The sequence below is a fragment of the Pinus tabuliformis genome, chromosome 4_2 (genome assembly GCF_031772625.1).
Source record: "Pinus tabuliformis cultivar Carrire ecotype Pingquan chromosome 4_2, CPIR1, whole genome shotgun sequence".
NCBI lineage: Eukaryota > Viridiplantae > Streptophyta > Pinopsida > Pinales > Pinaceae > Pinus > Pinus tabuliformis.
Genome location: NC_142304.1, coordinates 508,830,133 through 509,118,490, shown reverse-complemented (window position 1 = coordinate 509,118,490; position 288,358 = coordinate 508,830,133).

Genomic DNA, 288,358 nt, shown 5'->3' with positions numbered 1-288,358 from the left:
TTGTCAATGGTAAAATCAAGACAATCAATGACCATCATATCGAGCAGTTTTAACGTGGAATTCAAGCTCGTTAAAAAATAAACATAAGCAATGAGCAAATGTTCCCCCAGAGTTCAAGCTCATTAAAAAATGAACCAATTTCTGGTAAATAACCATCGTGAATGTATTATCGTGAGCCTGTGAAGCCTTGGTCATGTTCTCATCATCACCTTCACTTTGTTTTGGCCGATCATTCACCTCCATTTGATTGTTTACCCTTTTTGAGGAATAGCTGTGAAGAGTGATCCTATTAGCCATCCTTGTGACACTGCCGTGATTGGAAAATTCCAATTCCAAACCTTGCCTGGAATCTGCTGCTACCCGAATTTATCACTCGTTCCTAAAAAAACGAGTCTCCTTTAAGCTCTTTTCAACTGAATCGTAAAATATGAAAAGATTGCCGAGCGATTGGCCTCTCCAGCTCGTTAAAGTGACCGGAAGCGCTATCCCTCCTTTAGATTTTAATCTTTTTTGGACTTGAGGGATTATTACACAAAAAGATCGAGCGCTTGTTTTGTCCGGCTCGTTAAAAGTACCGAAAATTCATCCCTTTTGTATTGTTTTATACTTTTTCGGACTCAAGGGATTATATGAAGAAAAAGGATTATTAGAGTTTTCTTTACGTTCCTTTTTCAGACTCTCTAAAATTGAAAAAGACTGAGTTATCCTTGTCATTAAACTCGTTAAAACCGAATAGCGACAAACTTGTCCATACAGACAAGAACGAGTTTCACTATCGCTAGGCTCGTTAAAACATAGCGATGGGTTTTCCCGAAGGGAAAATTATAGAACAAGCATATGTTATCCTCCTCAAGCTTGACAAAAATAAAGAGGTATTGGTCAACAATGACTGGGGAAAATTTGGGAAGAAAACTTGAAGAAACTTTATTGGTAGCAAGTCGCTCTTGAACATGACACTTTCACTCCGCATCCGAGTCAGGTTGGGTTGTTCCATTCACAGGTCACATCACCATGGTTCCATCACACCATCCATATTTGGGGTTAATGCTACCGATCCATCATGTCAGTGTTTCCGATATGTTCAAGAGAAGTCGCTCAGAGAATTCACCTGTGTCTCACCCACTGCAATACATTTACGCTCCATTCTTTCATGACCGCCACCCTGAACTTTATATCACCAGACCGTTTTCACCTCCATTAAAATCATTTGCTCCATTCCGTGTCATTGATGTGGGATTCACTAAGGCCCTCCTATGATGGATCGCTTCTTGTCGACATCAGCTCATTATCCAAGAAGTCGATTTTGGAACACCCCTTCCAGTACTTTGAAGCTTGCATGCCTCAATGGCAAGTTTCTCACTTCCAGCGACAGGTTTACATCAATGGCCTTCGACCGAAAGATTTTGCGTGGTGTTCGACGCCAAGTCCCTTATTCACACCACGTGAATTGTAATGTAGTATCTTGAGGGTCATCATCATTATCAGTGATTCCTCTCGCGCCTGTTAACAGCTTACATCATTGGCTGGTAATCAGGCGATGTCTTTCCATGTTCGACTCCAAAACATCTCTCACATGGATCAACTTGTACTTTCAGTGAAGATCTAACGAGATTGAAGACCCCGGATCTAGTTTCATCCATCCGGGCTGCGATATATATTCAGGAAAATAAAGACATCAAATGTACATCATTACTGCACAGATAATCATCCAATCCTAAGGGATGATGGCTCTACCAGAATCATCAGTCTACACTCAGACGATTGCCTGTCTTATGTACATGAAAATGAATTTATAAAGCTGAGCATGGAAATGCCTGCCTCAACTAGATCATGAAAATATTATGAAGATAATGTATTGTATTGTATCTTATTACAGGTCGCCTTCCAGCTCGAAAAAATTTCAGATCCTCATGATAAAGAATTTCACCCGACATCAACAGATTAACGACCTCATGCTTTAGGGGGCAACTGTTATAGACATTTTTTGGCACTGCAACCCCAATCATAAATTTCCATAAACCAAGAGCTCTTAAGTCCCTAAAAGTGTTGTTCCAACCTCTATAAGAATAAGGTCAACTGATTACATCTTCTCCCAGAAGTTCTCCATGAAAAAATGCTCAGAACTGGTCAAAATTGGACCATCTCACCTGCTCCATGGTCAAAGTGTGCTGCATCCCACCTAAATACACACAGGAGGTGCGATGCATCTTGAAAATCCCTTCTATGGGGTGCGATAGGTGAGAGTGTACCAATGGCAGGGTCAATCTGCAAGGTGGAGGATCATGGAATCTTCCAGAAACTTCTCCTGTGACACTTGCCTCTCTGCATTCGCCCAGGGATGAGTAAGAGATCATCAAACTCCAAGTGGGATCAAGAACTATCAGAGAGAGGACACTAATCAAATCTCAAAAGCTGACTCACCCCCCTTGCAAACATCTATATATGGATCCGTCATCCCAGAGATCCAAAGGCTGGAATTTTGTATCTTGTAAGGAAGTGTTGTTGGTTTCTTGGTGCAACATCATAGTGTTGGGTGATCTAAGCTTTTCATGAGGTGAAGAAGGGATTTCTTGCTGAGAGGATGATGTTGGGTCAGAACAATTGGTTGTAATCCTCTTTGCTATTTCTTGATTATCAATAAAGCTATTCAAGTTTTCCTCCACATTCTTGTATGATTGATGATATATGCATTTGTGTGGTCAATATATATCTGGTCCTATGTTGGTTATGATAATAGATCTATGTTCTTGGATAGTGTTATGCTGCTTTGATTGTACAGGTGCTCTTTGAAGCTGGGTAGACGAGGAAGCTAGTGGCAAAGATCTATCAGAAGGGAGAGGAATCAAGCAAGGAACCAAGCGCAAGATAGAGGTTGGTCTCCTTTATTCCCCTCTTATCTATTTCTCATAAAGGAAAATGAAAGTGGTTTTAGTTTGTCTGTTTCTAAGGTAGCTACCAGCCTTAGTGGGACTAGCAGCTCTGCATAAAAACTAGATTTCCCGATAACACCATGGCCCCAAACAAACCACCCATGTGGATGCCACAAAAATCATGCTCAACACCGCCATTAAAAACACTGTGATCGCCCATGTGAACACTATGATAGAGGTGGAGTGGGAAGCTCGATCATTGGGGGTGGGTAGTTGGCCTTAGCCCCTGGGCATGTGGCCAAAATTTTTGAAAGTTAAGCGTTAGAGGAATTTTTAATGATCCAGAAATTTCACCCAGTTTTTGGTGAAATTGTTGCTCTGTTTGAGCACTTGTCAGGAGAAATTGTAGGATGATGCCAGATTTTGGGGAAAATGTAGAGTGAATAGTGGGAAAACTAGGAGAGGTCATACCTTCTCCCGTTTTCGACCAAATTGGATGTAGAAAGAGGCTAGGTAGCCATTTTTGGACATTTTGGACTCATTGGAGCAAGTTTTAGAAGCATTTGAGCATTGTAAATACATACTTTTACACATTTTAGCTTAATAGAGAGGCCCAAGCCATTGGAAGCTAGACCAAGGAGAAGTATCCCAGGAGGGGTGAACTCCTTCATCATGTTCTTGTTGTGATGTGTTTTTGGTGATGTTACATATATTTTTATGCTGCTACTCAATCTCTTATTTATGCTAAAATTTCTCATAAAATTAACATAAAAACTCATTTTTACTTGGAAAACTCATGAGTCCTTAAGCACGTGAATAGAATTTTGTTTCTAATCTGAGGAGGATATTAGAACAATAAACTAATATTCTTAATCAGATCATTTTGGTATCAGAGCATTGGATTTTCTTTGTGTAAGAAGGATTTAACTGTTTGCAATTTTATGTCATGCTTACAAGGTTAAAACTCAAAAGAGGAGAAGGGAAGTTGGTTGGAAGCCCTGAGATTGGGTCAAGGGGAAGAAGGGTAAGGTTTCCACAATCTCCAACACTAGTTCATCCTCAAGTTGCAGTTGAGACTCCAAAGAGAATGTCTTGTGAAGGAGAACCTACAAACATGACAAAAGACGAGAAAGTCTTTAGGAAGGCTTTATTTGATATGGCAAAGATGGTGAAGGTCATCTATGAAGAGAGGAATACCAGGCTGCAAGGTGAAAGCTCCAAACCTCCCAAAGGAGAAGGTTCTTCAGGAAGAGGTAATGGAAATGGAGATAAACCTCCACCCTCTCCACCATCTTCTTTATCTTCTTATTCACAAGAATCTTCACCCTCTTCGACTAATACAACCCTTACGCATACTCATCAACATACCTCAAAAGGAACTGGTAAATCACCCTTATTAAAAATTGATGTTAAATTTGAGCTACCCATGTATAATGGTGAAGTGAATGTAGAGAATCTTAATAATTGGATTTTTCAATTGGAGGTCTATTGCATAATTCAAAACATTCAAGAGGATGACATAAATATTCAGTTAGCTTCCTTGAGAATGGATGGTGCAACACTAGTATGGCGGGAATTAAAGACACAAGAGGAGATAAAAAAAAACACTGTAAGATCTCAATTTCTTGGTCTGATTTCATTGCTACAATTAAAAGACAATTCTACCCTCTAGCTTATATGCAAAAAGCCATCATGAATTGGTAGAACTTTAGACAACTTAAAGGTCAAAATGTGCAAGATTACACCCAATAATTCATAAAAGGGTCTTTAATGTTAGGTGTAGATTTGCAATCACAAGACACGTTACTGAAGTGCATAGGAGGTTTACACAGTTACCTTAGGAATACTATCTTAATGTTTAATCCCAATAATCTAGATGATGTGTGTGAATAAGCTGCTCATCTTGAGGCAAGAGGGAAAAACACTCCAGAGGAAGGCAGTAAAAATCCATTTAATAGTAAAGGAAAAGAAAAGGGTTTCAAAGGGAAGGGAAAGAAAAATGCATCTATCAAGAAAGAAGGAGAGAAATTAATATGAAAACATTTTTCCAAAGAGGGTCACGATGAAGCTCATTGTTGGAAGCTTCATCTTGAAATGAAACCAAAAAAATTCAACAACAAGGGAAAGAGAAAGATGATTGCAACCACTCCACATTATTTGGGATCCGATTTGGGTGATGAAACTAAAATTACAGCCATGGGTATAAAAGGAAAAGAATCCATTGCTAGCACTAGTACTTCAAATTGACAAAATGAAACTCTAAATGAAAAGAGGAGGATAAAACTTTTTCACGTAAGGGGGATCTCAAAACATAGCAAGATTGACACACTTTTCGACAGTGGATCTCAAGCCAATATTATCTCTGAAAACATTGTCAAAAGTTTAAACTTGTAAACCATTCCACGTCATAAACCATATCCACTAGGATGGGTGCGTGACAATCACAATTGCAGGTTACTAGAAAGTGTAAATTGAAATTCGCTATTACTGCAAATTTCATAGATGAAGTGGAGCTTGATGTTGTGCCATTAGACATATGTGGCATAGTTTTGGGCAGACCATACCTCTATGACATAAAATATATCTTCCATAGAAATGAAAACAAATACCATTTGTTCAAAGATGGAGTAGAATATATTGTGAGAGCTCATAGCAAGAAACTAAATCTTTCACTTGTTAATGCAGGGCAGATGAAAAGACTAGTGAATTCAAGCAAGAATTTTGTGCTTCTAATGATCAAACCCAAGAATGATGTCGATAATAAAGATTTTAAAGGTTGTGATTAAAAATTTAAATCTGAATTGGTTGATGTAGTTAACCAATATGATGAGATGTTTCAGGAACCAAAGGGATTACCTCCCAAGAGAGGAATCCAAAATGATATACAGTTGCAACAAGATTGTCCTCTTCCTAACATTGGCATGTACAGGATGCTAGTGATGGAAAGTGCAGAAATTAAGAATAAAATCCAAGAGTTGGTGGATAAAGGGATCATCAGGCCATCTTCCTCACCATGTGGTTCACCTATTTTCTTGGTGCCAAAGAAGGATGGAACATGGCACATGTGTGTGGACTTCTGTGCATTGAACAAAATTACGGTAAAGAACTGTTACCCACTGCCTAGAATAGATGATTTACTTGATGAATTGAAAGAAGAAAAGTATTTTACTAAGTTTGACTTGAGGAGTGGCTACCATCAAATTAGAATAGCTGAAGGAGACATTTGGAAGATAGCATTCAACACAAAACAAGGTTTTTTTCAATGGCTAGTTATGCCTTTTGGTTTATGTAATGCTCCTGCCACATTCGTGCGTGTGATGAATGATGTGTTGAGGCCATTTCTTAATGAGTTTTTTATAGTCTACTTAGATGACATCTAAGTTTTCAGTAACTCTCGCGTTGAACATGTGATGCATGTAAGAGAAGTACTTGATGTCTTGAAGAAAGAACAGTTGTACCTTAAGATGTAAAAGTGTGAGTTTGGAAAAAATTCTTTAGTTTACTTGGGTAATATTTTTGGAGGAGTTGAGTTGAAAATAGATCCCTCCAAGGTCGATCTCATTTTGAATTGGCTAAGGCCTAAGACAGTTACTGAGGTAAGAATTTTTTTGGGAGCAACCCAGTATTGGAGGAGATTGATTTATAACTTTTCTTCTATAGCAACTCCTTTGCATGCATTGACAAGTGTGAAAAATGTTTTTCAGTGGGGAGGCAAACAAAAAAATGACTTTGACTCATTGAAGGAAAAGATTAGCTCAGCTCCAGTACTTGCACTTCCAAACTTGAGATAGTCATTTGAGATTCATATTGATGCTAGTAGCTACACCATGGGTGAAGTCCTCATGCAACATGGTAAGCCTATCTATTTTCATTCGGGAACTTTTTGTTGGAAATAATACTGAGAGGGGGGGTGAATCAGTATTATCAAGTTCTTTTAATAAATCTTCCTTATTTATACTTTGAATTATTTTTGCATGTCAGTACCATAAAATAATGAGCATGAACAAAGAAAACAGATAGTCACACCAAAGAACACCAGATGTAAGGTGGAAACCCAATGTGGGTGAAAACCACCTGCTGCAATATGTCTCTATCTTCTTTCAAATTAGAAACTCCTTTTACAATGGTTTGGTACTGGTGCAGTCCTCTACCAGTACGCAGGCTGCAACCTGCAGAGAGCTACAACTCTCTCTCGTTTTCGAGTCTCTCCTGGAAGGGAGCTACAACCCCCTACTTCTTTTCTTTCAAGGATCACTTTTCATAAATTTTCAAACTAGATCCATAAAAATCAAGAGATCATCAAGTACAAGTAAATCACTCAGTCAACTGCAGTAACCAGATCAACAATAACAGTAAACTAAACCCAGAACACCTTATCAACAGAGAAAAGTCAGCCAACAAAAGATCTTAAGACAGATACGCAGTTTTTCTCTCTCTGGCCTGCGAGCGTACACACTTCACCTTCTGCTCCCCTGTGTATACCCGCAGAGACCCTTCTACCGAACCGCGTACTCACACACTGTTTCTTCAATCACGCTGCGTACTGTTACTGTAGGCACGCACCCACAGATACTATCGCGCCGCGTACTGCTACTGCAGCCACGCACCCACAGATGCTATCGCGCTGTGTACCCACGCACCTGCGGCTTCTGAAGTGCCGCGTACTTTCCCTGTGCCCATGCACCTGAACCTTTGTCGCGCTGCGTATCCACGCACTACGCCTTCTTCTGCTCTGCATACCCACGCACTTCTCCTTCTTCTGCTCTACGTACCCACGCACTTGCACTGTTAATCACCTGCGTACCTCTGGTTAGGGCCGAATTGGCAGTCCACTAGTGTGCTACAGATCGTCAGATGCCCAGATTTGATCATGCGCTCGAGAGATCACCCTTCATAGATTCGCTTTCAACTTCACTTTTATATAGATCAAGCTTTTAAAACAATAACCCAATATTTCAGATCTTCAGATATTCAATTTTCAAAAGATGCTTAGCCAAGTGATCTCCTTTGCTTTATATAGGCAAGCTCTTCCTAAAATCATGGATCAATACCATAGATAACCAATACAAGGGGCCCAAAAACATGGGGCTCAATAATAATAATAATATAAAACAATACCACGGGCCAAAACCATAGAATCAAGAACGGTGGGCTAAATACCACGGGCCAAACATAGGAAACCCCACATGAACGCGCTTCTCTGTCTTGAAGTAAGTGAACTAGGGGTACGCACCTTCTAAACGGGTGACCTGCGCGTGCGGCCGCAGTCCCTTCACGGCGTACCTGCGGGTACGCACCTTTTGAATTGTTCTCCTGCGTACTTCTTAATTTCCAACATTTTGAGAGCCTGATCAGGTGTTGCCATCAAGTACAACATCTGTAACATAGAGCCATACTAGAATCATAATGCCAACAATCTCCCCCTTTGGACTTGATGGCAACCTCAAAATCTTCAACGTCATTCTCCCCCTTTGACATCAAGGGCAAAGGGTTATGCTCCCCCTAAGAACATGCTCCCCCTGACTATAAAACAGATCTGCAAATGAGAACCATACGCCACCAAAACACCATAAATGACCATGAAAGAGATAGAGACATATTGCAGCAATATTCAGACCAGCATCCATGATGTACTTCCTCCATAATGCCAACAATGCATTATATGCTCCCCCTGAACCTGTGCCATTCGATCTTCAACCAATCCGCAACCCAGCAAATGTACGCATATACCCCAAATGAACCTTGCGTACAACCAACCATCAGAAGAGATTCAACAAGATGATGCATCAACAACCCCCAGCTTTTTCCTGAGGTATTCAAAGGTCTCCCTGGGCAATGGTTTGGTGTGTATATCAGCAACTTGTTCCTTAGAAGGAACATACTCCAACTTGACCTTTTGTTCTAGTACTTGTTCCCGGAGAAAATGATACTTGATCGGTATGTGCTTGGTCTTTGAATGCATGACTGGGTTCTTTGAAATGCTGATTGCACTTGTGTTATCACATAAGATGGAGATAGGTGGTGTACAAGTGATTTGAAAGTCCTGCAAGGTCTGCATCATCCAAAGGATTTGAGTGCAGCAAGATGCAACAACAACATATTCTGCTTCAACTGTAGACAAGGCAATCGAACTCTGTTTCTTGCTGAACCAAGATACTAATCTGGAACCCATAAAGAACGCACCACCACTTGAGCTCTTCCTGTCATCCACGCTTCCTGCCCAATCTGCATCTGTATAAGCATGAAGTGTGAGATCTGTATCTCTAGGATACCATAAGCCATAATTTTGAGTCCCTTGAAGATATTTAAAGATTCTCTTCACTGCCTGAAGATGAGTTTCCTTCGGATTTGCTTGAAATCTTCCAACTATTCCCACTGCATGCATGATATCTGGTCGGGTACCTGTCAAATAAAGTAGGCTTCCAATCATAGATCTGTAGGTTGGTTGATGCACTGCTGCTGATTCATCATTTGCACTGAGGCTACATCCTGTGACCATGGGTGTACATACTGGTTTTGCATCTTCCATGCCATATTTCTTCAAAATATGCTTGAGATACTTGGTTTGAGACAGAAAGATCCCTCCTTCCTTTTGTTAGATTTGCAAACCAAGAAAATATGTCAGTTCTCCCAGCAAGGACATTTCGAATTCTTTCTGCATCACCAAGGCAAAGCTTTGACTCATAGCTTCTTCATTGCTGCCAAAGATAATGTCATCTACATACACAACAAGTATTAGAAATTTGTCATTTTCAAATTTTATATAAAGATTGCTGTCTGCTGATCCTTTTGAAAAACCTTGTTGATGAAGATATTTGTCCAAATGATAGTACCAAGCCCTTGGAGGTTGTTTGAGACCGTAGAGAGCCTTTTTCAATCTGCATACAAGATTTGGATCATTTCCAAGAATGAAACCATCTGGCTGCTCAATGTATACTTCTTCTTCCAAGTCTCCATTCAGAAAGGCTGATTTCACGTCCATTTGAAATACTTTGAAGTTTTGAAAGCTTGAGAGAGCAAGGAACATTCGGATGGCCTCAAGTCTTGCAACAGGAGCAAAGGTTTCTTCAAAATCTATTCCTTCTTGCTGCGCATACCCTTTACAAACAAGTCTGGCCTTGTTTCTAATTACTTCTCCATTTTCATTCAATTTATTTTTGAAGACCCATTTTGTCCCTATAACGTTCTTATCCTTTGGTCTAGGAACCAGCTCCCAAGTGTTGTTCTTTTCGATCTGCTCAAGTTCTTCATCCATTGCTTTCACCCAACATTCATCTTTGCATGCCTCTTTCACATTTTGTGGTTCAGTGGAAGAGAGTAATGCCAAATAGCTTGAAGCTTCTGCAACTGTTCTTCTTGTTTGTACACCTGCTTCTTTCTGCCCCACAATCTGGGATTCTAGATGATTCTTCTAAACATATCTGGATGGAGTCTTATCTTCTATCCTTATCTACTCCTCTGGTTCTTCTTGAGGTTATTTTTCTTCATCATTCTGTCTTTGAGGGTAGTCTTCTTCTTCTTCGATATCTTCATGATTTACTTGCCTAGGAATGTATCCCTTCTCATCAACCACTACATCAATGCTGTCAACAATTCTTCCAAGTCTTTTATTGTAGCACTTGTATGCTTTGCTGTGTGGAGAATAACCAAGAAGAATGCCTTCATCTGCTCTAGGTTCAAGTTTGCCATGTTGCTCATCAATATTCTTAATATAGCATTTGCTTCCAAAGATTTTGAAGTGCTTTAACGAAGGAGTCTCACCATACCAGAGCTCATGAGGAGTTTGAGTGTTGTTCACCCGGACATTTGTTTTGTTGAGAATAACCACCGCAGCATATGCAGCTTCACCCCAGAAATTTGCGGGAGTTCCAGACTCATCAAGCATAGCACGAGCCATTTGTTGGACTGTTCTGTTCATTCTTTCCACTACTCCATTTTGCTGAGGAGTTCTAGCTGTAGAGAATTCTCTTCTTATCCCATGTTCTTCATAGAAATCAAAAAATTCATTTGAGGTAAACTCCCCACCTCTGTCGGATCCGAGGCACTTAATTTTGTATCCTGATTCATTTTCAACCAAGGCTTTAAAGGATTTGAATTTTTCGAATGCTTCATCTTTGTGCTTCATAAGTCCTAACCAGACAAATCTGGAGAAATCGTCAATGAATAATATCAAGTATTCTTCTCCTCGGGGTGTCCTTTTCCTGAATGGCCCACATATCTGTATGTACAAGCTCAAGAGGCATGCTAGCTGATCCTTCCTTCTTTGGAAAGTTAGTTCTGGTTTGCTTTCCAAACTGACATGATTTGCATATGGTGTTGTCTGGAATTTTGATATATGGAAGACCGCGAACTGCCTGATATTTGCATGCTTTCCTTATTTGTGAAAAGCTTAGATGCCCCAACCTCCGGTGCCATAACCAGTGTTCATCATCCTTGCTTAGATAGCATTGTTGTTGTCCCTCTTCAAATATGTATAGATTATTTGGAGTTCTTTTACCTTTGATCACCGTTTTACCTGTATCAAGATCACGAACAAAACATCCATTTGTTCTAAATACCACCTCGGTTCCTTGATCACACATCTAGCTGACACTTAGAAGATTATGCTTCAATCCATCAACATACAAAACATTTCCTGCTTTGACCTTTTCTTTTAACTGAGCAGTGCCTTTTCCTTTTATAGTTGCAGGAGTATCATTTCCAAAAGAAACTTTCTTTCCCTTTTCTAGAGCAGAATATGATTCAAGTTTTTCTTTATCACCTGTCATATGCTTCGAACATCCACTGTCAATGTACCATAGATTTTCCTGTCCCTCTGCATAAAATGTTATTCCACATCTTTCTGTTTTTGGTTCCTTTATTCTCCATGTTTTGGTGCTTGAGGCTTGTTCCTTTGTCTGCTGAAACCTGCTCCTGCATTCAGAATCTTCATGACCAAATTTATTGCAAATAGAACATTCAACTTCATTTTCAAGAACCGAAAAGTTGTTATAGGTCCTTTTTGTAATCCCGATCATACTTCTTTGTTTTTGAGCTTCTCTAGTCATGATCGTTTTATATGCAACACATTGAGCTGCTTTGTGACCAAAGTTATGGCAAGAAAAGCATTGTCCATTGAAGAAACTTCTGCGGTTATCCAATCTTCCGGCCAAACGATTGTAATTTCTATTGTCATTCATTCTTGAAGAAAATTGAGAGGATTTTACCTGTGGCTGGTTGTAGCTTTTGTTCATCCTTAAGACGGATTTCCCCTGATTTGCCTGATAGTCTTTGTTTGTAATTGGTCCCTGCTTTACCTGGTGATCTCCACTGTGCCTTTGCTCATTTCTTCTTGCTGCATCAAGATAACTTTTTGAGGTGGATGCTTGAGAAGTTTCTCCATTGTAACCCAGACCTGTCTTGTTTAGAGGAGAACGCTGTACATTGATGATCTCATCCAGAGTTTCAGATCCTTTGACATACTTAAGATTAATAGCCTTTGTTTTCTCAATCTCTTTTCTAAGACCAACAATTTCACCTTCTAACTTTTCAAGATATTTTTCCTTTTCATCAATTTGAAGTTGTAGAGTATCAATGATCCTATTCTTTTCTTCTATACATGTCTTGAGTCTAGAAATTTATTCAAAAAAGCTATCCACATCTATAGCATCCATGTAATCATCATCTTCAAATTCCATTAAAAGTTTATAGTCATTACCTCGTTCATCTTCATCACTATTTGATAGACCATCACTATCTTCATGCGTGTAGTAGCTTTTATTATTTGCAATCTGTTTCTTGTTCCATCTAGCAGGTTCCTTTCCTTTATCCTTATAAGGACATTTCGCAGCATAATGACCTACTCTTCCACAAGCAAAGCATTTAAAAGGTAACTTACCTTTGAACCTTCCAGAACCCCTTTGAAGATTTCTGACAAAATTTGATTCTTCTTCTTCTTCTTCTGGCACATGACTTGCTTCATAATAGTCTCCTTTGCCTGAAGCCTTGAAAGCAGCTTCTCTTCTGTCTGAAGGAGCTCCCTTTCTCATTTCATAAGAAGTTAGAATTCCGTGTAGCTGAGACATAGTAAGAATTCATAGATTTTCCTTTTCTTCTATTGCAGACACTTTAGATTCAAACTTGGGGGACAATGATCTTAGAACTTTTTCAACCACAATAGCCTCTTTTATTTCTTCACCCAAGTTTCTCATGCAATTAACAATCTCATCTACCCGAAGAAAATAGTTAGCCACACTTTCATCATTATACATTATGAGATTCTCATACTGAATCCTGAGGGTTTGAAGTTTAGCACGCTTTACCTGTTCATCTCCTTCATAGCTCAAGACAATCTTTTCCCATATTTCCTTTGCGGATTTATATTGCATAACCTTTACGAATTCTGTTTGAGATAAGCATCCTAGCATAGTATTGACTTCTTTAGCATTTGTTTCATATTTCTTCTTCTCAGCCGAATCTGTAGGAGTAGCTGAAGGAAAAGTGTAGCCTGTATCTATGATATCCCAAACTTCTGTACCAAGAGATTGAAGATAGGCAGTAACTCTTACCTTCCAATAATTGAAGTTTGTCCCATCAAAGATTGGTGGCCTGATTGATGCTTCCCTCTCGTAGTTGCTCATGATGAATGATCTTCCTCCAAGCGATCAAGCTTCTCTGAAGGACCTGCTCTGATACCAATTGTTGGAAATAATACTGAGAGGGGGGGTGAATCAGTATTATCAAGTTCTTTTAATAAATCTTCCTTATTTATACTTTGAATTATTTTTGCATGTCAGTACCATAAAATAATGAGCATGAACAAAGAAAACAGATAGTCACACCAAAGAACACCAGATGTAAGGTGGAAACCCAATGTGGGTGAAAACCACCTGCTGCAATATGTCTCTATCGTCTTTCAAATTAGAAACTCCTTTTACAATGGTTTTGTATTGGTGCAGTCCTTTACCAGTACGTAGGCTGCAACCTGCAGAGAGCTACAACACTCTCTCGTTTTCCAGTCTCTCCTGGAAGGGAGCTACAACCCCCTACTTCTTTTCTTTCAAGGATCACTTTTCATAAATTTTCAAACTAGATCCATAAACATCAAGAGATCATCAAGTACAAGTAAATCACCCAGTCAACTGCAGTAACCAGATGAACAATAACAGTAAACTAAACCCAGAACACCTTATCAACAGAGAAAAGTCAGCCAAAAAAAGATCTTAAGACAGATACGCAGTTTTTCTCTCTCTAGCCTGCGAGCGTACACACTTCACCTTCTTCTCCCCTGCGTATACCTGCAGAGACCCTTCTTTCGAACCGCGTACTCACGCACTGTTTCTTCAATCACACTGCGTACTGTTACTGTACGCACGCACCCACAGATAATATCGCGCTGTGTACTGCTACTGCAGCGACGCACCCACAGATGCTATCACGCCGCGTACCCATGCACCCGCGGCTTCTAAAGCGATGCGTACTTTCCCTGTGCCCACGCACCTGAACCTTCGTCGTGCTGCATATCCACGCACTGCGCCTTCTTCTGCTTTGCATACCCACGCACTTCTCCTTCTTTTGCTCTGCGTACCCACGCACTTGCACTGTTAATCACCTGCGTACCTCTGGTTAGGGCCGAATTGGCAGTCCACCAGTGTGCTACAGATCGTCAGATGCCCAGATCTGATCATGCGCTCGAGAGATCACCCTTCATAGATTCGCTTTCAACTTCACTTCTATATAGATCAAGCTTTTAAAACAATAACCCAATATTTCAGATCTTCAAATATTCAATTTTCAAAAGATGCTTAGCCAAGTGATCTCCTTTGCTTTATATAGGCAAGCTCTTCCTAAAATCATGGATCAATACTATAGATAACCAATACAAGGGGCCCAAAAACATGGGGCTCAATAATAATAATAATATAAAACAATACCACAGGCCAAAACCATAGAATCAAGAACGGCGGGCTAAATACCACGGGCCAAACATAGGAAACCCCACATGAACGCGCTTCTCTGCCTTGAAGTAAGTGAACTAGGGGTACGCACCTTCTGAACGGGTGACCTGCGTGTGCGGTCGCAGTCCCTTCACAGCGTACCTGCGTGATCCGGATTTAAACAGGAACGCAACAAATTACAGATATAACCATACACACAAAGATGCAGCGTAAATAATACTTCATTTCATTAATGGAAAATACTGAAATATGCTTACAACTAGAAATGGAAATAAACCAGCTAGGGCGATGGTAGCTTATCTCTGAGAAGAGATGTGGTGGCTACATGCCTCTGAACTGTGTTACAATGAGGCTCGAAGGCCTATTTATTGTTGAGAAACAATGCAAAACCCTTAACATTCCAAAACCTAACCCTAGGAGATGAAACGCCAAACTGTGGGCCCCGTTTGGGTAGATTGGTACATCAACTTCCCGGGGTCGTAACTTTGGCATACGATCTCCGTTTGACGCGTACAATAGCTCGTTAGAAAGATCTATCCAAGAACTACCACTTTGGGAAGGGAAACATCGATCCATGGACCCATGTGATTTCCCAAAAAACGTCGTTTAGGGCCTCAAAACGGCTCCAGAAGTTCAGGACCCGAAAAACTGCTAAAAATAGTAAGTTGTGCTACAATTAAGGAAACTGAAAATGCTGAGAGAAACAATGGTGGGGGTCCAGGTGGACTTGGCAGGTGGCCACTAATATCCACCTGGATCATTCCTCCCCCCTTAGGAAGCAATGGTCCCCATTGCGTTGAGTTCCTCCATGAGATGATGAAACTTTTGTTGAACTTGTTCCCTGGTGAGCCACTTGCCCTGTTGAAGGAGTTGGCCTGCTTTGACAACTCGATACAGTTGGATATTCTGTTGGCGAGTGTTCTTGATCTATGTGTCCATTATCCGATCAGTTGTAGCTTGTTCCATGCAATCTGGATTTAATTTTGTGGGTTTGAGCTGTTCTGCAATGTCGTATGTGTCTAGCAATGGTGGAAAGTATGGCCGAAGGCGGTCCACATTGAACACTGGGTGCAGGCCAAGGAATGGGGGAATGCTGAGCTCAAATGCATTGTCTCCCATAGCCTTAGTAATGGTGTAAGGACCATATCAGAGTGGTCTCAATTTCCGATAGGCTCTAGTAAGGCGTTCCTTTTGCAAATGAAACCAGACTTTGTCGCCCACCTGAAACTTTTGTGGCACCCGATGTTGATCATGTCGCTACTTGTACTTGGCATTTGATTTCTTAAGAATGTCATGGACCTACTGGCGAATATGTTGGATGCGCTCAATGAAGCTGGTGGCCTTATCTGTTTCGGACTGGACATGAGCTGAATTTATGTGAGTAGCTGCAAGTGGCACAGCCACATCGATGGGGCATAGTGGCTGGAATCCAAAACCCACCTGAAAAGGGCTATGGCCAGTGGAGCTGTGAAGAGCTCGGTTGTAGCTATGCTGAACATAGGGGAGGCTCTCATCCCATGTGTGTGGATGCTTTGAGTTATACATGCGCAGAATGTGCACAATCATCCTATTGACAACCTCTGTCTGGCCATCAGTTTGAGGATAGAAGGCTGTGGACTTTGTGAGTTTGGTGTCCAACATTGACTAGAGATTAGACCAAAATGTGCTGAGAAACCGACTGTCCCGATCTGAGATGATAGACTGTGGGATCCCAAAGTGCACCCACACTCGTTCAAAGAAGAGTTTAGCAGTGGCTTCTGCTGTGATATTCTTCTTGCAGACCATCATAATGGCCATCTTTGAGAACCTGTCGACGACCAGAAAAACACAGTCATTTCCATGCTTAGTGGAAGGAAGGCCTGACATGTAATCCATGGAGATGGATTCCCAAGGTCGACTAGGGGTAGGCAACGGGGTATAGAGGCCGTGCTTCTTAATGGTCGGTTTGGCAATGGCACAGGCAGTACATGATTTGATGTACTTCCCAACATCCTGTCGAAGATTCGGCCAATAGAAATAATTTTGCAGAGTTGCCACTTTTTTCTCGACCCCAAAATGCCCAGCAGCCCGACTGTAGTGTGCTTCCCAAATCATCTTGGCACGCTCGCTTGAAGGCACACAAAGGTGACCCAGGTGGCATAACAGGGCATCCTGGAGGTGAAAATCTGGAACATGCCGACCCTCCAAGAGTGTCTGGTATGTGTGGCCGAATTCTGGGTCGCTTTTGTAGAGAAGTGGCCAATCAGAAGTCTCGTGCCCACAAGAGTTGAGCACAGTGGTTAACGCCATGATCGGTGGTCGACTGAGGCAATCTGCAACATTATTGGTGCTGCCCTTCTTATACTTGATATTCAAGTGGAACTGTTGCAGGTATGTAGACCACTTCTGATGGCGATAATTCTGCAATTTCCCTTGGGTCTGTATGAACTGCAAGGGTCGGTGGTCTGTGTGGATGACCGTTTCCTTCCCCAAAATCTAATGCTTCCATTGTCAGCAGGCCTGTACAATGGAATACATCTCTTTATCATAAGTGGGGTACTTCCGGACTGTGTCTGAAAGTGTTTCACTGTGATATGCCACTGGATGTCCATGTTGAGTAAGGACTGCCCCAATAGCATAGTCAGAGGCATCTGTCTCGACCTCAAATGGTTGTTGTAAATCTGGTAACGCGAGCACTGGTGCCGTGCAGAGGCGATCCTTCAACTCCCTGAATGCCTTTTGTTGAGATTCAGACCAAAATAATTTTGCTTTCGCCCCTTCCTTGGTGACTTGACTCAAGGGCCAAGTAATATGAGAAAACCCCAACACGAACCTGCGGTAGAAGTTGGCAAGACCTAGAAAGTTGCGGAGCTCTGTTAGAGTGCTTGGAGATGGCCAATCCCGAATGACTTGGATCTTGGCTGGATCGACATGCACCCCCTGTTCATCAATGATGTATCCCAGATACTGAACCTGGGTCATGCCAAAAGTGCATTTCTCCAAATTGGCACATAGCTTGTGTTTTCGTAGTGTTTGGAGAACCTGTCGGATGTGGTGGAGGTGTTCTTCCCAACTCTGGCTGAAGATTAGAATGTCATCCAAGTACACTACTACAAAGGAGTTGGTGAATGGCTGTAAGATGTCATCCATTAGCCTCATGAAGGTTGCAGGAGCATTCGTCAATCTGAAAGGCATAACCAACCATTCGAAAAGGCCCTCCTTGGATTTGAAGGCAGTCTTCCACACATCAGAGGGTTCGATTGGTACCTGGTGATATACTGACTTCAAATCGATCTTGCTGAAATATTTCGCCCCCTTTAGTTGGTCCAGAAGGTCATCAATCCACGGGATCGGGTACCTATTATAGACAGTGATCTTGTTCAGCGCCCGATAGTCAATACAGAGTCTCCATGTCCCATCCTTCTTCTGTACCAACACGATTGGGCTCCCACAAGGCGATGAACTCGGATGGATGTGACCTTTCTGCAAGAGCTCCTGAATCTGCCTCTTGATTTCATTGTTCTCCAGAATGGAGCGCCGATAAATTGGTCCATTGGGTAGTGGCGCACCTGGGGTCAGATCGATGGAGTGCTTGACCTGACAGTGCAGAGGAACACCTGCAGGGGAGGTGAAGATGTCCTCGTACTCCTCCACAACCTTGTCCATCTGTAGTTGTCGTGCAGAGGGACCCCGTCTGGAGGCCGCAGCCACCGTCTTCTTCTTTCCTTGAGGGCGTATCATCAGGAAAACAAACTTCCTGGGTTTGGAAATGATCTTACTGCATTGTTTTGCAGTAATCAAAGAGATGGCGGTAGGTGGTGCTACCTCTGGTATCCTGTAGAACTTATTTCCCAATGTAATAATAACAGCACGGGGCCTTGATTCATACACCGCATGTCGCTTCCACAAGTATGGTTGTCCTAATAATACATCACAAACTTCAAGGGGAGCAATGTCACACAATACCTCATCCGTGAAGGGCATGATGTTGTATGGAAGGCGACACTGCTGGCTCACGCGAAGATCTCGTCCTTGGTGAAGCCACCCAATGGTGTATGGTTGTGGATGTGCTATGGTCGGTAAGCCCAACCGCTTCACAACCTCTACCGAAATGAGGTTCTTTTGACTCGCGCTATCAACAATGAACTGTATCGGGGAGCCCTTAACCCACATCTGGGAGTGGAAGAGACGCTCCTCTTCCTCTGGATCTTCGGGTTCATTTTTCTGGATTTTGGCGTTAGCAACAGTGGCGTTGGGATCTGCATCAATGATCTGCTTCCCTTTTTCATTCCCCTTATCGGGTTCTGACTCAGAGTCGGAACATGCATCTGATTCTGAAACCTTTAGCTCAGCCACCAGTGACTGCTTGGCCCGACACTCACTTGTGTTGTGAGTGGAGCTCTTATGGAATTCACACCATTTTCCAGTGTCCTTTTTCGGCTTCGCGGTGCTGTTCTTTGCTTGCAGCTTCGGCGGGTTGTCTTGGGCTGTCCCGCCTTGGCTTTGTCCTTTGTTCTGTGGTTTAGGGGCACCTTTCCCCTGCTTTGGATTCGCAGATCCAAATTCTCGCTTCTTTTGTTTAAACTTTTGCTCGACCTTGACGGCATATCGGTATGCTGCGCTGAGCGAGGAGATGTTCAGGAATTGTATTTCTTCCTGGATGTACTTGTGTAGGCAGCCACGGTATTTGAGTATCAAATGTTGCTCCGAATCCTTGATACCCAACTTTGTGCGAAGGGTATGGAAAATATTGGTGAACTCCGGCACGTCTTGGTCCCTTCCCTGCCGCAGCGTGGTCCACTTTATGTATTCATCCTCATAGCTTCCGACAGGGTAGTACTGCTCCTTGTTGGCATCCCGGAATGAATTCCAGGTGGGTGCGGCTGAAAATAGTGAGCCAGTACTTTCATCCTTCTGCTCGCAATAGGTTTCCCACCAGTCCTTGCCGTGGGGGGCTGCTTTGAGAAGAGCAAAAACAATATTTTCCCGACTCGAAAATTCATGAACAGAAAAATAACCCTCTAGCAGATTTAACCATTTATCTACGGCATCTGCGTCTATCTGACCCTCGAATATGGGGATTTCAAAATTAACTTGTACCTTAAAGGGCGTGGCGTTTCCAGAGTAGCTGCTAGAAGCCGATGCGTCGCTTCTGGGTAGCCGCTGAAGGATCTGGGCAAAGCCGTCCATCATCGCGTTCCGTTGTCGCTCGAGGGCTTCTTCGAGCAAGATTTTGATGGGATCTCCTGCCCCCTCGTCTTTCTTCTCATCCGCCATGGGAGGCCGTCGGGATTTGCGAGGCTGGTCTTGCAAAGGTTCAACCAGTTCAAGCCATAACTCCTTATATCCCGACCTTGTTGGGGACATGCAAAGAAAAACAGAGAAAAAGCAGACCGCTCCGATACCACTGATCCGGATTTAAACAGGAACGCAACAAATTACAGAGATAACCATACACACAAAGATGCAGCGGAAATAATACTTCATTTCATTAATGGAAAATACTGAAATATGCTTACAACTAGAAATGGAAATAAACCAGCTAGGGCGATGGTAGCTTATCTCTGAGAAGAGATGTGGTGGCTACATGCCTCTGAACCGTGTTACAATGAGGCTCGAAGGCCTATTTATTGTTGAGAAACAATGGAAAACCCTTAACATTCCAAAACCTAACCCTAGGAGATGAAACGCCAAACTGTGGGCCCCGTTTGGGTAAATTGGTACATCAACTTCCCGGGGTCGTAACTTTGGCATACGATCTCCGTTTGACGCGTACAATAGCTCGTTAGAAAGATCTATCCGAGCATTACCACTTTGGGAAGGGCAACATCGGTCCATGGACCCATGTTGCCCCTAGATTTCCCAAAAAACGTCGTTTAGGGCCTCAAAACGGCTCCAGAAGTTCAGGACCCAAAAAACTGCTAAAAATAGTAAGTTGTGCTACAATTAAGGAAACTGAAAATGTTGAGAGAAACAATGGTGGGGGTCCAGGTGGACTTGGCAGGTGGCCACCAATATCCACCTGGATCACTGCGGGTACGCACCTTTTGAATTGTTCTCCTACGTACTTCTTAATTTCCAACATTTTGAGAGCCTGATCAGGTGTTGCCATCAAGTACAACATCTGTAACATAGAGTCATACCAGAATCATAATGCCAACACTCTTAATGGTGCAGTGATTAACTATCCTACATATGACAAGGAATTGCAAAGTGTGAAAAAATGGAAACACTACTTAATGGTTAAGGAAACAATCATTCACATTGATCATCAACCATTGCAATACTTGCAATTTCAATCAAAGTTGTAGCAGTCAAGGCACTTCCGATGGATGGGTTTTCTTCAACAATTCCACTTGGTAATCAGGTATAAGAAAGGTATCTACAATAAAGTTGTTGATATGATTTATAGGCCTATTTTTAGTTCAATTACTTTACTCAAGAATAATTATGTTTCGCATGAAAGCTATATTGATCAATATGCAATAAACAATGACTTTCAAGATGTTTATGCAAACTTGAGTCAACATAACCAAGTAGAGGAATTGGATTATCATTTGCATGATAACTTGTTTTACCATCTTGGAAAGATTTTTATTCCACAGGGAGAAAGATTTAACATCATAAGAGAGGCACATACTTCTCTTATTGCAGGTCATTTCAGTGTAGGTAAGATTGTGGCACATCTACAAAGGTATTGTTATTGGCGTCATATGCTTGAAAGTGTGTCATGTTTTATTAAAGGATGTTCATTATGTGTAGTCAGTAAGCCTAGCAATAGGAATTTAGGATTGTACACACCACTTCCTGTTCCTTCACGACCATGGGAGAGTGTTTCTATGGATTTTGTAGGAGGTCTTCCATTGTCAAAAAGAGGTCATGATTATTTGTATGTAGTTGTGGATAGGTTCAACAAAATGTGTATTTTGATACCATGTAAAATGCAAATTTATGTTGTTGTTAATGTTGAGAATTTAATTTTGTATGAACCTCCTTTGATTGAAGATCAAGGAGAGAATGTTAAAATTCCATCTATTGAACACTTTTCTCCATAATTCCTTGATGAGCTTCAGCAAGACACTATACTTGACAGAAGAATAAGGACATAAAAAAGGGGAAGTGTTGACTATATTCGAGTCAGGATCAAGGGGACAAATCCTTCAAAAGCCAAATGGATAGAGATTGGAAAGGTGAGTTAACTATACCCTCACCTGTTGGACAACTGAAATTGATATTTTCGGGTCCAAAAGGCTTCTAGTGGGGAGGAATGATCATGTGCTCAAAAATAAAATTCATGAGAATGGAGTGGAACCTAAACGACTTCATAGTGATTGTCATCCTAAATCTGGTGCAACTCGTTTCACACGAAACGGACACCATATGCTCCCAAAAACATGTTTTGTCCACTTTGTCAAAAAAGCAAATTTTCAAAAAAATGGATAGCCCAGGCAACAGTCTGTATTGTTGACGTGGCGCTGACTGGGTAGGGTATGTGGTAGTTGATTGAGTTAATATTTTCTCATTGAATTAGATCGTGCCAAGTGGCACTTTGGTGTTGGTTAGAAATTGTGCGATTTTATTGGTTGGTACAGTGGTCAACCACGGGCTAACATGTGGCCCAGCCAAAGGCTGCCACTTGGCAACCTGGGAGGCCACTAAAAGTTGGTTCAATGACCAAGCAAAGGCCACAGGGTTTGAAACTAGCACCTCCCATCACACAACACAAAGCCTTACCACATTGACTACTCAATGGTTCTTAACCATAGTGGGAGGTGCATTATATTTAAGGTTTAAATCATATACAGTTGGGGGATGGGGACCGTGGTTAACCCCCAACCCTGGTCCACGGACCATGGTTAGGGGCTAACTACGGCCCCAAAGAAACCACCCATGTGAATCCCACAAAAACTGTGCTCAACACCACCGTTAACAAAATTGTGACCACCCATGTGACAGAGGTGGAGTGGGGGACTTGACCGACAGGGGTGGGTTGTTGGCCTTAGCCCTCAGGCATGTGGCCCCCCCACATGGCCAAAATTTTTGGAAGTTAAGCATTAGAGGAATTTTTAATGATCTGATAATTTCGCCCGGTTTTCGGTGAAATTATCGCTCCGTTAGAGCGCTTGGCGGGTCAAATTGTAGGATGATTCTGGATTTTGAGGAAAATGTAGAGCGAATAGTGGGAAACTATGAGAGGTCATAACTTCTCCAGATTTCAACCAAATTAGATGCAGAAAGAGGCTAGGTAGCCATTTGTAGACATTCTGGACTCATTGGAGTAGGTTTCAAAAGCATTTTAGCATTGTAAACACATATTTTTACACATTTGAGCATAATAAAGAGGCATAAGCCATTGAAAGCTAGACCAAGATGACGTAACCCAGGAGGGGTGAACTCCATCATGTTCGTGTTGTGATGTGTTTTTGGTGATGTTATGTATATTTTTATGCTATTGTTTAGTCTCTTATTTATGTTAAAATTGCACATAAAATTAACATAATAACTCATTTTTCACTTGCAAAACTCATGAATCCTTAAGCACATAAATCTCATTTTGTTTCTAATCTGAGGAGGATCTTAACACAAAAAACTAATATTCTTAATCAGATCATCCTAAATGAAGGCATATACACCTGGTAAATCTGAGGTGTCTCTGTGTATCCTACAAAGATCCCCCTCTCTATAGTAGGCTCCAATTTTTTCTAGCTATCTTTGGAGACATGACAATAGAACATGGATCCAAAAGTGTGAAAGAGGGAGACATTTGGCTTCCTCCCAGAGAAAGCCTCTTCAAGCATGATCGTTCTAGGAATTTTTTCAGGGATCCTGTTCTATAAATAAACAACTGCATTGCATGGTTATGCCCTATTATAGTCCATTTTGTCGCATCTAGTCAATAAGCCTGCAAACTAGATAAATCCACATCCGTGAACACCTTGTCATCATCCCTACACAAAGCCCTCAGCATGACTCTTCCAAATCCCTGTGTTTTTGGGTCTAACTTCTTCAAATAAGTGCTTTTAAGGCCTAACACACTCTTCCCTTTAGAGACTTGCATTCAGTAGCAGGTTTCTTTATTCTGTACCAGCGCTGATCAACAGTAAGTTATCCCTGGCTGGGAGTGCATTGATTCTAGCAATTTAGGAAAGTTAAAAATAATCCTTAAGCTTCCTCTTTTAGAAGCTTCCAAGGGTTGTTTCAACCATTTACCTTGGATAAGAAGTTTGAATCCTATCTGATCCTACCTTGGATATTTCACCTCTTATCCCTTGAGTTCATCCTCCCATCTTAAGTGGATCTCAAGCCTAGATTGGTAAATGGATAAGAATTCCTAAACTACCATCCCTCTCCTATAAGTTTACTACCATCTACAAAATTAGGGTTGGATTTTGGAGACTGATCATGCCCTCATGGTGCTACTTTGAATCTAAGAGAATCATCATCTTTGTGCATTAGGGTGACATTGAGGTGTGCTTTTTGATAAGGAAGAACAAGTTAACTTGGGGAGATATCTACAAGATCAACTACTATTCTTGGTTGTAAACTCTCTCCTATTCATATTAATACAAAGAGTATATCATTTTCCTATTTGTGTTATGTTACTTTTACATTCATGTATTTCAATGCTTTATTGGTCCATTAAATAGAGTAATTGAATTATGCTGTGGATCCTCGACTTGTTTTGAATGTACATGCAGGTTCTAATTATAGTGATTAGATCTATGATTGGAGCTTAGAAGTCAGGAGGGAAGTAAAGCTTGCAATGGATTCCAAGTAAGCCACTTTCCCATTCTTCAATTTCTCTAAGGGAAACTTTATATTATTTTCTTTATTTTTGTTCTAGACCAGTCCACTAGGTCTAGGGAAGATACTTCTATCCATAGTCATAAATTCCACATAAAAAATTGGTGACTCCACTGGGGATCGTTTCATTCCCTTAGTGGTTTCCTTGCCCCTAGTGTTTGTTTCACCTCTTAAAAAAACCTTCATTTCCTCACTCAGCTCTAAATTAATCCTAGGAAGACCTTTCATTCAACTTAATTCTATTTGTTGTGTTGGAACTTGGCCTTATCTTGATCAACACTCCCCCTAGTCCGTAGAAAGAGTGTTGTAGTGCTCCCTAGCCTTCTTTGCACCTACACTGCAGAGCATTAGTGCCCTTTCAGCACCTCTGTTGACCCTTGTTTGATGGAAAAAAAAAAAAAAAAACATTTTTTTATTTTCTCTCTGATTAGCTTTGTTCCAACTGGTTTTCCTCATGTCTCTGAGCTTGTCTTGGTCTCTCAGAAGCCTTCATCTTGTTATATTTTCGTTTTGAATGCCTATGATAAGAATTTGTTTAGATATTTATTTATTCTTTTCAACTAGGTCATTAGAAAATTGATTGTTTGATCATTGATTGCTTGAAATAATTGGTTTTTCAATCATCGTTCTAAATATTTTCTTTATCAGTGATTTAGCAAATATCTTAGCTTTCATCTGAAATAAAGTGGACTGAAAAGAAAAATCTCATGCATTTTGCATTGCATGTAGGGTTTTGTGTGTGAATTGGAATTGGAACAGTTGCCTTAGCAGAATTTCATTTAACAAATTGTATTTGCTGCATCTTGTATGTGGAATCATTCTTTGTTCTCTTCCCTCTCGCACTTAGATTTTCATTGAAAAGAAGATTTTATTTGTCACGCTAGATTGCATCTTTAGGATATTTAGGTGAAATTCGAGGCAAGCCTTGAAAATTGAAACATAATTCAAGATAAACATTAAAATTTATTGAATTAATATTAAGGAGCATTTGAAACATTAACAGAAACATCTATAGGTCTAGGCTAGAGATGTGTTCCGACGTTTATAAACATAGGAGCTGGCGTTTTTCTTCCATTGTTGAATTTCAGGGGTTATATCCCATTCCACTTACGTGAGTGTATCAAAACGTTCTCCACATACCTCCGGGTATATTGGATGGCACTCCATAGATGAAAAGTATATGGGAATGCTCTCATCGTATAGTTACACATTAGACAACACTAACACGGACTGCATTTCCACGTACCGCCAAATATATTTTGGAATTCTATCATAGGTTTCTATCCTCACCATTAGTAACCAAGTTGGACATCTTGTATACTATGATACACCGAACAAAACATTCGGGGAGATTTCATGCATGTACATAAATCCTTGGTTTACCAAGGTGGTATATTGTAGTTCATGGTGACCTAGTAACCCTTTTGCCTAGTTTACCCATTTTTATTTTTATTTTGTGTCTTTAATTTCTCAAATCAATTAATTGAACACGGAACCACATCCTCACCATGGAGAAACTCCTTAGTGGATCTTAGGTTGAGACTAATGGTGACAGTTCCTAAGTCTACCAATAAATAAAATCTATTTGATGGGAATCCTGGTCATTTTCCTTCTTTTGGAAATATTGGTGCTCCTTATATGGCAATGTTGTCCCTTCTTAGATTTATCATTGGTTTACCAGTTTGGTTATTTTTAACCTCTTTGGTTTCGAATGTCCAAACTGCTCCTCAACCAAGTAATACTCGACCTAAAAAACATCAACCTCAAATTGATCCTAACCTTGACCCTTCTCCTTCTTTGCCTGTTCGATCTTCTTCCTCTTCGTTTGGTGAAAGCCTCAAAGTTAGTAAGGAGATGAATAAGAAGAAGAATAAAAGGAAGATTAAGAATAAGCGAAATAAGCAAAGGAACAACGAAGCAACCATTGCTATGGATGAAACTAGTATGGAGGAACCTTCCAATCAGCCCCACAAAGTTAAATTCCCTTGCATGTTATGTAAGGGTGATCACCTCCTTAGAGATTGTCTTAGTATTCCCAAGGTATTAGAAGTGTGGTCCATAGGCTCACATCAGCCTTTATCGTCAACTTCTGAACATCGTGCTAGTGACAAACCATCAACTAGTGATCATAAGGTTCACGGAAATAAGGGTAAAGTTAAGTTTCCTTGTAGGTTATGTGAAGTAAATAATCCTATTCACCTTTGTCCTTATATGGACAAAGCCTCAAAAGCATTGGAAAACCTTACATCTTCTCAAACTCATCTTTTGACTCATTATCACATTAGGGGAATTTTAAGGTCTAAAAGGGGCCTCCTAAGGAAATTATAAAATAATAGTGGAAATAATAAAATAAGATTAGATTACATCATAAAATTTTAGAGGGAAAAAAGGAAAACTATTTTTTTGAACTTATCTCCCTATGGGTTTACACAAATTTTGAGTGGAAACAGTCATTGGATGCAGAATTTGATTCCTCATCCAAGGAGTAGCCATGTTGCACACTTTGATGGACCTTGCTACACGAAAAATGAGAAATGCAAGAAAAAAGTGATTGCAATCACATTTTTTCGTGTATTTCCAATTTTTCGTGTAGAAGGGTCCATCGAAAGTATACAACATGGGTTCTCCTTGGATGAGGAATTAAAGTTTGCATCCAACGAGTACTCTAATTCAAAATTTGAGTAAAAACTTAGGGAGATAAGTTGAAAATACGAGTTGAAAAAGTGGTTTTATTATTTTATTATTTTTTATCTTTTTACTTTTTTACTCAAAAAATGGTGAAACATCCCCCATGGTTGACATCATCATCTTGAATCCTATTGGTTCTTATAAAGTTTATTTTGGTTGTACATTTTTGTTAGGAGGCCCATTTTGGAACTCAAAATTGCCCTAATGAAATCTTTTTCCCAATCCTCCACTAGGTGTTGAAGTGATTGATCACAATCCATGTCTAGTCAACCCCACTCTCTCTAAACATGAATCCCATTATTCCTTTCCCAACCAACCACCGGTTGAGAAAATGGTTAACTCGATTCCACCTTCTGTTGATTGTACCTTCCACGTAGAGAGTGAGTCTCATACTGCTCAGGTTCTTCTAGTTTCTTCATATTCCAATGAACTAGGGGATAATACTCCCATTCCAATTACACAGGGGGATGATCCTCATGTTCCCATGACACAAGGGAGAAGTTCTTCCATTCCCATAGCACAAGGGGGCAGTTCTCCCATTCTCACAACACACCCTCCAAATGGTATAGTCACTTCCTTTGATTGGAGTCGATTGGTAGGTTATCGTCTTCCTCCTTACGTTCCCTTCCAGATCAGAGTACATGATTATAATATTCCCATACCTAGAATAGTCATAGACGAAGGTGCGTCTATTAATATTATGTCCTCAACTACTTGGAAAGTTTTTGGTTCTTCGCAGCTTGTGCACATTACCTAGAATATGTAGGCCTTTAACAATGGAACCATTCAACCGTTAGGGATCCTTCCTAAGTTTCATATTACTTTGGGAGGAAATATTGTCTATAAAGATGTGATGTTAGTCCAAGGGCCTTTGGATTTTAATTTACTCCTTGGGCATGACTATGTTTATGACATGGCGGATATTTTCTCTTCACTCTTTTGTGTGATGTGTTTCACACATGAAGGAAGAATAATGACCATTGAACAAATTTCATTCCTTGGTCTTAGTTTGACTCCCAAACAACCATCTTCCATAAATGATCGTTATATGCAAGTGGTATCTCCCCCGCCACATATTAATTATGTGGCAACCTATTCTATGCATGCGTCTACTGATGATCTAGTAGGTGATATAGTGCATCATGTACTGGGGGTATTGGAGCTTGATATATCTATTAGATCCCTTGATATGTATCCCTTCTATATTTTTTTCCTCACATATGATGAGAACCTCTTAGAAGCCATGGCCTCTTGGAGTTCATGATCAAGGTTTCTGGAGCAGAGTTCCTTGTCCTGTGTCAAGCTCCTTAAAAAATGAAAAAAGGTCCCATGAGAAGAGTTCATTTCTTATGTCAAGCTCATTAAAAAATGAAACAAGGTCCCATGAGCATAGTTCTTTTCCTATGTTAATCTCATTAAAAAATGAAACAAATCCCCTTCTAATTCGAGTCTTTGATTAGATTTCGTAAATTCCCATTCGATTCTTTCACTTGATCTCGTAAACGAACCTTCATTCCATCCACCTACTAGTAATCAATAGTATACTTACATGCATGAAATGAAGCTTGGGGGTAATGTACCTCAAATTGAGTCATTATCATGGGGCATGAAAAATTATATCAAGCATAGTTTTTCCTTGCTTCAATCTTGTGTAAAAATGAAACCATTTCCACTTTACGTCTCATGAGTTAAAGCATAGTTTCCCACATTTCAAGCTTGTTAAAAAATGAAACCATTCTCATTTTCATCCTACCTCTCACAATTACCATTTTTATCAGCTTGATTCTGCTAGATGAGCCTTGGCTTTCTCATTCCATTATCACCATTTTCTTGGCCAATCATACACTTTCACTTGGTTGGTTTACCCTTTCCTTAGGAATCATTGTGACGAGTGGTATTATTAGCCAATCTCTTGACCTTTGCATGTTTTGAGTAGTTTCATCATGACCAGAACTAGTTTCTACCCTTTATACCACTCGTTCCTCCCTGAGGAGTCCTCTTTTATCTCTTTTTGGACTCCCAAAATATGAAAAGACTGCTAAGCACTTGTCTTTCCAAACTCATTAAAGTAAATGAAAAGACGTCTACTCAGAATAAGTTTAAAATTTTTCTAGAATGAGAGTCTATTTATGAAAAAGGAATACCTTAGGTTAACATGGCTAAGAGGTTCTCCTAAGTATCATTTTCTACCTTTTCATACTCAAGATACTATTTACGAAAAGGAACCTTTGGAGTTTTCTCTTTCGCCTCTTTTTCAAACTCTCTAAACATGAAAAAGGAGTCGAGTTTCACCTTCGTTGGACTTGTAAAAACTTCAAACAACGATGGAATCATCGAACATGATGGGGATGAACCACTCCTTCTCAGGTTTTGTTAAAAATACTCAGGGGATTCATAAGAGGAATGAACTTACAAATCAAGAAAATGTTATCCTCCTCAAGCTTGTGAAAAAATAAAGAGGTACTGACCAAAAATCGTTGGGGAAATTGGGAAAATAGGGTACTCCACTTATTAATGGCAACAAGTCACTCTTGAACATGAAACTCTTCCACTTCATCTCCGTGGCTATTGGGTTGGGAAATCTGCTTATTTTTGGTTCATCACACCATATTAAAACCTCTGCTTTGGGTTTTGGGTAAGTGTTGCCAACTCCATTTAGGGTCATCGATATGCTCAAGAGAAGTCATTCAATTAATATCGGCTACAATACTCTAAAGTCTTCATTCCATGTCTACCATTCCTAAACCAGTTCCATATCGACATCATTTTGTCTCAAATCATGATACCTATTTTGTGTCATTGATGGGGGTTACATCAAAACCCTCCCATGACGAGTCACTTCCTGTCGACATCAAATAAGTAACCAGGAATTTGACTTAGAAAATCTTCCTTAAGTACCTTGCTACTTGAACACATCAATGACAAATTTCCTCTCTCTCGGTGACATGTTCTCATCATTGGCATTCGACCGAAATATTTTGTGTGGTGTTTGACTTCAACTCACTGATTTCACACCATATAGATTGTACTGTAGTACTTTGAGATCCATTAACATCATCGATGGTTTCTCTCGCATTTGTTAACAAATTACATCATACGTTGGACAACAAAGTGAATGAGATAGAAGACCCCAAATCTAGTTCCATCCATATGGGATGTGATTCCAAGATTAATGCAAGATTACAAAGCATGATCATTCTTATAACCCTAGAGACAATCTCTGATTGAGAAGACGTCAGTGCTTAGGAAATTTGTATAAAAGATAATAAATTTTGGTTTATGCCGCATTACTATTATTATTTAGAGATCATTTTCACGGGTAATGCAAAGGAAACTTCTTGGGATATAACTATGTTTACAGATGGCCTTATTGACTACGAAAATAACTTAAAATTTATAGTAGAGTGATAGAAAGAAATAATGGAAGGTTCAAAACAGAAGGATGCAACTGTAGAATCTTTTGTTTTTAACCTTAGCATAACACAAGAAAGACTGAGATAATGAATGCATGGAAAAATGGAGTACAATTTAAGGTTATTTGATTAAAATTTATAGGTACCATGAATTTGTGCGCTCAGTGGTGGGCCCATTCTGGTAATTGGCAGGAGTCTTTGCGTTGTGTGGTCCTCCTCTGCTATTGGTTGTGGCAAGGAGTTATTATGGTGGAGATTAAAGGCTTTCTTGTGTGGTCCTCCTCTGCTATTGGTTGTGGCAAGGAGTTATTATGGTGGAGATTAAAGTCTTTCTCCCCCTTCCAGGTTTGATGGGATGATTTTATGGCCTTGATACTTTTTGCTCTTAAGGGTGGAGTAGTTTTGTGGGTAGGGGTCGGAGTTGTCACACTTAACTAGAGACCCTTGTTTTTCTAGACAGTAGTTTTGACTTTTATCCATGATTCTTTGTGGATGGTTGTATTCTATGTAAATATTTTTCTGATTTAATGAAAATGACGGCACGACTCTTACTTTAGCAAAACAAAAAAAATAACAAACAACTACATTACACTTTTCCAAAAGAAGAAGAAACACTTAATTACTTACAATAGGTGCAAGAACACATATCATATCCAATAGGAAGCTTGGAATCATCCAAAAAATATTTATTTAATCTCCAAGAAAATATAAACACATTGCACAAGAGTTTTTTTCTCTCTAAAGTCAAGATTCAGAATCCCAAAAATGGTTCCTCAATTTCTTTTTGTAGGAATCATTACAAAGATGACAATTATAAAAATTGTTAACTGCCATGAAATTCTTAAACTACTTTTGAAAACTACTCTAAGCCTTATTCTGTCCTTGTGAGGATTGTTACAGATCCATTTGGGCACATCACTCCCATCATTCATATCAGTACCATTAGGGCTTATCGAACCCTAATTCAGTTGCTACATGCCCTAGACAACTCAACACTTTGAATGCCTCCTTCTCTGACAGTTTCATGGCTTGAAGACATCCTGAAATGACTCCTTAAAGGACCAATGCAGGTAGGCCCATGTAAGGGTGCTCTACAAAGCACTTAGGCCCATGCAAGGGTGCTCTGCAAAGAACTTATGCCCACTTTGACCTATGTTGGGCGAGATTGAGCAAAATTTGCATAGGGTTCTGGGAATATTCCTTGGTTCTAGATCATTCTAGAAGGATCCAACCTCTTATCCCCTCTTATGAGCTAGAAATTGGATAGGCTAAGGATCCATTAACCTCATACCCTCCCATCCCTTCCTCCATGGAAACTAACTCTAAGTTTGGAAGGCCATTCAATACCCTCATTTATGACCAAACCTTCTCCATTTGCCTATAAATTGAGCACTCATCTAAGTGATCAGGGGCTGGAATTTGATGAATTGTAAGGAGATAATGTTAGTTTGAGAATTGAGACTATTGTAAGTGTCATTATGCTGCCGAAATGTCATTCTTATGATGTGATGTGGATGGAACCAAAGCTGGAGGAGTGACTTCAAATTAGGCTTCATTGTTGTAATTCTTCCTTTTAGTCAATAAAGTATTTACACCTTTTTCCATATGCTTATCTTGATATATGATGCTTATATGTGTGAATGTATCTGATTCCATTTACTTGTAATCAATAGATCTTTTTCTTTGATTGGTTCTTTGTCTTCTATTTATCTTTACAGGTACATCTCAAGTGTGTTAAGTATGAGAAGGAGTAACAGGACCGATACAAAGGAGACAATAGGAAAGAGGAAGTACAAGTAGGTCCTCTCGTTCTCTTTGTCTTATCTATTGTTTATAGAAAAAGGTTATAGTGATTTAAATTGTTGTTCTAGATATGGCTACTTATCTAGGGAATTAGTTTTTCGTTTCAAGCTAGAGGAGTGACCTCGAATCAGGCTTTATGGTTGTTTTACCTTTTTTGAGGGTAGTTTTTTTGTCTTGTGTCAACCTCGTTAAAAAATGAAACAAGGAATATGAGGATAGTTATTTGTCTTGTGTCAAGCTCATTAAGAAATGAAACAAGGAAGACGAGCATAGTTCCTCGTCTTATGTCAAGCTCGTTAAAAAAGGAAACAAGGAATACGAGGATAGTTCCTGGTCTTGTGTCAACCTCATTAAAAAATGAAACAAAGGGTATGAGCATAGCTCCTTGTCTTGTGTCAAGCTCATTAAAAAATGAAACAAGGAATATGAGGATAGTTCTTTTACTGTGTCAACCTCATTAAAGAATGAAACAAGTCTCAGAGCAAAGTTCCTTGTCTTGTGTCAAGCTCATTAAAAAATGAAACAAGGAATCTAAGCAAAGATCCTTGTCTTGTGTCAAGCTCATTAAAAAATGAAACAAGGTCTCTTGGAAGCAAAGTTCCAATTCGAGTCTTTGAGTATATATCGTAAAATCCCAGTCAAATCTTTCACTTGATCTCGTAAATGAACCTTCATTCCATCCACCTGATAGCCTCGAGTAGTCCACTTAGGTGAATGAAATGAAGCTTGGGGGCCATGCACCTAGTCTCGAGTCATCATGCTGGGGGCATGTAAACCAATTCCAAGCATTGGTTTTCATTTCAAGCTTGTGTAAAAATGAAACTGAATTCAAGCATTGTTTTTTCATTTCAAGCTTGTGTAAAAATGAAACTGAATCCAAGCATAGTTTTTCATTTCAAGCTTGTGTAAACATGAAACTGAATCCAAGCATAGTTTTTTATGGTTCAAGCTTGTGTAAAAATGAACCCATCTCCATTTTAACTCTCATAATTGCCATTCTATCAGCCTCTTCCGTTAGATGAGCCTTGGTTTTTCTCCTTCCATCGTAACTATCTGCTTGGCCGATCATACACTTTCACTTGGTTGTTTTACCCTTTTTGAGGAACAGTGAAAATGAGTGGTCTTATTAGCCAGCCTCTTCACATAAATCAACATGTTTTGAGAAGTTACAACATCACTGGAACTAGTTGCTATCCTAGACACCTCTCATTCCTCAAAGTGGAGTTCTCTTTAAGATCTTTTCAGACTCTCAAAATATGAAAAGATTGTTGAGCACTTGTCCTTTTCAGCTCGTTAATGGATTGGAAATGACATCTACTCAGTATAAGTTTAACCCTTTTTTGGGCTGAGATAGATTATTTACGAAAAAGGAATACGTTGACCGAACATGGTCAATAGGTTCTCTCTTGTATTGTTTTACGCTTTTTTAGACTTGAGAGACAAATCTATGAAAAAGAACTTGTGGAGTTTTCTTTTTGTCCCTTTTCAAACTCTCTAAACATGAAAAGGACCGAGTTATCATTGTCGTTAGACTCGTTAAAACATCAAATAGCAACAAACTTGTCCATCATGACAAGACCGAGTTTCATCTTCGCTAGACTCATTAAAACATCACATAGCCATGGATTCACCCAAAGGGTGGAATTATACAACAAGCATATGTTACCCTCCTCAAGCTTGATAAAAATAAATAGGTATTGGTCATCAATGACTGGGGAAACTAGGAAAAGGGGTAAACTACTTTATGGCAGTAGGTCGCTCTTGAACATGACACCTTCACTTCATCATTATGACTATTTGGGTTGGGTTATCTGCTTGATCGTCATCATACCTTGGTCTATCATACCATCCATTACTTTTGTTTAGGGTCAATGCTACCAATCCATTTAGTGTCACCAACATGTTCAAGAGAGGTCACTCAGTTAAATTTCATCCTTTGCAATACTCATAAACCTTCATTTTCATGACCACCATTCTTGAACCTTGTGTCGTCAGTCAAACTCCATCTCCAAAATTATTACTCTCGTTTCGTTTTGTTGATGTGGGATACATCAAGGCCCTCCTAAAATGAGTCGCTTCTTGTCGACATCAACACATTATCCAAGAAGTTGACTTAGAAACACCCTTCCAGTACCTTGAGGCTTGCATACATCATTTGCAAGTTTTTTCTTCTGGTGATAGGTTGAAATAACTAGCCTTCGATCGAAAGACTTTGTATGGTGTTCGACATCAAAACATCCATTCACACCACGTAGAATGTACTGCAGTACCTTGAGGATCATTATCATTATCAGTGATTTATCTCGCGCTTGTTAACGACTTACATCATTGGCTGGTAATTAGACGATGTCTTCCCATGTTCAAATTTGGATCACATATTTGCATGGTTAGACTCGTACTTGAGCGAACGATTGAACGAGATAGAAGACCCCAGATCTAGTTTCATCCATCCAGGCTGCAATTTCAGGAAAGTACCAAATCATCCATACAATGGCTTTACATTGATGGTCATCCAATCATGGGTCTATATCTGTAGACGAATGTCTATGTACTTGTAATGAAATTTTATATGTTGAGCATGGGTATGCCTTCCCTCAGTGATTCATGAGAAAAAATCAAAATATCATGATATTATGTATTGTAATCAATGCAGGTCACCATCCACTTCGGAACCTCCTCATCACATCGTAAAGCATATCACTCAACATTATTATTTTCAACTTCATGCTTTATGGGGATGCTATTACAGATCCATTTGGGCACATCACTCCTATCATTCATATCAGTACCATTAGGGCTCATCAAAACCTAATTTAGTTGCTACATGCCTTAGACAAGTTAACACTTTGAATGCCTCCTTCCCTAACAGTTTCATGGCTTGAAGACATCCTGAAATGACTCCTTAAAGGTCCAACACATGTAGGCCCATGTAAGGGTGCTCTGTAGAGCACTTAGGCCCATGCAAGGGTGATTTGCAGAGCACTTAGGCCCACTTTGACCTGCGCTGGGTGAGATTGAGCGAAATTTGCATAGGGTTCTGGGAATATTCCTTGGTTCTAGATCATTCTAGAAGGATCCTACCTCTTATCCCCTCCTATGAGCTCGAAATTGGATAGGATAAGGATCCATTAACCTCCTATCCTCTCATCCCTTCCTCCATGGAAACTAACTCTAAGTTTGGAAGGCCATTCAATACCCTCATTTATGACCAAACCTTCTCCATTTACCTATGAATTGAGCACTCATCTAAGTGATCAGGGGCTAGAATTTGATGAATTGTAGGGAGATAATGTTAGTTTGAGAATTGATACTGTTGTAAGTGTCGTTATACTGCCGGAATGTCATGCTTATGATGCGATGTGGATGGAACCAAAGCTTGAGGAGTGACTTTGAATCAGGCTTCATGGTTGTAATTCTTTCTTCTACTCAATAAAGTATTTACACCTTTTTCCATATGTTTATCTTGATATATGATGCTTATATGTCTGAATGTATCTGATTCCATTTACTTGTAATGAATAGATCTTTTGCTTTGATTGGTTATTTGTCTTCTGTTGATGTTTACGGGTACTTCTCAAGCGTGTTAAGCACAGGAAGGAGTGATAGGACCGATACAAAGGAGACAAGAGGAAAGCGAAAGTATAAGTAGGTCCTCTCATTCTCTTTGTCTTATCTATTGTTTATAGAAAAGGGTTAAAGTTATTTAAACTGTTATTCTAGATAATGGCTACTTATCTAAGGAATTAGTATTTATCCATAGATACCAAATTCTTCATAACAAGGACTTGAACCTTTAAACTTAACAAACTTTAATTTAAAAATTACAAAATACAATGTCTCCTTGAAATATTTCATGAAGTAAAACATTTGATTGATTTTCACTTGATGACTTGTGATCCCTATGCAAGCTAGCTTGTAGAAGGTCTAGGTTCAGCTGCTTCAGTTGGTGATATCAATGCTATGAATTACTTCCATATTGAAAAATATGATCTTTGGCATTTGATAAACCTAACATGAGCCATCCTGAAATTTTTGATTCTATTGTAGGTTGGTTTCTCTGTGAAGAGGGTTTTAACCAACCACAGTAAGTAGAAATCCCTGTGTAAATAATTTACAATAGTAGAGCCTTTCAATATTATTGTTTTATCATGAGAGGAGTCAAAATTTCTCTTTGCCTCAACCAATAGTGTCTCATATGTCTTCCCTGGCATCAAATTACCCTGTTGACCCCAACATGAGGGCAATCGAGCTCTCATCCTTTTGTCAAACTATGTATTAAACTTTCAAACGAACTCTTTGATTTCCCCCAAATTTTCCTCTGTGTTTTTTCTATAAAGGTTCTTTTGTACCATTTTGTTTATTTCTAGAACAAGATCTGTTTTGTGTTCAACCTCCATAGCTCTCAATTCTTAAGTTGTTTTAGAATTGAGGAAATCAATCATTCTTTTTTCTAGCTGGGCACTTATTTGAGATTTCTCTTTACTAGAAACAATAATCATTTCTAAATCCCTTACAATGATTTTCTCCTCTACCATAATCAACATATAATCCCAAATGGCCTTCACCTATTGTATAATATCATTCCAAATAATATCTTTGGCCTGTATAAGAGACATATTGCCTTTTAATTTCTCCTTCATCTCTTTGATTTCATCGCATGCCGAATAATAGTTTTTTTTTATGATGTGATGCACTTTCCTTTTCCATATTCAAATATCTCTCCTTAATATTCAGATGCTCCTTTGTGTCATCTAGACTCTTTTGTATTTTCTTCATTTCATCTTCAATTTGATCATGACCCTGGTAAGATTATCTACAGGATGTTCACAATCTGGTTGCACTACAATTGTGCACACATGAGTATTTATTTTTTACTGCAAGTTTGCATTCAATTATTTTAAAGGATCCACTTCCTTACTTCTTTCAAGTAATTCCTAGGTTATGATCTCCTTTTATTTCTCAACTTGAGCCACCTCTGGGATATGTTGTGGCTACCAACAACCCCCCTCCTTATTTAGTATTAGCAATAAGACTATGTAAGTGGGGACCCTCTGCGAATTGAGTTAGGTCTACCTGGTTGCTTGCTGCAGCGTTCAGGGCTGCCAGAAGGGTGCTCAGGCCCGAGCCTGAAGATTTTCTGTCGTGTAGGTGGAGCAACACATCTCTTCTCGGCTGGGTATTGGCGGTGGGCTCCTGCTCTTTTCGGGGGTGGGCTTTATGCCCCCTCCTCTCTGCCCCCTAGTGCAGAGCGCTTTGATGGCTGTTGTGTAACCATTGGTTGCCTGTCCCGAGTGCGATCATCATGGAAGCAGCAGGGGCGTCAGACCCCCCTCCTCTGCCACCGGAGGTCTTGGCCTTCAAATCGTTGGTGGCTTCAGGTCCAAAGCGACCTCCCTCTGCGGCTATGCAGAGGTTTGTTAAAAATATGGACACTATCCCAACAGTGGCTCTGCCCGAAGAAGACACATGCAAAGTAGCCCTGAATCTGGTTGAAAGAGGTCTCATAGGCCAGTTCACAGGCCTCTGGCCCTCGCCAAAATTGGTTGAGGAGTGGACTCAAAGAAACTAGAAACCACTCATAAAAGAGGGAGTCAAAAGCTACTTTGTGGGTAAGGGATTCTTTGTTTTTGTATTCGAAAACCCAGAAGACAAAGGATTAATTTTTAGAAATGGGCCTTACTTCATGGGCCCTCAGGGCCTTTACCTAAACAAATGGTCGCCTGACTTTGACCCTACTCAGGACGTTCCATCGGCTGTCCCGGTATGGGTTAGGCTCCCCCATTTTCCCCTCCACTGTTGGAATCAAAAACCCCTGCAGATCATAGGGAATGCCCTGGGAAAATACATAGATCAAGCTGCAAGGAAGGACCAGTACTCCTGCGCACGCATCTGCGTCGAAGTGGATCTGGAAGAAGGGCTACTGGAAGCCATCAAACTCACAGTAGCTGGGTGGACGTATGTTCAAGAGCTAGACTACGAGCAGCTGCCGTTTAAATGCAGACATTGCCATGGCCATGGACATTTTGCAAAGCACTGCAAGAAGAAGGCAGAGGAACAAATGGATAAGCAAAACGGGGACCAGTGGATCCTAGTGCAGAAAAACGCAAATACAAAAAAAAGTATAGGAAAAGGCAATAAGAATGGAGAAACTAGCAGATCCAAAACAAACCAAGAGGAGGAAGTAAGCCCAAATGGGACAGAGGAGGAAGTAAGCCCAAATGGGACAGAAAGTGAACAACAGATCCACCAAGTTAGCCCAGCAAAGGAGAATGAGGAGCATGATAACAATCCACCTTCGCACAAAGAGGGAGCAGAAGCAACCGAGAGCGATTCCAACCAAGGTAGTCCCACTAACCTAACATATGCTGATATAGCAAGGAAAAAACCAATCGAGAGCTCAGATTCTTCGGAGGATGAAATCTACGAGCGCCCATCAAAAAAAGCAAGAAGGAAATCCCGAAAGGAAAAAAGGGAGGAGGAGGCAGAAAGACTTAAAACACAAGGCAGTCAGCCCACAATAGAAATGTCCATCGGGAGAAACACCAGGCCAAGGCCTTCCAAGGGAGGTCTCACCCATCAAAATAATAAATAATGAAGATGGTCTCTTGGAACTGTAGAGGACTGGGGAATCCCTCCAAAGTCGAGGTTGTAAAAGACCTTTTGAAAGATGAACCCTCAGATATTCTCATGCTCCAAGAGACAAAAATAGAAGGGCAGGCCCTTCTAGAGATCAGTCGAACAAAGTGGAACAAAAAAGCAGGCAAAGCAGTCAGCACAAGGGGTACCTCCGGAGGCTTGGCAACCCTTTGGTCTGAAGATCTCTTCCACCTGAACAACTTCCGAGAAACCCAGCATTGGATCTTTACGGAATTGAATCACAAAGCAAGTAAGTTAACCATCTCTCTATTCAATCTTTATGTACCAGTTTCTTATAATGAAAAAAGAGAATGCTGGAAAAGCCTCTCCGCCTTTTTAGATATGTCCTCCCCCAACAATATCATTATAGCAGGCGATCTAAATATCATAATGAAAGCAAAAGAGAAGAGGGGGGGAACTGCCAGCAGGGACCCCATGCTACCCATGGTTGAGGAGCTCTCCCAAATCTGGGATCTGTTAGATTTCAACCCTGTTCGGGGTATATTTACCTGGTCCAATAACAGGGTTGGCCCGGATCTCATCTCCGCTCGCCTTGATCGCTTTCTGGTGCAAAGCTCCATTATGATGAATAAAAAAATCATCATCACAAAAATACTTCCTAAGCTCACATCTGACCATAAGCTAGTTCAGCTCCTCTTGGAAGAAGAAGAAGATCTTGGTCCCATCCCTTTTCGTTTCAGTCCCCTTTGGATTGAGAGAGAGGGCCTCTTAGACACGGTGAAAGAAGCTTGGTCTAAACCCATCAATGGCTCAACTAGTTATGTTTGGGAGCAGAAGTTAAAAGCTACAAAACAAGCTTTAAAGGACTAGATCAAGAAACCAACCTATACTCCACCTGATCTCAGAAAAGAAGCAGTATACTCTTTGCAAAACCTGCAAACTGATATGGAAAGTAAAGATATCACAACCGAATTGTTGGAAACAGAAACACAAGCACAAAGATTAGTTTATCAATCATTCCGTAGAGAGGAAGAATACTAGAGAATTAAATCTAGAAGTCTGTGGTTAAAGGCGGGAGATCGGAACACTTCATTCTTTCACAGGAAATATAGAGCAAGACTGTCAAGGAATTATATTGCAGAAATTAAAACAGCAGACGGTCAAATCTGCAAAGGACACAATCAAGTTAAGGCAGCTGCTGAAGTTCACTTCCAGAATCTCTACAACGCAGATGCTCAAAGGAATGATGAAGAAACTGAGGCTTTTCTTTCAAACATTCCCAAACTCATTAGTCTTGAAGACAATGCAATCCTCTGCAGTCCCATAACGGAGAAGGAGATTATAGATGTTATTTGGGCCATGGAGGCGGACAAGGCTCTGGGGCCCGATGGATTCACAATCCATTTCTATAAAACTTGTTGGCATATCATCAAGGCAGATCTGCAGAAAATGATAAGAGGATTTATGTCAAAAGCCAAGATAGGAGGAGGAACCAACTCCACTTACCTTGCTTTAATCCCTAAAGACACCAATCCTGAAACTTTTTCTAGATTCAGACCAATTTCGCTGTGTAATGCCTCCTATAAAATCCTAGCCAAATTGTTAGCAAATAGAATAAAGCCTCTTTTAAAAAGGGTGATCTCCAACTCCCAAAGTGGTTTCGTGGAAGGTAGACATATTCTGGATAATGTAATCCAAGTCCAGGAGACAATCCATTCCAGTAGACAGCGAAAAGAGAAAGGAATGGTGATAAAATTAGACATGGCAAATGCGTTTGACAGAGTCAACCGCAATTACCTTAGCAAAGTCCTTCTCACTTTTGGTTTCTCGCCTTTTTTTGTCCAGCTCATCAAAGCTTGCATTGACAATCCATGGATCACTCCCCTTGTCAATGGACGCCCAGCAAATTTCTTCAAAGCCAAGAGAGGAATAAGGCAGGGATGCCCTCTCTCCCCCTATTTGTACATCATAATGGCAGACTCATTAAGCCGAAAGCTCAATGCAGAAAAAGTTGCAGGTATCTTACTAGGCCTCAAATCTTCAATAGGAGCAGAGCCTTCGAATCATGCACTTTTTGCAGATGATTCTCTCCTCCTTGGAGGTGCCTCCATAAGAATTGCTTGAGCTTTTGTCACTGTCCTCAGAAGCTTCTGCAAAGCCTCTGGAGCGGCAGTCAATGACAACAAGAGTGAAGTTTTTAGCTGGAATATCAATCAGCAAGAACTTACAGGCATAACTTCTATATTGGGATTCAAAGGACAAACAACCTGGGACAGATTCAAATACCTTGGCTTGCCCATTATCTCTGGAATCAATAAAAGAGCTTTATGGAGTGAAATAATCTCAAAAATGAAAACCAAGATTGCAGCTTGGGGGGGTTACTGGTTGACTAAGGGTGGCAAAGTTATCTTGATTAAATCAGTGTTGTCAGCGCTCCCAATCTTCCAGGCCACTTTTCTCCTGGCTCCTTGAAATGTGATGGAGCAGATCTCCAGACTTCTCAGAGATTTCTTGTGGAAAGGAGGGAAAGGCAATGAAAATAGAATGCATCTGGTGAACTGGGATGTTGTAAAGAGAACGAAGGAGGAGGGGGGACTCCAGATAAGAGACCCTTAGCTAGTTAACTTGGCTCTGGGAGGCAAAATCCTGTGGAAATTGATCCACGATCCAAATCACCCGATCAGTATAACTCTGCGGTCAAAGTATAGAGTCAGCAAAGATCTCAGCAATGTAATCCACATGCCCACAGCCAATAGCACGCAACTCTGGAGCTTGTGCTGTAAAAGCAGTAAACATTTTATAAAACACCTGTATCGAATCCCTGGAAGCGGCAAACACATTAATTTGTGGACGGACAACATCATGAGAAACGCACCCTTAGCAGAACAAACGGATATAACAGAGTTAAGATCCCGGTTGGAGCGTGCTGGAGTTAAAAGTCTTTATGATCTATTGAAATGGAACTAGCGTGGAGAGTGGGAGGGCTGGGACTTCCATGGAATCCCGAACAGATTGAAACACCAACAAATGCTGCTGGAAGACTGCCTAGAGGACGCTGCCCCTGTTCACAGATCCGCAAAAGACTGCTGGGGATGGGGCAATTCTGGCGTTTACTCCACTGCTGCCGGATACAGCGCACTGCAAGGTATAAGAAGCAGCAACCACCCATCGACTCTCTGGAAAATCGCTTGGGACTCTTTCGCCACTCCAAAAGTTACCTTTTTTTGTTGGACGCTGATACATAATAAAATACTCACGGGAGATAATCTGGTGAAGCAGAATATTATAGGTCCCCAAAGGTGCGTCATGTGCAGAAACAACGCATCATTTATTCATGGATTGTTGCACAGCAAAAGAAGTCTGGAGACTCATGTTAAGGGATCTGGCGCCGGTTCCTTCCTTTAACTCCGCAGCAGAGCTTTTTTCCTCTTGGAGGCATCACTACCCCCATCATATACCACAAAAATCATTCTGGAGTAGAATCTGGGCAGCTATTCCAAAATAAGTTTGCTGGCAAATTTGGTTGGCACGTAATCAGCAGATTTTCAAAGAGGTGAGATACTCCCCGATGCAAATAGCTGCAAAAGCTAAGGCTTTTCTGATGGAAGCTGCTCAGCAACAGTATATAAAGGAAGATTCTTTACTTCTGCCTGAGGAAAAGATGTGGTTAGTCTCGCTGGTGCCTTATCCGAGCAGAATCTATCCTAAACCACAAAGTGACAATCAGGATTGGCGAATAAGAGACAAAGAGGAAGATTTTCAAAACTGGTGGAGGACACAAAAAATCTCAACAGCCTTCTTTGATGGGGCGTCTAAAGGGAATCCAGGGACAGCTGGAGCGGGGGGGGTCATCTACTCCCCGGACGGTAACTCTAAAGACATCTTTTATTGGGGACTAGGTCAGAAGTCCAACAATCAAGCGGAGCTCCTAGGGCTGCTCAAAGCCTGCCAAATTGCTAGAGACAAAGGAGTGAAAAAACTGCAAGTCTTCGGAGATTCAGAGCTAATAATAAAAAACTTAATCATGGGGAATCGATTCAATAATCCTAGCCTCAACAAAACGATGGAAAGGCTGAAAAGAGTTCTTCAACATTTTGACAGCTGCAAATTCTATCATATTCTCAGAAACTTAAACAGTGAAGCGGATCAAATGGCTAACAAAGGCAGCGCTATTATGAAAGGGCTTATTTTTGTTAACAAAAATAGTTTTGTCCAAATGCCTTGAATTTTGTAATCAAGGAAAAGAGGCAGAGTTCAGAAATCTGCATTGTATTTGGGGATAGCCCAAAAAAGTCCCATTTGCTTTCAGATAAATAAAAATCCTATAAACGTTTCAGTTAAAAAAATAAAAAATAAAATAAAAAAATCAACTCATATATACTCCTTAAGAAGCATTGCATCACGCAAAGAATGATAGGGTATTTTCTTATGAGTCAAAATGGTAAAATGTGAGATCGCGATGCGAACTCCATCGCATCCCATGCATTAAGAAAATCTCACGTTAGAAAACCTTAAGAAAATGTCGATATGTGGAAACACCGATTATGCGATATTGCATATCGCATCTCGCAAAATTTCATGAAAGACACATAATGATTTAATTATTAAGCGATCTGCGATCTTGCGATACTATGATCTACGATCTTGTGATAGCGCGATCAAGCAATCTTGTGATAGCATAGCATGACGAAATTGCAGTAACGCGATACAACGATATGTGATATTGCGATGCAGATCACAGAAACATTCCGTCGCAGATTTTCCTGGCTCAATATTCAAGAAAAAGTTTTCTGGTTACGTGCTTTAATGATGATTAATGTATTATATTCCAGTTGTTAATAAAATATGGTTTTTTGTTGTTCGAAGAGCTAGTTCACGTCAGGTGGCATGTTTTTGCATATCTGTAGCATTTAAAACTTTCCTGTCGTTATTTATTATCACTAATCTCTCCTCACCTGTGAACTGCAGGAACGAAAAACAAAAGTTACACAAAGTAATGTGCAGGAAGCTATGAGGAAAAAGGGTAAAGCTCCAATGTTCAAAGACAGAGAAAAGACGGCTCCCATAAACATATACCGCATGCAACAGAGCCGCAGAATCACAGAATGCTGCTGAGCCATCCATTACAGATCTTTCATATATGGCCATGGTTGAATGAGTACTGAAGAATGCTGATATTAACAGGCAGTTTAATGCTTAGGGTCAAGAGCTCACAAGGACATTATTTTTACAAATTTTGAAGCTTTATACCCGATAAAGATGAAGAGGCGCAAAAGGATAAAAACGCATCAGAGAAGCCCGGATCAAAGAACGAAGGCAGTTTCCGATGCGCAATTAGCGCCTAGTGCTAATCACGCATCACTGAGAAAATTGTTCGAGAAGGAAAGCCTCTAACGGCTCAGTCACCTGTAAGCCCGAGAAGTGCAAGAAAGCAATGGTAAAAAACAAACTGGAAATAGAAAGTTAAAGAAAAGGCAGAAGCAATCCAAAGGGTTAACCAAGAGAACTGATATTATTATTGGGCATACGCAGTAAATCCACATAGTCAAAGGATGACTCTCGAGTATATCATCGACATTGCTAAGAAGATGGTGCCAGCTCTTACCAATTTTGTTTGCTTAGCTCAACCAAAAGCGGAAGACAGTTAGCCGACTCTACCCAGGAAAATACTGAATGCTTGCAACATTAAGGAGAAAATGCAGAAATAGTTAGATATTATATTTAATTTTTAGAAATGGTTTTGTTTTATTTTTGCTTAGAAAAAGGGCGGTCATTTAAACCGTATCCTGAATATGTGTAATTAAGTTATTTAGTTAGTAGTATTTAAACCCTTCTCATGCATTTAGAGAAGGGTCCAGAAATTTATCAAAAACTTGTCCTCAGAACATGCACTTTTGCACCCTCAGAGGAGGTTTTGGTGAATGAATGGATCAAGATTTGTTGATGTTTGCATTTGATGTCTACTATTGATGTTGCACTTCTGTACTCTTAGTGGATGTTAGAGCAAGGAGAGATAAATCGTTGTCGCTTGAAGCTTATGAGTAGGACTAGTCATAAATGGTACTTTTATCTCTTGATCATTTCTGCTTATATGTTAAAGTGATATACAGTTTTAGTTGTTTATGTATTATTGCATGAATGCCTGAGTTATCATTTGGCACTTTTGTACAGTGATAGCTATTTATTTATGATTAATGTATGAATAGCTCATTATGCGATATGTTTTTCACAACTGTTTCGTCTAACTTTTTATGCGAAGTGGTTCATCCTTATTAATTTCCTTTCTTATAATAGTTGAATGATCTTTATTACCAGTTGTTATTTGAAATCTTTTTAGATCGCATAATAGAAGAATTACATCCCGGGTTAGTATATACTTAAATGTTTCTGCTTATTAGATTACAATAGCATAGCATTATATTACAATTAGAATTAGAATATCTTAGATTAGGAACTGTTAGACCAGGAACATCAAATTCTACACACACACACTCATAGATTGGGAAACTGGTCCCATATCCCCAGTCGGACCCGATATACCAAACGGATAAGGAGCTGCAAACCAAGGTCCGGACCGGGCGGGTATCCCCCTTGTTGTAGACCCGATTTTTGGGGCTTCAACATATTTGGCGCTAGAAGGAGGGCCTGAACTATGAATGGCAAGTAAATCTAAATCTGAATACCATTCTGAGAGTAAATCATCCTCACCATCTCCCCCGACTTCTCCATTACACTTAAATCCAAAATTGGAAGTCGCTCGAGTATCAACCGCTGCTACAAACCCTGACATTTCAGAACAATCTACAGTTGAACTTCCTGAAGTCGAATCTTTGATTCACAAACTTCAGCGATTTTCCATTTCTCCTCAAAGGTCTGATAAATCTCAAGGCAGTGTGACTTCGCATTATAACCCTGCTCATCCCCTGACCAGGCTAAAGAGTGAAAAGTTTGGTGTTCAACCAACCGAATTACCTCTTCCCACCAGGAAAAGAGCAAGGAAATCACCTAAAGAGTCTGACAGTGAGACTCTTTTGTCAACATCATCCATCTCAACTTCTTCACCACGAAGTCAACCATCCACTCCACCACTTCAGATCATCGTCCATCCATCCACAGGAACCCCCACAACTCTTCCTCAGTCATCTACAATCGTAGTATCCTCATCTTCCCAACCACAGGGATCATCTTCTGCACTTTCCACTTTTAGTATTACAGCAATGGCCCAGTCTCCATGGAATAACCCTGGGGCAGTCTTAATGCCTGCACCCCTGAGTAAAATACCGGCCCAGCCTGAGAAATGGTTGCCTAAATTTAATCTCGAGGCAGGCATGCTAGCAGAAGAGCACATAAACAACTTTATGCTATCCATTAATCTCAATTGGGTTACTAATGAAGATGTTGTTGTTCGACTCTTTCCTTATACTCTGCAAGGAATAGCCAGATCATGGTATTTTTCATTACCCTCTAGATCTATCACTAGTTGGGAAATCTTCCAAGAGCAATTCCTGACCAAGTTTGGTGATGACAGGTCTACAGCTATGTTAATCAATGACCTATCCAACCTTAGGGCCGAATCTAGAGAGCCTATCAAAGATTTCAATTTACATTTCAATAAAATCCTAAACAAAATTCCTACTACTTCCCAGCCCAACGAAGAAGTACGAAGTGAATGGTATATCATCGCTCTACCATCAAACATAGAAATATTTGTGGATAGGGCTAATAAAACAACCTTAGCCGAAAACATGAAAGAGGCAATAGCAGTAGAGAAACGAATAATAGCCCTGGAAAAGAAATCCGCAATAGAGGAACATAAATCCAAGAAAGTCACCTTCAAGGAAGACTCCAAGAAGAAACAAGCAAAAGATCCATTCGATTTGGAAGGATTGCAGAAAGTTCTAAAGACCATGTCCAATGAAATGGTTGACATCAAAAATCAAGTAGCAGAAACATCTTCAAAAAATCCCTACAGAGCTTTTAAAAGAGGCCCTTCAACGGATTCAAAGCCACCCAATTCTATTTCAAATGTTGAATCCGAAGAAGAGGAAGAGGAAATTGCCACTGAAGGGAAAACTGATGAAGAAGAGGTTGTGGAATTACAAGGAATGTGGGATTTCATCCTCCCACATGAAGAAGATCAAGAAGTATTCCCAGTGAGCACACGAAGCAAAAATCAGCTTGATCCTCCCCAAACTATTCCTAAGCCAAAGAGCGCAAGCTCTGCAATTAAGGATAAAGTCGCAACAAAGAAAACGACATCTAAAGCAACTCAAACCAGCCCAGTCCAAACAGATGAATCAAATCCATCTAAAACATTGATCATGTCGGATGAAATGGAGTACAATATTATAGAAGATATGAAAAAGACTAGGGCCAACATCACCCTTTATGAACTAAGCAAGTTACAACATCAACAGAAGATAATGATGAAAGAATTACATGCTGTGCCAATTGCACCTTTGCCTGCCGATGTACTTTCTCAAGCTTCTCATAACATGGGAAGACCTCCAACTAACGCGATCAATAAGATTGATCGAAATGACATCACTCTAATTGGAGGAAGATCGAGATCTCATACTCCCCTGTTTCTCCTTACTTATGAAATTTTCAATAAAAATGTGCACAATTGTTTGGTAAATTCTGGTGCTTCATCCAATATTTTACCAAACTCCATATGTTCCAAGTTAAACGTTTAGCCGCAGAAATCCGTTGTGCGCATAGTTCAGCTAGATAGATCTCAAGTTGAAGTGATTGGCGAACTAAATCAAGTAACCATAAGGTTGTCATCCAACCCAAAGGTATGTCAAGTTATTGACATTCTAGTTGCTGATATTCCAGAATTCTATGGCTTAATTCTTAGCAGGGATTGGTCAGAAAAACTTCATGGATACTTCACAACTGACTGGTCGCACATGTGGCTACCCTACAACGGTAAACCGATTCAAATAAAAGTTGAACGAGAACTACACCAAAAATACATAGTAACAGAGCTAGAGGGGGAAAATGAACCAGTAGCGTATAACAGCAGCATTATTGGTAATTACTTGGTAGATTCTTTCCTCGGAAATTTCAATTCTCATGCGTCACCCTATTTAGAATACTCTGTTTTGTCCCAAGTCGAAAATTTTTCTCGAACTGATAGTTCGAAATGTATCAATTTTTTAGATAAACCTGTAAATAAATCTTTGTTTTGGAAATTATTTTTTGATGGTTCTAGATCTAACGAAGGAGCAGGAGTAGAATGCGTTCTGATTATTCCAGAAGGAGATAAAATCATGCTAAGATGCAGACTCGAATTTGATTGCATCAACAATACAGTAAAATATGAGGCTTTGGTCCAAGGGTTGTACAAAGCAATCGGGTTAGATGTCAAGTATCTTCAAGTTTTCGAAGACTCTGAGATTGTGGTTAAACAGGCACGTAACACTATACATTTCTTATCAGGTCATTTAAAACATTATCAATCCTTAGTTCAAGATCTAACTGAGCATTTCATAGCGTTTAATATCTCTTCAATTCCCAGGCTCCAAAATGCAAGTGCAGACCTTTTGGCTAACGTAGCTTCTAAGCTTATTCCTTCAGAATATTTTAGTCCATATAGATTCTCAATAGAATTAATATTTAGACCATCCATTCCTGATAACATCACAAATTGGAGAGTATGCAATGAAGATCTTGATATTGTAAATTTCCTCACATCTGAAGGATCCTACTCCAATCAAATAATTGACGAAGACCAACATGATCGACAATTGCAACAAGATAGCACTAACAATGTTATACCTAAGTCGGTAGTCAAGTTAGAAGACTTGTATGATTTGAAGGATCAGTTTAAAAGGTCTACCAATTCAAAACTCCAAAGTTCAACCTTGAACTACAAATTAGTAAACCTAGGAACCGATGCCAAACCGCAAAACATTAATCTAAGTCTCGGCCTAGCCCCTGAAGAAAAACTAGCGTACATTCATCTTTTGAGACAATATAAAAATGTTTTTGCCTAGAATTATGATGAACTGAAAACATACGACACTTCCATCATCCAACATACTATTCCCATGATCGATAATGAAAAACCTGTCCAACAAAAGCTGAGAAAGATCCATCCCAATTTAGAAAATCAGATAAAAACTGAGCTTAATAAGTTATTGAAAGCCAAAATAATATTTCCCATCAGACATTCCAAATGGGTCTCCAATATGGTACCTGTTAGAAAGAAAAACGGAGATATTAGGATCTTCATTGACTTTCGAAACCTTAACAAGGCCTGCCAAAAAGATAATTTTCCTTTACCACCTATGGAACAGATATTGCAGGTAGTGGCGGGCTCAGAATTAATGTCTTTCTTGGATGGATTTTCAGGATACAATCAAGTGTTGGTACATCCTGATGATCAATTTAAAACCACATTTAGAACTAAATGGGGCACATAAGCATATCGAAAGATTCCATTTGGTTTGATTAATGCTGGTGCCACATTTCAGAGAGCCATGGACATCGCATTCAAAGGTTTAGTCAATAAATCTATAGTAATTTATTTGGATGATATAACAGTGTATTCAAAGAAACGAAGTGACCATCTTAAAGACTTGAATCAAATCTTCCAACAATGTTTAAGGTATGGAATTTCACTTAATCCAAAGAAATATTTTTTCGCATTAAGTGAAGGGAAAATTCTAGGATTCATAGTGTCAAAATCCAGTATTCACATCGATTCTGACATAATCAAAGAGATTTCTGAAATATCCTTACCTCATAACAAAAAAGCCATGCAATCTTTCCTTGGTCAGATCAACTTTGTAAAGAGATTCGTTCCAGATTTTTCATGAATCGTCTCTCCTTTGCAAGCCATGATTAAAAAGAACTCAAATTTTAAATGGGGTCAAGATGAAAACGAAGCATTCAACCTGATCAAACAAGCTATTATTAATGCTCCATCGTTAGCAACATTGAATTTTTCAGAGTCTTTTATTTTATACACATTTGCCTCAGATAGGTCATATGTTGCAATACTCACTCAAGCAAATCAAAAAAAAGTGGAAGCCCCAATTGCGTTTTTCAGTTCAAATTTACAGGGAGCTGAATTAAATTATTCAGACGTGGAGAAACAGGCTTATGCTGTTTTCAAAGCGGTCAAATACTTCAGACCTTTCTTACTCAAAACCCATACTAAAATTATAGTACCGTTTCCAGCGGTAAGGAACCTTCTAGTACAGAAGGATGTGGGTGAGAAAAGGGCCAATTGGGTTACTACCTTACAGGAATATGACATTGAGATTAAACCAGCAAACATTGTAAGAGGTCAAGGCTTTTGCAAAATGTTGGCTGGAGCATCGCAAATTTCTAAAATTCCATCTACAGAGGTACAAATATGCGAGGTAAGCCTAAACGATGCAGAGTCATTATACGTTGATATCATTTCTTAGCTTAAGAATGGGTATGATCCTTCACACCTCGATCATACTAAGAAAATAGCTCTAAGGTTGAAAGCCAAACAATATCAGCTCATAAATGATATTCTTTTTAGGATAAATTATGATTCTGTTCTTCTTAGGTGTCTTGAGAAATCTGAAGCTGAAAAAGTTTTGCAGGAACTCCACGATGGGCCAGTAGGCGGACACTATGCTAGAGATGCTACTGCACATAAAATATTGTGCACAGGATATTACTGGCCCACGTTATTTAAAGACTCGCACAGTTACATGAGGAAATGTGAAGTCCGCCAAACTACCGCTGGAAGACAAAAGAAACCATCCTTGCCACTACAGTCGGTTAACATTGACCAACCTTTCAGTCAGTGGGGATGGGACATAATAGGTGAGATCGTTCCTCACTCTTCTAAGCAGCATAGATACATCCTCACAGCAACAGATTATTTTACTAAGTGGGTAGAAGCAGTTCCACTCAAGACGGCTAATGCTGAAAATATCATTGAGTTCATAGATCAATTTATAATCACCAGGTTTGGATTGCCTTCTGCTTTAATGTTTGATAATGCATCATACTTTTCTGGAAATGCAATGACTGAATTTGCACTTAAAAGAGGATTCAAACTTAAATATTTGGCCAATTATTACCCACAAGGAAATGGGTTAGCTGAGTCCACAAATAAAAACCTAATCAGGATTATCAAAATAACAATTGACCAAAATCATAAAAATTGGCATAAGGCTTTTATATATGCTTTATGGGCAGACCGAATAACGCAAAAAGCTTCTATCGGCACTTCTCCCTTTAATTTAGTTTATGGGAAAGAAGTGGTTCTTCCGACTCATTTATCAATTCCCTCTTTGTCTCTAGTTCAATACATTGATGAAGTACCCACTTCCTCCTTACAGCTAAGACAAATGGAAATAATCAAATTAGAAGAACAACGAGAACAGGGTAGGAAAACACATGCTCATCATCGAGCCCTAGTAAAATCCTCTTTTGATTCAAACATAATGACCAGAAAAGATTTTCATATGGGAGAATTAGTTTTAAAGTGGGGCAAGGCTCATGAAGAGAAAGGCAAACATACAAAATTTCAAAGAATGTGGCTTGCTCCGTTTCAAATTGTAGAAGTCATAGGTCCATCAACGTTTGTGTTACAGGATTTAGTAGGTAAGAGAGACTCTTTGCCTATTAATGGACAAATTCTCAAGAAATGTTTTCCATAGAAGATTATTCTTCTATTTTTTTGTAGAGTAGTTATTTTTCTTTTCATAATAAAGCCAATTGTGAATAGTCACATTAGGCATTTACGAAAAAGACACCAATTCTCTTTCAGATTTTGAACTTTTCGCTTGTATAAATAGCAAATCTTTTGGAAAATTTATCTCTATTATTGACAGATACAGTTAAAGACTCTAGCCCAGATATGATACTAGTTTCAACTTCAAAAAAGTTTGATGAAAACAACCTTTAATGAAGAAATTGTTTTATCTCAGTACAATGAAAGGTATCAATATCAAAATAAAGATTCTTTGTATAACAGCTGTTTCCAAAAACTCTATCATTGTCGTCCAGAGCTATCTTAAGGAAGCAATGACTTCCTCCCTGCTAAGGAAATCACAACTTTCAGAGGGACAACCCAAGGATACACTTTATCTTGAAGAATAAGAGGTCTCATCACGAGCCAGCTTATCATAATCACAGATATTATAACTTGCTGAATTTGCCAATACTATACACCACAACAGGGCAATGACTCAAGATTGTTGCAATCAAAAGACAAGGGGTCTCATCAACAGCCAGCTTGTTAAGAAAAGTTATAAATAATTTGGCTACCAAACCAAGACATTGTTCTTTAAGAGTAAAAAAGAAAATCAAAGCAATAAGTGTGGATATGGATTTTTCTTTGAAACTTGTAGGATGCCTTAAGTAGGATACAGGATCATTGCTGGGTAACAGGTAACCCTGTCGAGGCTATAAACACCTGCTGGCAGCAGAGGCTCTACCTACGACAAATGAGCATATTTAAAACTGGTTTACAGAGGAGACTTTGTTTTATCTTTACAAGACCAAGTAATGACTAATGTAAATACAAGGACTAGCCTGAGGAAGCAAATAATCAAAGTGTAAAATAGTTGAAACAAAATATCATTGACAGGTTAGAGCATAATGTACTTTATCTTTCCATAATAAAGTTTAATTTTCTGAAAAATTTTCTGTTTTGGAAGTTTAGAAAATTCAGTAGAAAAACAGAGCTAATTGGTTCTTGCAAGTGAATCACCAATTGTTGTGGCCACCAACAACCCCCTCCTTATTTAGTATTAGCAATAAGACTATGTAAGTGGGGACCCTTAGTCAAAAAATTCAAAAGATCAACTCATATATACTCCTTAAGAAGCATCGCATCGTGCAAAGAATGATAGGGTATTTTCTTATGATTCAAAATGGTAAAATGAAAGATCGCGATGCGAACTCCATCGCATCGCATGCATTAAGAAAAGCTCACGTTAGAAAACCTTAAGAAAACGCCGATATGCAAAAACACCGATTATGCGATATCGCATATCGCATCTCACAAAATTGCATGAAAGACACATAACGATTTAACGATTAAGCGATCTGCGATCTTGCGATACTGCGATCTGTGATCTTGCGATACTGCGATCTACGATCTTGCGATACTGCGATCTGCAATCTTGCGATAGCACAGCACGACGAATTGCGGTAACGCGATACAACGATATGCGATATTGCGATGCAGATCGCAGAAACATTCCATCGCAGATTTTCCTGGCTCAGTATTCAAGAAATTTTTTTATGGTTACATGCTTTAATGATGATTAATGTATTATATGCCAGTTGTTAATAAAATATGGTTTTTTGTTGTTCAAAGAGCCAGTTCACGTCAAGTGGCGTGTTTTTTCATTTCCGTAGCATTTAAAACTTTCCTGTCGTTATTTATTATCATTACTCTCTCCTCACCTGTGAACTGTAGGGACGAAAAACAAAAGTTACACAAAGCAATGTGCAGGAAGCTATGAGGAAAAAGGGTAAAGCTCCAATGTTCAAAGACAGAGAAAAGACGCTTTCATAAACAGATACCGCATGCAACAGAGCCGCAGAATCACAGAATGTTGCTGAGCCATCCATTACAGATCTTTCATATACGGCCATGGTTGAATGAGTACTAAAGAATGCTGATATTAACAGGTAGTTTAATGCTCAGGGTCAAGAGCTCACAAGGACATTATTTTTACCAATTTTGAAGCTTTATACCCAATAAAGATGAAGAGGCACAAAAGGAGATAAACGCATCAGAGAAGCCCGGATCAAAGAACGGAGGCAGTTTCCGATGCGCAATTAGCGCCTAACGCTAATCACGCATCGCTGAGAAAATTGTTCGAGAAGGAAAGCCTCTAACGGCTCAGTCACCTGTAAGCCCGGGAAGTGCAAGAAAGCAATGGTAAAAAACAAACTGGAAATAGAAAGTTAAATAAAAGGCAGAAGCAATCCAAAGGGTTAACCAAGAGAACTGAGATTACTGGGCATACGCAGTAAATCCACATAGTCAGAAGATGACTCTCCAGTATATCATCGACTTTTCTGAGAAGATGGTGCCAGCTCTTACCAATTCTATTTTCTTAGCTCAACCAAAAGCAGAAGACAGTCAGCCGACTCTACCCAGGCAAATACTGAATGCTAGCAACATTAAGGAGCAAATGCAGAAACAGTTAGATATTAGATTTAATTTTTAGAAATAGTTTTGTTTTATTTTTGCTTAGAAAAGGGCGGTCATTTAAAACGTATCCAGAATCTGTGTAATTAAGTTATTTAGTTAGTAGTATTTAAACCTTTCTCATGCATTTAGAGAAGGGTCAAGAAATTTATCAAAAACTTGTCCTCAGAACATGCACTTTTGCACCCTCAGAGGAGGTTTTGGTGAACGAATGGATCAAGATTTGTTGATTTTTGCATTTGATGGCTGCTACTGATGTTGCACTTCTGTACTCTTAGTGTATCTTAGAGCAAGGAGAGATAAATCATTGTCACTTGAAGCTTATGAGTAGGACTAGTCACAAATGGTACTTTTATCTCTTGACCATTTCTACTTATATGTTAAAGTGATATACAGTTTTAGTTGTTTATGTATTATTGCATGAACGCCTGAGTTATCAATTGGCACTTTTGTACGGTGATAGCTATTTATTTATGATTAATGTATGAATAGATCATTATGTGATATGTTTTTCACAACTGTTTCGTCTAACTTTTTATGCGATGTGGTTCATCCTTATTAATTTCCTTTCTTATAATAGATGAATGATCTTTATTACCAGTTGTTATTTGAAATCTTTTTAGATCACATAATAGAAGAATTACATCCCGGGTTAGTATAGACTTAGATGTTTCTGCTTATTAGATTACAATAGCATAGCATTAGATTACAATTACAATTATAATATCTTAAATTAGGAACTGTTAGACCAGGAACATCAAATTCTACACACACGCACTCATAGATTGGGAAATTGGTCCCATATCCCCAGTCGGACCCGCTATACCAAACGGATAAGGAGCTGCCAACCAAGGTCCGGACCGGGCAGGTATCCCCCTTGTTGTAGACCCGATTTTCGGGGCTACAACAGGACCATAACATGTTCAACTACATGAAACTTTAATTTCTTCTTCAATGCTTGAATCTTTGATTTTTCTCCTTGAAAAAGATGTTGAACAACATATTTATCTTTAGGGTTTATCCCAAGCTTGAAAATTAATTTCTTTAGTTCCTCATTCTGGGTATGAAAATATCTATAAATGGGTTTTTCCAACTTAAACTGGTTTATTAACTTTCCCAATAAATATTATGCTTTACTTGCTTCTAGTGATGTCTTTCTTAGATCATTGTAAATAAGTTCCCCAGTTTGCATGTGCAGATTGATTTTGTCAGGAAATGGAATATCTCTTGCATCCATAGTTAAGTTTACTGTTTTGAATCCCACTACAGAAGAAATTGTTAAATCAAAAGGATGAAAAAAATAAAGTTTGAGTTGATTCCTTTCAAAATCCATGGCTGATAGTAACCTGGTATTGTACTTTGACACTGATTGGACTTCGAGTTGAGAAGAAACATTCTCCCTAACCTTTTTATTCTTCTCTTGAATATGTTCATATAACTCCTTTAAAAAAATAATAGAAGTCTTTTAAGATTCTTCAAGAATATGAGAGGAAGGAGTGTATCTCACTTCTCCCAACTGTAATTTAAAACCAATTGCAGAAGAGGAAATTTAAACCAAAGGCTCAGATTCCTTTTCCTTTCCATGTAATTTTAATTTCTTGGAACTATGGTTGGTCTCATCATCTAGATCAATGATATCTTCAATTCCTCTCTTAAATCATTTCTTTGCAGGGTGGGGAGTTTCAACTTCCATCCTCTTATGTTATTGAGATTGACCACCATTAGCCAGTTTTTCTATTTTAGGTCTTGATTCATGTATGTATGGAGCATAGGAATTCTCCACTCTTCTTTTTGAAACAACTTGATGAGGGTCATAGGACCATTTATCTCCTTGTTGAATGTGCATGTTTTGAAGAATTTTTTAGAATTCCTCCATAGCCTGTCCATTATTAACTTAATGAAAGGCGCAACAATTTTGGGAAACTTAAAAAAATATCCCTTCTTTGCTAGCACAAAATGAACTTGATCTACATTCAAACTCTACCTAATGAACTCCAGTGAAAATAATCTCATTGTTACAAAATATGGGAGTCTGTAAGGGGAAACTTTTGCTCCATATAATCTAATTTCAACATAATCTTCAAATAGAAACCAATCTCCCACTTTGACATCCTTACTGAGTTGTAAAAAGGACTAGGCTTTGGGAAAGAGGCATGGTGAAACATAATTGTTTATAATGGAATAGAAAACTGACATAAAAGAGGCAATGAAATATGAAAAACCCTCATAGTTAGGATGACTTCGTACAATTTCAGTCCAATTTATCACTAACTATTTTCTTTTATGAGGATCCATTATGTTCAAGCCTAAATGCATAAATTTCTCTACATGGACATAGAGGAATAGGTAGACCAACATATATGCAAATTAGAAATAACGAGTAAGATTTAGGTTTGACAATTAAGAATTCATTAATCCCTCCCAAAAAGTTGGTATATCAAGTATTACATCAGGTTGCATAACCAAATTAAACATTCCTATGACTACACGATCCACAATAGAGGTATTTTATTTCCCCAAACCGTGGCAATTACTTGTAAAAATGGTTTAACATCTTTAGAAAAAACATATAGAGGAAACAAAGTTGGCTCTAGAAATAAAATGTGTCAAGGTGTCATAATACAGAAGGATAAACTGGCATAATCCCCTCCATACAAGTTTTGAAAACTAGCCAGTAGGGTTTCTTCAGAAAAAGAGGTATAACGCTCAGAGTGTGGAAAATCAAGGGCTTGTTGAATTAACAAGGAAGAGACTTAGAAAATATTCCCCTCCCAACGAATTCATCACAAAACAATTCTGAGGATAAAGAGAAGAAGTCAACCAAGTAATGAATTCTAGGAGAAAGTATGTCTAAGGGAGAATTGTAGAGAATAATCCCAATTTTACAACTCTAGAATATACAGGGCAGTATGATTGACCAACTAATATTCTTTGATGCAACTCCATAAGGTTCAGAGTGCAGATGGGGTCAAAAATGTTCTTTTCCGTATCCATAAGAGGAATATGGGTTGCAGAACCCACCATAGAGGTTTTCTTCAACATTTTGAATAGTTGAGAAACTGTACAAGGTGGATAAATACCTAGAAATTCTAAGTTGACATTGGACATCAAATTGGCAAATTGGTGGATGCATGTGTACTTTGGTACACTCTAGAACAAATAATAGATAAATGATTATGAGCATAAAAATGGAGTTTTATGGGTAAACAAGGGAAAACAAAATTAAATGAGGAAGTGGAAGATGTACGACATGATGTCGTAATGTTGACGTGGACATGATGATGTAGTGATGATGATGTGGAGATATTAGATGAGGTGTGGGGTGACATGGAGCAGTGATATGGCAGATGATGATGTGTAATAATCTCGCTCACTTGTTGCTGAACATGCTCGCTTGATGTAGACTCTAACAAAATCCTCTTACCACTCAAGGGGGCACCCGTGGCGGTAAGTGGTCTCATCGGCTAATGATATCGTAGTCGATCGTAATCTTTGATCAGATATAGGTGGTTTATCCACCGAATCTCCTATGGGGGCACCCAAGTCCATAACTAACGTGCATTTTTTGTTGTCTAGTTTCTCTTGTGGGGAAGGCCTGATGCCACTAGTGACATCACTCTCCCAAATTGCACGATACTTAATTTCTTTTCGCGTTGGGTCCCGCCGCTCCATATTGAATGAAATTTAATCCTATGTCACTCTCGGTCCCATATTATTTCTTCGGAAAATGACCATAAACATGTTTTAAATGTTCTTCCTTTTTTATGTTATCATATATATGATTTTTGGTTTTCACACACACACAAACAGATATATATATATATATATATATATATATATATATATATATATATATTGAATTTTGAACATAGTGAAAAAATAGCTACAACAGTGGCTATGATCATATAGAAAATCATCCAAGCATGGTTCCACTCTCTGTCATCAATGGATAGACTTATTGATCATTGTACATGTAATGTTAGCTAATGTGTTGAGCATGGGTATGCCTCCCTCAACAAATATATCCTGATGAAAATGTATTATAACAGATGATGATCTCAACCAGTTGTTCTTGATCCAAACTTGTCACAAGGAAAAGCACTTTAGTCATTAGCTATCATTTATGAATTTGCACTTTATGGGGAAATTTGTTATAGGCCATTTTTTGCATCTAGTCAATAGGCCTGAAAACTAGATCAATCCACATTTGCATGTTATCACAAAAAAATTATCACCTAGCCATTTCTAACTAGGTGGATCGAAATACACCATGTAGGACTAATTTTACCATAGTAAAATCACTTTCGCTATGAACAATAATTTAGTAAACCACTTTTATTAAATTATTTTCTGATTTAAATAAAAAACCCCATGAGAATAATTAGATAAATCATTATTTATTTAATTTTCTCTAGGAATAACTATTAGTTCATTGTTTAAATAATTATTCCTTGTCACATTTGACTAAATCCCCTAGGAATAATTAAATAAATCACTATTTAATAATTATTTCAATTTTACACCATTCTTAATCCTAGCGAAATAATTAATAAATCATTTTATTTGTTAATTATTTCTAAATAAAGATATTTAACCATTTTAAATATCTTTTCCCTATCCCATAAATATAATAAAGTATTCCTAGTGGTCTGTTGCGACATCAGAATTTCGCTACCGAAACATGGGGGATAACCACCCGGTCCAGACCTTAAGACAACTCCTTTTCCGTTTGAAGTGGTGGCTCTGACTAGGGATAATGGGACCAGTTTCCCAATGTGGGTTTTAAGATGATAGTGGGTGGTTCATGAGTGTTTTTGCAATAGAATAATGATAATCTAAGTGACTTATTCTATGATGCAATTTCTTTAACTTAACTTATTCTAGTATAAACCCGGGTGTTCTAGCATGGTATGCGATCTACATAGATATCCTTTAACATGTGATAATAAACATTGAACACAATTAAATGGAGATGATAACGTAAAAGATAATTCCTTTGACTAAATAGTTAGTTAAAGTAATTTATAGAATATATCACATGTCTAAAGAGTCATATATGAAAATTAAAACCTCAGTTATGGCATCAATACAGAAGTGCAATTAATTCTTCACAGAAATAATAAATCTCACATATAATTCATGAAAAGAAAGTTTTTCCACTAATTAAATGTAAACAGAATTATGCATACATGATAATAGTACCAGATGTATGAAGTCCTGCTCATTTGACAAATGACATAGACCAAATTCTTCCTTCAAATCAACTTGTCTCCCAAGAATACAAAAGTGCATCAACAAAAGAAAGTAGTCCGATATCTAAAAGAAAAGATCATGTTCCATCATTTCACCAAAGCATTCACAAACTTACAATAGTGCATTCCTTGCAAATGTTTTTGATAAAATTTTGGACCCTTCTCTAAATGCATGAGAAGGGTATAAATACTATTCTAACTAAGTATGTAAAAATAGATTATACAAAATTTTAGGAGGTTTCAAACAACCTTCCTCCTACATAGGTAACTAACTCCAAAAAGAAACAGAGATCAACTAAGCAAAACGAAGAGGATGACTTGTTGTCTTCCAGCTTGTCCTTTAAATCACAAATATCGATCATTGGTTGAATTGGAGGAGGTGGCCCAAAATGAGATTTGAGTTGTCCTGTAAAGATCGCATCGACAAGAGGTGGCAGCATCCTTTGAGTCACATGGAGGGAAAAGTTGAGGGTCATGATATGGCTATGTGGCTTAACCAGATACTGCCAATACAGATCCAGTTGATTGTAGTCAGTTTCGTAATTGCATCTCTCTGTTTCCTCGCTTTTTCTTGCTAGCCTTTACTCAGGGCAGTTAAATTAGGAATTTCTTTCGAATTACCCTCCTTCATGAGATTGGTAGCGAACAGGGTATGATTTACTACCTTAATGATGTTCTTTGATACTCCAGATGCCCTCGCGACTGCCAGCTCGGCCTTTTTTATCCTAGCATCCCAATCAGTAAAGAGGATGCCTTTGTGAGTTTCCTCAATCTCGGGTAGATTAGCCTTCTTTCCCTCTTCTAATTCCCGCCATTAAATGAATTCAAAGATTTTGGTGTTTAAATCATTAAACTCCGTTCTCTGGTCAATGGCTCTGTCTCTGAGCTGGTCACTGGTAATCAAGTAGGGAGTGATGTGTGACAGCTTCTAGCATAAATACTCTTGATGCTTGACTAGAAGAGAATTTAGTTCTAGAGCCTCTTCGATGAATTCCTCAGCAGTAGGAACATCCTTGTACCTGTCCAAGGATTGTTGTCATTCTTGGAGCTACATGTTTTTGGCCGATAAGTCAGCTTCATGGCTTATTTTCAAGACTTCCATGTCCTACTGCAATTGTGCAAGTTGCTCAGTTGCCTACTTGTTTGCACTTTCTTTTTCTATCTCGAGCTCTTGTTTGAGTTACACAATTCTTTCCTCCCTTTCCTTTAGCAAAGTAGACACCTCAGTAGCCTTATCCATAGTGGCCAACGCATATTCTCCTATGAATTGTGATAGTCTAGTCAAGTTCTCGGCTGGATTAAAAGGCATGTCCTTCCAAACAACGTCCATTAGCTCATCTCCAGGTGAGAATTTAGGTGCATATACCATTCTTATTTTCCTTTGCCTTCAGACTACATCAGAAACTGTATCAGAAAAGATAGGAGCCATCTTTGTATCCTCTATCTCAACAATGGTCTTCTTAGTTTGCTTCTGCATCACCTTTCTTAAGGACATGTCTTTTGTCACTTTCTTGAAACAAACAAGAAATATCAGCGTAGACGATATCAAGTAATTAAGACTGAAACCCTCTGTGAAATGAACTTGGATCATGAGAAAGGTTTTTATGAGATACTCAATTATAACTACCCATAACCTGGAGAATGATTATCCTCCCTCGGGCCGCTAAACATTTAATAACCTGTCAACTCGTTTGTTCTTATTATTTAAAACATTATTATTCTGCACACTTTACCTCCTTAATCGAAAATCGTGGTCGTTAAAGGGGTATCGTATAACACTTATCAGACATAGGGAAAAATGCAATTACGAAATTCACAATATCGCATTTCGCAAATCGTTAATGTTTGTCCTAAGGCATGTTCAAGTTTTTTGCGAATTGCAAAATGCGATTGCACAGTGACAAGATGAGGTTATCGCAGCGGGAGACCTTTTTGCATATCGTAATTTTGTTAAGGATTTATAAAATAGTGATGTGAAAAAGTGTGATATGCAATTTGGAATATAAGTTTCCTCCTTAGCTCATTTTGCAACGTTTTTCTAAGTTTTTCTTTAGAGTTAAGCATTATTGTCCAAGGCTTAAAAATTTAAAAAGGGTCCCCATTTATAACTCAAATGCTAACTATTGTTAGAAAAAAATGGGGGGGTTATTTCGTAGTACAACAATTGGCGATTCACTTGGGAGAACCAGTTATCTCTGAGTATTTTTTTGAAATTTCTAAAAAATTTCAAAGAAATTGGAGTTATAAGAATAATGATTTCATGAGTTATAAGGTAAACAACATTTCTCTTGAACCACCATTACTTGCTCAGGCCCATCTTCTTAATTACTTCACCCCTATAATGATAGAAATATAAATGTTAGCATCAGTCAATAATAAGGTTTAAAATAATATAGTAGGTGCCTCCTGTAGATTAGTTTTTTGGTTTTTTACTCATTTATCATAGATAGAGCCTCTGCTTCCAACAGGAATTCATAGCCTCAACAGGGTTACCTTTAAACCAACAATGATCCATTATCCCATCTGTATGAATTTTCAGATTTCAAAAATGATATTCATTTGAATTGAATCTCTCTTGGACTTTGTCCCTTCTTTTTTACCTTTTGAGTGTAATCTTTTTCCTTAAAAGCCATTGTCTAGGTGTGGTAACCTACTGATGACAATGCCATTCACTGGTTGTATATAAACAGAAAAAGTTGGCTCTTGATGAGACCCCTTGTCTTCTGATCAAGAAGATCATTAGCTATTACCCTATTTTGATATGTAGTATTGGTAATATCAGTTTTAATTACTTCCCTATGAACATGGTAAACAAGCTCATAATGAGACTCTTTATCTTTTAAGTTTCTTATATTTTAGAATTACACTCTGAAAAAAGGAAAATTTTAACAGATGGGGTGGCCCATTGGCCTTTTTAAGGGTTTTGGATGATAATGATAGAGATTTTAAAGATACTACTCTGCAAGGAGTCCTTGCTAGGTTAAAGATTCTTTTCTTGCCTGATAACAAAACTTTAATATCCTTTAAAGATAAGAGTTTTCCATAAGATAAATGTTTTTAAGCAAGATCAAGTTTTTCCGGAGGGATGAAGTTTATTTTAGTACTCAAATGTCCTAATTTTTCCTTTTAACTCCAATTTTCTTATAAAAGCGAAAATAAGAAATGTTATCAAAGACTTATTTTGAAAAGCCATGAGTAAATACTAGTTAACCATTATTTTCCTAAAAAGCAATATATTACAAAACTGGAAGAGGTTATCTCCTAAGAAAAGTACCTTTTCAACATTTTCCCATTAACGGGCACAAAATCTTTCCTACCGGACAAGCATTGTAAAAGAAACGTTGATGGTCCAATTTTTTCAATAATTTGACAAGGGCCAAGCCATAATCTTTGGAATTTGGTATGTCTACCTTTTTCCTCATGTGCCTTGTCCCATTTCAGGACTAAGTCACCTACTTCAAGGGATTTTTTACTGGCAGAAGTTGTATCAAAAGAAGCTTTGACTATTTGTTGATGATGGAAGTGGGTTGCTTTAGCCTTTTCTCTTTCTTCTTTGAGTTTGAGAATTTGAAATTGTCTAGCCTGCAGAGAAGATGAAGGGCTTTCATTGATAAATTTTACTAGGGCAAGAGATGTGATTGCTATGTTTATGGGAAGAAAAACTTCTTTTCCATAAGCTAAAGAAAAATGAGAAGAACCAATAGAGGCTTTCTGAGTAATCATGTCTGCCCATAGAGCAAATATTAATGCTTTATGCCAATTCCTATGATTTTGATCAATAGTTCTTTTGATAATTCTGATTAAAAAAAATTGTTTGTTCCTTTTGCTAATCCATTACCTTGAGGATAATAATTAGTTGAATATTTTAACTTGAAACCTCACTTAAGAGCAAATTCTACCATTGTATTTCCATAAAAGTAAGATGCATTATCAAACATCAAAGCTAAGGGTAAGCCAAACTGGGTAATTATGTATTGATCAATGAAACCTGTGATGTTTTCTATGTTAGCTATATTTATTGGGACAACTTCTACCCACTTAGTAAAGTGATCAGTAGCTATAAGCATGTACCTATGCTACTTGGAAGAGTCAGGAATAATCTCACCAATTATATCTAATCCCCATTGTTCGAATGGTTGTTGGATGTTAACTGGTTGTAAATGGAATGTTGGCTTTATTTCTCTTCCGGCCGTAGTTTGACAAGTTTTGCACTTCCTTGCATATTCATGTGCATCTTTAAATATCGTAGGCTAGTAATATCCTCCATGCAGGATTTTGTGAGTAGTGGTATTTCCTCCAAAATTTCCTCCAGTTGGTTCATCATGTAATTCTTGCATGACCTTCTCAGCTTCAAGTTTCTCTAAGCATCTTAGCAATACTGAATCACAATTCTTCCTAAACAATATGTCAGTGACTAGATCATACTGATTTGACTTTAATCTTAAAGCTCTCTTTGTTTTATAGTTAAGGTGCATAGGAGCATATCCATTTTTAGGATAAAATTTCAAATTAGCATGTTGTGATTGCATATCATTGAGGCTTACCTCTAATATTTGCAATTCATTACCTTGATATTCTTCTGATGGAAACTGCGAATCTCCTGATAACGTCTTGCAAAAACCTTGGCCCCTGATAATTTTAGCTGGCCAGATTTCTACATCATATTCTTGGAGTGCAGTTACCCAATTAGCTCTTTTCTCCCCTACTTCTCTTTGAATCACTAGTTGTCTTACTGCAGGGTAGTGTACAACTATCTTTGTATAGGTTTTAAGAAGAAAAGGTCTAAAATTCTTCAGAGTTTTAAGGACCACAAATGCTTTCTTTTCTACAACTGAATAATTTAATTCAGCGCCTTATAGGTTAGAACTGAGAAAGGAGATGGGTGCCTCAACATTTTCATCGTTCAGTTGTGTCAAAACTGGAGCATATGAAGCATCAGATGAAAAAGTATATAATACAAAGGGTTTGAGAAAGTTAGGAGTTGTTAATGAAGGGGAATTAATAATGGCTTTCTTTATCAACTCAAATGATTTTCTTTCATCCTTGCTCCATCTGAAAAAATCATTTTTTCTTATCATGGCTTGAAGACGTAAGACTATTTGTGAAAAATTTAGGACGAATCAATTAACAAAATTTATTTGGCCTAGGAATGATTGCATGGTTTTCTTATTGTGTGGGAGGGGAATTTTTTCTATTTCTTGGACTCTATCAGGATCGATGTAAATTCCTTTCTTGGATACTATAAACCCAAGGAATTTGCCTTCTGGTAAAGCAAAATAATATTTTTTGGGGTTTAAGGAAATGCCATATTTCATGCATCTTTCAAAGATGTGCTTGAGGTCACTTAAATTATTGTTCTTATCCTTGGAATAGACTATGATATCATCCAAGTAAATAACAACTGATTTATTAATTAGAACTCTAAAGGCAATGTCCATAGCACGGTTAAATGTGGCACCGACATTTATGGGTCCAAAAGGCATTTTCTAATAGGCATATGTTCCCCACTTGGTCCTGAATGTTGTCTTTAATCTATCATCTGGATGCACAAGGATTTGATTTTATCCTGAGAATCCATCTAGAAATGACATTAATTCGAAACTTGCAACTGATTGCAGTACCTCTTCCATAGTAGGCATAGGAAAAGTATACTTTTGGCAAGCTTTGTTTAGGTTTCTAAAATCAATGTAGATCCTAATATCACCATTCTTTTTCCTCACGGGTACCATATTCGATACCCATTTAGAATGCCTGACAAGGAATATTATCTTAGCCTTCATAAGCTTGTTCAATTCTGATTTAATTTGACTTTCAAGTTTCGGGTGAATTTTTCGAAGCTTCTGTTGAACTGGTTTTTCATTTGAAGTCATGGGTATGGTATGTTGAATTATAGAGGTATCATAGGTTTTGAGATCTGCATAATCCCAAGCGAAGACACCTTTATATGTTTTAAATAACCTGATGAATGATAATTTTCCTTGAGATGTTAGGTCAAGACCTAGGTTGATATTTTGAGGTTTCTCATTTTATCCTAGATTTACTACTTCAAATCTTAGAGTAGAACTTTGAGTTTTGGAGTTAGTAATTTTCTTGAATCTATCTTTCAAAACATAAAGATCTTCCATCTTAACCACAGACTTAGGAATTGGGTTTAGATCAAGATTATTTATTATATCTATATCATGCTCATGCTCATCTATGATCTAATCTTCATATGATCCTTCTGATGTAAGGAAATTTACTATATCTGCATCATTATTGAACACTCTCCAATTTGTTATATTGTTGGGAATAGATGGTCTAAATATTAATTCTATTGAAAATCTGTCTGGACTAAAGTCTTCTGATGGTATAAGTCTAGATGCCACATTGGAAAGTAAGCCAGCGATTGCATTCTCGAGTCTAGGGATTGAAGAAATGTTGAAAGCAGAAAAATTAGAAGTCAATTTATGAGCTAAAGATTGATAGTGTTTAAGATGCTCAGAAACGCAAGGAATTGTATTTCTCACCTGTTTCACAATTATTTTAGAGTCACCATAGACTCGAAGATATTTGAAATTAAGATCGATGGCTTTATATAGTCCTTGGATCAGTGCTTCATATTCAGCAATATTATTTGTACACTGAAATTCAAGTCTGCAGACCAACATAATTTTCTCTCCTTGCAGATAGATCAAAATGCATCCTGCACCTGCACCGTTTCTGATTTAGAACCATCAAAATAGAGAGTTCATAACAAAGAGTCAATATAAACTTTATCAACTAAATTTAAACACTTGGAAGCATTTGTTTGTGAGAAATTCTCAATTTGAGAAACTACAACATTATCTAAAAAGGGAGACTTTTGAGCATTAAAAGATCCTAAAGAGGAATTCTTTGGATAGTTTCCAATGATGTTATTAGTGAAGGCAACAGTTTCATTTCTTCCCTCAAGGTCTGTGACTGTATACTTCATGAATTTTTCTCGGTCTACCATGATTTGGTTTGGTTTACCATTGTGTGGAAACATAGAAAATTTTAGGGGCAAATGTTCGCCCTTTGGCGAAATTAAGGGGTTTTAAATTTTTAGTGGGCGAATATTTTGTATCATAGTACATTTTTACAAATCACCTCAAATAGCCCACCTTATTTTAAGGGAGAGGGTAAAAAAGGTAAATTTAGCCCTTGAAATTAGGAGTTACAACCTTCCATTCGCCCATTTTCAAGAATAGGTTTTATTTAAGTGAGTCCTATGGGCCAAAGGCCCAAATACCATATTTATAAAAGAGGTATGGTAAATTAATAAAAATATAAATAAATGAGAGGTATGGTAAATAAATAAAACATTTTTTGTATTTACTCCATAAGTCACCTTATATACATGCAAGGGTGTAAACAAATAAAAATATAAGTAAAGTGGAGGTATGGTAAATAAATAAAATGTCTTTTATACTTACTCAAAAGGTATGGTAAATAAATAAAAATATAAATAAACTAGACAAATGGTAAATAAATAAAACCCCTTCTTATATTTAGTCCATAACCCTCGTTCTATTTATGAAGGCTCAAGAAAGAGGTTTTATTTAAGTGTGTCCTATGGGCCAAATACCATATTTGTAAAAGAGGTATGGTAAATAAATAAAAATATAAATAAACGAGAGGTATGGTAAAAAAAATAAAACATTTTTTTATATTTACTCCATAAGTCACCTTATATACACTCAAAAAATGTGTTATATTTAGGTGAAACCTATGGGAAAAATACTATGGGACAAATACCATGGACTACATTGTTATTAATACCATGCAAAAAATTTTATTAACCCTAATATTAGTATTAATAAAAATAAAAATGGCACATGGTATTGACCCATGGTATTCACCAAAATGGCACATGGTATTGACCCATGGTATTCACCTGGAATGTAGCCTATTTAAATGTGGGAATTAAACCAGCATAGATCCATCTTTACTCTGGATCTACGAGAGGTATCAAATATCATGATATGAAAACTAGCATAGAGTGAAAAAATATTTGATCCGATCAAGAGTAAAAATGGATGTTGTAATTTAATGTATGTTAAACATTTTAGCTTGGTTAAAATAAAAAATAAAATAAAAATCAACTATTAATTTTATTAATTTTTATAAATTATTAATAGTAATTTTTAAGCTCCAGGTTTATGATAACCCATGGTATTGACCCATGGTAATACCATGGTATTCATGTGAGCATAGACTATTTAAAGGGGAAATTCTATCATCTTAGATCCATCTTAATTCTGGGTCTACCAAGTGCTTAGAGGGATAAATAGAATCCATCCCCCTAAGAGTGGTAGATGTGGAGTTAAGATGGATATAGGTTGGTTTTTATGATAATGAAGATATTAAATATACTTAGGAAATTATATTGTAAAAACATCTTAAGGTGAATGGTTAAAGCATAGACATTGGACAAGTATATTTGTATACTTTTGTTTTAAAATGAAACAAATCCAGGGCTAAAAGGAATGGATTGATTGCACTAGTCATCATTCTATAACTTTCCAACATATGTTGGAGTAAACAGATTGTAATTTGGGTAATTTTTCTAATTGCAAATAGGAACATACTTGTGTATTGGTAGGGTGGTTACGAGGTCCCTAGAAGTGATGAATTCGATTATTTCTTGGTTTTATATATAGTATTAGGTTTTTTCTCATGCTTTTTGTGAATGACACGCGTGAATTTTATCCTACACCCACTAGGTTATCGATATGTAATTTCGGTAATTTTGATTTCAAAAGATATTTTAAAGAAATGCAATGATTTCATTTGTGTATTCAATAAACACAAGATTTTATAATTGAGTAAAATATTCGCCATGCCTGGTGAGAGATTCGCCAAAAAATTATATATACATATCATATTATTGATAAAATCGCCTTCCATTTTTCCTATATACCATGGAGATTCGCCCATTTATTATACATGTAAATTTAGGGGGGGTTCTTAAAATTTTCCCTGTGTGGAAACCACATGTGAGACCAATCAGTTGCAAAATAACCGTGAAACTTTTCAGACCAATCCTTGCTGAGAATCAAATCATAAAATTTAGGGATATCAACCACGAATATATCAATTATTTGTGAAACTTTTGGATTAGAGGAAAGCCTAATTGAAACTGGTGTTATTTCTCCAAGTACCTCTAATTTCGTCCTATCTAACTGAACTATGTGTACTACAGATTTTTGAGGTGTAATGTTCAATTTAGTACACACAGTGCTTGGCATTATGTTTGAGGAGGCTCTTGAGTCAACAAGGCAATTATGAACATTCCTGTTGAAAATTTCATAAGTAAGCAGAAAGGGAGGGACATGAGAAATAGATCGATCGCCAATCAGAACTAGATCTGAAGGATCTACTTTATTTGAGGATGAAGGAGGTTTTCCCATATTGTAGGCAGCTTGAGAAACTACAACAGATGGCAAGGGAGATACTAGAACCACTTTCAATTCTCTTAACATGATTTTATGTTGCTATTTGAGTTTAGTGAGCTCATGCAATGTGATGTTAGCTCTGGTATTTTTCATGTCTTCCACTATATTGTATTCGACCATATCCAAGATTACCAATGTTATTGAAGCATTCAGAGAGTCTGGAGGAATAGGGTTGGTTTGGATAGTTTTATATTTCTTAGTTACTGTTTTCTCTTTTGCAGGAGTAGCAACTTTTTGCTTCTGGTAGTTACTGGCATTGCTTATGCCTCTTCTTCAATTGGGAGAACAAAATCCCACATCCCATTTAGTTCAATTTCTTCTTCTGTTTCAACTTCTTCATCGTTTGGTGAATCTTCTACTGATTCTTGGTCAGATTCAGCATTTGAAATGGTGTTTGGAGGTTGTGATGTAGAAGAGGAGTTCTTTTTGAATGATCGGAAAGGTCTTTTAGGAGCAGAAGATTCTGTGACCTATTTTTTGATTTATACCATTTAATTTGACATTATTTTTAACACTTTCTGAAGGCCTTCCAAATCAAAAGGGTCCTTTGAATTTTTATTTTTAGAGTCATCTTTAAAAGTTACTTTCTTGGTCTTCCTCTCATCTATTTGTGATCTTTTTTCTAAAGCTAAGATTCTTCTTTCTACAGATAGGGATTATTTCATGTTTTCTACAAGGGTAGCCTTATTGGCCCTATCTACAAAGGTTGTAATATTATAAGGAAGAGATGATATATACCATTCTATTTGTACATCAATAACAATTTTAGAGGATGTTGGGATTTTGTTTCGCAATTTGTTAAATCTGGAGTTGAAATCTTTGATCTTTTCATCTGTATTAGCTTTTAAATTAGAAATATCATTGATCAAGGATGCTACAGTTCTGTCATCACCAAATTTTGTAAGAAATACTTCTTCAAAAGTATCCCAATCTCTAATTGAACTCGCTGGATGGGAAAAATACTAAGATCCAGCAGATCCTTGGAAGGTATAAGGAAACAGTATGATTACAACATCTTCATGTGCAACCCCATTGAGATTCATGGCTAACATAAAATTGTTTAGATGTTCTTCAGTCGGAAGAGCATCATCAGGATTATACTTAGGCAGCCATTTTTCTGGATTTGCTGGGAGCGCATTTGTTTTTGCAACGAGGAAAGCACCAGGATTTGTCCAAGGTTGAGCAGGCTGATTGGCCATAACTTGATTTGAGGACTGAGAAAATGGGAAGGTCAGTCCATAAGTAGGTATAGATGGTGAAGAACTTACTAGTGGGTTAGTACCAATAATTGTAGTACTAATAGGGGAAGTGGATATTTGAGAAGTAGTGGATTGAGTAGAAGTGGATGGAGGAATAGATAGGTGGAAAGGTGAAGTGATCTTGCTAGTATCTGATTCAGATACTAATGAAGTGACTTTCTTACGTTGTGGAGGGATAGGGAACTCAAAAGGAGTGACCCCAAGTTTCTCACTTTGCAGTCTAGTCAGTACACTAGTTTGTTGTAATAAGGAGGTAACACTTTCTTTAGATAATTCAGGTCTCTTTGGCTTCTCAGCAGAAATGGATATCTGTTCCACTTGGTGTATCAAAGAATGAACTTCGAGAGATTAGATAATATAATCTGGAGATGGTGGTTGCCTTACCACTTCAGGAGACAAGGGAGATGTTTCTATAACTTCATATTCCTGGTCAGGGGATTCTGAACGATATCTAGAAGGTATAGAAGTGGTCGAGGGGTTTTGACTCTTGTGAATGCTTTCTGAATGATCTTTATGTTTATATTCCATTCACAGTTGAAGGCCCTCCTTCTAGCACTAAAATGTTACTGCTTCAGAATTCCACTACCTAAACATGGAGGATAACCACCCGGTCGTGACCTTAAGACAATTCCTTTTCCGTTTGAACTGGTGGCTCCCACTCGGGATAATGGGACCAGTTTCCCAATGTGGGTTTTAAGATGAAAGTGGGTGGTTCATGAGTTTTTTTGCAATAGAATAATGATAATCTAAGTGACTTATTCTATGATGCAATTTCTTTAACTTAACTTATTCTAATATAAGCCCGGGTGTTCTTGCATGGTATGCGATCTACACAAATATCCTTTTAACATGTGATGATAAAGATTGAACACGCTTAAATGGAGATGATAACATAAAAGATAATTCCTTTGACTAAATAATTAGTGCTTCCATTTGTGTTGATTCCTTAGTAGCATGAACAAAATTAGCTAAAGTAAAAGAGCCACATTTGATAGGGAAAGTAGGCCATAATGACTTCCTGCCATCTTTAATAACTTTAGTCAGGCCCTTTCCCATAGTTTGGTAGGAAATCTCCCTTGCTAATAGCTTATCAGAAACATATAAGGGAAGGACGTGTGGATGATCAATGCTACCAAAAACCCTAATGTAGGTGAACCATTCCTCAATGAAATACTTGCCTACAACAAGCAGGTCTGTTGCAGCGTCTTGGGAAAACCTAGGGGCTTTCTTATTGAAAATCATTTGGTGTAGGGGAAACATGATATAATGAAATATTTTGTAGAAGTGATGTATGTAATGTGATTCCCATATTTTTTATGACTGAGATGGATTGGATAAGGATCTTGTATGGTCCATTTCCAACCCATGGTTGGAAATGTCGTGCAATAATAGATAGCATCCATAATATAAGCACAGATGTAGAAGGGAGGGAGGTTATCTGAAGAGGAGGTTTTCTTTTGTCAATATTCAGTAATGGAGGTGGCTAAGTTGTCAGATAGGATAGAATGCCAATTCATGATATAGGAATTAACACAAGCATCGATCAAGGGAATCCATTCTATTCAAAACTTAGTGTTATTTGGCAGTCCATATAGTCTACATAGCATTGTTGCTGCATAATTGTAGGGGTTTGCCGAAGAGGCTATTGCATACATACCCAATTTGTCATACTTGAATTTGTTGTCTAACATTCTCCAAGTCTGAATTAACTTGAAGGGGTATGGATTACTTTTTGCAAATTTAGCCATAAATGTGTTGTCGTAGATCTCCTGCGGGTTAGGTATGTGATACATAGCCTTCAAGTCTTTTTCCCTAAACGATCCTACGAGCTCCATCCTTGAATTCTTGAACTGTCTATCTTCAATGATAAGGTTTTTGACCACCCATCTAATCATGTCTATGTAGGGAAGTATTTTGGCTCTTGCTCCTATCCTACGAAGGAAAGAACAAGAGGAATCCCTGCATTAAGGTCCTAAAGTCTTTGTTGACCCAGCTGTTGCTCTCGTAATAGTAATTTTAGGACGCTCATCCTCCAGTCTACTATAAATTACTTCCCAAGTTGTTGCGCCACCAACTGCATCAAAAACTGTATTATGAAAGATAGGAGCCATCTCTATATCCTCTATCTCAACAATGGTCTTCTTAGTTTGCTTCTGCGTCACCTTTATCAAGGACATGTCTTTTGTCACTTGCGTGAAACAGACAAGAAATATCAACACAAATGATATGAAGTAATTAAGACTCAAATCCTCTATGAAATGACCTTGGATCGTGAGAAAGGTTTTTATCAGATACTCGATTATAACTACCCATAACCTGGAGAATTATTATCCTCCCTCAGGCCACTAAACATTTAATAACCTGTCAACCCTTTTGTTATTATTATTTAAAACGTAATTATTCCGCACGCTTTACCTCCTTAATCGTAGATCGTGGTATTTAAAAGGGTACGTGTAACGTTTCTCAGATATCGGGCGAAATGCGATTGCGAAATTCGCAATATCGCATTTCGCAAATTGTTAATGTTTGTCCTAAGGCATGTTCAAGTTTTTTGCGAATTGCAAAATGCAATTTCAAAGTGACAAGATGAGGTTATCGTAGCAGGATACCTTTTCGCATATCCCAATTTCGTAAAGGATTTATAAAATAGTGATGTGAAAAATTGTGATATGCAATTTGCGATATAAGTTTCCTCCTTAGCTCATTTTGCAAGGTTTTGCTAAGTTTTTCTTTAGAGTTAGGCATTATTGTCCTAGGCTTAAAGATTTAAAAAGGGTCCCCATTTATAACTCAAATGCTAACTATTGTTAGATAAAAATGGGCAGGTTGTTTCGTAGTACAACACGGTCAGATCTTGATTTGGTCAATATTATTTTATTATTCTCCAATTTCGATATTAACTCAATACTTTGTTATAAATAGGATGGTTTTCCATTCATTCTTCACCAGGATCATTATCATTGCCACCATTATCGTCTATTTTCTTTTGAGCTCCCATTTTAGTTCTCCACATTGTTTTGGGTTTTTCACACATTGAGAGAGAAGATCGATTACTGAAGCATCAAGGACATCAAAGGACCCATCCCACAAAGGGGGATTTATAGATCATTTTTGTATATCTCCTTCACTAGGTGTTATCAATAAAGAATTTATTCAATTAAAGTCTTTCCAATTGGGTTATTGCAATGGATATATTTACTGTCGCTTTCTATTCTGGATCGTATATGTTTTTGTTGTAGGTTTTTCCATTTTTATTGCAGATCTAAATCGTAAGAAACCATCAAATTGTTGTTAGGGTCACTTGTCACCTAGTGACTTAAGTGAAGTGTTTTTGGTACACCTTCCAAGAAATTTCACACTAGCACTATGAACACCTTGTCATCATCCCTACACAAATCCCTGAGCATGAATCTTTCAAATCCATAAGTTTCTAGGTCTAACCACTTCAAATCAATGATCTTAAGGCCCAACACACTCTACCCCTTTAGAGACTGACGTTTAGTAGCAGGCTACTCCATTTTGCACCAACGTTGATAAACAACAGGTTGTCCCTTGTTGGGGGTGCGTTGATTCTATAAATTCAGGAAAATTAAAAAGAATCTTGAAGCTTCCTCTTCCAGAAGCTTCCAGGGGTTATTTCAACCAGTTACCTTGGATAAGAAGTTCGAATCCTGTGTGATCCTACCTTGGAGACTTCACCTCTTATCCCATGAGTTCATCCTCCCATCTTAAGTGGAACTCAAACGTAGATTGGTAAATGGATAAGAATTCCTAAACTACCATCCCTCTCCTATAAATTTACTACCATCTACAACATCAGGGTTGGATTTTGCTGGCTGATCATGCCCTCATACCGCTACCTTGAATCTAAGAGAGTCATAATCTTCATGCATTAGGGTGACATTGAGGCGTGCTTTCTGACAAGGAAGGACAAGTCAACTTGGGGAGATCTCTACAAGATCAACTACTATTCTTGGTTGTGAACTATCTCCTATTCATATTAATACAAGAGTATATTGTTTTCCTATATTGTTATGTTACTTTTACATTCATGTATTTCAATGCTTTTTTGGTCCAATGAATAGAGTAATTGAATTATGCTACATAGATGTTATGGGTCCTCAACTTGTTTTGAATGTATGTGCGGTTATAATTATAACGATTGGAGCTACTGTTGGATTTTACAAGCTAGAAGGAAAGCAAAGCTTGCGACGGAATCCAAGTAAGACTCTTTACCATTCTTCAATTTCTCTAAGGGAAACTTTATATTCTTTTCTATCTATAGTTCTAGACCATTCCACTAGGTCTAGGGAAAATACTTCTTTCCATAGTTGTAAAATCCGCATAACATGCCCACAGGTATAGTGGCAGTTCTTGATCATGAAATGTTTCTCTTGAAATACCTAAAAGGCTTCTATTTTTCCTCTCTTCCACCCATGAGGTGCAGTCAACACCCTTCTAACACCCTCCTTAACACATAATTATTTGAAGGCGTTAGACACATATTCTCCTCCATTATCACTTCTCAGGGATTTAACTTTATGCCAATCTCATTTTCCACTAAGGATTTTAATTCAAAAAACTTTGAATAAATCTCATCTTTATTCTTCATAAATTAGATCCAGCATTTGCAGGAACATCATCTACGAAGATCACATAATATCGGTGCTTTCCAACTGAGACTGTAGAAAATGGTATGGACACATCTAAGTGAACTCACTCTAAGATGGATCCAGCTCTACTGCTCATCCCTCGAAGGGGGATTTAACGTATTTTCCAAGAGTACATCCCTTGCAAGCATCATGTTGATCAATGGTGCATATTGGAAGTTCAATGGCAATCTATTGCATTATTTTCAAGGCTCCATGGTGTAGGTGTCCCATGCACCTATGCCAGAGCTCTCCAACATCTTGGCCCTAAACATGTTTTTCCTTATTGCTCAATGAAGTGCATGCATCCACCTATAGCTTGTAGAGATTTTTAACCTGAAAACTAATTTGTTTACTTGTCAAGTAGCAACATGCTTCAGATAATATTTCCCTTTACTGAACACCACATCATATCCATGATATTCAAGTACAACTACATAAACTAAATATTTCTTTAGGCTACATTACATTCTTTAGGCGAAGATGAAAGCTTGACTCCCTCTTAAAGGTGACAATGCCAATCCCTTTGGTACTATACCTCCCATCATCTCCAAGTTCTATGTGTAATTGTAGTTCCTTCTCCTCTAGGCTGCTAAAGAACTCCTTATTTCCTGTCATATGAAATGAAGCACTAGAATCTAAGTACCATACACTGCCTCGTATAGTACTTGTGATGCATGCAATGAGGGTGAAATCCAACTCAAGCTGTAATGTGAGAGCATCACCTCCTACTGCTCATGTATGATTATAATTTGATTTCTTATACTTGGTTTCATAATTTCCATACTCATGGCACTGAAAAAAAATTGATTTTATTGAGATATTTCTTCTTGCCATGGTTCTGGATAGATTATTCCTTTCCTTGAGCCTTATTTCCCTTGGATTCCTTTCTTTTTCTTTTGAAATTAATTTGTACATTTGCAACTACTCATGAACTTTTAATCAAAATCACAAGACACAAACCTACATTATTGCTCTACAGACATTAATTCATAATTTAGAACAAAAATCTCAGACATTCAAGAAGATATAACATACATGAAACAAGTATTCTTATATGGGGAAAGGAGTCTAATAAAAATCCCAATGCCTGATTTCATTAATAAAATGAATATATATGTATTACAATTTCTTTTCTCAATTGATCTCACCCTGCAACTGTACAACGTATCTCTCTATTCACTGAGACCTCTAATCCAGACTTAGTCAAAATGTTCCTCAGCTCAAGCTCCCATTTCCTTGCATTGTTCCTTGAGGAATTAGTCACTATTATTTAGGAAATTACACTAATTGAATTGCACAATTCCTTAGGTTGATCATCTGATTGTATGGAACACCTGTACACTCAAGAATAGTCTACAACTGATCTTACATTGCCTTGGAATCTCCACCTCAATTGGGTAGCTCGAATTCTCTACATGCATGAGCTAATTATTAGTTGATTTATTAGTTAACTAGCTGATCTCTGAGATAGACTGATGTCCCAATACTTAATTGACCACCAACTAGTTCTATTAATAGTTGGAACACTTTAATTGATTATAACTAAAATTAACTCAACCTAGGCTCCTAAAATTTAGGAATCGCTACATACAACTAAAATTCATGCCCCTAACTCAAATTAACTTAGCTAACCAAGTGACAAGAGCCATGTCACCTCAGTTAACTCCTCCAAGTTATCCGCTGATTTGGAATTTTGAATTTTCTCAATTTAATCAAGGCAAAATCAAATTGAGAATTTATTGTTGCATTTTTCAACACTCCCTCTCAGCAAGAAAGGGATAATCAACCACCCCTACCCTGCACCTATGGAATTGAAACTCCCCTCTTGACAAGGAATTTGTCAAAATGTCAGCATCTTGTTCCTCTTTCGAAATGTACTGCAACAATATTATCTACCTCTGCACACAGTCTTGTATATGGTGATACCAAATATCTATGTACTTAGATCGATCATGAAAAATAGGATTTTTAGAGCGTTTGATGCAACTCTGATTATAATAGTATATCAAAGTTAGATACATCATATGACCAAAAAATCCAACAAGTATCTTTCTCATCCAGATTGCCTCACATGTTGCTTGACTAACAACCATGTATTATGTTTCTCCCAAGCTGAGTGTCATAGATCTTTGCTTCCTGCTATACCAAGAAAAAGTTGCAAACCCAACACTGAAAATTCCACCTTATGTACTATTTCGGTCTGATGGACTCCCCACCCAATAGGCATATGTGAATCCACATAGATTCCCTCCAAAATAACTTTGTTGGCCTAACCATAGCTTGGCTTAGCTGGTTGACTACATAGAACATATATGGTCATGTTTTCACAAGACACATTAGTGAACCCACCAACTACTTGTAAATAGTAGCATCTACTTCCTCACTTGAAGTGGCATCCTCTTTCCTCCAGTTGGTCACTAGAGGTGTCTCCATGGGTTTGCAACTGTCCATGCAGAAACTCTAAAGTATATCATCGACATACTTTCCCTGAGAGATGAAAAATTCCCCATCACATTGCCATACTTATAATTTGAGGATGTAGTGCATGAGACCCATGTCTTTCATCTAAAACTCTCTTACAAGGTCCTCCTTGCAAGATCGGATCAACTTCTGATCACCAGTTAAAATCAAGTCATCAACATATAAAATAATAATCAACAATTTACCTTATACCAAGATATGATATAGGTTTGCATCCTCTTCACTTTTGGTGAAGCTCAAACCGGTGAAATAATAATCAATCCTAGTGTACTAGGAATAGGGTGATTGCTTGAGATTGTACGATGTTCACTTGCGTCTGCACACATGAGACTCCCGATCAAAAGTCTCAAAGCCTTTTGGTTGCTTAATATACACCTCCTCCTCAATAAATCCATTGAGGAATGTTTTTTTCACATCCATCTGGTGGATCTTCCACCCCATCTGCATAGCTAGAGAAAGAATTGATATAATGGATGAGTACCTTGCGTCAAGAGAAAAGGTCTCCTCATAGTCAATCCTCTCAACTTGAGAGTAGAAATTGGCCACAAATCTTGCCTTGTACTTTTATATGCTTCCATCTGTTGCATACCTTACCTTGAAGGTCCATCTCAAACCCACAATTGATTTTTCTGCTGGTCTTGGGACCACTCCCCAAACACTTTTCTTTACAATGGATTCGGATTTCTCCACCATTGCATCAACCCATACAAGTTTCTTTATCGCTTCCTTGAAATAGGATGTCTCAATCTCTACAAGCTCAGTCATTAGAGCCATGTAGCTAGTGTAATGATTTGGTGACCTTCTTTGCATGTGATGATTTGAAGGAACATCCACATTCTCCCTCACATCCTGCATAAGTCTCTCATCTTCCTTATTCAAAGCTCCTCTTCTAGTGGGATCTGAAGCTACCTCTCAAGAGAGCACCACATGGATTTATCTTCGTTAAATTTTACATCCCTTCACACAATTGTCATTATGATGGATGGCAAGTACACATGGTTGTTGTGGGGAGTTTATGTGTAACCCAAAGATACGCCAGTTTTGTTGTCAGCTCTAGATTCCTCCTTGATTCTTTGGAGACATGGCAGTAAACAGAGGCTCCAAAAATCCTGAAGTGTGACACATCTGACTTTCTCCCCGAAAAATCCTCCTCCAGTGTAATCATGCCCAGAATCTGATGAGGACTCTGGTTTTGCAAATAGACCATTTTGTTGCATGCCTCGTACCACAAATGTAGAGGTAGGCATTGTTACACTAAAAAATGTCACCATGACTATTTACAGTTAGTATGGCTCAATCAACAGTCATGCTACCCTCTTAGGCAAGTCTTATGCCTCTGCTCTCCATGTCAAACTCCAAAAAAGAGAGAAAGTCTTGTATAAATGTATTTATCTCTGGGGACGCAGGTTCTCTCAACCTTACCTGCGGGGACGCTCCCAATGTTCACAAAAGCTGCGTCCAAAGACGCTCTGTATGTAAAGGGACAGGTGCGTCCCCCTGTAAAGGTTAGAATGCGCAAGTTTCATCTTTAAAAAGTTACTTGTGGTCATTTCTAGAGCATTCTAGAAGGTTGTTCGACGTGTATTGGGCGCCTCCAGATGGTTCATGCACTCCTATCAAAGAGGAACTTATCCCATCAATAAGGGAGCTATCCCACCCAAAGAGGGGATTATCCCATTGATGGTGGACCTGATTAACCTCCTCTTGAGCACTATAAATACAGGCATTGGGCCAGAAGGAGGGGAGGTTGAAAGCTATAGATTTCTAAGGGTAAATGCTGCAGGAATTAGGACTCCCATTTAGAAGCTTGTGAGGAGATATTGTCATCTTTACTTGTTCTATTTGGAAGTGGGTGAGCTTTGTCAAAGTAGAGGAAGACTCTTGTGGACCCTGGAAGGAGCTTGCACAACACCAAGGCTCAGGTTGTAATGGTTCCTTTTGATTACCTTTAATGCAAATTGGTCCATTCTTCTCAATAACTTGTTGTTAATGGGTTATTTCATGTACTCCTTGGTCTATATGTTGGATATGCTTTGTTTTATGTTATAATCAGGTGCTATTTAATTGTTTGACTGTTGGTGATTGCAGGTTTTGGAGAAAAGGAGGAGCTCATCCAGATCAACAAAGCTTGGACTTCTACAACAGCGTTTGGACAAAGGTAAGAACGAAACACTTGATTTCTCATATCATAATGCATGTTTAGAGAAGGATAGCTCCAGTTTGTTTTGTTTGTCATTAGAATGTCTTAGACTTCTAGGAAGGTCGGTTGTGTCCGCACTTTTGACTGATTCCATGTGACAGGCATTGATCATGCAACATCATCCTCACTGCTCCCACAATACTACAATTTTTCCTCTCAGCCACCCCATTCTATTATGGGTTGTGGGTTGCTGTCAACTCTCGTCGAATGCCTTCTTTTTCACATAAAGTTTTGAATTCATTCGACACGTACTCACCTCCATTATTGATCCTAAGGGCCTTCAAGTTCTTGCCCATTTATTTTTAAACCAATGCCTTGAATTCTACAATATTGGATAATGTCTCATCCTTCTTCTTGATCCAGGTGTATATTGGTGATCACCCGCCTATTCCACCTAGACCTCTAGTCGGTTTCATCCATTTCCTTGATTATAGCAGCATTTACTATATTTAGCAGTTTTTCGAGTCCTGAACTTTCAGAGTTGTTTTGATCCCATATACGACGTTTTTTGAGGCTTCCAGTAAGCCCATAGTCATAGGCAAGGGCCTATTGCAAATCCTTTAGTATTAAGAGAGGTCTTTCCAACAAGGTATCATACACACCAAACAAAGATCATATGACCAAGTTACGACCCTAGGAAGTTGGCTACCCAACTATCCCCAACGGGGCCCGCAAACTCTTGGTGTTTCATCTCCCAGGGTTAGGGTTTTAGATTTTTAGGGTTTTCCCTTATTGTTCAAAAAAGCCCTTGAGCCTCATCGTAACACAATTCAGAGGCATGTAACTACCACATCTCTTCTCAAAGATAAGTTACCATTGCCTGAGATAGTTTATTTCCATTCTATATGTAAGCATATTTAAATTCTATGATATTAATGAAATGAAGTTTTATTTCTACTACATCTCTGTGTTTATGTTTATATCTGTATTTTTTGTGTTCCTGTAAGTATGTATCAATGGTATCAGAGTGGTATTCTCTTTCTATGTTTTTCTTTGCATGTCCCCAACAAGGTTAGGGTATAAGGAGTTAGGGATCAAACAGGTTGAACCTTTGCAAGTCCAACCTCACAAACCCTGATGGCCTCCCATGACAAAAGAAAATAAATGTGAGTGGGCAAGAGATCCTTTCAAATATTGCTTGAGGAGGCCTTGAGTGACAGAGGAATGCAATGATGGATGACTTTACCTAGATCCTTCGACAGCTACCCACAGGCGACACATATTCATCTGGAAACCACTCTCAAGGCGCCACTCTTTTTAAGGTACAAGTTAACTTTGATATTTCCATATTTGAAGGCTAGATAAATGCAAATGTCGTAGATAGATGATTAAATCTATTGGAAGGATATTTTTCGGTTCATGACTTTTCGATAACGAAAAGGTTACTTTTTCACTCGTCAAATCCGCCCCACATGTCAAGGACTTGTGGGAAACCTACTGTGAACAAAAGGATGAGATGGAATCCTCACTATTTTTAGCTGCACCCACATGGAATTTTTTCCGAGATGCCATCAAGGAACAATATTACCCAGTTGAGAGCTATAAAGATAAATACATAAAGTGGATCATGTTGTGATAGGGAAGGGATGAAGATAGTAAGAGTTCATAAATATTTTCCATACCTTTTGCACGAAGTTGGGTATTAAGGATTTTGAGTGACATTTGGTACTCAAATACTGCGACTGTCTACACAAGTACAACCAGGATGAGATGGAGTTCCTAGACATCTCCTCGCTTGGTGCCACCTATAGATACGATGCCAAGATCGAGCAAAAATTTAAATAGAAGAAGCGAGAATTTGGATCTACGAATCCAAAGCAAGGGAAAGGTGCCCCCAAACCACAGAATAAAGGAAAAATCCAAGGCGGGGTGACCTAGGAAAACTCTTTGAAGCCACAAGCAAAGAAAAATACCACAAATAAAAATAAGGACATAGGGAAATGGTGTGAGTTCCATAAGAGCCCCACTCACAACACAAGTGAGTACTGAGCTAAGCAGTCACTAGTGGCTGAGCTGAAGGCTTCTGAATCTGAGTTAGGAACCCACAAGGGGAATGGAAAAGGGAAGCATATTATTGATGCAGAGCCTAGTTTTATCATTAACACCACCAAGATACAGAAGGTTGTGACCGAAGATCTAGAGGAGGGCGAGCGACTCTTCCACTTACAGATGTGGGTGAAGGGTTCTCTGTTCAGTTCATTGTCGACAACATAAACCAAAATAATCTTATTTTAGTAGAGGTCTTGAAGCGGTTGGGCCTATTGACCACACCACACCCACAGTTGTACACCATTGGGTGGCTTCACCAAGGGTGAGGTCTTCGCGTCAGCCAAGTGTGTTGCCTTCCCTACAACATCAAACCCTTCACAAATGAGGTATTGTTTGATGTTGCTTCACTTGAATTTTATGATGTATTATTAGGCCAACCATACTTGTGGGAGCATCATGTTCTATATGAGTCTAGGCCTCACACTGTCATTATTTCTTTGGGCAATAAGTTATACAAGATACCAGAGGTAGCACCGCCTATCGCCATCTCTCTGATATCTGTGAAGAAATGCACTAAGATCATTTCCCAGACCAAGAAATTTTTCTTCCTTATGATTTTCCCTTAGGGCAAGAAGAATACTGTGACCACATCCATGGCCTCTAGATGGGGCTTCTCCACATGACAACAATAGATGGACAAGGCTATAGAAGAGTACATTGACATCTTCACCTCACCCATAAGGGTACCCCTACACTACTAGGTCAAAAAATCCATCTATCTGACACAAGGCGTGCCACTACCCAAATAGATCAATCTACAAATTATCTGTTATGGAGAATGATGAAATTAAGATGCATATTTCGGAGCTGTTGCAAAATGTGCACATTAGGCCAAGTTCATCACCTTGTGGAAGCCCAATTGTGTTGGTACAGAAGAACGATGGAACCTGGAGTCTCTGTATTGACTATCAGGTGTTGAATAAGATCACTTTCTGGAATAGGTATCCAATCCCATGGATTTATGACCTTCTAGACCATATTAAGGGGGATCAATATTTCAACAAGATTGACATGAAGTCTAGGTATCACCAGGTACCAATTGAACCCTCCGATGTGTGGAAGAATTCCTTCAAACCCAAGGAGGGCCTTTTCAAATGGTTGTTCATGCCTTTCGGGTTGATGAATGCCCCCATAGCCTTCATGTGGTTGATGGATGAGATCTTGTGACCCTTTACCAACTTGGTCATGGGAGTGTACCTAGAAATAATCCTGACCTTTAGTTAGAGTTGGGAAGAGCACATGCACCATATTCAATAGGTCCTTCAAACACTATGACAACACAAATTGTGTGCCAATTTAGAGAAATGAACTTTTGGTATGACTTAGGTTCAATATCTAGGGTACATCAATAATAAGCAGGGTGTGCATGTGGACCCAACCAAGATACAAGTTATTCGAGATTGGCCAACCCCAACCACTTTAATAGAGCTCCATAGCTTTCTAGGCCTTGCCAATTTCTATCGTAGGTTTGTGTTAGGATTCTCTCATATCACTTGGACTTTGAGTCAAGTCACTAAGGGTAGAGTCAAATCAAATTTAATTTGGTATAAATCCCAACAGAAGGAATTTTTCGAGTTGAAGAATCACCTTTGCTCTGCACCAATGCTCACATTACCAGACTTGCAAAAACCATTTGAAATTGAGACAAACACATCAGACTATGTTATTGGTGTAGTTATTACCTAGCAGGGGCATCCCGTGGAATGTCACAGTGAAAGACATTCAGATACAATCCGAAAGTATCTCACTTATGACTAAGAGATGTATTCTATTGTGTAGGCCAATTGATAATGGAAGCATTACATTTTCGGGAAGGAAACAACCATCCACACAAACCACCAACCCTTACAGTTCAAACAAACACAAGGGAAGTTGCAGAATGATCACCATCAGAAATAGTCCACATATATGCAACAATTCCATTTGAACATCAAGTATAAGAAGGGAATCACCAATAATGTCAGGGTGGCAAGATCTTTACAAGAGCGATCTAGAACTCAGAAACACCTACCAAATGCTCCTGGAAAGCAAGAAAGTTATAGATTTTCACCTCCAAGGTGCACTGTTATGCCACACAGGACACCTATGTGTTCCTACAAGTGAGTGTGCCAATATTATTTGGGAGCCGCACTACAGTCATATCGCTGGACACTTCAAAGTAGAGAAAACAATGGCAATGATGTAAAAGTATTTTTATTGGTAGAACCTTCAACAGGATGCTGGAAAGTACATCAGATCCTACACTGGCTGTGTCATTGCCAAACCAAAAATCAATAAGAAAGGCCTATATACTACTTTTCCTACTCCTAGTCAGCCTTGGGAATCCATCCTCATGAATTAGATGTTGGAGCTTCCTTCTAATAAGCATGGCAATGACTACGTGTTCGTGGTCATCAACAAATTCTCTAAGATGGCTATTCTGGCAGCCTGCAACTAGAGTATCACAACATAAGCCACTACTAAACTCTTCTTTTAATGAGTGTGGGTACATTTTGGGATGCTATAGTAAATCATCTCAAATCAAGATAATGGATTCCTGAGAAAATTTTGTTCAAGCCTTTGGTCGATTTTGGATACCAAGCTCACTAAGTCCACGATCTTCCACCCCCAATCTGATGGCTAAACAAAGTTCGTCAATAGGATGATTGTGCACATCTTGTGCACATACAACTTGAAGCATCCATGTAGATGGGATGAAAGCCACCCCTATGTCCATCACATATACAACAAATCTCTCCATAGCTCCACTAGCCACAACCCTTTTTAGGTGGGGTTGGGATTATAGCCACTATGTCCCATTGATGTGGCCATACCATTTACAACTACTCAAGCAAATTCAACTCATGTCTAGTATGAAGTTGATTGGGCTAACAACTTCATTGAGTGCATTCAACACATCCTCCAGTAGGTCCATGACATATTAGACAAATCCAATGCTAAGTACAAGCAACTTCATAATCAACATCGAGTACCACATAAGTTCCAGGTGGGCGACAAAGTCAGGTTACATTTGTAGAAGGAGTGCCTCACTGGGCCCCACCGTAAGATTTTCCCACTCTGATATGGGTCGTACACCATCACCATAGTTGTAGGGGACAATTCTTTCGATCTTAGCATTCCACCTTCCTTGGTCTACACCCAATATTCAATGTGGCCCAGTTGCGACCATACGTTCCTCCATTGTTGGACACATCCAATGTCGCAGAGAAACAGACACCAACATAGATCAACCCAAGCTACATTGAGAAGGATAAAACTGACAATATCATAGACACATAGATTAAAAACAATCACCAACATATGATCCAACTATTTTGATCTGTCAAATCAGGCCAACTCCTTCACCAGTGCAAGTGGTTCACTAGGGACCAAGCTCAACAAAAAATTCCTCACCTCATGGAGGATCTGCACACAATGCGGACCATTTCTTCCTAAACAGGGAGGACTGATCTAGGTGGATATTAGTGGCCACCCTAATATTCCACCTATACCTCTAGTCGGGTTCATCCATTTCCTTGATTATAACAACATTTACTATTTTTAGCAGTTTTTCGGGTCTTGAAAATTTGCCATTGTTTTAACCCCCTAAACGAAATTTATTTGAGGTCTGTAGCAGGACCATATCCTATGTCTACAAGTTTGTATAAAATCCTCTAGTACTTGGAAATATATTTCCAATGAGGTATTGTATGCGCCAAACGGAGATCATATGACCAAGTTACGACCCCGGGAAGTTGGCTGCCCAACTAACCCCAATGGGGACCTCAAACTCTTGTTGTTTCATCTCCTAGGGTTAGGGTTTTGGTTGTTTATGGTTTTCCCTTGTTGTTAAATAATAAAAAGGCCCCTCAGCCTCATTGTAACATAGTTCAGAGGCATGTCGTTGTCGCATCTCTTCTCAAAGATAAGCTACCATCGCCCAAGCTAGTTTATTTCCATTCTGGATGTAACCATATTTGAGTTCTTTGATATTAATGAAATGAAGTTTTATTTTTCTGCATCTCCATGTTTATTTTTATATCTATATTTTTGTTTCATTCCTACATAAGTACGAATCACTTCCACATGAATAAGATCCAACACTTCCGTGAGAATTCATTAATAAAAATGACAAAATATTTGTGCCTAACAGTGGAGGTTCTCAAGAAAGGTCCACAGATATCAAAGTTGATCCTTTCAGGTACTGCATGTGCTTTGTTGTTCTGATCATAGAATGTGGATTTTGTGTACTTCCCTAAAGAACATCATTTGCATACATCCTGCTACTCCAAGTGATCCTTTGTGGAGGCATGTGGCTATCTGTTTCATGATCTTCAAAGAACCATGATGCAAATGGCCAAGTCTTGTATGAAACATTTCACCAACATCATGGCTTCACACCTTCTCTACCTTTGTTCTCAATGTCGAACAATCCTCCACATCTATATTGTATATTTTCTTCACACAAACCCCAATCTGCTTCACCTGTCCCATGGCTATGTGTCTCAGGAATGCCCTTCCTTTGTTGAAGATCACATCATAACCATGGTCTTCCAAAACTGCAATAGAGATGATTTTTTTTTTAGGCCCAAAATTAACATGATATCCTTGAGCCTAAGGGGGTAGCCTGACTCCCTTTGAAAGGTGACTGTACCAATCTCAATTGCGCTATACCTTCCATCATCCCCCATATTGATGTGCATCTGCAAATATTTCTTCTCTAGGTCATTGAAAAAAATATCTATTTCCTGCCATGTGGAATGATGCACTTGAGTCCAAGTACCACACTCTCCCCATTGTTTTGTTGGCCATGCATGCAATGAGGGTAAAGTCAAGTTCAATTTGTGAAGCCAAGGCTTCACCTATTGCTCCCCTTGAGGTCTTATTACTTGCCTTCTTGTGTGGACACTTCATGGCATAGTGCACAAATTCATGACAATGGAAGCATTTAATTTCTGAGAAATATTTCTTCTTGTCCCCTTGACTAGATTCTCTTTTGGATTGGGATTTCTTCCCTTTTCCCTTCTTTTCCTTCATCCTCACCCTTGGATGATGTCCCATTGGTAGTATTTTGCCTTATTTCCTCCTATACCAAATCATACCATAAGAACTCCCAACTTGGTAGTTTATCCCTCCCATTCATCGAATCTTGATAACTACGCCAACTCTTGGGAAGGCCCAGAAGGGATAATGTTACCAAGTCTTCTTCAGGGACATTAACACCGACCCCACCAAGTTCATCATGACAATGCATAAACTTGCTCAGATAGTACAAAATTGTATCATTCTTGTGCACCTTGATACTTCAAATTTTATCCTTGAGTGCTAGCTTCCTGTGGTCACTACTATTCTCGAACAATTTTGTTTGTGCTTTCCACATCACGAACATAGTTTATTTTTCATGGAGATTCAAGACAATATGATCCCATACTCCCTCCAATATTATTCTCCTCACCTTAGCTACATATTTCCTCCACTGAGAAAGGTTTTGGGCATCGTATGTTTGTGGTTTTGCAACATTTCTCTCGATATATTCTAGCAATCCATTGTCATCCAATACTGCCTCCATGCGGTCCTTCCATGCAAAAAAATTAGAGGTTCCTTTCAAGCATACTCTAGCTTAGTCCATTGAAGGCCATCTTCTCAACTCTAAAGAAATCCTACTACATTTATCTTCAAATTCGAATCTCTAAGAAACAACTTCAAATTTCCTGCTCTAATGTGATCCAACTTTGATACCATGTAGAAATTAGGCTATAGATTTTCTACTTCTTATGAAGTTTTAATCAAAATCATAATACAAAAACCTACACTACTGCTCTGCGGACATTAATTCATAATTTAGAATAAAAAAATTAGACATGCAAGAAGAAATAAGACACATGCAACAAGTATTTTTATCTAGGGAAAGAAATATGCTAAAAACCCCAATGCCTGCTTGCATTAATTAAATGAATACAAATGTATTAAAATTTCTTTGCTCAATTGAGCTCACTCTGTAAGTTCACAAACTATCTCTCTACTCACTAAAGGCCTCTGACCCAAACTTAGTCAAAAATTTCCTTGGATTGAGCTCCTATTTCCTTGAGGAATTAGTCGCTATTATTTATTAAATTCCTCTAATTTAATTGCAAAATTCCTTAGGCTGATCATTTAACTACATGCAACACCTGTACACCCAAAACTTGTCTACAACTAATGTCACACTGCCTTGGAATCTCCACCTCAACTAGGTAACTCAAATTCTCTGCATGCATGAGCTAATTATTAGCTGATTAAATAGTTATCTAGATGATATCTGAGTTAGACTGATGTCTCACTACTTAACTAACCACCAACTAGTTCTATTAACAATTAGAAATAGTTTAACTAATTACAATTAAATTAACTCAACCTAGGATCCTAAAATTTAGGAATCACTACATACAACTGAACTTCATCCCCCTAACTTGAATTAACTAAGATAACTAAGTGACAAGAGCCATTTCACCTCAGTTAACTCCTCCAAGTTGTTTGCTAATGTTGAATTTCGATTTTTCTAATTTTAATCAAGGAAAAATCAAATTGAGAATTTCTTGCTACATTTTTCGACATTTGCTTGCCAAGGCAAGTTTTCTTCCTCATCAGTTTTGAGTGTGACACCATCTCTAGTGTTTCTTCTTATCTCCTCTTGCACCAAATCAAACCAAAGTCTCTCCCAATCTAGGAGCTTGTCTCTTCCATTAACTGAATCTTGATAGCTATGCAAGGATTTTAGAAGGCCTAGAAGTGCTAAGATCACAAGTTTAGATGATGGCACATTTTCTCCAACTCCTCCAAGTTCATCTTGAACCTCAGTGAATCTAGATAGGTATTGAACAATAGTTTCATTTTTCCCATTCAAATGTTGCAGATCTCGTCTCTTAATGCCAATTTCCTGGCATCACTACTTCTTTGGAATAAATATGTGAGATTTTTCCACATTGCAAATGGATTCTCCATTCCATGCAAATTCAAAGCCATATGATCTCTAACTCCCTCTAGAATAATCCTTCTAGCTTTCATTATGCCTTTCTTCCACCATGCCAGCTGCTGAGCATCTGATGCTGTTGGTTTTTGAATATCAATTTGTGTGTATTCCAGTACTCCATTGTCATCCAACATAAGTTCCATCCTATCTTTCCAGTAACATAAATTTTAGGTGACCTCCAATGCATACTAAAGCCTCAATCCATTGAAATACATTGTTCATGCACTAAAGAAAATCTACTCCAAGAACTCTACAAATCGAAATTTTCCTAAGAGTATATGTGGAACTTGGTTTCTATGTAGTCTTCAATAGGTCTGATACCATGTAGAAATTTATCAAATTTTGCAGTTGCTAATGAATTCAAACTGAAAACAATAGGCACAAATTTATTCTACTCAATCTGTGGAATGGAAAACATACAATAGAAACACATTCAACCACATGTAATCATTCAATCACAATGAAACAAATGATTTTTACTGGGGAACCCAACTGGGAAAAAACCCTCCTCTATTTATATTAAATCAAATGAGAATATAGATCCTTTACACAATGATAGCTTCAACCATTGAAGCTCTACCTGCACTGTAATACTGATCTCCACCTGCTCTACTTGATTTGACCAACACTTAGCCAAAATAGGCCTCAACCTTACTCCTATTTTCTTGTGCAATTCTTGAGGGAATTAGCTCCAAAAAATATGGAAATCTCCTACTTCCTTGCACAAATCCTAGAGAAATTTCTCATCTACTCTAAAGCAAAACATGTACACTCAATTAGGAAATTCGAATTCCATGCATGAATACGTCTACTTTTTAGTAGGTTGACTAGTTAATTGAGATATCAGTGAGTTAACAACAGTTACAACTACTCAACTGGACTCCTACTGACTCTATTCATGAGTAGAGTTTAGATAACTTAGTTTCACTAACTATAATGCCACTAGATTGTTATATCCTAGAAATCAACTCATGTACAACTTCTACTTCTTTCTCAAAAACTCGAATTGACTCACTTAACTAAGTGACTTGGTCATGTCACTCCTACTAACTACATCTCAAGTCATCCTTCTGATGTGGAAATTCGAATTTCTCCATTTGACTAAGGCACAAATCAAATGAAGCCTTTTCTTGATACACTTTAACAATAGGCTAGATAATCCATGTGTTCCTAAAGGTGAGTGATTGAAACTAATTAGAGAGGCTCACAACTCTAAGGTTGTAAGGCACTTTGGTGTAGGGAATATGGTGGCCAACTTGAAAACATATTTTTTCGGCTAAAGATGCAAGAATGTGTAGCTAGGTTCATAATAGGATGCATGCTTTGTTGTACCAACAAGCCTAGAAATAGGAAACAAGGTATATATCATTCCTTACTTGTACCCACACATCCTTGGGAAATCATTTCCATGGACTTTGTGGTAGGTTTACCAACAACCAAGAAGGGACATGATTACTTGTTCGTGGTAGTTGACATGTTTAGCAAGTTTTTTATTATGATGCCTTGTAAAAGACCATAAGTGGGCAAGAAGCAACAACCTTGTTCTTTGGATAAGTATGGGTACACTTTGGGATAACAAGGAGCATTGTTTTAGACAAGGATACAATATTTCTTAGTGCATTCTAGACTACATTATGGGAGAAAATGGGCAAAAAGTTAAAGAGATATACAACATTCCATCCACAGACAAATTTGGGGTGGACAAAAGTAGTTAACGAGACTTTGGTGCAACTTATGAGGGGATATAAAATAGAAGCATCCGAAGACCTGAGATGCAAATATGGTATATATAAAACATTCTTATAACAAATAATTCCACACTTCTACAAGAAAGTCCCCATTTGAAACCTGTTTTGGATATTTTTTGCCTTCACCTTTGGACATTGCATATGGGCAACAAGGAGGAGTGAGGCAAGATCTTGCAGGAGATGCTTTGAGGGCTGAAAAGTTTGTAGAAAAGATTAAGAAGATCCATATATAGTTACAAGAGACATTGTAGAGGAATATAAGGCCAGACACGATCAATATAGAACACGAAAATTGTTCAAGGTGGGAGAAAGAGTATGGCTACAATTGAACAAGGAGAGGTTACATGGGCCTAGTAAGAAAATTAAGGCTCTAAGGTATGGTCCCTTTGAGATACTAGAAAAGGTGGGTGATAATTCCTATCGACTCATCTTACCACCATATATGCACATTTATTCAGTTGTGAATGTAGATAATTTGAAACTCTATGAGCCTTTCATGTTAGGTAAGGAAGAGGAACATGTGCTACCTTCTGTGGAGGATTTTTCTTGAGATTATCAGGCATAGTTGACAAAAGATACAATTTTTAAGAAGATGCCCAAAACTACAAGACATGGGTAGCATGACCTTTGGTATATTGGGATGAAAGGATAACTTCCAGGTAAAGCTAAATGGTATACCAGAGAGAAGGTGGAGGAAAATTTTCCTCACCTCATTCAATAGAAGCTTTTGGGGACAAAAAGCCTCCCAAAATGGGGAGGTTTGATCTAGATTCGATCATTATATTATTTTTTATCCATATTGATGCTTTATGAGTGGAAAAAGTGGAGGAATCAACTCACAGGACCGTTTTTACTGACAAACCCAGTTTGGAAAAACATGGTCTAAAAAATTTTGGGATAATTTTGAGGCATTAAACAACGTTTTTTGGGGGTAAACCTTTGTCATTTTAGTGCCACACCATTTCATGCTATTATACACACAAATACCTTTCCAATGATGCCAAAATCACGTCAATTTAAGTCCATATGTGAAAGTTATGCCACTCAAATGTTGACCTTCCTGTTTTCACCACCATAAATTCGAGAGGATACCATGTCAACCCCCAATATTCATGGAAAAGGGGCTAGCCACGTGATTATGATGTAGAATACTCTAGAAGAGTCTATATTATAACTTTGATTAAGATTTGAGGTATTCAAAGCTAACAACAAGTAGGCTATTGGGTTTTGTTATAACTAGACCACTAGGAGGAAAAGGGATTCCATTCTTTCAAGTGCATTTGTTCCATCGCTGAGAAGAAATAGCCACGGGGGAAAATAGGTAGAGCACACAAAGAGGATTTGTGCATTGTAACTTCCCATGGGCCACATTCCATAATTTTCGTACTCACAACCATATTTCCATTCAGAAAAAGAGAGTGAAGTGACCCCACCTTCCATTTGGGTTTACCAAGATGAAAATATAAAAATAACCAGCAACAGCCATACACACATAAACGTACATGTTTATCTGGGAAAACCCCAAATCCGGGGAAAAACCCAACCTAATGATATATTTAATATTAGTAGCATTGGCCAAAAAACTCTGGCCAATTCGACCAAGTGAGCCTTCACCGCTCACCTTCGGGCCCTTGTATTACAATGAAGTCCTTCCAACCTTTTATAAGCTCCATTACATATAATACCACAAGAAGAATACTATGGGTGCACAATACCATGTGCCCCAAAACCATCACTGTTTAACCTGGTCAACTTTGACTCTATTCCGAGTCCAGTTTACCTAACATCATGATATTTTCATGATATTTTCCTTGAAAGCAAGGAAACTAGAATCATATATATCCAATGGAAATCCTCTAAAGTGATAAGCCCTTTTTAGTGTATAAAGGTTTAGTTGTTCATTACTTCAAATAAAAAAATTACATGAGATATAACTTTTTGTTACCAATCTGCCGGAAAGGAAATTAGACTTGTAACACAAGCTTAGTGTCTTAATATTACATTGATTTTTCTTGACCATTGCATTTGTTATAACAAAAATAATTCGAGACCTACCAAAGGGAGAGATGACGCACTAGCCATTGCTTTTAGAGCAAAAGTTACAAAAGATCAAAATAGTCAAAGACTCATGAGGGAGCATATCAAAATACATATAAGAGTTACAGATCCACTATTGAATCACTTAATCAGACAAAACCCATGAAGAAAATAACGAAACCCGTCCTCGAGGAAACAAGTTACTTGGTGCCACACATGTAGAGAGTGAAAAACATTGCATTCCCATGAACTTCTCCACCACAAGCATTGTGAACGATCAATCAAAACAAACGTGAAATGCCAACAATCCCCATGACTAGAACTCCAATATGCTACAAGGCACCAATAGAATACTGCAAATAATCACTCTGCTCTATTTTCCTTTGAGATAACACTCAAAAAGGGTGAGAGAGTGATACTAAATTCGATCCCATTGCGCACATACATTTTATGGAATTCAAGCAGTGTGCTCAAAGGATGGGATGAAGTTAGAAAATCACCAAAGTGTCACACCATGATACAATAGAATACAAGAGAAATGACCATGCCGAGATTGAAGCCAAAGACAAGTACCAACACGCACCCTGGAGCAGGAGAAATTGGAGCAATAAGATGCTGTAGCAACATAAACCACCTTCCTTCCTAGGTAGATAGAGAACCAAGAGTCAGAGTATCTGTAGATGGGAAATTCCTCATGGCCTTGAGACGACTGATATTGTGCAGGATAGCCTCAGTGTGAACCAAATCACTAAAAGAATAGGTTGAATAGGCCCCCAGAAAATCCAAAGAGAGACACTTAATAGAAGGGAGCTTGTTTTTAAGTGCAACACAATCAAAATTATTCATGCCTAAGAAATCTAGTGAATTACCATTGTTGGCCCTGCTAACAAGTGCACAAATGATAAAATAATGACCAACATGAGTGTAATATCTCTTCATATTTGAATTCTCTACAAAGGTGGTATAACAACCTTGAATTAGCAAAGGAATGTCTAGCGAAGGCCAATGTTGAAGCAAGATGATGAACACTACCATGCGTGCAAGAGGGTGTTCCGATTAATAATGCTACACCATCATGAAGAATCTAACCAGGAAATTCTCACTCACTATATCATTTGATGCTTATTTCATCTGAAACATAAATGACCTATACCCTGGGTGATATGAGGGTGTATGGCTAGCCAGATGGCTTGCCATTCTATAATTTTCCATGATTGTCATGTCGTCAGTTAAGATCATGTCTTGTGGTGGGGCTAAAGTGATAAGCTCTAATAACATGAAAAAAATTCTAAACATGGGACACCATGGTGTAACTGCATAATTGTGCTTACTAAATATTTAAACATATGGAACCTTTTCCCTCATGGATCTATTAAAAGGTATCAATGATCATTCTAAGGTATTTAAAGAGATGTCTATGGGTCTTCCACTGACTCAAGATAATAGCCATGCCATTCATTTGCAACTTGGAAGTGTATGAAAATAAGGAAGGAATGGAAAAGAAGATGAATAAAAGTAAGGAAGGACTAGAAAAGAAGATGAATGAAAATAAGGAAGTAATACAAAAATCCTTGATTTCCATGGAAAATCTTCTCTGGGAGAGGCTTCCTAAAGGGGATAGGGAGATCCAAGGAAATCATGAACATAAGGAGAAGAATTTTGTTGAGAATCATTCTCATATGGGGAGTATGATATCACAATTGGAGAGCACAAATTTTGAATCATAGAACCATAATCATGAACTTTCAATCCAAGATCCACATCACGAGGGCTTTAAGTTGGCACCAAGGAACTACTACCTTTTCAAGATCAATTTGAATAATTTTGATGGTAGTGAACCTATAACATGGATATTTCAAATGGATCAATACTTTGATCTATACCAAGTTGCATCCTTACCAGAGGAAAATATTGCATCCATGTTTTTAGAACAAGACAAAAATGTATGGTATCATTGAATTTGTCAAAGGAAAAAGGATGCTATTATATCTTGGTCAATTTTTATAGAGGAATTGATAGCACATTATGGGGATATTAAGAGCAATACATTATTCATTCAATTGGTAAATTTTTGAAAAACATTTCTAGTTATAAAGCACATTCAATAATTTGTTCTAGATGGATATTGGTGGCCACCCGTCTATTCCACTTGGAGCCCCACCATTATTTCTTTCAATTTCCTTAATTGTAGCATAAATTACTATTTTTGGCAGTTTTTTCGGTCCTAAACCTCCGGAGTTGTTTTGAGGCCCTCAATGACATTTTTTGGAAAAGGTGCAAACTTATAAATGAAGGTAGGGGTCAGCATTTGAAAATTGTAGCTTCATCTCCTAGGGTTATGATTTTGGATGTTTAGGGTTTTCCATTATTTCTCAATAATGAAAAGGCCTTCGAGCCTCATTGTAACATAGTTCAGAAGGCATGTAGTCACCAAATCTCTTCTCAGACATAACTACCATCGTCAGAGCTAGTTTATTTCCATTCTATATGTAAACAATCTTTTAGTATCTGTTTTAATGAATTGAAGATAATTTTTCACTATAGCTTCGTGTTTCTGTTTAAATCTATATTTCATTTTGTTCCTACATAAATATGGATTAATGATATCAAAATTTGTCCTCTTTTTCTGAGGTTGGGGTATAAGGAGTTAGGACTTGAACTGGTTGACCTTTTTCAAGACCAAACTTTCCAACCTCAACAACCTCCCATGGTGGAAGAAAATAAATACGAGGGAGCATGAGATCCTTTCAAAATATTGCTTGAAGAAGCCCTCGCGAAATAAAGAATGAGATGATGGATAAAATTTCCCAGATCCTTTGATGAGTATTAGTGGGCAAAGCATCTTCATTTGGAAGCCACCTTGGAGGTTCCACTCCCTTTAATATATAAGCTAACTTTGACATTCATGTATTTGATGGCCAAATAGATGTAGATGTCATAGATAAATGGTTAAATATGCCAGAAGGATATTTTTTAGTTCATGATTTTTCCAATAGGGAAAATATTACTTTTTCACTCCTCAAAGTCACCCCCCACATTAAGGACTGATGGGAACCTACTGTGAACAGAGGGACAAGAATGAGCCCTCACTGTTTTAAACCACGCCCACTTGGAATTATTTCTGAGATGTCATCAAGAATAAATATTACCCTTTCAGGAGCTATGAAGATAAGTACATAAAACGGACCACACTGTAACAAGGAAGGGACCGAGACATGCCAAAGTTAACAAATATTTTTCATACCCTTCGCATGAAGTTGGCTATGAAGAATTCTGAGTGGAATCTGGTACTCAAGTACTGTGACTATCTACATAAAAGAATTTAGGAAGAGATGGATTTCTTAGACATTTCCTCGCTTGACACTGCCTGTTATAGATATGATCTGAAAATATATTATAATAGAAATAAACCCAAGAGATAACAAGATAGATATAGATAGAAATGCTTCTTTATTGATCAAACCCTTACGGTAGGGCAACACCATACATTCACTCCTTAAGGAAGGAGAACACTCCACAAGCCATATGCCTGTTAATACAATAATCCTTGACATCTCTCAATGTGGAGTCTCTAGCCTCTATATGTCCTCATACATACAATACCATGGTTCCCTCAATACCATCTATCTAATACCATGGGCCCATTACATTATTACTAACTACTTGTGGTCCCTTACATGATACGGGTTAACCACCTTATTTATTACTATGGCCCATCCCATTATTACATTATTTCCTTGGGTACCTCCCTTTGTACCCCATATTATCCCCCCTCGGTATATAAAATTCCACCTCCCTTAACATGTTTCATCCCCGAAACATGGGAAGAACACAAATAATAAGATCTACTCAAAAGAGTAGTCCACTGGTACCATGCACGTGCATCTAGCCATCCAAGAGAAAAGTTAACCCTCGATCTCGCTAATGCCTCGCTCGCTTGAGATGGAAGTTGACCGTGGTAGTTCTTTTGTGTTGATGTGTAGTAGGTGGATCTTCGCTCCTCTCTATCTGTCATGCGGGGGTTGTTATCCTTGTGGCTAATTAGTTTCCATCTTGTTGGTTGTTTTCTTGTGGGGTGATGTGGGTGATGATATGTTGAAGTTTTAACCCACAGTGTCTTTTTCTTTAATTCACCCCGTTGTGGTGCCTGTTGTGGTGTCTTATCTTTCAATATTACTCCAACCACTGAGCCCCCATTTGATGTATCGACACCTATAAATTTTTTTGCTTCAACCTATGTTTGTGTTTGATTGTCGATCATCAAAGGCTCATCATCTAATATGTCAGTCCCTGGAACATATTTTGCATCAACCTTCATGGAATCTACCTGCTTATTGATGGAAATATCCTGTAATGTAATTTTCTTCTTTTTATACCAGAGCTTCAGGAATTTCTTCTGCACATTAATATTGATAATACCCATGGATTACATCTAAGGATATCCCAAAACAACATCCATATTATCCATATCTGAAGTATAAAAATCACCATGCAACACATACTTATCCATAGAAATCTTCAAATCCTTATATACTTGAACATCCTCATCATCCATCTGTGTGTTTTCAATGTGTTTGCTGGAACTTGCAATTTTTTTGCCAAATTAACATTCATAAAATTATGCTTGCAACTAGGATTTATAGATACAACAATTTTCTCCTTCTGAATCAATCCATGAACCTGCAATAAGGAGACACCAGTAGAAAATAACCCCTTACGTGTCTCATTCTCCTTTTTTCTACCACAAGACCATTTGTCTAAAAGGATTCTTTCAAATTCTGCATCTGAAAGTTTGGTCAACTGCTTGTTGCCAAGTGAGAAATACCATTTGTAAGCCTCATCTTTGAAACCAAGCCACATTGAATCCTTCCAATTTTTTGCCCATATTGACTTTTTTTGTTTTATGTATTCTTCAATAGTAGGACCATTATCTTTTCTTGTAAAATATAGAACTGCCATGAAGAGGATTTTGAAAAAAATTCACTTACTTGGCGAAAATTTAAAGTGGCCACAGTTTAGTCAATATTGCTCATAATCCCTATTATGACCTGTTTTTGGAAATGGAATGATCATTCTGCATCTTCCCATGTGATAGAAATCTCGATCTAGGCACTGGAATTTCAGATCCGCGCTACAACTCTCCCACTGTCACCAAAAAATTCTGAAAAAAGAGCCGATTTTAAATTAGCTATATCTCCCTCATCCGGACTCCGATTTGGCCGATTTTTTTTTTGACCTTGGGTGCTTTCTCACAAAGAATCCAGATCGGCAATTAGATTTTGAAGATTTTGTCCCAAAACGTACAGATCTGTGCCACAAACTCATTGCCCTGAAAAATGTCTGCAACGCCACTGATTTTTAGATCAACGATATCTCCTTCATCCGGACTCTGATTCAGTCGATTTTTTTCTTTTTTTAAATCGGGTATTTTTTCACAAAGAATCCAGATCTACAATTAGATTTTGCAGATTTTTCCCCAAAACGTATAGATCTGATCTGCAAACTCACCGCCCCAGAAAGTTCCTACAAAAAATTAAAAAAAAATCTCCACTTTTGCCCAAGAAAGTGCTCTAATACCACTTGTTATAGATCTGACTTGAAAATATATAAGAATACAAATATACCTAGAAATAATAATATATAAATAGATAGAAATGCTTTCTTATTGATCAAAACCCTTAAGGTAGGGCAACACCATACATTCACTCCTTAAGGAAGGAGAACACTCCACAAGCCATATGCCTGTTCATACAATAATCCTTGACATCTCTCAATGTAGAGTCTCTAGCCTCTATATAGGCCTCATACATACAATACCATGGGTCATTACCATGGTTCCCTCAATACCATCTATCTAATACCATAGGTCCATTACATTATTACTAACTACTTGTGGTCCCTTACATGATACGGGTTAACCACCTTGTTTATTACTATGGTCCATCCCATTATTACACTATTTCCTTGGGTACTTCCCTTTGTACCTCATATTATCCCTCCTAGGTATATAACACTGCCTACTGATATGCCATTAGGATTAAGCAAAAATTTAAGCAGAAGAAGCGAGACTTTGGATCTACTAATCTGAAGCAAGGAAAAGGAACCCCGAAACTGTAGAACAAAGGACAAAGACACAGTGGAGTGACTCAAGACAACCCATCAAATCTGCAAATAAATAATAACACCATAAACACTAAGAATGACATAGGGAAGTGGTGTGAGTTGCACAAGATCCCCACTAACAACACAAGTTAGTGTCATACCAAGCAGTCAATGGTGGTCGAGTTGAGGGCTTCATAGCATCAAAGAAATTTTGAGATATAAAATGGACCTCAAAACAAAAATGTACAACCAAAATCAATTTTATAAGAAACAATAGGATTCAAGATGATAATGTCATCCATGGGAGATGATTCACCTTTTTTGGAGTTAAAAGAAAAACTACTTTTTCACCTTGTTTTCTCAAGTTATCTCCCTATGGTTTTACTCAATTTTAAACGGGAACACTTGTTGGATGCGAAATTTAAGTCCTCATCCAAGTAGTATCCATGTTTCATACTTTCGATGGACAATACATCATGAAAAATGAGAAATACATGAAAAATGTGATTGCAATCATTTTGTCATGCATTTCTCATTTTTCATGTAGCAGGGTCCATCAAAAGTATGAAATGTAGGTACTACTTATATTCCAAATTAATTTGTACATCCAACAAGTGCTCCCACTTTAAATTTGAGTAAAACTGTAGAGAGATAAGTTGAAAGTATGAGCTTAAAAAATAGTTTTTTATTTTTCCTTATAAAATTTGATGATGTAATCTAAGATCATTTTATTATTTCCAATATTATTTTATAATATTACTTAGGAGGACCATATTAGACCTCCAAATTTCTCTAATGTCAGATGCATATTCCAACTCTGAGTCATAACACAACAAGGATACTGACAGAGGGATACAAATCATTGATGTGGAGACCAACGCCATCGTTGCCACTACCAAGGTCCAAAATATTGAGCCCAAGGATCCAGAGGAAGGGGAGTGTCTCTTCCTCTCACAGATGTGGGTGAAAGGGTCTTCATTTCAATTCATTGTCAACAACGGGAGCCAATAGAACCTCATCTCAGTAGAGGTTGTTAAGCGGTTGGGCCTACCGACCACACTACACCCACAACCATACACCATCAAGTGGCTCCACCAAGGATGAGATCTCCCTGCTAGACAATGTTAGGTCCCTATACTACTAGTGTAACCCCTTATTGTTATTAGTACAACCCCCTTATTATATTATTGTGCCCATGTAGTCCCCATATTGTTATTACTGTGCCCCATAGAAGCCCCCTATTGTTATTGTTGTGCCCTTACATTATTATTGTTATGTCGGCTCTGATTATATTATGACCCCTTAGACTCCTATATATAGAAATAAGGTCTTGTCATTTGTATCATCGAAGAATTGTTCATTTGTGTAATGTAATGAAGGTTTCCCCCTTAAAGAGGCTTATTTCTAAGGCGTTCATCTATCTTTTCTATCTTTTTGTGAGCTGGTTTCATAACATTTGGTATCAGAGCTTTGGATTCTAGGGTTTTGCTGCTCCAAATAGTTCATCGTGGAATTTTCCGCATAACTTTTTTCTGTGATGTTTCAGAAGCAAAAAACAAAACCCATTTGAGATGAAATCGTGCTGAACCTCAGGTCTAAATTTCATAGCTTGTCTCGCTATATTTTTGGAGATATGATCTGAGGAAATTAGGGTTTTTGCAAGCTCCAGAATTTAAGATAAAACAGGTCATCGTGGAACTTTCACTATAACTCTTTCGCTACGAATTTTCAGAAGCTAAAACAAAAACCCATTTGAGAAGAAATTGGTCTATTAGTGTCAGTCTTTCCAGCCTTCCTCCAGTGATCAAATATGCTCTTACAAAGTGGTCTCAGAGTGTCAAGGTCAAATTTTGTCATTTCAGTGAGTCTTCAAGCAAAATTTGGTTACTAGGAATTAGGTCTAGGGTTTGCTTTCACTCCTTTCAAAATTGCCCAAATGTCAGTCTATTTCACTATTCATCTGAGTCTATCATCATTCATAGGGTTTTCATCATCATGTCAAGTTCCATTAAGTCATTTTACACCTTGTTCATGCTTCAGTTGCGCCTAGGCAAGGTTCATTTCCCTCTCCTAGGGTTTTGAAGGCAATTTCTCTCGGATGGTCAAATCATTAGAAAAACTTGTATCCAGATGTTCATACACCTTCCCCTATCCTTAAAGTACCTTATCAAACACTTCCCATCACTGAGATTCCCCAAATTCCTCATTTTTGCACAAACCCTAGCTTCTTGCCACAACTTGGCAATTTTCTAGGTTGGGCCTGTGTTTTGCCCTTTTGGACACCTTCCCCTCACTCAATATCTGAGATTCCACTTTCCCCTACTTCCTAACATCCCTCCCTACTCCCCAAAATTTCCTCAAGAATTTATAAGCCCCCTATCCCCTTCATTTCGCTTCATTTCGACAAAATTCCTTGTTTCACACATCGGGACAAGTTTCACTCAAAAGATGTTTCAAAGCAATAAAAGATGAATTTGGGAAAACTAAGAGAGGTTTTCGTCCAAAACATACCAAGGAAGAAAAACCTCCTTCACTTTTTACACAGGTGTTATGGTTTTAGAGAAATGTCAAAAATACCATTGCCTCAGGAGAATCGAATGCACCTCTGAAGTGACCTTGGTAAAATCAAGTTTTCTCCTAGCTTGGTTGGAAAAATTACTTTCTTGATGAGTCAAATGATAACTACACACAAATAGATTTCCAATTAGCTATCATGAGCTCAATTTGGAGTTGAGGAAGGCATTCAAAAGTTGACTGCAACAGCACTCTGCCTTGAGGCAGCCTCATTTGGCACATTTTGACTAGTCTTGGGAGATTTGATTTTTGACAGGGCAAATGAACTCCAAATTAAAAAATTCGTGATGTGTTGGAAAGTAGACTGAAATACCTTTCCAATGAGCTATCATGCGCCCAATTGCGACACCGGGAAGGCTTTTAAAAAGCATCTGAAAGTTGCGTTATGCGTAGGGCTCAAGCGCGCTACGCGTCAGGGTTTTGGCTCAACGCGTAGCGCGCCGCGCGCTACCCTTAAGTTGGGGAGGTCCATTTCACAAAAACTCAGCATTTTTTTATTTTTCATGACAAAATACACTTGCTCAGCCATTTCCAAGACATTTCATGGAGATTTGAGCCCCCAAAAGGTCAAAAAACAAGCAAAAAATGACCTTCTGCCACTTTTTGGACACACAGGAAGCAGTCTTGGGAGATTGCAATTTTGGAGGGGCAAATGGCCACCAAATTGAGAAATTCTACTTGGGCTAGAGAGTAGACATCCAGAAATTTCCAACAAGCCCACTTGTGCCTCATTTGGATGTCGGGAAGTTCCCCAAAAGTGGTCTCAAAGGCGCGCTATGCGTTGAGAAATGGCGCGCTACGCATCAGGACATTTTCTCAATTTTTCACCTTCAGCTCAGGAAAACGCAGCATTGACTAGTTTTGATTTTTTGGTGGGATTTTTCATCCTCCTTGATGTAATTGATGTAATTTCATGTTGACATGACTCTTTTTTACCTATTCTAGAATATTCATTCATAAAATGGCAAAAAATTAATGAATGAACTGGTTTCCTAGCTTATAGAGGCAAGTTGTTTTGATTGCCTAGATTGTAGTGCTCAGCTTAGAATTGGTTGAAACAGCTCCTAGGATTATGAGATCGACCCCTAGAGGCTATGGAATGGGTTGGCATGGTCTATATTATGTATTTTCTAAATCATTTTCATGGTTGGAGAGGTTGGACTCTTGAGGGATAAGCTTAGACTGTATTACTCTTTGTATCTCTGCAATTTTGGCAAAGGAAAGACCAGGGTTTTGCATCACTATTTGGGATTCCTGTGGTGATTTGTGTTGATGGTGTGTTTCTCTCATGTACTTGTAAGTTTGTTATGTGTATCATTTTCCTACTCTTTTCTTCTGCAAATTAAGTAAATGAAGTGTTAAGGTAGAATTCATGGTTTCTATGCTCTGCCTTTAAGTTTTCTTAATATCTATGTTTTCATTTGTTTAAGGAGAACTCTCGATGGTTTCTTGCTCTCCTTGACTCCTCACCGGTCATATCTATCCATTCACTTATTTCAAAGGCATCAAGACAATCTCCTGCCTTGCCCCAAAAAGACCTCTGCAAAAACTGTGTCTCATCCCCGCACCCAAAATTACTGTGCTCAGTTTTCCAACAAAATCCTAAAAATTTAAAATCAAACTTTCCCTATCAGTTTACTAGCCTAAAATCAGTGTTCTTTATTGGTCATCTCAGCCCTTTGAAGACCTTTTGCCGAGATAGACCCGAAGAGAGCCCTCTCTTGTCCCCATAGGGCTAGCTACGAGGCTAAGTGGTTTGATGTTGCCTTGGATTTTGTCTTTTTCAGCCTGAGGCCAAATTCAAGCGCTAACACGGTCTAAACCTCGGCTCTGAATTTTAGATTCTGTCTCATTATAGTTTCGAATATATAGTTTGAGGAAGTTAGCATTTTTGCAGACCCCCGAATTACATTCCAAACAGGTCACCGTGGGAAAATAGTCATAAATGTCTCTCTAAGCATCAGATTGAAATTTCATAAGAAGTTACAGAAAGAGGACAGACTATAGTTTCTTGTATATATTTTTCAGATCCAAAGGTTGAAACAGTGACATGTGGCATGTCGTACTAGTTCACTCTATTGAAACATTATATAATCAGGTCATCTTAAGAGATTGGGCATAACTCTTTCTTGGAGAATCAAATTCTAGTCAGACTTGTGGGGTTAGAAAGAGGACTCAGAGGGCTACTGCAAGAGACAATTTCATAACTTTGAGATTTGAAAGTACAGAGTTACAGTTATTTCAAGGTCGAGCTCCTGAAATCAAGAAAAGGCGATATGAGGAAGTTTGATGGAAAGGATCCAGTAAATTGGATACTACAGATGGAGCAATATTTTGATCTACATGGTGTACCACTATTACAAAAGGTATGTATTGCATCTTCATATTTAGAACTGGATCAATTTTTATGGTATAAAGGGCTTTGTTCTCGTAAAAAACTTGTTACGTGGTCAATTTTAATAGAGGAAATGATAGAAAATTATGAGGATACAAAGAGCAACACCACAAAAATTGGAAGAAAAAAGAGAAAAAGGGCTTTGTTACAAAGTGGAAAGTAAAATTATGGCAACAAGGAAGTCTACCCCTCACAAATATAAATATGGAAGTGTTGTTTCTCCTAGCCTTCCATAACCTATAAGGGTTACACCACAACAATTGGAAGAAGAAAGAGAAAAAGGGCTTTGTTAAAATTGTGATAACAAATAGATTAAAGGTCATAACTATGTTGAGAAGAAATTATTTTACATTGACTATGGAGAGGAAGAATTAAAGGATCAAGAAAATTCAAAAGAAGAGTATATACACTAGGAACCAACCCCAAAGAAAGAAGAAATGAATCCGACCATATCTTGTAAAGCATTGGAAAGAATTACCACTACTAAAACTCTCAAGATAGAAGGACATATCAAGAAGAAAAAGGTTCAAGAAGTGAAAGATCACATCGAGAAAGAAGAAATGAATCTGACCATATCTGGTAATGCATTGGACGGAATTACCACTCCTCAAACTATCAATATAGAAGGACATATCAAGAAGAAAAATGTTCAAGAATTGAAAGATCGCATTGAGTCTCAAGAAATCAATTTGACCATATCTTGTAATGCATTGGAAGAAATTACCACTCCTCAAACTATCAAGATAGAAGGACATATCAAGAAGAAAAAGGTAAGAGTGTTGATTGATTCGGGTAGTACAAATAATTTTATTGATTGTAAGATAGCCAAGGAATTGAATTGCTTCCTATATCTAGAACCAGAGTGTCAAGTGATGGTTGCAAGTGGAGGAACCATAAATTGCTCTAGAAAGTGCCATAATATCAAGCTATCCATGGGAGAATATGTATTGAATAGCCCAATGCTTTCCATTCCAATGGGTGGTGTTGATGCTTTATTAGGAGTCCAATGGCTACAATATTTGGGTACGATAGCTTTTAATTTTCAAGAACTTTTCTTGAAATTTTTTTGGGAAGGAAAGGAAGTTGAATTGAGGGGTATCGAAGGAAAGCATAGAAATATGATCAACTCTAACAGCATGAAAAAGCTTCTAAATAAATAACAACGGGGTGTAATTGCACAATTATGTTCACTAGAGCATCCCACATCGAAATCATGTATTTCTCCAGATCTGGAAAACATTTTGGACAATCATTCCAAGGTTTTTGAGACTCCCAAAGGCCTCCCACCTATTCATGATCATGATCATGCTATTCATTTGATTCCATGAAGTGTTCCTCCAAACATCAGGCATTACATATATCCATATGCCCAAAGGAGTTGGAACTCATTCAAAAGTTACAGAAGATCCCAATTCAAACAGTATTGCGAGAACTTGACAAGGAAGGAAAAATCATATTGGAACCTGAATAGTCACAAAACCGAGAAACTGAAAGCTACGAAATAGATCAATTTCAGAATATCTCATCAAGTGGAAGAAGTTACCCGTTGAAGATTCCACATGGGAGTACAAGAATTTATACAGAAGCATCAAGAACTACTCAAGTGTTGAGGAAAACACTTTTTGAAGGAGAGAGGCATGTTAGGTCCCTATACTACTAGTGTAACCCCTTATTGTTATTAGTAAAACCCCCTTATTATGTTGTTGTGCCCATGTAGTCCCCATATTGTTATTATTGTGCCCCATAGAAGCCCACTATTGTTATTGTTGTGCCCTTATATTATTATTGTTATGTCGACTCTAATTATATAATGACCCCTTAGACTCCTATATATAGAAAGACGGTCTTGTCATTTGTATCATCGAAGAATTGTTCATTTGTGTAATGTAAAGGAGGTTGCCCCCTTGAAGAGGCTTATTTATAAGGCGTTCATCTATCTTTTCTATCTTTTTTTGAGCTGGTTCCATAACCGACAACAATGTCACCTTCCCTATAACATCAAACCCTTCATGGACGAGGTACTATGTGATGTTTCTCCTCCTGAAGTTTTTGATGTTTTATTAGGCCAACCATACTTTTCGAAGTGTCATGTTGTGTATGATTCCAAGCCTTGCACTATCATTATTTATTTGGATAATAAGTTATACATGATACTAGAGGTATCCCACCTACCACTATCTCTTTGATCTATGCTAAGAAATGTAGTAAGATCACCTCCCAAACCAGAAAATTTGTTTTCTTTCTGATTCACTCTCAAAGTAAGGGGAAGATCGTGGCCACATCCTTGGACCTCGAGAAGGGATACCCCATGAAATAGAAGCAGGTGGATAAGGTTGTGGAAGAATACTAATACATCTTCTCCTAACCCATAGGGGTACCTTTACACCATTAGGTCAAGAATTTGATCGATTTGACTGCCAGAGCATGTCTGCCCAATGGGATGATATATCACTGCCCCATTCTAGAAAATGAAGAAATCAAGTGACAAATCCAATATCTGTTGTAGAAATGGAACATTTTACCAATTTCCTCACCTTGTGGGAGCTTGATTGTACTTGCACAAAAGAAGGATGGGACCTGGACAACATCCTCATCTTTAACCACTGTTGGGAAGAGCACTTGCAACACATTTAAAAAGTCCTTGAAAACATGTGGCGACAAAAACTATGTGCCAACTTGGAGAAATGAAGCATTGACATGAGTCAGGTCTAATATCTAGGATACATAATTGATGAGCAAGGCATACATGTGGATCTGACTAAGATCCAAGTCATTCAGAATTGGCCAGCCCCAACCACTCTAACAAAGCTTCAAATATTTTTGGGCATTGCCAGTTTTTATTGGATGTTCATGTTGGGATTCTCTCATATCACTTGGCCTTTGAGTCAAGTTACCAAGGGCAGAGTGAAAGAAATATTTTCACTGTCTAAGTCCCAGAATAAGGCATTCGTTGAGCTGAAGCACCGCCTCTGCTTTGAATTTGTACTCACATTTCCTGACCTGCAATAACCATTTTAATTTGAGATTAACACCTCTAACTATTCTATTGATGGTAGTCCTCACCCAACATGGGAATCTAGTGGCCTATCATAGTGAGTCACCTTCCAATACAATTTGAAAATACCCTACTTATGATAAAGAGATGTATTCTATCATGCATGAATGTTGGCAATGGAAACATTACATTCTAGGGAAGGAGACAGTCATCCACCCAAATAACTGACCTCTTCAGTTTATAAAGACAGAAGGGAAGTTGCAAAACTATCAACATCATAAGTGGTCTACATATCTACAAAAATTCCACTTGAACATTAAATACAAGAAAGGAATCACTAAACATGTTTCAGATTGCTTCAGTTGGCCCCGAGTTGCAACACTGACTACTATTCTCAACTCTTGTGACCATAAGGCTTCTGGATGGTTGGAACTATACAAAAATGATCCCAAGTTCACCACAACATACCAGATGCTAGTGGATGGAAAGAAAGTTTTATATTTCCACCTCTAGGATGCATTATTATCCTACTTGAGCCATCTTTGGGTTCCTTCAAGCGAGCATGCTAAGATGATTGGAGACGCACTATAGTCAGGCTGCAGGATATTTTGGTGTGGATAAAACTGTGGCCGTAATACAAATTTTTTTTTATTGGCCAAAAATCTAATAGGATGTTGGAAAATATATTAGATCTTGCACTACCTGTACCATCACCAAGCCAACCATCAAGAAAGAATGCTTGTATACTCCTCTGCCTATTCCCAACCAGCTGTAGGAATCCATATCCATTGATTATCTGTCGACAATCCCTTCTACCAAGCATGGTATTGACTATGTATTTTTGGTCGTGCACAAATTTTCTAAAATGGTTATATTGGTGGCCTGAAAGAAGAGTATCATAATAGAGGACACTGCCAAACTCTTCTTTGAATGAGTATGAGTACAATTTTGGATCTCACATACCATTATACCATATTGTTGGGTCCCTATAATACTAGTGATTACCCCATTACTATTGTAGTTATAATCCTTATTTATATTGTTGTGCCCCTATTACCCCCAGTTGTTATTTCTGTGCCCCATAGAATCCCTCTATTATTATTTTTGTGGCTTTATATTATTATTGTTAGGTCGCCTGGATTATATTGTGACTCCTTAGACTCCTATATATAGAAATGAGGTTTTGTCATTTGTATCATCCAAAAATTGTTCATTTATGTAATGTAAAGAAGGTTTCCCCCTCGAAGAGGCTAAATTCTAAGACGTTGATCTATCTTTTCTTGAGCTGATTTCATAACATTTGGTATCAGAGCTTTGGATTCTAGGGTTTCGCTGCTCCAAACAAGTCATCGTGGCATTTTTGCTATAACTCTTTTTCTGTGACATTTCAGAAGTCGCAAGAAAAACCCATTTGAGAAGAAATTGTGCTTAACCTTGGGTCCGAATTTCATAGCTTTTCACGCGATATTTGCGGAAATATGATCTGAGGAAGTTGGTCTTTTTGCAGACTCCTGAATTATATTCAAAACAGGTGACCTGGGGAAAATCATCATAAGTTTCTCTCTGGGAAGTGGATTGAAATTTTGTAAGAAGGTACAGAAAGAGGACGGATTGTAGTTTCTTTTATGCGTGTTTCAGATCCATAGGTTGAAACAGTGACTCGTGGGACGTCGTACAAGTTCGCTCTACTGAACTAGTCTAAAAGCAAGTCACTGTGGGAGATTTCACATAACTCTTCCTTGGAGAATCCAATTTGGGTCAGACTTATGGCATTGGAAAGAGGACGTAGAAGGCTACTACAGCTTGCAATTTCATAACTGGATGATCCTAAATTATAGAGATACATCAGATTCAATATCAGGCTTCTATAAAGTGAAAAAAGGTGTGTAGTTTTTTTAAAATTTTTGTGTAAGCTTGGTTTAACGGAATTCAAAGGGCATAGTAAAGCATTATTACCGGTAACTGATGCCCCGAGGAAAGAAAATACAAACACCTAGTAAGGAACCTGAAAGCTCTAGCATGACTCATGAAGAAGAGGAAGAAATGCTACATGATATATCAAAATTACAAGAACAAGTGAAACAAATGTCACGCTCACAAAAGCTAACAGAAGCTACGATAAATGGCGTGGAAGCTAAGATGGACGATTTGAAGATAGATTTGAAGAGAGACATGGCAAATTTGAAGACAGATTTGAAGACAGACATGGCAGATTTGAAGACAGATTTGACAAATTTTCTACAAGAAATACTTACTAATGGTGAAAAGGTTGTAAAGGAAACTCATGATGTGAACAAAAGTAATGTTAATCATGATTCCATAGACTCTAATGTTGGATCGAAGACCCACCATATTCCAAAAATGGATATGAGGAAGTTTGATGGCAAGGATCCCGCCACATGGATATTACAGATGGAGCAGTTCTTTGATCTCAATAATGTGCAAAACACACAAAAGGTACGTATGGCAACTGTATATTTGGAACCAAATCAGTTTGTATGGTATCAATGGCTTTGCTCTCGTAAACAATTTATCACTTGGGCAATTTTTACGGAAGAATTGATAGCACATTATGAAGATACAAAAAACAACACTTTTTTTAGCCAATTGATAAGTCTCAAACAAAAGGGTTCAATAATGGAGCACATTGAGGAGTTCCAAAAATTGAACATAAGGGTAAAAGATATTCCAGAGGAGCATAGGATTGATGTGTTCATAGGGTCTTTAAAGGATAATATCCAACATGATGTTCGCCTTTGGGAACCTGATTCATTAGAGAAGGCATTCAGGTTAGCAAGAAAAATGGAAAGCAAAATTATGGCAACCAGGAAGCATACCACTCACAACTATAAAGACAGAAGTGTTGTTGCCCCTAGTCTTCCACAACCTATAGGGTTGACACCACAACAATTGGAAGAAAAAAGAGCAAAAGGGCTTTGTTGCAGTTGTGATAGAAAATACACTAAAGGTCATAAGTGTGCTGAGAAGAAATTATTCTACATAGATTGTGAAGAGGAAGAAGAAAAGGAGCAAGAAAGGTCAAAAGAAGAAGATATACTCCAGGAAAAAGCCTAGATGAAGACCAAATAAATCCAACCATATCTTGTAATGCACTGGCGGGAATTACCACTCCTCAAACCATCAAGATAGAAGGAAAAATCAAGACGAAAAAAGTAATAGTGTTTATTGATTCAGGAAGCACCCACAATTTTATTCATTGTAGGGTAGCAAAATAATTTTATTGCTTCCTATATCCAGCACCAGAGTGTCAAGTGATGATTGCAAATGGAGGAACAATAAATTGCTCTGGAAGGTGCCATAATATCAAGCTATCCATGGGAGAATATGTATTGACTAGCCCAATGCTTTCCATTCCAATGGGAGGTGCTGATGTTGTACTAGGAGTCCAATGGCTACAATCCTTGGGTACAATAGCTTTTAATTTTCAAGAACGTTTCATCAAATTTTCTACGGAAGGAAAGGAAGTTGAATTAAGGGGTATTGCAGGGAAACCAGGAAAGATAATCAGCTCCAATGGTATGACAAAGCTTCTAAAAAAGGAGCAAAGAGGTGTAATTGCACAATTATGTTCACTAGATGTTTCCACATCGGAATCATCTATTTCTCCAGATCTCCGAAAATTCCTGGACAATCATTCCAAGGTATTTGAGACTCCCAAAGGTCTCCCACCTATGCGTGATCATGATCATGCTACTCATCTGATTCCAGGAAATGTTCCTCCAAACATCAGGCCGTACAGATATCCCTATGTCCAAAATAGTGAAATTGAACGTATGGTTGCAGAAATGCTAGAGGCTGGTATAATTCAACCAAGTCAAAGTTCTTTCTCTGCTCCAGTAGTATTGGTACACAAGAAGGATGGATCATGGTGCATGTGTCCAGATTATAGGGAGCTCAACAAGCTCACTATTAAAGATAAGTTCCCCATTCCTGTCATTGATGAATTACTGGATGAATTGCATGGATCAATTTACTTCACCAAGTTGGATCTTCGTTCGGGATATCATCAAATCAGAATGAAGATTGAAGACATTCTGAAAACGGCATTTAGAACTCATGAGGGTCATTATGAATTTTTGGTCATGCCTTTTGGCCTTACTAATGCACCTTCAACATTTCAAGGTTTGATGAATTCATTTTTCAAACCATTCCTTAGAAAATTTGTGTTAGTATTTTTTGATGATATACTAATCTACAGCAAGTCTTGGAAGGATCATGTTGAACATGTTGATAGGGTGCCACAAATATTGGAAGAGAAACAATTATATGCAAAAAGATCCAAATGTTTCTTTGGAGTCCAGGAGGTGGAATATTTGGGTCATATTGTATCTCATGAAGGAGTTAAGGTAGACCCTAGAAAAATTAAAGCCATTAAGGAATGGAAAATTCCCACATCCATAAAGCATCTGCGAGGATTTCTTGGGTTGACAGGGTATTATCGCAAGTTTGTTAAGAATTATGGGAGAATAGCAGCACCTCTAACAACATTATTGAAGAAAGATGCATTTTCATGGACTCCAGAAGCAACAAAGGCCTTTGAACATCTTAAAGAGGCAATGTGCCAAGCACCGGTCTTAGCTACATCGGACTTCACAAAAACCTTTATTGTGGAATGTGATGCTTCAGGAAATGGAATTGGTGCTGTTCTAATGCAAGATGAAAGACCCATTGCTTTTGAAAGTCGTCCAATCAAGGGAAAGTTTTTAAGAAAAGCTATTTATGAGAAGGAAATGTTGGCAACACTCCATGCACTTAAGAAATGGCGACCCTACCTAATGGGAAGACACTTCAAGGTAAAAACGGATCATGATAGCCTTAAATACTTTTTAGAACAAAGATTATCCTCTAAAGAGCAACAAAAGTGGGTCACAAAGATGTTGGGTTATGACTTTGAAATCATCTACAAAAAAGGGAAGCAAAATGTGGTGGCAGATGCACTCTCAAGAAAGGATGAGGATGTGGAAGCATTGTTGTGTGCCATTTCTATTATCCAACCAGATTGGATAAACGAAGCAAGGGAGGAATGGAAGAATGATGAAGAAGTGTGGGCACTTATTCGAAAGCTACAACAAGATTCCAGTATGTCTGATACATTTAGCTGGCAAAATGATTCATTATGGTACAAAGATCGCTTATACCTCTGTAAGAATTCCCAACTAAAACAAAAGATTCTTATGGAATTGCACACTTCTCCCTTAGGAGGGCACTCAAGATTTTTAAAAACTTACCACAGGGTTAAGAAGGAATTTTTTTGGGATGGCCTTAAATCAGATATTCAAAAGTTTGTGGTGGAATGTTTGGTTTGCCAACAAAATAAAGTTGAAACAATTAAGACACCAGGTCTATTACAACCTTTATCCATTCCAAGCCAACGTTGGGAGGAGGTTTCAATGGATTTTATCACAGGTTTACCCAAGTCTGAGGGAAAGAGTGTCATCATGGTGGTAGTTGACAGACTTACCAAGTATGCACACTTTTGTGCATTATCATATCCATTTAAATCCAGTACAGTTTCTACTGCATTTATGGAAACAATTCAAAAGCTACATGGAAACCCAAAGATTATTGTAAGTTGTAGAGATCCCATTTTCACTGGAAATTTTTGGATAGAATTATTTTCTTGTCTTGGTACTCAGTTAGCTCATAGCTCATCTTATCATCCTCAATCTGATGGGCAAAATGAGATAGTAAACAAATGTTTGGAAGGATATCTTCGTTGCTTTGTATCTGATAAACAGACACAATGGGTCAAATGGTTGCCTCTGGCTGGATGGTGGTATAACACTTCCTTCCATACAACAACAAAAATGACCCCATTTATGGCACTTTATGGGTATCAACCACCATCCATCACATCATATTTAAGAGAAAATTCTAAGGTTCAGGCAATGGAACATCACATCAAACATCAACAACAAGTCCTCCAACTCTTAAAGGATAACCTCGTCTTAGCACAAAATAAAATGAAACAATAGGCAGATCAACATCACAGTGAAAGAAGTTTTGATGTAGGTGATTAGGTATTCCTACGGCTACAACCATATAAGCAAATGTCCCTAAAGCAAGCTAAGAAGGATAATATATTATCACCAAAGTATTATGGTCTGTACAAGGTGTTGCAAAAGATTGGTACTATGGCATACAAATTGGAGCTTCCTGCAGCTTCTCGATTGCACCCAGTTTTCCATGTTTCATGTTTAAACAAGGTTATAGGCGACAATCTCCCAGTTCAAACAATATTGCGAGAACTTGATGAGGAAGGAAAAATTATATTGGAACCGGAAGCAGTCAAAGAAACAAGAACTGGACAGCTACGAAATTGATCAATTTCAGAGTATCTTATCAAGTGGAAGAACTTATCCGTTGAAGATTCCACATGGGAGGATGAGAATTTTATGCAGAAGTATCCAGAACTACTCAAGCGTTGAGGACAACACTTTTTTGAAGGAGAGGGGCATGTTGGGTCCCTATAATACTAGTGATTACCCCATTACTATTGTAGTTATACCCCTTATTTATATTGTTGTGCCCCTATTAGCCCCATGTTGTTATTTCTGTGCCCCATAGAATCCCTCTATTATTATTTTTGTGGATTTATATTATTATTGTTAGGTCGGCTGGATTATATTGTGACTCCTTAGACTCCTATATATAGAAAGGAGGTTTTGTCATTTGTATCATCCAAGAATTGTTCATTTATGTAATGTAAAGGAGGTTGCCCCCTCGAAGAGGCTGAATTCTAAGGTGTTGATCTATCTTTTCTATCTTTTCTTGACCTGGTTTCATAACACATATTGGGATAAAAGTTTCCTAAGAACATTTCGGTCAAGCCTCTGGAAATTATTGGACACCAAGCTCACTAAGTTGACTGAATTTCATCCCGAGAATGATGGCCAGACAAAGGTCGTCAACATGATGATATTGCACATACTACCCATGTACAACTCTAGGAATCCATGAACCTAGGATGAGAGCCTCCCTTATGTGCAGTACAATTATTATAGATGTCTCCATAGCTCGCTTGGCCATAGTCCCTTTCATGTGGGTCTGGGATTTCAACCATCGTGTCTGATTAATGTTTCCATGCCTTATGCGACTACATAGACATAATCCACACATGTACAATCCGAGGCTGATAAAAAATGTAGGTTTATTAAACACATCCAACACATCTTCCAATAGGTGCATGAAATCTTGAATAAGTCTAATTCCAAGTAAAAGAAACGACATGATCAACATCAGGTGCCACATAAGTTTCTGAAAAGTGACAAAGTTTGGTTGCATTTGCAGAAAGAACATCTTGCCAGAGCCCATTAAAAACCCTGAACACTCTAAAACAAGCCTTACACCATTACCAAGGCCATGTGAGACAATTATTTCAAGCTCAACATTAACCCATTCCTTGTCATGCACCCAATGTTCAATGTGGACCACCTACGACCATACTTTCCACCATTGTTGGACACATTAGACATTGTAGAATAGCTAGCACCAATAGAACTCAACCCATATTGCATGGAAAAAACCACAACTAATCAGAATATGGACATGTAGATCAAGAACACTCACCAATAGAAGATCCAACTGAGTATGGTCATCAAAGCTGGCCAACTCTTGTACCAAGGCAAGTGGCTCATGAGGGACCAAGTTTAGCATAATTTCCCCATCTCATGGATGAATTCAACGCAATGGGGCCCATTTCTTTCTAATGGGGGAGGATTGATCCAAGTGAATATTGGAGGCCACACATCTATTCCACTTGGGCCCCCACCGCTATTTCTTTTAGTTTCCCTAATTGTAGCACAATTTACTATTTTTGGTAGTTTTTCAGGTCCTAAAATTCTAGATCATTTTTGAGGCCCTAAACAACGTTTTTTTTTTGGTTTTTTGTTTTTTGTTTTTTTTTTTGGTTTTTTAGTTTTTTTAGTTTTTTAGTTTTTTTTAGTTTTTTAGTTTTTTTTTTTTTCGTTTTTCGTTTTTCGTTTTTCGTTTTTCGTTTTTTGTTTTTTGTTTTTTGTTTTTTGTTTTTTGTTTTTTGTTTTTTGTTTTTTGTTTTTTGTTTTTTGTTTTTTTTTGTGTTTTTTGTTTTTTTTTTTTTTTTTTGGGAAAATAGGCAGACCCATATCCATTAGTAGGGTTCTAAAATCAAACATTGTAGTCCTCATATAGATATTTCTAACAAGGTATCGTACGCATCAAATGGAGATTGTATTCCAAAGTTACGACCCTATGAATTTGATGTACAAACTAACCCCAACGGGGCCAACAAACTTTTGGTGCTTCATCTACAAGGGTTATGCTTTTAGATGTTTAAGGTTTTCCATTCATTCTCAATAATAAAAATGCCTCTAAGCCTCATTGTAAAACAGTTCAGAAGGCATGTAGTCACCATATCCCTTCTCAAAGATATCTACCATTACCCGAGTTAGTTTGTTTCCATTCTGCATGTAAACAACTTTTTTGTATTTGTCATTAATGAATTGAAGACCAATTTTCATTGTATCTATGTGTTTCTGTTTAAATTTGTATTTCATTTCATTCATGCATAAATTTGGATTACAATTCCTTAAGTTGAGTCTCAGATTAAAGAATATTTCAGAAGATAATTTGTTAGAACTATCTATGGGAAATTTATAATAAAACATCCAACATAAGGTGCATCTCCTTGAACCTAAATATCTAGAGCATGCTTTCAGTCTAGCAAGGAAAGTTGAAAGTAAAAATGCAGCCATTAGAAAATTGGTCATGAATAACTTTAGTGAATATCATACTCCCTCTCCTAAACCGACAAGGTTGACTTCTTAGAAAATGGATGAAATAATACCAAAGTCGCTATGTTTCAACAATGAAAATAAGTATAGTAAGGGGAATAAATGCAATTAGAATAAATTTTTTTACATAGATTGTGAAGATGAAGAATATTAAGAAGTGGGATATTCATTGTAACACCCTCCTCCCACATTTACCCAAGTTAACTGGTTTGTTGGGTAAACATGTGATGAGAGGCTACTATGATCTAATTCAACTCCCCATTTACAAGTAAGGAAGTGGAACTGACACAACACAACTAGTCTAACCTTCTACACATGCTACAAAACCCTACGGAGCCAACCAACCCTTCCAGGTGATCAACCCTTGAGACAACCTAACATTTTGCTAACCTAGAGCCTCAGTTACTCCCATAAAATGGGGATGCATGTGACTAGGGCCCTCCAGTCACTCTCACAACAAGGGTATGCAAGCGACTAGGGTATTTTTCAGCTAGTTCTGAGCCTGCGACCTAGATTTTGTGCCACTTTTTTAGGGCCAGCACTTAGGCCGCTGCCCATAACTCCATGAAACTTCTAGAAATGAAAAGTAACTTCAGAACAATAATAAAAATGAAAATACTTGAACAAAGACTTGACTGGACCCCTACTAGTCATGATAGACATTTGGTCAAACATGTCACAAGTATGAATTCTACAGGTCATAACAACATATATGAGCGTATGGGTATCATACTTATCTAAGAATTGCTTAGAAGCATTGATGCCTTATCACATTAGCTACATTATCATTTATTAGGTCATATATTCATTCTTCATTCATTTACAAATCAAAACATGATGAGAGCCATACATCATCACTATCATAAAACATGCTCATAACCAACATATGAAAAACATAAATAATAAGGATACAACAACCATAGAATCCACATATAAACCAATACATTTACACATCAAATACCAAGGACAAGGAACTCTTATTCATGAATGCAAAAGCCAACTGGGTGTGGGACTTCCATGAACCACCTGACCATAGATTGAATGAACCAAATCTTTCTTTTAGCTAATCACCCCCGTGTCATATTCCAAGCATGAATGTGGTGCTCATAACAAAAACAAACCAAATAAGCATGGATTCCACTGGACTTCTTCTAGTCCCTGGGCTTTACCGCAATCCATAGTCTAATTCAGGGATCATTAGGCCATAATAAAGACACCACCCTCCAGGCTTTACCGTATGTCCTGCCTTTCACCGGCCATGGATTCCTAGGCCTGATCAAGGGCACCAACCTCTAGCCTTACCATAAGTCCTCTCATTCATCAGTCGAGGATTTCTAGGTCCACCGAGGAAACACAAAATCTGGATTTACCGCAACCCACAATCCGGTTCAGGGGTTACTAGGCCAAGGCTTTACTGCAATCCATATTTCAGTTCAGGGATCCCTAGGCCATGTGTTCTTCCTTTCATAGATCCACCTCACTTAGTTTCAAATCCATCCGGCAATCTAGCTCAACCAAACATAAGAACCACATCATACCATGGCTATCCAGAAATGGCAAGGCTAGGTTGAAAAACACTATCATGCCTGGAAAAACCCATGCCAATGACAACAAGATAACCAAGAACACACATGCATAACCATGCATGCCAAAATTATAAAGGAAATCACACATGCAAATCGATACCTGCAAATAATTTCGTTGTAGCTACTAGATATTGCTCTTCCTTGCTTGATCCTTACTTTCCTCTACCTTCTTTGTTTTTCTTGATCCAATGTTGAAGTGTTCCAAGAAAACTCTAAGTGTCCATAAGTGTGAGAGAGAGAGAGAATAAAGAGAGAGATCCAAAACTGAACTGACAAAAGGTACCAACTGATCCTTAGAAACCGTTTTATTAATGAAGCCTCTATTTTATTCATTTTCCATTATTTTCCTTCATTTTCCTCCTCACATGTAAACTGTGACATTTCACCTTCCTTTTCTCCTAATTTCCATAAATAAAATGCCAATTAATGCCTCATGCCTTTCCAAATCCTTTTCCATTGCCTCTTCCAATTTTCTTAGCCATAATAAACAAAATGAACACCCACACTAGGATGTTTTTCCCCAACATTCAACTTGGAATAAGTGTCCCATAAATGTGGTTATTATTTTTCCTTTATTAAGTTTTATTACATGGAATTTTCACCAAGGCTATTACACAACCCTCTCGCTTGGGGGAACACTATCCTTGGTTATAAATGACACCTACAACCAATAAGGCTGCTATAAGCAAACCATACTACCCATGGAGCTTTATAACTTAGCTCGATGTAGTATTTACAATGATCAACCTACTAAAAAGAAAACCAACATGACAACATAACAACATGACAACCATAATGAAATGACACCCATACCATTTATTGGAGCCTTGTAACATAGCCCATGGAGGTATTTACACCCATATACATATGTACATAAACCAAAACATCACACCAAAAGATATACCAAAAACATTCGCTCAACCAGCGAATAAGGAATGATACATAGCCCATATCTGATCTGCATCTCCCATGTATCTTCTTCGGACCCAAAGTGATTCCACTACACTTTAACTTGCTTGATTGCTCATTTCTGGAGCATGAGCATATTTCTCTACAATATACACTGTGGTTCCTATTGGAATTCTCCATCTAGCTCCACCTACAATACAAACTAATCAACCACATGATCAACATGTTTAACATACTTCGTAAGCAATGACACATGGAAAATATCATGGAATTTCACTTTCGGAGGCCATGCAAGTCGATATGCTACTGGTCTGATCCTTTGAAGAATCCTATAAGGTCCAAAAAACTAAGGTGCCATCTTGGCACATGATCCAATCCACAAGGAGCTCTTCTTAGGCCTGATGCAGAAGTAAACTTGTTCCCCAATATGAAACTCCTTGGAAAACCTTTTCTGATATGCATAGATTTTATGTTTGTCCTATGTTGTCTTTAGATTATTCTTGATTACCTTCAATTCTAGTTCCATCTCTGCAAACATATCAAGTCCAATCAACACCCAGTTAACTGGATCAATCCAACTGATGGGAGTATTACAACTCCGCCCATACAATGACTCAAATAGACTCATCCTTTGATATTTTTGATACACATTGTTGTAATCAAATTCAACCAGTGGAACATAATCTTCCCACTTCTGTTGCTAATGCATCACATACATCCTCAACATGTCCTTTAGTATCCTATTGACCCTCTTTTTCTTTCCATCTGTCTGTGGATGATAATTTTTATTTAAGGCCATCTCTATCCCTAAACCTGCAAACAACTCCTTCCAAAACTTCAAAGTGAAATTAGGATCCTTTTCTGACACAATCCTCTTCTGAACACCATGCAATCTCACTACATCTCTTATAACTTGTGCTACAACACTAGCTAAATAAATAGACTTCATTGGAATGAAGTGCACTACCTTTGTTGTCCACCAAAACCATGATGGAATCATGTTGTTGTCTATAATTCCTCGGCACACCTATGATGAAATCCATGGAAATGACCTCCCATTTTCACTCTGGAATCACAATTGGTTGTCGTAGTCCACCTGGGTTCTTAGACTCTTCCTTTACTTGGTGACAGTCCAAGCATCTAGCCAAAAACTATGCTACATCTTTCTTTATATTTTCCCAATAAAATAACTTCTTCACCACTGTCAATGTCTTTTGATACCATAGGTGACCTGAATACAGTTTCACACAAAAATATCTCAAGATAGTCTTCTTCTTTAGCTCACTACTATCTGGCACATATATCCTATTCCTAAATATGATCAAACCATCTACTATAAGACGATAATCCACATCCTGACCACCTATACCCTGTTGTAACCTGTGCATAAGCTCCATGTACTTGTCATCCTGCTGACTCACCTGTAAGATCTAATCCTGTAAGTCTATCCCATAATAACTCGTACCTTCTCTATGATTCACCTATATCCACCTACTAACAATATCTGCAACCCTGTTCTCTTTACCCTTGATGTACCTGATCTCAAATTCGAACTCACTAATAGTGGCCAACCATCTAGCTTTCCTAGCATTCAAGTTCATCTGATCAAACAAGTATATCAACCCACTATGATCACTCATCAAAACAAACCTCCTTCCAAGAATATAGTGCCTCCACATATTTAACACATGGATGATTACTTCCAGCTCAAGGTCATGTGTCAAATAATTCTGCTCGTGCTCGTTCAGTTTTTGTGACTCGTAGCACACTACCTATAATTCCTACATAAGGATTCCACCAAGTCCTCTCTTGCAAGCATCTGTGTATACCACAAATTCCTTTTCCAGATCTGTAATCTTTTTAACACTAGAGCATTTGTCAACAACTACTTTAACCATTCAAAACTTGCTACACATTCCTCTATCCATTCAAATTTGTTACCTTTCCTTTGCAACAATGTAATACTATAAGAAATGTGAGAGAAGTTACTGGTGAACCTCCTGTAGTGACCTACTAACCTCGTGAATGATCTTACCTCATCCACATTTCTAGGATCTTCCCATTACATGACAACTGTTATCTTCTTTGGATCCACTGCTATCACTTCCTTGGAAACAACATGTCCCAACTAATGTACCTTTGTTCGAAATAAACTACATTTGCTAATATTGGAATACAACTAATGCTCTCCCATAAATCTCAACACTGCTTCTAAATGCTCAGCATTTTCTTTCTCATTCTTAGAATATATCAAGATGTCATCAATGAATAAAATGACAAACTTGTCCAAATAAGGATGCAACACATTATTCATTAAGCACATAAAGGTAGCTAGAGCATTAGTCAAACCAAATGGAACTACAACAAACTCATAATTCTCATACCTGGTCTGGAAAGTTGCCTTATATATGCCCTCTTCCTTAATGCATACCTCATGATACCTTGATCTCAGATCAATCTTTGAGAACATTTCCGCTCCCTTCAAGTGACTGAACAAGTTGGCAATCCTCGGAAACAAATATTTGTTCTTGATGGTTACCTTTTTCAACTTCCTGTAATCAATGTATACCCTAAGAGTGTCGTCCTTCTTCTTCACAAACAATACCAGTGCACCCCAAGATGATACACTTGTCCTAATGTATCCCTTTTCAAGAATTTCCTTCAACTGTAACTTCATCTCTACTAACTCTGGTGTGCTCATCCTGTATAGTGCCTTCGATGCTAGTGTTTCCCCTAATACCAACTCAATAGAAAATTTTACTTTCCTGTGAGGTGGAAACTCTGAAATATCTGTTGGGAACACATCGTTAAACTGCTACAAGATCAAGTACCTTCTCAATACCTCTGCATCCTCAACCTTACCTTTATCACTAGAGATATGGAATGCAAATAACACACACCCTTTTCTACGACTATGGTTTGCCTACATAGTTGCCACCATTCTAATTGATGTTGCATTCTTCTTACCTTCTAAGATTATTTGCTCTCCATTTTCATCTAAGAACTCAATGGCTTTTTTATAACAATATACCTTGGTCCTATGAAGATATAGTCAGTCCATACCCAAAAGAATACTATACAATCCCAATGAAAATACATTCAAATGTACTGATATAGGCATACCATTCAAGTCAAAGGAACGAGCTCTTACCGAATGATGAACTCGCTTCTTTGTACCTGTATCCAACTACACTAACAAATATTTTGCATGCACTTATTTATTCAAACTAGACTTATCCACCAATCCAGGGTTAAAATAACTATAATTAGATCGAGATTCAATCAAAATAGAAATAACTTGATCATAAATCTTACCATCCATCTTAATGATAGATTCCTGATGATCTTCCTGCATGTTATCCAATGCTGCATAGATACGAGGAATGCTTTTCCCAACATCCCCAACAGTTTGCGCCTCCTGTGTACTATAGATTTGTGTTCTACCACCCTAATGTTGTAGACAACCCCTCCTAATATTCTCATTACCACATGTCCAACACTGCAACGTCTTGTACCATCACCTTTATTCTATTGTTGCGACCGATGTCCCTGTATAGCTATGTTGGACTTCTTGTATGGTGCAACATTCTCTTTCTCTTCTGCATTCTAAGGCCTTGTTCTTTTCATCTTCCATTTATCTTTACCTTTTTCTTTACCTTTCCATCCTTGCTAAGATTCACTCATACACTTCGAATTTTCATAGCAATGCTTCAATTTCCCAATAAATTCCTTAAGTGACCGAGGCTCATCATACACAATCTGATCTCTAAATGATAATTGAAATTTGCGGAAAATCTCTGAACTTTATCTTTATCGTCTTTAATATAGAGTACATACCTCAAAATATTCAAGAACTTGGTCGCATACTCCTCATATATAACTGATCCCATTTTGAGCTCATAGAATTCCTTGGATTTGCTTTCGTAGTACCTTTCTGGCAAGTATTTCTTCCTAAAGAGTCTCTTGAATTCATTCCAACTCAAGTCTTATGTCCTAATGTCTCTGACCCATCTTACATCTTCTCACCAAATGTTTGGTTTCCCTTTGAGGCTAAATATAACTACTTTGGCCTTCATATTCTCTGTGTACTCATGCAGTTCAAAGAACTTCTTAATCCCAAATAACCAAGCCTTTGCATCCTCTAGATTCTTCAGATCTGCATCAAAAATAGGAGGCATATTGGGTTGTGTTATAATCTTTCCATGAATACCCCACGTGTTGTCTGGGGGTGGTAGCCCCCCCTGCACGGGGTCCAAGGCAGTGACCCAAGAAAATTTGTTTATACCCTATATTAGGTGGGTGGACCTACCTATGGTTTTGTGCAAGAATTTCACACATGGTTTTGGGGATGATGTTTTTCAGTCCATGGTATTTTGTAGATCCGGTCAAGGGAAATATGGTTATGTTCTAATCTAGGGTTAATGGATTGGGGTTTATGGATGCTTTAGCATGTATATATATGTATGGTAACATTGAAAGTAATATAATGGAAAAATATTTTGGTAGTCCCGGTTTTGGGATCGAGGGGAAAATCTATGTGTATATTTGTTTTATGTTTTATTCTCTCACGCTTATTTTCTGATTTTACGAATTTTTTTGTAGGTAATTTATGTATGGGGTTAAAACTTACATGGCCTAGCTTTCTTAAACTCATTCGGAAAATATCCCCTGTCACGCCTCCTGTAAGGGTGATAATGATGATGATCATAGTATCTGTGTCCATCACCTCTCCTATCTAGAGTGTCCAAGAACCTACCATCTCTAACCATGCCATCCTTATCCAACCTATTCCTACAATGAGATCTAATTCCATATGCCCCATTTCTTTTGTCCTCCTTTCCATGGCTGATTTGAAGTGGTCCCTGTCTCTGCAATTCTGACAAACTTTGAAGGATTACAACTTTGAATTTTTCTTGTTTCTCATGTGCCTGCATGATTCTATCATTATCTGTCTTGCAACTCCTTAATTCTTCCTTCAAGCTTCTCGAGGTGTTTACTAAGTCAAAAGAATTCCCAACACCACACTGCTTATCTGATCCATAAGGAAAACCTTCTGAGCTGTATTCTACCATCTTACTAGTCATCTTTGTTGTTTTATTCCTACAAGGTATATCATGTCAGCTAAACCAAAATATAAACATAATCAACATACCTTAGTATAGTTCGGGGAGGATATCTCATCTACAATATCAACCATATTAGTGCAATACATGTATAAACATAATCATACCAACATATACATCTGATCCTATCCATAGTCTAGTCATCAATGCATGACCATATCAACCACACACCATGACCTCATGAATGACAACTACAACCATGTCAGTGTATGCATAATCAACATATGTACAACATGTATGCATACACATTACATACAAACACTATCATGCATAACCAGTGCATAATCGACCTATACTCATGATAAACACATCCAACAACACACCATCCACTTTTACATGGTTACACCACTACAACCATGACCAACACCATGCATATGCAACATGCACATAAACCATAAGCATAGAGAACACATATTCCATTGATATGAATACATGACCAAAAACTGCCCATCCAGTCCAAGGGGTGAACCATGCTATGATACCACTTTGTAACGCCCTCCTCCCACATTTACCTAAGTTAACTGGTCCATTGGAGTAAATATGTGGCAATAGGATACTATGATATGATTCAACTCCCCATGTACAGTTAAGGAAGTGGAAGGACACAACATAACCAATTTGACCTTATACACATGCTACAGAACCCTCAGGAGCCAACCAACCCTTCTAGGTGATCAACCCCTGAGAAAACCTAGCATGTTACTGACCTAGAGCCTCATTCACTCCCATGACATGGGCATGAATGTGACTGGGGCACTCTAGTTTCTCTCAAAACAAGGGCATGCAAGTGATCAAGGTCTTTTTTAGCTAGTTTTGAGCCTGCGACCCTAGATTCTATGCCACATTTTTAGGACCAGGACTCAGGCCACTGCTCAGAACTCCATGAAACTTTCAGAAATGAAAAGTAACATTGGAACAATAGTACAAATGCAAATACTTGAACAAAGAATTGATTGGAACCCTACTAGCCATGACAAACATTTCATCGAACATGTCACAAGTATGCATTCTACAAGTCATAACAACATATCTGGGCATAGGGATCTCATACTTATCAAACAATTGTTAATAAGCATTGATGCCTTATCACATTAGCTGCATTATCATTTATTAGGTCATATGTTCATTATTCATCCATATACAAATCAAAACATGATGAGATCCATACATCATCACTGTCATAAAACATACTCATAACCAACATATTAACAACAACAATAATAAGGATACATCAACCATAGAATCCACATATAAACCAATACATTTACACATCAAATACCAAGTACAAGGAACTCATATTAATGAATGAAAAATCCAACTAGGTCTGCGACTTCCACAAACCACCCGATCATATATTGGCTGAACCAAATATTTCTTTTATCCAATCATCCACGTGCCATATTCCAAGCATGAATGTGGAAATCATAACAAAAAAAAAAAACAAATAAGCATGGATGCCACCATATTTCTCTAGCTACACCATGAAGAATTTTACTGCCTCCTATTCCTTATGCTTTACCACAATCCACATTCCAATTAAGGGATCACTAGGCCATAATCAAGACACCTCCCTCCAGATTTTACTCTATATCTTGCCATTCACCAGCCAAGGGTTCCTAGGCCTAATCAAGGGCATCGACATCTAGGCTTTACCGTATATCCCACTGTTCACTGGTCAAGGATTCCTAGGCCCACTAAGGCAACACAAAATCTGGCGTTACACAATCCACAGTCCATTTCAGGAGTTACTAGGCCAAGGATTTACCACAATCCACAGTCTAGTTCAGGGATCACTAGGCCATGTGTTCTTCCTTTCATAGATCCACCTCACTCAGAATCGAATCCATCCAGAAATCCAGCCCAACTAAACATGAGAGCCCCATCATACCATGGCTATCAATAAACGGAAAGGCTAGGCTGAAAAATGCTGTCACACTGGGAAAAACCCATGCCAATGACAACAAGAGAACCAAGAACACACATGCATAACCATGCATGCCAAAACTAGTAAGGAAATTACACATTCAAATCGATACCTGCAAATAATCCTGATGTAGCTACTAGATCCTACTCTTCCTTACTTAACCCTTTCTTTCCTTTTCCTTCTTTGCTTTTCTTGATCCAGTGTTGAAGTGTTCCAAGAAAAATATAAGTGTCCAAGAGTATGTTTGATAGAGAGAATAAAGAGAGAGCTCCAAAACTGAACTGACAAAAAGTACCAACTGATCCTTAGAATCCTTTTTATTAATTAGGCCTCTATTTTCTTCATTTTCCATTATTTTCCTTCTTTTTCCTCCTCACACGCAAATTGTGACCTTTCACCTTCCTTTTATCCTAATTTCCATTATTTTCATAAATAAAATGCCAGTTAATGTCTCATGCCTTTCCAAAGCCTTTGCCATTGCCTTTACTAATTTACTTAGCCATAATAAACCAAATGAACACCCACACTACGATGTTTTTTTCCCAACATTCATCTTAGAATAAGTGTCCCATAACCGTGGTTATTATTTTTCCTTTATTACCTTTTATTACATGGAATTTTCACTAGGGTTGTTACATTCACCACATCTAGAGCTAAAAAAGACTACTCCAACAATATCTTGTCATGCATTGGTTCACATCAATACTCCACAAACCCTCAATATTTAAGGATATATCAAAAAGAAAAAGTTAACATGTTATGCAACCAACTCACAAAATAGAAGAAAATATAGATCAATGATTAAAAAATTTGCTTGTTGGTATAGTGGGCTTCGATGGGCACAATAACAACAAAATGGGGACTGCTAGTTCTGCTACATACTTTGACATTCTGAGGGTCAAGTGCAGGCTTGGCTGTGTTGTTTACTCTCATAAAAGGAATCGGAACAGTCATCCTCTTCTTTCTCCTTCACTCCGCTTTCCCTCTCGTAACCCCGTGGCCTCCATTTCACCTCTAAAATCATGTATAAGCCCTTATTCCTCAGGCCCCTGAGCACGGAGCTCAAACCATCATGTGACCCCGTTCATGTGACTCTGCGCTCCCGTGACCCTTCCTCACCTTTAAACCGTGGCCATTCACTTTCCCCGCTAATCCAACGCTTCCCTGTCATGCCAGTCGAAAACCCGTGCGATCAAGTCTACACCGTCTGATCATCCCCTCTGCGATCGGACGACAATCGCTTCCCCCGCGCCTTCAAACCACCCAGATGTTAACTCGCGATGGAAAGCGGTTTCATTTCCCCCATCTGCCATGTGTCGCACGATGATCAGTATCACACACCATTGTACAATTACCGCCTAACCTCCAACGGCGGTGCGAGCAATACCACCCACCGCTCAAACCCACTTTCCCACCCGATAAACTCCACACGTCTTCAGCACCTGATGACCATCAGATTTGTCTATCCCAAGATCCAACAGCCTGCATCCACGTCGCTCCCATATCTCCTGATACCCTCTACAAAGCAATCCCCGCCGTCGATCTGCCCAATCTAACAGTCGATCTTCCTCCTCATTTCGTCCCAACTATCCACGTCCTAGAAGAGTCCCATGCGCCCGAAGGACGAAGGTGGCTAGTTACCTGTACTTAGCGTAGTAGCTCCTCAACAACTGCATTCATCAAGGAAGATGGCCGAGAAGGAAAAGGACAAGCCTTGAGTATATAAATGCATTCAACAGTTATGGAATTTCATCCATACGACACTCCACCTGCCCGAGAAGGACAACAGAGTACCCGAGAAGATCAATTGCAGATTGCACCAGAGATTCCATCAAGAAGTTAAAGCAGTTGGTGGTCAATTATGACCTCCCCATACTTAGAATGGCCGAGTTCCTTTGTATTCAGACTCTATAAATACCCAGAAACAAGATGTAATCAGGGTTGATGGTTGTTGTTTTGATGTAAGGTTCAACTTCTGGAGACTCTAAGTGCTTTGATACTTGAAGCATCTCGTCTTCATTTTCAGTTAATAGAAGCTTCTTTTGCTGTTAATTTCTCACTTTCCTTTTCTATTTTGTTCCAGGTTGTGCCTGATATGCAGTTTTCCTGAACTCTTGATGTATATAAGTAGAGGAGTTGTCATCCTACCTCTGTGTTTGAATCTTGCATGTATCAGTGAATGTGTTAGTCAAGTTTCTTTTCACTTAGTGAAGAGAGTTGTCATCCTGTCTGTACACTAGTGAATTAGATTTGCAGACCTCTTTACTGGTTGCAGCTGGCCATCACAAGGTCCTGTACATCTGCTGGTGTGGTCAGTATTATCCATATTCACCCAATCCTTAAATTGTGAGTAATTGGTGGTCTAAAGCCTTGTAGTCTGGGGGTGTTCATGCATGTCTGGAGTCAAGCGAAGTAGAAGTGGTTATCTGGCTTGAACAAGCATCATTCCTTCCATTCATCCATTTCCAACATTGATTTGAGTTTGTAATGTTCCCGAGCATCTCTGAGCTACAACCTAAGAGAGTTTCTTGGGGTGATAACATTAATTAGCGCCGTTGTCGGGGAGAGGCGATTCAAGCTCAGCTTCCCTGGGAGAACGACACAGTTCCAGCTTTGATGATAGACAAAGTCTGGACACATTTATGGTTGTAATCATCTATCTGGCGACTCTACTGGAGGACCAACCTTTGGCGACTCCACATTACAGTTCTGGCTCAGTTTGTGAGGCATACCCGGAGAAATCCTCAGAAATCACCAGCTGACCCAGTGCCTGACCCTGAGAAGATTGCTAAGCAGAAGAAAACTTCACAGAAAGGAGCATCAAGATCAGGTAAGCCTAATAAATCTTATGCATCTCTGAAAGAAAATATTATAGCTGAGGATATACAGTTTGAAGATATAGAGCCTAGCGTTGTTAGTAAAGAAATACCTTCAGAGATTCATAACTGTATCGCTTGAACAGCTGCAAGTGCTAGCTTTTCAATGTAAGAATATTTGCTTTCTGTATCATTTAAGTTTTTACTTAAATAATATATAGGATGTTCAATTCCATCAACTTCTTGAACTAAAACCATTGCGATGGTCGTATCCGCTACAGCCAAATACAGGTTAAAATCTTTTTGATAATCAGGAGCGTACATTAATGATGCTTTCATTAGTGATTCTTTTAAAGCATCAAAGGAAGCTTGCGCAACCTGATCCCAGACAAAGGGTACTTCCTTCTTCAAAAGACGTATATAACCTTTAGCAAGTTCGGCGTAATTTGGAATGAACCTCCTCAGAAAGTTTGCTTTCCCTTGGAGTTTCTGAATTTGAAGGTGGAGGCAAATTTACGATTGCCTGGACCTTACATGGGTCGAGACAAATCCCGTCCTTCGAGACTAAAAATCCAAGTAAACGACCAGAACTGACGCAAAATACACATTTGTGTGGATTGAGTCGTATCTTGTAGTGTCAGCAACGTAGAAATATCACTCTTAAATGCTGCGGATGATCAGTCCGCTTTCGCGAATGAGCCGAAAGGTCGTCGAGGTATGGTTGAACGATGTTTTTGATGTCATGGAAGGCATAATTCATTGCCCTCTGAAACGTCGCCCCTGTGTTCTTTAAACCAAAGGATAATTTTCGATATGCGAATGTGCCCCACGGACAAATAAATGCAGTCTTTGACTGGTCCTGTGGGCGGATATTTATTTGATTATACCTAAAGAATCCATCCATGAATGAAAAGATTCGCATCCGGCGCATTCATCAATTATCTGGTCAATGAAGGGTGTAGGGTAGTTGTCTTTCGGACAAGCTTGATTTACATCCCTGTAATCGACGCTCACTCTAATTGTTCCTTGTTTTTTCATAACAGGGACAATATTCGATACCCAATCGGTTAGAGGAACTGGGTAGATGAAACCAGCATGGAGAATTTTTTCAACTTCTGCCTTAATTGCAGCGGCTTTCTTGGGGTGCACCTGCCTTAGCCGTTGTCGTACTGGTTTGACATCTAGATACATATTAATTTCGTGTTCAATGATACTCGAGTCAATGCCTGGAATTTCACTATATGACCAAGCAAAGACATCTCTGAATTCGCGAAAAAGAGCGTTATATATTTCCAGTTCTGAAGGAGAACAACATTTGCCAACATAAATATTCTCTACAACATCTATTTTGGTCGAGATATTTATGGCGATAGTCTCTTCAATGTTGGACAAGTTTCACTCGGAATCCACCGTGTTTACAGTATTTGATAGGAAATCAAAGACTGAAGGATGATAAAGGTCATCTTGAGTATCTCCTCCACAATCCGGGAGAAGGGAACGATGGTGGGAATCATTCCAAGGTGCCCCTTCGATTACCATTGATTTGAAAATTCCTTCGTCGGTGACATGCACTCGCGACCAAGGATCTAAAGGGGTACCATATTCTTTAGACCTATCTATCCAAACGCTTGATGAGCGTTGATTTGGGTTTGCCTCCCATGCTAGGAACATTGATTGCTACAATATTTCCGTTGGGCTTGGGGGTAAAACCACTGCATGATCCATGTCGATATCGTTTTGTGAGATCTTTTTAGAAGATATCATATTACAGGTTCCTACCGATGCTACTTCTGCCAGGTTGATTGGAGGTGGAAGGGCGAAAGTTCCCATTAGTATAGGATCTTTTAGAAGGCCTACTCCGATATTTTGAAGTGAATGGGGGCTTCCATGGATCATGGGAATGCTTCCTGTAACTTGAGAACCATTGGGGAGGAAGTTTTGTTGATCGACGATTGTAATCCCTCCTTGAAAGGGAAATGCAATCTTCCTAAAATAGGTCGACACAACAACCGCCATAGCATATATCCATGGTCTTCCTAGTAGGATGTTGTAATCAAGATTTCCATCGATTACTTCAACATCTATTTCTACCGTTTTCCCTCCTAGTTCAACTTTCAAGTTACTTAGGATACGATATGGGGCATATGTCCTTCTGTCGAATGCTTTTAATGTCGTTGAAGATCGCGACAAGGTTGGAGATCCTAAAGTTTTCCAGCAACTCATCGACATAATGCATGTAGATGCTCCCTCATCGATAATTGTTCGATGAACAGTTTTGTTGAGGGCTTTCACTTGAACAAGGAAAGCTAGTTGAGCTGGTAATTGAGGATCGTATCCTTTATGGTCGAAGGATACAAGATTGGAATCCTTTGAGTCTACCCCACTAATGGTTGATAATAAAGCCTGCCTTTGGGATGGGCAATTTTGTAGTACTTCAGGAGTCAACATAGCGGATGGCGATTGGGCCAAATCTTCCACTATATTATAATGTTGTGCCGCTCTAGTGCGGGGATTAAACGTCGACTTGTGTACTACTCCCTTTGGTGGTTTTATTGTCAATTCAGGAATGATGGGTGGCGCAACTTCTGTCGAAGTTGTTGTCAAACTACTAGGTTGATCTTTATCCTTGTTGTTCAACAGCTGTGGATTCCCATAATCTTTGTTCCTTGTCGATATCAAAGCATCATTTAGCTGTTTTGAAACCGACAACATTAGCACTCGAGACGGGGAAGCATTTCCACTTTCAACCAGATTTGTTCCAGGATTGGGAAACGGATCAGTTAACACTGTGGAGGTTTTTGAATTCTTCAAGAATTTCTTAAGCTCGGCTCTATGTGGAAAATTTGCGGTCCAATGATCCTCATCGCATATGAAGCATGGATTTTTTGGTTTCCTATCTCCAGGAGGGTTTGAAGAAGATTTTTCAGGTGATGATTCCTCCTGTTTCTTCTTCTTCCCTTTGCCTTTCTTCTTGCTTCCTGGTTGCTTGGTTTCTTTGCCTTTATCTGTTGATACAACATTTACTTCCGAAGCAAGAAGTTCATCTTTTGCATTTTGACTTGAAATCTTACGGGCCTTTTTGCATGTAGCCTTTGTCGATTTCGTGTCTGTTGTGCCAATCACACCATCGCCGGCATGAGAGTCATTGTTCGATTTAGGAGGAGGAATTGAGAATTCCGGTCTAGGGGCATCAGGTATTTTATCGTAGAGCATGCCGGACTGAGTGTAAATCAAGTCCAGATATTACGCATGAGCGATGACTTTCTCTTCTATTACGACTCCCCCCTTTGCCACATCTTCCGTGATGGAAGGTAGTAATGACTTGATAAACCATTCAGCTAAGAGTTGATCGGGGACATACGTTTTTACCATTCTACGACGACATCGTCACTCATGTATATGATCAGATATGTGAGTGGCTGTTGTCTGTTTGAAATTGGTAAGAAGTTCTGTTCCCATTTCGTACCTTATTGGTAACTGAAAATGGGTTAAAAAGGTTGTGGCTAAGGTACTGAAATTGTCGAACGAAGCTCTAGGCAATTCGATGTACCATTTTTCTGTCGGACCCGTTAACGTCCTCTGAAAGAGGCGAAGTCTTATCGAATCATCATTTAAGGTGTTTGATGAACACCATAGATGAAAGGTCATCACGTGATTTTATGGATCTTCACCCGGATTTCCATTAAATTTAGGAATATCTGATGGAAGTTTATGCGAAATCGCTTTAACTTCCCTCATCGTTTTAGAGCATTGAGTTTCTTTTAATTGCAAGTTTTATTTCAAGCATCCGTTTACTCTTGTATTTGAAAACACTGTACTGCAATTTAGAAACATTACTCTTGAATAAATAGCTACCACAAACTGTGTACATATTGAAATAGAAAATCTTACCTAGATTGATAATTAATGTAGGATAGAATATATTAGCTAGGTTCTATCATTGGTGAGTAGGCTTGACGGAGAGCGAAGGCGAAAAATCAAAAAATAGGGTTTCAGAGTTGCTGCAGAGGCAGTGATCCATGGAGGGGCGCAGAGGAGGGAGCTCCACTCCCTCCTTCAAGCAAGCCGTGAACAGCAAGGGAAAAAAACCCATGGAAAATGACAAAGGACCTTCAACGGGAAGGAATAACAAAGCACACATGGGCCCATGTAAGCCCAAAGCTGCTGTAACTCCTAGAGTCTCGTTAAATGAGCCTGCTCTGTAGGAGCACAAGGAATATATGCAAACCTATGCAATCATTTGCAAATTCATCGGTTTATGGCCCACTAAAAAATCCTTACAAATGTGGATAAGATACCACTGGAAACCAAAAGGAAGCATTAACCTACACCTAGGTTCAAAGGGTTTCTTTATTGTGGTTTTTGTGAATACTTAAGACAAGGATAGAGTTTTTGAAGGTGGGACATACTTCTTTGCTACTGCAGGTCTCTATATGAGACCTTGGATCATGAATTTTGTCCTAGAACGTGAGACCTTTACTTCAGTCCCGGTTTGGGTAAGGCTTTATTCTCTTCCGCTTGATTATTGGCAAACAGAATCCTTAACAACCATAGGAAATAAGCTAGGACGGTTTGTTAAAGCTTCTGAAGCCACTAGGAGGGGAAAGTATACTTCCTTTGCTCAGATCCATGTGGATATGGATCTCTCTAGAGCTCTTCCAGATGAGATAATCTTGGAAGTTCATGATGAAGAATGGGTCCAAACCATAGACTATGAACATATTCCGTTCAAATGCCACAAATGTCATGAACATGGACACCTGTTCAGGGATTGCCCTCTCACTAAAATAGAGAATAAGAGTAAAGCTAATGCTATGAAATACTCTGAAGGATTTCACAAAATGGCAAAGAAAGGAAAAGGAAACAAGAAGGGAATAAAAGTACAGAAATATGAAGGACAAAAAACCAGCCAAAACAAGTTCTGAGTCTTGGAAGTGGAAGAAGAAGATAACACAGCAGACTAGACGAAAGGGGAAGAATTAATGGAAGAAAAGAAAGTAGAGGACAAGGAACAAACACCAAATAAGGGTCTTCAGACATAAACGATGGTGACCGATGCAGAAGCAGAAATGGATCATGAGATGACCCAAAGTGAGATGGAAACGGAGGACCAAGAACTTCAAGCGATTCTTGAGAAAGAGAATCTTGACTTGGAAGATTTCTTGATTCAAGGAACTAAAGAAGGGATAGACTCTTTACCTCTAGAGGAGTTCAATAAAATCCAGCAACTATATATATGGAAAACCCAAAACAAGGGGCCGGAGAGGCAAAGGAGCAAGGAAAAGCAGAGTAATGAGTGGGTAAAAATGACAAAACCCATACCTGGATTAGCACCCAGAAACCCAGGAAAAAAAAGAGGCAGGAAAAAGCAGAACGAGCTATTAATGGAATGTGGAAAGCTAATGATAGACTCAGGTAAGATGAAAGATCCAACTAGCTACTCCTTCACCAATCTTTAATAATGAAGTTTACTTCTTGGAATATCAGAGGTCTTGGTAGTAAAAGGAAACAGAGACTGATTAGTAACAGAATGAAACAAATAGCTCTGGATGTGATCTTCATCCAGGAAACCAAATGTTCCATTCAAAAATTAAAAGAGATTCATAGCAAGTGGCTCAATAGTTATGAGATTTTGGAAGTCAAAGAGGATAATACAGCAGGAGGTATTCTCACCCTTTGGAATCCTAAGAAAATAGAAATTTTAGATGCTGAAGCATCTCAAGATTATCTTTCTATGGTCATCCAACCTGTCGAAGATAAGGAAACCTACCTAATCACTAATGTTTATGGAACCCAAAGATTGGAATGAAAACTAAAATATTTTGATTCTCTGGAGGAACTAAGGGATAGACATGCAGGTATGCCATGGATACTGGGAGGGGATTTTAACATGATTAAATCACTTTCAGAGAAAAAAGGTGGAACTAGAATTTAAGGTCAAGACTCTTTGAAGTTTCAGTCTTTCACAGATAGTATGAAGTTAGTGGACATTACAACCAATAATGGAATTTTTACTTGGAACAATAAAAGAGGAGGAGAGTCTCAGGTGGCTTCAAAATTGGACAGATTCATGATATCTGAGGATATTATGCTCAACAATAAGGAAATTTCAAGAAGAATCCTACCCTTTGGAGGATCTGACCACTGGCCGATTCATCTAGAGATGCAGAGTATTGGTACTCCAAGAAATAGACCTTTTCGCTTTGAAAACATTTGGCTTTCTCATCCAGATTTCAATAGTAATATTGCCAAATGGTGGACAGAATATTTGAATATTCAAGGCACCAATATGTTCCTTCTTCAAAAAAGACTAAAACACATTAAGCTTAAGCTCAAGGAATGGAACAAGAATGAACATGGAATCATTTTTGTAGCCAAAAAAGTAGTAGAAGGAAAAATGCAGGAACTCAACCAAGCCCTTATCATAGATGGCTTTGATGAAATCAGGAATGATTAGGTCACCAAATACCATCAAGAATGGGAGGAATTGTGCAAACAAGAGGAAATATTTTGGAGGCAAAAATTGAGGGTTCAATGGCTCAAAGAGGGAGAAATAAACACTAGCTTCTTCCATAGATCCACAATGGCGAACAGGGTTCATAACATAATTTCAGTGATCAAGGATGAGAGAGGCATTCTTCACAACTCTCATGCTGAAATAGAAAAAGCTTTGGTCAAGCATTTTCAAGGCATTGCCAAAGAAACTTGTTATAACAGAGAGAATTCCATCAGAAACTTCACAAGACACATTCCTAGTCTAGTGTCTAGTGAGGACAATTTCAACCTCAACAAGCTAGTAACCGAGGAGGAAGTCAGCAAAGTGATCAAAGAAATGCAAAATGGTAAAGCACCGGGCCCAGATGGTTTCAATGTTGATTTCTTCAAATCCTGCTGGAGCATTGTTAAATAGGATATTTTAAATGTGGTAGAAAATTCTAGGATGAATAAAACTATTCTGAAAGCTCTGAACACTTCTTTCATTGCTCTTATCCCCAAGCAGGAGGCTGCTCAGACTCCAGACAAGTTTAGACCAATAGCTTTATGTAATGTGGTCTACAAGATAATATCAAAAGTGGTGGCCAATAGACTCAAACCTCTCCTTCCATCCCTGGTTTCTATGGAACAAGCTGGTTATGTGGAAGAAAGGAAAATTCTCAACAATATCATTCAATCTCACGAGGTGGTTCATTCTTTGACTATCAACCGAAAGGCTGGTATGATCATGCAATTGGACATTGCTAAATCCTATGATAAACTAAGTTGGAACTATATCAGGAAAATACTTATTGCCTTTGGGTTTGATCAAAACTAGGTAAGATGGATCTTGGCCCTGGTTACTTCCTCAAGTTTCTCTATTTTGTTCAATGGCTCTCCCTCTGAAATATTTCTTCCCTCTAGAGGCCTCAGATAGGGTGACCCACTCTCTCCCTTTCTCTTCATCCTTCTGATGGAAGGACTGGGTCGATCTATCAATCATGCCAAAGAAGTTGGTAAGACCAAAGGTCTCCAACTCTCTAATAGGGGTCAGGCTTGGATGCATCAACAATTTGTGGATGACACGATGCTGCAAGGTATCCCTACAGTCAAAGAAGCTCATGCATTCAAACAAATTCTAAATGAATTTGCCAAGGCTTCAGGTATGGAAGTTAATCTCACCAAATCCAAGATTTTTTTCTTCAACACTAATATTTCCGTTCAAAAGAACATTGCTAAAATTATGGGCTTTCAAAGAGATTCTCTTCCCTCAAAATATTTGGGGAAACCTCTAACCACTAATCCGCTACACAAAAGCATCTGGGAGTCGATTATCAACAAACTACAAGACAAAATCAAAAAATGGACGGTTAGATCCTTAAACCTGGCTAGTAGACTAGTGCTCACAAAGGTTGTTCTACAATCAATCCCAATTTTTATGCTTTCTGTTCTCCCAACTCCTAAAGGAGTTTTGCAACTTATCAGAAACATTCAAAGAAACTTTCTCTGGGGAAGGGGGAAGTAAAGAAAAAATGGGCCTTGGTAGCCTAGGAAAAAATCTGCAAACCCAGAAATTATGGAGGACTAGGATTGGATGATCCTGAAATTGTTAGCAAAGCTCTAGGGGCTAAATTATGGTGGCGTTGGCTAAAAGAACCAAAGGCTCAGTGGGCTACAATTTGGAAAGAAAAATATGCCAGTTCATGGCCTAGTGAGGATCATATAAGAATGGATGGAAATATCAAAGGTTCACACATATGGAACAAGGCCTGGGACAATAGAAGTCTAGTTCAAGAAAATGGATTCTGGGAAATTAGAGAGGGAAACTTAGCTCTGTTCTGGGAGGACATATGGCAACAGGAACCCATTCTTTTGAAATAAGAACTAAAGGAATTGAAGACAAAGACAGATGCTAAAGGATTAATCAAAGTTAAGGATTTCTGGGATTGGACCAACAATGCAAGAAAGTGGAGGCAATGGAAGAAATTTGATCTTAGAAATGACAACCCTTTAAAATACAAAGCTGAAGTAATAATGCAAGAGTTAGATAGAAGGAAAATTCTTGTTTCAGAAGGGAATGACCAGCTAAGATGGGGCAACAACAATGAGGGCACCTTTAATCTTAAGGATGCAAAAAAAAATCTCCTTGGTTTGGCTTCCCAGGCTCCGGATAAAGCATGGCAAAGACTTTGGAGACAACAAAGTTGGATGAAAATTAAAATCTTCACATGGTTGGTGCAACACAGGAAGATTTTGACTTGGGACAATATTAGGAAAAGAGGTGTTCTGGGGCCCTCTAGGTGCCAGCTCTGTGAAATTCAAGATGAAACAATGGAGCATATTCTCAACAACTGCTCCTTTTCCTCCAAGTTGTGGGATTATTTTTCCTCCATATTCCAGCAGATGGACAGAGACCTTGGAAGCATCATCAACACCCTAAGCAAATGGAGAAGCAATTTCACAAATAACGAAGTTCTTAGCTTTGCCTGGGCTCTAACACCAGGCTTCATCATCTAGAACACATGGAAAGAAAGGAATAATAGGATATTCAAGGAAAAAAAAACCGCCCCTGTTCCTTCATGATCAGATCCTAAAACAACTACAAGAGACTGTGAGCTCCATTGTCTGAAATCTTCTTGTGAATCCTCCCTCGACTTCTGAGTGGAGGATTCTCTGCGAGCTTGGATTACAAAGTTTGACTCCTAAAAGCTTGGGAGGGAAGAATCTCTTTAAAGACTCAGTGCTTGATTTTTGGCAACCCCCCCCCCAAAGGATTTTTGAAGTTCAACATTGACGAAGCCTCAAAGGGCAACCCAGGTACAGCGGGTCATGGCGGAGTTTTAAGGGATGAAAAAGGGAATATCTTATTTATTTTCCATGGCCATCTGGGAAAAGCCACCAACAATATGGCAGAAATTCTGGCTATGGAACATTCTTTAGAATTTTTGCTTCTAGATAATCGACACAATGTGATTTTTGAAGGATTCTGAGTTAATCATTAACTCAGTCAAGAAGATCAGCTGGGGTACTACACTGGAAAAGGTCTCAAAGAACTAGAGGCTCAATCGGATCTTTCAAAGGATCCACAACCACCTTCTAGGCCTCCATACCATAACTTTTAAACATGTTCGAAGGACGGCCAACAAGCTGGCGGACCTCCTGGCCAATCAAGGAGTGAATTGCACAGAGGAAAAGTTTGCAACAAAATGGCAAGAGATAACTCAACTGAGTCTTAAGATGAAATGCCATGATCAAGCCGAAGAAGATTGGTTGATGTTCAGAAGCAGTACCATTGAAGGTAACACTGATAACCCAGAAGTGGTATGAGCAGAGGAACGGACTCTTTTAGTTTTATAGTGTATAGAAAGCTTTGGCAGTATATTGGTAGGAGAAGAAAGCTCATTCAAAGCCTTTGTGGCTGCAAAGCAAGTGGATTTCCTCTTAGGGTTTCAAATAGGCTAGTCAAGGCCTCTTCTCACAATATCTCTAGCAAACTAGTTTGTCATGTGGATGGGAGCAGGGCACTCTTGACGCCCTCGACTCACATTTTCTTTCGCCTCTAAAAGGTTTTCAGTTTCCCGAGCGGTTTTCACAAGCCCCATGAGTGGGAAGCGGTTTCAACTTTTTCGCAGCGATCGCATTCAACGATTGACACGTGGCAGAGGGACCATTTGAAAAACCGTCGTGATCGCACGTTAAATGGCAGCATATAGGGTTCAACGATATTCTTTTCCGCCGTTGGATCTGTTGAATGAGATCTACGATCGATTTTTAACGGGCTTGTTTGTGGGGCCAGGGTGTTTAGGTCGGACCGCCAGTTTAATTTATAGTTTAGTTTTATAGAGTTCTGTTATGAACAATTGTTCGATTAGCTTTTAATTGCGCATTTTTGGTTGCTCTTTTTCCGAGAAGGTAGTCCTTTGGTCTTGGATGTTTTTCCCCACTATTGGTTGGCATCACCATGGTTTGCTGCCCACTCCATTCGTGGGTGTGTGTAACATATGTAAATCAGTTTTGAATTAATGCCATTGAAGGATCGTCTCTTGCACCAGCAAAAAAAGATAATTAATGTAGGAAAAATAGGAGTTAAAAAGACACCTTTTATCACTCAACATTTTGGCGCCGTTGCCAGGGAGAGTGTAGCCATTTTTTTAAAAGAGTAGTGTGCATCTGATGAGTGCCTGTTAGGAGAGAATTGGGTACTAAAAATGGAAGGTAAGAACCTACGTACAGAGCATGTAAAATCCCTGCTCCCCCACCTACTTTCCAGCAGAATTGTTAATTTTTTTGGGTAGAAATAAATATTTGAGTTGTGTGTATGACTAAGAAGAAAAAACTTGAAAATAATCCAAAACCACCACCCAAACTTGAAAAAGCTAAGGGACTGGTGACCCTTGGTCGATCAACCTTCATAGACGATATCATTAAGAAAGCCGAATCTTAGCCATCAGTGGGCCCTAGAAAAGTTGCTTCTAGACAACCTACTGGCTCCCTTTGGGCCACAGGCTCACCATCTATAGCCTTTGTTGAGGTGCATAGCAAAACAGAAGAGACTGCGCAAGATTTTCAAGAAATTGAGAATTCTCACCCAATTTCTTTACAAGAAGGGAATTCTAGTAATCTTCGTAAAGGAGGAGGAGAAACAAGGGAAACAGAAGAGCCAAGATCCCCTCTCGAAATAGTTCAAACACTCAGTAGCCCAGATAAGGGGAGTGTTGTCAAGATCATCCAAAACAAAGCAGAAGAACCTGAGGAGCCAAGATCCCCCCAGATAGTAGTTTAGTAGGGAACGCTCATTATCCCAGACCAGGGAAGTGCTATTAAGCTCATTCCTACTCCTTCTAGTCATCCTAAGAATAACCCTCTGGAAATCCCAGAAGGGTATTGGAACATAATGATCAAATGGCCCAGAACCAGCAAACACCTCAAACCTCCACACTGCAATATCCCATCATGGACACTGCAGTTAATGCACCTATGAAGGCCATTCCTCTCCAGAATATTCCTACATTCCATGGCCTAACATCAGAGGATCCAGATGCATTTCTGTTTGAGTTTGATGTATTATGCCGGGGGTATGACTATACCACTGTTCCCCAAAAACTAAAATTATTTCCCTCCACATTAAAAGGAGTAGCTTTATGATGGTTTATGGGGTTAGGTGGAGGTGTTATAAACAACTGGGATCAGATGAAAACTACTTTTCTAAAGAAATATCAGGATTATTGTAGATCTAGAGAATTAAAGGATGAAATATTTCAAATGACAGCAAGACCTAGTGAAACACTGGAGGAATATGTAGAACTCTTTCAATACAATCTTCAGAGATCTCCTTATGCATCTTTACCCCTGCCTGACAATGTGTTAAAAACTACACTAATTAAGGGGATGAAAGAACAATGGATTGAAACATTAAACATTATGGGAAAAGGTGACATATATCAAGAAAATTTGTTGACATCATTGATTTGTGTATCAGGAGCTCAAGATGCAGCACAAGACTGAAGCTAGCAAAACGTGACATGATCACAAGGGATAACAAGATCTCCGGTGGAGGTATAACCTGCGTAGAAATCGGCAATCTACTAGAATATTTGAAAACAGATATTTTAGGGACTTTGACAATGCAGTTCGACATTATACAACATAAACAAAAGCAAGCAGAATCAGAACAAAATTTGGCGATATTCTACCATAGATGCAGAAAGAAACATAGCCACAAAGAGTGCCCGCTGGATACGGTCAAAATCTGTGCTATTTTTACGAAAGATCACACCACAGAAAGTTGCCCATCACTCCCAGGACTAAAAGTAGTCTACAAAGAAGCAGAAGAAGAAACAAAATTGGTTTACCTACTAAATCAGCGCCGCGAGTGGCAGCCACGACAAATAGGTATGCATGTTGATCCATCCTCTTCTTTTCAACCTCCTCAGTATAATGCTCAGTAGTATAATGGAATGTGGCAGAATCAACCACCTTTCTCCAGCTGTTCATAAAAGCCATTCCCCATATCACCATGGCCAAATCAAACCAATTGGCCGAACTTTCCTTACTGTCCACCATTTTGGCAAAATAATGCATATTCAAAACAATGGTGACCCTCCACCTCGCAGAGTCAAACTTGGTAGTAAAACTGGCAAAGACCTATGAATCAGCCAGCTGGAACGATTCCTCTTCCTCAACCTACACTGCCATCACCTTATACATTGCAACAAAATCCTCATACCAACTTAAGACCGGAGCTCCCGGCCAACCCAACCCGAATTCCAGAAATAGACTGATTCAATCTGTGCAAATAATCGAAGGACCAAAACCAGAAACCGAGTTAAGGGAGTGCAACGACCTTCAATTAAGATCTGGGCGTATAATAGAATCATAGGGAGATAAAAATGTTCAAGTTGAAAATTCATTACCTTTAGAACAAACACCATAAGAAGAGAATTTGGTTAGACAACAAACTCATGAACAAGCAACCACCTCTTCTCCACCATTCCCAGAACGACTGATCATACCTCACCCAATAGAACATCCTGATTTTGATCTTCTAGGAGAACTAAAAAATTTGTGTATAAAAATTCCACTCCTCCAGGCTATACAAGACATCCTGATTTACACAAAAACTATCAAAGAATTATGTATAAAAAAGCCAAAGAGGAAAATAACAACTAATCCAACTGTCCAAGTAGTCGGTACCTTATCTTACTTACTATCAGGAAGGGAAGCACCTGTAAAATATGAGGACCCAGGAAATCCGATAGTCATGGTGCAAATCAATGGACGCTCCTTCCCTAATGCCTTAGTTGATTTAGGAGCCGCAATCAATATTCTGACAACCACCACTTATCAAAAATTTGGCATTACATCATTACACCCAACCACAACCTTATTGGAGTTGGCTAACCAATTGGTGGTCAGACCATAAGGCACATCACATGATGTAATGGTATCTGTAGACTCCTGGGAGTACCCTGCAAACTTTCTGATCATTAATCCTAAAAACCGACTGGATGGACACCCCTTAATTCTAGGTAGACCTTGGCTAGCAACTAATGATGCTTACATTGGCTATCGACAAGGCAGCATGACTATAGCAAGAGGAAGCAATGTAAAGAATTTAGCCTTGTACCCACCAGCCTAGCCAAGCTTAACAATAATCAAAACAAAAAAACGACCTATATCATACCTAACTGAAATCGTTAGATCACCACTAACCATAGAAGACGCCCTCGAATTTAAAGACCAAACAAAGGACGACATCATTAACTCCTACATTAACCAATCAGAAAGAAAATCCCAGCTATAATGTCACATGATCGAGGCAGCATTTGATAATGAAGTAGAAGAAGATCCCCTAAAAGATACTCATGATCAATCAATACCAACCACCTCTGTTTATAATAGCGAAACCATAGAGATTGAGCTAGGGAAAACTTTGAACATTAAAAAAAATTGTCCATTAAACAAGAAGAAAAGTTGGTTCAACTCCTGAGAAAATATTGAGAAGCCTTTGCATGGTATTACCCGGACATGAAAGGAATTGATCCCCAATTGTGTATGCACCACATCTCTACAGAAAAGGATGCTAGACCTATTTGCCAACCCCAATGGAGATTAAACCCTCATCTTAAGGATATTGTGAAAGTTGAATTGCAAAAACTTTTAGATGTAAACTTTATTTACCCAATATCTGATAGCAAGTGGGTCTCTCCATTAGTAGTGGTGCCAAAGAAGAATGGAAAGTGGCGAATATGTGTAGACTACAGAGAATTGAACAAAGAAACGCAGAAAGACCACTTCCCCCTCCCATCCATTGATCAGGTATTAGACACATTAGCAGGGAAGAATTTTTTTTCTTTCCTAGATGGCTTCAGTGGTTACAATCAGATTCAGATTGCCCCTGAACATCAGGATAAATTTACTTTTACCTTTCCTTGGGGAACATTTGCTTACAAGGTCTTACCCTTTAGGCGATGCAATGCACCTACCAAATTTCAGAGGGCTATCCTCAACATTTTTTCAGATTTAATAAATGAAGGGCTCCAAGTATATATGGATAAATTCACACCTTATGGGGATGCTTTTGAGCCAGCATTACAAATATTAGAAAAAGTGCTGCAAAGATGCATTGCCACCAGGCTCTGTTTGAGCCATGAAAAGTGTCATATGATGATGATTGAGGGACTCATCTTAGGTCATTATATTTTAGCAGCTAGAATACAGGTAGATCCGGCTAAAATTCAGATAATTTTGTTAATACCTACTCCTACCACACAAACAGAGGTACGCATTTTTTTGGGATTTTCTGGTTATTATAGAAAATTTATAAAGCATTTTTCTCAGATTGCTGCACCTTTATATGCACTAACAATAAATATTGATTTTATTTGGACAAATAAGTGTGATCGTGCTTTTGAGGATCTAAAAAAGCTTGTATCAACAGCCCCAGTGCTAAGGGGCCCAAATTGGGATTTGGCATTTCAAATTTCATCTGATGCTTCAGACACAGCAATCGGAGCAGTTCTTGGACAGGAAGAAGATAAAAAGCCATACGCAATATATTATATCAATAAAAATCTATCACCTGCTAAATTAAACTATACCGTGACTAAAAAAGAATTTTTAGCTATAATATATGCTGTAAATAAATTTAGACATTATATAACTGGGTATCCTGTAGTTTAATATACAGATCACTCTGCCATTAAGTATTTAGAAAATAAACCAGTTACAAATGGAAGAGTGACAAGATGGTTGATTCTCTTGCAGGAATTTGACATCACAATTAAGGATCGACCTGGAAAAGAAAACCCTGTAGCTGATTTTCTCTCACGAATGCCAAAGCCAGCGGACGTAGCAGCAGTCAAAGATCAATTTCCTGATGAACATTTATTTTCCGTCACTGTTAGAACACCATGGTATGCGGACGTTGCAAATTACTTAGCAGTAGGAAAATTACCCAAGCATCTAACACCTAATGAAAGAAAACAGATAGTGCAGCGCAGTACCCGATTCTCTTGGATTCGAGGCTACTTATTTCATACAGGGGAAGATATGCACATCAGAAGATGCATCCGAGAAGATGAAGTATTTGACATTCTAAAAGCATGCCACGATGGGCCGTGTGGCAGACATTTTGCAGACCGCAGGACCGGTCACAAAGTTTTACAAACAGGCTATTACTAGCCCACTATTTTTAAAGATGCTAAAAAGTTTGTTCAAGCCTGTGATAGTTGCCAGAGGGCAGGACGCCCTAGACAATCTGATGAGATGCCTCTGAACCCGCAGTTAGTAATCGAGCCATTTGAGCGATGGGCGCTTGATTTTATTGGTCCTATTAACCCATCATCAAATTAGAAAACATACATACTAGTTGTAACAGAGTATGTTACTAAATGGGTTGAAGCAGAGGCACTGCCAAGAGCTACAGAGGATTCAGTAATACATTTTCTTTTCCAATTATTTGTGCGATATGGCCTCCCGAGGGACATAATTACAAATGGAGGACCGCAATTTGTAGGTAATAAGATTGCTGCAACATTAAAAAATTACCACATTCTGCACAAAATTACAACTCCATACCACCCACAAGCAAATGGCCAAGTAGAAAGCACTAATAAGGTAATTGAGGCAATACTTACAAAAACAGTTGCATCACACAGACGTGACTGGGCTTCAAGATTTCCGGAAGCCTTGTGGGCATACCGAACAACGTGGAGAAACACCACGGGGTATTCACCATATCAATTAGTATTTGGAAAAGAACCCATCTTCCCAATCAAATTCGAAATTCAAACATTAAGAACAGTGCAGGAGGTGGGTTTGAATTTAAATGAAGCCTAGACCAATAGATTATAGCAAATCAATGAGTTAGATGAAATCAGGCTCTCAGCTCTTCAACGCACTGCATTAATCCAACAGCAGAGAGCAAAATGGCATGACGCCCTTATTAAAAAGAAAATATTCCACGAAGGAGATTGGGCACTCCTATACGATTCCAGGTTCCAGGATTTCCCCGAAAAACTCCAGACCAGATGGTTAGGACCTTATGAGATATAGAAAGTGCATGAAAATGGCACCATTACATTGACAACCATTGATGGATCGGGATATTCTTTCAAAGTGAATGGTTATCAAGTGCGACTTTATCACAAATCGCTTACCAGGGAATCCTTTTACCAGCAGTTATGGGAAGATTCCACTATGCAAATTCTCGCTGAGGAAGATAACCCCTCCTCAACATTAATTCACTGAACAATTCCTTTGCTTTTGAATTTTGTATATAAACTTTTCTCTTTAAATTTGCTTGTATAAACTGTTTTTTGTACAGATTTCAGTGTTGTTAAATTTAAGGCACAACTGTTGTCCCTCTTAAGGAACAACAGCCGTTCCATTTAAGGAACAACAAAGGTCTCTTTATTCAATTTTTGTGTTGTCCCTATTAAGGAACAACTATTGTTCCTCTTAAGGAATGGCAGTCGTTCCTCTTCAGGAACAACAATCTTGCGTGCTCATATTTTTGTTGTTCCTCTTAAGGAACAACATATTTGCATGACCATATATTTTTGTTGTTCCTCTTAAGGAAGAGTTTCCATTCCTCTTAAAGAACAGTAGTCATTCTTCTTAAGGAACAACCATTTGCGTATGTTTTATTTTTTTGTTGTTCCTCTTAAGGAACAGTTGTTGTTGCTCCTAAGGAATAGCTGTTGTTCCTCCTAAGGAACAAAAGCCATTCCTTTTAAGGAACAGCCGTTTGACACTTTATATTTGTTGTTCCTCTTAAGGAACAACGGTTGTTCCTCTTAAGGAACAACAGTCGTTCCTCTTAAGGAATAACACTTTCACATGTTTCTATCTTTGTTGTTCCTCTTAAGGAACAACAACTCTGCATGTTCATATTTTGTTGTTTCTCTTAAGGAACAACTACTGTTCCTCTTAAGGAACAGCAGTCGTTCCTCTTAACGAACAACAGTCGTTCCTCTTAAGGAACAACAGCCTTGTGTGCTCTTATATTTTTTGTTCCTCTTAAGGAACAACAATCCGCGTGTATTCTATTTTTGTTGTTCCTTCTAAGGAATAGTTGTTGTTCCTCTTAAGGAACAGTAGTCATTCCATTTAAGGAATAGCAATATCCCCTGCTTACATTTGCCCTATTCTTCTCAAGGAATAGCAGTTTTGTTTTTTTACTTTCTTCCGTTCCTTCTAAGGAACAACAGTTTCGATTTGGAGTGTTTTTATTCTGTTCCGTCGAAGGATCAGCACTTTATTTTGCATCTGTTTTACTTGTTGTTCCGCTTAAGGAAGAGTTGTTGTTCCTCTTAAGGAACATAGTTTTGTGTGCATTTTTTCTCTCTCTATCATTCCTCTTAAAGGAACTGCAGTTTTGCATGTAGCTGTCTTTTTGTTGTTCCTCTTAAGGAACAGTAGTTGTTCCATCTAAGGAACAACACTTTTGAGTGCATTTTTTGTTGTTCCTCTAACATCACTTTTTTGAGAGTTTTTGTGAATAATGTTTCACTCTTCATGATCCTTTCAAGGCAAAGATACAAATATATTCAAGGACACAAAAAATTAGAGGTTACTGAAATAAGCAAGTCAAAGAAAAATTATCATCTTTAATGAGATTGTTTTGTATTGATAAGAAAAAGGAAAGGACACAACTATCTATATCACTTTGTTGTCCTTACCTTGACTAAAACTCAAATTGATTGATTATTTTTATCATGTTGGTCCTTCCCTAATTCTCATAATTCTCTTTGATTATTATTATTGAATAAGAATAAGGGAATATTTTCTTCTATTGATACGTTCAGACTTATTCCACCATCCCTACTCTTAAGGAGTGTTGAGCCATCCTCTATATGTAAATAGGAAGTGCTATATAAAATAAAAGAAAAAGAAAGAATATATATATATATATATATATATATATATATATATATATATATATATATATATATATATATATATATATATATATATGATTACTAACAATTCTATGATTTGTCAAATGGAGGATAGGGGCTCTCATCAAGAGCCGGCCTACCATGATCATAAGGGAGCAATGAATTGGAATTCCCACTATGGCAACCACACCAGGGATATGATCCAATGGACACATTAGAAAAAAAGTCCTGGGAACAGGAGGTCTCATCACGAGCTGGCCTATCCACCTTTCACTCCTTCCCGGTGAATGGCATTGTGATTCATCTGGTTACCAAACCGACACAATGGCCTCTATTCTAACATCACAAGGCACTTTCCTAGGCATACATAAAGGATTATGGTTCCAAAGGGTGAAAAAACAATTTTGTCAAAGTTATAAACACCTGTGGGCAATAGAGATTTACTGATGATATTGGAGTCATATTTTTCAACATCAATAGTCATTCTAAACACTTTTCTTATTTCTTCATCTTTATTTCAAAAGAGATTATGTTTCCAATTCCTTTTGAACCTTTTATGCATGAAATATCGTTTAAAAAGTCAATCATAATGGCTTAAGTGGAATAATGACCGCATAGCATTTTACCTACGTCAGCTGTCCTTTTCCCTTTTTCGCATCACTCCATAGCATCTCCATATCTATTCACAATTTTCATCTTAAGCCTCGATTTCAGCAACTCGATGCTTTTTGTGATCTTGTCGTGAATATGTAGACCTTGCCCTTTTTACACTGTACGATTTCCGCCAAGTACGTCGCTCCTCCATTTAACCCGTCGAGGACAACCTATCATTTTTCAGGGGGGTGCAGGTGACTTCCAAAATACTCTTGCATACATGTCAGTATTTTATTTGGGTGTACTAGACTGCATCAGATCCCTTAATAGCAAGTTTTAACGGTATTGATGTTAGAAAAAGGGTATTATCTGATATGCATAGTTTGTTGTTCCATTGTTATCTCTGTGCATTGCTGTGTAAAAATAACAGTGTGCAGAACTTAGACAAAATTGGAGACGATCAGTACGCAGTGAGCCGTAGGTGCTAGCAGTTTCCGATGCTGCACGAGAAATTTTAGTAAGGGATGAATGTGTTGCATATTTTACATGACTGTAGCAACCCCATGAAACTGTGGCTATCGAATTTTTGCAGAATTTGCAGGATGATCATTCCATAGTAAGAGGAAGATGAATAACAGTGACGGATATAGTAATAGCTGAGGTATCTGGACTACTAGCAGTCAGACCCATATGGACACATAAAAAATTGAGACTTCAAGATGCCATGGCCACCTTTCAGGACGAGGGACAGAACCTGATTGTCAAAGGAAAAGGAGTCTAGCCTTCATCTCTGGGAGAACCATGGATAGAACTAGCTAGAGTAGTGCAGAGCTACATTACATGTGACGGAAGAAAGGATGTGGTAAGACCACACCACCTCAAATTACTAGCAGTACTAAAACATAAATGTGCCGTAAATTTTCCTGCATATTTAAATTTTTTGTTGCATGATGCTGCTCAGAGCATAAAAAAATCCCGCCATATAGATACTGTAGTGAGCCACCATTGTTTAATTCGATTGATAGTAAGTTATAGCCTTTCTTAGCAATAGACCAGTTGGGAAGAATTGGTGTTTTCTATAGACGGGGGATTAGCCTTACCTGCCCCAAAAAGAAAAAGAACCACCAGCACAACAAGTAGACCACAAAAATGTAGACACCCTTCCAGATTAAGAACAAGCAGGGGAACAGCTGAGAACCTCTAGGGTAGCAGCAGCCAACCCTTAGAATTACCTAGCCCTGAAAATGAACAACCCTTACAGCTGGAAGGAAGAGACAACCAAGAATTAGAACTTGAGGAAGAAATAGAGCATACTAGCGAAGAAGAGAGGGAGGAAGCAGAACTTCCCTTAACCCCCAACGCAAGTCCACCACAAAACCCCTTACAGGAGGACGAAATGGCCCATATTGTGGCCAATATGAGTGAATATATTCAGCCCCAAAGTCCGCTCAACCTTAATATTGAAGCAGAGCAATCACAAAAAAACTCTACCCACAGCAAGATTATATCAGAAAAAATAAGTTATGAAGTAGTAGGAGGAGCAAAAGCCACTCAGGAAGTGGCAGACCAAACTAGGGTTACCTCTCCATAGGAACCTAGTCAGGACAATGCGAACATAGAAGATATGTTCCAAACAGAGGAAATGGAAGCTAGTCAGGGCAAAGACACAACCCTTAGAGAATAAAACCCAACTGAGCAGCCGAGTCCAATAAGAATAAAAATCGTTAGGGAAATAGTTGTTCCTCCCAAGAAGAAGAAAAGCGAAATTAAGAGGTTGCGAAAGGAACAGCAAAAGCTGCAAAATCTAGTGTAAGGAATTAGACAAGAGATAAGAATATTAAAAAGGAGAAAAATTGCAAGGAGAACCCTGAGAATGGTGAATGCATTTATTCAAATAGAATTCCATGATACAAGGGCTATGTACACTCAAACTGAGCCCATAATCATTCAAAATGATAAGGAACATCATGCAACCGTTACAAAAGTGGTTGCCCAAACAGAGACTGTACATTTACGCAATACAGTTGTTCAAACGGAGGCAATACTCCCCAGCAGTGCGGGCACCCAGACAGATATCCAAACCAAATATGTTCTGATAGGCATAGATCGTGGTATAACAAGTCTCCAAGAGAAGCTGGCATAAGCGCAGCTAACCATAGAAAATCTTGAGGAAGAGATAGTTCCCCTACAAAAGTACCAGGAGTTGCAGAGGAAATTGCAGAATATCAACGCGTCGGAAATTGAGGCCTTCGAGAAATGTCAGAGGGCAGAAGAAAGAACTGAAAAGATAAAGAACAAACTGGAAACATTCGTGTGTTAGATGGATACTCTCTGTTCCCTTTACATAGATGTTTTAACATGCAAGTCCCCTGCCAAGAACTATGCTTTATTTTTATTAGAAAGATATTTACAGTTAAAAATTAAGGCTGTTAGGGCAGGGAAACCCATAGAAATAAAAATTGTTAAGGATTTTATAAATTTTTGTAAACACCATGGAGTAAAAGTTAAACGATTACTCTGTGAGTTTTATTTGCATAATTTTATATTGGAAGAAGAAATGGAGAAGAATCCCAGTCCTTTTGTGGGTGATGTACAGTTTCAAGCGTTCATTTCATTTGCTGTTAACCAGTTGAAGTGGCTCAAAGCCCATAACACTTTTCAGAGGCAAGAAAATGGGTTAGACCTTTGGGTCAGGGGTGAACCGAAAAACCCATTACAACTACTGGCTAAACATAAAAGCCTAATGCAAAAGGAGGGAGTAATCCAGACCTTGGGACCCATCCATAAAGGAATTGTCCAACAAGGGATAGAATATTTCCTCTCTATCAAAGACAATTCCTTGGCAGTAGCTAAATTCAGATGGAAGACTTCCAATCGGAATATACAGGACAGAGAGCCATTCAACTACAAAAACTTTAAATTAGCTGCAGATCGCCTGGTTACCTATAGTAACCTCATCTTGAGGGAAGGCCCGTATTGGCTAGGTTGTAGGTTTCGAAGCCCTATTATTTGGTATCCTACATAAGGGTATGAAGCTATACATGAATTTCCTGAAGGGCAGATAGGGTCCATCTTTGAAATTTTGGCTACAAATCATGGTTTTAGACCACCTCATGACATTCCCTCTCCAGCCTATTCTTTGACTGCTTTGCACACAAACTACATGGTTTTCATGAGGGCATGAAAAAGGGTAAGCAGGGGAGTGTGTTGAGCTATGGAAAAGGTATGAATTTGACATTTATTTCCTTATCTTTTTCCTTAATCATATCTCCTTTATATTCTAAGATGTTAATATATCAAATAATTATAGCAAAAACAAGGGAGTTATTGATTATTACAATTTAGCTAATTATTGTCTTTTCTCATGCAGGAAAAAGATAAAATGGAAATTACCTTTCCGAGGAAAAAGACAAAGTGAAGTAATTGTTGTTCCTTCACCAGGAAGCCGTATCCAAACAACAGGTCAAAATTGGAGCCCGCAGTTAAGGATAAGAATAGAGGAGATCACAACATCAACGCAAAAGACAAAGAGTTAATAGAAGTTAGAAGATTGAGTAGATCATCGTTGTTACTAGTCTATCTGCTATTCCTGTTTTATCCGCCTAGCCATTATAAAAGGGACAACGATTGTAAAGAATGGGATTCATCATTATTCAGAAATTATTGTTGTACTTTTACTTTGATCATCGACTCTCGTTGATTAAAACAGAGTACGACTGGCTATAACCATTTTTGCATATGATTAATACATAATCTGGTTGCTGTTCTTTCTTCTATACTGAAGTAGTCTGGCGGTGCTTCACTAGCGGCTAAGGGCCCGGCCCTGGTGGATCCACTTGCTATTCTATACCATTCCTTTACGATCTCTGTTGTGTGATGGTTTGGTTTGATCTTTGTTTATTGGAATCACATTGCTTTACTGTTTCTTGTTTCTAGATTTAATGAATTGCTCCATTATATATGTTGTAATTGAATTGCATTGTTGTTCCTTCTCATCATAATAAGATTATTATTCTCTACAACTATATTGTTATGTTATTCATTTTTATTACAGAGCTTCGTCATTCATTCTAGTACATTAAATTTTTTTTCATTACAGTTTCATAAGTTCCGCTATTCATTTCTACTAAATAGCATTGTTGTTCATTTCCTTTCTGTAATCATTTGGTTTTGCCTTTCAGCGTTGTTACAGTTAGCATAATTATCCCATTTCTATCAGTAGCATTATTGATTTAATTCATTGTCATTCCCAATCGGTTATTTAGTGTGGTGTGTGAGATCAACAACTGTAAAGGACATTGGCTATTACTGTTAGAGTTCTCAGATTGAGGATCTTATTTATGTTTGATTTCATTTACATCAGTTAAAAGAGGAAAAAGTTATTGTTACTGTATCCTTGACTGATAATCGTTGTTAATTTCCTGAGTGAATGATTTAGTTTTAGAGCATTGAGTTTCTTTTAATTGCAAGTAATTTTTATTTTAAGCATCTGTTTACTCTTGTATTTGAAAACATTGTACTGCAATTTAGAAACACTACTCTTGAATAAATAGCCGCCACAAGCTGTGTACACTCTTGAAATAGAAAATCTTACCCGGATTGATAATTAATTTAGGATAAATAGGAGTTAAAAGGACACCTTTTATCACTCAACACACTTCTCCAATCCATCAAGGATGCACCTATTTACAACAAATTGATTAAAGTGAAGTGTTTCAAACATCCAGGGAGGCGAAAAAGAGACACCCCTACCATTAATGTCATTGGATAGCTGTCTCACTTAATGTTGGGGAAGGTAATTTTCCCAAATTATTTGGACCATGGAGCCCTATAGTAGATGTGCACATCAATGGAACCATTGTCCCACACACTTTGATTGATATTGGGGTTGCCATTAATGTAATGACTAAGGACACCATGCTCAAACTCAATCTCCAATGCTCATTAAGAAAGACCACAATAGTCTTGCAACTTGTAGACTATTCCACAGTAACCCTTGAGGGGATTGTTGAGGATGTGATGGTCTCTATTGACTCCTGGGAGTACCCTGTAGACTTCCTAGTTCTCCAGCCTAAGGCCAAGCCTACTCTTTATCCTCTCATATTGGGAGGCCTTTGATAGCCACTGTTGATGCCTAATCAGTTGTAGGGCTCGAAATATGACTATCAAAAATGGGCATCTGTCCAAGCAGTTGGTCTTGTACCCTTCTGCTTAGCCATCTCCAGAACATGACTTACCTTTATGGCTAGAAGAGGAGGAAGAAGATGAACTCTACTCAGCCCAACTCTATACCTTAGAAATTGCCATTGGAGTAGGACAATCGGATGCAGATGATTTGATTGAAAACATACAAAGTCAAACTCCCAACACCTTGTCCTTAGAGGAAGTAGTAAAGGAAACCTAGAGAAACCATCAGATTGATCTATGCTCAGCTGATTCAAACCTTAGTTGTGTCAAAATAATAGAAATCGGCCCTAAAAGAACTTTGAAAATCAACCCCTCTCTTTCTGTACACCAAGAAGAAAATTTGTGCAACATGCTAAGGGAACATCTCGATGCCTTTTCTTGGAGTTATAAGGAAATGAAGAGAGTGCACCCCTCGGTGTGTACTCACCACATTTATATCAAAGAAGGTTGCAAACTAGTCTGACAACCCCAAAGGAGAATGAATCCAGCTCTCAAGGATATAGTCAAAGAAGAACTGCAAAAGCTGCTGGATGTAGGATTGATTTACCCTATTTTGGACGGTGAGTGAGTTTCTCCTTTGGTGTTGGTTCCAAATAAAAATGGGAAGTGGAGGATTTGTGTTGATTATAGAGAGTTCAAAAAAGAAACAAAGAAGAACCATTTACCTCTACCTTTCATTGACCAAGTGTTAGAAGGCCTGGCAGGGAATTTTTTTCTCTTTCCTAGATGGGTTCAGCAAGTACAATCAAATTGATTAGCCAAGAAGACTAGGATAAAACCACCTTCACCTATCCTTGGGGTACTTTCTCTTATAGGGTCCTTCCTTTTGGCCTCTGCAATGCCCCTACCACTTTCTAGAGGGCAGTCCTGTGTATCTTTCCTGAGCTAGTCCATGATGCAATAGAAATTTATATGGATGATTTTACACCCTATGGGTGTGATTTCCATGAGGCTGTGTCCAACTTGGGTAAGTGTTGAACAAATTCATTGACATGAACCTGTCCCTTAGTCCCGAAAATGTGAGTTCTTGATGACTACAGGGACTGTTCTAGGTCATTCAATATCCCAAAAAGGACTGTAGGTGGACCCAAATAAGATAGCCATCATCCAGAGGGTCCCACCTCTGTAAAAACAAAGGGATGTCAATTTTTTTTTAGGTTTATATGGATACTATAGGAGATTTATAAAATACTTCAGCAAGTTAGCTTCTCCTTTGTTTGGGTTATTGGCCAAAGACTCTGAATTTTTATGGTTAGAAAGCTGTCAAGAGGCCTTGGACACCCTAAAGGACAAGCTGACCATTGCACCTATTCTCCGAGGCCCAAATTGAGCCCTCCCATTCCATATACATGTTGATGCCTCTCACAAAGCCATAGGAGCAGTTCTAGGCTAGATAGATGACAAGTTACCTTATGCCATTTATTTCATCAATAAGAATCTATCAAAAGCCAAATTGAACTACACAGTGACTAAAAAGGAGCTCCTAGCTATTGTGAATTCATTGAACAAGTTTAGGCATTACATTACAGGTTACCAAACATTTATGCATACTAACCATGCTGCAACTAAATACTTGATGAATAAACTTGATGTAAATGCCCGGATTATTAGATGGTTACTTTTATTAGAACAATTGGATTTAACTATTATTGACAAGCCTGGAAAGGAGAATGTTTTTGCAGATTTTTTATCCAGATTAACTTTTCCTGCAGGGGAGGAAGGAATGGTTGATGATCAGTTACCAAATGAACACTTATTTACCATTTCAGTTCTATCTCCATGGTTTTCTGACATAGAAAATTACTTGGTGTCTGCAAAGTTTCCACCAAATTTTTCCTCCAAGGAAAAAAGCAAGATTTTGAGGAAGAGTGCCCCATTCACTTGTATTGGGGGCAACCTTTTCAAACTAGGTCCAGATCAAATTCTGAGAAGATGTGTCAGAGAGGAGGAAGTATTTTACATCCTTATGACATGTCATAATGGGCCTTGTGGAGGTCACTTTGCAGCAAAAAGGACAGCATTCAAGGTGCTACAAGCTGATTATTATTGGCCAACTCTTCACCAATATGTTAGGAGGTATACTAGTCGGTGTGATCAATTCCAAAGGATGGGGAAGCCTACCCCAAGGGATGAAATGCCTCTGCAACTTCAAGTGACTTTCAAGCCATTTGACAAGTGGGACATGGATTTCACTGGACCCATTGACCCTCCATCTAGGAAAAAGCAATACATTATTGTGAGCATTGACTATTTGACCAAGTGGGCTGAAACCAAGGCCATCAAAGCAGCAAAAAAGGAGAAGGTGGCTGATTTCTTAACGGAAAATGTATTTTATAAGTTTGGGTACCCTAGAGAACTGGTCATTGACCAAGGCAGCCAATTTACATCTCACATGATTGAAAATTTGTTAAGCGAGCACAAGATCAAGAATACGACATCCACTCCTGACCACCCACAAGCTAATGGGCAAGTGGAGGTAACCAACAAAGCATTGGAAGGAATTCTGACCAAAGTGATTAGCAGCAGCATAAAGGATTGGGCAGATAGATTAGTTGAGGCCACTTGGGCCTACAATACCACCTGGAAGACCACCACTGGATTCACTCCTTATGAGCTGGTTTATGGGAAGAAGGATCTATTGTCCATTGAACTTGAATACAACACCTTAAGAATGGCAGCACAACTAGATCTAGATCTCACTAGGGCACAAAAAGAGAGATTTCTCCAGTTGAATGGGTTAGATGAGTTTAGAATGCAGGCACTCCTGGACATAGAGGTGACTCAAGTTCAAAGGAAGATCTATAATGACAAGAACATAAAGGACAAACAGTTTCAAGAAGGTGACTGGGCTTTGTTGTATTAATACAAGGATTTTAAAGGCAAGTTAACGACTAGATGGTTAGGGCCTTATTTCATAGAAAAATGTCATGATAATGGTTCAGTGCAAGTAAGAACCATTTATGCAAAGGTTGTTCCTTTACTTTTCAATGGGCACAGATTGAAGGTCTACAAGAAGCCCTTGTCAAAGCAATAATTAATCAATGGCATTAGCAAGATAGTGATGGTGGTGGAGAAAGTCTTAGCTTCTACCCCATCAAGTCCCTAGAAAAAAAGAAAAAAAAGAAAAAGAAAAAATAAAGAGACTTGGGTGAAAATGTCCACGAGGCACCTAATTCCCACTGTTGGGTTGAAAACCCCTTGAGGCGGCCCAATGATGTCAAAAAATGAGAAAACGACAAAATAAAAAGATCTCTAGGTGAAAATATTTTTTGAGGCACCCAGAGGAAGCAGCTAGGATGAAAACCTCTTGGAGGAAGACTAGTTTTTTAAAAAAACAAAAAATATATATATAAAATAAAGAAAATTAAAACTTTAAAAATGTTATTTGCAGGTAAGCAGGAGGAGGATCAGAGCAATAAGAGAGTAGAAGAAGGACCTATAAAATTCATATTTTCATTCCTCCATCCCATATTCTTCATCATCCCATCAATCCCTCCATTTATGAACTCCTCCAGCTCAATTTATACAGGCTCTATGTTTTCTACAGGATTCCCTGAAAACCTACGAGGATCCTGTAGGAATTATAGTGGCTTGGGAATCCTAAGAAAAGTGACCCTAGAGAAAGGGGATGACCAACCTGTGTCAAAAATAAACAAATTTACTTCACCACCTCGTCACCATGCCTCTCACCACCATGATTACCCCTACATTCATCCAATAAGTCAGTTCCAAAAAGATTACAGTTTTCAGGAAAAAAAAAAACAGAAGAAGGTGAGAATAGAGGAAATGGGGACAATACTTGAAGGCTATACCTCTCACCTAACAATAAATAGACCCCTTCTCTACCCATGACAATAATCCTCATGCTCCAAAAGTGAAGAAAAGAATAAAAGTTTAGGGGAGAGGTAGCTACACGACATCTTGTAGGTTATAGGAAATTCTGTAGCAGCACATCCCACAAAACGAAATTTCACAAGTTGCAGTCATATTTAGCATAGAGATCCCAATGTCAAGGAAGCTCCTCCAGAGCTTAGTAGTAGCACTAGGATCATCAGCATCACCCTCTAGTACCTTCACATCAAAGGAAGCAAACATCAAAGGAGGCCAATAATAGTTTAAAAAAATGCAGCAAATACAAAACACAGAGACATCTTTCTCCAACAAGTAGCATCATCAAGGCATCTTACCCACAGGTATTTCATCTTTCTTTAATCTCTCTCGTTAGCATAATATGATAAAAATGTAGGATTGTGTAAGAGTTCATTTTATAAGCAAAGGTGGCCAGTTAACTTGGCCACCTTCGGCCAGTTGATGAGGAGAAATCAATTAGACCACTCCACACATGGCAGCAGTCAAATCAGAGGAAAAGGAGATAAGGCAAAAAGATGATTAAATTACGGATGATCGAAGTGGGATATGATTACGAGGTAAGGAGGAATGATGGAGCAGTAGTGGGACCAACGGTCCAAAAGTGGGTGCTCGTACTTTGGTAGCCAGCAAACCATCCCAGAAAATCGCCCAAATGAGGAAATAAAACATCAATTTCCATGCAAGGGAGTCATTGACAATCTCAAGGATTCATCGAAGTAAGGTTTCTCTCGGCTCTTGAAGCAGTGTCTACAGGAAAGACAGTGAGCATTTTTTAGCACAGGAGCACCTACATTATCCTACAGGAAAACCTACAGGATCCTGCAGGAGGACCTATAGGATACAGAGCAAGCATCTACAAGATTATCAATGGGCATTTAAAGAGGAGAGATCAAAGGTTGGTTTCATCAGAAAGTAACTAGGAGGTAGGAGCTACACCTTCCCACATTTTCTAGTTAAAAATATATAAAAAAAACCCTCCATTTGGTTAAGGACATTGCAGTCTAGGGGAATTATATTACAGAGTTGTCATTTAAAATCTCTCACCCAGTAGAATTTGTAATTATACCCATACAAGCCTCCACAATTACCAGAGGAAAAATGCCAAGGGGTTTTAACAAGAGGAAGCCTGCAAACACAGTGAGAATTCATCAACAGCCTCATGTAGTAGAAATATTCACAAGGCACAATTGGATGGGTTGCTTTGAAAAAATGAAGGGATATGATGATGAGGTGGCCAAATACTTTTCTCTCTCACTCATACCACTAACTAGGACCCATACCACTATTGTGGTGAAATGCCTCTCAGTAGAAATCACCCCTGAAGTCATAGGAAAAATCACCACACTTCCTTTAGGGTTTCCTTGGACAAAAGAAGATAAGGGTAACAACACCCTTGCAAATAAGAAATTATTTTTGGAATGGGAGGGGGCAATGGAGGACAAAAATGGGTCAGAAGAGAAATCTTTCCATACCCTTGGAATGAAATTAGCTACCACCTCATTAAATATATAGCATGTGAAGGGAGATATAGTGTGGTGTATGGATACCATTTTATGCTTCTCCAAGCGCTGAGATTTGGAGCAAACGCACCTCCTCAAAACAGACTAAGCATACCCTAATTTCTTCTTCAATCTGTGATAGATATGAGCGTCAAAGTGCAGGAAGGGAAACATAAACACCTAGCCAGTCATGGGTTAATCAAAGTTATCCTAGAAGATGCTCTCCAAAACCTAAGACTCCCTATTACGTGAACAATTTTCGGAGACATGCAGGCAGAGGGAGAAATAAAATCTCTTGAATATGGCAAAAGCCCCACTACTAGTGAAAGGGAGGAAGAAGGGGAAGAAGAGGAGGATGAAAATGAATATGAGACAAAAGAAGATGCAAAAGAAGAAACAGATGAAAAGAGTGAGGAACTGGAGGAAGAATAGGAAGAGAAAGACAAGGATGAGAAGGAGAATGGAAAATAGGAAACAAAAGGCAAGGAAGAATAGAGGTCTACAGTTCAAGGCAAAGAAGGGGAGGAATCACCAAGGGTATCTCTAAAACCCACTGAGAAAGAGGCAGCAACTGCTCTTACTGCCCTAAGTACACCTATCAAACAAAAAGGGAAGAGACAGAGACAAACCCCATTGTACTTTAGGACAAGAAAAATCACAAGAATCGGGAAAGGAATACCTCAAACACCCACCAAAAATTCAATTATCATTGAAGACTCACCAAAGCAGCGAGAAAAGGTAGCTCCTCTTGAGAAAAATCAAGGAGAAGGATCATCAGGACAAGCCTCTCCCAAATCTCCCATCACTTATGTTAGGAGGCCTATCACCAGGTCTACCTCATCAAAAGGAAAAGGTCTCCTACAGGAGACACATAAGGACCTATAGGAAGCAGAGGCCATCCTACAGGAAACTCTACTAAACTTACAGGAAACTCAGAAAATGGACCAAGAAGGTATCACTCAGCAAGAAATAAATAAGGAATCCAGAACTGAGGGAACCTAGTCCTCAACCCAACCTTGACTCTTACTACAGTTTCATTTAAGAGGGTAGGGTCATTCCACAGAAATTTTCCATCCCCTTATTCTTTGAGCTTGAAAAAGAAAGGGAAAGAACACATAGGTGGATGCAAATTGCCAAATCTAAAGGAGTGGAGGATGTAGGCCACATGGAGGAGAAAGTAAGGGAGGTGGGCAGAGAACTGAGCAACATAAGGGATAGATAAGCAATGATGAAAGCTTAGTTGGAAGCAGAGAATGCATGGCTGAGGGGACATATACAAGAAAGGGAAAGTCAGTTGGCAATTATGGCCAATTTATCCTTAGAGGCAATCTAGTGTAGGATGCCAGCAAAGTCTTATGCCTTGTATCTTAAGGAGAAGTGGCTACAATTCCAAATTAATACTTTAGCACAGAGAGACACTATGCCCTTCCAATATTATAGACAATTCATTGATTTATGTGATCAAAGCACCTTGGAAGATAGAGCAAAAATTTCTAAGTTTTACCTACACAATTTGGCCTTGACAGATTTGAATGTGTGGGACCAAAATTCAAAACTAGGGGACTTGCAATTGATGGCCTTGGCATCATGAACGAATCATAATGAGGCAAGAGCTATAAAAATGAAGAAAGTAATTGAAAGAGAAGAGACAAAGCCCCTCATGATAAGAGTTGATCAATCAAATCCAATGGTTGTCATTAGCACCCACAACCTGATTGCAAATGATCCTAAGCTAGCACCTAGGTACCTTGCTGCACAAGAGCAAGAAGTCACACACTTTGAAGACATGTTCAAGCTGTTAGGATATGACAGCATGCAAGCTTGCCAAATGAGAGGAACACCTTGCCCTATAGCCTGAAAATCAGAGAATTCCATTCTCCTCAGAGAATGAGAGAGGCACTAAATAGGACACCCATGTATAAGCAAGCTCTATAAAGACTCAAAGTCAATTGGATTGGCTTGATACTCAGTCCCCCACTGCTCTTAGGAATTCTAGAAGGAAGGAAGAAAGAGGAAGAAAGAAAGCAGTGGGAAGAGATAGAGAGGAAGGCAAGATTTTATGCATAGGAAGAAGAAACTACAACAAAAGTATGGGATGTCAGGGAGGCCACTAGAGCAATGAAAGACATGGATATAGATTGAGTTGCTCAGACGATGAGGAACACTTTTAGTATGGGGGTGATGATGAGCCTCATCATTGGGTAACTATATGGACCTTAATACACCTCCAAGCTTATTTAAATCAACTCTTCTCATAATTCCTTACATATTTTGATTATATTTTGTTTAATGGGATGAGTAAAAGTAAGATGTTATGTCTAGTGGACTAATGTGCATTGGTTGCAGGATTTTGAGAGAAAATCATGGCAATTTTGGCTAATTACGGGCATAAACTCGAATGAGACAAGGAGGAGATATTGTTAGATATAGATCCTCCTCATTTAATCCTCACTCATTCAAATATTCCTCCATCAAATCACACTAGCTTGGAGTTGCAAGCAGTCGAGTCATGAAGATCAAAAGGTAGTCGAGCCAGTGATAGTTAAAGATCCAGTTCATCATGAGTTTGGGAGCCAAGCCTCCCTAGATTTAAGGAACTTGTTGGAGACTTTAATTGTATAAATAAAGAGGCCTAGAGCCTCATTAGGGTTCAGATTTTTTTTATGTAAGAGCACTAAGCATTTTCGAGTTCAAGACTTGTGGAAGACATTGTTATGTAATTTTCTGATATCATAATGAGAATGAGCATTTCCTTGATCCAGCACTGAGTTGACTCAGAGGGCTGAAGCTCTTGGTTTAGGGCCCAACCCTAGCAGCAAAGGCTCCTATTCTTGTTTTGGGGCCTGATCCAGGTTCGGAGTTAATTAGCCAAACAAATCCCTATACTACTAGCCCTTTCGACAACAGTGAGCGGAGTGCAGACTGAGGTCTCACCCAAAGTAGTATGGGAGGGTGCTAGAACCAAGTTTCCACACCACTGAGATGTCTAAGAGGTTCGAATGGTCCCACTATTTGTCCATACACGTAGGTCACTTCGCGCACTTCCCTGTTCCTCATGCCCTGATAAACTTCCTTCGCGCAGCCCTAACAGGGGGTTGTGGAGCTTCCGCGCTGCTAGTGCCACGCTCTGCGCTATTACCTGAGGTCTTACTTATCTTCCTATACCAGTTAATTACCTCCGTATACTTGTATGTCTTACATTATAATTATTTATACAAATCATTCATATAAGTTTGCGCAGCAAATAAATAGTATACTTGCATATTATACCAAATCATATATTAAAAAAGGAAAAGATGCACAGAAATATGTTAAACTTCTCTTTATTGATTCTTCCAATGGTTACAGACTCGACTTGCCCTACGCACTCAGGTGCAGGTGTCCGCACACTCAATTGTGGACTACTAGGCCTCTACGCACTCAGCTGCATAGCCTTCCCCTACTCTACAACCCAAAGACACACTTTACACTTTTACTCAATCACTTAGACTTCGCATACTCTTCTCCTCCTCTCTACACTTAGAGCCTCGCTCTATTTATACAATCCCATGTTCCGCAGACCATGAGTAGGTCTATTAAGCTGACATTACATTACAAAATGAGGGTGGACAACCCTGTGACTCTAATTCGTGAGCTTTTACAAAAATATTTTGTCAAAACTTGGTTTCTAAGCCCCAAAACATGCCTTGCGGGGATTCCATGCCCAACAGGCCCCCAACACAAACATCGTGACTCGCCCTCGAGTCATTCTATTGATGCGGAGATCTTCACACAGATCCTTCTAGCTCTACTTAAACTACTGCAAGGTTGGTAGCGCATTAAGCTGCTGCCTGCTGGATCTGCTGCATGCATTGTTTCGAGACCGCGGTGTCGAAAGTGCTTCTCTGCATCTGTGCCTGTATCCCCTGTATTTGTTTATAATCCTGCGCCTTCTTTCAGATCCTTGGAACGTGAAGACTGTGCTTCTGCTGGCTAGTCAGATAGTTGGGCCACCCGTGTAGGGCTTTAATCAGCTACCATTCACTTTCCCTAGGAAAGGCTCTCCATTTAGTTTGACTAGTTGTATTGCGCCTCTGTCTGTGACCTCATTAACAATGTATAGTCCCAGCCAATGCATTCTGAACTTTCCCAGGAATTTATCAAACTTACTGTCATACAACAGCACTAAATCATTTACCTTGAAGGTGCGCAACTTAAGATGGCGATCGTGCCAGGCTTTCTCACGCTGCTTTTGCACTTGCTAATGAAAGCTAGCCAAGAACCATTCCTCCTCAAGTTCTTCCAACTACGTGAGCCTTTATTTCAGGGCTTCGCAGTCTGTCATGCCTATGAGTGCTACTATGCAGAGACTAAGTAAAATATACTCCATTGGCATGACAACTTCCATGCCATAAACCAACTGAAAAGGTGTTTGTCCCGTCAGTTTCTTGCACGTTGTCTTATAAGCCCATAGTACTGCAGGTACGCGCAGGTCCCAATCACTCTGTTGCGCATTGCATACTTTGGTTAGTGCAGTCTCTAGTATTTTGTTGAATGCTTCTACTATCCCATTGGCTTGTGGGTGATACGGTGTGCTTTTCTGATGATACACCTAGAACTCTTCTATTAGCGCGCTGATGGTTTCGTTCAGGAAATGTGTACCATGATCACTCATTAAGATTTTTGGACAACCAAATCAAGTCAACACGTGTTCAAACAAAAACTTCGCAGCCGTGGTGGTCATGCAGTCTTTGACTGGCTATGCTTCCGCCCAATGAGTCAGGTACTCTGTTGCGGTGATAATGTATCGTGCACATGTTTTTCCCTGAGGTTTGATAGGTCCTACAAATTCGATTGCCCACTTTTCAAAGGGTTGCAGCGTCATTTGTGGATTCAAAAGCATCTCATTCCTCCACGATAGTTTACCTATCCTTTGAAATATATCACAAGCCTTACAGTGTGCTTCTGAATCCTGATGAAGGGTTGGCCACCAAACCCTGCGTGAAGAATCTTTTGCGCAGTCGCTTGTCCTACATAGTGTCCTCCTGCAGCACCCCCATTCGGTTCCGCGAGGATCTGACTTCGTCCAAATTCAAGTATGTACCTTCACAGTATCTCATCATTGACCATTTTGTATAGGTACCCCATGATGACAAAAAAATCAGTCGCGCACACCACCAGTTCCTTCTTCTACTGGATGAAGTATTCCTTCAGTGCAATTTCCGTTGTTAGAAAGTGGATTATATCTTCAAAGTGTCTGTCTACTATGCGCACAGCAAAGAGTTGTGCGTCAGGTTATCCTTCCTCCAAACTAGTAAGTTCCTCTCCCATCCCAATACGCGACAAGTGATTTGGTCCCGCATTCAGGCGTCCAGGCTTCACCACAACCTCAAAGTCATATTCTTGGAACAATAAGAAGTCATATTCTTGGAACAATAAGAGGCACTTTCATATGTGCTCCCCCAACACAGGCTTGTTCACCAAGTATTTTAGCGTGGAATGGTCTGTATACATCTTGAAATGTTCCCCTAGAAAATAGTGTAGGTATTTTTGGAGCACATACACCATAGCCAACCCCTAGTGTTCAGTTGTGGAACAGTTCTTTTCTACTTTAGACAACCTGTGACTTGTGAACGCGATAGGGTGATCGAATCCCTCTCCACCCTCTTGTGTTAGCACTGCTCCCAGTGCTATACATGACGCATCAACATGGACATGAAACTACACATCCCATTTTGGGAAGACCAGGATTGGGGCGGAGGCCAATTTCTCTTTTAGTACATCCAGGCTCTTCATGCAATCATCATTCCAACAGAACGTGACATCCTTTTTCAATAGCTTCTCCATTGGCGTAGTGATCTAGTCATAGCTTTTGATGAACTTCCTATAGTACCCCGTATGCCCCAGGGTAGTGTGCAACTGTTTAACACTTCACGGTGCTTCCATAGTTAGAATTACTGCAATCTTCGCGAGGTCTACCATTAGTCCTTGTTTGCAGACCACATGTCCCAATAGGTTCCCAAAGGGAATGAGGAATGTACAAATTTTGAGGTTCAGTGCGATTTGGTGTCATCGTCAAGTATCCAACATCAAGCATAAGCTCGCTACATGGTGCTTAACCAATCCAAATACAGTCTAATAATCCAGATAGACCTCCAAGAATTTGTGGATATATTCTTTGAATGCTGCAACAACTAAAAATGGTCGGCGCGTTCTTTAACCCAAACAGCATAATGGTGTATTGAAAGTAGCCCCACTCAGCTGCGAAGGTGGTCTTGCTCTTGTCTTCTAGCATGATTTTGATTTGGTGTTACCCTGAGAACCCATTAGTAAAATAACATGCTTCTTTCCCGCCGACATTTTCTAATGCTTCATCTGTGAACGGAATCGGGAATGGGTCATGCACATAGGCATCATTAAATTTCTTGAGGTCCACGCATGTTCTTATCTTTCCCTTCTGCTTCTTCTCCTACACTACCATAGGGCCTACACAATCAAATTCTTCCACTGGCTCAATGACTCTAGCTGTGAGCATTTTGTCTAGTTCTACATGGACCTTTTCCTTATACTTTGGATTCAAGCGTAAGGCCTCTACTTAACTGGCTTCACGTCGGGTTTTAGGGTGATATTCATCATCCCTAAATCGTCAACGAACCCCTTTAAGTCTGTGATCTTAGTCGAGAATAAGTCTTAGTACTCGTGGAATAACTCAACGACCTTATCCATCGTGGCGTCATCCCAGTAGTCGTCAAACATTGCATACTTCAGTTCGGCCTCCGTACCAATGTTTACCTGCTTTGTCTTTACCGACGTGGTTATTTCAGGGTCTTCAATCAATGGCCCTTGAATCTCATGATATCCTTCAATTTTTGGAATGTTAACTTTTCATGGATCATCGTCATCTTCTTCTATATTTACGTTGTAACACTCTAGCACGCAGCTTAGTTGGGTCGCCCATTCAGGCTAAAGCACTTCCATTGGTTCCTGGGGTATTTTAAAGATAGTTGCTTTTACTGCTTGTACTGCATCATCAACATTGTCCCACCAATGATCCTCAAACATGAAGGTTAATATGAATCCCTCGTGTAAGATATCCCATCCGTTCATGCCATGGTGGAGCTCTGCCTTTATATACCAATTCATGGGTATAATATCCAGGTTATGACAGAACAGGTGCACCCACTCAGGTTGTGGCTCTTCCCCATAGACCTTTGTCCATTTTGCGAGGTTTGCACGTGGATCATCCCATCCATCATACTTGTCTTTTAACCGAATCTGAGGCTTCCCAAACCGCATGTGCATCATCCTTCTACATTTTCACTAGTCCTCAAAACTTCTTTGGTGTGTAGCCCACCACCTTGCGGGCATAGCTCGCTATACCCATTTCAGAGCATCAAAGCATTCCTATTCTGGCACTTCTCTTTCAAATCTATTCAGGAAGTCATCCACCTTGCTTAACCCATCATACATAGGTAGATCTCTTACCTCGGTTACTATGCAGCGAAGCGATCTCGTCATCATGTTACGGTTGAGCGTCGTTACCTCGTGTAACTGGTTCTTCCATTGTTCTATCTCCTTGTTAGAATCTGATGTGCTGGAGCTTTCATGCTTCCATGAGATTCTACCATCCGTGGTTGGATTTACCCAATCTTGCTCCTGCGCGGTTATCTTGTAGATGCAATGCAGATCATTGTCGATGTCGTAGTCACGAACTGGATCTGTGTAGTGAAATCCTTCTGCAAGTTAAGGTACCACTACACGCAGAGACTTTTTCTCAAAGTTCATCTTGCGCTTCTTTAGATTTATCACTCCATTCATGTCAGTGGCCCAATCTATTCCCAATAGCGCAGGGTAGCGATTGCTGTCATCAACGATCTCTATCACTTAGAAATATGCTAGCATGCTTGCTCCTTTGATATCTATTGTGATTCCCTACAATCTACCCATAGGTAGGATCTTTTGCTGGTTCGCCATTCACAGTTGGATAGGAGACCATTACAGTGCTGGCCTACTGATGCGCTCCCATGTCTGCTTTGGCAGGACGTTCGAGTCTGATCCTAGATGCAGAATCACTTGGTCCATCTCATATTCCCCAATCTGCGCGGTCAATCTCATCTCCCTTCATGTTCACATTGTGTGCTTCCCGAGCTTCCGGTCTACGCGCAGTTCTCCTGGCGCAGTCCCAACGCATCTAGTTATGATTTCTTGCAACCCCTTTATAGCCTTGCTGTTGCATAACAACTTCATGCATGTCTCCAAGAACGTAGTGAGCATCAATGGGTCCATTTCCAGATCCAGCCTGTCTTTACTTCCTGAAGTGGAGGCATCAGCGAAGCTCCTCTTAGCTTCCATGAAGGTCTCCTTAGCGTGCTCCAAATCAAATTTTGGTCTTGTTGAAGCCCCAAAAATCGGGTCGACAACAAGGGGGATACCCACCTGGTCCGGACCTTGGTTGGCAGCTCCTTATCCATTTGGTATAGCGGGTCCGACTGGGGATAATGGGACCAGTTTCCCAATCTAAGGGGTGTGTGTGTGTGTAGAGCTGGATGATGCTGATCTAAGAGTACTTAAAGCTAATTTAAGTCAAACTTCTAAACTAACTCTATGTTATTGTAATCTAATGAGAAACAACACATCTGATCTACACTAACCCGGGGTGTATTTCTTCTATTATTCGATCTAAAAATATTTCGAACAATAACTAGTAATAAAGATCATTCAGCTATCATAAGAATAGAAATCAATTAAGATAAACCACTTTGCATAAAAAGTTAAGCAAAACAGTTGTGAACAGCATATCGCATAATAAGTTATTCATATATCAAACACAAATAAATGACTCCACTGTACAGAAGTGCCAAATGGTAACCCACACATTCATGCACTACATATAAACAAATGAAAACTATATATCACTTTAAGAATATAAGTAGAAATGGTCAAGAGATAAAAGTACCATTTATGACTAATCCTACTCACAAGCTTCAAGCAAAAACGATTTATCTCTACTTGTTCTAACATCTACTAAGAGTACAAAAGTGCAACATCAGTAGCAGACATCAAATGCAAACATTAATAAATCTCGATCCATCCATTCATCAAAACCTCCTCTGAGGGTGCAGAAGTGCATGTTCCGAGGACAAGTTTTTGACAAATTTCTGGACCCCTCTCCAAATGCAATGAGAAGGGTTAAAATACTACTTCCTAATTCTAATAATAGTGTTTTTACAAAATTCAGGATGCGGTTTTCAAATGACCGTCCTTTTTCTAATCTAATTAAAAGAAAAAACAACATTCTAAAATAAGGCTACTTCTGAATTTGGTCCTTAAAGTTGCAAGTGTTCATCATGGGCTTGAGGAGAGTCGGCTGACTGACTTCTGCGCTGAGCTGGGCTGTGAAAACAGCATCTATGAGAGCTGGCACTACTTTTTCGGCCACATTTGTGATGCATTTCACCGTCACCATTGACTGTGTGGTTTGACCAAGTATGTCCAGTAACATTCCCAATTCAACCTGTTTAATGCTTGGATTGCTTTTCCCTTTGCCTGCGCTTTCTGCTTCCATTTTGCTTCCAGTTGTAACTTATTTGGTAGGTACCCCGAGGTCGTCTCTGCGATTAAATTGGCCCTTTGTAAATTCTCATTTACACAGTCAATAAGAATGCTTGCCTGTGTAGCCGCTGTCTCCGCTGCTCGCTCCGCCTGCCTGATTTGATCGTCCCATTTATTAAAGAGCAATTCTTTATGATTTTCGTTTATCCTAGGTGCACCTGCTCTTTTCCCTTCATCTTCATCCTGCCAAGTTAAGTATTCCGTCACCCGTCTATCACCCTGATCATAGTCACTCCGCAAGTCTACCACTTGATTGGTGATTTTACCGCTCAGCTCGCAATAGTGACTCCATTGTGATATTTTACGTCCCAACTCTTCCTGTTGCTGCAGTAGTTGCTCATTTAAGCCAATAGATTCTGAAATAAATTCTGCCAGCTTAGGCTCATCTTTATGCATTTCCTGTAAAGTCTGCAATTGTTTTCCTTTCTCGTCTAGACTTCTTTGATAGCCTATCTGCATCTGTTGAAAGTCTTCCTGCATCTTCTCGAGCTGTTTGGAAGCTTCAATATTAGCATTGGCTTGTTGCAACTGTTGTTGTAGTAGTTGTATTTGATCATCTTGTTCTTTCAATAGTTGCTGAACTTCCGATGCCTTGTCAATAGTTGCAGAAGCATATGCTCCCACGATCTGAGACAGCTTAGTGAGATTTTTAGTCGGGTTATTGTTGGGGTCTTTCCATAAGACATACAAATGTTCAGCATCTTGTGACAGTGTATTTTCTAGTTTTCTTTTCTTCCTCTGTCTCCTTACAACTGCTTTGTGTTGGGGACTATAGAATACATCCAGTGGGGAATTTCTTTTACTTTAAGTAGAAGCTCAGAAGGTGGAGCAATAGGAATGTGCTCCGTTTCTGTGACACTGCTGACTATGGTTGAAACCACTTCTTGCACTACTTGTGTATTGTTCACAGGTGTTTTTCGGGCTTGCCCTTCAAGATTGATCAGTTCATTGAAGGTTTCCCATTCTTTGTCCAGTTCTGTTGTGACGAGTGGTGCTTCGATGACAGGAGGGGGGACATCTCTTGGCAGGGAGGCGATAACGTGCTGTTGCGACATTGCACTTGACTGAGCTGTATCTTTAGTTGTTTCTTCGTTTTTTTTCTTGGTCGCATCCAGACTCTTTAGGATGTTCAGGTACTCCTTGCGCAGCGTTGTATTTAGATCTGGAAGTGCTAGAGTTTCCACTGAGGCTAATTCTTGGAGTTGGTTCTCTGGCAGGCAGTCGCAGCTTCTCTAGAGGAACACTAGCCAACCTTCTTTCCCTGTATAACATGAATCTTTGGAGGTCATCTGGAGACAACCTCGACCGAGCTTCCCGCAAAATTTCTTGGAGTGAGCTTTTACTCTGAAACAAATCATCAAACAAATCTTTCTTTCCAACAAATACTTTTATTTTGACGTTCGTTGTGAAATCTTGGGCAACATCATTTGGGTCAAATGGCCTTGCTGGGAATTTAAATAATTGTAGACACATCACATTCTCCACTTCGGTGAAAGCGTGTCCTACATCGAACAATGAGAAGGCCCCACAAGCTACAGGAAATTGAGGCCATATGGCCTTCTTTTTGTCCTTTAGGTATTTGGTCAGGCCGCCTTCTGAACAGGTTTGATAAGCAATTTCCCGAGCCAAAAGTTTATCAGGGATATATAGAGGTAGGACATGTGGAGGTACAGTGCTTCCAAACACTCTAATATAGGTAAACCATTCTTCCCCGAACCATCTTGCGATGGGGATGATGTCTATTTGTGCCTCGGGTGAGCACCTCGGGGGGTCTTCATCATACATTATTCTATACAAGGGCAAAATAAGCCCGTGGAAAATATGGTAGAAGTGAGGGACGAACTGAGAATCCCATAACACCTTATGATAAACATGGATAGGTAATGGGTCCTGGGTAGTCCATTTCCAATCCATAATGGGAAATTTAGATATATAACAAATAGAATCCATAACATATGCAGACAGATAAAAAGGAGGATAGATCCTTTGAGACAAGGATCTTTTAGACCGGTAATTGATAACAGTAGTGTATATATTATCAGAAAGGATCTTGGCCCAATCCATAATATCGGCGTTTGTAGCAGCATCAATTAATGGGAGCCATTCAGACGAAAACTTATTGATATCCGGCATCCCAAATAACCTACAAAGCATGGCCGCAGCAAAACAATACGGAGAGGTGAGGGAACCAGTGTTGTACATACCGTTTTTGTCCTTTTTGAGCGGCTCCTCTTTTCTGGACCAATATTTGGTGGTCTCTGATAGGTCTGGGTTCTCTGTCGCAAATTTCTTAACGAATTGTGCATTATAAGTCGCCTGCGGTTCAGGAAGATGATACATAAGCTTCAAATCTTGCGCAGCGAATGATCCGATGAGCCCGTGTCCTTGAACGTTGAATTGTCTGTTGTTCATGTCTGCATTGTCAAGTATCCACTTGATCATATCCGTATAGGGTAGAATTTTGGGTCTTGCTGCTATCCTGTGAAGAAATGAACATGCTAGCTCCTCTAAGGACGCATCGGAAGAGCGTTGTGAGCCCGCGACAGCAGCAACCTTCATTATTCTAGGATTTTCCTCTTCAAGCAGCCTGTACATGCTTTCCCATGTCGATATCCCTGCGTCTCTGTTACAGGCTGTGTCTGTATACAAAGGCGCCATCTCCTTTGTCTTTTCCTTCGCTTCAGAGCTTTGAGCTTTGTTTTTCTTTCCCATTTCTTCCTGCGTTTGGGTTTGAATCGTCTTAGCTCTTCGTTCCTGCAGATTACGAGTGAAATGGAAATGACTGATCTAGAAAGGTGATGGGAGAGTTTTAAATGCAACAGATGTATCAAATATGCCACCTTACATGAAGTAATTCTCTACAAAGGCACGCGTCTTTACTCCATTTAATAACTGACAACTAATTCATTTACTATCATTAAAAGCGCATGATTTGGAGTCAGATTATGGTAAGTGGCTTTTCTTTAAATGGCGTGCCTGAAGGATTTGTAATGAAGTGATTTATGATTTGCTTATGTAACCTCGCATACCGTGCCATTGCAAATCGCACCATCGCAGATCGCGAGAACGCAATATCGCAGCGATCGCAACATCGCAGATCGCAGAAGTTTGATGTTTGCCAAATCTTGCCGGCTCATTTCTGCGATATGCGATATGCAGATCGGTAAATCTTTAAGTTTTTCCTTATGAGTATTACTTTGTTGCGATGCGATGTTATTCTTAACACGAGGGTCTTGCTCATACTGATATTAAAGAGAAATGGAGGCATTTCCTATCTTTCTTGCAACGCGACTTTAAAGATTTTTCCCTTATTGTAGACTTAGGTTAAAAATATTCAAAAGACCTTTCTAAGCTTACGATGGTAACCTTATTTTGAAGAAAGGAAACTCTTGCTTTTTTTCTTTAAAATCTAACTAAGGGTCCCCATTCATTTAGTATTTTGGACAACACTTAAATGAACAAGGGGGTGATGTTGCTGGCCACAACAGGTCCCTTCGTTGGAGCCTTGCAAACCAAGGTACTTTCTTCGGGCTGCTTGCCTTTGTCATCCCCTGTCGTAATTCCACTCTTAAGCACAATATTTACATTAGGGTCTTTCTCACGCGGCTTAGGCCTCATCATTTGCAGGTTCTTAGTCGGGGGAGGTTGGAGTGCTCGTTTATCGCGCAACCTCACTATCAATGTGGGACAATCCTCTGTCTCATGATCAAACAATGTACAATACAAGCATGATGGTCATGTTGGATTCGTACAATCACGGGCATAATACCTTGGCCCTCCGCAATTGTAACATATCGGTTGTCCGCGACCTCTTATTGGTCCACCTCTGCCTCAGCCTCGTCCGCGCCCCTGAAATCCGGTACGCGCCATTCCTACATTTTGATCAAGGGGGCATGTTTCAGCTTGAACTCTATAGGTAGGAGTTTGATCCATCATCAGCTCATAACTTCTATAGGTGTGCTCATCATGTCCCACTGACCTACAGAAATTACAGAACAACTACTATGAATTCTGCATATACTTCTGTAATAGATGGTAGTTATCTGTAGCATGCTTTCCTCCTATCTAAAAATTAACACACCATACTATAGGTGTTGCGCTCATTCCTGCTTGTGAACATCGGGCAGTGGTCCTTGTCGTGCCTCTGGCCCTTGCATTTTACACACCATACCACATTGTGTATCTCTGGGTGGTTGTCTTGTCTTGTTCCAAACTCAGCATCTCAAGGCACAATTTTTTCAACTGCGTGTGAATCTGTTGAACTCCCAGGTTGGGATCTTGTATCGAGGTCTCATGCAATCGTATCGTGACCTCTAAGGCCTCAGCCTGAGTTCTTAGTCTCTATTGCGACAACACGTTCTGTAGATGCGAGGTTAACGATGCTACAAACCATTTGCGGTGTTTCCCATCTCTTAACGTCATGTTCACTTCACAATTTGTGCACTTCAGTCTTTGATCCAACTCCCACAGGGTCTCACCTGGTAGCATTGTGATTTCCTTGAACCCAATGATCGACTGTGCCTCTGAATTTGGCCTACTAAATTATTTATTTATCGCGGCTTGGATATCCACGATCCTCGCATTCGTATTGTCATTGGAATGCTTAATGTACCAGGTTAGCATGCAATCTTGCAAAGTGTTGACCAATGTTGCCTTCTTTATATTGTCATCCGTGACTCCTTGTGCTTCCCATACATCTTTTATCACGAACCAAAACTAGTTCAGATCTTCATTCCCTACTCCCTTGAACACTGGTAGCTTTATCGTGCTTGCCATACTACTTCGCAGTGGTGGCGGAGGTGGTATGGCCAAAGATAGGGGTGAAGACGGTGAAACTGGTGGTGGTGTGGGTGGCGGTGGTATGCGCGGAAATCTCGGCCTTATCATATTGATCACACTTCTTGGTGAGACCTTCAAGAGCTCTTCTTTGCCCCCTCACGGAGGTGAAATCAAGGGGCTAGTTTCTAGTTCTGTGCTACCTTCATTTCTATAGATTCTCCCACTTCGCATAGCCCCAAACATCAATTTATTCGCATAACCTGTTTTTCACAGAGTAGCATTTTAATCCAAGTGTTCAATGATTTAACATACTTACCTGCGATCCTTTAAGGAAGCGTCGTTCTGCCTCACTATAACTGATTGAAGTATCTACTACGAATTCGGTGATGAATCCTCCTACTATTCGATCGAGCCAGTGATTGACAGCACGCGTGATCTTATCTTCTGATACTTCCAGTCTGCGCACCAATTCTGGAGTCCACACAATAGGCCTATCGAGTTTACACCTTCGTTGGCTATATGCTAGCTTTGCTATCCACTCGTATAACTCAGTGGGTAAGGATGCGAAGAAAATTTTGTGGACCTCTGTATATAAGTAGCAGTGTAACCACTCTTCCTTTGATAGTCATGGATTCCTATTTTCCTACTCCGCGAATTCGTGAATATTCCTATCCAACCAATCTTCAATTCCTTTCTTTGTTGGATTCCAGTGATACAACATTGGACATCTCTATGTAGATCCCGGTCCCGGCAACAGAACCATTGTTGGCTTGTTGGGGCCTAACCCAGGTCCAGAGTTAATTAGCCAAAAAAATCCCTGTACTACTGGCTCTTTCGGCAATAGTCTGTGGAGCGTGGATTGAGGTCTCACACAAAGTAGTACGGGAGGATGTTAGAGCTAGGTTTCCGCACCCTTGAGATGTTTGAGAGGTTCGACTGGTATGACTATTTGTCCCTGCGCGTAGGTCACTTCGTGCACTTCCCTATTCCTCACGCCCTGATACACTGCCTTCGTGCAACCCTAACCAGAAGTTGTGGAGCTTTCTAGCTGCTAGAGCCGTGCTCTGCGCTATTACCTAAGGTCTTACTTATCTTCCTATACTAGTTAATTACCTCCGCGTACTTGGATGTCTTACATTATAATTATTTATGCAAAACATTCATATAAGTTCACGCATCAAATAAACAGTATACTTGCAAATTATACCCAATCATATATTAAAATAGGAAAAGATGCATAGAAGTATCGTAAACTTCTATTTATTGATTCTTCAAACGGTTACAGACTCGACCTGTCCTGCGCACTCAACTGCAGGGGTCTGCGCACTTAGCGGTGGACTGCTAGGCCTCTGCGCACTCAGATGCAGAGACTTCCCCTACTCTACGACCCAAAGACACACTTTACACTTTTACTCAATCACTTAGACTTCTCATGCTATTCTCCTTCTCTCCACACTTAGAGCCTCGCTCTATTTTACAATCCCATGCTCCACAGACCATCGGTAGGTCTATTATGCCAACATTACATTACAAAACGAGGGCGAACAAACCCTGTGACTCTATCATAATTTCACGCTCCACTCCCAAATTTTGACAAGCTTTTACAAAAAGATTTGGTCAAAACTTGGGATTTACTTGGGATTTAAGCCCCAAAACATTCTTTGGGGGGATTCCATGCCCAACAGTAGACTAATGTGCATTGATTGTAGGTTTTTGAGAAAAAATCATAGCAATTTGGGCTAATTAAGGGCAGAAACTCGAATGAGACAAGGAGGAGAGATTGTAGGAGATATATCATCCTCATTTAATCCTCACTCATTCGAATATTCCTCCATAAAATCACACTAGCCCAGAGTTGCAAGCAGCCGAGTCATAAAGATCAAAAGGCAGTCGAGCCAGTGACAGTTAAAGAGCCAGTTCATCTTGAGTTTGGGAGCCGATCCTCCCTATATTTAAGGAATTTGTTGGAGACTTAAATTGTATAAATAAATAGGCCTAGAGCCTCATTAGGGTTCGGATTTTTTTATGTAAGAGCACTAAGAATTTTCGAATTCAAGATATGTGGAAGACATTGTTATGTAATTTTCTGATATGATAATGAGAATGAGAATTTCCTTGATCCAACACTGAATTGACTCAAAGGGTTGAAGCTCTTGGGTTAGGTCCAAACCCTAGCAACAAAGGATCCTATTCTTGTATTTGTATGTTTAGTTGATTTCATAGATTAACAGTTGAATTGGTTTTAACATTATGTCATTGCAAGTAGTTGTGGATTTGATTAGTTTGCTACCATTTGTGCATTTCTCTAGCAGTAGATTAGGAAGATAAAGGAACATCAAAGAGCTAATAGTAGGTAGCTTTGCCCTCACTCCTCCCCTTTGGTACCATGGCTTGAGGAAAGAACTCATATACAACCCCAAAAAGACAGAATTCTAATTTCTTATGGAATTTAGGGTTTTCTACTACTTAGGCCAACATCTTTTCAGTTTTCAAGAATAGGATTCAAATGCCATTTCTGATATCTTCAGCCTTGCATTAGATCTCATAGTGTTTCACATTATTCTGCAAGTTTTTCCATGCATGAAATATGCAACTAGATAATGGAATTCTGTTTTCTTAGTTGATTGAAAATATTTCTTGTTTGACATGATTCATGGATAAATACCAGTGATTGATGCAGTGCAGGAGTTTCAACAGTGCAGGGAGATCTCATGACCAGCAACCCCAACCTAACCTCATCCATCCATGATCATCAAAATCCACTAAGTCCCTCACCCAATTCATCATTCCATAAGAACAACTTTCCAAGGTTGTTGAGAAAATCCATCCATCTTAAAAACTCTATTTTGAAGCTCTGAAGGATTCCTAGCCACTCCCTTGCCTTATTTCTCCCACCATTCACCTTCCCTAAGCCCTACACCACCTTCCAAATCACTCCTATTTCTCTCAGTTGGATCTAGTAGGAATACAGGGGATCCTGTAAGAGCATTAGGACATCCTGTAGGACGACCTGTAATGGCATGTTTTGAGGCTGAATTGTGGAAAAAACATCTAGGATGAAAGGAGAAGACCCCTACTTTCCTCCTAATCCATCTAACCTTCCACCACCATCTCCAACCCACCTGCCACATCACCAAGAGGATTTAACATTCACATTTTCACACAAAAACACAAAAAGGAAAAAAGTTATTATGGTCATTTACATGCATAGCATTAGAGTGTTTGGTTATTTCAGAATGCATGCCTAGGACAGTAGGATGATACACATGTTAACTTAGCATTCTTTTGAAGCAAAGTCTCTTATCATTTAGTTAGATGAATGGTGTGTTTAAGCATTTGATTTCATTCTTTCCTTACTATAGTAGACAAGGTTCTAGTTAGTTCCCCTTTCCTAATTGGTAATCAAGCTTCTTTTGAATCAATAGACGGTTGGTTTGAGAAACCATAGTGGTCTATCGCTAGGTTAGTAATGACAGAGTGGACCCATCACATCTCCTTGTGTATACAAAATTGTCACCTCCAAGTTTGTATGAACCTCGTGTTGATAAAGTAAAGTTGGTAGCCCCAGGAGTTGCAGCATTCTTGTTGCAATACTGGTGCTCATCAATTGGGTAAACCTATGATAAAATCCATTAAAACCTCCTCCCAACATTGACTTGGAAGGGATAAAGGTTGTAATAAACTTGGGGTCTAAATTGTTGTTGGCTTGTAAGGGCCTGACCCAGGTTTAGAGGTGATTTAGCCAAACAAATCCTGGTACTACTGGCCCTTTCGGAAATAGTTCATAGAGCACGAACTGAGGTCTCACCCGAAGTAGTATGGGAGGGTGCTAGAACTAGGTTTCCGCACCCTAGAGATGTCTGATGATTTTCGATGGTCCACGGTTTGACCCTACACACACGTTGCTACGCGCACCTATCAGTACTTCACATCCTGCGATGTTGTCTTCGCATAGCCCTACTCGGGGTCCAATCCGTGTTATTACCTAATTTCTTATTATTAACCTGATATTAGTTGATCTCTTAGCTTATCAGTATGAGTCTAGTTATATTTAACAGTGTTCAGCATTCATATAAGTGTGCGCAATAAAGAAAACAATATAATTAAATAGGAAATAGCACAAGAAAGGATACACAAGATTTGGAATCAAACTTCTCTTTATTATTATTCTTCTATTACAGACACGACTCCACCCTGCGCACTCAGCTGCAAGGGTCCACGCACTCAGATCCGGACTCTACTAGGCCTCTATGCACTCAGCTGCAGAGCCTCTTCCTACTACTACGACCCAAATCACTTAGACCTTTACTCCATGCTCACTATCTTCTAGACTCCATTCGTTTCTCCATGTATCTCTAATTCTCTTTACAACTTAGAGCCTCACTCTATTTATACAATCCCATGGTTCGTGGACCATGGGTAGGCCATCACTACATTCAAAACTTAGGGTGGACAACCCCATGAATCTAACATACAATTTGCGCTCCGCACCCGCAATTCGCGAAGTATTTACAATAATTCTAGTGACACGACATCAGACATCCCTTATGTAGATCCTTGTCCTGGCAACGAAACCATTTGTTGGCTTGTAGGGGCCTGACCCAGCTTCAGAGGTGATTTAGCCAAACAAATCTCAATACTACTGGCCCTTTCTGCAACAGTCTACAGAGCGTGGATTGACATCTCACCTGAAGTAGTATGGGAGGGTGCTAGAACCAGGTTTCCACACCCTAGATATGTCTGATGATTTTCGGTGGTCCACGGTTCGACCCTGCGCGCACGTCGCTACGCGCACCTATCAGTACTTCATAGCCTGCGATGTTGTCTTTGCGTAGCCCTACTCGGGGCCCAATCCATGTTATTACCCAATTCCTTACTATTAACCCGGTATTAGTCGATCACTTAGATTATCAGTATGTGTCTAGTTATATTTAACATTGTTCAACATTCATATAAGTACACGCAATAAAGAAAACAATATAATTAAACAGGAAATAGCACAAGAATAGATACACAATATTTGGAATCAAACTTCTCTTTATTATTCTTCTTCTTGGTTACAGACTCGACTCCACCCTGCACACTCAACTGCAAGGGTCCGCGCACTCATCCGCAGACTCTACTAGGTCTCTGTGCACTCAGTTGCAGAGCCTCTTCCTACTACTATGACCCAAAGCACTTAGACCTTTACTCTATGCTCACTATCTTCTAGACTCCATTTGTTTCTCCATGCATCTCTAATTCTCTTTACAACTTAGAGCCTCGCTCTATTTATACAATCCCATGGTCCGTGGACCATGGGTAGGCCAACACTACATTCAAAACTTAGGGCAGATAACCCCATGACTCTAACATACAATTTGCACTCTACACCCGCAATTCGCGGAGTCTTTACAACAATAATACTAAAAACTTGGGCTTTGAGCCCCAAAACATGTTGTGGGAAGATTCCATGCCCAATAGGCCCCCAACAGAAACATCATGACTCGTCCTCAAGTCACTCTGTCAATGCGGCAATCTTGGCGCAGAGTCCCTCCAGCTGGTCCCGAATGGCCTAAACGTCGACAACGCACTGAGCTGTTGTCTGCTGAACCTACTGCATTCTTGCTTCTGAACCCTCTATTTATGGCATGCTGTGCTGCATTTGTGCATGCATTCCTTGAATCTACGCAAGCTTTCCTTCAATATCCGTCGTGATTGTGAAGGCCTAATCAATCCACGGCTGGACGCGCGCTTTTATAAAATCTTCTTTGTGGCGTGCCGCATCCACCTACTCTTTTAAATCCTTGGCCTGCTACATCCTTGAAAGCCGCTAAGTAAGGACTAGTCCCTCTAATATTGTCATATTGTTGCTGGAGTTCATGTGCCTCGGTCTCCAGCCGTTGAATGTTGGGGTCCTCCTGCAACATAGTGAGGACCTCCAATGCCTGCTCCAACATGTTGGTACAGTCGCAGACTGCACCACCAATCTCTTCCATCCCTATTGTAATAGCACTGGAATGTTGTTCTCTGACCTCTAGGGGAGTGGAAGGTTGTGCCTTCAGCCGCAGCTCGGAAATCTGGAGATTCAGCTCCAGCTACACTCTTGTTGTTTCCTCACACGCATTTTAGACTGCACTTGCCAAATAGTGGATCCGCACTTCTGAGGGTAGGTCTGCTGCAATGGACAACTCTTGGATGCGCCGGCAAGCATCATCAACTATCTGTAACAACTGTCAGTTCTGTGACACCAACTCATCGCGTTGCAAGCTAAGCTATTCTATATTAATATTCTGCTCACTCAAAACCTGGATTTTGCGACTCTCGCTGGCATGGAGTTCTGCTGTTATCCCATCCTACAGCTGATAAAGTGTGTCGTGGGGAAGGGAAACCAATTTAAGGCCAATGTCTTTCGTTATATTAAGCATCACCTGATCCATTGTGCTCTCCGAGACTAGCGCTCCCTCTGGAGAGGTTATCGTATTGGACATCTTTGCAAGGAGCATCTATTCTGTTGCTGATGTGCCTGCTGTGACGTGGGTAGACAAGGTACCCTCTTGCGAGGGCCACACTTGTAACTCCTGCAGTTGCACCCTTAGGGCCCCTAACATAGTCTGTTGCTCTGTCATAAAGTCTTGGAGCGCTTCACTAGTAACATCACGAACCGTCTTGCCGATGTCATGGAGATCACCTTCAGTTATGAAGATCGGGTCAATGGCCATCTTTGAGGCCTTGACCTTCTTTCTTGGGCCCAATCTTTCTGTGATGTGTGGTTGCTTGACCTATGTAGAGGTGGTCCTTGGGTCTACGCTCTCTTCTGCAAGTTCTATGTTCTCTGCCTCCTACCCTACGGACACTGCTTTGCCTTCCTCTGCCTGTAATGTGGTGGCGTCTACTGTTTGCGGTGTTGCTGCTGCTTCGGCGGCCTTCTTCTGCTCCGTGGCTGCCTGTGTCGCTTCGCGGACTGCCTTGACCTTGGCTGCCACTTTTTCGTTCCACCTTCTCTCAGCCAGTTGGGTGATGTGCAGCTTGGCATCATCCTTCCTTTTCTTCGCTATTGACTTCTCCAAATCTATCAAATCTGAGGCACGCCACTCGGGAGGCCATGTCTCTAACACCAAAAAGATCGTGTCGTCAGTGGCTATGAATGGGATCTTTGTCCACTGCTGCACCACATCTTTTCGCGCCTTGAAATTTGCAAAACTCTGCAGGCTATTGTGCACTGTGGGGGACAGGCGTGTCCTCCTATTAATCTAGATTCAGATGCTCACCTCCATGAGCACCCATAAAATATTGGTATCACGAATCCGTTTCGCGTCCTTGATGGCCCAGAGCGAAGCATACTTTGTGACCTCTAGTAAGTCTCGGTCGATGCTTGAGAAATGGCTATCCCTCAGCAGTTCTCATGCTACCAACAAGATGGATAAGAGCAACCACGTGTAGTGGAAGGTCTTACCCTGTTCCTGGGCCTCCTGGCAGTTGAGAAAAAACTCTTCGCAAAGAAACTCGGCCCAGTTGAATTGGACCCCCTCCGCACATTGTTAGGCCAGCTTAACCACCAGTGCTGGTACTTCATCAGCGCGGCATTTTCTCATTACTTTACCGGCTAGGAGTTGGGTGGCTACTCACACACCTTTATCCTTGATACTGGTGATAACGTAACCCCTATTTTTCTTCTCGAGCTTATATTTTGTCTTCATGGCCTCTGCGAGAGCCAAGTCGCTGCTTTTCCCTGCTATCATCACGGGGTCCTTTCCCTTCCAGGGAAGTTAAGAAATTCGGTGGATGAGATCTAACGTGATGGGAACTCCAACCATAAGTACCCATCATGCACCAGGCATAGTAGTTGCTTGATGACGAAAATGGTGATGGGCACGCGGTGGAAATGTGGTATCCATAGAAGATGAAGCAACCCGTCCTTTTCCACACCGCACAGCCATTTTTGCGACTCTAATGTTATCGCTGACCCATCCATATTCTGTTTCATCAAGTTCACCATTTCTAAGTGTCAAAACTTCTTGCTATTTGCGAGGTCCCAGTCTTCAAATTTTAGGGTGGGCACGTGTCCTAGAAGCGGACCCTCAAGGGTAATTCCATCGGGGAGGAGTGGGGTCTAGAGTGCACTCTTCGTTGCATCCATACCATTTGGTATTTTTGTTTTCCCTTTTCACAGAGGGACATACTTGAGAAATTTTGTTGTAGAGCACAACGGTTGGATGTCTTCCTCCACGTCTTCTTCTTCCTATACTATCGCAATTAGAGCCTACAAGTCCTCTTCCTCTTCATCTATTTCAATGGTGACTGCCTTGCCTTTTTCTTCCATTGATAACTTACTGTGTCGCGGATTCCTCAGGGACATGCATACTAGTCCCATTGCTTTCTTATCTTTCTTCGGTCTCAGCATCCGGGATGATTTAGGGATTTTTGTCACAGCCACAGTGCCTTCAAGAACATTGTGGACCATGGGGATCTATGCGGCCTTGCCGGCGGTTCCTTATTCAATGCCTAACCCATACTTAGTGGTTGTCATCATTTATGCACTGTACGCAGTCTTTCACGAACTTAAAGGCTCTATTATCGCTCAGCTCTCAACACTTTGTGGTCTGTTCAACTGCTCAAATCTCAATTGACCAAGTGTTATCCGTTGGCTAGCCCTTAGAGTTTTATAGCACCTTTCGAATTCAAATTCGACCGTTACCCCCAATTCCGAGCCATTAATGCTTTCTTGGCGGCAGATTTTTCGAAATCTTGCCCATAACTCCTGTATTAAATGCCCACCGCCCACTCCATTTGGCCTCAAATCAGACATCCTGTCATGAATAGTGACACCAATGGTCACTTCCCAGCCTATCCATGCGGCAGCGCATCCCCCCTTGCATAGGCGCGAACCTTGTGACAGGTTGTTCCTGCGCACACCCGTTAGAGCACACAGCTCCCAGGCAGAATAATTTATAGTCTTGCACTCCCTTTCAGCTGCCTGGAGGGCTAAGACTATTCTTCTGACGACTAGTCGGGTGGTCACACCACCTGTGCGAGGCTCCATCTCGCCCCCCCCCCTGTATAGTCATCAAAAATCCTCAATTGTCCTCATGGCAGTCGGTGACGCATGCTCTATTGTATGTAGTGTGTTCCCCTGGTTAAGGCATTTGGTGATATGCGATCCTAGCCATGGGAACAGACTAATTAATTCTCGGCGATAGTCTTCTAATTCATTAGTATGATCATTCGCACCTTGCCTTGCCATCATTGGTTTATCGACGAGACATGCTCGCTTGATCTTGTTTTCCAGTCCCTTGACCTCTACGTCCATCAAAATGATTTTCTTCCTTATCTGTATCTGGTCCTTTTCAAGTTTGCGAAGTCTAAGGTTCCCTTGCCAAATGGCTTCCTGAAGCATTATGTGTTCTACTTCACGTAGCTGTGTGATTTCCTCGTCCTGCGCTTTGCACTCTGTCACACCTGCAGGTGCTATTACATGTGGTTTCATCTTCGCATGCTCCTTAGAGATTACGGTCCCTGCTTCATTCCACCAACTTGGAATTGTTTTCGCGGTCAAGGTTTTGCACATGCTCCTATAGGCCCATCGAACCGCTGGTACGCACAGCTCCCAGTCAGTGCGTCTCACTTGGTGAACCCTGTTCAGCACTTCACACACCTTATCGAATGCTTCTCTGTGGATAACCTTTGGTGTGCTTTGCCTTTCCTGCCGCTGAGTTGTGTTCTGATTCTTTATCCTGGGAGTGGTGTGCACTGGGGAGGGTTGCATGTCATATGTCTATACCCATCGGGAAAGGCGGACACGTAAGTTGTTTTACCCCTCGTAACTAGCTCTCATCCGTAGTTGGGGTTTTCCAAATTGTAGGCGCATCCTCCTTTTTCATTTGTGCCAATCCTTGATACTCTACCAGTGCATATCCCACCATCTTGCGGGCGTAGCGCACACTTCCCACTTCAGAGCATAAAAAAGCTGCTATTTTGGTAATTCGCTCTCAAATTTGTTTAGAAAGCCATCCGCCACTATCAAACCCGTCATACCTAGGCAGATCTCTTATCTCCATGGTTATGAAAGCATAGTGATCTTATCATCATGTTGCAATTGAGCGTTGTTATTTCGTGTAGCTGATTCTACCATCGCTCTATTTCTTCATCCGAATCCGAAGTGCAGGAGATTTCGCACTCCCACAAAATCCTACCATCTGCAGTCAGGTTCACCCAATCCTGTTCTCATGCGGTTATCTTGTAGATGCAGTCGAGATCATCATCACTATCATGGTCGGGCACTAGTTCAATGTATCGCACTCCTTCGGCCGATCTAGCAGTACTACTACGCATAGTGACTTCTTCTCAAAGATCATTTTGCACTTCTTCAGATTTATGACTCCATTCATATCAGTGGCCCAGTCTATGCCTAGTAGCGTGAGATAGGGATTGTTGTCATCGACAATCTCTATCACTTCGAAATCCGCCAACGCACTGGCACCTTCAATATCCACCGTTACCCCTTGCAATCTCCCCATGGGGAGGATCTTCTACTCGTTCGCCATTCACAACTGAATAGGAGACCATTGTATTGTGGGCCCACCCATACATTCCCATGTTTGTTTCAGCAGTACATTCATGTCCGATCCGAGATCCAGGATTACATGATCCATTTCATACTCGCCGATTTGCGTAGTCAACCTCATTTCCCTTCCTGTGCGCAATACATGCTTTTTAAGTTTCCAGACCACATGCGGTTCTCCTGACCCCACGCACCTAGTGATAAGTTCCTGTAGTCCTTTTACTGCCTTGCATTCGTGCAGCAGTTTCATGCATGTCTACAGAAAGGTAGTGAGCATTGAAGGATCCATCCTTGGTTCTAGTTGATCCTTACTACCTGAAGTGGAGGCCTCCGTGAAGCTCTTCTTAGCTTCCATGAACATCTCTTTCGTGCACTCCAAATCAAATTCAGGTTCCTTTGTAGGAGCCTTGCGAACCCACGCACTTTCTTCTAGCTTCTTACCTTTATCATCTCTGGTGGTGATACCACTTCTCAGCACTATGTTTACATTCGGGTCTTCTTCAAGCGGCTCAGACCTCATCATTTGCAAATTCTGAGTCAGCGGAGGCTGGAGTACCCCTTTTTCGCACACCTTCGCTATCAAGGTAGGGTAGTCTTCTGCCTCATGATCAAATTGAGTACAATACAAACATGATGTTCTTGTCAAATTCGTACAATCGCTGGCATAATGTCCAGGCCCTCCACAATTGTAGCAAATTAGTTGTCTGCGACCCCTTCCTGGTCCCATTCCACCTTGACCTCGTTCACACCCCTGAAATCCAACGTGTACCATTCCTACATTTGGGTCGAGGGCTCACGTTCTGGTCTGTACCCTATAGGAAGGAGTCTGATCAATCATTAGTTCGTAGCTTCTGCAGGTGCGTTCATCATGGCCTACCGACCTGCAGAAATTATAAAACAATTGTTGGGACATCTATGTATACTTCTGTAATAGATGAAAATTATCCGTAGTGTGTTTCCCTCCTGTCTAACAAATCGCACACCATAATGCAGGCATCAGGCTTGGTCCTGCTTGTGCCTCAGGTCTTAACGGCATCGGCCCTCCTCCCACCAAGTAATTCATGAATACTGGACAGTGGTCCTTATCATGCCCCTGTACTTTGCATTTTATGCACCATACCTCCTCCCGCGCCTCTGGCCGAGGTGTCCTATCATGTTTCAAACTCTGCATTTCCAGACACAAATTTTGCAGTTGCGTGTGGATTTGTTGGACTCTCAAACTAGGATCTTGTATAAGGGTCTCATGTAATCTCATTGCCATCTCCAAGGCTTCATCCTGGTTGGAAAGCTTTTGTTGTGACAACGTCGTCTTTAAATACGGTGTTAATGACGCTACAAACCATGTGTAGTGTTGGCCATCTGTTAAAGTCATGTTGGCTTCGCAAATCATACTCTTCAGTCTCTAGTCCAAATCCCAGGGGATCTCGCCTGGGAGCATCCCGATCTCCTTAAACCCGATAATTGATTATGTCTTTGAATTTCGCCTGCTAAATTCCCTATTCAGCCCGGACTGGATTTCTACGATTCCTGCATTTGGATGGTCATTAGAATGCTTAACATACCATGTTAATGCGTGATCTTGCAATGCGCTTATCAACATATCCTTTTTTACATTGTCATCCATGACTCGTTGCGCTTCCCATACTGCTCTTACAATGAACTAGAATTGGTATGGATCTTCATTCCCTACTACTCTGAATACTGGTAGTTTGATTGCACTCACCATACTGAACTGTGGTGGTGGCGGAGGTGGGGTGGGTGGAGATGGAGGTGAAGATGGTGAGGCGGGTGGCGGTGTAGGTGGAGGTGGTAAGTGCAGAACTCGTTGCCTTATCAGACTGACCACACTTCTTGGAGAAACTTTCGTGAGGTCTTACTCGCTTTCCCGTGAGGGAGAAATTAAGGGACTAATTTCTAACTCTTCACTACTTCCGTTTCTGTATATCTTCCCACTTTGCATAGTCCCAAACATTAATTTATTCACATAACCCGCTTTTCACACAATAACATCTTAATCCAAGTATTCAAAGATTTAATATACTTACCTCGCAGTCCTTTGAGGAAGCGTCATTTCGCTTCACTGTAGCTAAGGGTCGTATCTACCGCAAAATCAGTGATAAATCCTCCTATAATTCAATCGAGCCAATGATCCACAACCCGCGCGATCTTATCTTCTGATGCTTCTAATCTGCGCACTAATTCTAGAGTCCACACGATTGGTTTATCGAGCCTGCACCTTCCCTAACTATCTACTAGCTTCGTGATCCACTCATACAACTCAGAAGGAAAAGATGCGAAGAAAATTTCATGGATTTCCGTATATAAGTAGCACTCCAACTTCTATTCCTTAGATACTCACAAATTCCTGTTTTCCTGTGCCGTGAACTCGTGAATCTTCTTGTCCAACCACCCTTCAATTTCATTCTTTGTTGGATTCTAGTGACACGACATCAGACATCCCTTATGCAAATCCCAGTCCCGGCAACAGAACCATTTGTTGGCTTGTAGGGGCCTAACCCAGGTCCATAGATGATTTAGCCAAACAAATCCCGGTACTACTGGCCCTTTCTGCAACAGTCCGTGGAGCGCGGACTGAGGTCTCACCCAAAGTAGTATGGGAGGGTGCTAGAACCAGGTTTCCTCACCCTAGAGATGTCTGATGATTTTTGGTGGTCCATGGTTTGACCCTGCGTGCACGTTGCTACGTGCACCTATCAGTACTTCGCAGCCTGCGATGTTGTCTTCGCATAGCCCTACTCAGGGCCCAATCCGTGTTATTACCCAATTCGTTACTATTAACCTAATGTTATTCGATCACTTAGCTTATCAGTATGTGTCTAGTTATATTTAATAGTGTTCAACATTCATATAAGTGCACGCAATAAAGAAAAAAATATAATTAAACAGGAAATAGTAGAAGAACAGATACACAAGATTTGGAATCTAACTTCTCTCTATTATTCTTCTTCTTGGTTACAGACTCAACTCCGCCATGCGCACTCAGCTGCAAGGCTCTGCACACTTAGCTGCAGACTCTACTAGGCCCCTGCGCACTTAGCTGCAGAGCCTCTTCCTACTACTACAACCCAAAGCACTTAGACCTTTATGCTTGTTATCTTCTAGACTCCATTCGTTTCTCCATGTATCTCTAATTCTCTTTACAACTTATAGCCTCACTCTATTTATACAATCCCATGGTTCGCGGACCATGGGTAGGCTGACACTACATTCAAAACTTAGGGCAGACAACCCCATGACTCTAACATACAATTTGCGCTCCGCGCTTGCAATTTGCAGGGTCTTTACAAAAATAATACTCAAACTTGGGCTTTGAGCCCAAAAACATGTTGTTGGGGGATTCCATGCCCAACAATTGTCTCAACTTTTTTTTTTTGGAAAACCAATGATTGCCACAAACTTTTTTATATCAGATTTAAGGCCATCTCAAAAAAAGTCCTTCATAAACCTAGGGTAAGTTTTTAAAAATCTCGAGTGCTCTCCTAAGGGAAATGTGTGAAATTCCAAAAGAATATTTTGTTGAATTTTTATAAAGATATAAATGATCTTTGTACCATAATGAATCATTTTTCCAGCTAAATGTATCAGATGTACTGGGATCTTGCTGTAAATTTTGAATGAGTGTCCACACTTCTTCGTCATTCTTCCATTCATCCCTTGCTTCAATTATCCAATCTGGTTGGATAATATAAATGGAACAAACCAATGCTTCCACACTCTCATCCTTTCTTGAGAGTGCATTTGAAACAACATTTTGTTTCACTTTTTTGTAGATGATTTCAAAGTCATAACCCAAAATATTTGTGACCCATTTTTCTACTCTTCTAAAGATAATATTTGTTCCAAGAATCATTTAAGACTAGCATGATTTGTTTTTACTCTGAAGAGTCTTCCCATTAGGTAAGCTTTCCATTGATTTAGTGCATGTAGTATTGCCAAATTTCCTTCTCATAAAAAGATTTCTATAAATACTTTCCTTTGATTCGAAGACTTTAAAAAGAAATGGGTCTTTCTTCTTGCATTAAAACCACACCAATTCCATTTCTTGAGGCATCACATTCCATAACAAAGTTCTTTCCAAAGTTTGGCAAGTTATGCTGGAAATCGAGTAACCGCGCAGCTTCTTGGCAAGCTTAAAATTATCCTTCATTCTCTCAGCGAGGTCACGCTCCCCAATATTTCCGCCAAATGCTCTGTCTGAATTTAACCCAGAGTATGGTAGCAATGTGATCTTATGGATCAACATATCGGTGATCGGTATCGGTTCTCCTAACCAAAGGCACCCATCGTGCACCAAGCACAATAATTGTTTGGTCACTATCAAAGAGATGGGCGTGCTGTTGTAATGCGACACCCATAGCAGGTTCAACAGTCCTGCCTTGTCCACCACTTTAATTCACTGCCTCAGCTCCAGCGTGGTGACACTAGCATCCTTATAGAAGAATCAAGTCATAAAGGTATGAGTTTCCAAGTGGGGGAATCGCTCTATGTCTGCCAAGCCCCAATCCTCCAACTTGAGATGGGGAATGCGGGCCAAGTGCGGGCCTTCAAATGTGATCTAGTCTAGCAGCAATGAGGTATTCGGCATAAATTTTCCCTCATTTGGGTCCTTTAGGACTTTCACCTTGTCTTGGCATGGGGGGATGTATTCCAGTAGTTTGGAGATGGGATCTACCCCCTCGATGTCAATATCCTCGATGCCCGTATCAGTATCATCCACGCCTTCATCGGATTCTAGGTCCACCACCTTGCCTTTCTCCTATACAGTGGGCTTCTCTTTCTTCTGGTGCTTTATTGGTGACTCACGCACTAGCTACGTTGCTTTCTACTTATCCTTCTTTGTCTTTGGACCCTCTTTGACCTCAGTGATTTTGGTACTTCTGCGAGCACCTCTACACTTACAATCTCAGGGGCAACTCCCTCAGATTCCATTGATCCTCCAGCATTGGCAGTTTCTATGGGCGCCGACATGAGGCTAGTAAGGAGCTCTAGGGTTCCCTTAGGCAACTTGTGAAACACTGAACTTGCTACCAAAGCCTCGAAACTCTCAAGGTTCATGCGCGCTTGATAGCTCGACACCTCAATTCTCAAAATGAAAAGTGTTTTTCGTTGGGTGGCCATCTGTAATTTATAGGCAAATTCGAATTTGAATCCGACCATTCCCCCCAAAATCCGCACATAAATGCTAGATTAGTGGCATATTTTCAAACATATCTCTCTTAAATTCTGACTGAAATGCCCCCCCCCCCCCCCGCCCCACTTAGCCGTTTTCTCACTATCAAATCATGAATAGTGACCATAATAGTCACTTTCTGGCTGCCTTGCATGGTCTCCCCTTCAATAGCACAACTCCCCTCGCGCTTCTGCTAATACTGTGACATTCCTCCTTTCCACGCAGTCCCTCCGTCGTGCAACTCTATAATTCGGGAAGTGTAGTTTATAGTCTCACACCTGCTTTCAGCTTCCTGGAGCATTAAGACTGTGCTTCCACCATATAGTCATCTAGCCGGATCCCCGGTGTATGGCTTCAACCGACTGCCATTTACCTTCTGTGGAAATGGCTCCCCATTCAACTTCACTAGCTGAACTTCTCCACCATTGGTAATCTCCTTGATGACATAGGGCCCCAGCCAATCCATCAGAAATTTTCCTAGAAATTTATCAAACTTGCTGTCATATAATAATACTAAATAATTTACCTTGAAGGTGCACAGTTTGATGTGCCAATCATGCCATGCCTTTTCACACTCCTTTTGAACTTGCTGATGGAATCCAGCCAAAAATATGTCTTCTTCGAGCTCTATCAGCTACACGAGTCTATCTTTCAGGGCTCCACGATTCGCCATTCCTGTGAATATCGCTATGCGTAGACTAGGTACAATGTACTCCATCAGCATTACAACTTCTACACCATAAACCAGTCTGAAAGGCATTTTTCCAGTGAGCTTTTTGCAAGTCATTCTATAAGCCCATAACACCATGGGTATGTGCATATCCCAATCATTCCTTTGTGCATTGCAAACCTTTGTCAATGTGTTCTCCAATATCTTATTAAATGCTTCCACCATCCCATTAGCCTATGGGTGATATGGCGTACTCTTCTAATGATAAACTTGGAATTCCTTTGTTAGCATGCTAATTGTTTCATTAAGGAAATGTGTACCGCAATCACTCATCAAAATCTTCAGGCAGCTGGACCTAGTCAGCACATACTCGAAAATAAACTTTGTTGTTGTTGCCCCTATACAAGCCTTCACCGACTACGCCTCCACCCACCTGGTCAAATACTCAGTTGTGGTGATGATGTACCATGCACCCGTCTTCATTCCTAGAGGCTGAATTGGTCCTATAAAGTCAATTGCCCACTTCTCAAACGGTTGTAATGACATCTGCAGGTTCAGAGGTAGCTCATCCCTCCATGACGGCCTACCCGTCCTCTAACATGCATCACATGCCTGTTCTAGACATATTTGGGCACTTCAACCCCAAACTTATATGTTGATAAACTAGGGCTCATCAACCCCTAAAAGAGTTGTTTCATGCCCTAAAAGAACATAGTCATCTGATTACATCATTCCCCAAAAGTTCCACCTAAAAAACCATCCAGAAATGGCCTAAATTGAACCATACTAGCTGCTACACTTGCCAGGTGTGATTCATACTGAGTGGTACACTGCTCAGGTGTGATGCATAATGATTCGGCCATCTATAGGGTGTGATGGGCGAGGATGGACAAATGTCTGAGACAGTTTTCTAAGTGGATGCTCATGGAATCTTCTAGAAACTTCTCCTATGACACTTGCCTCTCTGAATTCACCCAGGGATGAGTAAGAGGTCCAAGAAATCTCCAAGTGGAACCAATTATAACAAGTGGAATGACACTAATAAAAAACCCAGAGATGACTCACACCCTTGCACACATCTATAAATGGATCCCTCATCTAAGAGATCTAGGGGGTTGGAATATTGTAAATTGCAAGGAAGTGCTGATAGTTTGTATTTGAGGAAGGAGCATTGTATTGTTGGTGTGATCTTGCTATTTCATGAGGTGAAGAGGGATTGATGCTGGGAGGATGATGTTGGATTAGACAACTGGGTTGTAATTCTCCCTTCTATTTAATAAAGTTCTTCAAGTTTTCTTCCATATAATTGTGCAATTGTGAATGTTATCATTTGTGAATTCTATTGTATGTTCATTATATATCTAATTCTATAATGTTTATGATATAATAGATCAAGATGCTTCGACGGTTCTTTGTTACTGTGTTTCTACAGCTACTCTCCAAGCGAGATAAGTACAGGGAGGAGTTGCAAGCTCTATCAAGGGGGAGAGAGATCAGACAAGGGATTAAGCGGAAGTTCCATGTTGGTTCCATTGCCTTTCTCTTATCTATTATGCATAGAAGAAATCATGAATTGCTTTAAACTGTTGTTTCTAGGGTAGCTGCCAAACCTAGAGGGCTAGTCGTTCAAAAAGACACTAGTTTCCCAAAAACAAATTGGCGACTCCGCTGGGGATCGAATAGATGTTTGTTTTTTGTTATTGTTTGTTTTATAAACTATAGATAGAGCCTGAAGTCAGCCAGGTAGCCTTCGAACTGTTCTTGCTCTACATCTGCATAGTAGATGAATGCTACTTCAGTCAATCTCTAGTTTAGTTTATGAATTAAACATTTGACTTACAAGCATTCTAGATGCCCTTTTGGTAGCTCAGTAACATCTCAATACATTCCTCTGTACTTTCCTTTTTACTGTCCATCATAGCTCAGCTTAACTCACTGAAAACAGCTGCATATCTAAGCTGAAATCCATTTCAATTTCACTCCCTGGCCCATCACACTGCCTGTCACTATAACTCAGTATGCATCACACCTCCCGATTCTATAAAGTGTGATGCATCCCTGTTTCTGTGAAGCCCAGGTGCGATGACTGACTGAACCTATTTCCATTCTAGAAATTTGGGGTTTTTGACATTGTTTTTAGTTTTGTTTAGTTGTTTTGCTGGTTATGAACAGCGCCTCATTACTGAAACCCCCTTGCATCACATAGATTAGCCTCCCTTAGATTAGGATTAGTAAATGTTTTTATGTATTTGTCCATCATTTACAATCCTATGTCGAAAAGTTGTTTAAATCGATTTGTCGCTTCGATGCAAAAAGTGTCGTAACTGTCGTTTTGTGTCGAAAAGAGAAGTGTCGTGGATTCTTCCTTCCCTGAATAGTCAATTGAACTTTTTGTCATGTATTTGGTTTGAAATGTTGATATTCGAAGTGTCAAAAGCATTTTTTATTCAAAATTGAAAAGTGTCGTCTAGTCTTCCTTTCTCTTTTGAAAACGAAATTGTCGAAAATGTCATTTTGAAAGAAATACTTCAGATCTTTGCTGCATTTAGTTTTCCTTTTTGGAATTTTTACATTAAGGAGAATGAAAAAGAAATACATGCATTTGCATTTGCATTTAGTTTGTTTGCAAAAAATGATTTAGGAAAAATGCACTAGTGTGTGCTCTTTGCTCTTTGTTTGAAAGAATTGTAATCTTCTTTCCCTAGTAGCTAGGATTTTCATTACTCAAAATAAACAACGATTGTTTATCATTGTAGATTGCATTTTAGGAATTTCAAATCAACATCACATGGTGAACCATTGAAAGGCAAACTTTAAACAAGATCAACTCTAAAATAAATTTCAATGAACCTAACAATGCTTTGGAACTTAACACAACACATCTAGAGGTCTAGGCTAGAGACGTGTTCCGGCGTCGTAAAAACTAGTAACTATCATTTTCATTGAAGGTTGGGTGATTCCTCCTCCTTGATACAACAAGTGCTAGCATGGACTTGTGCTCCTCGTACCGTCGAGTATATATTGGGAGACCACAATAGGCTTATATCCTTTATCCATAGGAAGCTGAGTCTACCGCCTTATTGATCACAATGCACTAAACACAACATTCAGGAAGATTGATTGCCGTACATAAGTCCTTGGTAATTTCTCTTTAATTTATCACCAAGGTGTATTTTGCAGTTTTGCGATTGGTTTGGTAATCCCTCTATCTAGATTTTCCAGAGTAGTCACTTTCATTCTTTTTCGACTCTTTAAAAGAAAAGGTCCATCTGAGCACTTCTCACTTCAAGCTCATTAAAAATCGAAGGAGACTAGAGTCATCTTTAGCTTTTTCTTGACTCTTAAAAACTGGAAAAGAAAAGTTGTGTCAAAGTGTCATTAAAATTAATTGAATTCGGAATAACATCATTTTCCCCTTAATTTTGAGTTGATCAAGTAATCCGCAATCGTGGAAGAAACTCAATCAAAACCCTATTGTTCGCGAAGACTAGCGAGTCAACTGTCTTGGACTCCGAAACGAAGCCATTCCGGGCAAAACGGTATCGTTTAACTGAGTCGAATTCATCTGGTTTATTTGAAACTTTTGTTTCAACATCGTCAGAGACTACAATTACTCTGATCATTTTTGGTACATCTACCTTTAGAGAAGAAGTTTCGCAGTTACAAGAGGACATTAGAACTGATCCTAGTGTAATGGTAGACACTTCTATACCTGAAATAGCTCCGTATAGAGCTGATCCAGAGACTGAAGTTCACTTACCTGAACGTCTGGAAGTTGAGCTTCAGAATTCAGAAGGTGTCACCCCTCCAGTATCTGTCATCGCAGAAGCTATACCTTCTTCGGCTTCAGAAATATTTTACGGACTTGACGGTCTACCTCTTCCACCTGGTTTGATTGCTATAGAGGAGATAGTAGAGGATCCTCCATCCAATACCCTGTTACATTTTGGAACTGGGATTCATTTGTATCCTTCTAATCCTGAGTTTGGTTCTTTTAATCATCCTTCATCGCAAGTTGCTATCAAATCGCTAGGAAATCTTTTGGATAAACTAAACATGTCTGAGCAACCATCAACATCTAGGACTGTGTCATCTGATACAGCTACAACAGAACTTCCTGTTGCCATTCCTACAATGTTTGTTGGTATACTATCTATTCTAGCTAGTTATCAATCACTAGCAGGAGTCCACTTAGAGGCTGCTTCAGCAACATGGTCTGCTCCTATTTATTCATCTGGAGTCCCATCTGGTATTTCTTATGTTGAAACTCAGCAAATTGATCCTACATGCCAGTATCAATTTGGGAAGACCAATCTTCAAAGACCGATATATCCTTTAAACACTGGACTGCCACCATATGGAGGGCAGTATTCCTTTTCATTGTTCCCTCCTAGGGAACAACCATGTGAGAGTTTCCAACAAAATTCAGGTCAAACTGGGATTACATCCAATGGTTGGGTACCAATACTGCGACAACAACCAAGGGTTGTATATTCAATGCAACCGATCCAAACTGTGTCAAATATTCCCACTACACCTGCTATTGTGACTGTGTCGCAAGTACAAGCACTGCCTGTTGTGTCTCAACCTCAAGTCTCTCAAGTTGCAATACAATAGCCTCTTATCTCTACGGCTCAATTGCAGCCTTAGGTTAGTGCTTCCTTATCTGGAACGACTCAGGCTCAAACGGGTATTATCACTCCGCATCTTGGTCAATCTTCCAGTATTGGGCAACAACAAATGGTCCAACAACCATGGCTGATACAGTACCAACAACAGCAATTCCAGCAAACACAACCTCAGTTTGGGCTTGGCTTACAAGCTTAAACTGGATTTGGTCAATATCAAGCCTGCCGATGAACTGAGCAACAAGGCTTTGTAGGTAATGGACAGCTGCATTTTCAAAACGGTTATCAAAAACCACACTATACTGGTTATGTCCAACAACCTTATCAAAGTTACCAGCATCAGATACATTATGTTGGTATGCAAAGACCTACTGCTCAGGCGATTCCATCTTATCCTGGGTATGCTTCACCTAACCTGAATCAATAGTTGCCTTTTGTAGCAACTCTAGAATTACCACATTTAAATTGGCTGACGAATGATCCAATTGCATACACCCCTTGGTGGCCAGCGATTCCTCATAAAATTCCCTCCGATATTCCTAAATTCAATGGAAATCTAGGTGAAGATCCATCGAATCACATAATGACTTTTCACTTGTGGTGCTCATCTAACACCCTGAATGATGATTCGATTAGGCTTCACCTTTTTCAGAGAACGCTCACTGGTCCAACAACGAAATGGTATATTGAATTGCCTAGAGCTTCATTTGATAACTTCAGCACCCTTGCCACTACTTTTCTAACCCACTTTCAGTTACCCATAAGGTACGAAATGGGAACAGAACTCCTTACCAATTTTAAACAGACCAATGCCACTCACATATCTGATCACATTCATGAGTGGTACCATCGTCGTCGAATGGTAAAGACGTATGTTCTTGATCAGCTATTAGCTGAGTGGTTTATTAAGTCCTTATTTCCATCTATCACTAAGGACGTGGCGAAAGGAGGAGTTTTCACTAAAGAGCAAGTCATTGCTCATGCCAAATATTTAGACTTGATCTATACTCAGTCTAGCACACTCTACAACAAAATTCCTGACGCTCCAAGACCAGAATTTTCCATTCCACCTCCTCCTAAATCAAATAGGGATTCTCATGCCAATGACGGCATGATCGGTGCCTCAAGCACACAAACCACAAAGGCTCCATTTGGTAAATCTCTTGCAGTTTCTAGTCAGAAAGCAAATGACAAACCTCTTGCCTCGGGGATTAATGCCATGTCATTTGACAAGGGCAAGAATCCAAAGCAACTAGGGGGCAAGAAGAAAGGGAAAAATAATAAGAAGAAATAGGAGAATTCAACTCCTGAAAAATCTTCTGAGAACCATACTGGGCCAAAGAAACCTCCTTGTTTTCCATGTTACATATGTAACAAGGAGAATTATACGAGAGATTGTCCACATCGAGCTGAGGTTGCAAAATTTTTAAAGACTTCAAGTACCTCAGCTGTGTTGACTGATCCATTTCCGAACCGAGAAACTAATCTGGTTGTTATCGATCATGCTTCCACATCCCAAGTGCTTATCCTATCCATCTCAAAACAGAAAAATGATGCTTTGATATTGACAAGGAATAAAGATTATGGGAATCCATCGTCGTCAAACAATAAGGCTACAAATCAACCTAGTAGTTCAACAACGACTTCCCTAGAAGTTGTTCCACCCATTATTCCTGAATTAACTATAAAGCCACCAAAGGGATTTGTACATAAATTGACATTTAATCCTCATGCTCGAGCTGCACAGAATTATAATATAGTGCAGGATTTGGCTCAATCACCATCCGCTATGTCAACACTTGAGGTACTACAGAATTGCCCCTCCCAAAAGCAGGCTTTGTTATCAGCAATAGGTGGGATTGATCCAGCGGATTCCAATCTTGTGGCCTTTAATCATAAGGGATATACACCTCAGTTACCAGCCCAACTTGCTTTCCTTATATAGGTAAAATTCCTCAATAAAACTATTCATCGAACAATCATTGATGAGGGGGCATCTACCTACATTATGTTAATGAGTTGCTGGAAAACTCTTGGTTCACCACCCTTGTCGCAATCATCAACAATATTAAAAGCATTCGATGGAAGAACATACACTCCATATGGGATTTTAAGTAACTTGCAAATTGAACTGGGGGGCAAGACAGTAGAGATTTAAGTCGAGGTCATTGATGGACACCTTGATTACAATATCTTAATGGGAAGGCCCTGGATTTATGCTATGGTTGTCGTTGTGTCTACATACTTTAGAAAGATTGCATTTCCCTTCCAAGGTGGAATTACGATCGTTGACCAACTAGCCCTTTTTCCTAATAGTTCACAAGCTACTGGAAGCATTCCATTGATCCATGGAAGTTCTCAATCGCTTTGAAATGTCGAAGTAGGTCTCCTGAAAGACCCATCCTTAATGAGTATTTTTGCCCTCCCGCCTCCATCTGGTCTTGCGGAAGTGGCCACAGTGGAAATATGTCATATGATCTCTTCTACATCATCTAAGATTAAGAAGAACTCTGACCATTTTTATAGTGTGGATCACTGCGAGGTGTTGCCACCAAGCCCCATAGAATCTTTGTAGCAATCAATTTTCTGGGCCTGGGTGGCAAACCCAAATCAGCACTCAACGAGTGTTTGGATAGATAGGTCTTTAGAGTATGGTACCTCTTCTGATCCTTGGTCTCGTATACATTCTAAGGATGAAATTTGACTCGACCCATTTAAGGTTCAGGCAATCCTTGACATCCCTCCACCTTCAAATTTGCTTCAGATTCAGAGACTCCAAGGGAAAGCTAACTTTCTGAGGAGGTTCATTCCACATTATGTTGAACTCGCTAAAGGCTATACACGTCTTTTGAAAAAAGGATTACCCTTCCACTGGGATCAGGTTGCGCAAGCTTCCTTTGATGCTTTAAAATATTCTCTGATAAAAATATCATTAATGTATGCCGCTGACTATCAAAAAGAATTTAACCTGTATCTCACCGCTGCAGATAAAACCATTTCCATGGTTTTAGTGCAAGAAGATAATGGAATTGAACATCCTATATATTATTTAAGTCGCAATCTTAAAGATACGGAAATCAAGTACTCCTATGTTGAAAAGTTGGCTTTAGCAGCTGTTCAAGCGGTACAGAGATTTCAACACTATGTTCTCTTTCGCAAAACTATCATTATGTCAGATTGCAACCCTATGACCTACATTTTGTCACGTCAATTACTAGGGGGAAAATATTCCAAATGGATAGAGATTTTGTAGGAGTTTGATCTGGAATTCACCAAATCCAAATCAAAGAAGTCTCTCGTCTTTGCAGAGTTACTTTCTAACCTTCCCTCATCATCCAACGATTTAACATCCAAAGCATCAATCATGGATGAGACTCTGTTTCTGATATCGTCAAGTGATCTGTGGTATGGGGATATACTGGTCTATCTCCAAACCCAAACTTTTAAGCCTAACACCTCTCACTCTGAACAACGACATACTTGTTATAGACATTTTTGGGCACTGCAACCCCAATCAAACATGTCCATAAACCAAGGGCTCCTAAGTCCCTAAAAGTTTTTTTTCATACCCTAAAGGAACAAGGTCAACTGATTACATCATCTCCCAGAAGTTCTCCACAGGAAACTGCTCAGAACTGGTAAAAACTGGACCATACAAGTTGCTCAGTGCTAAGGGTGTGATGCGTCCCACCTACCCAGTGTAAAGGGTGTGATGCATACTGAAAAGCCCTTCTGTAGAGTGCGATGGGTGAGAGTGGACAAATGGCATAGATAGTTTGCAAGGTGGATGATCATAGAATCTTCCAGAAACTTCTCCTATGACACTTGCCTCTATGAATTCACCCAGGGATGAGTAAGAGATCATCAATCTCCAAGTGGAATCAAGAACTATCAGAGATAGGACACTAATCAAAATTGTAGAAGCTACTCACCCCCCTGCAATCATCTATATATGGATCCCTCATCCCAGAGATCCAAAGGTTGGAATTTTGTATCTTGTAAGGAAGTGCTATTGGTTTCTTGTTGGAATGTCATAGTGTTGGGTGATCTAAGCTTTTCATGAGGTGAAATAAGGGCTTTCATGTTGGAGGATGACGCTGGGTCAGAACAATTGGTTGTAATCCTCTTTGCTATTCTTGATATTAATAAATCTATTCAAGTTTTCCTCCACATTCTTGTATGTTTGATGATATATGCATTTGTGTGGTCAATATATATCTGGTCCTATATTGTTTATGATTGTAGATCTCTGTTCTTCGATAGTATTATGCTGCTTTGATTCCACAGGTGCTCTTTGAAGCTGGGTAGATGAAGGAGAAGCGGCAAGGATCTGTCAGAAGGGAGAGGAACTAAGCAAGGAACCAAGTGCAAGACTGAGGTTGGTGTCCTTCATTCCACTCTTATCTACTTCTCATCAAGGAAAACAAAAGTAGTTTTAATTTGTTTGTTTCTAAGATAGCTACCAGTCTTAGTGGGACTAGCAGCTCCGAGTGGACACTAGATTTCCCGATAACAAAATGACGACTTCGCTGGGGAGCGAATAGATTGTTTGTTTGTCTATATTTGTTTGTTTGATAAACTTACAGATGGAGCCTGAAGTCAAGCCAGCTAGCCTTCGAACTGCATTTGCTATGCAAGTGAAAAGAAGATCAATGCTACTTCAGTCTATCTCCAGGTTTTGTTTATAAACTGAACAATCGATTTGCAAACCTTCTAATTGCCCCAGTGGTGGCTCTAGTAACCTCATTATATCAGTCCTTGTGATTTCTATTTACTGTACATCACTTGCTCGGCCTAAATCCCTGAAATGAACTGCAAACTGTGACCCGAAACCCAGTTGAAGTCTTGTCCCTGGACCATCGCACCTTCTCCTCTTGGGAATCTGGATGCATTGCACCTCCCATGTGTAGTAGGTGCGCTGCATCGCACTTTCCCTGTGTTGCAGGTGCGCTGATCAGACAAGACCTCTTCTGCTCTCAGTTTTTGGTTTCTGTGTTCGCTCTCTCCAGCTCTATTCAAGAGTTTTGTTGTCTGTGATCAGTATACCATTGTGGAAACCCTCTTCCTTTCCATCATTCTGCCTCCATTGTGCAAAGAACTATGAATGTTTTTATGTATTGTGCACCATTTTCAGTTCTGTTTTACAAAGTAGTAGCGTAATCGAACTGTCATTTCTTGATTTGGAAGTGTCGCAAGTCTTGTTTTCAGTCATAGAAAATAATTCTATTGTTCTTGATGGTCGATTATACAATTACTCTTGTATTTGATTTGAATTAGTAGTTTTTCAAGTGTCGAAAGCAGTTTTCAATTCAAAATATTAAAATGTTGTCATTATCTTCCTTTCGTTTTTGAAGAGAAATTTGTTAGTACTGTCGCTTTGAAAAGATAATTCAGATTTGTACTTAGCATTCTTCTTGTCATTCACACAGTAAGAAAGCTGAAAACAAATACATGCATGTGCATTTGCATTTAGATTGTTTGTTGGTTTGATTTAGGACAATGCATCTAGTGTGTGCTCTATGCTCTATGTTGAAAGAATACCGTCTCTCTTTCTTTAGTAGCTAGGATTTTCATTACAAAAAGAATATTAAATGATTGTTTATCATCTTAGATTGCATTTTAGGAATTATATCTACATCACGCAGTGAACCTGAAAGGAAAATTTCTTAAGAAAGATCAACTGTAAAATAAATTTAATGAACCTAAAAACGCTTTGGAACCTAACACACAACATCTAGAAGTCTAGGCTAGAGACGTATTCCGGCGTCGTAAAGCCTGGTAACTATCACTTTCACTGTTGGTTGGGTGATTCCTCCTCTTTGAGACGACAAGTTCCAGTACGGACTTGTGCTCCCATGTACCATTGAGTATATATTGGGAGACCACAATAGGCTATATCCTTTATCCATAGGAAGTCGTGTCTGTTGCCCTATCGATCGCAATGCACTGAACACAGCATTCGGGAAGATTGACTGCCGTACCATAAAAAGTATTCTGTAGTTTTGCGATTGGTTTGGTAATCCCTCTGTCTAGATTTCCAGAGTAGTCTCTTTCATTCCTTTTCAGACTCCTTAAAGGAAAAGGTCCATCTGAGCACTTGTCACTTCAAGTTCATTAAAAATCGAAGGCAACTAGAGTCATCTTTTGTTTTTTCTCGACTCTTAAAAATTGAAAAAACAAGTTGTGTCAAAGTGTCTAAAATTTATTTTAATCAGAATAATATCACCATTCCCACGTTGGTCTTAGGTTGAGAAAAATGGAGTCCACCAACCAAGGAGTTCCCCTCAGAGGAAATCCTAGTCCTTTCTCCTCTTGGGGAGATGTTGGTGCACCTCATATGGTCACGTTGTCACTTCCAGGATTGACTATTGGCTTGCCAATATGGCTCTTCTCGACCTCTGTTGTTCAGAACACTGTGGTTCCTAAACAATCGAGTCAAAAACTGGATGATACTAAAGTTACCCCCCAACCTTCTACTTCATCTGATTCTCCCTCTCCTCCTTCCTCCTCGCTTGATAAAGCTGGTAAAGCCAAAAATCAAGTAACTAAAAAAGAGAAGAAGGGGAAGGAGAAGAAAGAGAAGAAGAAGAAGGAGCCAAAGGCAAAAAGGGGTAACCAGGCATCGTCTAGTGAAAATCCACACACTGCACCATCCAAGCCTAAATCTCCACGTGTCATTTGCAAAGGAGACCACTATCATCGAGATTGTCCTTGCATCCATCGGATCTTAAGGGACTAGTCTCCTCGTTTGCACAACCCAGTGTCATCAACCTCCGAAGACCATGTTGAAAGTACACCATCAACTAGTGAAAGCGAAGCATTTGGAAAACAAAGGAAATGTAAATTTCCTTGTAAACTGTGTGAAGGCGATCACGCCATCCACCATTGTCCCTTCCTAGATGAAGCTAAAAGAGTTTTGGATAACCATCCGGCTTTGCCGCTACGACTTCCTCCTGGATATAAGAAACTCTTGCCGAGTCCATCACTAGTTGAATATCTGACTGACACGCCGTTGTGGTCGATCGAAGCATCTGTCATTGAAGATAAACCTGCTAAATCCATACCAGACGAAAGTCAAAAGGTTGAGACCAGTTGACCAGGTCTTGTCTTCGAAAGGTCCATCTTCAGATGACACAATCACCGAAGAGAATGAGAACGAAACCGTTCAAATTATTTTCGTAAACACAGACTCCGATGAACATGGGGGCAATCTACCCATTCCTTTACCACAGGAAGGAAGTTCGTCAGAGTCATATCCGGCCGTCTATTCGGTCCCACCTCCAAGCAACCTAGTCGTTTCCTTCGATTGGAATCTACTAGGCAGACCCCGGGTACCGGCTAATGTACCATTCTGAATCATTATACAAGCTTACAAAATGATCATGGTTGGTACCATCATAGATGAAGGGGCTTCTGTGAGTATCCTTTCCTCAACTACTTGGGAAGTGCTTGGCTCACCATCGCTTCTGCCTGAGATGAGAAATCTGACAAGCTTCGATAAAGGAACCAGTCGACCATTAGGGATCCTTCCCAGTGTGCCCATAACATTGAGAAGGAAAACCGTTTACATGAACATAATGGTAGTCCGAGGACCTCTAGATTATAATCTACTCCTTGGACGCGACTATATTTATAGCATGGGAGCCATTGTCTCCTCACTCTTTAGAGTAATGTTTTTTCTGCATGAAGGCCAAGTGGTCAAGCTCGTCGACCAGATTTTGTTCCCCGGCTCACACATAGCTAATAGTCAAATGCCATTCCTGAACGGTCTTTTCACGTAAGGAATGTCTCATCAATCTCCAGTTTTCCACCTAAAGAGTGTGAGTGATTCGGGAGGACATGACTGAAACCTAGGGGGCATGCAACCTGGTCTGTTTCGGCAGGAAAACCTTGGGTATAGGGTAGGTTTCCGCGGAGGATATATGACTAGTATGACACACCCATCCATTTAGGAAAATGGGATTAGACTCGAATAAGATTCCCTCGTCAAAGTTATGTGAGTGGAGGCGACCGCGCCACTCACATTTGTCTATTTCGGTAGACATCGCCAAGGAAGCATTTTGTCTACAACGCGGATGGAGATCTTTCATATGGTAGCCTGGAAATTTTTCGCTATACCTGGGGGCATGCAAACCTTTTTGCGTGCAAGCAAAGGGCAACCATTTATTTTCTTAGTTTGTAGTTTCTCAACCCTTTAAACTCGTAGGATTGGTCGTTCCTAGCTAGCATAAAGAAAGGATCTGGGCAAAGCTTTGGAAGGTGCAAGCTCCATAAAAAATGGCATCTTAGACAAGATATACTTATTATACGACTGGCACGAGCAGTTTTTATGTGGAGTTCAAGATCGTTAAAAATTAAACCTAATCAATGAGCAAATTTTTCCCCTAGAGTTTAATCTCATTAAAAAAAGAACCAATTTCCGGTAAATAACCATTGTGAATGCATTATCATAAGCTTTTGAGCCCTGGTCATGTTCTCATCATCACCTCCACTCTTTTTTAGTCGATTGTTCACCTCCATTTGATTGTTTACCCCTTTTGAGGAACAGCTGCGAAGAGTGATCCTGTTAGCCATCCTTGTGACACTGCCGTGATTGGAAAATTCCAAACCTTACCTGGAATCAGCTGCTACCCAAAATTATAAATCGTTCCTCAAAAACAAGTCTCCTTTAAGCTCTTTTCACCTGACTCGTAAAACATGAAAAGATTGCCGAGCGTTGGCCTCTCCAACTCGTTAAAGCGACCGGAAGTGCTATCCCTCCTCTAGATTTTAATCTTTTTGGACCTGAGGGATTATTGCACAAAACGATCGAGCGCTTGTTTTGTTCGGCTTGTTAAAATTACCAGAAATTCATCCCTTTCGTATTATTTTATACTTTTTCAAACTTAAGGGATTATATGACGAAAAAGGATTATTGGAGTTTCCTTTACGTCCCTTTCAAACTCTCTAAAATTGAAAAGGACCGAGTTATCTTTTTCGTTAAACTCGTTAAAAGCGAATAGCGACAAACTTGTCCATACAGACAAGAACGAGTTTCACTGTCGCTAGGCTCGTTAAAACATAGCGACGGGTTTTCCCGAAGGGAAAATTATAGAACAAGCATATGTTATCCTCCTCAAGCTTGACAAAAATAAAGAGGTACTGGTCAACAATGACTGGGGAAAAATTGGGAATAAAACTTGAAGAAACTTTATTGGTAGCAAGTCGCTCTTGAACATGACACTTTCACTCTGCATCCGAGTCGGGTTGGGTTGTTCCATTCACCGGCCATATCACCATTGGTCCACCGCACCATCCATATTTGGGGTTAATGCTACCAATCCATGTTAGTGTCGCCGATATTTTCAAGAGAAGTCGCTCAGAGAATTCACCTGTGTCTCATCTGCTGCAATACATTCATGCTTCATTCTTTCATGACCGCCACCCTGAACCCTATATCATCAGATCGTTTTCACCTCCAAAATTATTTACTCCGTTCCTTGTCATAGATTTGGGATTCATTAAGGCCCTCCTACGACGGGTCACTTCTTGTCGACATCAGCTCATTATCCAAGAAGTCGACTTAGGAACAACCCTTTCAGTACTTTGAAGCTTGCATGCCTCAATGGCAAGTTTCTCACTTCCGGCGACAGGTTTACATCATTGGCCTTCGACCGAAAGATTTTGCATGGTGTTCGACGCCAAGTCCCTTTTCATACCATGCGAATTGTATTGTAGTACCTTGAGGTTCATCATCATTATCGCTGATTCCTCTCGCGCCTATTAACAGCTTACATCATTGGCTGGTAATCAGGCAATGTCTTTCCATGTTCGACTCCAGAACATCTTTCACATGGATTGACTTGTACTCCGAGTAAAGAATTGAACGAGTTTGAAGACCCCGGATCTAGTTTCATCCATCCGGGCTATGATATATTCAGGAAAATAAAGACATCAAATTTACATCATTGTTGCACAGATGATCATCTGAATCAAAGGATGATGGCTCTATCAAAATCATCAGTCTGCCACACAGAAGATTGTCTGTCTTGTGCACATGAAAATGCATTTATGAAGCTGAGCATGGGAATGCCCGCATCAGCTAGATCATGAAAAATATTATGAAGATAATGTATTTTATTGTATCTTATTACAAGTCACCTTCCAGCCTGAAAAAACTTTGGATCCTCATGATAAAGCATTTCACCCAACATCAAAAGATTAACGACCTCATGCTTTAAGGGGAAACTGTTATAGACATTTTTAGGCACTGCAACCCCAATCAAACATGTCCATAAACCAAGGGCTCCTAAGTCCCTAAAAGTGTTGTTTCATACCCTAAAGGAACAAGGTCAACTGATTACATCATCTCCCAGAAGTTCTCCACAAGAAACTGCTCAGAACTGGTCAAAACTGGACCATACAGGGTGCTCAGTGCTAAGGGTGTGATGCATCCCACCTGCCCAGTGTAAAGGGTGTGATGCATACTAAAAAGCCCTTCTGTAGGGTGCAATGGGTGAGAGTGGACAAATGGCAGAGATATTTTGCGAGGTGGATGATCATAGAATCTTCCAGAAACTTCTCCTATGGCACTTGCCTCTTTGAATTCGCCTAGGGATGAGTAAGAGAGCATCAATCTCCAAGTGGAATCAAGAACTATCAGAGAGAGGAAACTAATCAAAATCCCAGAAGCTGACTCACCCCCTGCAATCATCTATATATGGATCCCTCATCCCAGAGATCCAGAGGCTGGAATTTTGTATCTTGTAAGGAAGTGTTGTTGGTTTCTTGTTGGAATATCATAGTGTTGGGTGATCTAAGCTTTTCATGAGGTGAAAGAAGGGCTTTCATGCTGGAGGATGACGCTGGGTTAGAACAATTGGTTGTAATCCTCTTTGTTATTCTTGATATTAATAAAGCTATTCAAGTTGTCCTCCACATTCTTGTATGTTTGATGATATATGCATTTGTGTGGTCAATATATATCTGGTCCTATATTGTTTATGATTGTAGATCTTTGTTCTTCGATAGTATTATGCTGCTTTGATTCCACAGGTGCTCTTTGAAGCTGGGTAGACGAAGGAGAAGTGGCAAGGATCTGTCAGAAGGGAGAGGAACCGAGCAAGGAACCAAGTGTAAGACTAAGGTTGGTGTCCTTCATTCCACTCTTATCTACTTCTCATAAAGGAAAACGAAAGTAGTTTTAGTTTGTTTGTTTCTAAGATAGCTACCAGTCTTAGTGGGACTAGCAGCTCCAAGTGGACACTAGATTTCCTGATAACAATACTCGATACCAAGCCAAGGACTACCTAATCGTTGGTGATACACTTTACTGTTGTGGTGTCAATACAGTTCTACAAAGGTGCCTCACGCATGAGGAGGCCGAAATTTTTTTGAATGATTGTCATTCAGGTGCTTGTGGGGGGCATCTATCTGGTTACACTACTGCACAAAAGATCTTATGAGCTGGTTACTTTTGGTCCACCATATTCAAAGATTGCATAATTGTAGTCAAAATTTGCCATGCTTGTCAGATTTTTTATCGCAAAACCAGATTACCACTTGCACCACTGCATCGAGTAGTTGCTGTTGGGCCATTCGCTAAATGGGGCATTGATTTCATGACATGTAACCCCACCTCAGCTGGGGGGCATGGATATATTATAGTCGCAGTCGACTATTTCACAAAATGGGCCGAGGCGATGCCTACATTAAACAACAATGATGAAACGGCTGCTCTTTTCTTTTTTAATCATGTAGTTTCTAGATTTGGTGTACCACAGGCTATAGTCACAGATCATGGGTCGCATTTTCGCAATCGCATGATGATCAAATTGACTACCAAATGAGGACTGTCCCACGGTAGTTCTACTCCATATTATCCGCAGGCTAACGGACAGGTTGAGGCAATCAACAAAGTTCTTAAGCGCATGCTGCAGAGAATGATTGGAGTCCACAAACGGAATTGGCATTTAATCCTGTACTCGGCTTTGTGGGCATATAGGACTTTGGTGAGAAATGAGACCAGATTTACGCCCTTTCAATTGGTGTATGGTCTGGAAGCTGTCTTACTAATTCAGTGCGAAATCTTGTCCCTCAAGCTTGCAATTTGATCTGCTTCTCGAAACTTCGGAAGAAGAGGCTCGTTTCTTGGAACTAATCCATCTAGATGAAACCCGTCATGATGTTGTGTTGGCTAACGAAGCACATAAGAAATGTGTCAAGGCACAATATGAGAAAAATGTCAAGCCTCATGTCTTCTTAGAAGGTGACCTGGTCTTGCTTTATGATCAGGACTCTGACAAATTAGGAGCAGGTAAATTCAAACCATTACGGATGGGCCCATACATTGTTAAATGATTATTGACAAAAGGAGCCTACGAGTTGGTCGATTATGATGGGATTCGACTGTCATAGCCCCAAAACGGATTGTATCTTAAACGTTACTATGCTTGATTAAGTGTAGTAAACTCATTGTATATATGCTTTTATTGCATTTTTTTAGTGTGTTTTCTTTTAGAGTTGTCATTTTGGTTAGGTAATCCACTTCAATTTTGTTGCAGATGTTAGAATTTTTGGAACCATTTGTTGGGTATGCTGACGGAGCCAGTCATAGTACGTAAAACCTATCTTCTGCAGCCTGGGCCATTTTCGCTCCAAGCGGCGAGTTAGTGAGTTTCAGGGGATATGTATTGGTCGATCAACGAACAACATTGTTGAGTATAGCGTGTTGATTGAACTTCTCTCTGATGCCATTTCACATTGCATACACTGACTCGTTGTCAGGCTAGATTCACAACTCGTCATTCTACAGTTTACTGGCATTTATTCCGTTCAGAACCCGACTATTTATCGCATGTTCCTAAGAGTCAGGATTTTGGAAAGACATTTTGATTCCATTCAATATCAGCACATTTCCAAAAACTTAAACACATTGACTAATTCATTAGCAAACTATGTGCTAAATAGACATTTGCAGCATTTGTAAAGAAAGCATTTCACATCAACATTTGCATCAAGATTCCATAGCTTAACCAAAATATAACTCTGAAAATCAAAAATAGATAGTTGTTTATAGTTTTTACAAAATGTTTTATGTCCAAGATAAAATCGGTCATCTGACTAAGAAACTCAAAATGAATGCAGAAAAGCATCCTAGACTAGTGATGCTAGTGATAACATGTCACCGCCTGTGCTATCATGCACAGGAGCCTAGTCCAACGACTCAGTACGCCAGTAGTATGGCGCTATAACCTCAAAGGTAACTCATCAGTCCTGACATCCTGAATACCGAGAGTGAGGCCCTCGATCTGATCTTGCAACACTACTAGGATCTCTGATATGTCCAAATCCTGAAGGACGGCCCTCCCTATAGCCTCTCCTGCTGGAGCGTCATCTGTCACCCGTGGGCATGCCACTGGTCGCACTAGTCCAATATCTACACACACATATAAGTTTTATTAGTCTTGGTGACATTAAAAAACACAAAAACATTATAAAACTGATAAGCAAAGATGTGGTCGAATCATTTTACCTATAGCACTCCACTGCTCGCCAGCTGGTAACACCAAATTCGGGTCGCTTCGGAAATCCATCCCGACGTATGGATACTCCGCAAATACCATCTCCTGATGGTCGAACCACTCGAAAAGGGCATCAAAGAAGGAAATCTATGATTGGCCGGCATGTTTGGCCATAAGATCAACCCATCTCTGCATCTGTGGTTCCCTCGGTGCTAGCAATCCCAGTGAAATGTTTTGAGGCTGCATCAATGGAATCCTCTCCAAAGCAAAAGCAGTCAATATGGAACCATAGCCAAAATTATTGGTTCTTCCATTCTTTACTTTGGAGATTTGTTATTTTATGACAGGAAGTATCCCCTCACACCAATTGAACACCTTCGGTTCTAGGCATTCCAGAGCATATTGCATGTAAGATCTATTCACCAAATGTAAGGTAACATTGCCAACCAATCTAGCAAAGGTAAATAAAATGGTCCTCAAGGGCTGATCAATGACATCCCAGATATTGATCTTGCCATCTCTGCTAGGCTGAGATCCATCCCTGCAGAACTGACGAATATAGCATTTCACGGATTCACCTCCATGAGCAAATTCTGATAATGAAAGAGGGGCACCATGCCTCGACAATCCCATCAGAAAGTAGATGTCCTCGACTGTCAATGGAATAGATTTACCTTTGGTTTGGAATACCTGGTCAATTGGATCCCAAGCATCGAGAAAATACTGCAACAAACTGATCTGTTGCATCATGCTGGATATGCGGAAGAACTTTAGCAAGCCACAGTTTCTTAATCCATCAACTGTGCCTCGGTCATGTAAAGCAATCATATCCTCCTCTTCATGTTCTCGTTCATGCCATGTGACAACCATCTTGATCCAACAAATATCTGAAATGCAGACAAAAGATGAGTTAGGATCCAAATTTGAGCAAAAATAGGCAAAAATTTGATGAAAAATAATTGTGTAAAGATGCCCTTCTGCGCCCATCGCACCCTGCCTTTGAGCAAGGTGAGATGCATACTGACTGGCCAGTGTACAACTTAGTATGCATCGCACCTTTCGATATAGGCTAGGTGCGATGGTTGGGGAACGAATTCTTCAAACCCCAAGGGCCCAGAAAAGTGGAGAAACTAACTCAGAATCAAGAAAAGATGGAATGAAAATGAAAAGCTCAGGGTTAGCTCCTACCTGGTCCTGACGGCACGGAGAATAGTCCACCGGATCTCTTGAAATTGACTGGTGAAATTTGAGGGGGAAAATCACTCCAAAGCTCCAAAATCCCAAATTTGAAATGAAATGATGAAAGTGAAAGGTAAAACTAATTTTTATATTTACTATTCACGTACTTCAAGTAAGATGTTAGTTTTAGTTCATTTTTCGTACATATATATGTATTTCTAATCAATTTGATGGAGTGATTGAGCAGGTTGAATGACTGACGAAAGAATCTGATGTGCTAAACATTGAATTGAACATTTTTTACCACCGATTCAAGCATAATTTTGTCATTTCAAGCTTGTGAAAAAATGAAATTGACACCGAGCATAGTTCCCCCCACGGTTCAAGCTCGTTAAAAAATGAACCCACCTTCAGTAAATAACCTTTGTGATTGCCATGCTATCAGCCTTCTGAGCCTTGGTTGTGTACCTCCTATCACCTCCATTCTTTTGGCCGATCATACGCCTCCACTTGGTTCTTTACCCTTTTTTGAGGAACAGTTGTGATGAGTGGTCTTGTTAGCCAACCTCTTCCCAGAAACAACCATGTTTTGAGAAGTTCTAAGCATACCCGGAACCAGTCGCTACCCTAGACACCACTCGTTCCTCAAAATCGAGTCTCCTTTAAACCCTTTTCAGACTCGTTAAATATGAAAATATTGTCTAGAAATTCGCCTTTACAGCTCGTTAAAGTGATTGGAAGTGCCATCCCTCCTGTATAATTTTTCAGACCTAAGGAATTATCTCACGAAAAATTTTGAGCGCTTGTCTTTTTTGGCTCGTTAAAGTGATTAGAAAAGTCATCCATTTTGTATTATTTTATCCTTTTTCGAACTTAAGGGATTATTCTATGGAAAATAACTTCTGGAGTTTCCTTTTCGTCCCTTTTTAAACTCTCTAAACATGAAAAGGACCGAGTTATCGTTGTCATTAAACTCGTTAAAACAATAGCGACAAACTTGTCCATTCTAAACAAGACCAAGTTTCATTGTCGCTAGACTCGTTAAAACATAGCGACAGGTTTACCCGAAGGGAAAATTATAGAACAAGAATATGTTATCCTCCTCAAGCTTGACAAAAATAAAGAGGTACTAGTCAGCAATGACTGGGGAAAAAGGAAAAAATTTGTAGAAATTTATGGTAGCAGGTCACTCTTGAACATGACACTTTCACTCCATCATCACCATTGAGTTGGGTTGGGTTATTCCGTTCACCGGTCATCTCACCATTGGTCTTCCACACCATCCATATTTTGGGGTTAATGCTACCAATCCATCTCAGTGTCACCAACATGTTCAAGAGAATTCATTTAGTTGAGAAACCACAATCCAGTTAATGCCTCATCCACTACAATACCTTCAACCTTCATCTTTCATGACCGCCATTCCTGAACCTTGTGTCGTCAGATCGTTTTCACCTCTAGAAATCATTTGCTTCGTTTCGTGTCGTAGATGTGGGATACATTAAGGCCCTCCTACGATGGGTCACTTCTTGTCGACATTAGCTCATTATCCAAGAAGTTGACTTAGAAACACCCCTTTCAGTGCTTTGGAGCTTGCATACCTCAATGGCAAGTTTCTCACTTTCGGCGACAGGTTGACATCAATGGCCTTCGACCGAAAGATTTTGCATGGTGTTCGACATCAGATCATATATTCACACCACGTGAATTGTACTGTAGTACCTTGAGGGTCATTATCATTATTGATGATTCCTCTCGCGTCTGTTAACAACTCACATTATTGGCTGGTAATCAAGCGATGTCTGTCCATGTTCGACTTCAGAACATCTCTTCACATGGATTGACTTGTACATCGAACGAATATTGAACGAGTTTGAAGACCCTAGATCTAGTTTCATCCATCCGGGCTGCGATATATTCAGGAATATAAAGACATCAAATGTACAAAGACGCTGCACAGATGGTCATCCGAACCAAGGATGATGACTCTACATCTGAAGAATCATCAGTCTCCATCTGTCGACGACTATCTGATCTATGTACATGAAATTAATTTATAAAGCTGAGCATGGGAATGCCCACCTCAGCTAGATCATGAAAAATTATATTATGATGATGTATTGTATTTTATCTTATATAGGTCACCTTCCAGTTCGAAACCTCGGATCCTCATGATAAAGCATTTCACCCGACATCAAGATTTATGACTTCATGCTTTAGGGGGCAACTGTTATAGACATATTTGGGCACTTCAACCCCAAACTTATATGTTGATAAACTAGGGCTCATTAAGCCATAAAAGAGTTGTTTCATACCCTGAAATAACATGGTCATATGATTACATCATTCCCCAAAAATTCCACCTGAAAAACCATCTAGAAATGGCCTAAACTAAACCATATTGGCTGCTACACTGGCCAGGTGCCATGCATATTGAGTGGTACACTGCTCAAGTGTGATGCATATTGATTAGGCCTTCTATAGGGTGCGATGGGCGAGGATGGACAAATGTCCAAGATATTTTTCTAAGTGGATGCTCATGGAATCTTCTAGAAACTTCTCCTATGACACTTGCCTCTCTGAATTCACCCAGGGATGAGTAAGAGGTCCAAGAAATCTCTAAGTGGAACCAATTATAACAAGTGGAATGACACTAATTGAAAACCCAGAGATGACTCACACACTTGCACACATCTATAGATGGATCCCTCATATGAGAGATCTAGGTGGTTGGAATATTGTAAATTGCAAGGAACTGTTGATAGTTTGTATTTGAGGAAGGGGAATTTTATTGTTGGTGTGATCTTGCTATTTCATGAGGTGAAGAGGGATTGATGCTGGGAGGATGATGCTGGATCAGACAACTGGGTTGTAATTCTCGCTTCTAATTAATAAAGTTCTTCAAGTTTTCTTCCATATAATTGTGCAATTGTGAATGTTATCATTTGTGAATGCTATTGTATGTTCATTATATATCTGATTCTATAATGTTTATGATATAATAGATCAATATGCTTTGATGGTTCTTTGTTATTGTGTTTCTACAAGTACTCTCCAAGCGAGATAAGTACGGGGAGGAGTTGCAAGCTCTGTCAAGGGGTAGAGAGATCAAGCAAGGGATTAAGTGAAAGTTCCAGGTTGGTTCCATTGTCTTTCTCTTATCTATTATACATAGAAGAAATCGTGAATTGATTTAAACTGTTGTTTCTAGGGTAGCTGCCAAACCTAAAGGGCTAGTTGTTCGAAAAGGCACTAGTTTTCCCAGAAACAATGCCTTACAATAAGCCTTGGAATCCTTATGCAGCGTCGGCCACCACAACCCAGCGCATAAAATCTTCTACGTTGTTTCTTTTCCTGCGTAATGTCCTCCCGTGGCTCCTCCATGACCTTCAACAAGGATGTTGTTCCGTTCAAAGTTAGGTACATAACGTCATAGAATTTCATCTGAGCCCATTTTATATAAATGCCCTTCAATGACAGAAAATTTTGTCATGCGCACCACCAAATACTTTTGTTGACTAGTATACCCTTCTGGAGCCATCCCTGTCATCAGGAAGTGTATGATATCTACAAAGTGATTATCCATGACACACACTACAAAGAGGTGCGCGTCAGGTAGTCCTTCTTCCAAATTAGTAGGATCCTCTCCTGTTTCAATGTGCGACAGATGATCTAGTCCATCATTCAATTGTCCTAGTTTCACAATAACTTCGAAATAATATTCCTGAAACAGCAACAACCACCTGCATATCTTCCCCCCCAACACAGGCTTGTTGACCAAGTATTTCAACACGGAATGGTCCGTATACATTTTAAAGTTTATGAGAGATTTTTCAGCGTAAATCACATGATATTTCATTTTTCGACGCGTTTCGAACCAACCAGTGTGGTTCATCGTCAAGACAACTTGTCCTAACGATGAACCACACTGGTTGGTTTGAAACGCGTCGACAAATGAAATATCATGTGATTTACGCTGAAGAATCTCTCATAAACTTAATATGGATCACAGAAGCCTCAATTCTACATTTTAAAGTGTCCGCCTAACAAGTAGTGTCCGAACTTCTAGAGCACATACACCATAGCCAACCCTTCACGCTCTGTCGTTGAATAGTTATTCTCAGCTTTAGACAATTTTCTACTAGCAAATGCTATAGGGTGATCCAAATCTCCTTCACCGACCTGTGTCAGTATTGCCCCCAGCGCAATACATGATGCATCCACATGCACATGAAATTCCTTCTTCCAATCTAGGAAGACTAGGATCGGTGTGGTGACCATCTTTTCTTTTAACAAATCTAAGCTTTGCTAACACTCTTCATTCCAACAAAACGTAGCATCCTTCTTTAGCAGTTTTTCCATTGACGCAGTAATCTGGGCATAGCTCTTGATGAACTTTCTATAGTATCTTGTATGCCCCAATGTTGCGCACAACTGTTTCACACTTCTTGGTGCCTCCAAATTAATTATAACCACGATATTAGCAAGATCTACCATCAAGCCTTGTCTGCATACCACGTGACCCAGCAAGATCCCAAAAGGGACACATAACAAACATTTCTTCAAATTGAGTGCAATATGATACCTTCGGAATGTATCCAGCATCAAGCGTAGACTAGATACATGGTGCTTTACCAATCCAAACACCGTCCAATCATCGAAGTATACCTCCAAAAACTTGTGAATGAAGTTCTTGAACGTTGCGATAACTACACGTGAAAAGATCATCGGCGCATTCTTCAACCCAAATGGCATCAAAGTATACTGAAAGAATCCCCATTCCGTCATGAAGGTCATCTTACTTCTATCCTCTAGTATGATCTTGATCTGATGGTACCCATAGAACCCATTAGTGAATGACTATGCTTCTTGACCACCAACATTATCCAGTACTTCATCAGTGAACGGATTCAGAAAGGGATCATGTACGTAGGCGTCATTCAACTTCCTGAGATGCATATCCTTATCTCATCCTTCTACTTCTTTTCTTGAACTACTATTGGGCTCACCCAATCAGATTCTTTGACCGGTTCAATAATACCTTCGGCAAGCATTTTATCCAACTCTAAGTGGACCTTCTCTTTATACTTGGGGTTGAGGCGATAAGGCCTTTTATTGATCGGCTTCACATCTGGTTTCAATTTGATTTTCATAACTCCTAGTTCCCCTATAATCCCTTTCAAATCTGAAAACTTCGTAGGGAAAAATTCATGGTATTTGCGGAGCAATTCAACGACATTATCTACTGTTGCATCATCCCAGTAGTCCCCAACATTTGCAAACTTCGGCTCCACTTCTGTCCCAATGTTCACTTGCCTTGTTTTCAATGGCGCGGTTATATCTGGATTCTCAAGTTGCGGTCTTTCAAATTCACGGTGACCTTCAGTTTCTGGGATATTATTGTTCCTCCGGTCCTCATCCTCCTCTTCAAAAGTCACATTGTAGCACTCTAGCGCGTGGCGCAACTGGGTGGTTCAATCTGGTTGAATTAAGTCCAAGGCATCCTGCAGTATTCTAAAGATCGCAGCCTTGACTTCCTATAATGCCTCATCAATACATTCAAATCCATCCTCAAAGCTAAATGTCATCAAGAACCCTTGTTGAAAAATGTCCCATTCTTTAGTGCCATGGTAGAGCTCTATTTCGAAGTACCAGTTCATTGGTATTACATCCAAAGTATGACAAAACAGATGCACCCATTCAGGCTGAGGCTCCACTCCATATACCTTATTCCATTTGGTCAGGTGATCACACAGATCATCCCTTCCATCATAATTCTCTGTTAGCCACACTTGTGGGTGATCAAACCGCAATCTCATCATCTATCTATACACACACTAATCATCAAAATTGTCTTTGTGCGTACTCCACCATCTTGTAGGCATAGCGTGCAGCACCCAATCCAAGGCCTGGAAGAGATGCTTCTCTGGAAATTCCCTCTCAAATGCATCCAAAAATTTATCAACATCAGTTAAATCATTAAAATAAGGCAAATTTCTTACCTCCGATGAAACACAGCGCAACGACATGGTCATCATATTATAGCGTAGTGTAGATACTTCATGCAGTCGATTCTGCCAGTGTTCCAACTCCTCATCTAAATCTGAAGTGCAAGAACTTTTGCGGTCCCATGCAATATGTCCATTCACTATTGGTTTCACCCAATCCTAACCTCATGCCATTATCTTATAAATCTGATCCAAGTCATCGTCACTTTCATAATCACGAACAGGTTTAGTATAGAGAAATCCTTCTGCATGGTCTAGGGGCACTACTATGCGGAGCAATTTCTTCTCAAATATCATATTCTGCTTCTTCAAATTGATTGCCCCATTCATGTCAGTGGCCCAATCGATCCCAATGAGAGCATGCTAGGGATTGTTGTCTTCCACAATCTCTATCACTTTGAAGTCAGCTAATGTGCTCACGCCCTCAATATCCGTTGTCACTCCCTACAATCTTCCCATGGGGATGATATTTTGTTGATTTTCCATTCTTAACTGAATCGGAGACCACTTCAGAGTAGGTCTCCTGATCCTTTCCCATGTCTATTTAGGAAAAACATTCACGTCTGACCCCAGATCCGCAATTACTTGATCCATCTCATATTCGCCTATCTACATAGTGAGCCCCATCTCATGCCCCATTCTTGCCTTATTCTCACCAATCTTCCTGACTAAGCATGGTCCATCAAGAGAATTTTCTTTCCCAACACACTTATTTATCAATTCTTGTAGTCCCTTCACAGCCTTGCTATCGCATGGCAGCTTCATACAGGTCTCCAAGAAAGTAGTAAGCATGGAAGGGTCCATCTCTTTAGCCGACTTATCCTGACTTCTTGAGGTAGAGGCCTCAACGAAGCTTTTGTTTGCTTCCATAAATGTTTCCCATGCACGCTCCAGATCAAACTCGACCTCCTTTTCTAGAGCTTTGCGGACCCATTCACTTTCTTTAGGATGATTCCCCTTATCTTCGCTAGTCATCATTCCACTCTGCAACACAATAGTTACGTTAGGATCCTCTTCACGAGGCTCAACCCTCATCATCTGTAGGTTCTGAGTCGGCTGCGGAGGTTGTGCCCCGTTTTTGCGTATCTTAGCTAATAATACAAGGCAATCCTTAGTTGCGTGTTCAAACTGAGTACAATATTGACATAACAGATGCGTCGAGTTCATGCATTCTCGTGCGTAGTGTCCCTGTCCTCCACAATTGTAACAAATGACTTGTCCATGACCTCTACCAGGTCCTCCTCCACCTCGGCCCCATCTGTGCCCCTAATATTCTCCTCGCACTCCCCTAGCACCTTGGTCCAGAGGTCAAGTTTTTTCCTGCACCCTATATGTGAGCACTCTATCCATCATTAACTCATATCTATGACAATTACACTCATCATGACCCACTGATTGACAAAAGTTACAAAAGAGTTGTTGCAATGTCTATACAAATTTTTGCAGCAAATGGCAATTGTCTGTTGCCTGTTTTCCAGCTACCTAACAGATAGCATACCATAGCATGGGTCCTATACTTGGCCCTGTTTGAGCTTCTGGCCTCAGAGGCATCATCCCCCCCACTACAACATAATTTGCGAAGACTGGACAGTGATCTTTGTCATGTCCCTAACTTTTGCATTTTCAGGTACCAAATTTCTTCGCGCACCTCTGGCCGAACTGTTCTATCATTCTTCAGACTCTGGAACTCTAGGCACAAGTTCTACAAGTGTGTGTGAATCTACTGAACTCCCAAATTATCATCTTGCATTGAAGTCTCGTGCAATCTCATTGCAATCTCCAGGGCTTCCGCCTGTGTCCCAATCTTTTCCTGCAATAAAGAAACCCTCAGATGAGGCAAGAGCAAAGCCACAAACCATTCATGGTGCTTCCCATCTGTAAGATTCATGTTGGCTTCGTGGATTGTGCACTTCAACCTATGATCCAAATCCTAGGGTGTCTCACCAGGCTTCATCATGATCTCCTCGAATCCCAAAATTGATTGAGCTTCAGACTTGGGCCTACTATATTCCTTATTCATCGCGGTCTGAATATCTGCTAATGAAGCCATCAGGTTATCAGTGCAGTACTTGATGTACCATGTTAGCGTGCATTCCTGCAAAGAAGTAACCAATGTTTCTTTGTTCATCTAATCATCTGTGATACCCTAATCTTCTCGTACATCTTTCGCGATGAATCAAAATTGGTTCGGGTCCTCAGTTCCCGACCCCTTTAACAAAGGAAATTTTATTGAGTTCGCCATATTGGATGGTGGTGGAGGTGGTGATGGTGTGGGTGAAGTCCTATGCAGTGGAGGTGAAGATGGAGGTGGTGCGGGTGGATGGGGTATTCATAGGAACCCTTGTCTTATCAGTTGAACATCACTCTACAAAGAAGTTTGTGCTTCTTCCTCGCTGTCACTCAGAGGAGGTCCAATCAGCGGGCTATATTCAGGGCCTATTTTCCCTCTGTCTCTGAAGATATTTCCACTTCGCGTAGCTCCAAACATCAAGGTAGTTTTGTAACCTGCTTTTCACACAAGAACATCGAAATCCAAGTATTTAAAGTCCTTAAATACTTACCTCGTGGTCCCTTGAAGAAGTGATTCTCTGCTTCATTGTAACTGACCGAAGTATCGACCACGAACTCTATCACAAATCCTCCTATGATACGATCGAGCTAATGATTGACATCACATGCGATCTTATCTTCAGAGGCTTCTAATCTCTGCACTAACTCCGGGGTCCAAACTATCGGACCGTCATGTCTCCACCTTCCTCGGTCGTCTGCCAATTTCACGATCCACTCGTATAACTCAACCAGGAAGGAACAGGAGAAGATTTCATGTATCTCTATGTACATAAATCTTCCCAACCACTTTTCTTTCATCAATGGCAGATTCATGTTCTCTTGCACCGCGAATTCGTGGATCTTTCTGTCCAACTAGTCTTTGATCTCCTTCTTAATTGGATTCCAAAGATGTGACAACACACATCTCTTTTATAAAGATCATGTTCTCGGCAACGGAACCATTTTTTGGCTTGATGGGAGCTGACCCAGGTTCAACTTTAATTAGCTAAGCAAATCCCTACACTACTGGTCCTTTCGACATCAATCCACAGAGTGTGGACTGAAGTCTCACCTGAAGCAGCATGGGGGGGTGCAGGAACCAAGTTTTGGCACCCAAAGATGGTAGTGATGTCGTTTTCTATCAAAAAATCTTCCTTCACGTAGGTCAATAAGCCTTTTTAGGGCTTATCGATATACTCCTCTTAGTCGTCCTCTAAACCTTCGCAAAGGTCTACAATTATCCTTCGCGTACCCTAGATAAGAGGATCAGTCACTTATGTGCCTCTGTAATTATCATTACTTCTATTTTACCCAGATTAGCTTAACTATTGAATAACTTCAACGTGCATTAAGATGATCTTCACGTAAATAGATATTCTTACTTGCATTCATATAACAAAGAAAAACATATGGATTTGCGCATCAATACAACATTAAAACATAGACCCAGTATTCATCATAACATTATCATATTCATTTATAACATAAGTAAAATAGATCATACACAGATAGTTCCAAAATAATTATCTTTTATTGATGCTTCAGATCTTCGTTACAGACTCTAACTGCCTTGCACACACAGTTGCAGGGGTCTGTGCACTTAGCTGCAGACTTCTACACTAGGCCTCTGCGCACACAGTTGTAGAGCCTCCTTCCTACGCTAAGACTCTTCGCTCTTAGCTCTCACATACCCATTACATTCATTAATGACTCCAAAACATACTAAGACTGAACTGCCTTAGACTCCTCTAAGACTCTCCTTTTATACAATCCCATGGTTCGCGGGCCATGGGTGGATCTCTTAAAGCCGACATGACTTACAAAAACTAAGGGAAGAAATCCTTTATGACTCTTTACATCTTCACGCTCCGTGACCACAAAATGTGGAGACTTTACATTATTTATACAAAAACTTGGGCTTTTAACCCCAACACTTGGGTTTTTAAACCCAAAAATGACCCTAGGGGATCCGTTCCCAACAGAAGGAGATAGAAGACCCCGAATCTAGTTTCCAACATCTGGGATGCGATTTTAGGACTATACAAGATCACTATGTATGATGGTTATGATCCTACGAACATTCATCCATTCGTGGCTCCACCATCAGTCATCAGTGAATGCATCTTTTGATCATTGTACATGTTATGTTAGCTCATGTGTTGAGTATGGGTATGCCTCCCTCAAAAAAAGTATGTCATTATGTAAATTTATTGTAACAGAAGACGATATCATCAGTTGTTCTTGATCTCTCCTTGTCACAAGGTAAATCACTTTAGTCATCAACCATCATCTCTGACTTTGTGCTTTAGGGGGCACTCTATTATAGGCCATTTTGTCACATCCAACCAATAGGCCTCCTAATGGGATCAATTAACATCCTATTACCCCTTTACATCATCATTACATAAAGCCCTACACATCACTCTCTCATTCCCCAAAGTTTCTACCCTAAACTGCATCATCTGAGCCAGTTTTAGGACCAATACTTTGTGGCCTCTTGTTGGACTGCATTCACCTACAGGTTGCTCCATTGTGGCCTGCGTTGATCACCTACAGGTTTTTCCTATTTGCACCTACGTTGGATCTAGAAATTTAGGAAAAAGAGACATAATCCAAAAACCTCCATTTCCAAAAGCTTCCATGATCTTTTGTAACCACTTACCTCAGATAAAACATTCAGATCCTATCCTATCCTACCTTGGATTTTCCATCCACTATCCTTAGATCTCATCCTCCCATAAAGAGTGGATCTCAATACCAAGATTGGTAGAAGGATAAGAACTCCCAACTTACCCCACTCTTCTATATATTTACACCCTTCCATATGAAAGAGGTTGGATTTTGGAGGTGATTCTACCCTTATGCTCATGTTGTGAGGGTGATATTTTCATTCATATGGGGTGATTGGAGGTACACTTTGTGGAAAAGGAAGGACAAGTCAACAACTTGGAGGAGCTCTTCTACAAGATCAAAACCTATTTATGGTTGTAACTCACTCCATTTTTATCAATACAAAGAGTTATTTATTTTCCTATTGTGATGTCGTCATTTCATGTATTTCAATACCATGTTGATCTATTGAATAAAGTAGACATATTATGGCATGTAGATCTCATAGTTTCTTGGCTTGTGTTGTCTGGATGTGCAGGTTCTAATTTTGGCAATTGGAGCTAGGATTGGAGCATTAAATCAAAAGAAGGATTGAAACATAAGTTGCAACTCCCAAAGGCTCCTGAACTCAAATTATCAACTCGGGGTTTGTACAAACTTAAGAGGTGTCAACACTATATCTGCAGCACGCAATGTTTCCTTCTTTCACTGATCTAATGCAATGAAGTGAATATCATGAAATCTAACCTAAGCTAATTGTATAAATGGAAATTATACTTTCTAAAATGTAAACACTAATCATAATTGCAAAAAATGGAAATCAAACACTAGCCTAATTATAGGATGTGAAAGTTTCATTGGAAAGGGAACCTAGTCTTAACTTAAGAATAAAGAAAGTAAAATATATAACATGCATGAAGGAAAGAGAATTTAATCAATCATTTCATTCCAAATAGGTTATATCCATTGACATATTTCATTATATACTTCATGTGGCAATCAAGAAAATCATTATTGTACTATACAATTAATAAATTCACCCAAATTGTTGAGATGTGTTGCAGGGGTAAAAAGGAAAATACTACAATTAATAAATTCACCCAAATTGTTGAGATTTGTTGCAAGGGTAAAAAGGAAAATACTAAGTGGTATTTGGTCTTCCCAAATCATGGATTTATATCCTAGGGGTAATTTTTCATCTAGAATAATTCAAATTTGCAATGGGGATCAAAACTGGTGAAGGAAAGTGATGCTACAGGTTTGCTACAGGAGCGAGAATCTTGCTAAATGGACAAGTAAATAAAATTAAAATGGGATATCTTAGGCCTCCATTCCAAGTGGAATCACTCCAAAATACCTCTATTAACACGTGATAAAAAATAGCATAAAATTACTACTCTAAAATCTGGAAATTCAAGAACTAGTGAGCTAGTTAACCTATCAAATGCCTAACCTGATCAAGTGAAAATACAATGGGGTGAATTTTGTTATTAAATTAAATATTTTTTAGCCTAATACAATTTTGATCAACTCAAATTAATCTCATTAACATGTTCTAAAATATAGCATAAAATTACTACTATTTTACTACAAGGGACTTCCAGGAATTTTAGATTTGTGAACTAGTAAACCAATCGAAGTAGCTCAATGATTACGATGAATTTTAAAAGTTTTTATAAGGATGCATCATGCTTGTGACTATTTAAATAACCTGAAAAATAGCTTACTTCAATAATTTAACTCAATCCTACAACAAAAGAAGCATCAATACTAAATTTAGAAATAGGAAAAAAAAGAATAGGAGATGCATGTAAATAAGAAGTGAAAAGAAGAAAAGAAAATTATAAAAAAGGGATTTGAGGCTCCTAGGATGGACAAGACCAAGGATACTTAGAGTCATATGAAGGAGACCAAGATTTAGAAGCTAAAAATGGCACCAAACTTCATTAATTGAATCAATCCAAGTACATCCCTATTAGAAATGAAAGTGGAGTTGCAAAAATACAAGTTTTATCCACAGGAAAACTAAGAAATGCCTGCCTATAGAGGAAAATTCGAATTGGTACTTATAAAAAATGGTGAGGAATAATTCTCCTTGAAAGTAGGAAGCTTTCCCCTCCAAAATCCCTGAAATAGTGGATCTAGTTCCCAACATTAGGAAGTTGCATTAAATGAGAGGGAATACATTCCTAGATTTTCTCAATCACTGAAGCTCTAGAATTTGTCAATAATTTCATGACATTTTGTTCATTTATTATCCAATATTGATCCTCCTGTAGTAGGGAGAAAATCCCTAGATTATCTCCTCCTCCAACTCTTCATAATATGCCTAATATTCTATTCTCACAACATTCTTCAAAAATAAATAATATTAAGACCGTAATATGCAATCATCTTTAAACCTTCCTAATAACATATTAAAGAAAAAAATATTATTATTAATTGTAGAAGGAGAGGTTTAATATAGCCTTCAAGTTCCTAAGAAAGGTTAGATGGGCCTTAATTTGTGTCTAATTTAGAGGCCCATCATATTGCAAATATAGAGAATTGTGAATATTTAGGAGTTACTTAGAACCATATGTACTAATAAGTGGCAATGATTTCTATGCTTTTCTAAGCTTGAAACCCAATGGGAGGAAAGATGATATGTATTGAATGGAATCGCCCACATAGACCTTGGGACAAATTAGAAATTTTGGGTGGCTACATGACTGCAGAAGGTAAGGTTGAGAAACGAATATGCATTATAGGAAATGAACTAAGTATTAATTAGGATCCCCACTCTTACAACATGACTAGACAAAATGCAAATATTGAAAGAAAACACACCAAAATGATGCCAGTAAGACGTGTAAGGATCCATAGGATTAACTACCCAATTTTCAACAAGGCCTTCACTAAATGAAAAAGGCATTAAACCCAAAAAGAGGATGTGCAGAACTAGATGACCAGGAATTAACACCATCAAAAATTTGATTGATTGAACATTGTCAAAAAATAATAGCCAGGTTTTACTAGGATTCTTTACAACTCGCAATGGCTTAGTTAACCAGTTGACCCTTTTCAAACATCATCAAATATTTAGCTAGACATATGTGTGACAACAACAATAGAATAGGGTTGGCTAAACTTTGAGGAAATTAGATCTAGAATTTAAAATGGATCCTTGTAACTTTCAACAACCTCTTCAATCAGTTGACCATTATCAACATTAAGAGATCATTTAGTTGGTCTTTTCATGATTATGATCACCCTCATTACAACCATGTAAACACAACCTATATAATTTCATATATTTTTTCAGATAATAAAAATAAAAAGATATTCTATTATAAAAGTTCATGTTTACATATGGTTGTGATATATGTTAGGTCCCTATAATACTAGTGATTACCCCATTACTATTGTAGTTGTATCCCTTATTAATATTTTGTGCCCCTATTGTCCCCATATTGTTATTACTGTGCCCCATAGAATCCCTCTATTGTTATTTTGTGGCTTTATATTATTATTGTTAGGTCGGCTAGGTTATATTGTGACTCCTTAGACTCCTATATATAGAAAGGAGTTTTTGTCATTTGGATCATCCAAGAATTGGTCATTTATGTAATGTAAAGGAAGTTTCCCCCTCGAAGAGGCTGAATTCTAAAGCATTGATCTATCTTTTCTATCTTTTTGTGAGCTGGTTTTATAACATTTGGTATCAGAGCTTTGGATTCTAGGGTTTCGCTGCTCCAAATAGGTCATCGTGGCATTTTCGCTCTAACTTTTTTTCTGCGATGTTTCAGAAGCTAAAAAAAACCATTTGAGAAGAAATCACACTGAACCTCGGCTCCAAATTTTAGAGCTTTTTGCACTATATTTGCGGAGATATGATCTGAGGAAGTTGGTCTTTTTGTAGACTCCTGAATTACATTCCAAACAGGTGACCTAGGGAAAATTGTCATAACTTTCTCTCTGAGCATCGGATTGAAATTTAGTTAGAAGGTATAGAAAGAGGACAGACTATAGTTTCTTGTATTTATTTTTCAGAGCCAAAAGTCGAAATAGTGACTCGTGGCACGTCGTACAAGTTCTCTCTACTGAACTAGTCTATAATCAGGTCACTGTGGGAGATTTGGCATAACTCTTCCCTGGAGAATCCAATTTGGATCAGACTGGTGGCATTGGAAAGAGGATGCAAAGGGATACTGCAGATCGCAATTTTAGAACTAGATGATCCGAAATTACAGAGATACATCAAATTCAATATCAAGCTCCTACAAAGTGAAAAAAGTGTGTAGTTTTTTTTTATTTTTGCATAAGCTTGGTTTGAAAAATTAGTTTGAAGGAATTCAAAGGGCATAGTAAAGAATTATTATCGGTAATTGATGCCCTGAGGAAAGAAAATGCAAACACCTAGTAAGCAACCTAAAAGCTCTAGCATGACTCATGAAGAAGAGGAAGAAATGCAACATGATATATCAAAATTACGAGACCAAGTGAAACAAGTGTCACTTGCACAAAAAGTAACAAAATCTAAGATGGATGGTTTAAAGAAAGATGTAGAAGCTAAGATGGATGGTTTAAAGAAAGGCATAGAAGCTAAGATGAATGACATGGATGCTAAGATAGATTTGAAGATAGGCATGGAAGATTTGAAGATAGATTTGAAGATGGATTTGACAAAGTTTCTACAAGAAATGCTTACTAATGGTGAAAGGGTAGTAAAGGAAACTCATGATGAGAACAAAAGAAATGTTAATCATGATTTCATAGACTCTAATGTTGGACCGAAGACCCACCATATTCCAAAAATCAATATGAGGAAGTTTAATGGCAAAGATCCCGCAACATGGATATTACAGATGGAGCAATTTTTTGATCTCAATAATGTGCAAAACACACAAAAGGTACATATTGCAACTTTATATTTGGAACCAAATCAGGTTGTATGGTATCAATGGCTTTTCTCTTGTAAACAAATTATCACTTGGGCAATTTTTATGGAAGAATTGACAGCTTATGAGGATACAAAAGCAACAGTTTTTTTAGCCAATTGATAAGTCTCAAACAAAAGGGTTCAATAATGGAGCACATTGAGGAGTTCCAAAAGTTGAACATAAGGGTAAAAAATATTCCAGAGGAGCATAGTATTGATGTGTTCATAAGGACTTTAAAGGATAATATCCAACATGATATTTGCCTTTGGGAACCTGATTCATTAGAGAGTGCATTCAGGTTAGCAAGAAAAATGGAAAGCAAAATTATGGCAACCAGGAAGCATACCACTCACAACTATAAAGATGGAAGTGTTGTTGCCCCTAGTCTTCCACAACCTATAAGGTTGACACCACAAAAATTGGAAGAAAAAAGAGCAAAATGGCTTTGTTACAGTTGTGATAGAAAATACACTAAAGGTCATAAGTATGCTGACAAGAAATTATTCTACATAGATTGTGAAGAGGAAGAAGAAAAGGAGCAAGAAAGATCAAAATAAGAGGATATACTCCAAGAACAAAGCCTAGATAAAGAAGAAATGAATCTGACCATATCTTGTAATGCATTCGCTGGAATTACCACTCCTCAAACCATCAAGATAGAAGGACAAATCAAGAAGAAAAAGGTAATAGTGTTGATTGATTCAGGAAGTACCCACAATTTATTCATTGTAAGATAGAAAAAGAATTAAATTTCTTCCTATATCCAGCACCAGAGTGTCAAGTGATGGTTGCAAATGGAGGGACGATAAATTTCTCTAGAAAGTGCCATAATATCAAGCTATCCATGGGAGAATATGTATTGACTAGCCCAATGCTTTCCATTCCAATGGGAGCTGTTGATGTTGTACTAGGAGTCCAATGGCTACAATCCTTGGGTACAATAACTTTTCATTTTCAAGAACTTTTCATGAAATTTTCTGCGAAAGGAAAGGAAGTTGAATTAAGGGGTATTGTAGGGAAACCGGGAAAGATAATTAGCTCTAACGGTATGACAAAGCTTCTAAAAAGGGAACAAAGAGGTGTAATTGCACAATTATGTTTGCTAGATGTTTTGACATCGGAATCATCTATTTCTCCAGATCTCCAAAAAGTCTTGGACAATCATTCCAAGGTATTTGAGACTCCCAAAGGTCTCCCAACTATTCATGATCATGATCATGCTATTCATATGATTCCAGGAAGTGTTCCTCCAAACATCAGGCTGTACAGATATCCCTATGCCCAAAAGAGTGAAATTGAACATATGGTTGCAGAAATGCTAGAGGCTGGTATAATTCAACCTAGTCAAAGTTCTTTCTCTGCTCCAGTAGTATTGGTGCACAAGAAGGATGGATCATGGTGCATGTGTCCGGATTATAGGGAGCTCAATAAGCTCACTATTAAAGATAAGTTTCCCATTCCTGTCCTTGATGAATTACTGTATGAATTGCATGGATCAATTTACTTCACCAAGTTGGATCTTTGTTCATGATATCATCAAATCAGAATGAAGACTTAAGGCATTCTGAAAACAACATTTGGAACTCATGAGGGTCATTATGAATTTTTGGTCATGCCTTTTGGCCTTACCAATGCACCTTCTACATTTCAAGGTTTGATGAATTCCATTTTCAAACCCTTCCTTAGAAACTTTGTGTTAGTATTTTTTGATGATATACTAATATACAGCAAGTCTTGGAATGATCATGTTGAACATGTTGACAGGGTGCTACAACTATTGGAGGAGAATCAATTATATGCAAAAAAATCCAAATGTTTCTTTGGAGTACAAAAGGTGGAATATCTGGGTCACATTGTATCTCATGAAGGAGTTAAGGTAGACCCTAGAAAAATTAAAGCCATTAAGGAATGGAAAATCCCTACATCCATAAAGCATCTACGAGGATTTCCTAGGTTGACAGGGTATTATCACAAGTTTGTTAAGAATTATGGGAGAATAACAGCACCTCTAACAACATTATTAAAGAAAGATGCATTTTCATGGACTCTAGAAGCAACAAAGGCCTTCGAACATCTTAAATAGGCAATGTTCCAAGCATTGGTCTTAGCTACACTAGACTTCACAAAAAACTTTATTGTGGAATGTGATGCTTCAGGAAATGGAATTGGTGTTGTTTTAATGCAAGACGAAAGACCCATTGCTTTTGAAAGTCGTCCAATCAAGGGAAAGCTTTTACACAAAGCTATTTATGAGAAGGAAATGTTGGCAATACTACATGCACTTAAGAAATGGTGACCCTACCTAATGGGAAGACACTTCAAGGTAAAAACAGATCTAGCCTTAAATACTTTTTAGAACAAAGATTATCCTCTGAAGAGCAACAACAGTAGGTCACAAAGATGTTGGGTTATGACTTTGAAATCATCTACAAAAAAGGGAAGCAAAATGTGGTGGCAGATGCACTCTCAAGGAAGGATGAGGATGTGGAAGCATTGTTGTGCGACATTTCTATTATCCAAACAGATTGGATAAACGAAGCAAGGGAGGAATGGAAGAATGATGAAGAAGTGTGGGCACTTATTCGAAATTTACAACAAGATTCCAATACATCTGATACATTTAGCTGGAAAAATGATTCGTTATGTTACAAAGATCGCTTATACCTCTGTAAGAATTCCCAACTCAAAACAAAGATTCTTATGGAATTGCACACTTCTCCCTTAGGAGGGCACTCAGGATTTTTAAAAACTTACCACAGGGTTAAGAAGGAATTTTTTTGGGATGGCCTTAAATTGGATATTCAAAAGTTTGTGGTAGAAAGTTTTTTTTTCCAACAAAATAAAGTTGAAACAATTAAGACCCCAGGTCTATTACAACCTTTATCCATTCCAAGCCAACGTTGGGAGGAGGTTTCAATGCATTTTATCACAAGTTTACCCAAGTCTAAGGGAAAGAGTGTCATCATGGTGGTAGTTGACAGACTTACCAAGTATGAACACTTTTGTGCATTATCACATCCATTTAAAGCCAATACAGTTTCTACTGCATTTATGGAAACAATTCAAAAGCAACATGGAAACCCAAAGATTATTGTAAGAGACAGAGATCCCATTTTCACTGGAAATTTTTGGACATAATTATTTTCTTGTCTTGGTACTTAGTTAGCTCATAGCTCATCTTATCATCCTCAATCTGATGGGAAAACTGAGATAGTAAACAAATGTCTAGAAGGATATCTTCGTTTCTTTGTATCTGATAAACAGACACAATGGGTCAAATGGTTGCCTCTAGCTGAATGGTGGTATAACACTTCCTTCCATACAGCAGCAAAAATGACCCCATTTCTGGCACTTTATGGATATCATCCACCATCCATCACATCATATTTAAGAGAAAATTCTAAGGTTCAAGCAGTGGAACATCACATCGAACATCAACAACAAGTCCTCCAACTCTTAAAGGATAACCTCGTGTTGGCACAAAATAGAATGAAAGAACAGGAAGATCAACATCGCAGCGAAAGAAGTTTTGATGTAGGTGATTAGGTATTCCTATGGCTACAACCATATAAACAAATGTCCCTCAAGCAAGCTAAGAAGGATAATAAATTATCACCGAAGTATTATGGTCCGTACAAGGTGTTGCAAAAGATTGGTACCATGACATACAAATTGGAGCTTCCTGCGGCTTCTCAAGTGCACCTAGTTTTCCATGTTTCATGTTTAAAGAAGGTTATAAGCGACAAGCTCTCAGTTCAAACAATATTTCCAGAACTTGACAAGGAAGGAAAATTTATAATGGAACCAGAAGCATACACAGAAACAAGAACTGGACAACTACAAAATCGATCAATTTCGGAGTTTCTCATCAAGTGGAAGAAATTATCTGCTGAAGATTCCACATGGGAGGATGAGAAATTTATACAGAAGCATCCAAAACTACTCAAGCGTTGAGGACAACACTTTTTTGAAGGAGAGGTGCATGTTAGATCCCTATAATACTAGTGATTACCCCATTAATATTGTATTTGTATCCGTTATTAATATTGTTATGCCCCTATTATCCCCATATTGTTATTACTGTGCCCCATAGAATCCCTCTATTGTTATTTTTGTGGCTTTATATTATTCATGTTAGGTCGGTTGGGTTATATTGTGACTCCTTAGACTCCTATATATAGAAAGGAGGTTTTGTCATTTGGATCATCCAATAATTGTTCATTTATGTAATGTAAAGGAGTTTGCTCCCTCGAAGAGGCTGAAGTCTAAGGCGTTGATCTATCTTTTCTATCTTTTTGTGAGCTGGTTTTATAACATTTTCTCAATCACTGAAGCTCTAGAATTTTTCAATAATTTCATGACATTTTGTTCATTAATTATCCAATATTGATCCTCCTGTAGTAGGGAGAAAGTCCCTAGATTATCTCCTCCTCCAACTCTTCATACTATGCCTAATATTCTATTCTCACAATATTCTTCAAAAATAAATAATATTAAGCCCGTAATATGCAATCATCTTTAAACCTTCCTAATAACATATTAAGGAAAAAAATAATATTATTAATTGTAGAAGGAGAGTTTTAATATAGCCTTCAAGTTCCTAAGAAAGGTTAGATGGGCCTTAATTTTTGTCTAATTTAGAGGCCCGTCATATTGAAAATATAGTGAATTTTGAATATTTAGGAGTTACTTAGAACCATATGTACTAATAAGTGGCAATGATTTCTATGCTTTTCTAAGCTTGAAACCAGATGGGAGGAAAGATGATATAGATTGAATGGAATCACACACATAGACCTTCGGACAAATTAGAAATTTTGGGTGGCTACATGACTGCAGAAGGTAAGTGTTATCACCAAAATAGGACCCTGATAGGCTGCTGATCAGACTATCTCAGTGTAACTATTTCAAACCAATCTTTTAGCTAAGGCTTAGCCTCCTTAGCCTGAGAGGGCTCTCTCAAAGGGTTAATGATATTGATTAAAGATATGGATAGATGGCTAACTCTATGGTTTGTGATTTTATATGTTTGTAGATTGGAAGATGGAGACTTGCTACCATTGGGCTATGGAGTCAGTGACAGAGATAAGGATAACAAATAGTTCTTCTTATAAAACTAAGGCTTGTATATACTTCAATGAAAGAGTGACACATTCAAGAAAGTCTCAATAACTTGAAGTTCATAGGAGTCAGAGCATGTGGGCATGAATTCTGAGTAATGATACATCAAGGTATTCAAAAGGAAAGAATTTAAAGCGATAGATCAGAGTTTAATACCTACATGGAAGTCAGGGCATTCAGCATTTAAACATTCAAAACATAAACTCATAAGGGACCACACAGTTTATGAATGTATACAGGAAGTCAGAGCACATTCAGTGAATTCTGAGTGATTATACATCCATACCACTGTAAGAATTAAGGAAAGGACAACATCACATATTGTGAACATAAAAAATCCTTCATGAATCCTGAGAAGTAAGCATTAAGACTATGGAAGTAAAGAATTTCAAAGATAAAAGATGAAGCTCACTGAAGTACACTAAGAATCTCAGCTTTAGAAAAGTCCAACTGCTTCTTTATATATCAATCCCTGCATATCATTTACAAAAGTAGTCTTTTTCTCTAACATTTTCCAACCCTTTGCTAATTAGACCTCTTGCTCTATATAAAGCATTTACAATTAGGATTCCATCATCCCTCATCAAGAGAATTGGAATTTGCCATCAGTGACACCTATTCTAACCATAAAACAAACCATTAATTAGAACTAGTTGTTAACTAGGAGTGATAGTGACCTAATACAACTAGGAGTGTAACTCATTATTATGATTACAACAACCTTATCTAAGAATTTAAAGCATTATTTGACAGCTGCAACCTCATGAAGTCTAATTTGATGAAGCCTCCCACGTGGTAACCCAACTGCTGATGACAAACCCTAGAAATTAGGGAACATGTTTCCCTGTTTTTAGGTCTAGATCCTTGAAAATTGGCACGTGGGACAGAGCCTCTACCTCTTCATCCATGACACATTTTACGAAACTTAAGGAGGTTTTTGTAGCCCATGTTGTCCAGAACAAAAACCTCTCCTGGTTTTTTAAAACATTTCTCCAGCTGTCCAGAAACTGTCCTTGAAAAACACGTCGCAAACAGGAAAAATCCGTTTTCTGAAAGTAGGGTCTCAATGAAAGCTTAGTATCTCCCAACTGAAAACACTTATGAATAAAGTGAGATAGGTTATTGTATCTGGAGAGTTTATGAAGAGAAATGTCCCTCATAATTCCAAAATACATCTTCTTGTAACCAGAAACGGATCTTGAAAAAGACTGCTAAAACCAGAAGACAAAGCTTGACTTTCAGTAGTTTCGTAGCGCAAGTTTAACCATAAATTTCTCCCACCTCAGAATGGAATTGAAGAAACTGAAAGAGGTTTATGTAGTGCAGCATGTTAGGAAGAAAATCCTCTTTCAGTTTGCAAAATTAAGTTCTCGGCTACTCAGGAAAGCTTTTGGAAGTTAACTAGTAAAAACAGTTTTTCTGCTAAAACAGGCTGCTACAGGGGTTTCATAGCGCGCTACGAAAACTCCTAGTTCAGTGATTTCGTAGCTACTTTCAAAATTTCTTCAAAATGATGTGAGATATGACTTATAAACACCTGGTAAGACTTCTAAAACATGGAATGAGGCTGTCAAACATTATTTGGAAAAGAGATATGATCTTAAAAGACTTCTAACCTTATGACCTAACCCTTAAAGCATGAAATGACCTAGAGACCCTTTAACACCATGACTAGAAGAAGGGTTTGTAAATAAGAATGACACTAACTGTGATGAGATGACTCAAAAATTATAAGACTATGACTAGAAACAAGGCAACTCTCCAAAGCTTAGAGACAAAGATTTTAGGGTGATAACAGTGGCTCCATTAGGGATAGTGTGCCCTTGTGGTATACTAAGAACTTGTAGCTCCAGTGCCACTATCCATCCTCTAGAATAAAACTTTGAACCTCTGCCCAATTTTCTCCCCAAGCCTTTAATGATTTCTGAATGAAGAATTCAAACTGCACCTACTGAAATAGATGCTCAGTCAACCTACCCTGAGCTTATTTGCACATTCCTACCTACCCTATCAGCTGCAATCTCCACTTGTAGCTCAAGGAACATGAAACTTCCAATGAAGCCATTCATCGATCTGATCTAACACTTGAATCCTTTGACTGTGCTTGAAACAAAAATAAACCAGATACTGAAATAACCAAGGCAGCATGAGGTGTAATTGTTCTTCAAGATGAAAATATAACTGGAAGCCTGAACAGTAAATCTTTTCCATGTATTCAGCTATAGGGTCAAAAAACACATGGTTAGTTTGATGATTCTCAAAACTTTCTATATCTTTAGACAACTGATCCTTAGCCACACAAAATTCCTTTGATGTGCTATCCAACTGCCTTTCTGCATGATTTCCATAGATAATGTAATTTTCCTCACTATTGTGATCATTCTTTGATGTAAGCTGCTGCAAGGAATCACAAAAATGAATAACCTTTTCCTCTACCTGAGGGCTATAAAAAATTTCTTCCAGTATTTCTTCTTGGTGTTTGCAATCAATTTCATATTCTTTATGATCAAAAGACTGACAAATCTGCTGCATCTTTTCATTCATATCAAAGGATGAAACATGGTTTTCACAAATAAACCCCTGCTGATCTTCATGCTGTGTTTCATGAGATGTTATACTTTCTTCTTGGTGTTGAAATGCATTGTTATGAAGAGCCTCTAAAATTTCTTCATCCATAAATTCATCATCATCATAACAATCCTCCAAATATTGAATAAAACTCGTAGAATGTTTACAACAATCTTTGACCAACAATAAGGAGGGATGACACTCTTTATACATGTCATAGAACACATCATGGAAATCAGCAAGAGAATATAATGAATCATTTTCCAAACTTTTATACCAAGACCATGCTTTTCCTTCTAAAGTGGTCTTAAACATCCTCATGAGACAATCCTCAGGAAAGTGAACCTTAAGATTGCGTACATGCATATGAAACCTAACCAAATGAAGAGCAACATTGTCTTTCTTTTCATCTTTGAATATCGGAAGATCCTCTAACCAATCAACCTTTGGCACAGGATTTGGAAAACCAGGGATATGAGACCGATTCATAGGAGCATACCTGGCATTCATTCTTGCAGTGGAATTCATCTTGAAACTTCGTCAAACTACTGATCTTCTAGCAGTGGAGTCACCTTCCAATTTCTTATTTGATGTGTGGAGTCGCCAAGGTAGTTTTGCAGCCTCAAATAGATGTCTGAGCTCCTGCTACCTTCAGAAGTTCAACCTCTTAATTTCGGGAATAAATAGACTTCAGTCTCCCGGCAGACGCACCAAAATGTTATCACCAAAATAGGACCCTGATAGGCTGCTGATCAGACTATCTCAGTGTAACTATTTCAAACCACTCTTTTAGCTAAGGCTTAGCCTCCTTAGCTTGAGAGGGCTCTCTCAAAGGGTTAATGATATTGATTAAAGATATGGATAGATGGCTAACTCTATGGTTTGTGATTTTATATGTTTGTAGATTGGAAGATGGAGACTTGCTACCATTGGGCTATGGAGTCAGTGACAGAGATAAGGATAACAAATAGCTCTTCTTATAAAACTGAGGCTTGTATATACTTCAATGAAAGAGTGACACATTCAAGAAAGTCTCAATAACTTGAAGTTCATAGGAGTCAGAGCATGTGGGCATGAATTCTGAGTAATGATCCATCAAGGTATTTAAAAGGAAAGAATTTAAAGTGATAGATCAGAGTTTAATACCTACATGGAAGTCAGGGCATTCAGAATTTAAACATTCAGAACATAAACTCATAAGGGACCACACAGTTTATGAATGTATACAGGAAGTCAGAGCACATTCAGTGAATTCTGAGTGATTATACATCCATACCACTATAAGAATTAAGGAAAGGACAACATCACATATTCTGAACATAAAAAATCCTTCATGAACCCTGAGAAGTAAGCATTAAGACTATTGAATTAAAGCATTTCAAAGATAAAAGATGAAGCTCACTGAAGTACACTAAGAATCTCAGCTTCAGAAAAGTCCAACTGCTTCTGTATATATCAATCCCTGCATATCATTTACAAAAGTAGTCTTTTTCTCTAACATTTTCCAACCCTTTGCTAATTCAACCTCTTGCTCTATATAAAGCATTTAAAATTAGGATTCCATCATCCCTCATCAAGAGAGTTCGAATTTTCCATCAGTGACACCTATTCTAACCATAAAACAAACCATTAATTAGAACTAGTTGTTAACTAGGAGTGCTAGTGACCTAATACAACTAGGAGTGTAACTCATTATTATGATTACAACAACCTTATATAAGAATTTAAAGCATTCTTTGACAGCTGCAACCTCATGAAGTCTAATTTGATGAAGCCTCCCACGTGGTCACCCAACTGCTGATGACAAACCCTAGAAATTAGGGAACATGTTTCCCTGTTTTTAGGTCTAGATCCTTGAAAATTGGCACGTGGGACAGAGCCTTTATCTCTTCATCCATGACACATTTTATGAAACTTAAGGAGGTTTTTGTAGCCCATGTTGTCCAGAATAAAAACCTCTCCTGGTTTTTTAAAACATTTCTCCAGCTGTCCAGAAACTGTCCTTGAAAAACACACGGCAAACAGGAAAAATCCGTTTTTTGAAAGTAGGGTCTCAATGAAAGCTTAGTATCTCCCAACTGAAAACACTTATGAATAAAGTGAGATAGGTTATTGTATCTGGAGAGTTTATGAAGAGAAAACTCCCTCATAATTCCAAAATACATCTTATTGTAACCAGAAACGGATCTTGAAAAAGACTGCTAAAACCAGAAGACAAAGCTTGACTTTCAGCAGTTTCGTAGCGCAAGTTTAACCATAAATTTCTCCCACCTAAGAATGGAATTGAAGAAACTGAAAGAGGTTTATATAGTGCAGCATGTTAGGAAGAAAAGCCTCTTTCAGTTTGCAAAATTAAATTCTCGGCTGTTCAGGAAAGCTTTTGGAAGTTAACTAGTAAAAACAGTTTTTCTGCTAAAACAGGCTGCTACAGGGGTTTCGTAGCGCGCTACGAAAACTCCTAGTTCAGTGATTTCGTAGCTACTTTCAAAATTTCTTCAAAATGATGTGAGATATGACTTATAAACACCTGGTAAGACTTCTAAAACATGGAATGAGGCTGTCAAACATTATTTGGAAAAGAGATATGATCTTAAAAGACTTCTAACCGTATGACCTAACCCTTAAAGCATGAAATGACCTAGAGACCCTTTAACACCATGACTAGAAGAAGGGTTTGTAAATAAGAATGACACTAATTGTGATGAGATGACTCAAAAATTATAAGACTATGACTAGAAACAAGGCAACTTTCCAAAGCTTAGAGACAAAGATTTTAGGGTGATAACAGTAAGGTTGAGAAACGAATATGAATTATAGGAAATGAACTAAGTATTAATTAGGATCCCCACTCTTACAACATGACTAGACAAAATGCAAAGATTGAAAGAAAACACACCAAAATGATGCCAGTAAGACGTGTAAGGATCCATAGGATTAACTACCCAATTTTCAACAAGGCCTTCACTAAATGAAAAAGGAATTAAACCCAAAAAGAGGATGTGTAGAACTAGATGACCAGGAATTAACACCATCAAAAATTTGATTGATTGAACATTGTCAAAAAATAACAGCTAGGTTTTACTAGGATTCTTTACAACTCGCAATGGCTTAGTTAACTAGTCGACCCTTTTCAAACATCATCAAATATTTAGCTAGACATATGTGTGACAACAACAATAGAATAGGGTTGACTAAACTTTGAGGAAATCAGATCTAGAATTTAAAAGGTATCCTTGTAACTTTCAACAACCTCTTCAATTAGTTGACCATTATCAACATTAAGAGATCATTTAGTTGGTCTTTTCATGATTATGATCACCCTCATTACAACCATGTAAACACAACCTATATAATTTCATATATTTTTTCAGAAAATAAAAATAAAAACATGTTCTATTATAAAAGTTCATGTTTACATATGGCTGTGATATATGCTCCATTTAAGAGGATTTTCCAGCTTGTCTGATTCATAACAGAAACTCAAAATCGACTTGTATAAGCTGCCAAATGAAAAGAAAAATAAGTGATTGTAAACCTTACAACTTGCCCCGGTTGTACACCAATCAATCATAGACCATAACCAGTAGAACCAAAATATATCGTAGCTTGATAGAAAGTCATATCCACACTTAATGCTAAACACAACAATGCTAAGAACCTTTTTCTAAGCACCCCAAAAAAATCCCTTTTACAAGAAATTGTTCATCAGTCCGATTTCTAAATGCCAAAAAAAATGAAAAACACCAAATTGAAATGAAAAAAATACCAAAATTTACATGGAACTTATAGGTTTTGAAGAAATGTCAAATACCCATCAAAGGCTGCCTTCTGAAAAGCATTTGGGTGTCACTGCAATCTAGCTTTGGCATTCCCATAATTACAACTTCCTTACCCTCAATGGTATTGAGAGGCTACTCTTCAGAAGAGGGAAGTTATGGGGTTTGAATGTCTCAATTGAGCTCCAATATATGTGGAGTAGGCACATGATGGAAGGGAATTATTCTTGTTTTTTAAATTTATTTCAATATTATTTTTAGTGTTGTGGATGGGGAAGTGCTAGAATTCAAGACTAGTATTCATGAGCCCAACTTTATTTGGACAATATATGTTTGTGAGATATCCATGTGCCACGATTGAATATGGATTATTACAGTTTATCTATGCATGATTTAATTTGTTGGAGTTGGTTGCTATAATTTTATCCAAGTCTTTTTGAATATTAATATGATATATGGAAGTTTTTTGGAAATATATTATGTAAAGAGTTTTTTGAATTTCTAAATGATAGAAGTTTTAGGGAAATATATTATATAAAGAGTTTTTGAAATGTTTAATGTTTCTAGTAGATATTTAGGTTTACTTATCACCAAATACTAAGGAAGGTTGAAAGATTGGGAAAAGGGAAAAGAGAAGAATATAAAGAATATGCTTAATATTCAATTTTGATATGTTTTATTTTTAAGATTTTATGTTTTGTAGTGAGATGTAGATTTTGTTATAAAAAAAAATAAGTTTATATGATTCATAAATGAGGGAGTTATAACTCAATTGCTTCATCAACATGGATCCTTTGTGGAAATTTGTATCTAAACTCTATCTTTATATTGCCAATATTATATATGGAACTATTTATTCATAATGATATGTTCTTGGATGTGACCTACACACATCAAACTCCTAACAACACAATAGAAATCAATCCAATAAAATATAGTGAATATGTAAATACTCTGCCACTAAGAATTCAATTTTCAAATATGATTTCAAGGGATTTTCAACTCAATGCAACTTCCCTACTCCTTGTTTTTCAATGGAATTTAGTACAACTTCCATACTCTTTGTTCTTAAATGGAATTTAAGGAAGGGTAATGATTGAATTTATAAGGATTAGGGAAGTTCCAATCAACTCTTTATTCATGGAACATTATGACCAACCTCTATAGGCCATGTCAATTAAAAACTTTATGTGGCATGAGTTATTCCCATGGACAACTCATTCTCAGGTAATTCAACTTTTTCCATGACATTTATCATATCTAATATATAAATTATAGTGAAAATTCAACTAGTTGGTTCATCATTACAACCCTTAAATCTACAATGAACCTTCCTACAAAGGATATAACTCTGAAAATTCTAATCAGCTCCATAACTCTAATCATCCATTGATCCAATAAAGGAGTGTCTAAGGAAGTATAATCTTTCAAAAAATCTATAACAAACTTTGAATCCCTTGTCACTTGTAAGTTTAGATTGCTAAAGTGACACAATGAAAATGACTAACATAAACAACTAATTCATATTATTGTAGTACTTTTTAGGTAGTCATATTTTTGTTCCTAGACTAAATTAGTCATTTTTAGTTGCATTACTTATTAGTTAGTCGTATGTTTTAACCCAGGACTAAATTAGTCATTTATGTTAGTCGTTTTTAGTTGGGGCACTTAAGATTGCTAATTTTTGGTAGTATTTCACTTGGAAAATATATAGTGACTAACTTTTTCAGTCACATAGTAACTAATTCCTCATTTTATACTAGTGGTTTACCTGATCTCGAAGTCAAACTCACTGAGAGTAGCCAACAATCTAGCTTGTTTGGCATTCAGATTGCGTTGATCAAACAAGTACCTCAATTCACTATGATCGCTCATCAAAATAAACCTCTTTCCAAGAAGATAATGCCTCCACATATTCAAGGCATGAATGATAGCTGTCAACTCAAGATCATGAGTCACATAGTTCTTCTCATGCTCATTCAAATTCCTTGACTCATAGCATACCACCTGTCCTTCTTGCATCAAGGTTCCATCAAGTCCTCCCTTGCAAGCATCTATACATACCACAAAATCTTTATCAGGATCTGCAATCTTCAATATTGGAGCATTTGTAAGCAAATGTTTTAACTGGTCAAAACTAAATGCACACTCCCCATTCCATTCAAATTTCTTTCCTCTCCTCTGCAATGATGTAATAAGATAGGCAATCCATGAGAATTTATCGACAAGCCTCCTATAAGTACCTGTTAATCCCATGAATTATCTAACCTCATCCACATTCCTAGGAGTTGGCCACTCCATGATAGCTCTAACATTTTCCAGGTCCACTGTTATACCTTCCTTGGATCCAACATGCTCCAAGTAATGACCTTCAGTCTAAAATAAACTACAATTGCTAAGCTTGGCATACAACTAATGCTCTCTCAACAATCTCAATACTCTTGCCAAGTGCTCTGCATGCTCTTCCTCATTCTTAGAATATATCAATATATCATCAATGAACACTATCACAAACTTGTCCAAATAAGGATGCAACACACTATTCATCAAACACATGAAAGTAGTTGGAGAATTAGTAAGACCAAAAGGAACCACTACGAACTCATAATTCCCATACCTAGTACAGAATGTGGTCTTGTAGATGTCCTCTTTTTTTATATGTACCTAGTGATATCTTGACCTGAAGTCAATATTTGAGAACATTGTTTCATATTTCATATTTTCAAGATGTGTTTCTTGTGAATGAATTATCCTGTTGTTATTTCTTTGCATCATCTTATTCCTACCTTTAAAATTCTCAATGTATCTGCTATATTAGGAGAGTACTCATCTCCTTACTACTATCTCAGGAGAGTACCATGTTAGATAATCCAAATATAAACATAATCAAAATAACACCTTAGTGAATTTCAAGGGAGGCTATCTCGTCTACAAAAATCAATCCATATTAGCACGATATACATGTATATATGTACATGAGGACATAAACCTATCAACATCTCACATCATGCATGATAACTCAAACTATAACATCAACTACATGAATAACAACAATAGCCACTGCAATGCATGCACAATAAACACATTGGCAACTCACATGCATATATAATAATCACATCTAGCCCATCTAGTGCAAGTGTTTGAACCTAGAAGCTCTAATACCAATCTGTAACTGCCCCTCCCTACATATACTCGCTTTTACAAGACCTCTTGGTAAATGTGAAGTAGATTTCTACTATGACATGACTCGACCTCCAAGTTCCAGATATGGAAGTGGGGCTGACAAACCGACAACTTCACTGACAGCCCTCAGAGACCATAGACCACTAAGATGGCTACAAACCACCCCACGTGGTCAATCTCTGAGATGGACACCTTTTTCACTAACCTAGACCCATAACCACACCCTTGGCACTGCATCCATGCAGTTATGAGGCTATAACCACACTCAAGGGCTTGCCTCCATGCAATTATAACCCAAACGCTCTAGTTTTGTGCTTGTGGTTCCGAGATCTGAGCCACTTTTCCAAGCTAGCCTTTAGACCACTGCCGAGAACAACCTGTAAGTTTCTAAAATAATAACTAAGATGATAACAATGCAAAACATTCAAATTTGAAGAAAAAAATTGACTTCGACTGCCTAATATACATTAGAAATTTCGTAAAACATATGTCAAACATAGAAGCTACAGGTCATGAATTCATATCTGATGTTAAGAGTCTGAACTACATCTAAGAATCACCAAGAAGTTCTAATTCCCTCCCATAATAGCTTCAAGAACACTTGTTATTCCATGCATTCATCAACCATTCATTAACATATCAATTCATGAACAAGATCCATAGCTAGAACATATTATAGAACCATGCATATAACAAACATATAACTAGAATATTAACCATAACAGAACCTACCTCAAATCAACATAATAACAAGTACGAGTTATCATATATTACAATAGGAAAATAGCTCTTATTAACATGTGTAAAAGTCAACCAAGTCAAGGGCTTCCATATACCACCCGACCATAGATTAGGCTGAACCAAATCTTTCTTCCATCCAATCACCCCTGTGCCATATTCCAAGCATGAATGTGGGATATCATGGGATAAACCAAGCCATAAACAACTAAGAGAATCCAAAGGTTAAGCCACCTCCACCCTCAAACTATTGTGATCTCACCTAAAGTGGTCCCGAGATCACAAAACTAAACCAAGCTTGGATGCCTTAGAATTTCTTCACCATACATTGAGAATTTTTTTTGTCTCCACCCAACTGTCAAGGGATTCATGGAGAAAACCATATCCAACCCAAACCCTTGGGAATTTTCCTAAGACCACCTCACCCATTTGGAAAACCTTCCAGCAATCCAAACCTCAACCAGAAATGAATCCCATCATTCCATGGCTATTTAAGAAATGGAAAGGCAAAGTTGAAACCACTGTCAAATCAAGAAAAACCCATGCCAATGATATCAAATTAACCAAATAAAAAAATGCATATACTATGCATTCACACATGCAACATGTTACCTACAAAATCCTCCTGCTGAAGCTGCTAATCCGACCTTCTCCTTGCTTTCCTTTGCTTTCCTTTGCTTTCCTTGCTTACTTTTCCTCTGCTTGCTTGCTTTCTCCTCTGGGAGATCTCTTTCTCTTTCTCAATTAACCCAAGCTAAAGAATGACCAAAATTGTGAACTGGTTCTCTGATTCCTTTTTATCATTGATTTCTCCTTTTTCTTCATTTTCCTTCATTTTTCTTTAATTTCGTTAGCATGCAAATCTATGTGTATTAACCTACCTTTTCTCCTATTATCTTCATTTTCATGAATAAATGCCAATTATTACCTCTTTACCTTTTTCTAGTGCCTTTTCTAATTTCCATAGCAATAAATAAACCAAAAATGATGCCCACTATAATGTTTTGTCCAACATTCAACTTGGAATATGTGTCTTGTGACCTTAGTCTTATTTTTCCTTTATTAGCCTTTATTACATTAACTTTATCCTTGGGATGTTACATCAATAGATTAGTTAGGGTCTAGTGTCAATTTTTCCTTTAATCATTGAACATATTGTCTGTTGTTATCTACTACACATGCTTGTCTCATATTGTTTCAATGTCTAATGAGTCGAGGTGCTTAACACTTTGCATGGTCCAAGGTAGTTGGGAGGTAGCAAAGTATGTGTCAATTATAGGTCGGGCGTTGTGAGTCATAAGATAGTGATGTCAAAATGTGGAAACCTAGTTATGACAGTCATCCATTAACATCTTAGGTGAGACTTCACTCACTTCATCGGTGTTGTCAAAAGGGTTGATGCTAACAAATCCCCCTCCATGTTTAAGTAGGTCTTTATTGGCATAACAAATACTAGGTCTGACACAATCCTGCATGCCAACAGTTGGACTGATTACCCAACTAGTTTGAGTCATGGTAATTGGTAGTGTGTTGAGTTGTGTTAAAATTTGAGTATAGCAGTAAGAGTTAATAGGATGATGAGATGCGATGGATTGGCATAATGTGAGTTGTGATTGATACATTGCAGCAAATTTGGAAGGAAGAACTTCCATGAGTTAGGGTGGTGTGGAGGATTGCAATGCATTGTGGCTGGTGACTTTGAGATTGATAAGTATTTCTTACATGAAGACATGAGCCCTGATTAAGGTTCACACGAAGGAAGTGAAGAGTTCATGAAGATAGGAATTGAGAAGCAGGTTGAGTGCAACTTGGAGTTGTTGACTTCATGGTTTTTTGGTCTTGGTGAAGAAGTTCATCAAATGGAGTTGTTATGATGCAACGGGCGTGGAGCATGGACATGACATGTAAGAAGCACAAGCCAAGTGTCGACTAATTTGGTTGAAGGAGCGGTGTGTGGAATGTCTCATGGTATGCACAGCATGAAGGCGCGTGCTCCGGATCTTCCTACACAAACGCAGGATTCCAAAGTGCTATAGATGGATTAGTGTGCATATTGGGGCAACAAGCAAGAGATCTCAGGTGGAATAACAACATAGCATAAGTGTTGGGAAACATTACTTCACAATGGACACCTTGGATGGATCAGGTAGAGGGTATCGACGATATGTGCAAACAATCAGACATGATGCTCGATGGGTGAGAAGATGGGCATGAGGGCATAAAAAAATGTGTGCCATAGGTGTTCGCACATGATGGTGGGGCATCAAGAACCTGACTTGAGGATCGTGTGTCATGCACGTCAAGGTTCCTATATGGAGGGGTGCCTGCATGGTGAATGAAAAGTCAGCTTGAGGTGAAGGGGGCATTAACCCAAGGGAATGACCATCGAATGTTCATGTTGAGGTGTGTATATATTAGAGAGAGGTGCATGATGGAAAGACACAAGTGAAGTCCTCACAACAAGAGGAATATAGAATGAAGGTCATAAATCTGGAAAGATGTAGCTAAGAAGACAGGAAGTTGCAAAAGGGAAAAGTGAGGCTCACCCAGCGAGCCAAGTCATGTAGTTTTTTGACAAATCCTATGGGTTTGTTTTTTTATGGTTTTGGCTAAGTGCATAGGTTAGGTTTCCACATGATTTTGGTTTTGTTATCTTTGGTCGGTCAATGTGAATGCCTAAGGCTATGCACCTTGTGTGAATTTGATGTTTTTGGACAGTGTGTTGGTTAAACCACAACTAGTCCATCCTTTTAAATCTATTGTATAATGTATTTGAAGTTGAAGGTAACATAAAAGGGTTAGTTGTTGTTGGGAGTTCCCCCTCCCAATGTACATGTTTATGCCTTGTTGAAATGAATTGTTCTATTTATTGTTACCATTGTTCATTGTACATTGTGAATGAATGTAAATGATGTAAGGTTGAAAGATAAGAAGTTGGCTATTGTGATAGGTGAGTTCACTAAGGCACATAAGCTAGAGGTGTAGCCTAGGAGAAAGTAGTTGAGCACCTCAATACAAAATCTCTCTGATGTCACATGCCAATGACGCAAGTAGTATCAGAGTCCACAATGGTTCCTGTCAACTATAAGGGCATGTAAAAAAAATTGTAAAAACAAATCAACTAAATTAAGTCATCTATGAAGAAATGCAAATCAACAAATGACAACATAAGTGATCAAATAACAATGAATTGAAAAACTAGATAAATATAAAAAAAAAAAAATAAATATATTTGTGAGTGCATCTCTTTCAATCTTATTTTGGCCCCATGGGAATGCTGGTATACATAATATAGAAATACATTAACATTTTTAAATAACACTTAGCCAATTATTGCACAAAGATGTACTCTCCAACCTAGTATGATAGAGATGTTGTAATGTAATGTTTAACTTTTTGACCAAGTCAAATTACATAAAAATAAATAAATTAATTAATGTGATGTAATGTAAACATTTTAACTGTGTCAAAATAAAATATAAAAAATAAAAAATTACCCTATAAAAATAAATAAAAATATTAATTTTATATAAAGAGAGATAAAAGAATTCAAAGTAAAAAAATTATAATTTTATCTCTAATTACTTACTACTTTTGGGAGGTGTAATTCATTCACTGCATTATACCCCTAATATGAAGGAGATTGGGAAATTCCTCAATTACTCATGATAGAGTTGACTGTGGTATTTCAAAAACAAATATTAATAGTAAAAATGCCTCAACCATAAAATTTATAAAAAAAAAATCTATACATTCTCATATGAGGAAGATGTGTAGTTCCTTCACTATTTAAAAATACGTCAATGTAGAGTTTAAATAAAATACAAAGATGGATCTGATGTCTCATAGATGGAAAACTTTAAGTTTCAAAAGAGGTTTGCAACTCGATATTTGATCCCTCTCTGCACTTGACATTCAAGATTGAGTCGAAATAAAAGAATAAAACTAATACAATTTGGAATTGATAAAATTCTCTTACTAATGGACATGGATAACCACGAATAATGGGGGAACCTAGAAAAGAAATAATCTAGAAAATATATTAAAATTCTAAAAATAAACAATAACCTAAATTCCCTAAAAGAAAAAAACCCTTGGTAGATCTGGAAAAGGGAAAAATGAAGTGGAGAATAAATTATAAAATTTAAATAGGTTATTGGTATAGGAAAAAAGAGACTAAATATATATCTGTAAAAAAAATAAAACCCTAAACAATATCTAGATAAAAAACAAGTTCTTTAGAAGGTGAGCAAAGCCTGTAGTGGCATTGAAGCCAATTTGCTAGTTGAAGCCTGAAATATCAGACCCTTAAATGCAAGCTATTATGGATTTGGCCTATAGTCTAGCATAGACTTGATTTTAAAGAACTTCGAGGTTTGGAAGTTGCAAGGAGCTTTACAGATTTAACACCTTGACCAAATAGTTACTTTATGGAAACTTTCCTTGAATGCACCTATCTCAAGCAGGCATATTGTATTTGTGGGAGAGGGTTGTAATCAAAGCAGTAAAGAGGAAAGAGAAGTTTCAGGAAGGCTTTGCTTCCATCTAGAACCCCAACTCCCTTCAATTTGAAAGGGAAATGAAACTATGTTGGAACACTAGATCTTGTTCTCCTTCTTGAGAACTAACCCACTAAAACTTTTTATTATCTTTAATATCCAGGCCCCACACAACTAAGAAGAATAAAAACAATGTTGACTCTCCATCCATGAGTCGATTCATCCATATACAAAGAGAGCCATGCATGTAATACTAGTCTAATAGATCATGGATATTAGTGGATATTAAGGAATACTTCATTTCATCTTGCTTCATTAAAGAAAATTTAAAAAGAATACCTTCAAAATGAAAGGAATCATTGACAACCACTTGTGGTAGCTCTCTTACTGCAAAGCTACTGCCATCTTGAAATGTATCATCCAACAACCAATAAATATTCAAAACCAATCATCTCAACTATTCTATTATTGTTTTTTAATGCTATGTCACCCATAGAATACAATACTATTCAAAAAATACAAAGGGAAAGAAAAAATAACCTTTTTTTCAACTAGAGAATGTGATCCAATAATGATAGTCAAATATAAAGGTTATCTTAAATGTTGTGCCAAAATTGGTTCATATTTTGTTCATGCCAGGACCATATATTATAGCTGATTCAAGGATTGGTTGAACTAGACATCAGAATATAAGAGATTGTATAAGATTAAAGATCTGATAGTAAATGGAAACCCACATTTTGACCTCCATATATTAGATTCAAGGATTGGTTGAACTTGACATCAGAATCTAAGGGATTGTATAAGATTAAAGATATGATTGTAAATAGAAACCCACATTTTGATCTCCATATATTATAACAGGTTCAAGGATTGGTTGAACCAGACATCAGAATCTAAGGGATTGTATAAGATTAAAGATCTCACAGTAAATGGAAACCCGCATTTTGATCTCAACCTTTGATAGAAGGTAGTAGAGTTGGGATTACTTCTTGCAATGTCAACCTTGGATTTCAATAATAAAGGTGCTTTAACCATGGGAGTCAATAAATTGAACTAACCCTAGGGGTTGGCACTCCCAGAGGAAGAAAGTCAACCTTCCTCTTAGCCCAAAGGCAAGAGAGATGTTGTTGTTATTAATAGACATGTCAACTTTACAAGACTTGATTCTCGGTGAGCAAGATAACAATCATTCCACCCAACCACCCACGCTAAACTCAATTGATAAAACTATTATAAATTTATAATAAAAATAATTTAATTTATTTTAAAAATTCAAATTATAATTTTTTTAATTAAATTTCATTTTGAATATATAAATAGATTGATCATGAATTTTCTCAATCATTGTGTGTAATGTCTGAATGTCCGAAGTTTCAGGTAAACACAAAACCCATTCTCAAGGACACAAATTGTAATGAAGAATCAAAGAGTGTTAGACCAAATATATATGTAGAAAAGAAAAGAATCATAAAATGATTATGACCCTTAGAAATAAATGTGATCATTAATGAAAATCAATTTTTAAATAATTATTAAAAAGGAAATATAGAAATAACTAGAATAAGACAAATTAAAATTAGTCAAATTTGAAAAGGAATTAAATGAAATTGATGAGATAAATCACAAATCGGTCATATTAAGTTTAAATATTACCATTAATTAATATGTACTTTTATTGATTAATAGAATTAAATATTAAAATATTAGTGAAATAATAATAGAAAAATAGAATTAGATTATAATGGAGTAAAATAGATTAAAAGACCAGATTAAGCGAGAGGAGTATAGAGGGAATTAAAGGTAAAAATGAAGTAAAAGAAAGGACACGGGAAAGGGAGAAATATAGGAATATTCTCGTAAACATCGTAGATGGAATATAGAAGAATGAAATAGAAAAGAGTAGGGGGCAGGGAGGGGCAAAGACGAGGGATATCAAATGAAGTTGAAAGAGAAGGACATTAGGATGGGTTAGACCTAATATGAGAATAAGGAGAATTATATTTTGAGGAAAATAAATGGATGCTAAGTTTGCAATTAAGGCTCAACTTATATCCATCTTCTCGATTAAAATTATAAGAGTGTTTTTCAATCTCTAAATCTTTCGTGATGATGCATAGAGAACCTGAAAGATGAGGACATTAGGATGGGTTAGAACTAACATTAGAATAAGGAGGATTATATTTGGAGGAAAATAAAAGGACTATAGGTTTGCAAAAATTGCTCAACTTATATCCATATTCACAATTAAAGTTATAGGAGTGCTCTGGAGCTTCCTTGATGATGCCTTTGGTAAAGGCTAATATTTTAGTAAATATTTTATATTGAGGGAGTGTTCAACAATGGTTAAATTAGCTACACGATTATGAAAGGTATCATATCCATATGTTCTTTAAATCGAAGCATCTCTAGTTTGACTTATGTATGACTTACCACAAGAGCAAGAGATCTCAAGGGATCTCATACACTTAGGAGCCAAGCATAAGGTTATTTTTTTATCTTTCACAAATCTAAAAAGCTATATGAAAGCCTTATAAAGTGAAATAAGATTTTGATATTTTTTCAAAAAAAAATGGAAATATAATACTTTGAATATAAAAAACACTCTCAATAAATATATATAAATAAATAAATTATGTAAATTATCTAATTCAAATTTATAAATTCAACAAACTTAATTAAAAAAAATACTTTAAACCCTATCAATCAATCCTAACATACACTCATTAACCAGGAAAAAAAAAAATAACGAAAAAACCAGAAAAAAAATATAATATGATTAGAGTGCACATTTTATTTCAAATAAGACATTAAAAATCAAGATTATTTACCAAAGAAACAACTCATTAAAAGTCAAAATAATTAAAAATGAAAATACACTAACATAATATCATAAACGTACACATGTGCGAGAATTCTATAACAAATATCAATGATACAAATTATCTTACTCAAACATACAAATCCTAGCGTGCTCTCATTAACGAGGAAAAGGGCAAAAAAATAAATAAATAACTCGAGTTTGCGTTTTATTTCAAACAACTCACGGCAAAATGATTACCAAAGAAACAACTCATTCAAAGCCAATGATTTAAAACAAAACAAAAATGGGTAACACAAGAAACTGTTGAAGTTACATGTGTGCAAATTCTATAACAAAGAGGTTGACCGCGCAATTGGAGTTCGGCAAACGGGACACGAGAGATTTCTCCGCAACCATTTTGAAATGCAGTCTGAATGAAACAGGTGGGAGCATGGTAAACGACGCACAGTACGATTATTGCCATTTCCAGCTTCATTGTCAGGGTCCTCAACATAATTCAAGGCTTCTATGCAAATAGAACATAATGATTTCTCTCCTTCTTCTTCATCTGCCACTTCATTTAATTCAAGCTTTTGACACAGTGTCTCCACTATATTTCTCACTATGTCTTCTTCCATTATTTCATCATTGTCATCATTGTCTGCCCCAGGTAATGGAATATGTTGCCTTCGCCTTTCATCTTCCACCCCCTGTTGTTCAACATACCCTGCAACAATTCCAAATGTCGGTGCCTCAGCTGGCACTGCGCTCTGTACATCATATCCTGCAACAATTCCAAGTATGAGTGCCCCAGCGGGCACTTCCATATGTTCATCATATTCGACAACATTTCCAAAAGCCAATGCCCCAACAGGGACCACCCTCTGTTCATCATATCCGGTAACAATTCCAAAAGTCGGTGGCTCAGCTAGCACCGCCATCTGTTCATCATATTCGGCGACAAATCCAAAAGTCGGTGTCCCAGCGTGCACCACCATTTGTTCATCATATCCGGCGACAATTCCAAAAGTCGGTGCCCCAGCTGGCACAACCATCTGTTCATCATATCCAGCGACAATTCCAAAAGCCGGTGCCCCAGCTGGAACCGCCATCTGTTCATCATATCCGGCGACAATTCCAAAAGCCGGTGCCCCAGCTGGAACCGCCATCTGTTCATCATATCCGACGACAATTCCAAAATTCGGTGCCCCAGCTCGCACTACCATCTGTTCATCGTATTCGGCGACAAATCCAAACGCCGGTGCCCCAGTTGGCACCGGGATTTGTTCATCGTATCCGACGACAAATCCAAAAGTCGGTGCCCCAGCAGGCACCGCCATATGTTCATCGTATCTGGTGACAAATCCAAAAGTCGGTGCTCCCGCTAGCACTGCCATCTGTTCATCGTATCCGGCGACAATTCCAAATGTCGGTGCCCCAGCTGGTACTGCCCTCTGTTCATCATATCTGGGAACAATTCCAAAAACTGGTGCCCCAGCTGGCACTGCCATCTGTGCATCATATCTGGGAACAATTCCAAAAGTCGGTGCCCCAGCTCTTACCGCCATCTGTTCATCATATCCAGCAACAATTCCAAAAACGAGTGCCCCAATCGACACCGCTATCTGTTCATCATGCCCTGCAACAATTCCAAATGGGGGAACCCCAACTGGCACCACCCTCTGTTCATTGTTGCCTGCTCGTCCTTCCATATTTTCCTCGTCAACTGACTCGGCGAGACCCCAATTACTATTAATGGCTCGTCACCCACCTGCGCCTTTCTGTACCTTCTATAACTGCACTGCGTACCAACTGCAACACAAAATATTAATCGCACTTGAGTATGAGTTCATTGACGCGCGCCATACAAGTTCATATATATAACTTTGTAAGTGATTGGAACCGATAGATATTTCGTGACAATGTGATATTTGGTGATGTCGGCCGGTGTGCATCCAAAGCACCCCTCATGATCCACAAATGCTACGGCCCAATCAGAACTGACCCTCTTCCGCACACATCTGGCGGTCCCGGCCCCGGCTTCCTCGTGACGGTTTGGCCATTTTCTTCATGAACTAATTTTTTTATTAATATTGGTGTGTAAAAGGGACATTTACCGTTGATAAGTTAGCCTTATAACTACTCTAATGTGGCGTGCTTTTTATAACTACTCTAATGAGGGACGATTAGTAGTTTATTAGAGATATAATGGAGCAGGTTTGAAAAACATTGAAATGATTCCCATTTAATTTAGGAAATAAATCATTTAACTATAATTAAAACATAATTTACGAAATAAAATTTAAATTATTTATATATATAATCTTTATTTTATTTGAATTGAACCGGGGTTTTATTTTTTTAATATTTTATTTTAAGTATCTTAATTAAACTTTAATTAACACTAATTTAAAGATGGTTCACATTATTTATTAAATATGATTAAAAATTTTTATAAAGTAATAATAATAATTTGAAATTTAATTATATTATTAACTTTTTAATTATTTATCTATTTATATAATATTATTAAATAAATTATTTAAATATGTCAAATATATTTTATAAGATTTATAGTATATTAAAAAACATAATTTAATAATTTTAGTTTTTTTACTAATCTAGAATTTATAGGTAATGTGTATTTTGATTCCTTAATCTATAAGTAAATATAATCGTCTTTCAAGATGACAATCTATCCCTCCAGGATGCATTCGAGGCTCTCGACAACATATTCATCTTATCAAAATATATGCTCTTGTTCAAGGTCGTTTTGAATTCTGGCAACACTTGGATCTTTGTGGTATTTTGAAAATTAGATTTGTTATCATTGCAAGTGACTTGAATCTCACCACTTTTGGTGAGGAGTGTTGGGGGTAGCGATGCAAATTGGATTCCATGAGCTCTTTCTTCAAAAATGTTTTCAAGGAGAACTCCCTAGTGGATATTCGCCCCTCACCCCTCGCTCTGACATGGAAGAATGGTTGTTCTGGTCCTAGCTTGATAGGAAAACGACTAGACATATTTCTAGTCCATGAAAATCTCCTCAAACAACTTGGGTATATGTGCTCGTGGATTTCTCCTGAGACGTTGTCAAACCATGCTCCAATCTTCCTACAATGGTAGGGCGATCGTATATGGGAAGGAATTCCCTTTAAATTTAACCACTCATGGTTAGCTGAACTAAACTTCTGTCAACTCGTTCAAAATTCTTAGTCTATGGATCATACTTGTGAGGAGAAATTTTGGAATGGAGGTAGTCATGCTTAAACTCGGTTTTCTCAAACAAAGAGTCTGGAAAAGGGATCGGCTTCTAGATCACCAGAAATGTTTCATTCACTCACCTTATGTTCGTCAATGATGTGTTATTGCTTGGACAGGTCTCTTTGAATCAATGGAAGAATCTCTTCCATATTTGTTACTGGAATAATTCACCCGAGGGTATGGGTTAAGCACCCCAACAGAGCAGAGGGCATACACCAATAAGAAGCAAACAAACAAGCAACCTTAATACATAAACTACTAAAGTAGGAAGAAGAAGTATTACCAAAAGGTCCTACGTTTGAGGTCGTTCCCATAGTGTCCAAACCCTATGCTTCCTCCAATGCTTCAAAACTTGCAACTTATTCAATAAAAGCACATATACCAGCAGTAGTTGAAAGCATGTTCATGATATAAATGTTAGATCATATAATCATATGAGTATAAAACATGAAATCATACATTAGTTAGATTAAAACATTAATTAAAGCATTAAGATCATAACATCAGGAACAAGACATAGCTTCTTTATTGATGACTTCAAAAGAATGTGGAAGAATACAAACTCATTCGTCCGTGCTCCAAGCAAAACCTTCCTCCGGATCTGTCCAGCCTAAGCCTCAACAATCCTCTTTCAAATGCATACACATGGATGCCATATAAAGGAGATGGACATCACAATGAGGAAACAGGGGTTTCCTATAGCTGGGAGTGCAGGAGGCACAAGGATAAATCAAACTTGATCAGGGACAAGTTGGATATAATGTTAATATCCTATCTTTCTCTCCCCTTAAGCCTTCCCCATGAGGTGTATTTATATCACCTCAAAACAGTTTTTTCATTTGGGATGCAGTTAGGCCATGGGCTCCTATAGGTAGGCTTCCGGTGTAACCCGTAAACCCATCCAAAAAAATAGGGATTTTATATTTTTTTCATATTTTAAATCATATACACGGGTTGCGTATAGTTGAACCCGTGTGTGCACGCATTTTTTGCAGGGTAGAGTCGCGTATGGAATTTAAAATAATATTTTTTAATATTTGGACCAAGTCTGAAGGGAAAGGGTTTCCCAAGGTCATGACTTAGAGCATCAAGTATACAAAGGTGGTAAATGATGCTATAACAATATCATCTCAAATTTTGGAGTGGCATCAGATTTATTCATGAATAACCTAAAATATGTTCTTGTCTATGCTCCCTCCAAGATGGACACAATTGTTGAAATTGCTAACACTTTTGGGGTTGCTACTTCTTTGTGTGAGTTGGGTTTCTCTTATCTCAGCTTCAAGTCGAAACCTAACAGATATGGTGATGGGCCTCTAAATTAGACATAAATTAAGGCCCACTGGACCATCCTTCAGTACATTAAACCTCTTTTTTTGCATTAGATAATGTATTTTTAACTTTAATATGTTCATTAGGAAGGTTTATAAATAATTGCATATTTGTGCCGAATATTATTTATTTTTGTGGAATATTATAAGAATATTGGGTAGATTATGGAGATTTGGAGGAGGAAATAATTTACGGACTTGCGCCCTACTACAGGAGGATCAATATTAAATAATAAATCAACAAGATATTCTGTAATTATGGCACAGATTGTGGAGCTCCAATGATTGAGAAAATCTAGGGATGTGTTCTCTGTCGTTTAATGCAGATTCCTAGTATTGGGAACCTGATCCACTTATCAAGGGATTTTGGTGGGGAAATATTCCTCCTTTCATGGGGAATGATTCCTAATCATTTTGTATAAGTAACAAGTCGAATTTTCCTCTAGGTGTGGATTTTTATTAGTCTTCTTGTGGGAGAACTCGTATTTTTGCAGCTCCATTGTAATTTCTTGTAGGGATGTAATTGTATTAATGGAAATAATGAATATTGGTCACATGCTCAGCTTCTATATCTTGGTCTCCTTCATAAGACTCTGAGTTTCCTTGGGCTTGGCCATCCCAGGAGCCTCAAAGCCCTTTTGTATCATCTGCTTTTCTTCTTTTCACTTCTTATTCACATGCATCTTTTGTTCTTGTGTTTTTTCTATTTATGCATTTAGTGTTAATGATTTCTTGTTGTAGGATTGGGTTAAATGGTTGAAGTAAGTTATTTTGCAGGATCACAAACATCATTTCATCCTTGGAACAACTTTGGAAGTTCATAGTAATCATTGAGCTACTTGGATTAGTTTGCTTATTCCCAAATATAGATTTCTGGAACTCCTTTGTGGCAAATAGCAGTAAATTTATGCTATTTTTTAGAGCATGCTAATGAGCTTTAATTGATTTGGTTCCACTTTCATTACATCAAAAAAGAATTCAAGTTAATAAAAAAAATTACCAAATAGTCACTATCACGCAGTGGTTGGCCAAAATGAAGGAGGCCCAGGTTCTCAAGGCACAAGGTGACCCCTGGTGAGCACCAGTATTGCAACAATAATGTTGCAACTCCTGGGCTTCCTACTTTACTTTTATCAACTCGGTAGTTCGTAACAAACTTAGAAGCGACGGTGTTGTATGCACAAGTACTAGTTCTTACTACAGGCTGTCACTTGGTTAGCTAGTGCAAGATTACTAGGAGCTCAAGCCAACTTCTATGAATTCTAGAAGAAGCTTTATATGTGATGAAAGAAAGGAAAGCTTACTCTACAGAGGTTACTCTACTTGAAGAAAGAGAAACAAGACAAGTAAACCTAGCAAACCCTAATTAACCAACTAATCCTAATTTTGCAGAAAGAGAGATGAAAAACCATGAAATGAAGGCTATTACCTACTTAGGAAGTAAACATCATCTACTCAAGTTATTTCTATAAGGAAATGAGAAAAAAACATCTTTTTGGATTTTTATGTATTTTTAGGTGAAATTGTCATGCATGTAATTTATTTGTTTGTGAATGTGGAAGTGATTAGGTGGCGATGGAGGGCAACTTTGGAGTTTGCAGAGGTGTAGGAAGGTGTGAATGGGTCCTAGGAGGTCCCAGGTGGACTTCTGGAGGCTTTCCCTACAATCGAACTTCAAAAAGACACCTACAGGAAAATCTATAGGAGGCTGTAGGGGATCTACAAGAGGTCTATAGGAGGTCTACAGGAGGATGCCGAGAGCTGTTTTAGAGGTTTAGAAGGTTGGAAAATGGGTGGAAGGGTAGATGATGGCTAGGAGGATGTGTTAAAGTGTCTAAGGATCATCAAGGAGGATTAGGGAAGAGAAAGATGGTTGGACTTGTTCAAGGAAAGAGAGGAAAGTTCATGAGAAAAGTGCAGAAAATTAAGGCAGATTTGTGAGGGACTTTGGATGACCTGTGGAACATGGATCAAAAAGAGATGGTGATGGTTGATTGGTTGACTTATTGTGAGCAAAGATGTACTGCAAGAGAACTGAAAATCAAACACTGATATTAAGCAAGCAAAGAAGTTAGCTACACTAAAAAAAACATAACAGTTCATCAAGCTAGTCTAAATTCTGATCTAGGAAAGTAAATGCTGAACAATGCTATATGGAAAGAAAACATGGAAGGAAATTTATTGTAAAGATAGAAATGAAAATGGTGAAATAGATCTACAGAAAAAGCATTAACCTTCTAACAAACTTCAACACTAGAAATCCTATGGCAAAGGCAAATCTGTGTTTTTTTATGGCAGCAAGAGGGTCTTGGCCTTAATTCATGGTCCCAAAGGGGAGAAAGGAGGCCAAGGCTCTGTTGATGGCATTTTTGTATCTTCTTCTATCACTTTTCAACCTGCTACAACAAACTGAAATGGAAACAACCTTTTAAATCACCAAAAGTAACCTATCCTTAACTAAGAAAGAATTCTATCTAACAGCGATGAATTCATAAACTGAAACAAAACATATAAATAAAAAACAAGAGGTGCTTGGCTGCTTGGATTGGGCCCTAACCCAAGAGCTTCAGCCCTCTGAGGTAACTCAGTGCTATCTCAGAAACAATATCGTCTTCATTATCAAAATAACAGTAAGATTACATGAAACTGTCTACAAAAGTAAGCTCGAAGTTGAGCAGAGCAAAGCTGCAACAAAAATGTGAAAATTTGACTAACTTCAAACAACCGAATGAGGCCCTAGACCTCTTTACTTATACAACTAGAGCTCCCAACAGCTCCCTTAAAATCAGGGAGGCTTGGCTACCAAAACTTGAGATAGACAACAATTATCCTCCACTTTCTCGGCTGCCTCTTTGGTGCATTGATGTGGCTGCTTGTGCTTCGAGCTTTTTGAAGGAGAATTCGAAGTAGGGAGTCATAAATGAGGGGGAAACCCTCCTATAAATCCTCTCCCTTTCCTTCTTCAAATATTTGCTGCCAAATGTTCATTAAATCTTTGACTTTGTCTCCAAAATTGACCAAAAATCTGCATTAAGCACACATTAGACTTCAAGGCATAATGACCAACCCAACTCACTCTATTAGCATAAATATAATAAAAGACATGCAATAAACTAATGAGAATGATGGATTAAGCTAAGTTAGGAGGCAAAATGAGCCCATATAATTACCCATTTATGGGGCTCATCATCACCCCCTACTGAATGTGTTGCTCATCCTCTGAGCAACTAGTCCATCTCGTCATCTTTGATGGCCCTGATGGCCTCCTTGGCATCCCATGTTTCTGATGTGAGGTCCTCTTCTTTGTCATGGAATCCTACCTTTCTGTCCACCTCTTCCCACTGTTGTTGTTCTTCTTCGTCTTTTCTACCTTCCAGTAGGCCTAGCAGCAATGGGGGACTCAATTTGAGGCCAATCCAATTGGCCTTCAAACTCTATATAGAGCACTTGTACAGTGGCACTCTCCTTAATGCTTCTTTCATCCTTGTTGGGGAGTGATACTCCTTTATTTGCAGACCGTGTGGGAGAGTGTTCCACCTCCTCATACAAGCATGAATACACTCTTCCCCAAGTAATCTTTCAATGTCCTCAAAATGTGCAATGGCCTAAGCCTGATCATTGATATACTTAGGGGCACTTTGAGGATTATTTTCAAGTAGCTGGTGGCTGCTGATGAGAGCCATGGGGTCTGATGGCTCATCTCTGATCATTAATGGTTCATTTTGCTCTTTTTCCATCACCTTTCTTATTTTTGTTGCCCTTTTCTCCTCATGATTCATCCATGATTCCATGGCCATCAGTTGCAAGTCCCCTAGCCTAGAATTAGGGTCCCATAGGTTCATATCGGTGAGGGCCATGTTATGCAAATAGAACTCTGCTATATTCACCTTGTCTTCTACTGAACTTTGGTCACATAGGTCTGTAAACTGTTTATAATCTTGGAAAGGCATGGTGCCTCTCTGTGCTAAAGTCTTGATCTAAAACTGTAGCCATTGGTCTTTGAGGTATACTCCATATGATTTGGTTGGTGTTTTGCACTATAGTGCCTCCATAGCCCAGTTGGCCATGCATGCCAATTGTGTTTCCTTTTCTTGCAGCTGTCTTCTTAGCAACTCATTTTCTGTTTCCAAGTGAGTTCTTCTGATTTCCTCTCTATGTCTTACAACACTTAATTCCCTGCCCATCTCTCTAAGCTGGTTCTCCATGTGGCCAATATCCTCTAACCCCTTGAATTTAGCGATTTGCATCCATCTATGGCTCCTTATTCTTTCTTTCTCCAGCTCAAAGAACAATGGGACTGCAAATTTCTGTGGAATGATTTCCTCCCCTCAAGAATATTGTAGTAATAGCCCAAACTAGGTTGGGGGTCAGGTTCTTGGGTCTCTGTTATTTCCTCCTTCCCCTTTGGCTGTTCTTCTACCCTTTTCTCAAGTTTTTCAGTCTCCTGTAGCTTAGGGTCTCCCGTAGAACAGTTTGTGCCTCCTGTAGAGTTGTTTTTAAGTCCTGTAGTTTCACTCTTTCCTTCGAGGTGGAAGATCTGGGACTTCCTCTTTCATATGTGATGGGGGTTTTAGAGGGAGATTCTTCCCCTTTGACAGTGGGTAAATCTTCAATTACAATAGGCACTATTGAATATGGTTGTGGTTTTCCTGTTTTTATCCTTGTGCTTTTCCGAGCCCTGAAGTACATTGATGTTCACCTCTTTCTCTTTTGTTTGGGTTTAATAGGGGTTTTGAGAGCAGCAAGAGCAGTTGATGCCTCCCTTTATAGGGTCTCAAGAGACACTTCTGTCTTTTCTGCCCCTTGTTCCTCTCCTTTTGTCTTCTCTGTCTCTACTGGTTTTGTTTCCTCTTGCTCTGTTTTGGTTTCTTCCTCCTTTGGTTTAGTTTCCTCCTTCTCTATTTTGGTGTCTTCCTCTTCTGTTTGTTCCTCAATTTCCTCCCCTTCTTCTCCTTGCTGCTCTTCCCCCTCACTTTCAGAAGGACTGTGGTCATATGTGAGGACCTTTATATCATCTTCTCTTGTCATATTTATGAAGATTTCCCATGCTATGGGGATTGTGAAGGTGTGGAGGACTTCTTCCACTAATAGTTTAATTAACCCATGGTGAGCCAACTGATCTGGACCTTCTACCTTTAACTTAATGCTGGAGTCTATAAGGGACTGCAGGAGAAAATAGGGGATGCTAAGTTTTTGGGGTGTGGGAGTGTCCATGCCATATCTCAGTTCATGGAGAAGTCTAAAATGGTAGCCATAAACTATGTTATACCACCCTTCATAGGAAATATACTTGATGATTTGGTAACTGACCTCATCCCAAGGGTAAGGTATGCATGTTCTTCGAATGCCATTTTTGTCTTCTGCAGGATGTTCATCTAGTTGGAGGAAGGTTTTCTTAGCAACTTGTCCCATTGGCTTTTCATCTTTTCTCCAAGGTAATCCAAGGGGAAGGCTGGTAACTCCACTGATAAATTCTGTGGTGATTTCCATGGTGATACCTTCGAAAGTAATAGTGGCATGGGTCTTTAAGTGAGGTACTAAAGCAAGTAAAAACTCTAGAGCCACTTTTTCATCAAACCCTCGAAATTTTTCGAAAAATGGCATCCAATTTGCTTTGGTGAAAATGGCTACCACCTTGGGATGTTCATGGAGCTTGAATGAATTTGTGGGTTCCTTCCTTATGAATCCCCCTGTCATTTTGATTATACCCTTTTGGAACACTCCAAGTAGAGATGGAGACAAAAAATTTTGAAGACACAAGAAACAGAGAAAAATTGTGTTTTTTTTAAAGAAAACAGGCAGAAATGTTTTTATGGAATTCCTCTCCTTCTACCGTCTTAATTCCTCCTTAAAATTGTATCATTTCTTGCACATATTAATATTCAAGGTGGGTCTGTACAGAACCTACCTCTTCGAGCCAGAATTTGAGCAAAAAACCCCGTGTTTCCTCCTTAAAAACTGCTTACTGCCCCTCCTATAGAACTGGTTGTAGGTGCTCCTGTAGAACCTGTTACTGCTCCTGTAGAATGCCGATAGCAGAAAGATGGTTGAAAACAATAGAGGATGATGGTTTCGAGGTTATGGTGGTGGTATAAAGCTTGTTGCAGCTAAGTGGACGAGGATAAAATGGAAGAAAAGGTGGTGAAGGAGTTTCGAGGAGGAGTACTTATGTCTTCTTTGAGATATTTCCGGTGATGAGGTGAGCTGGAAAAAAGGTACATTTCCATATTTGGACTGTTGGTCCCCACTTCCTTGTCATCATGACTCCTCATGACTCCTTCCCGCAATCACTACCCATCATTGCATCGGAGTTTGTATACCCTCCACTACTTGTTCTTTGGATTTTCTGTGAGTTGACTAAGCACATGTGTGGTGGCATCTCTGGATGAGCGCAATCAACTAGATGAGGGTGGCCAGTTAACTGGCCACCTTTTCTCGTTCAACCCTAACCATCTCATTCACTTATGCATATTTTTTAATTACAAAGATGCAATAGAGGAGAGGGTTAGACAATTACCTACAAGTTGAATGTTCGCGATGTGGTGCATCTTGGTTCCTTTGTTGATGCATGCTCATATTTCAGTTGCCACATGTCTGTATATCCTCTGTTGTATGCTTTCTACTCCCTGATGTGTGGCTTGTTTGCTTTGAGCAGGTACCCTCTAGCTGGATCTGGCTTCAAACATCCTCTTCAATCCTATGGCTGCACCTATTTTGCTGATGTGGCTTGATTTTAAGGGGACCAGCTGCTATAGGAAATCCTACAGGAGCTCATGTAGTTGCTTCTCCCTTTAAATTTTTTGGCTGATTCTTGTGCTGGGAGCTATGAGGATGCTACCAGAGATGCTGATGGTGATGGAGAGGTATTTGGTAAGCTACAGGTGAGATTTTGGAGGTGCTTTTCTTTTTATTTCTTTGTTTTTTCTAAAAACTGGTTTCTGTGTTTTTTTAGCAGGAAGGAAATAAATCCATGATAATGAGGTGGTGCAGGTGTGGGATGGATGGCCAGGAGGGTGGATAGCTATAAGAGGGCCCACATGCTCTTCATGAAACTTCCCAGCTCCTCAAACTATTTTTAAAACCCATCTCGGGCTCTCTGTGATTTCTACAGGAGCCTCTTTTAGAACACACAGGGCCTCCTGTAGGATACACAATGTTTGGAAAAAACACATAGTGAGGTGGAAGAAGGGTCAGAAATGATTGAGAAGAGTATGGAGGAGGTTAAATAGGATTTGTGGCATATTCTCTTGCTTCCTGTGATCCACCTGTAACCTGCAATGCATTTTAAAAGTCAATTTCCTCTTCCTTCTTTTCTCTGTTTTTTCTGTTCCATTTATTTATTTATCTTTTCTTTGAAAGACAACTAGGGCGCCTCAAGGAGGTTTTCACCCTAATTTCCTGCCTTGGGCGCCTCCAAGGGAGGTTTTCACCCAGGGATCTTATTCTCTCTCTTTTTTGTTTTTGTCATCACTGGGCCGCCTCAAAAGAGGTTTTCAACCCAACGATGGGACTCAAGCGCTTCATGGAGGTTTTCACTTGAGTCCTTATTATTTTTCTTTTTTCTTCTTCTTTAGTGAGTGGGTGGAGTGGAGGCTGAGACCTGCTCCACTACCACCATTGTCTTATTCAGTTCTTTAATGAACTCTTGCTTAGAGAGGGGCCTCTTGTAAATTTTCAACCTATGTCCATTGACAAGCATGGGGATGGCTTCCTCATCAATGGTTCTGATTAGAACTGAACCATTGTCATTGCATTTTTCCATAGTGTAGGATCCCAACCATCTTGTCCTCAGCTTGCCTTTGAAGTCTTTATACCTTGATTCATAGGGCAGTGCCCAATCTCCCTCTTGGAATTTCTTCTCCTTGATATTTTTATCATGCCATATTTTCTTTTGAAGTTGGACTACCTCTGTGTGGAGAAGGGCCTGCAATCTTTGTTCATCCAATCCATTGAGCTGGAGTAGCCTTTCCATCTGTGCATGGCTGAGGTCTAGGTCTAGCTGAGCTACCATCCTTAGTGTATTGTATTCAAATTCTATTGACAACAAAGCCTTCTTCCCATAAACTAGTTCATAGGGTGTGAATCCTGTGGTGGTCTTCCATGTTGTATTGTAGGCTGAGGTGGCCTCAACTAGTCTATCCGCCCAATATTTTCTGCTACCGCTCACTACCTTGGTCATAAATCCTTCCAAAGCTCTATTAGTGAATTCCACCTACCCATTGGCTTGTGGATGGTAAGGGGTGGAATTCCTGTGCTTGATTTTATTATGTGTGATCAGGTCTTCAATCAGATTGGAAGTGAATTGTTTGCCTTGATCTGTAACCAGTTCTCTTGGATACTCAAACTTATAGAATATGTTCTCTCTTAAAAACTCAACTAATTTTTCCTCTGTTGCTACCTTGATTGCTTTTGTCTCTGCCCATTTTGTCAGATAATCAGTGCACACAATGATGTATTGCCTCTGTTTTGAAGGAGGGTTGATAGGTCCCACAAAGTCCATGCCCTACTTCTCAAATGGCTCAAAAGTCACTTGAGGTTGCATGGACATCTCATCCTTTGGAGTAGGTTTCCCCATCCTTTGGCACCGATCACATTGGCTGGTATATCTCTTCACATCTTGATGAAGAGTGGGCCACACAGAGATCAGTTAGGGGATTGTCTTGGGTTTCTTTCACTAGATCTTCTAAGGGAAAAATACTGGGGGGTGGATTCTGAATTAGATTTCCAATGATATCATCCTCATTTTGCGGTTTCCCCCCCATGATAGTTTCTACTGCACACAATGGTGTAGAATAGACTTCATCCTCATCCTCCTCCTCCAACCAGAGAGGTAGATCATGTTCTAGCAGGGGTTGGGTAAGAGGGTATAGGATTAGCTGCTTGGACATATGCCCATTCTTGATGGTCATGTTCCCAGCTCGAAAACTGATGTAAGCATCAGCAGTGGCCAACCAGGGTCTTCCCAGGATGAGAGGATACCCACTGAGCTTTTCCTTCAGCTGGAGAACTAGGAAATCAGGAGGGTACTCCCAAGAATCAATGGAGACCATCACATCCTCCACAATCCCTTCAGGGGTCATGGTGGAGTGGTTTGCTAGCTGCAGTACAGTCATGGTCTTTCTCAAGGAGCCCTAGAGTTTTAGATTGAGCATGGTGTCCTTTGTCATCACGTTAATGGAAGCTCCCAGATCAATCAAAGTATGTGGGATCATGGTGCCATTGATGTGGACATCAACTACTGGGCTTCCAGGGTCTAGATATTTCGGACAGATTACCTGCCCCAACATCAGGTCGGACAATTGTCCTATGACATTAATGGTTGGGGCATCTCTTTTGCACCTACCTGGATGCCTGAAGCACTTCTCTTTGATCATATTATTGTATATAGGCACATCCTTTATGGCTTGGAGAAGTGGCATCTTTACACATAACTGTTTCAATTCTCCCAGAAGTTCATTTTCTTCTGGGGTGGGTTGTGCTGTCTCGGATAGTCTCTCAGGAAAGGGTGGAATTTCTTTCAGTTCACTTTCCTCCTTATCTTCCTCAACCTCCTGAGGGGGAGGCTGGTTATCTGGGAGAACCTTCCTAGATCGTAGGTTAATCTCCTGAATCTCCACAGCATAGGTTAGGCATGATAGTTCCCCACTATATACTTGTTGAGCCTGTCTATTGTTTGGGTTCAAGTTCGGTTGAGTAGGCATTTGGGGTTGCCTTGGTGGAGCAGGAGGAAATGGTTGTGGTTGAGCAGGTGGTGGAGGCAAAAGAGCAGGGGGAGAGTTGTACTGGGGCCTCCACCCCCAATGAGATGCATTCCACTGAGGTTGTGGCTGAGCATAGGAGTGGAATGAATGAGTAGTTGGTTGGGCATGATATTGAGATGGATAGGACCAAGGAGGAGGTGTGGACCAAGAAGGATGAGCAGGGGGGCCCCAAGAAGGTATGGAAGTGGCTTGATTGGGGTTGTAGTATGCCTGAGATGTCCCTTGCATTCCCTACTGGTATGGTCTAGGTCCATGTGGTCTCCTTTGGCTCATGAAATAGAGTGGTTTAATGGCTCCTTCGACCTCTTGGTATACATCTTTAAGTCTAGGCAAGGAAGGACACTTATATGTAAAATGATCTTCTTCATAGACTGAACAAAACTCTATAGAGTTCAATGGACATTCGTTCCTAGGATTCCTTCTGGTGCACCTGGGACAAAAAATGGCCAACTCCCTCTCCGCTTCCTCTTGTTTCCTTTTGATTTGCAAGGTATCCATTTGCATGGCAAGAGTCTGTAGTATCTCACTCTTGAAGTCTTCCAGCATGTTTCCAAGTTCACCTTTTATGGATGAACTAGATGAGGAGGTACTGGCTATGGGTTGACTTCCCCTACCTCTCTTTTTGGCTTCCCTAGAATGGTTTCTAAAAATTCTTTATGTCTTCATAAGGTAGTTGGTAGATGTCTCCCCCAGCCAGTAGATGGAGGGTGTCTAGAAGGTCTTCCGGAATTCCCCTGAGTAGGACCAACTTCAGTGATTTGGGGTCAAGTGTGCACCTGGCCCTTTTATAATTGAGCTGAAACCTCTCTTCATAATCTTCCAATGATTCATCACTTCCCATGGTCATTCAATAGATTTCTTCCTTGGTGTCTTTTGACCTACAGTAGTCTCGATATTTGTTATTAAAGGATTGTTGCGTCTGAGCCCAAGTTGTGATGCTATTTCCAGGTAACCCCATGAACCAGCGCAATGCTACATCCTTGAGGGTAGAAGGAAATAGTTTCAACTTTTTCTCATCTTCTGCATAGTCATAGGTTCAACAGGTAACAGTAAACTCAAACAAAAAGGTGTCAGGATCTTCTATAGTCAAACCATGGAAGTGAGCTAAGGTTGAAGGGCTTATGTTTTTCATTTTAGTGTCCCCATTGGTCTCTCACATGGGAAAGGTACCCTCTACTCTTTCTCCATTCCCCCTAGCATTTTTGTTTTCAGCCATTGTCTCAGGAGGGATGTTTTCTTCTTCTTCCCCTATAGGTTCTTCAAATATCTCTAGTTGTTCACCTAAAGGTTCTTCCTGATCACTTGCACCGAAGAAGAGAGAGAGGTGGCTATGTGATGTGGTGGGGGGTGTTGGGCAAGAATTTTCCTGAATTATCTTTGTTCCTACGAGGCATGAAAAGAAATATTTTGGTTGATTTTTTGTTTTTTTTTTTTTTTTTTTCTTGTACCTGCAAAATTGAAATTGATTGAACAAACAAATTGCAACTAACTGGAATGAACTTGCTGAAATGAAATTGCAGAACTGAAAAGGAAAGCAAATGAGATGCAAAAAGGAAAGCAAGGAAATGACTAATCTACTTTTGCTGAAATGGAAATTATAGAATTGAAAGGAAAGCAGGGAAATGACTATTCTACTTTTGCTAAAATGAAAATTGTAGATTTGAAAAGGAAAGTAGGGAAATGACTATTCTACTTTCGCTGAAATGGAAATTGTAGAATTGAAAAGGAAATGTAGAAACTGAAAGGAACAACTACTCTATTTTTGCTGCAATAAACTATTTAGCAGAATGTTGCAGTAGAAAATAGAAGAAAAGCAGTAATCACAAAATACTTTGACGCTTCCCCGGAAGCGGCGCCAAAAAGTGGTGAGCACTAGTATTGCAACAATAATGTTGCAACTCCTAGGCTTCCTACTTTACTTTTATCAACCCGGTAGTTCGTAACAAACTTGGAAGTGACGATTCTGTATGCACAAGTACTAGTTCTTACTGCAGGCTGTCACTTGGTTAGTTGGCGCAAGATCACTAGGAGCTCAAGCTAACTTCTATGAATTCCAGAAGAAGCTTTATATGTGATGAAAGAAAGGAAAGCTTACTCTACAGAGGCTACTCTACTTGCAGAAAGAGAAAGAAGACTGAAATGTGAAGTAAACCTAGCAAACCCTAATTAACCAACTAATCCTACTTTTGCAGAAAGAGAGATGCAAAACCATAAAATGAATGCCATTACCTACTTAGGAAGTAAACATCATCTACTCAAGCTATTTCTACAAGGAAATGAGAAAAAAACATCTTTTGGATTTTTATGTATTTTTAGGTGAAATTGTCATGCATGTAATTTATTTGTTTGTGAATGTGGAAGCGATTAAGTGGCGATGGAGGATGACTTTGGAGTTTTCAGAGGTGTAGGAAGGTGTGGATGGGTCCTAGGAGGTCCCAGGTGGACTTTTGGAGGCTTTCCCTACAATCAGACTTCAAAAGACACCTATAGGAAATTCTACAGGAGGCTGCAGGGGATCTACAAGAGGTATATAGGAGGTCTACAGGAGGATGCCGAGAGCTGTTTTAGAGGTTTAGAAGGTGGGAAAATGGGTGGAAAGGGTAGATGATGGCTAGGAGGATGTGTTAAAGTGTCTAAGGATCATCATGGAGGATTAGGGAAGAGAAATATGGTTCGACTTGTTCAAGGAAAGAGAGGAAAGTTCATGAGAAAAGTGCAGAAAATTAAGGCAGATTTGTAAAGGACTTTGGATGACCTGTGGAACATGGATCAAAAAGATATGGTGATGGTTGATTGGTTGACTTATTGTGAGCAGAGATGTACTGTAAGAGAACTAAAAATCAAACACTGAGACTAAGCAAGCAAAGATTCTAGCTACACTAAAAAAACAGAAATGTTCATCAAGCTAGTCTAAATTCTGATCTAGAAAAGTAAATGCTAAACAATGCTATATGGAAAGAAAACATGGAAGGAAATTTATTGTAAATATAGAAATGAACATGGTGAAATAGATCTACAACAAAATCATTAACCTTCTAACAAACTTCAACACTAGAAATCCTATGGCAAAGACAAATTTGTGTTTTTTTGTGGCAGCAAGAGGGTCTTGGCCTCAGTTCATGGTCCCAAAGGGGAGAAAGGAGACCAAGGCTCTTTTGATGGCATTTTTGTATCTTCTTCTATTACTTTTCAACCTGCTACAACAAACTGAAATTGAAACAACCTTTTAAATCACCAAAAGTAACCTATCCTTAACCAAGAAAGAAATCTATCTAACAACGATGAATTCATAAACTGAAACAAAACATATAAATACAAAACAAGAGGTGCTTGGCTACTTGGATTGGGTCCTAACCCAAGAGCTTCAGCCCTCTGAGGTAACTTAGTGCTAGCTCAGAAACAATCTCACCTTCACTATCAAAATAACAGTAAGATTACATGAAATTGTCTACAAAAGTAAGCTCGATGTTGAGCAGAGCAAAGCTGCAACAAAAATGAAAAAATTTGACTAAATTCCAACAACCTAATGAGTACCTAGGCCTCTCTACTTATACAATTGGAGCTCCCAATAGCTCCCTTAAAATCAGGGAGGCTTGGATCCCAAAACTTGAGATAGACAGCAGTTATCCTCCACTTGCTCGACTGCCTCTTTGGTGCATTAATGTGGCTGCTTGTGCTCCGAAATTTCTGAAGGAGAATTCAAAGTAGGGAGTCATAAATGAGGGGGACACCCTCTTATAAATCCTTTCTCTTGTCTTCTTCGAATATTTTTTTCCAAATTTTCATTAAATCTTTGAATTCGTCTCCAAAATTAACAAAAAATCTGCATTAAGCACACATTAGACTTCAAGGCATAATGACCAACCCAAATCACTCTATTAGCATAAATATAATAAAAAATATGCAATAAACTAATGAGAATGATGGATTAAGCTAAGTTAGGAGGAAAAATGAGCCCATATAATTACCCATTTATGGGGCTCATCAATGTCGCTCGGCAAAAGGAGGTAGTGCTTAAAGAACGCATCCAACCTTGGCTTGATGAAGCATTTGTGGTCTCCACCACCATCGAGGGAAAGTTAGCACACATGCAGGAAGCATATGATCTAGGACACGCGACTGAAACTGATACTAATGCATTGGCGGCTTGCGTAGAATAGGTACAGCAAATGGTGGAAGATTTTGTTGCAAGGGTAAGCGAAGCGTAGAAGTTGCTAAATGACCTCCGCGTGAAGATTTCCGCACCAGCCGAGTGATTTGGGACAAGTCACGATGATTGTGTTGGGGGTCTGTTGGGTAGCGGAGGCCCCATGTAATGGTTCTGGGACTCAAAACCCGCAATTTTGATAAAGGTATGGAAATGGCTCCACGAGGTGCGCGAAGCGCGAATTGTAATGAGTCGAGTCAAAGGGTTGTCTGCCCAAAAATAATGTAAGAAAATAGAAAGTGAGTTGGCCTGCCCATGGTCTGCAGACCATCGAATTGTATAAATAGAGCAAGGCTCTATGGTTAGAAGTCAGCTTTTAGTTTTGATTATGATCTTGAATGTAATGGGTTTCTGAAGAAATAAATCTTTGAGCATCAGTAAGTCTAAGTCAAGGGTGTTGGTAGATAGATAGAGGTTCTGTAGCTGTGTGTGCAGAGGCCTGGTAGAGTCCGCAACTTTGTGTGCGGACCCCTGCAACTGAGTGCACAGGGTGGATCTAGTTGTATTCAAGAGAAGATCAATAAAGATAAAAATTTCTGAATCATTGTGTGTTTTCTTGCAGATCTATCTATTTTTTTATTTTATGCATCATTTGTTATAATTGCACACACAAGTCCTGGTTGTTAAATGTTTTCTTAAAGACTGTAACAAGAAGATCAGATCTGTAATAATTTCATTAATAAGAAAGTGCATCTGCGCAAATCTATGCGAAAGCCCGATAGCTGTACAGAGTGGCGCGAGGCCGCAAAACGGTTCGTGACCCCTCCAGACCCTATCAAGACATCCCAAGGGTACGGAAACCTAGTTCCAACACCCTACCATACTACCTCGGGTAAGACTTCAGTCCGCGCTCCGCGGAATTTTTCCGAAAGGCTCGGTAGTGCGGGATTTGTTCTGCTAATACAGTTCTAAAACCTAGGTCAGGCCCCAACAAGCCAATAGTTATACCACGCTAGAGAGTTTTGGCATGTCCCTAAGAATGGATGACAATGAAGAGGACTTCCCGGATCCAACTATGCCAAAAATTGCCACAAAAGATCCACTTCTTACCTCAAGGTTGATATTTTGAAGAGTGGATTTGGATTCCTCTTTATCCGTAAAGAAAGTACTATTTTCAACTACGACAACAATCTCTTTGCCTAGCGGTAACCTTTTGACTACCTCAAGATCAAGATCCTTGCTGGTCATATACCTGTCAAGTCTATCCAAGGACACCATTACTTGTGAGATAGATATTAAAGCTTGAGGAAAGTTCCTAATGGGTTCTTGATGAATTTTGAAAATCGATTTTGCAGTGAACACCTTCCTCGGTATAATTTTTTCTCCTACAAAAATGCATGTAGTGAATGTCACTATTGAAACAAGTGAAGGCGTGTTACATGTAGTGAATGTCTCTACTGAAAAAAGTGAAGGAATGCTCCATGTAGTGAATGTCACTACTGAAACAAGTGAAGGCATGCTCCATAGAGTAATTATATTCACTAAAATAGAATACATAGTTTTGCAGAGCCATTCATACTTGGAATTCCTAAAAGACTCTACACGTGTTTGGAAATGGCCTTCCCATGCTTGAATTTTGATAACCCTCATATAATTCAAAAACTCATTAGTTGTATGAATATCACACATTTTCACTAATTGGAACTCATATCTCCTATTTCTCTTGGATCCCCAAGCTACAATGCCCATTATTAGTGCCATATAAACAAAACCAGACAACATAGAAATGCCCAAATCCTCAAAGAAGATTGATAAAGAATCCCCAACTTGTAGAGCCATCATCCATATGTAATGAAGCTACAACATCACATCTAAAAGTTTTTGAGCATTCACAGCCATGTACTTTACAATCTGGCCAACACCATGACCTTGCTTAGTGGATCTTGACAATCTTAAACCCTTTCTGTATGAATTTGTGATCACAGTAGAATTTATCAACGTGCCTTACTTCTAACATTGAAAGTTATATTGATGGGAACAAAGAACCTCAATGGATTTTTCTTAAATAGTATCAATACAAGCACAAAGACTTCATAAGTAAAGCTCTGATCTCCATATGTAAAATCAAAAAAAAATTGTATCAAAACTAGGCCAATATACATCACACATAGTTTTGCAATGGCCAGGGATGCAGTAAGTGCAAGAATTGGCCAAAAGCATTGAAGAAATGTAAGGTGTACAGGGTGTTGGTGTTCCATTATGTCGTTAGACTAGTTTGATTTAAAAAGTTCAAACATATTTTCAGCGCTATCACTAGGTGCCAGTGTAAGAATATCTGTAAATTGTAAAGAATTTTTGTAACCTTTGTTCAATACAAGATTCAACCATAGTCATGTAGCCCTTGACAAAATACCTGTTGTAGCATAAGGGGTTATTAATTCTTCTCAGTGCAATAATTCAAAGTGCTACCAACTAGAAGAGGTTCATGTAATTTATTTATTTATTTTTCTTCAACAATGGTGATTCTTGTAGTCACTTTGAGGGCTAATGCTAGAAAAAATCCACGGGTGGGGAAAATTATCAATGCAAAAAGGACATCAAGAGGGAGAATACTATATGGATTAGGAGTCGTGGACATGAACCTAATGATTGTAGAGATCAAGAATATTTTATTCAGAATGAAATTCATAAACCACCAGAGATATAGAGACTTCAGATGTGATGTAGCTTTGAATTTCTTCTCATGTCCAATTTACTGCCCCAAATACAATCCATGGAAGTGCTTGGATTCTAGATAAAGCAATAAGAAACCAATGTTGACAAGGATGTCAAATCATCCCAGCTGCAATGAATTGAAAACAAGGAGGGTCATATTGCTACTTACAGGCAGAGGATTTTCTACTTATTTTTAGTTCAAGCCTTAACGCAATACAACACGGGAGGTTTCAGGTTCTAATTGACTCAACAACTTGTCTTTATTTGCAGCAATTTCCTTCCAAAAAATTCATAACGATGAGGCAAACTTCAATTCTTTCTTGAAGGTAAATGTTGTAACTATTGATTTAAGGAAACCTCCACTCGAAATCTCATAACCCATCTGAATCTCTCTTTCATTAAAATTCATAAGTGGCAAATAGTTTTTCTATAGACTGACATGGATCCACTTCATTATAATACATGTACTACTTCCAACATAAATGAAATATACAGAAAGAGAAACTTACAGTGTGATGCCTAGGGCCCCAAACAGATTCATCACAAAACTTTTTCCTTAATGGATGCTTGAAACAATTCTTCATGATGACAGTGAATGAAATTTTTTTGGAGATATTAGAAATCTCTCTATCCTGGCAAGACTATTGAAAGGCTTGTAGAATCACCAAGCCAAGGGCTAAACAAATCATCATGCCCATGTTGAAAGGCATCATCTTCATCTACTTAAAACTCCTCTTTTGATTCTTTCAGCTCAAATTCGTCTTTGTCCTCATCAAATGAGAAATTCAAAGAGTAATTCAGAGATCAGACTTATCAACATCCTCCGCATCTTCATATTCTGAATCCAGTTCCTTAAGATAGTTTGTCATCGATCTTTAGGGTTTCATTTTCTAAACTCTCTCTCCTATGATCGCCTTGTGGCTTCAACTTTGAAGGGTCATTTAAATATTCAGTTGTCTCAGTCTTGGCCTTATAAATACTCTATTTATTTTCAACAATTCTAGCACACTTCATTTGCAGAGTAAACGGTGTTACAGGCCATAAAATAGTGCATAATAAGGTTGCCAATCCTTGCCACTCCCACTATATGTTCTCTCCATACAGACTGAAAAATGTGCATTTGGTCTGTGTGTATCACTTAGCATAAGAAGTAGCCATTGTTGCCAATTTTCTCATCCCTGCACTCTCTGAAGGCTCCATGTGGTCATTAACATCACCATAACTAAGTAATATCTGAGCCTTTGTCAAATCGTCCCAACTGCAATAAATTGAAAAAGAGGAGGGTTATATTGCTATTTACAAGTAGAGGATCTGGTTGGGAGGTTATTTCTTGTTTTCTAATTATATGATCTTGACCTGGATAGCATTCTACATCTCCAGAATTGTATAACTATTATGTAGGACAAAAATTACGCATCCTCGACCACCAAGAGAGAACCTTCTGAGTTGCTTCAGCTGAACACATAGTCTCTTGAATGTACATAATGGATGGCTCATGTTTTTGAATCAACTTATTCATGGATCATTGTTGGGAGTCCATCCCTATGCCCCTCATATTATGGGATAACATAATCATATTTTCACCCTTGAGGAGGATGCTTTGCTAAGGGCCCCAAGTATCATTTGTTTCCTACCTTCTAGTATGTCTCTTTCCTCGACATTTGGCACTACAAACCAGGAATGGACTACAATGTTAAGTCTGCCCAGAAGCCTGGTACGAAATATAATTTATTTACAGTAAAATCCCTAGCTACTCAGTGTTATTGGCTTTGAACCCTCTCCCAACCTTCTAAGGAAGAAAAGTAGTGGGGAAGGGGAAGGAGGGAAAGTAAATGATTAGATTTTAGCAATTTGTAAATTTGTTGATTGCAGTGGAAAATTAAATTTTAATGGTTCAATTTTAGATTTTAGAGTGGCCCAAAATTGGATTTTAATAATTTGTCCATTGTTTATGTTTCTATTATTGATTAGGAGGTTTCTTTGCATAGAGGGGTCTACAAAATGATAATTTTGGATTGAGGTATCAATAAAAATTATAAAAGAAAATATTTTGAAAAATGTTTTTAGGATCCATTACATGAAAGTATAAAAGACTTCTCTAGTATGTTTATATAAAGAGGGAAAGAGAATATGAGGTTTACAAATAAGGGGAATATTAACATTGTAGTCTAACGATTATGTTTTTTTTCTCTGAACGTTATGGAAATTCTGGTCATATTTTGAAACAGTCCGGCAGGGATTTTTGTAAATCTAAGTAAAAGCTGTCAAACTTCATAATTTTATGTGCCTTATAGGTTTTTTATGGCATTGAATCTATTTACACCATCAAAAACATGGTTCAATCACTGCATCTACAAGATTTTTTGAATTTTTTTTGCCCAGATTCCAACCACTTTTGGTCGTCTGGGCAATTCCTTTGCCTTCGTAGACGACTCCAATATTAACTAACCCTTCAGGAGGTGGAAAATATATCTAATTCTATGAATAATGCTATTAATAAATTCAAATAGTCTTAGGTAGCCCATTATTATTGGGGAATAATGTTATTAATAAACTTCAAGTAGTTGTAGGTAGCTCAAAAATACCTTATAAAAAGCTAGTCATAGTTTAGTTTACATTAGTCATTCACATTAGTCATTTTTAGTTGTATTACTTATTAGTTAGTCATATATGTTAACCCATGACTAAATTAGTCATTTATGTTAGTTTTTTTTAGTTGGGTCACTTAAAATTGCTAATTTTTGGTAGTATTTCACTTGGAAAAGTTGTGGTGACTAACGTTTTTAGTCACCTGGTCACTAATTTCTCATTTTCTACTAGTGTTTAAATTACAAATGCAAATCATCTGAAACTTGTCCCTATTTTGAATTTGACTCAGAAATTTTAATTTGCACGTCTAGAATTATGCTACTTGAATTTCAAAAATCTAATGTTCTCTTTCAAACCCCAGATTGGAATTTTTCCATGGTTGCCACCCATAGAGTCAAATATCCTACATAGATCCATGCTAATCTAGATGATGTGAAATTTATTGCAAATACTACAATAAATGCATTAAGAAGGGAAGGGGGAGTGGGAATTCATAGATTTAAAGAGCACTTGGCTAGGATAAGAGGCCAAGTTTCCCCATGCATGGCCCCATTAGAGGCTATTGGACATATTAGATTTCAATTGTAAAACAAGCTTGAAAATTTTGAAGAAGACGATGCTAGGCCAAAAGGAAATGGTTGTAGCATGTTTTTCATACTGTAAAGCCTATGGAGGCCATTTAGAGTCTCATTGTTGCTGATACATATTGGACGCAGTGCCATTGTGAAACTTTTTTGATATATTTAGCTTTACATGGTATATGTATGAGCCATGAGCAGACTTTTGCATATTCTATTTCAATTGTTTGGAGTCATATATTTTTTGGTAAATCGAGTCATTGAAATAATATCAGTCTGAGTCTGAGTTTTCAAACATTGACCAACACATACACAAAATTTCCAAACTTCATATATGACATTATCCAAGCCAATGGACTTGATATACTATATAGTAGTTTCAATGTGAGGGTTTCTCAACTTTATTCTCAAATAACATTTAAACATTTTGACAATTCGTATATGAAAAAATGACTTACCATTTTCTTATTAAGAAGCTAGAATAAACCAATGCACCATAATTACAAAACTTCTGAAGAGGATGACACACTCAAAATGAATATTTATGTGCTCCTAGTTACTATTGTGCCCCCTACATTATCTAGGTAAACCATTCAAGCCTCCTAAATGAACTAGAAGGAAAAATGGTCTCTGTACCTCCACTGTATTGGTACCTAACTGATTTCAATTTGATTTCACTGGAATTTGTGGAACAACCTTTGAGGAAGAAAGATTTTCTTCTTCCCCAATATTTGTTGCATGAAACTAAGGCTTATTCTTCCTCTCTACAACCACATTTTGATATGTTTTGTAAGTCATTGTCAACTCACTCTTGATCTCTACCTCCCTGCAAAACATGTCAAACTCTTTGGAGGTATAAACGCCTCCATTATCTGATCTCAACACTTCAATCTTATCATTTGTTTGATTTTTCTACAAAAGATTTAAACTCTCTAAACTTCCCAAAGACCCCATCCCTGGTCTTCATGACATAAACAAAGAGCTTATAAGAGAAATAAATAAATCATTAATTAACGTTAACTAATAATGAGATTGAAGTCATGGTTTCACATACATATGAAATATGTCCTCATTTTCAATTTGACTTAGACTTTCTAATTTGCAAAAGTCTAGAGACATGCAACTCATATTTTAGAAATCTAGTGTTGCAACCTCTTTCTTGATAGGATGCCAATTCCCATGCTCCTTCAAAAGTAGCTACAACTGACACATACAAGCAACAAAATTGGAGGGGCCTTCCAATCAGTCTTCATATTTGAGACTAAAGGTAGTTACACTATCACTCATATAACACAGAGCTAAACAAAACAAAAAAACAACCTTCAATAAACTATGATAGGTCCATAATATATCTTGGACATCACATGCTTAAAACATTGTAATAAAACTTCCCTATCGTAGGTAGTAGCCCTACAATCCATATACATGGAATCCTAGAAGATTTCAAAATGTGCTCTCATACTATGTTAAATTTGCAAACCATGGTAAGAAGAGCTAAAACACATTTATCTACAAATACATATGATTCATGAACAACAAACACAACCCTTAAACACTCAAACTTACAACTATCATCACATTAAATAGGGAAAAAAATAAATACACAATGAAAGGCCCAAAACTAGAATACCTCACTCTACTCTCATGCCCTACTTTTATAACCATAGGAAAGGGTCATGAGTTACAATCAAGTTTGGACTAAATCTGTCCTAGTTCCCAACCTGCATGGAAAATCATGTTAGAGAAGGAAATGCACCCCAAATGCATGCACCCTCCTCTAGATTCATATGTTAGGCTACCATGCCAAGAAAATTGTGATAAAAACACTTTCCAAATATATCAAATATGTTTTTTACTTCTTATAAATATTTTTTTTGCTAGTTTAAGAAAAGAAACATATTCTAGTTATGGAAAAACCATAAACAAAATAAAAATTGCTCAGAGTAGATAAACTATTGAAAGACTTTCAACTGTCTACATCAAGCAAATATGCCTCACTGGGAGGTTTTTCTAGTGCAACCTCCACCATCTTGGATCTAAAGTTACAAAAGGTGTGTTGCTAAAGGTACGTTGTGAAGACACTTTCAAAGAAACCAAATAGATATTCTAAAAATTTGGAGGAGATTTATCACTTTTCTTCTCTTTTTCCTGCCTCTATTCACTCTAGCTTACATGCCATACCCTTTAGAATTCCAATTTCAATAATTAAGTGAAATGAATCCCAAGAAAATTAATGATGGACTTGAAGTTCAGGGTATGTTTATGTGGTTCAAAGTTCTTGGAGAATGGTAACCGTTACATCTAATGAATATTTGTACCATGTAGATCTACCTAAAGGATTCACTTCATGTTGGATTAACCATGAAGCTTGACCCTAATAGTGTTGAGTGAATTGAACTTGTGAACTCTCAAGAGAAGAGGTATTTTACCAACTGGGACTCGACCAGATGAGCTAACCCTAGGGAATAAGTTCAAGGTATGTTTATTTTCTATATTTTGTCTTTTTCTTTTGGTTTTTCCTTGGGGTGGGCTTGGGTGGTGTGGTCAAAATGAGTTGACAGAATCATAAATAACCATTGAACAAGGGTTAACAAAATTCAAGTCCATTGCATGTGTTTTGTTTAATATATTGATCATTTAGTTGAATATATAGTTTAGGAATGATATTTGGTAACTGGGGTAACTGGAAAAATAGTGTAGAGTAGAGATTGAAAGAAAAAAATAATACATACCTAAAACAATTTGATGTCTTTCTGATTTCCCTTAGCTGAAATTATTTATGAATTTATAGATGCCCAGGCTGACCATGGCAGGAACTCCCAATAGATGCCAACTTTGAAACATTAGCTCGTTGGTGCGCCGATGCCATATCAAATACACATATCGATAAGTATTATTATCTATTTCTAAAAACAACCACCTTGAATTCTTCCTCCCTATGATTCCTTGTCTTCGCCCTCTTCTTGCCAATCAACCCACCCATGAAAACAAAAAATCTCTTATTTTTTTCCATCTATCATCACAATTCAAATGGCTTACTGAAAAAAAAAATTCAAACCTACATTATCTTACAATTTCACCTTGAATTCTTCCTCCATGTGATTCATGGGCATCTTCACCCTCTTCTTGCCAATCCACGCACCCATAAAAACAAAAATTCTCTTACTTACAACTTCTTCCTTTATTTTTCATTCATTTTCATTAATTAATTAATGGCATTATTGAATTGAGGCTTCTGTGATCCATATCCAATTTTTGAGACAGGTTTTCGTCGATATCCATCTTGATAGACGATGAACTACACTTTTTGGTTTGAAACGCGTCGACTAATTAATGGCATATCTGTTAATTTCAAAAATAAACTTTATTTTGCCCCTCCCTCCTCTTACTCGCTTTGGAACATGAGTCTCTTTTCACAGGTTTTGTAAATAGAGTGGTGGGAATTTGGAATGTGAGCCACCATTAAATAGTTTTTTAATCTAATTATTATATATTGGATAATTGGTATGGTGGGTTTTTATTTTCTAATTAAAAAAACATTATTTAAACATAAAATGGACATTTTGTCATGTAATATGTTTTTTTTTTAATATTATGTTTATTTTGGGAGATTAAAAGGGGAAAATGTTATTTTCCTCACTTGTATTCAATTCTTGCTTACAATATATTAGTTCTTCATGAATTTACTATTGATTACATTTTTTGTGAATCAACTATTGATTGAGGTTCACAAGGTATCAATGATCTCATTCTCACTTTTGGATTCGAGGGCGATACAAAATGTTACATGTAGATATTGAAGATTGATAATGAAGGGTGATACAAATAGTAACAGGATTGATAATGAAAATGACGAGAGGAACTCATCTCCTTCTCAACTCAATGGCACCTACCTCAAACCCTTGTAGGGTTCCACCCATAGATTGCAAAAGGCCTTTGGATTGCAAAGCAAAGCAAGGAAGTCAATGATTTAAAGGGAGAAGCAGAGACACGACACCTCTAAATATCATGGATTCTTGTTAGGCATTTTCTATAACCAAAATCAAAGGATTTCTCTCATGTTTTGTGTGCTTTTCACAATAAGTCAACCTCGTAGACCTATTTTAAAGGCACATTATCCTACATAACTTAAAAACCTTTTAATGATGGAAATATGCATGTGTATTTTGATGATGGTGGTGTCCATGTGTTTTTTGTGTATCCTATTGAGGGTGACGAGCACATGTCTTATGTTTATGGCAACCTGCATGTGTATTGCGTTGATGGTATTGATTTTATGTATTTTATTGATATTGCATTGATGTATATGTTGACAACGGTGAGCTCTTCACATGGGATTGGATCTTTTTATCATCGTGGTTCCTAGTGGCTTTACTTTCATTGAAATGTATCTTATTGTACACAATTAAAATGACTAACGTAAACCACATGTTCATATTATTGCAGTACTTGGTAGGTAGTCCTTTTTTTGTTCCTAGACTAAATTAGTCATTCACGTTAGTCATTTTGAGTTTTATTACTTATTAGCTAGTCGTATATTTTATCCTGGGACTAAATTAGTCATTTATATTAGTCGTTTTTAGTTGGGTCACTTAATATTGCTCATTTTTGGTAGTATTTCACTTGTAAAAGTTGTGGTGACTAACTTTTTTAGTCATCTAGTCACTAATTTATCGTTTTCTACTAGTGGTGCCTTCAAAATTTTATATTCCAGAACATAGAGAACATAAGGTGAAATATAGAGGTTGATAGCTAGATTATCTTATGGTATACAACCCTACACAATCAAATTACCAAAAACAATCTCTACGCATTAGTTATTAAGCATCAACCATAGAAATTTATTTGGTTTGGCACTTTTCTCCAACTCTAGAAACACACACAGGCTTAAAATAAATTGCATACCTTGTTCTCATTATAAACCCAAATGCCAATCCTTAAAGTCTATGGTCTGCTTAAGAAAGAAAACACAAATAAAAGAGGAACCTTTACATGGAATAATATATATGAGAGTTAATTATCTTGTTTGCAATCATGGCATTACCTCAACAACAAAGCGAGCCCAGATCTTGTCACTGTGAGCTTCCATGAATCCCTTTAAAAACATAAGCCCCAAGCCTCAAATGATGTCAGCTATTTCAAGGAAGAGCCCCACTCCTCACAAAGCATCTACAATATTGGTGAAAACCAATAGAAGATAACATGACAGCATTAAACCATGTCTCAAAATAACAAAATGAGTTATTGAATGCAATATAAAAACCCTATCAATCTAAGAAATTAACTTACCTCTATAAGAAATTCTTGGGGCTGACTCGTATTATCCACTATGATAAGGAAACCCATAGTTTGAAGACCCAATTCCACTATCGAGCTTGCACCACTTTCCATGTTGCCTTTTGAAAGAAATCCAACATCCTTATCAAGCACCTACATAGTTTCCAAGGTAATAAACAATTATACTTTACTGGCAAGTTTACAGTGATATTTTTATTTTTTTAACTGTTGGTAGAAGCAATTTATCAGTTGGAGCAAAATAATCACTGCATCTATGGACAATACATAAAGAAGCACAAGAATATCGGAATTGAAAATGTAAATCCCCAGTATATTAGAATGGCAATTTAATATTTTAAAGTGCCAGTAAACACCAAGGATGGATGTGAAATACCAGTCTAGTTGTAGTAATTGTAACTTGGTCAAGTTTTTGTTATAGTTAAGTTGTTGTTATAGTTAAGGTAGGATTTTTTTGGGTTCCCATGTTGCAAAAGATGTAAGGGTAGTTGTGAGGGAATGATAGCTAAGGAGTGCCAGGGCATGCTAAGGAATGAAAATTCATGCTAAAACATGCTAGACAATTTTGTGGTCTACTGGTTATATTTAATTTTATGGTGTTATTTTTATTGTCTACTTTGCATAACACTATTTTTCCTAGCATGGAACATTACAGTCAGTGAGTTCCAGGTGTGCTACAGAGGGAGTGACAAGGTATGCTATGCATTGTTGCCAAGGCATGCCAGAGTGCTAGGGAAGCATACAAAGATGTGCCAAGTGATAAGGTGTGCCAATGCATGCTAAGGAGTGTTAGGGAGTGCCATAGAAACATAAGTGAGCACTAGGTCGAAATGCATGGAAATGAATGAATAAGAGTGTGTAACAGGGAGTTTTAGTGACTTCCAAGTGTGCTAAGGAGAGAGTGACATGATACGCTAGGTTGCGCTAAGTCATGCTAGATTGCTAGGGTGACATGCAGCCAAGATGTTCCACGTGCCAGAGTGTGTCAACATGTGCTAGGACATGTTAGGGAGTGTCAGGGAAACACAAGGGAGCACTAGGTTAAATTAGTGCATGCAAATGAACAAATAAGAGTTTGTGACAGGAAGTGTCAGTGAGATACAAGTGTGTTGAGGGCGTAACAAGGTATGGTAGGTAGTGCTAAGGCATGCTAGAGGCTAGGGAAACATGCCAAGATGTGCCAGGTGCTAGGGTGTGCCAATGCATGCCAGGGAGTGTTATGGAGTGCCAAGGAAACAAAAGGGATCACTAGTTTCAAATACATGGAAATGAATGAATAGGACTGTGTGACAAGGAGTGTTAGTGAGTTCTGGATGTGGTAAGGAGGGAGCAACAAGATATGTTAGGTAGTGCCAAGGAATTCTAGAGTGCCAAGGCAAAATACCAAGATGTGCCATGTGTCAGGGTGTGTCAATGTGTGCTAGCAAATGTTAGGGAGTGCCAAAAAAACACAAGGGAGAACGAGTTCAAAACTCATGGAAATGAAGAGATAAGAGTGTATGATAGGGAGTGTCAATGAGTTCCAAGTGTCCTAAGGAGGGAATTACAAGGTTAGATGCTAGGTAGTGCCAAGGCATGCTAGAGTTCCAGGGCATGTCAGAGAGTGCTATCTTGTGCTAGGGAGTAAAAAAAATGCCAATAAATGTAGGGGATGCTAACACATGCCACATAGGGCTAAGGGATTGTTAGACGTGCCATGTGCTATGGCATGTCAAGATGTAAACTGTGTTTCTTAGTTGTTTTATGGCCATGGTTGGACATGAGCCTTGAATTGGTAACTTATTAAGTGGGATGATTCGAGATTGGACATGAGTAGCCTAAGATGTGTTATAGGCATTTCTTAGGTGAACAAGGCATAGTCTAGTTGTAGTAACTATAACTTGGTTAAGTTGTTGTAGTCTAGGTAGGACTTGGTTGGGTTCCAACCAAGTCTAAAAAAAGGTAAGGGTAGTTGTGATGACATGATAGCTAAGGAGTGTAAGGGCATGCCAGGGAATGAAAAGGTGTGCTAACACATGGAAGATAGTGTCAATGGATGGTGAGGAGTGTTAGGGAGATTCAGGGGAATACAAGGGAGAACTAGGTCAAAATGCTTGGAAATGAACAAATAAGAGTGTGTGCCAAGGAGTGTTAGTGAATTCCAGGTGTCCCAAGGATGAAGTGTTTTAGGAGAAGTTTAGAATAGGACTTGCAGGAGGCAAACCTTTGGTTGCGATAAGGTGTGGCCAAAGCAATTTCAGAGAAAGAGAGACTTTGGGTTGGGCAGAATATTGTTTTGCTAATGAATTGGTTGCGTTCCCAAGTCACAAAAAAAGTAAGGTTATCTATGGGGGTGTTAGTGTCAGTCAATTCGGTTTGTTAACAATGATCAAATATGCTCTTACAAGGTGTTGTGAGGGTGTCAAGTTGAATTTTTGTCAATCAAGTGAGTCTTCAAATATAAATTTGGTCACTGGCTAGTGTGTCTAGGGATATTTCCACTCTCTCAAGAATTTCATATGCCAGTCACTTTCATCACTCAGTTGAGTCTACCATCATGAAAAAATGATTAATATCACTTCATTCACATCATCATGGTCTCCGTTTAGCTCAGTGTCAACATTAGGTGATTGGGGTTAAGGTTACAAAATCAGTCATTTCATGTATAAATCCTCAAAATGAGGAGTAGCAATAGGTAAATTTGTTCAATAACACTTTATTTCAGATGTAATTTATGTTTTTAGATGTAATAATGTTCCTAAGGTTCTAAAGTTACAAGAATAGGTCCTAACGCTACAAAACCTAAAAAGAAAGTGAACTGGTGAGGTGGGCCATCCTACCTCATTATTCACTTCGAAACTAAAAGAAAATTATAAAAGCACATGGAGGAGCTCATTCACACTCATTTGCACTTGCCTACTATCCTAGCATCAAGATCCTCCCTCTCCTTTGCAAAAAATTGTGATTCCGTATTCCTCACTGGAAAAAATTGACTCTTGTTGTGCACAGAGAGCCTTCAATGTGCACCTGGACAACACGTTGCGCACAGGAAGCCTTCACTGCACATGGGGCAGACTTGTCCAAAATTTTTGTTTGACCACCAAAATTCATTTTTCAAAGCTCCTCTCTAGTCATTTCATCCTCCAAGCTCTAAAAAAAATAAGTTTAATCATTTTTCATGCCCTCCTTTGCCTCATATGTCAAGAAAATGATCCAATACTTATTCTTCTAGGGTTTACATGATTTCCATGGGTTTGATCCTCAAATGATGAGTTGCTGCCCTAAACCCTATATTCCTTTTCCATACACCTCTGTTTGCTGCTAATACACCATTTCCATCCATCACAAAGCCTTATCCCCTCATTTTCTATCATTTTCCTCTAAACCCTAATCTACCTTATCACTTTCTAGGATAGGCCTGTGTTTAGGCCTTTTCCACCCGGTCCCCTCACTCATTTCCGAAAATTACTTTTTCCCCTACTCACTGACATCATCCCCTACCCTCCTAGATTTCCTTATAAATTTAGGCAACTCCTAAGTCCATCATACCACCTCATTCCCTCTCAACATCAAATTTCATTTTTTTTTTTGCTTGCTTTTCACCTAGGGTTTGAAGTATGGAGCTTGACTCATCACCATCCGAGAAGAGGAAGTACACAAGTGGGGAAGATACTGAGGTTTGAGCCCTCTAAGTGCAATGAAATCACCTCCTCCCCATCTGTCATGAAATGCTTTGAAGATGTCAATTGTTTAGGGTTTTGTCAAAGAGTGCAGGAAGTAGGTTACCATAAGAATATCATAGGTATATTTTCCCTCACCTTGAAGGAAGACAAAATCACCATTGCAGGGACTGATTTAATTTTTTCATTAGATTCCATCTCTCAAGCTACAGGCATACCAAACCATGGTTAAAACTGGTTCAAAGGCCTGAACCTAGACCTAGAAGAGTACAAACGCTACTTGAAATCACAATACAAAGGAGCTCACTCACATGTTTTCCCATTCAGATACTTATTGGAGAGATGTGCACCGTTTATGAAGTTTTTCATGAAGTTCTTCACATGTGAGGGCATATTTTCTAGGCTATATCAATACCACATAAGACTTCTCATGCACTTTACAACTGCCAAGTCTCTAAATTTGTCCAGCTACTTGTATAATAGCCTAACCAAAATGTATGAAAGGGTGAAATTGAGAGGAAAAGTGCATTATCCCATCCTCTTTTCCCATAACCTAATAAAGGTTATAGTACTCCATCATTTGAAAGAGAAGAACATGACATGGGATACCTTCATTAAGGTAGCCTTGAAAACTCATATAACCACCTCACCAAGCCAACACCAAACCATGTCTGTACAACCCATGGAGGTGGGGTCATCAAGAAAACATGATGAGGTTTCCAAGGCACCTAGGCCTGAGGTGACCAAGACATATCATAGAGGTAGAAGCCTTGTGTTTGCTCCTAAAATTGAGGAAGGGGTCAAGCCTACTACATCAGCAGAACATGGATCACCATCACATCATGAGGCTTCTTTGCATGATGAGGAGGCCATTGAGCATGACTTTGACCTAGTTGACTTGGAGGCACATGATGAGAATCAAACCCTGCAACAACTCATTAAAGCAAAGGATTCTCAGATCATTGAGTGGAAGGAAAATTTGGAAAGGGACAAATTCATCATTTCATTCCTTGAGCAAGAAAACAATTAACTTAAGGAAAAACAACTAGTCATGGAGAAAGAGCAATTCAAAGCCAAGAAACAAGAGATGAAAGGAAAGGCAGTGGTGGACCATGAGGACACTGAGCAGCATGAAGGACATGTGGCAAGGAAGAGACCAAGGACAATGGGTCTTAGGAAGGCACTTCAGAGGGAAAGAGAACAAAAGCCACCATTAGAAGAATTGACCCTCTAAGAGAGGATTTCCATGGAAATAAATGAGGATAGAGAGTTTTGGCTTGAAAAAGTAAATTTCCACCTTGAGAAGCTCCTTGACAAGGCCAATAGGGATAACAAGTTGTAAAAGAAAATGACCATCCATTATTACACAAGAAATCAGGTTGCCAAGGTCAAAATCAAGAAGTTGAAGGAAAAAGTCAAGGAAACCCAAATCAGACAAGAGGAGAAGGGTAAGTTATATTTGGTTGCTCATGCATCCATGATTGCATAACATACCTCATCAAGCATCTCTGGAAAATAATTGGTAGGATTTGGAGAAAATTTTGTGTTTTGGTGCAGACTGGTGCATACTTGCAATTTTTGGGCAATTTTCTATCTAGTAGCGCAACGAGCTCATGCTGTGCTTCTTCCATAGGGCTCCAAATGATAGACAATCAAAATTTTAGGAAAGATTATGGCCCCCTCTCAAAACCCATTTCCCACTTTCCTGGTCCGAGGCTCATTTTTTGAGAAATTCACAAAATAGGGGACAAAATCACCTTTCTGCCCCTCTTTTTCCATTTCACTGCGCAGCTGGAGACACCTTGGGAGAATGGCCATATATCAGCCAAAAATGGGTCATTTTGAGTGAAAAAATACTATAAAGACATACAAACTCTCTCATATTTCCAGAAAAGGCTTCAGATATGGATTTCGACTTCATAAAGGCACTCACAAATTTCCTCCAACACATCGCTTCACACCTGTAAATTTTTGAGATGTTTGTAAAAATTTCACTATGTAATTTTTTGTAATTCCTAGTTTGACTTTGGTAAAAGTAAAAAGGGTGAAGTATATGGATGTGAGGGGTAAAAGTAAATGTAAATAATGGCTGGTTAGTCTTTGTAAGTTTTTTTTGATGTAAATTTGACCTCATTTATGAGAGAGGTTGGAGTCAAAGTTAATTGTAGAAGTTGTTTTTAACTTCCCTAGACATTAGGGTTTGGTTAGAACACCTCATGGAATAGTGCCTAGGGTCATGGATTCGACCCCTGAGAGTGGAGAGATGTTGTTTTGGTATTTATGTATCATTTTATCAGTGATAGAACGGGTTGGATTTCAAAAGAGAGAACTATTGTAGCTTGTACTTGGACATTTATTGGAAATCAAAGGACACAATTTGAAACTATTATATAGGAATTCATGTGCAGTAAGTTTGTGTTGTTATTTTTTCTCTGTTATAGCTTTATATGAAATATATTCATCTTATCTTTCCATTCATCAATTCTTCAATGGTTTTCTTTACAGTTTATAAACAAAATCCTTTGCATAAAGCTCTGTTTTGATGGAAAAATCATTATCATGTGTTACTTTCTTTCTTGCTTAATGAATTCATGTTTCATGCTCATTAAGACCTTTTGATTCTTCTAAACACTACACTACATTGAAAAACTATATGATCCATCACAAAAGTAATTCTACCTTGCTCCTTTATATCTTTGTTGTTGTAACCCTTTGATCCTCTAACCTAGCTACCTAGTTTTTCTTCCTTATTGTTGGGCATGGAATCCCCCCAAGGCATGTTTTGGGGCTTAAAGCCAAGTTTTGACCAAATATTTTTGTAAAAACTCCACGAATTGTGGTCGCAGAGCACGAAATTATGATAGAGTCATAGGGTTGTCCGCCCTTGTTTTGTAACGTAATGTCGGCTTAATAGACCTACCCATGGTCCGTAGACCATGGGATTGTATAAATAGAGAGAGGCTCTAAGTGTAGAAAAAATATAGAAGAGCATGATAAGTCTAAGTGATTGAGTAAAAGTGTAAAGGGTGTCTTTGGGTCGTAGAGTAGGGGAAGGCTCTGTAGTTGAGTGCGTGGACCCCTGCAGCTGAGTGCGCAAGGCAGGTCAAGTCTCTAACCGTTGGAAGAAACAATAAAGAGAAGTTTACCATATTTTTGTGCATCTTTTCCTCTGTTAATATATGATTGGGTATAATTTGCAAGTATACTATTTATTTGTTGTGCGAACTTATATGAATGTTTTGTATAACTAATTATAACGTAAGACATCCAAGTAAGCAAAGGTAATTAACTAGCATAGGAAGATAAGTAAGATCTCAGGTAATAGTGCAGAGTGCAGCTGTAGCAGCGCAAAAGCTCCACAACCCCTCGTTAGGGTTGTGTGAGGGCAATGTATTAGGGCATGAGGAACAGGGCAGTGTGCGAAGTGACCTCCGCGTAGGGACAAATAGTGGGACTATTCAAACCTCTCAGACATCTCAAGGGTGCGGAAACTTGGTTCTAGCACCCTCCCATACTACTTCAGGTGAGACCTCAGTCTGCGCTCTGTGGACTGTTGTTGAAAGGGCCAGTAGTACCAGGATTTGTTTGGCTAATTAACTCCGAACCTAGGTCAGGCCCCAACAAGCCAACAAATGGTTTCGTTTCTGGGATAGGGATCTGCATAGAGATGTCTGATGTCATATCACTAGAATCCAACAAAGAAAGGAATTGAAGATTGGTTGGACAGGAAGATTCACAAATTCGCGGCGCAAGAAAACAGGAATCTGTGACTATCAAAAGAAGAGTGGTTAGCCTATTACTTATATACAGAGATCCACAAAATTTTCTTCACATCCTTCCCCACTAAGTTATACGAGTGGATAGCGAAGATAGCAGATAGCCAAGGAAGGTGTAAAGTCAACAGACCTATTGTGTGGACTCTAGAATTGGTGCGTAGACAGGAAGTATCAGAAGATAAGATCATGTGCACCGTCGATCATTGGCTTGATTGAATTATAGGAGGATTCATCACCGAATTCATGGTAGATACTTCAGTAAGTTATAGCGAGGCCGAATGATGCTTCCTCAAGGGACCGCGAGGTAAGTACGTTAAATCTTTGAACACTTGGATTAAAATGCTACTGTGTGAAAATCGGGTTATGCGAATAAATTGATGTTTGGGGCTACACGAAGTGGGAGAATCTACAGAAATGTAGGTAGCACAGAACTAGAAATTAGCCCCTTTATTTCACCTCCACGAGGGGGTGAGGAAGAGCTCACGAAGGTCTCACCAAGAAGTGTGATCAATCTGATAAGGCAGAGAATTCTGCACATACCACCCCCACTCACACTATTGCCAGTTTCATCATCTTCACCCTTGTCTTTTCCCATACCACCTCCGCCACCACTGCGAAGCAATATGGCAAGCATAATAAAGCTACTAGTGTTCAAGGGAGTAAGGAATGAGGATTTGCACCAGTTCTGGTTCGTGATAAAAGTTGTATGGGAAGCACAGGGAGTCACAGATGACAATATAAAGAAGGCAACATTGGTCAGCGCTCTGTAGGATCGCGCACTGACCTGGTACATTAAGCATTTCAATGTCAATCCGAATGTGGGGATCGCAAATATCCAAGATGCACTAAACAAAGAATTTAGCAGGCCAAAGTTAGAGGCATAGTCGATCATTCAGTTCAAGGAAATCACAATGCTACTAAGCGAGACCCCGTGGGAGTTGGATCAAAGGCTGAAGTGCACAATTCGCGAAGCGAACATGACGTTAACAAATGGGCAACACCGTGAATGGTTTGTAGCATCGTTAATGTTGCATCTATGGAATGCGTTGTCGCAACAAAAGCTAAGCACTCAGACTAAGGCCTTGGAGGTCGTGATGAGATTGCACGAGACCCCAATACAAGATCCCAACCTTGGAGTTCAGCAGATTCACGCGTAGTTGAGAAACTTGTGCCTTGAGATGCAGAGTTTGAAACAAGACAGGACAACCCACCCAGAGATGCGCGATGAGGTATGGTGTGTAAAATGCAAGAGCCAGGGGCACGACAAGAAGCACTACCCAGTGTTCATGAATTAACTTGCGGGAGGAGGGTGAATGCCACTAAGACCGGAGGCACAAGTAGGACCAAGCACGGTGCCTACACTATGGTGCCCGATTTGTCAGATAGGAGCAAAGCATGTTACAAATAACTGCCATCTATTACAGAAGTATACACAGAATTCACAGAAGTTGTTATGTAATTTCTGTAGGTCAGTGGGACATGATGAGCACACCTTTCAAAGTTATGAGCTGATGATGGATCAAACTCCTACCTATAGAGTTCAGGCTGAAACACGACCCCTTAATCAAAACACAAGAATGGCACGCACCAGATTTCAGGGGCGCGGACGAGGCCGAGGTGGAGGGGGACTAGGAAGAGGTCACGGAAAGTTGATATGTTACAATTGTGGAGGGCCCGATCATTATGCCCGCGATTGTATGAATCCAACGCAACCATCATTCTTTTATTGTACGTTGTTTGATCATGATATGGAAGATTGTCCCACACTGATAGTGAGGTTGCATGATAAAGGAGCACTCCAACCCCCTCGACTCAGAACTTGCAAATGATGAGGTCTAAGCCACGTGAGGAAGACCCTGATGTAAATATCGTGCTTCGGAGTGGAATTACGACAGGGGATGATGAAGGCAAGCAACATGAAGAAAGTACTTGGGGTTGCAAGGCTCCAATGAAGGAACCAAAATTTGATTTGGAGCACGCTAAGGAGACCTTCATGGAAGCTAAGAGAAGCTTCGCCGATGCCACCAATTCAGGAAGTAAAGACAAACTGGAGTTGGAAATGAACCCATTGATGCTCACTACGTTCTTTCAGACATGCATGAAGCTGCTGTGTAACAACAAGGTTGTAAAGGGGCTGCAAGAATTCATAACTAGATGTGCTGGGACCGTGCCAAGAGAACTGAGCCTAGTCCGGAAGCTCGGGAAGCACACGACGTGAACAGGAAGGGAGATGAGATTGACTGTGCATATTAGGGAATATGAGATGGACCAAGTGATTCTAGATCTAGGATCGAACGTGAACGTCCTGCCAAAGTAGACATGGGAGCATATGGGCAGGGTCTCCTATCCAACTACGAATGGCGAACCAGAAAAAGATCCTACCTATGGCGAGATTGTAGGGAATCACAATAGATATTGAAGGAGAAAGCACACTAGCATATTTTGAAGTGATAGAGATTTTTGATGATAGCAATCCCTACCCCATGCTATTGGGAATAGATTGGGCCACTGACATGAATGGAGTGATAAATCTAAAGAAGCGCAAGATGATTTTTGAGAAAAATTCTCTGCGCATAGTTGTACCTTTAGACCCTATAGAAGGATCGTGCTACACGGAGGCAGTGCGCGACTATGACAACGATGACGATCTGGACTGCATCTACAAGATAACCACGTGAGAGCAAGACTGGGTAAATCTAAACATGGATGGCCAAATCTCATGGCAGCATGAAATCTCCTGCACATCGGATTCTGATGAGGAAATAAAACTAGGGCAGAACCAGTTACATGAGGTAACCACACTAAATTGTAGCATGATGACGAGATCGTTGCACTGCGTATCGACGGAGGTAAGATATCTTCCTAAATATGATGGGTTAAGTGAGGTGGATGACTTCCTGAACAAATTTGAAAGAGAAGTGTCAAAACAGCAGCGTTTCAATGCTATGAAATGGGCACTGCAAGCTATGCTCGCAAGATGGTGGGGTACGCACCAAAGAAGTTTTGATGACTGGCGCGACTACAGAAGAATGATGTGCACATGGTTTGGGAAGCCTCTAATGTGATTAATAGACAATATTGTCAGACGAAACGGCCCACGCACCCACTTATCTAGGTGGATACAGGCATATGGTGCCAAACCTGCACAAATGCACACAGTCCTCACGGTAGGAGACACGATCAGTAAGCAGGTGCGGGTAAGGCAATGGCGTGAATGACCCCTCCGGTTGGGACCACAAAGTATGGAAAGACCAAGTGCGTAGAAGGATATCCAAGCAGAAGCCTTTAAAAAAGTACGTGAAACGCTGAACGAGGTCCACAATGCGAAGTAAATTGACTGGGACTTGTGTGTACTAGCGATTCTATGGGCTTATAGGACTGCACGGAAGAACTTGACCACTCAGGCACCACCAAGGCTGGAGTATAAAGCAAACATTGTAAGTCCTATAATACATGAAAAAGTAAGACCACGCATGATATCACTAGTAGATATGACGGTTCGCGGAACCTTGGAAGAAGAAATCCAACAGGGAAATTCTAGGCTCCAAGAACTTGAAGAAGAAAGGGTATGATTAAGGAAGAAAAGTGCTCTAGTAGACGTGGAAGTCAGGAAGCTAGAGGACGAGATAAAGGAATATTTTCTCAATAAAAAGACCAGGGTGATAAGGTAGGATGCACACGATCATGATGAAAAATTTGAGGCCTATTGCCGCAAATTGATCAGTTTGATGCCTTGGCTTGGACCGCACATTACTAAGCGAATCGACCAGGGTAGCACGTTGTAGATGATAAAGTGCATGATACCGCCTGCAACAATAAAAGGTGGGTATTTTCCAGGAAACGTGATGGATGACATGATGAAACTTTACACAGGTGGTGCGACCACCTGACTAGATGAGGGAAGTACAGTCTTAGCGCTTTAGGAAGTTGAAAGGAAGCGCGAGACTATAAACTATTCTACCTGGGAGCTGCATGGTGTTGGAACTGTGCGTAGAAGCAAAGAGTCACATGGTCCATGACCATGCACGGGGGGCTTCACTGCCATGCAGGTTGGCCATAAAGTGACTGTTGAAGTCACTATTCACGATGGGATGCTATACTTGAGACCAAATGGAGCGGGCGGTAGGCATTTAAGATGTGATTTATGGGCAAGATTTGGGAAAATCTGCCACCAAGCGAGCATTAATGAACCGGATTTGGGGGAAACAGTCGAATTAAAATTCAAAAAGCATTATAAATTACAAGGATTTTCCCAGCGAACAACACTTGGTCATTTACGAATTAAGCTATTGAGCAGAGCCCTGTTTGTTTTGTGCCGAGCATTGATTGAGCCCCTGAGTTCACAAGTGATAGATTTATAGATGGACACGATGGCAGCAGTTGAGGAAGTTATGGAAATAATAGAAATGACTGCCGAAGAGGCCGCACAGGCCCTGACTGTGGGGGATGCTCCGGAAGGTGCCAGGATTGTGGTAGAAATCCTGAAATCACCGTGCATGCCAAGACTAAAGAAGGACAAAGAAGTGATGGTTCCTGTATGTGTGTCCCCACAGAACCCGCTACGCACCAAGCTGTTGATGGGGGAGAAGGGGAAAGACATCACCATAGAAACCGATGAGGAAGAAGAAGACCTGGATGACCTTATCATTGAAGAAGGTGAGGACGAATACATGGAGGAGGAAACTGAGCCTGCACACCCCCCGAAAAAGTTTTCCGCCTATGTACCCCCACGGAAAGGGAATGTTGAAGTGCCCAAGGACCTTGACGAGACCAAGAGCTCGCTCCAGATCCCACTCCTCTTAGACAACATTATTTTTCAGGGCACACACTTGGGATGGGTGTCGAGCTTAAAATTTGAAGATTGGGACCCCACTAACCACGAGAAGTTCCCTCACCTTGAGACCTCGTACCTCATGAAGCCTAAGCAGAACACCGTGGCGAGGGTTACAGAATTAGAGCCGCAAAAGTGGTTGCACGGAGTGGAAAAGGCCAGACTACTTAACCTGCTCTGGGTGTCACATTTACAACATGCCCCAATAACAATTTTCGTCATTAGGCAGCTGCTCTTCCTGGTGCATGATGTGTGTTTGTGGATGGAGGAGCCCATCTCCATCACTACAGACTTGATTCACTGCATTTCCTAATTTCCATGAAAAGGAGAGGACCCCAGAGACATCTCAAAAGGGAAGAGCGGTGACTTGGCCATTGCAGAGGCCATGAAGAAGAAATAAAAGTTGGCGAAGAAGAAAAGGGGCTACGCCATATCCAACATCAATGATAAAGTAGTGAGAGTGGCGATCCAAATACTAGCTGGTAAGGTTATGTGTAAGTGTCATGCAGATGAGGTACCCTTGTCAGTGGTAGCACTTGCTAAACAGTGTGCGGAGGGGGTCCAGTTTAACAGGTCCAAGCTCCTCTGCAAGTAATTCTTGGAGAATTTCAACAAAGCTCAGGAACATGGAAAAACATTCCACTATGCATGGCTTCTTCTATCCATAGTACTCGTGGCAAGGGAATTGCCAGAAGATAGTGAATTCTCCACAATTGACAGGGATCTGCTGAAGGCCATGAAGTACGCTTTGCTCTAGGCCACAAAGGATGCAAATGGGATCCGCGACAGTAAGATATTATGGGTGTTCATGGAGATGACCCTCAGAATGGGGATCAACCATAAGCCGTGGTTGTTGCCCACTTTCTACAATAGCCTTCAGAGTTTTGTAGAATTTAAAGTAGACATCCATAGCATATACATCTGAGCGCGCA